The sequence below is a fragment of the Ixodes scapularis genome, unplaced genomic scaffold (genome assembly GCF_016920785.2).
Source record: "Ixodes scapularis isolate PalLabHiFi unplaced genomic scaffold, ASM1692078v2 PGA_scaffold1__304_contigs__length_218370807, whole genome shotgun sequence".
Lineage (NCBI taxonomy): Eukaryota > Metazoa > Arthropoda > Arachnida > Ixodida > Ixodidae > Ixodes > Ixodes scapularis.
In genome coordinates, this window is record NW_024609846.1 from 151,600,165 (window position 1) to 151,888,522 (window position 288,358).

The window sequence follows — 288,358 nt, forward strand, 5'->3', positions numbered from 1 at the left end:
TGTTTTTCCCAGTGCGTGTTTCATTGTTCTTGAATAAATCAGTTATATATATATATATATATATATATATATATATATATATATATTGCATAACACATCAAACAATCAATATATATATATATATATATATATATATATATATATATATATATATATATATTGATTGTTCGATTACATAACACATCAAATATGTTACCACAATTTTAGCGGTAGACATGTAAAAATGAAAACTTAAGCCAGCAATGTCAAAAAAGAGCCAGCAAGAGTATTACTGAAAAGCTATAAAAAGAAAACGCCCAATTTTAATAAGATTGCAAAAAGACGACAGTAAGAAATTGCAGTTTAATAGCCTCTCATCAACGTCCTTTCCCAAAGATTCTGTTTCTAGTCTGAATACGGCAAGTTTTCAACGGACGTGTGCACGGCGAGGCGTTACGCTTGTATTTTGAGTTGTGACATTTCCCGCAAATATTTGCGGATATTTAAGAAAAAATAAATTGCCGCGTAGTTATGCGCTAAATAAATTGGCGTACAATTACATGAAATCATTATATGCGTAATGTGCATCATTTTCAACTGCCAGACGCAATCTACAGTCCACTCTCTTTCTCCGCTACAGAACGAGGGAAGGCCGTTTTTCCAGGTGGCGAGAAGTTTCACCTCCGTGAAAACCATTCAAGCAAAATTGTTCGGAGGAACTGCAGGGATTTCCGATTCGCAGGAGGAGAGCAAGCTACTCTAGTCATGGGATGGTCTTATATGCGAGATTATCACGCTATCATAAGACCCTTATCATGGTTTCTAAAGCTGCAGTCTAAGCTCCCTCCAGAGCATGCACCTCGCAAAGGACTAACTCTGTAATGCGAAACTGGGAGCGCAGCTTTTGAGGAGGAACGGGATAAGACGGTGCGGAGAGGAGAGTATTCCCTTCCTCCTCCTCCTCCTTCTCCTCCTTTCTAGCTCCTCTCCTGACGCTGAATGTGTTCGTGGGTGACGTGACACGAAGTTGTGACGTCAATTTTCCTGTCTATATTTAGGAGGGAAACTGAATTGAAGTGTTGAGGTCGCATGACGTCAATTTCCCCGCAAAATTTAGCGGACAAATATCCCCGCTAACTTTAGCGGGGAAACGTCCCACAACGACGCCGACGCGGACGCCGCTCAACCCGGAAAAGGGCACCTAAGAACTGAGTATTAAAATTATGCCAGTGCCTCAAATTTTTTGCAGACCACTCGGAGTAGCGAACTGGAGCGCGTGAGCGGTGCGCTCCGGACTGCGCGCGCGACATCTGCCGGCGGACTTTGGACCCGAGATAGCGTGCCTCTGAGCACGCGGCGCCACGCATGCACGGTGCAACGCTTGGCAGATGCCAACGTTTGTGCTGGCCCTCCTGCAGACTTCGCCGGCCGCCGGAGGCACTCGGTGCGGCGGCCCACGCGCCGCCTGCTCCGCCTTATCCCGCGTTCTAGTTCCGTACTCGCGCGAAACCGCTCATGGTGGACTCGGGAAGCTACGGATTTTCTTGTTTGCGTATAATGCTTCCTCACCGATACCAATTGTAGCGCTTGTTATGAATGCCCTTTCGATAAACTCTTTTCACAATGAGAACAGATCCGCGGCTTATGATTCCGCGTTAATAAACAGGGGTCGGACACTAAAATTATTCCGTTCTTCATAGCTTACTGCCGCTCGTGCAAACAGCACCAAGCTCTTAATGACGCTACCAATTAAAATACTTGATGTCTGAATGAATCTTCCATTATATAGCATGTCACAAGACGCTTGGGTTTTTATGCAAATGTTTTAATTCAGTTGGCTTTGATTTAGAGCAAGAATTAAAAGAAATGAGATGAAAGAAAAGAAAATGAAGAAAATGTCGAGAAAATGATATCAAGTGCTTACGTTGAAGCATGTGATGTAGTAAGTAGACTCGGCAGAGAATAGGTCCGCCTTGAGCCGCTCCTCTGGCGGCCGGCGGAGTATGCAGAAGGATTACCGCAACCGTTGGCATCCGCCCAGCGCTGCACAATGGCGACGCATGCTCAGAGGCTCACTATCTCGGGCTCAGAGTCCGCCGGCAGATGTCGCACGCGTAGTTGCGAGGGCACCGCTGCACCGCGTCGGTCCATACTTTCGATTTTGGGGTTATGACTGTTTTTAGCGCAGTCAGCGGCCGTGAATTGCAAGGTGTAATTTTTTTCTCGTTATTCTGCGTAGTTTTAAAGATATCAACGCCTCAAAGTTTTGTTTGGGGCGCGGCCAACAAAACTGAAACTAGCCGCTCGAGGCCCCCGCAACACTGGAAATGAGCCGCTATATGGACGTGACGTCAGGATCGTTCTCGTTCAACGAGTACGCAGGCCGAGTGGCACCTACCTCTGTTGAGGTAGCCGTCTAAAGATAGAAGGTAAGCTGATTTTGTTTTAATTCTGTATACGTTGTAGTTATCCAGCATATGTAGAAAGAGTTAGCGCGTATACCCAAAAGCTAGCGACTAAAAAACCCGTCAACTCGCTCGGTGCCGTACTCGGCGGCCGCCACCGTGCGTGCGCTATGCCGTACTCGTCGCTTGTATACCCAAAAGCTAGCGACTGGAAAACAAGTGAACTCGTTCGGTGCCGTACTCGGTGGCTGTCGTCGCGCGTGCGGTCTTCCGTACTCGTCGCTAGGCCTAAATTGTCATCGGAGCTCCCTGGATGGAGTGGCGTTGCTCTAGGCCGTGCTGCCAGTGACGTACAGTACTGGGGGCCCTCTCGCTTTTGCGCTCCGGGTCAGTCCCAGGCACGAAGCTTTGAGGCTCTTCGGCGTGGGTCGCGGTGCCCGAACACACGTGTGCTGGGCTGTACACGTCTGTTTTTTGTGCTTTTTTCCTCGGGCGCGTAGAAGCCGAAGTCCAGAGCCCACTCGTGGAACAGCGTTCACCCGCGCCTTCTCCAGTTTCCGGTCCGTTGGAAACTTGTGAAAAAGCGCCTCCGGGTTGCGCAGCAGGTTGTTTGAGCAGCCCACAGCGCTACAAGTTGTACTCGGCAACTTTCGAGGAACAGCTGTGCAGTCTTAGGCGCACCGAGTTGCTCGCTAAAACGAGTCTTGGAGTCCTCACAAGGGCAAATAAACAAAAGGCTATACCGAAGCTACACAGGCTACAAATAAAAGCAGCGGCTAAACACGCCAATCACAAGCCGAAGCGCACTCCGCGCAGCGCCCGGACCGAAGTAAAAAAAGAGAACGGTGCTGACGTCACGGCCCAATGTTGCTTTAGGGATCGGCAACCCGCTGGCCGCCTGCTAAGGAGCAGCGGCTCGCGGCGGGTCGCATTTTTATTATCGTAATTAGTTGAGGATGTGTCGTCCCCCGGACGTAATATTTTGGCTGGGGTCGTATTTTGTGTCACTACAGTGATACCAGTAATTTATTTCATTTTGAGTTTTGGCCAGAGATGCCAATTAAAAGACACAAGACATGGCTTATCATACTCCCACTTCTTGCTTCGTGAATTTCTCGAGGACGTTCATGTATGTTTATGCTCCGAATCTTATTCACAACGAAGCCATATAAAGGTTATCGTGAGTCGCCCCGCCCGGCATTCCTTGAACGGTCTGTGACTACGGCGGGTAAGAAAAATAGATTGCAGCGAAGGCGTGTTCCTGAGTTATCTCTGAACTATTTTATGCTAAAGTTTCCCTGTGTTTTATCCGTTCTGAACCCTTCGACGGAACGTCTTGTAATGTATAAGGAGGCATAACTTACATATTTTATTGGATAATGCAACGCCAGATTATACTCTAAAAATGTGGAGCGGGTACCTTCCAGCAAAGCACTCGCATTCATCTTGGGAGGGCACTTGGTGAATGACAAGGTTGAGTTTAGTTTTAGATCATGATCTTAAACCGTAATTATAAGCAGAATATACAGCCATTTAGAAGCCAAGCTTATTAGGCAACCGGAACGAGAACGAAACCGATATTTTCACTGGACACAAACCATAACCGGAACTCGAACCGGCAAAACCTGACCGCTAGCTGATCTATTAGGTCGGTTCGGACAGTTTTTTTTTTCTTTTTTTCAGAATGACTAAATTAAAACTAGAAGGTGGCATCTTCAACTTCCTTGTGTATTTGTAGACAGCACAGCGCCCTCGCAAGTGCGTCTACGAATTGCGCCATAAATTCAAGAGGTGAATTTTTACCGGCATATCTAACCGGCCATTTGGATTCGTCAGAGAATAGGCAGTTGACACACAAGATTTTGTCATGGAATATAGCGACGAGACGATGAATAATGAACTGAAAAGAAAGCTATAATCGGCAAACTTGTGCCAGAAACAAAAACAAAAGTGTCAAAACCGTTTACAACTCCCTGTAAGGCCGAATTAGAGCGCAGGTCTTGAGGAGGAGGAGGAGGGAAAGGTACTGAGCGGAAGGTATACCCCTCCTTCTCCTCCTCTTTCCCTCATTCTTCAATTTCCTCCGGGGGAGGGGGGGTCACCTGACCTTGGGGGAGGGGTCACGTGACCTCAGGGGGGAGGTTCACGTGACCTGGGGGTCGCGTGCCCTGGGGGGTCGCGTGACCCTGGTAGAGAGGGGTCATGTGACCGTGGGGGGAGGGATCACGTAACCTTGGGGGGGGGGGTCACGTGACCTCGCGGTTACGCCAACGGCGACGCCGACGCCGACGCCGCTCAAACCGGAAGCGGGCCCCTAAGAGCTGCGCTTTAAAAAGAACACACGTCGAGAAAGCAGCCGTGAACATCGACGGCGGCAGCAGCGAGCGACCGTGCGTCGGCGTGACAGCTGGCTGTTCTGAGAGTGAATCAGTGAATGAATCGGCAATACCGCGCTCGGCTCGTTATCTACTGAGCTCCTCATCTTGAAGGTTCGACCTAGAATGTTCGGGAGTTAGCTAGGACGAGGGACGTGACTGACTAGGCAATGTCATTCTGGCCTATTTATCGCCAGCACTCGGGTAATGGCGAATTTGCGTGGTCATTTCCCGGCAAAATATTTTGCCATATCTCCGCCAAGGGCGTTCGCGTGGTCAAAGGCTGGCGAGTGCGCGCCGTTCGGGTGGCACTTCTCAGGTGTGTGCTGGCAATTTACCGGCACAATTTTTGCCCGAGCTCCAAGAGGTCGGGCAGCTTGTCTGCCAGACTGTATCCGGTATCGTCATATCCGAATCGGGAAAGGGAACCAAACGAAACAATGGTCGCCGAGAGCGTGTTCTAGTAGAAAACGAAGCCACTGAGACAGACACCCCTCTGTGGTCCGAGAAAGACAGCAAAAACAACGGAGATAAAGATAAAATATTTTAAAGGAAGCTTCCGCAAGATCAGTTTCCTATGGGACACAGCGTGTTATTACACCGCTGTAAAAAATGTATTGATAGTGCTGCAGCTCGACACTTGAACACGCATTACTATTTTAGAGGGCTGGGTCAAATCAAAATGCTGAGGATTCCAGCAAAAAGGTAATAACAAGAAAATGGAATATAAAATGGCGACGCTGGTGAGCCTTCTAGGATTCTTGTAAGATGGCAACAGTTCCTCGAAAATCTAAACAAAATATATTACAATTTGTTTACCCACATCTCAGAGTCCGAATATATGTTGCTGATGCCTAGAGCGTGCCTATGGTATCATAAAATAATCGTGGAAGAAGTTAACGAAGTTCACGAGCGACCCAGGCAGACGAAAACGCCAGTTGCAGGCGCTTTGTGTTCGGGTGGAGAGGGTCACGTGGTGCGCCGCTGGCGCGGTTTTCGTTGCCTGTGCCGCCGGCGTAAGCTCGCCGGCGATTGACCACCCGAATTCGCCATAAGAGTAAACGCAAATCTTCTAGTTGAACAAAGAGGCATTCCTTCTCAGTCATGCACGCGGCATTACTCCTTCTTTAAAACTGCATGACCCCGATGCAACCTTAAATAAATTACATTAAGCTATACCAAATATTAGCAAACAACAAACTATGGGGTCTTCGGAACCAAAAATATGGTTCGGACCGCACCGCCTCATCGACGTTCGCTGCTAGCGCCGTCGACGCTCGCTGCTGCTGGACGAGTACCGCACCCAGTCTGGCGTTACTGGCGTCCGTGTGAATTTCCACCTCCGCAGTCTGGTCGAAGCGGCCGAGGATTGGAGGTGCCTGGAGACGTCGCTTGGGCTCGCCGAAACGTGCTGCTGCTTTTCCTCCCACTCAAACTTCACAGCATATTTTGTGAGGTGTGTCAGTGGAGCCGAAGTTTTGGCGAATCATCGAACGAAGCGTCAATAGTTGGCAAAAAGCCAAGATATTTCTTAACCTCTTTCTTACGCGATGGGCACGGAAATGGGGCTACGGCGGATGTTTTGGAAGGATAAGGGCGTACGCGTCGCTGCTCACAACGTGACCCAGGAACAAACTTGTGCCCGTTACTCCGAAAAAGTAATTAATTCCAATTATTTTGCTATAAAAATATATATTACCATTACAAAGTACTCCGCGTAAAAAGTAACTGATTATTTACTTCGTTACTTCACGCCATTACTTTTGCGTTATTTTAAAGAAACACGAAAAGGCATGCACTATCTACTGCGTCTGTGAGGGGGGAAATTTCAAGCGTCATAAAATATAAAACAGAAATAAGACATATTCAGTACTATCTACCCATTATGTTAGGTTGATAATTTTAGAAGGCCAGAACTTTACACTGCTTGAAAGGACTTAAACAGGTGTTCAAGATAAACGAGTCTAGCGCTGTTCAACCGGGACGAACTAAATTCCGTGAACATGCGACGAACGGACTTGTGCGGTGGAGACCGGCACAACTATTCAAATTAATCCGAGTTTGGCATTGGCGAACTTTAAAACACGATTCCCTTGAAGATGTGTTTTTCTTTTCTTTTCTTATTTCTGCTGCCTTCTGTCTATATAGGAGCTGGTTTACCCACTAAAACCAACTGACTATGATACCAAGATGCGTTACTTGCGACTGGGTACAATTCGAAGACTCCTGCTTGATGGAGGTTGTTATCCGACCGAATGACCGACTTCATCTACTTTCTTTATAGCCAAAGTTATCAAAACCTAAGCTTCACACGAAATATGAATGCCCAATCCTTCAGCTGAACTGATATTCCGTTTAGAAATCATTATTAATATTAATAACTATTATTATTATTAAAAAGCCCAATCGTTTTTAATAATAATAATAATTATTATTATCAAAAACCACAATTGTCAGTGAGGTGGAGGCTTCCGTGCTTCTCACGCAATTACAGCCGCCTTACGTTTCTCTTCTCCAGTGTTCGAGTCAGTCACTGTTTATTCTCAGAACTTTCGGGCTGTGTTCCTTTTCCATGAAATTTCGGTCTCAGTTCCCGCAGTCGCAATCTGCTGACAAGAACCCCAGCAATAGCAGACGAACCCGCAAAATAACCCGTGTTGGCCGGCGCTCCCTCTACGAAGCGTACGCCATCTGTCGGCAACACATCTCATTGCACGTGCATCGTCTCAAAAGTGGCGGCGTAGGTTGCCCAATACAATTTTAGTTCTTGATTTCTTTTGAAAAAGAAGAGGATGAAGCCAGTAGCAGAGGCGCCCTGGTTCTACGATCAACCTAGAACTGTTTTCAGTCGGAAATTCTGATCTATTCTTCGTTATCTTTGTCTCCTTCGACGCCTAAAGTCGTCCAGACTTTAGGCGTCGGCGGACTCGCTCCCGTGCGACCTCGTTTGCTTTGATTAAGATGGCCATGGAAGTTACAGTGGAGGGGGAAGACATTTCCCCCCCCCCCCCCAAAAAAAAAAAAAAAAAAAAAAACGTCGCCAGAAGAATTTTAGTGCGCCGGTTGGCAGTTGGCGTTTACCAAGTGTAAATCTTCTCTTACCCGTGTCCCACTAGAGCGACATACAGAAACAAAAGACAAAGACAAGCCTCAAACCAGAGTCTTTCGCGATTTGAGACGCTTTGTAGAGTAACGGAGGCTATGCTCAAACACGAGCATCAAGCAACGCGAGGGTATCAGGCTTGCAATCGCTCGTGCTTACTTCGCGAGCACCGAACGACTAAACGCCTGCCAAAGGTACCATCACGAACATGCTGCATGGGTTTGAGGCTTGTCGCTGTCTTTTGTCTCTGTCTGTCGCTCTAGTGGGACGCGGGCATCAGAAGTGCCGGCCCGCCGAGAAAGAGCAGACCGCGAACACACCCAGTGGCAGTAGCAATGGCGGCAATCGCACACCCGCCAGCCTGAAGAAACACCTTGTAGCTGCCTCGAGAATGCCTGGCCTCCCGAAGAAGCACATTAGAGTCATCGTCCAACCTCGGGGTGGCCTAAACGTTAAAAATGTTTGTCAAGTCAAGATCGCCCAGGCTATCGTGACGGCGGCAGATCTCTCTTTCACGCATGCCGCGGAAGACATCATCTGCCCCAACGCCATGCAGAACATTTCGGTGGTCTGCACACAATCACAACACAATGCAAAGACCTATGCGGGGGTTGAAGCCATCTCCGTTGGCTCAGCATTCTACGAGATCAGCTCCTACCCCGCTGCGCCCGACAACACGTGCAAGGGGATCATTATAAACATTGACCTGGAATTAGATCACGAGCCACTTAGAAGTCTCATCGCACAGCCGAGGAACCCCAAGGTTCTCGAAGCTAGAAGAATAAAAAATTCCACCACAGTCGTCATTCTCTTTGACGATCTCAAAGTGCCAAACTACGTCATGTGCGGCCTCAGTATGCTCAGATGCACGCTCTACTAAAGACAAACGGAGGTCTGCTACGCAAGTGGCAGGCCTCGGTCACCGAGCCGACGTATGCCCGACCCCCGAAAACGAGGTCTGCAGGGGCTGCGGAGTAAATTCCCCAAGGGACCAACATGTTTCTTAACCGAAGTGCGCCATCTGCGGAGGGCCTCACTCCACGGCAGACAAGTCCTGTAAACATAAATATCAAGTGCCTCACATCGTAAGACAGAGAAGAAAAGAACGACGTGACTACAGCCAGGATTTTCCGCCGATGAACGCGCCGTCTATACCGGCCGTTCCACCCCGGGCCGGGAGTGGATCCCGGTGGCCGGGCATAACCAGGGTGCCCTCGGGAGGGCGATCCAAGGTAAGACTGCCGCGGGCTGCCTCCGGGGGCCGCTCTCGCTCCGGGGGCCCCTCACGCTCCGGGGGCCCCTCGTGCCCCGCGGGCTCGGCGGTTCGCATCTGGAAGCCTGCTGCCAAGGAGACCGGGTGAGCCGATCGCGTCGAAGGATCCCCGACACAAGTAACGGGGGTACGCCGCCTGAGCAACACAACACTAGAATCGTACAGTTGAAAAGAGAAAACGCGGCGCTGAAGGGCGCTATTGAACAACTCAGGTCAGAGATGGCAGAATTAAGGTCGGCTCGCAAGTGCGAGGCTTCGCAGTCTCCGCAGGCCCCAAAACCCGCCAGGGAGGAAATACCCATGGAGGTTCCCGTCGAGGCGCCCTCCGAGGCGCGCACGGCCAAAAAGAGGGCCCTAACTAGGCCCGTTCGAGATGAGGGACAAAAGGAATTTCGGACTGAAATGAGGGTTATGCTCAAATCACTCAGCAAAGCGGTTGCGATGCTTAACGCTAAAGTTGATGTACTTGACGCCAAGTTCAACGCCCTGGAGGCCGGGGTGGGCACTTTGGAAGCAAGGGGAGGGACGATGGAGTTTCGTGCTCCTGCGAACAATCAGCCTTCTCCGACCGGAAACCCGACATCTTTTGGTGCCCAACACCTCCAAGCGGCTACACATTGCAACATTGTACAGGATAGGCTAAATGGCATATCCAGTCATGGAGGCTTATCTTAAAGCAGTTGGAATCTGGCAATGGAATTGCTGGGGTTTTTAGCGCAAGAGGGCTGTCCTCCAGCAGTTCATTAGATCTAATCTGGAAAAGCCACTCATCACTCTACTTCAAGAAACACTTTACGACGCGGTCACGTTACCGAGTTACAAATCGCACGTCATTTACGGTGAAGGACAGAGGGGCATCTGTACGCTCGTCTCCAAAAGAGGTACTTTCATTACGCATGATCTTTTTTTAGACTCCCGCAAGGTTGAGCACTCCATAGTTGAAATCATTCCGAGTGGTCGGCTTAAATGTAGCATTTTTTATACTCCACATATACAGCTCACCTAACGATCTAAAACAGAGTTTCCCTCCGCTCTTTAGCAGGGCAGCTTGGTAAAGCCGGTGGTTCCCCACTCATCGTTGCCGGCGACTTTAACGCCCCGCACCGAGCGTGCGGTTACTCGCGAGCAACGCGCAAGGGAGACGACCTGTGGCAGGCGGCGGCTAATCACGACCTCACGCTCGTCACGGACCCGGCGTTCTCGACCAGGATCGGCAACTCATGTTCGAGGGACACCACGCCGGATTTGACCTTTGTGAAGAACGTCGGGGCTGTGTATTGGCACAACCTGAACGAAGATTTAGGCAGTGATCACAACATACTCGCCACTTGCATAACCGTGGAGAGGAAACCGCTTAAGAAATTTACCATCACAGACTGGGATCAGTTTCGCAGAAGCAGAGAGGAGCGGGGACTGATCCAGGACTCGTCTATCGACCTGAAGCGCTGGGCGACGCAGCTCAAAGGAGACGTAAACTCGGCGACAAAGACGGTCCAGACGGACGTAGTGATCAATAAAATGGACAGCTGTCTCGAACACCTTCTGGAGGCAAAAAAGGCGCTTCTTGACAGGTGGAAGGAGCAGCGACTCAACCGCAGGCTCCGCAAAAAGATTGCGGAGCTCAACCGAACCATCGAAGACCACTGCCAATCCCTAACCAGACAGCAATGGGACGAGGTGTGCAACTCGGTCGATGGTCAAATGTGAGTCGGCGGCAAGTGGAATCTATTCAAGCACCTGCCTGAACGAGTCCAACTCCAACTCCAATCAGAGTCAGGTCATTAGCAGTGTCCTCCACGAGGCCAGGCGGTCCGAGACGGAAGACGCCATCTTGGACGCGCTGACAAACCAATACCTACCTATCGGTACCTCGAGCCCGGCGGATTACCCGTCCTATATAAGGACCCCCCACCTAGAGCTCAACGATCCTTTTACCGTCAATGAGGTCAGGGAAGTTCTCCAGAACATCAATGGTAGATCGGCCCCGGGCCCCGATGGCATCTCCAACAGGGCGCTTCGAAACTTGGAAGACGGCTCCATTGAATTTCTCACTGATGAAATCAACCGCATTTGGGAGCAGGGTTCCGTCCCAGAGTCTTGGAAGACGGCAACGGTCGTCCTGATCCCCAAGCCGGGGCGGCCTCCGGGGCTGGATAACCTCAGACCCAATTCCCTTACGTCTTGTGTGGGCAAGGTGGAAGAGCAACTTATACACAACCGCATTTCAAGGCACAGCGAGGGGAAGAATCTCTCCCCGTAACACATGATTGGTTTCCGCCCGTCCCTATCTACGCAGGACGCAATGAAGCTACTCAAACATCCATTTTTTACCAAGAACACGAGGGATATCAGGGCTATCCTAGGATTCGATTTAGAAAAAGTATTCGACATCAGCCACGCGCACATCCTGGACTTCATTTCGGAGGTCGGACTGGGCGACACATTTGACAAGTTTGTCATTTCGTTTCTACGATCCAGGAAAGCCACGCTCAAGATTGGCGATCTCAAGTCCGACCCCGTGGAGCTGGACCGAAAGGTACGCCGCAGGGTGCGGTAATCCCCCCGTCTTATTCAACATTGCCATGCGCAAGCTATCTAAACAACTCTAGACATTAACTTGGTACGTGACAGCGCTTTAGTACCACTTAGACGGGTTTTTAATTTTCTTAACAAAACTAGTTATCTACACCAGTTATAAAAAGTTTCTCTAGCCTAGCATCAGTTTTTTCTAAATATTAATAAACATTGTGTTTGGCGCATTTTGGCCTCCGTCGCCGCTGCGCCATTAAAACCTTTATCTTACTTTACAACTCTTCACAGTTGAAGGCATCAACCACACTCTCTACGCCGACGACATCACCATCTGGTGTGTCGGTGGTAGCGAGGGCGAGGTCGAAACTACCCTTCAGGAAGCCCTTGACCAAACAGAACACTTTCTCACCAGCACGGGCCTTACGTGCTCCTCGAGCGAGTCGGAGCTCCTCCTATAGAGGCCTGTCAGGAGGGGGCCCAAACCGAAGGACTGGATGCCACTGTCCAAAGTAGGCATAACGATCCGCACGAGTACCGGTAATCCCATTCCCAGAGTGGACGTCCTTAGGGTGTTTGGCATGCTGATAGAGTCGAATGGCTTTAACAGTCGAACGATTCACAAAATCACCACAAGGACGGAGAACATGACCAGATTAATCAACAGTGTCTCCAACAGGCGGGGAGGTCTCAGAGAAGACAACCTCCTGAGGTTCTTTCACGCCTTCCTCGTGAGCCACATCACGTACGTGGCGGCCATGCACTGCTGGCACGATTACGAGAAGAAGTTGCACACGCTAATTCGAAAAAGCATAAAGAGGGTACTGGGCACTCCCATGAAGGCCAGCACCGAGCGACTCATGCAGCTAGGGGTTTACAACTTCCTGGAAGAGATAATCGAGCAAAGGAAACTGCCCAGGTAGCTCGGCTGTCGTCTTCGCCGGCCGGAAGGAAGATTTGGGCCGTACTCGGCCTCAACCCCACGTTCGTTACGAAGGGGCGACATCAGCTCTCTGACGCCCAAAGGGCCAGCTTACAGACCTCTCCTTTTCCTCGTAACGTTCATCCACAGCACAATGTCGGCCGGCGCAGGGCCAGTGCCGTCGCGCTTCTCAGACAGGATAGGGACGAACCTCACTTGGCTTGCTTCGTGGATGCCACACATTATGGCCGCTCAGCCAGGTTCGCTGCCGTTGCCATCAATCGCAAGGGTTTGATCCTCAATTCCGCACCTTTCAAAGATTCTACTCCATCGAGGGCCAAGCAGGCGGCGATAGCTCTAAACCTCCTGGACGATAGTAGATTGCGCATCTACACAGACTCTAGATCGGCGGTTCAGTCTTTTGCTTCTAACTCCATCTCCGACGAAGACTCTAAAAATCTTGGCAATAAGATTATCTCCCCGCACACCATTACTTGGTTTCCAGCACAACTCGATTCTCAGCTAGATTCCCTCACCAACCTCAACGATACTACTAACTCTCGGGCGCGCGCTCTAACCCTCCGCACCGGGAAGGACTCCGATCTGCAGGATGGCTACGGAGAATTTAAAGACATTATTCACCTTTAACGAAGTCACCAAGCACTATCAAATGAGCAGGCGGAATTTTCCGCCCCCGCACGGTAAACTCTTCAGGTCTCAGGCAATCACACTCAGAATGTTGCGGACTAGATCATATCCCAGTTTAGTTTTCTTCAGCATTATTGCCCTGGATACCTTCAAGTCTACTTACCCGGACTGCGGGTCGGTTAGCAGCTTCGATCACATGCTCTGGCGTTACCCCTCTTTACGGGGTCCCAATAAAGTCACCGAGGAGGAGTGCAGCTCTGCCATCACAAGTTCCGAGCTTCTCACACAACTCCGGGCTCTCCAGAGAGCCCACGATGCGGCGGTGAGGCTAGGCCTCCCCGTCCTCACGTGGGAGCGGCCCGCGGTGCTGCTCTAAGGGCGGCGCTTCTCAGGACCTCAATAAAATTCTTTGTCTGTCTCTCTGTCTGTCCGTTCTCTTTTGAACGGGGCACGTTCGTTCCTTAATATTTTTTTTCACTGTATTTATTTATTTATTTATTTATTTACAATACTGAAAGCCCTTTCGGGCTGTTTCAGGAGTGTACAGCAATAAAACAACAGAAATACAGAACCAAAGATCAAGAACAATCACCGCAATACAATCATTTGAGTACAATTTCGGTTGAACCACACCACCGAAAGTCACCACCACCAAGGAATACTATTATGGCTCTGCATATAAATCAAATAATACAGCTTCAAACTTGTCGGCACTGCCAATCCCAACAAAGAGGTCGCCATCTAAACTATTCCACTCCTCGATAGTTCTTACAAGAAAAGAGTACTTAAAAACATCGAGATTTGGTAAATACGGCTTGACTCCAAACTAATTATTAACTTATTATTGCTTGCACCTCTGTAAATTGCACCGCGAAAGCGATACGTTCGCGAACCGACTCTTGCCGGCCGTCTAAAGTGCCTTAAAAACGTTAGTTTACATGCTTTAGTAGTCTGTGATGCACTTGAACTCAAAGGGCTGACACTTGCGATAGCCATAATGGAGCGATTTTGCAACCCCTCACAAAACGCGCACTTTCGAAAGGGGTAACATTTAAACATTCAATTGATTGTTCAAAAATTCTCATAAATACTTATAAAACATACTGCAATACCTAGTTCTTTTAGCATTGGCCCCAAAAGTACGCAACTCGACATTAAGGCTGCGGTCCCATGGCAGCCATCTTGAACAAGGCGTTAGTTCAACCAATAGATGGCGACACGCACCCGTGGGGTGGCCGAAACATTGGTTCACAGTGGGATGGCTCGAGCACCATCACGTTCCCCTCGTGGCCTTGCTCGCGCCGCTGCCAGCTGTGCTCAGCAAGCTCAAGTAGCGTGGCCCAGCAAACGGATGTGTGCGAGAATGTCAGGCTGGGTATAAATTGTTCTCTGATATAGGGAGATGCGATTTCGCGGTTGTAACGGGCTTTCGCAATAAATCTTGCCAAGAAGGAATCAAATGTTGATTGACGTGTCAACATTCTATCAATAAATATTTCTTCTGCAGGAATGCACGCTCAGTAGACTCAATCTTCCAAGACACAAGTGGAAGCGGACGTCAAGTAAAGTGCTTCGCGCTTTACGGTAGTTACCTCACCATTTTATTGACGACTAAAATAACGTCACGAAATATTGTGTTTCACGCGGTCCGAAAGATGTTTAAAGGTTGTTACATTGTAGTTCCCAGAAAACAAACGCCGTTGCAATATTTTCGGAAGTACCGACACACATAATGTTGTAAGTACAGCTTAGGAGGAATATGATGAAAACCATCAGAAGAAATAGAAAGACGTTTATTTGCAATGAAGACGCTATGAATGAACGGCGTTTAGCGACGGCAAGTTATGAGCGTTCGGGAATTTATAAGTTCACGTGATTGCTAACTATGGACATGCGGACAATGAAGACCAGTTCTGTCGGGAGATGGTGTTGCGGTGATGACCTGATATCGGACGACTCGTGGCAGACGAACAAGCAAGTTTCTTCACAGCGAATGGTAAGTGTCCACTGTCAAGCGCAACACGTGGCTACCGACGTTGTCGACGTTTCGAACACTTACCGCTTTCGACAAAAGTCCTGGCACCTGGGCTAACTTTCTAGAAAAACTCGAAGACTTCCTTGAGCCCAACGCCATCATGAACAGTAACTGAAAACGATTCACTATTCAGTCGGTGGGTAGCGAAACGTATCCATATCTGCGGAGTCAAGCGGGTTTCACATGCAGCGATTTTGGCCCTAAAGCGGCGCGATTTCTGCCGTCGCGGCTCTCGTGCCGCTCAACCGCTGGTGCTGGCCAGAGCGCCGCGACGGCAGAAATCGCGCCGCCTGAAGCCTGATTCACATGGTGCGATTTTCTCCTGCGAAATCGGTGAAGCTATGAACCGCACATCCGAAATTTCGCGTTTCCTTTCACATTGATTGAGAACGTATGCGATTTTTCGCACTTGCGAAGCACATGGTTGGAACCCTTGAATTCGTTTGGCGAAACTAATTTCGATATTTAACAAAATTATAAAATTTTCAGATTTATTTATTAGCTTCTGGTAAAAAGTACGCCGTATACTTATATTTAGGGCCGATTCAGACGTTTGCATCGACTGCATTCGCATCAACGATAACGACGAAAACAACGAGTACGACGAACGCGACAAGGACACCGGGAGAGTCACAGCTCATAACTGCTTGAGGAAGCTAGTTGTTGCGTTGCTTGGCATGTCGCGCAAGGCGAACAGTTGTCCCGGTGGCTTCGTCACGTGAACGATGTTCCATATTGAAAGATGGCAAGTAGCAGCGCGTCTTGACTTTCATAGAGCATAATGGCCGCTGATGACGACGAGTTCAGACAGCTCTGTAAAAGAGTAATACCTACTTCTGCGGAAAAGAAACTCCTGCTCCTAGACGGCAGCCCGCGGTGATGGCGGGTCAGGCCGTGCTGGCAAAACAGAGCCAAAGAATCGGAGTTTTACTCATTGGTAAGTCGACTTGTGCTTTTCTGCGTGCAGGTTTCTGGAATACTTTTTCTCTGCAGACCCTTTTTATGCTGCACAGCGACCCGGAGCAGTTTCGAAGATATTACCGGATAATGCGGAACGCTTTTGAAAGACTCCACACTCGCCTGGAAACAAAGCTTACGAAGCAATATGTCGCCAGAGAGCCCATTTCGTCGCGGGTGCGGCTTGCTATCACTTTGAGGTAAAATGGTATTCTCTTTAAACTTCACTGTTTGGAGTGAATACGAGGTGCAATTAAACTGGTTTATATGGCGAACTCGTTACTAGTTTCTCGGCTTCCAGACATTGATGTGCACAGCAATGTTTTGTTTTTATTCAGGTACCTGTCATCGGCAACGTCAATGCAGGATCTTGCACTGCAATTCAAGGTTGGAGTGTCAACAGGGGCATCCATCGTGCATGAGAGATGTCCGCATATATGGAAGGTTCTTCGCCCAAAACACATGAAGGTAAGCAAAGAAATCTGATTTCGTTTTTGGTAACTTGTGGAAAAGAGGACGGTTTCACATGGAGCGATTTTAGTTGCGATTTTGCAGTTGCGACGGCGCTGTTGCGGCAAACAGGCAGGTTCAATGCGATTATGAAATAATCGGAGCTGCGTCAATTGTCAAACATCTTTCGAGACGTCACCAGCGCCGCTGCGACGGTACGAAAAGACAGCCAATAAAAACGCGCCTCATCCAAAACCAACCGTATCCTTAGTGTCGCATGCATGCTGTGAAAGAGTCGCTGGCGTCTCGTAATAAAAAAAACACTTGAAAATGGAGGTGGTATTCCGGTCGTGTGGTATTCACTGGGGGCCATAGCTTGCGCCGGTTGCTGTTGAGAGCACGTGCAGTTGGTGAATTTGCACAACGCTTCTGCAACGTATATTTCACACCGTCAAAATTGTTTATCTTTGCCAGCAGTACGTAGCAGTTCTTTTTGAGCTCTAGCTGCGAACAATGCGCGCCAATACGGCGTCCACTAATTACCGCCTTTAAAGATGTAGATCATGACGAACAACAAGACTCACAGTGGTGGTCTTGGGAAATTGATAAATTCAAGTCCCCCCCCCCCCCCCCTGCCCCGGTGTACTCTTTCTACACACTACCCAACCACGTAGTCATCCAGAATTCTAAATCAGGGGGTGTTGCAATTATTCGGGGGGTGGGGGGGGGGGGCTGTTGGGAAGGGGTGGCCTTAGGTCTAGATGCATTGGTCAAGAAATTCTGAGGGGTGTCGCCCCCAACCTGGAGATAAATAAGGGGGTGTTAGAAGGGGCTGGCTTTAGGTTTATATACATTGCTTAAGACATCCTGGGGGGGGGGGGGGGGTGTCACACCCCACCTGGAGATAATTATGGGAGTCGGGTGTCCAAATCACTGCAGCTAACTCGTCCTTTGCAGCTGCTCCTAACTATTCGCAGCCGAAATATCTAAATGAATCATGCTGAAAGCTGTACTGTCAAAAATGGTTTCTCAAAAAGTTTACACAACAGAGAGCCATTGATTTATGATTCTAGGGACGAACTTGGGAAGAGAGGGCTGCAGACCTGAGGATGTTGAGGGTCCCAATGCTATTACTGCGCCACCTTCGAAAGACGGGGTCACACATTACGCATCCTACGAATACAGTTTGCAGACAAATAGTAATTTGAGGCACCGCAGCATCCCTGCTTTTTTATGTCGCACGGCAACCAATGAAAGGAGCAGCCTGTCACGCGGCTTATGAAACACAGATGCGTCAGTGAGTCGCGTTCGATCGATATCTGCAGACTGTTTTTTGTCTTTTGTATAAGCAGTCTGACACCGGCCTGACTTGGGCATAATATGATAGCTTACAAAAGTAAGTGGTGTGTGCCTAAAGCTGGGCTAGTTGGCTAAACATGCTTCTGGAAGTTTCCAGCTGAACGTAGAAAAAAAGGAGCGAGGGAGAAAAAAAAGACAGACACACAGCTTTTCAGATCCAGTTACAAAATTATTCGCAATTGTTAAGCGTCAACAAGTATTTCTCATATTTGAGGATGCATTTATTACCAGTATTACTATAGGTAAAGATTACATGAACGGCTTTTAAATAACAACGTAAAACCATGTGTTAACTTTATGCTGTACTTCCAGCTCCCATCAAGAATCACAGACCAAGGGAAATTGCCAAGGGCTTTGAGACAGGGCGGAATTTTCCTCATTGTGTGGGGAACGTTGACGGAAAACACGGACATATCGAAGCCCCTGCCGATTCTTGCAGCCTGTACTATAACTACAAGGTGCTGTTTATGGGTCTACAAATTTACTTTAACACATATCATGTTTTGGAAGAGCGCATGAAGTGACGTAACATTCGGCTTTTCAGGGTAACCTACTCTGTAGTGCTGATGGCCGTCGTGGACAGCAAGTCGAGGTTTATGGCCACAGACGCTGGAGCGTATGGCCACAAAGTGATGGTGGCGTCTTCAAGGCATCAAGGATAGGACAGTGCCTCAGTCAAGCTGCCTTGAATTGTCCACCACCAAATCTGCTGCCATCTTCCCATGTTATCGCCGCGTCCGTCTTCGTTGGAGACGAGGCATTTCAACTGAGGTCGGACTTTCTGAGGCCTGTCTTGGTTGATACCTCAGCGATTATCTAAAAATATTCAACTATCGACTGTGTAGAGCAAGGTAACCTTTAGAATTGTTGCACTTGCATTATAATAACAAAAATCACAGTGTTGTCTTTGTCCCATTTCCAGAACGCATTCGAAATTTTGGCTACTAGATTTTGCATCTTCTGCAGGCCAATCGACCTCCTCCCAGACCACGCCACTGGAGTCGTCCGCGCAGCTTGTGTACTGCACAACTACCTACAACACGACAAGTTGCACATGCTAAATGCCAATGCTGATTGAAGTCGACCACTTCGGCAACATCGTTGATGGCCAGTGGCGCAAGGAGGTCTCTCAAGAGACAAACGCGTTGCTCCACCTACCGAGGCTGAGATCGCGGCACGTCGACCAATCTGTTCGAAAATGCAACATAGTGGCCACCGCAGTGAGAGACCTGTACCGCAGGTACTTGGTAAAGGAAGCTGCAGTGTCATGGCAAAGGAACCGCGCTGAACTGCAATCCTAAGTAGTGTCAGCGGTATGGTGACAAATCACGAAGTTTTCACGTTTTTGTGTGTGAGAATCGTCTGACCTATTTCCGGGTGAACAGGGAGCTGAGGCCACCATTACAACAATATTCTGCCGCTGCGAGTTCGCTACTTTTGAACGGGCGCTCTGGTGAGAGACGGCTTCCGTGTGAGGCCCACTAGGACTTTGAACAGAGAAAGTGAAACATTTGTATTGTACCAAGACCGGTGCTACTGGAGGGGGATGAAATTAGGGACTCTCCCTGTTCATGTACGCTATTAATGCGCTTAACTAGGGGTGGACGTAATTTATACTCTGCCGCCCGTGGAGGAGTGACACAGTCCTCTGACATCCTTAGTTGGATAAGTGGGACGAGTGTTTTCAGTGCACGTTCTGCAAGATCCTGAGCTGAGGCGCAGTCCTTAAAGGGAAGCCGGAACACTTATTTAAAAGAAATGAGATAGAGCTTGATTCTAGCGTAATTTTATCCCGTGGATATGAATATCGCGTTCGTTTTCCCCAAAGATGTAACTTAACGCGAAAAAACACGAAAAACACCCGACCCGTCGTGGCGTCATAAGAGGGCCTTTCGGCCGCAAAGCTCGTGTCACTCGAGGGCCGCGCATGCAATCTCTAGCTTGCCAGGTGTATTCCCCCGTACTGGCACAAGTGTTGACATCTTTTTATGCCCTTTTAAAAAAAAAAATAGCAAGAGTACGCGTGCATAGCTGTGGTGGACGCTGCTGGAAGGAAGATTCCGAGAACTCCTTTTATGGCGACACGCTCCTCGAAGGAGGGCCTTCGGTGGTACTCTGAAAATGATTTTCTGCAGCCTCCATGCCCCAAATTATAAAAGAAATAATTTCGATATTCGAGATCCTGGAGGTGAAATGAAGCCGACTTAAGTGTGTTTCCTCAAGTACAAAACCGCTTCAGCTTCCTTTTAACTTGGTGTGTGAGAGTTATTTGAGTAGTCTCCGGAAGTATGTGCATTTAGGTGGTTCAGGTAAATCTGCAACGTGCTGGAGGTAGTGTAGTGTTGAGAGGGAGTGTGTTTGTACACGCCGAAGAAGCGTAGCATCTGCCCTCTCTGCAGTGTGGGGTGGGCTGTAGGGGGTTATGTGGTTACGACGAAACTATAACAGAAGGCACGGCGAGTTTTCCTTCTCGTCGTGCCTTGCGTTGTAGCTTCCAGGTCACGTAGGGGTCGATTTCGTCTGCCCATGGACAAGGGGTACTCGGATCGTCGGCGGCGTGCGTAGATGAGTGGGCGGCCTTGCAACACCGGCGCACAATGCAAATATTTGTCTTTTGGCGTCGGTGAACCCCATAACTCCAGCAACGTGTTATGTTCCTCTTTATTCATATTTGATGTCTGCCAAAAAGGTGAGCCTGTACTTGATCTTTTTTTTCTTTTGTAATTGCATCTTTTTTGTCTTTTGTTAGTTGTTATCTTTCAACATTTAAAGCCAGCAATAAAAAATTGATTTCTGAATCACCCCTGCATCATGTCATCTCTCTAGTTCATTTCCACCCCGGACCTGTTGCCTGCAAATCAGTCAATTTTTTTGTAGAAAATTGGTTGTGGTCTTTGCCCCTTTTACGGACAAACTGGCGGACACTTTTTGTGGCAGGTATAGCCCAAAGTAGATCGACAGAGTACTGGCTGATTCCCCACAGGGTAAGGTGCTATTTTACTGTTTTCGTTGGACCTACGCTGCCCAATCGGGTCTTTACCAAACACAAAATTCGTTTTATCGGCCGACTTTCATAAAATGAACGACACGCTGGATGTGCAAAACACATTCTGTACTTCCTCAGTGTAGGTCAGCATGAACAAGCTAACGTAAATATTAAGCTTTTTTTTTAATTCAAAACAATATTAGCGATTGCGAACATGACAAAAACACTGACGATAAAGGAAACGACATAAATAAAAAAACCACAGGTTTTCAGATGCAAAAAAAAAGCCAAAACAATCATGTTGGTGAAATAATCGCAAACTATGCACAAAACCAAATTGTCACAAGATTTCTATGACAAATGTCACGCGTGGCACGTGTGACATTTGTGTAGGGGACTCATTGAATAGTAGAAAGACCCTTTCTTGAAATCTGTTTGGGGATCTGACACGAAGGTCTGTCCAGAAACAGAGAATCGCTGATCGGCACTTTGTAATTAAAGCCATTTTACACGCGTGTCGCTCGCGTAGCACGCGTCCAGCGCGTTTACATATCAATTAGTCATTTTCACTATACGTAAAATGTGAAGCTCGATTTTTATCAAATGGCTTTAATAACAAGGTTCTGTTCAGCGTTTCTCAGTTTCTAGACAGACCTTCGCGTCATCTGCAAACAGATTTGAAGAAAGGATGGGGGGATCGGTGGCCGAGTGGGCTGAAGCGCACACCCAGCTCGATGCGCGTGGAGCGAAAGCTCACGCTGCAGAACCCAGGGATCCTGGGTTCGAGCCCCACCCCTGCCCGTTTCGATCTGGATGAGCATCGTACAGGCGTGCGGTCGTGTATCACTACTGCGTGGTGCACGTTAAAGACCCCAGGCTAGCAGTTGTACTGCACTGGCTAAATTGCTCATCTGCAGTGTAAACCAGTGTCGCCCCTACTGGCAGACCAACCTTACGCTGTATAAATCACTAAAACGTCCAATTTGACTTTTTGATTTTGAAGAAAGGATCTTTCTTCTATGCCACGAGTCCCTTACGCAAAGTGATCGAACAGAAGCGTCAATTGTTATCGCCTGCAATTTTACAAAGGAAGCAACCACAGCCCTCTCGTGGTACGCAAACGCCAGTTCGTTTTAATGCCGTACTGAAGCTTACATCCCCCGGCGAAAAATATTCACTTGGAAGAAGCACATCCGCCGCCCCACCCCCGCAGCGAATTTTGAAGACGACGACGTAGGTGACGTATTCTTCGTATTTTTGATTCCCACGTTGCTATGACCACCGTGACGTCTTTCAAGAGCCGCGTTTGATTGGCTGTCCGTCCCTTTCGCAAGAGCGACCGTTCGCAAGGAAAGTTTGGCAAAATACGGAGTTCCGAATTAGTCGAATTCGCACCCCAACAGCATTGTGCCGCAAGAACGGCATCGCAATTGCGAAATCGCAGGCAAATTCGCACCATGTGAATCAGGCATTAGGGCCAAAACCGCTGCATGTGAACCAGGCTTCATGGTCGATGCGTACTCTAAGCGGCTGGAAGTTTGCACGATGCCTGCAACGACGTCCAAACACGTCATTGACGTTCTACCGTCCCTTTTACCTACTTTTGCCTTACCAAAAATACTTTTCTCTGAAAACGCGCCACATCTTGCTTCAAATAAAATAAACAAGTTTCTGAAGAAAAAAAAAAAAAACCGGCATCAGGCATCACAATAGTGCACCTGCAACCAACGGGCAAGCAGAACGGATGGTGAGCGACACGAAAAAAGGCCCTTTTAAAGCTTACGGAAGGAGCAGTTCAGTGAAGAATCGCCAGATTCTTGTTCCAGCCGCACGCCGACAGTCTCATCTTACACAGTAAAAACACCCGCCGAAGCAATATTCGGCGGACGAAGGGCCACGCCACTCGATCTCATGATACTATGGCCCACGAACGAAGATCGAGAGATTCCCAGATCGGGAGTAATGGCAGTTTATTCGGTCGGACAACTCGTCTACGTGAGGAATTTCAGCGGAAGTCGGGCCTTCCATGTAAAACTTGAGGAGAAAAGGCTTTATGTTGATTGACCAGAAGGTGTCATCCCTCTGAATACGTTGGATATCAATGCCTTTGAGTGTAAATATAACTAAATCACAAAACTCTCTTTGTGTATTGTGTAACTGCCCTTGTATTTGATAGTAGAAGCTATGGTGGTGATTTGGACCTTTCACACCAGGCTCCTTTTTCTTATTTTTCGCCTCATACCCCCTTTGCGGTTTCAGTATGCTTCAAAAATCTTTTGGAACGGGGACACTTTACGTCAACGAGGCCATTTGTTCCAAGTAGTCAATCAGGAAATGCTGCTAGAAATCCGTCCTTCCTATTAACGAATAAGCCGCACTTATGCACAGTGCAGTTTTCCTGTTCCACGTACAGTTATAAAGCAGTGTCCTCATTGATTCTACCATATTCGGTTGCGGCGGAAGAAAGTCTTTGTGTACACGATACTTGAAGCAAGTCTGGCACTGTACGTTGTGGTTCGACACCCACTAATGTCGTCGTCCTTATAGAGCCTCATCATTTAATCATTACCTCGTCACCTCATATTGCTCTTCATCAACAGTAAGTACAATAGGCTACCGCCATATTACAATCCAAGAATTGAAAAATTGAGTCGTTCAGTCCTTCAACAAGTTTATTATTTATATAATGTTATTACGTTACATAACCTCGAGACGAACGACGTCCATCGTCGATCTTCAAATACTTATACTTGTATATAGACGCTTTACATACGCGCCAAATTTCAGCCGCCATTGCTGACCTTCGCTTGTAATAGCGAGATGCCGAGCAACTGAAACGGTAGTTGACGATCCTCCACAAAGGCCGATGCTTTAGAAAAGGACACAGTTGAGTCTAATGTGGCAATAACCTGGCCTGCTCTGGTAATGATGAAGTGAAATAAACTAAATAACAGGAAACAAAAACTGAAGGTCAGTTATGGCGGCGTCCATGCAGAGCTGCTGCAAAGCCTCTGTAAATTAGGCGCACAACGGGGGGGGGGGGGGGGGGGGGGGGGTCGGTGGTCGAGTGCATGGTTTAGCGCACACCAGCTTGGAGCACGTGGAGCGAAAGCTCGCGCTGCAGAACCCACCCCGCCCCTGCCCGTTTCGATCTGGAAGAGCATCGTACCGGCGTGCGGTCGTCTATCACAACCGCGTGGTGCACGTTAAAGACCCCAGGTTTGCGGTTGTACCGCACTGGCTAAATTGCTCATCTACAGCTGAGACACCAGACGACCACCAAGGCAGAATAACTTCCGGCTGTATAAGCATGGACACAACAATTTGCAAATTAGACGCATAATAGCAAAGAACACAGCGTGCCGCCTCTTTTCTTTGGATGCCTTTTTTTTAAACCAGCGAAAGCTCGCGCGTTTTCTCTTTTGAGACGGTTAGAACGGTCGCACATAAAACCCGCGTTTCTCCTACCCGGCCGCTTCCTCCTTTCATTATGTGTAGTTGGTTATAACTAAATAGGCTACAATAATGGTGTATTATTCATATTTACTTTCAGTTTCAGTCAGGGAAAAGGAGTTTCGCGGGAACTAGAGCGTATAAATGAGCTGCGCTTAGAGTATCCGCATTCTCTTCCCCGACAGTTTGGTGCTTGTGCAGAGCAGGCGCAACTGCCGATCGTCATGTTTCAAAAGTGCGGCATCCTCAGCCTTAGATTCGGTGTTAGGAAGCTCATGTAATGTTGCTTTGCTTTGTGAAAACTGTTTAAAGTGGAGGACGGAAAAGCGTTTCTTGTGATTCCAGATAAAGCTTCAAATAACTGGCAACCATGATTTTAAGCCACAATATGGCCAAGTGTCGCTACTCTGAAGCGTAGCTTATTTAATGACTCTATTCATGTTCTTGTTCAAGAGGCTTGTAATACCTGTAGGGGCCATGAGGTAAGCCCCGTGGGTTCCACAAGCCACTACCTTTTGACACCTGCCTCTTCCTCATTGTTCCCGCTTGTGCCAGTAAATTAGCTACGGTTCAGAGTAACGACACTTGGCCATATTGTGGTTAAAAATCATGGTTGCCAGTTATCTGAAGCATTATCTTAAATCACAGGAAACGCTTTTCCGTCCCCCCCCAAATGTTTAAACAACCCGCGACAGAGCATTGCAATAGTGCATCAGCTTCCTAGCACCGCATCTAATGCTGAGCAAGTCGTACTTCTGGATCATGACAATCGCTAGTTGCGTTTACTCTGAACAAGACCCAAAATGGCGGCGCCCAAAACAATTTTGGGGAACGGAGTGCCGATACTTTAAGGGAGTGTCTACATCCACGCGCGGGGATGTAGCCAAGTCGGGAGGAGATAGGGCTCCATCTACGCACTACGTCACTTCCGGCGCCTAAGTCACTTCCTGCGTGGACGGAGGCAGTTCTTCAGTCTTTTTTTTTTTCCTTGTGTTTTTAGTAAAGGATTTTGGTCCTTTGTGTGTTAGCACGGTCATGCTTCTGACATGCTTCGAGTTTTGGTTGCCGGGGATTCGATGGTGAAATACTTGTCCCAGTATTTCCCATAGAATAACCGGGTGGCTGTTGAAGTGCGTGCATCCAGTGGCCCTAGGATCGATGCTTCCTGCTCGATTTTGATTCTGTAATTTTGCACGCAGGCACAAAAAAACACCAGCGTTTGTGCCAGCGCTTACATTGACAAGTACCGTCGGCTGGCCACTCAGATCTTGGAACGCAATCCGACGATGCAGGTCGCCTTTTCTTCCGTCCTTCCGAGGCGGGAGAACATGCAGGTTCTCTTCGTTGAAGTGTCAGCGTAGTCAGAGTGCCGAGATCCAGGCGTTGAATGATCGGTATACAAAAGACGTCAACTGGCTCCTGCGGGAGTTCTGCCGCACGAAGGGCTTCGTGTTCATCGGTGATCTCGTGGACGAGTAGCATCGGCTACTGTACTATTTGTCATAGAATAAACTGTTTCTGGAATATTTTAACCAGTTTCTTCGATTGAAGGCTCTCAGTATGTTTGTTATTGCTGGCCGGGCCTAATGCATGTTTTCCCTTCTCTTACGATCTTTGTGAGATTGCGAGCGTGCGCGCAAGTCAAGAACGTACGGAGCGGTGTGCTCGCACTTGTCCCTTTTGATGCACATAAGCTCGCACTAAAACGCCTCGAACCAAAACAACCACAAACACGCCGAAGCATCGCTGCCTCGCCTCGGCAGCGATGCACACATGGGCGAAGGCCCCGGAGGTCGCACCCGCACCAAGCCAACCAATCCCACACCACATTGCTGCACGCCCAAAAGCACGGATAGGACGCACGCCGCTTACGCGTGTGTGCGACTCCTGGACAACATAACTATAAAGATATCTACTGGTACTATTGTTATGACGCATGATATTTCCTACTAGTCTTAGATAACAGTAAATAATTGATCAATTGTCTAAAAATTTGCAAGGTCACGTGGCATATTAACTTCAATAAAATAAAATCTAACCTCTTTATTTTTATATCCTATAATTACTCATAAGAAAGCATAATATGTACATAAAAACAAGTTGTGTCCTTATACCATAAGTCACGTGACCGTTTGCGTGGATGGAGCCTTATCTCCTCCCGACTTGACCACGTCCCCGCGCGTGGATGTAGCCTCGGCCATACTTTAAAGCTCATTTATTGACTCTAGGCATGAAGTGAACTCGGATGTATTCTCTTCCTCTTCGTCTTTATTGTTTATTGATTTCAACCATACCGAATAATGAACACAATATATCACGCTACGTCTGTGTATTTATTTATTTTAGATATAATAACCTGACCCAGTACTTAACCCATTCAATTATCGATAGTAAATCTTTCAATATATTTTTTAAATGTGAAGGTAAAAAGACACGGAGATTGATGACGATGCAAACGCCAACGCCGCCCTCGGAATTTTTTCGAACATTAGAAATCAGCAGTTGGTCTGCCATCCGCCAGGTAGCGCAACAAAACACCCAAACCGTTATTAATTGTTTTTAAAATTAGCTAAGCTCTACACCTATTAAGAAACCAAAGCAAGATCATTGTGAAAATGTAATACATCGCATTGTATATCTATTCCAACCAATAAATGTTATTAGATGCCAGTAAATCTGTTTGATGTCCAAAAAAGATATGCGTCAAAAACCGGTAAGTTTGAAGGGCTCCTGGAGCGTTATGACTTCGAAAATGAAAAAAAAGCCATCGTCCACCTCTTGGGCAACTATTGTAGCTCTAAATGTTATAAAAGATTTTATCATAGCTTAATTATTTCCTCAGCGGCATTTGAAGTACCATGACTCGAAGCACAAAAAAGTGCTACGTTTGATATAAAATATCTAAACAAAAAAATTTTACGCAACATTAAATTTTTTTTTGCATATTACCAATTATAAGCACTACATCTGTAGCTAATTTCATTACCCTAGCGCTGGTCATTAAAAACATATTTGAGCTGCAAAATGTCCATTTTAGGGCACTATTTGGAGGGATGAAAAAAACAAAGTGCAAATACCAAAAAGGTGTATCGTTAGATTCTGCTCCGACATCATCTTAACAAAACTGCTATATTGGAACCGTGTTACCTTTGATGGATCGTTCATAAAACATGAACTAGCGGAGCAAGTAAGGGTCCGCGCCATCATATTCCAACGCTACAAATGCGCATGTACAGTAAAAACCAACGCATACATAATACCAGATGAAAGAGGATTGCATTGCCTTTCGAATGACATCAATCCCACAAAACAGTACTTAAAAGGAGATGAGTAATGACCTGCCAAGAAGTACCTAAACTGCCACATGCAGTGGGACCTTGGCCTTAAGTGCTTCAAATTACAATTCTAGGTTCCGCGTTTTAACCAGACTACATCGCGGAACATTATACTTTTACCTTGAAGCACACGTGCACTTTACCAAACCTGGAGCGACTATGCTTTCCTGCAGAGTATATGAAAGAGCCGATCGCTGCAATCTAGCATTAAAGGTTAGCGAATTACGATGCTAATCTTATATTTAGACCTGATAGAAACAGTCTGAGGTGTGGCACTGAGCAGGACGTTTCACCGTGCTCAAGCCGTAGCAGTTTTTTCTTGTATGTTTAAGTCCAAACATTCTAATATCCTCTCCATTCGTTTTGGTCTTTACAAATTACTTTTGAGTTTGGGGTAACCGTATTTAACCGTACCATAAGATGCCCGCCGTGTTGTCCGTGAGTGTTTGTCCTTGGTCCAGACTGTTGTTGTAATAGATTCGGAGAGATTCTTCCAAGCGGGAGCTTCCTGGTCGCTCGATGTCATCGATCGTCACGACGACGTCATCCTTGCCGGTACGACAAACTTCGCCATGCTTTAATCAAATCTTCTCGTACCTACATATTTACAAGAAAGGTAGTGGTTTGTTATGTTACCCCTCGTGTATGCGTTTTTTTTTTTTTTTTTTTTTTTACTGTGAACGAATGATGACAACTTTCTGCAACGTATGTCGCCGCCCTATGTCGTCAGTGCTTTTCGCCAAACAACAAGTCTTTCTTTAATTCGACTAATGAGGTCCACAGCTGGTTGTGGCGAGAGAGATTCGCATACAGGTGCCGACCGCCCGGGATAAATAGCGCTCATGCGCTGCGCTTTCAAGCGTGTGCAGCATGTGTTTTTTCTTGTTTTCCTCCGGAGGGCTTTTTGCACAGGTGAGTGTGGCTGAAAAAAACAGAGAGGGAAAAAAGTGAAAGAGAAAGGCGCATATGCCTACCTTTTTTTGTTGTAAACGCGAGTTCTGCCAGGAAGTGACGTGTGGCCATGCGCCACTAAGATATATCTTGTGAAAGAAGAGAAGGTCGAAGCGCGAGATCATAAGAATAAAAGCCCAGTTGTATTTCGTACATCGATCTGGTCAGACTTCTCTATAGATTTGGTTACCAAAACTACTCTATCATGAACGATGACGGACAACCGGGCACTAGCAGGACGACCACCCGCCAACCTGGCAACACCGGTCCACTCATTCTTCTACCACACGTCAACACTGACGAAGCAATCGTCTCACCTTAGTATGGACTATTGTTAGCCGCGCGTGCTAAAAGCGCGAGCAGTCGCTTTGAATGAAGCCGCGGCGGCTGCACGAGCGCTCGTGCAGCAAGTGCTCTAGTCAAGGCAGTCAAGGCTGGCCGCTCGCGCTAGCACAGCCTTCGGTTTAGTCCATGCTAGGGTAAGACGAAGTATACAGTGACCTAACTCTTCCTCTGCAGTTAGCACCTTTCTGGCCAAAGGAATACTTAGGTATGGTTTACCCGAGTGGAGGGGCACTTCCATCTGTGAAGAGTCACTACGCAGATTGCCCGTTTTTACCATGTCGTCGTCAGCCTACCACCCCAGGTTTCAGACGAAATTTACGACGTGCAGTCGCGAGCCCTATCCGACGACGCGTACGACCATCTAAAATCTATCCTCCTGGCTTGGACAATGGCAACAGAGCATTCACGAATCCAATAGCTGCTGGCCGCACAAGAGCTTGGGGATCGCCGGCCGTCGCAGCTCCTCTAGCGGATGCGTCAACCACTCGGCTTGCATAACCATGACGGTCATGACGCAATTCTGCATGACCTCTTCTTACAGAAGCTACCAGAAGGCATGATGATGCTAGCCGCTGCAGGCGACATGTCGCTGGATCATCTCGCGATACTAGCAGACCGCTCCACTTAGTACACCGCGCCCGCTGTTCGTGCAATAACAACACCTGCTTCACAACCATGGGAAACGGCCGCCGCTACAACTAAATAAGAGATCGAGCAGTTGGCTGCTGCCATCGCCACCCTCGAATATGCCCAGGATCGACCAGCTCGATCAAGGCTGCGCAGTTCTCGTGGCCGATCGCACTCTCGCCTCAGTACCAACTCCGGTGACCGATCCATGTGCTGATACCATCGCACCTTTGGTGACCAAGCAAGACGCTGCACCCACCCCTGTTCGTGGACGGGAAATGCCGAGGCTTGACAGTAACCGCGGCGAGTGATACCGGCCAGCCCAGCAGCCGCCTGTTCTATGTTCGCGACACTCGCTCAGGCACCCTGTTCCTCGTGAATCCTGGCGCGGTGGGTAGGGTGTTACCTGCTTCCCCTGCTGACCGCAAGCTGCAACCGACTAAACCGTCTCTCCGGGCAGTCAACAGCTTCGCAATAGCCACATACGGCCAACGTTCCCTGACCATTAACATTGGACCCAGGCGTACGTTCAGATGGGTATTCGTCATTGCGGGCCTACACGAGGCCATTATTGGCGCTGATACGCTGGATAAATTTGGAATTACAGTCAAAATTAGTAGCACCTCACTGACTGACGCCACCACAACGCTGTCTGTACAAGGTATCATATCTAACTTGACAGTTTCCCAAATGCGACGTTCTCCGGCTCCATCGCCGTATGAAGTCATTCTTGCCCACTTTCCTTCTATCATTAAACCATGTAACATGGAGTCTCCGGTAAAACATGGAGTCATGAACCACACAACAACCACAGCTGCGCCCGTTTCTGCACGACCTCGTCGACCCGCTCGTGAGCGTCTGAAGATGCTTCAGACACTGCTGTAGGCGCGCTGCTACAAGAATATCCCCGGACCGTGACCGGAAGCTCGTAGAGTTTTCTTCCAGAAGTTCAAACCAACAAACATACTACAATACATTTGGGGGAGAGCTGCTAGCCATGTATATTTGACTGTGAGGCATTACTGATGCTTTCTCGAGACTGTTCTTTGTCCTCACCGACCACAAGCCGCTGACGTTTGCCGTTAAAGGTAATCACAACGCCTATTCTGCACGAGAAATTCGACACCTTGCGTTCATCTCAGAATCTACTGTCGACCTCCGTCATATCAAAGGACAAGATAACGCAGCGGCTGATGCCCTGTCACGTGACAGGGCTATGTCCTCACCCTTTGTAGATCTCGACCTGGAGACACTGGCTGCAGCGCAAAGGGAAGACTCTGAACCTCAACATCTCCGAGACACTTCCACGTCTTTCCAACTGGAAGAGCTGCTCTTCCCAGAATTTCCGACAAAACTCCTCTGCAACATATCCACAGAGACACGCCGACCCTATATAACTCCAAAATTACGTCGACAGATTTTTGAAGAACTCCATTGCCTCAGCCACCCGGGCGTTCGAGCTAAGCAACGCCTCATCAGTCCAGGTTACGTGTGGCCAGGGATGAACACTAACGTTCGAGAGTGGACAAAACAGTCGCTCTCGTGCCAGCAATCAAATATTACTGGACACAACAACACACCTCTGACGCCATTTCGAACCCCAGGCGCCCACTTCGATCATGTGCACGTCAACATTGTTGGCCCTCTTCCTCGATGCCGAGGTTTCACCTACATTCTAACTTGTGTCGACCGCTACACTCGTTGGCCGTAAGCAGCAGCTATTCCAGACATTACGGCACTGACAGTCGCGGCGACCTTTGTTAACATATGGGTCAGCCGTTTAGGGTGTCCATCTACTGTCACAACAGACAGAGGTCGACAGTTCCAGTCCGGTTTATTCTCATCATTAACACAGTTGCTAGGAACTCGCCACATCCATACAACTGCCTACCACCGCTCCGTCAACGACATGGTGGAATGCCTACATCGGCAGCTCAAACTCTTTATCGCAGCACGTGAAGGCCGAGCTAAATGGGTAGACCACATACCCATGGTGCTCCTAGGTTTACGCTTTTCTTTCAAAGAGGAACTCAACTCTACATTAGCAGAGCTAGTGTATGGCTCACCATTACATCTACAGGACGAGTTCTTTATTCCCATAACCGGACCACACCAACGCCCCTTCCTCTCACCAGTATCTCGATGAGTAACGAAGCTCCATTCGTCGCTTACAACCTGTCCACCGCGCCAACCAGCGAATCAAAAGGTTTTCACCAGCCGAAACCTTACGACTTGTACCCATGGATTCTTACGCAAAGAAGGAATCAAGAAGGGTCTCACCACAACTTTCAAAGGCCCCTACAAGGTTCTGGCGCGGACTTCCAAAACATTCACGCTTGACATCAACGGTTACGAAAGAGTTTTTGCAGCTGACCGCATAAAACCTGCGTTTATGTATGGCGCTGGCCCCACAGACTTGTACACGTTACTAAAAAAAGTAAGGAATTACATTTACAAATACCGATGGCTAAATGTAACTGATTACAGTTACAATTACACTTCCATAAAAGTAAGTGACTGTTACTTCAAAAAGTGAAAGCCGTTTACAACTCCCTGTAACGCCGAATTAGAGCGCAGCTCTTGAGGAGGAGGAGGGAAGCGTACTGGGGGGGGGGGGGTCAAGTGACCTTGGGTGGGGGTCACGTGACCTAGGGGGGTCACGTGACGATGCCGATGCCGATGACGTCATCAGTAACGATGACGATGCAGATACCGATGACGTCATCAGTGATGATGACAATGACGATGCGGATGCCGGTGACGTCATCAGTGATGATGACGATGACGATGCGGATGCCGGTGACGTCATCAGTGACGTCACTGATGACGTCATCAGCGATGATGGCGATGACGATGCGGATGCCGGTGACGTCATCAGTGATGATGACGATGACGATGCGGATACCGGTGACGTCATCAGTGACGTCACTGATGACGTCATCAGCGATAATGACGATGACGATGCGGATGCCCGTGACGTCATCAGTGACGTCACTGATGACGTCATCAGTGATGATGATGATGACGATGCGGATGCCAGTGACGTCATCAGTGATGACGACGATGACAATGCGGATGCCGGTGACGTCATCAGTGACGTCACTGATGACGTCATCAGCGATGATGCCGATGACGATGCGGATGCCGGTGACGTCATCAGTGATGATGACGATCACGATGCGGATACCGGTGACGTCATCAGTGACGTCACTGATGACGTCATCAGCGATGATGACGATGCGGATGCCGGTGACGTCATCAGTGACGTCACTGATGACGTCATCAGCGATGATGACGATGACGATGCGGATGCCGGTGACGTCATCAGTGATAATGACGATGACGATGCGGATGCCGGTGACGTCATCAGTGATGATGATGATGACGATGCGGATGCCGGTGACGTCATCAGTGATGATGACGATGACGATGCTGATGCCGGTGACGTCATAAGTGACGTCACTGATGACGTCATCAGCGATGATGACGATGACGATGCGGATGCCGGTGACGTCATCAGTGACGTCACTGATGACGTCATCAGTGATGATGACAATGACGATGCGGATGCCGGTGACGTCATCAGTGATGATAACGATGACGATGCGGATGCCGGTGACGTCATCAGTGACGTCACTGATGACGTCGTTAGCGATGATGACGATGACGATGCGGATGCCGGTGACGTCATCAGTGACGTCACTGATGACGTCATCAGTGACGTCACTGATGACGTCATCAACGATGATGACGATGACGATGTGGATGCCGGTGACGTCATCAGTGATGATGACGATGCGGATGCCGGTGACGTTATCAGTGAAGTCACTGATGACGTCATCGGGGGTCACGTGACTTGGGGTGTCACGTGACCTTGGGGGTCACGTGACCCTGGGGAAGGGGTCACGTGACCTTGGGGTGACCTTGGGGAGTCACGTGACGCCCGATGACCCTTGGGGAGGGTCACGTGACCTTTGGGTGACCTTGGGGTCACGTGACCTTGGGATGACCTTGGGGGCCAAGTGACCTTGGGATGACCTTGGTTACGCCGACGGCGACGGCAACGCCGACACCGCTCAAGCCGGGAACGGGCCCCTAAGAGCTGCGCTCTAAAAGTAATTCGTTATTTTCTCGGCGTTACTTTTAACCTTACGGTCCTAAGGCAAGAAACAAGACCCAAGTGTTACGAAAGTGTTTATTATTGCCGCAGCTTACACTTTTGTGACCTTGAGCAACATCTGGCGCTCAGAAAGTGTTACCGGACATCGTGCCTCCTTTCTATGTGAAGATATTGTTCTCTGCACTAATAATAAAAATAATTGGTGTTGTGTGGATATTTATAAAGCGTGTAGTTGGTGAGTCATTTTCAAAGTTGCACCGAGTCACTCGCTGTAGGTGAGCAATTTAGCCAGTGCAGTACAACCGCTAGCCTGGGGTCTTTAACGAGCACCATGCAGTAGTGATACACAACCGCACGCCTCTACTATGCTCATCCAGATAGAAACGGGCAGGGGTGGGGATTGAACCCAGGATTCCTGGGTTCTGCTTCTGCAGCGCCTGCTTTCGCCCCATGTGCTCCGAGCTGGTGTGCGCTAGCCACCCGGCCACCGATTCCTCCGCTGCACTAAACATATTTTCAATCCAGATTTTTCCAAATAGGTGCTGCCACCTGGACGCGCTACTGAGTGGCTAGAAAACGACGCGTTTGCAAGGTCTCCCCTACCCAACAAGGTGTAAAGTTGGGCGAGTTGGTTGATGAGCATATTGAATGGGTTAAAACAGCGCAAAAAAGACGAAGGACCAGTAAAAGGAAACACACAGACACAGCGCTGATCTGTGTGTTTCCTTTTACTGGTTCTTCGTCATTTTCGCGCTGTTTTAACCCAGTCAATACTCCCCTACCCGTTCGACACCCAAAACGTCAGCTAGGTTCTGTTGGCCCATTCGGACGCCGTGTCGTAACCACAGCTCCACCAAACTTCGCGATTCTCCCCAGTGTAGATTGTCTTATACCCCTGCCAGACGGGCTAGTTTAGTGTCACTACAAGCGAGTGCACTTCAGCCCGTCGAAGCACACTCCAAATGTGTTGGTGCCACATGGGAAAACTTAAGGCCCGTTCACACGATGCATTTTTTTCGCGCATCTAGTGTAGCGAAACGTAGTCTCGCAAAATGGTTGCGCCGTCTGAACGAGTCCGAAAAGGACGCGCGCATCTAAAAAAAGTTGCGCGCACACCTCGCTTCTGGAGCGAGCTTTTGCTGAATAATAATTGGGTTGTGTGTATGTTTATACAGCCTAGAACTTGGTCTGCCTCACAGGGGCGACGAAGCTTTTGCTGAAACTTTGCCGAGTCCTGTCAATCACTCTGAGGGCGCCGCCAATGGCCGCTCAGAAACGCTCTCACGTGGCCTTTGAGGGGGGAGCGAGCTGTTTGAGAAGACCGCTTCACTGCCGGTGTTGTAGCCGAGCCAAATCCGAAAAAAAAACCGAAACCACGAACGATGGATACTGCCGGCGCTTCCGCAAGCACGTCAAGCTCCACTGAAGGAAAAGTGAGTATCATATCGGAAAAAAATTCAGCGATGGACGAAGACGTAATTGGTGATGATGATAATTCGCGTCTATTTTTAGTCATAATTATGAAATAAAACCTTCAGACAAGGAAACAAAAGGGGACGTACACAGTACCGTCTCAAAACCAGCACAGCGTACAGCTCTGATTTACTTCCACAGCAGTCTTCTTCTTTGTCAACCACCATCCAAATTATACATATTCAACAGTAAATAAAGTAAATGGCAGTAAATGACAATTCAACAACTAGTAAATGACAATTTAAGAGTAAATTAAGTAAATGGAAGTAAATGACAGCTGTATGCTGTGCTGGTTTTAAGACGGTGGTGTGTATGTCCCTTTTTGTTTCCTTGTCTTAAGGTTTTATTTCTTAATTATGATTGCTCATCAGCTCGCCTGCGTTTTGACTCTTAGAATGTGGCGGGAGATGGAGAACACGACGCTGAATGGCTAATGGTGATGATGATGATGTTGACTTTCAACTGAAGCGCCACTTTATGGTCAACACCCAAACTATTTTCGTGAGTCTAAACGTCATCGTTGTTGCACATGAAGCGGTACGTGTGAACGAGCACATTTCGCGAAACTTGAGCGTCGAGAAAATGTTGCGCGCCTAAAAGATGCATCGTGTGAACAGACCCTTATTGTCACTCCAAAATGATGGCAATGACGATGGGTAAGTAATGGGCACGCAAAATATTAGAGTGCATAGGAATTTTTTCATAAATAACTTCGTCGTCTTATTAGAAACACGTTACCACACATTGTTGCGCTAAGTCACAAGCTTTAATCCAAATTTAAATTCAATTTGATAATTACGATCAGCCATTCCAACCCAGTGATACACGTCCGCACGCCGGTACGATGCTAGACCAAATCGAAACAAACAGGGGTAGGGATTGAACCCAGGATACTTGGGCTCTGCAGCGCGAGCTTTCGCTCCGCGTGCTCCAAGCTAGTATGCGCGAGCCCACTCGGCCACTCGCCACTCGCCACAGCGAAACAAAATGGAGTATGTGGAGGTCGACCTGGAGGGCGATATCCGCGATGTTGGACAGTGGAGGCGCGTGGTTGGGTCACTTTTCTCCGTGACAGCCTAAACGCCTTTCAGATGAGAGGCAGCTGGAACTGGATGCCGACGCACAGGCAAGAAATTTAAGTGACATCGATGAGCAGCTGCTGGGGTGCTATGTTGCGCTTTTTGCACTCCCAGGAGACTTGGAAGAGGGAAGTGACGTCAACGACACAGCAAATGCAGATTGGATGTTGACAGAAGAAAACGAAATCAACACCCAATCTGCGTTTGCTGTGTCGTTGACGTCACTTCCCTCTCCCTAGTCTCCTGGGAGTGCAAAAAGCGCAACATAGCCCCCCAGGGCAATGCCTTCACCATACCCGCTCTCATGACCGACAACCTACCCGTGATCAGTCGAGAACGGTGGACTTCCCAGAGAAATGAACAGTGGTTCGAAGACACCTTGCCCCATTTGGGCGAGTTCCATTTCAAGCAAGCTTTTCGCGTCTCTCCTGCCACCTTCAGATTCCTGGTGGAGTCTCGCAGGTGCCTCCTGGCCGTCGCTGGCCGTCGCACAGGAGCCAAAGCTGGAAACTAGTTTAGCCGCTTGTTTTTCTACAATGCACTACTTTCCTGCCAACAGAAAATAAGTGCGCATCTAATATTACTCCTATAAAAATAATACCAATTTTACGCAGAGTTAATTTCTTCTATTATTTTTACTCCTTGAACACTGCTATCGAGATTACACACTTGGTCTACCGGAGCGAGCGTAGTGTGCTCCCCGAACTCACTTCATTGGAAGTGTCTTCTTCGGGCAGTGCTGGGGATTGAGCTCAGGATCACTGGGTTCTCCCCAGCGCGAGCTTTCTCTCCACGTACTTCGATCTTGTGGGCGCTAGCCCACTCCGCCACCGATACCCCTTAATAAAGACACGTTAAAAAAAAAATTTGACGTTTACAATTCTCTGTAATGCCGAATCGGAGCGCAGCTCTTGAGGAGGAGGGGGGAAGGGTACGAAGGGGAGGGTAAGCCAGCTGCTCCCCCTCCGTACCCTCCCATCCTCCTCCCCTGTTCCGATCCCACTTAGCGTAAAACTTTCGCGAAGTTTCCCGCTAAATTAAGCCGGGAAATTTTTCCGCTGAATTGACGTGTGACGCCACATGACACGTCACCTGAAATTTTAAGTGGGACTTCACGTGACGTCACACAGGTAAAATTTGCCCTCTAAATTTAGCAGAAAACTTTTCCACCAAACTTAGCAAAAACCTTTACCGCAAATTTTAGCGGAAAATTTTACCCTCGTGACGTCACACGTGATGACACACGTGACGCCACGTGTGACGTCATTTTGGGAAACAGCCCTTAAGGCAACGCGCGGTTACGCCGACGCCGCTCAACTCAGAAACGGGTTCCTAGGAGCTGTGCTCTAAAACAACGTTACATTAATGAACGATTTTTACGCCAATTGGTTGATTCTGATCGATCATCGCAATCCTAGATAAAGAACGAAGCATATGCAACTTTGGCGTTCCGCTTCGTTCCGTGGAAATCCACGAGGAGGTCCTGAAACTGCCTAATTAGATCATAATTATCCTGTTGTCTCGAATAGTTACATGCTGAAACAAAAGTACGCTCCATCGTTCTCTGCTAACCAAGATAGCCGTTGAATGACTGACCTTGTCGTCGTCTTTTATCAATTCGCGCTGCGCTAATCTTGGTTCAGATCAGCCTAAACTCCAAGTTCACCCCACTATTTTTTTTTTTTTTTGCAATTCCTCTCTTCTACATGTCCTTTCTTTCACGAATTTCTTTTTCTTTATAAAATAAAACTTACTCCACCCTTTTGGTTTCTGTGTTATGTTTTACTATTGAAACACTCCTATTGATGCCACGCACTCGATCGAGCGAAGTGAGTTCGTCAAACTCACTCGAAGCCAAGTGTGTTCCTCAGTAAGGAGCCGTGTGGCACACTACAGAAATGACACTAAGGGCGAAGTGCACTCGATTGTAGTGACACTAAACTTGCCCGTCTGACAGGGGCTGAACTTGATACAAAGAAGTCATCTTCTATCTCTCGCTCTCTCCCTCGGCAGAACGAAGCAAAGAAAGAGTGAAGAGACAAAACCAAAAGGCACGCAAAGACCTGCTAAACCAGCTCGCGTGCACTTCGACGGGTTTTTGTTCCTTCTTTTATCTGTTTTTTGTAGGAAGGAAACCCTTCGAACTTGTGAGTTTGCGTAATATTGTTTGTAAGGAGAGTTTGGTTCTTTGTATAAGTGCTTCCCACTTCGTTGTGGGCGAGCAAGCTGACGAGTTAGGATTTGCAAACAACGAAACCACAAAAAAGAAAAAAAAAGATTAAGTCGCCATTTTGAATGACGTGAAGAAATCCTTAGAGCGGTGTAAAGAATGCCAGGCCTTGCGTTTCGTAAATGCAGGTGACAGTGTAATTGACATTTTTCAGAGTTTGGCCACGATCGTGGCGCGCCCTCACGAAAATCGCTCGAAACACTTTTGGTGGCTCCGGGAACGTCTCTCCATCGTCCGCGCCAGGCCTGGCTTGTCTCCCGGTCCATGTGTTTGCGTGTGTTCTCTGGTGGCGTTGTTGCCCCTTTACCAATTTGTTGTTGTTGTTGAAAAACTTTATTGAGTTCAAAGATTTAGGAAAGGGAAGGGGAGAAAGGGGAAGAAAAAGGAGAGAGTGGTTGTGTGCCCCTATTCCGGGGCTCCAAGTGCGGAGTGAACTCGGAGTGCTCGGGCCACGAGCAGCCTCTGCTCGCTAGCCGTCGCGTACTTGAGTCCCGCTTCCCACTCCTCGAGTTTGGGCTCCTCGACTGGAGCCAGTCCTGGGAGGTTCTTGCATGCCCAGACAACGTGATAAACGTCCACCCAGGGCTCACCACAGAAGGGACAGTCCGCCGTGGCGTACCGCTCTGGGTACCACAGATGTAGCTGGATCGGTGTGACGAACGTGTCCGTCTGAAGTCGTCTCCACGTGAACTCTTCTTCTTTGCTGAGACCTTTGGCCGGCCCAGGATATTCTGCCCTATGTGTTCGTAGAGCCTTTAAGGCCTCACTGTAAGTGAGCGCACTGTCCAGATCCCTCTGGGGCAGAACCGAGTCCCGGTATAACGCACCTCGGGCCGCAGCATTCGCCGCCTCGTTTCCGACTTGCCCCATATGGCCGGGGGTCCAAATCAGATGTACTCCCTCTACTGCGGTTTTGCGGAGGAGCCTTAGAGCTGGTTGACCCACGACCCCTCGCGCAAAGTTTTGACAAGCTCTTTGTGAATCCGAAATTATCGTCGCACGAGGATTGCAAACCACTGCCAATGCTATGGCCGCCTCCTCCACTTGTTCAACCGTCTGCGCTCGTATGGAGGCGACGCGTCTGATCCGCCCTTTCGCACCGGCCACCGCTATTGCAGCCACCCCCAGCACCGGACCGGCCCCATCCACGTACAGGGTTCCCTCTCTGCTGTCCCAGGAACGCGCTAGGGCCACCGCTCGCGCTTGTCTCCGTTCCGCATTCCTATCCGGGTGCATGTTGCGGGGGATTCTACTGATCGTGAATCTCTGCCGGGTCTCAGCCGGCAGCTCTTCCCCCGCGTCTCCGGGCCCGTGAGAACCGCCGGGTACTGCCATTCCCAGTTTGTCCAGGAGCCACGCTCCATTCACTGTGGAAGAGAGTCGCTTCAGCTGTGACACTAGTTGAGCTTCATGAAGTTCTTCTATGGTGTTATGCACCCAAAGTTTAAGCAGTTTCTCGGTCGCCGTACGCTCCGGTAGCCCCAGCGCGTTTTTGTACGCTCTCCTTATCAGTACGTTTAGCCTTTGCATCTCCGCCTTGTTCAAGTTCAGGTACGGAGTGCCGTACGTCAGTCTGGCAATAATGAAGGCCTGGACCAACTGTATTGCCTCTTTCTCCTTTATACCGTGTCTACGGTTCCTAATTCGCCTCATCATACCGCACACCTGCGTGGTCATGGCGTCCAGTCTGTCGATAGTCGACTTGTTCCCCCTCCCCTGTTGTAGAAGCTGGCCCAGAATCCGAACCTCCGCTGGTTTTGGGACCCGGACCCCATCTATCACCACGTCAATGTGATCGACTAGCTTATCGCGAGGGTTTCGGGAGACAAGAAGCTCAGATTTCTCCGGGGTGCACTTAAGCCCGCATCTCATAACGTACTCTCCGACGATATCCGCCGCCGCCTGAAGCTTCTCTTCTATTTCCGCGTCACTGCCCTCCCTGCACCACAGGGTGATGTCATCCGCGTAGATGGCATGCTCCACGTTCGGAACCGCCCTCAGCGCTTCTGGTAGACCCCGCAGCGCAAGGTTGAACAGCAACGGGGAAAGTACTGCCCCTTGCGGCGTACCCCTGGAACCCAGTCTGTATGTCCCAGATTGCATACTTCCCAACGTCAACGTGGCTGTCCTGTCCGTCAAGAAACTGCGGACATATTCGAAGGTTCTTCTCCCGCAGTTAACTGTGCTGAGACCCCTAAGTATGCTTTCGTGCGAAACATTATCAAACGCGCCTTTCAAGTCTAAAGCTAGAAGGCCTCTCGTTTGCCCGCTCCTCGGATTCTCCAGTATATCCTTATATATCCACAAGAGTATGTCCTGCGTCGATGTGTGAGGTCTGAACCCGAACTGCGTGTTCGGAAGGAGTTGTTCCTTGTCTAGATACTTCATAACCCTGAAGTTTATGACTCGTTCGAACGCCTTGCCCAGGCAAGATGTAAGCGAAATCGGCCGCAGATTTTCTAGCTTGAACTCCTTTTTGGGTTTTGGAATGAAGCGAATGTCAGCAACCTTCCAACTATCTGGAGTAAGCCCGCGCTCCCAGAAATGTTCGTTGAAATGGCGTACCAGCTCTTTCAGGTCCCCTTCCCCTAAGTTGTAGAGGAGTTTCGCTGTGAGGGAGCCCGGTCCGGGTGCTGCGCCCTTCCTCATAACCCCGAGCTCATACTCCAACTCCGCGACAGTAATTGGCCTGTCTAATTCAGGGTTTTCCTGCCCTTCATACTCCACGATTTCTCCTGTGGATTCCAAACACAAATACCTTTCCGCCAGCCGATCCATGATCTGCTTGCGGTCCCCGGGTAACTTATGTATCAGCTCCGCTAAACGGCCGCCCGTCACCGCCTTTGCCCTACTCGGATCGATTAAGGCCCTAAGCATCCTCCATGCCTGAGCCGTGCCTAGGCTTCCCCGTATAGAGTCACACAGGCCATACCAGTTCTTCCTAGCCAAGTCCACCGCATAGTCCTCGGCCAGCTTTGTGAGTGCTTGAATCCTCTTCCTCAGCTTCTTGTTGTAGCGCTGTTTCTTCCATCTCCAGGTCAGCCCGCGTCGTGCTTCCCAAAGATGAAGCAGACGCGTGTCCACTGCTGGGGTCTTCTCTGAGAGTTCAACTTCAGCCACGAACGGCTTGACACTGGCGATCACCTCCGAAGACCAATCCTCGATGTTCTCGATGCTAGCTGCACCTTTCCTTCTCTGTTTTCGCCATCGGTCCCAATCCGTTATTCTTGCCTTTCCCGTCTTTCTTGTGTATCCGGACTCGTGAATAGTCGTTTCAAGGATACAATGGTCGCTACCTAGTTGCTCCATGAGGTTAGTCCACTCAGCGTTCGCCACGTTCTTGACAAGCGTCAGGTCCGGACAGGTGTCTCTGCATGAACTCGTGCCCGTCCTGGTTGGCTGATCAACCTCGGTAAGCAATGTTAGGCGTTCCTGGTTGATGCTTTCCGCCAGCCTTCTGCGTTTCGGAGAAACGTACTTGTAACCCCATCCCGGGCGAGGGGCGTTGAAGTCTCCCGCAATAACCACAGGGTCCTTCCCCGCCACCTTGACCACCTTCGCGATGAGCCGCCTGTAGTCCGTCTTATGGTTCTTTGGATTTCCATACACGTTCACCACATGTACACCCCGATCCCCTTTTTTCACTGGGATGATCACAATGTGACAGCACGACACCTCACAGCCATCCAAGTCTAGTCTCGTGGCTGCGTAGGTCTTGTGCACAAGCGTCGCGACGTATTGGTCGCCCTCAATTGTAGCATAGTCTTTGATCTTCACTGGTTTCTTGCCCGGCTCCTGCAGCAGTATCACCGCCGGGGGATTAGGTTCAAGCGACACCCTCAGGCTAAGGCTCGCCTGTTTCGGACCCATCCCCCGGCAGTTCCACTGCCACACTTTCAAACTTGACTTTGCTGACTTGCGCATGATTCTGCGTCCGAAATTTCTGCGTCCCGTAGAGGCTCGCCCGTTTTTCTCCGCTTCGAGACGAACTGCCTGAAGAGGCTCTCTTGGTTTTGCTCAAGAGTCTTTCCTAATTTCTCCAGCTCGGTGACCCTGCATGTCAGCTGCATCAGTTGGCTGGTGAAGAATTCTTGAAGTCCCTGGATCGCCCGCTGAACGGTCGTCTCCACGATCGCTTGTACTTGCTCTGCCGAGACTCCCCCGGTTCTTTCTCTTTTGTTCCAAAGTTCCTCTATGGTCTTTTTGCAGTGCGTCACGTCCCTCCGCAGGTCTTGTATCGCTCCGTTGCTGCTCGCCCCTCCACCTTTGGGCTGGGACGTGCTCCTCGACTCCTGATCCCCGACCCTTGGGAGTTCCGGCCACTTCTTGCGATTGCCTGGATCAGTGAAGATCCCTTCCATAGAGGTGCTTCGCTTGCTCTTTTTTCGCTTGCCCTTTTGCCGGCGCCGCTTGGATGTAGTCATATCTCGAGACGCGCTTCTCCCACAGCTGGCGGACCGGCTGCGCGAGCGGGTGCGCGAGTCTGACACGCTCCGTCCCGACTCTCTCGAAAGCCACCGCACGTGCTGCGCGCCGTGGCGACGTCTCCCCCGACTCCGTCTAGGCTCCCTGCTTTTAGTCTCCTTGTAGAACTTCTCCGGGCAGTGTCTGTCGTAGGTCTTATGGGCCCCCCCGCACAAGGCACACTTCGGCACACACTCATGGTCCTCACCGACCTCAGTGGCCCTGCACGCCGAGCACGCAAATCCCTTCGGCTTGCTGCATACGTCGGTCCGATGGCCCACTTCACCACAGTTCAGACAAGCCGCCCTAGTCTTCTTATAGATAAAGCAGGGAGTCTCAAGCCAATTGAAGCTCACCGTGAACGGTACCTTCTTCCCCGCAAATACGATTACCGCAGACTGTGACTTCCCTAGCCTCCTTGCTTCTAGAACTTCGTATCCCACAGCTCTGGTTTTCTGTCGAATCTGTTCGTTAGTCAGGTCAGGCCGGACACCGTGTATGACGCCGCGGCACGCATCTTCGCTCGGGGAGACATGATACGCTTCGACGTCTAGCACGCCGACAGGAAAATTCAGTTTCTTGATACCTGCGACGGCTTCCGCTTCGCTCCATTCGTCCGTACAAACCATGATTGTATTCTGTGCTTCCAGCAGCCTTACGACCGTCTTCTCGTCCAATCCTCTCGGCAGGGAGCTCTGGACCGCTTCCCCGATCAGGCTCCTGTACCGCTTCAGGTCCACCGCACCCGATGAGGTTTGATAATGACCTTGTGCTTGTAAACTCTGAGACTGGGCAACCTCAGAGTTTTCCTCGACTTGAAATTCTCCGCCGTTGTTCCCCCGGCTTCATCTCGAACCTGTTTCTCGAGGCCTTGTGTCTCCCTCTTGCTCTTTTTCTTCTGCATCAGTACTTGCACCCAGCCGTTGCCGGGTCCTCCGTCCTCCTGGTCCCCCAAGGTGGCATCCTTGATTCCATCATCCCGGAGTGGCCGCTGAGCCGGGCTGATAAATCCATGCGCCACCTCGTCTGGGTTATAGCCGATCACTCGACCGGTACCTGGAGTTTCTTGGGTCCTTGTATCCATCCTCCAGTTTTCAGCCCCCACCAGGACGGCGACCGCCACGCGATAGGCCTAGCTAGGCGGCCGCTCCGAGAAGCTCGGTGCGGCGCGCCCTGCGGCGCGAAGCCTAACGAGTGTTAACAGGCCCTCCGTGGGCCAGAATCGTGACAATGTCCTTGAAATGAGAAAGATTCGGCTCACCGGCATGAAAGTGGTATCGAGCGAAACCGGAACGTTAGCTCTGTCTTCTCCAATACTTTTCACCGCACAGAAAAGGAATTTTCCAAGAAAAAGGAAGATTTTCTGCGGAGCCCATAGAACATGCGTCCGCTCTCAGCACGTGCGTGCACGCGCTCCCTACCAATTTGAAGGTGTCTTTCTGTTGTCGCTTCGCGTGCATATTTTCTTCGGAATGGTTGAGAAGGACCGGGGCCGGTTTGCTCATCTTGCGGCCGCGGACGCGGCTGCGGCCAAGAGGAATTTTTATGTCACGTGACCAGCTCCTTGGGGACAAGGAAGTACCTAGCGTCCCTGCCTAATGGCGGAGAAATCCGTATCGCTTCAAGCACAAAAGCCTGATTTCGCTCGCAGAAATTGACTGCATGGACTTTCAACCGGAGTCTAATTGACCGCCCCTTTATACTGTTGGAGCGGCAGGTAAAGTTACGGCCAGGGACGGTAAATATGAGCCGAAAGAAAGAAAAAAACCACGCGAGATAAAAGCGGTGGCAGTGTATTTATATACCCCCGCCAGCGCCGGCGTCCCGCGCCTTCTGTTGTGGTCGAGGGAGAAAGAAGACGCCGTTCCAAACGGACGCTTTTCAATGTTCTCCAAGGAAAACTCACCGGCCACAGGTCGGGGAACTGTTGAGGCTCCGGCCGGTACTAAGGGAACTATGACTGAAGAATACCGGACCATCCTGCCACTGTTGCCAACAGGAGAAATGGTGAAGAACAGCGTGGTGTTGCACTGCGACACCGGCGGACGCCCATACCGGGCCGAAGATTTCGTACGACCGTTACAACAGGCTGGAGTATTGTCGGAGTTGGCGGGTCTCGGAGCCTATCAGATGGGTCACGTGTGGCTCCTCAAGTTGAAAACACCAGAGGCCAAGGAGAAGCTGCTGCAAGCCGGTGAAATCCGGGTGAAGGGACGTCGCTGCTTAGCGATTGACCCATATCGGAGAGAGGTCAGGGTGAAGCTGCATTGGGTGACCTTTGACGTGCCCGTCGACACTGTCCGCCGCGCTTTCGAACCGTACGGCGAGGTAAAGAGCGTCGTGCGTGAGATGTGGAAGGTGGACGGACTCGTGGGCGTCGAGTCTACAACGCTGTCCGTCCTCCTAACTCTCCGCCAGGACCTAACACTGGAGAGCCTGCCGCGCCAGCTTCCATTCTACGGGGGCACGGTCCTGGTAGTGGTTCCGGGGCATGCGCCAGTCTGCCTACGTTGCCGACGCATTGGGCACATACGGCGTGAGTGTAGGGCGCCTTGGTGCTCAGAGTGTCGTGATTTCGGGCACGAAAGCACGGACTGCACCCGCAGGTATGCCCGGGCTGTGGCAGTGCACAACGATGGTGGCGGCGTCAACGAGGAACTGATGGACGAAGTCGAGGCCGAGGAAGCTGCAACCGTGGCCGGGAGTGCGAACAGTAAAGGTGCACACGGTAGCAACAGTCAAGCACCTTCTGAGGCACCGAATACCACGAATGAGGAACGGCAAGGAAAGTCGGAGGCTGAGCATACTTCTTCGACGACGCAAAGGAGCGAAGACAGGACTGTGCCTGGATTTGATACAACGAATACCTCCGAGGGCGAGAAACACGGCAACGACATGGACTTCAACCCGGCGATGATTAAGCGAAGACACGAAGGGGCAGATACGGCTGTGGCTGGACCAGGTGAGCAGCCTCGGCAGAGCTCGCAACAAGAAGGGGACGACGTCAAGAACAAGAAAAGCCGCGGGGGGTCTCCAAGGCGGTCATCGTCCTTGTCTCAGGGCAGCCCGCCGCCCCAGTAACTGTTTGTTATTGAGGCATGATATGCTCTTTGTGCGTACACGCAAATGACCACACCAGTCCTTGAAAAGCCATTGCGTGTAGGCACGTTGAATGTTCGAGGTCTAAGCGATAGGCGTAAGCAGTATCAGCTGAATCGCCTGTTTATAGACCAAGAGCTAGACATAGTTGCAATACAAGAGACAAAGGTGGAGAGCGACGAGCGCACTCAGAGCATTTTACGACCCTTTACATCGCAGTACAACGTTTGTGCAAGTCATGCAGTAGGAACTTCCGGAGGTTGCTCTTTGTTCCTAAAGGATTCAATCGGTATAACTGTAGAGTCTGTCGTCACATGTCTAACGGGTAAGCTTGGGATTTGTGATTTTACATACTATTCGACACACTGGCGTGTTATTTGTCTGTACGCGCCGAAGTCTGCAGTCGACCGCAAAATCTTCTTTGAATTTGTCCATGGCTACTGTATGTGTAATGTTATTTTGCTAGGAGATTTCAATTGTGTCTGTTCAGCAAAAGATAAGACCGGAGTGACCCCGTACAGAGATGCTGGCACGTTGGTATTGAACGACATCGTCAGCGAGGCAGGTCTCTATGACGAAGCGGAATGCATCAGTCACGTGGGAACTGTTCAGTACACTCATTTCCAAGGAACCAGTCACGCTCGGTTAGACAGAGTTTACATATCATTAGAACAAGTGCCGGTTTGAAATGAGTATCAAGTAGTTCCGGTATCGTTCAGTGACCACTGCTTAGTTTCTTTTGTTTTGGGAAGCACGCATAGGCGACCAAAGTTTTCCTGGGAACTATAGAAGTTGAACTGTCGACTCCTAGACGACGAAGGGTTTACAAAATTGGTACGAGGCAACAAGTTAAAAAAAGTTTCAAGCAACTACGCAGCAGAATGGGAGGGTTTTAAAGAAGAGTTTAAAATGATAGCTATAGAAAAAGCCTGTGCTGTAAAGGCACTTCAGAGACATGAGGAGGCGATCCTGCGTAGAAACTTTCAAACGCTCATCAGAGAAGAAAGTAAGTCACCGGGCGAATTCAAAAACGATATACGTGAATTGAAGGAAAAAATGGAAGTCCTTGATCAAGAGCGTTATCACGGAGCTCTTATCAGAGCACGAGCAGAAAAGTTCGCTGTAGGGGAATTTCCGACGAAAAAGGCGTTGGGCATGGAAAAACGTTATCCACGAAAGAACACTATCAGCGAAATCGAAAAAGATGGAAAGATTATGAAGGACCAAACAGATATTGAACAAGCGTTTTTTGAGTATTATTCAAACTTGTTCGCTCACAGCCCAGTGAAAGTTACAGAATTTATGGAGGAGTTCTTAGTGCTTTTGCCGAAGCCAAATGATGAGACAAAGGAATTTCTTGAGATGCCGATCACCGTAACAGAAATAGTGAAAGCGATAGACGAATTGAGCCCTGGAAAAACACCTGGACCTGACGGAATTAGTGCAGCTTTCTATAAGACCTTTAGAGATGAAGTTGCGCCAATGTTACACAATGTCTTTAACGAGGCCTATGAAGGAAAAAGACTACCATCCTCCTTTGTGAGGTCTCACACGGTGTTAATACCCAAGACCGAAGATATTGTCAAATTGCGTTCGGTTACATCCTATAGGCCAATCAGCTTAACAAACGTAGACTACAAAGTACTAATGAAGATTTTGGCACGACGGCTTCAAGGAGTAATAAGAGAAGTAGTGGGTTCACACCAAACGTGTGGAATAAAAGGAAGATCGATAACAAACATTCACACCGCTCGAAGTGTACTAGAATGCTGTGACGCAACGAATGATAAAATTGCAATGCTCCAGATTGACTTGGAAAAAGCATTCGATCGTGTGTCACATGAGGTTTTGATGGCGATAATGGAACATGTAAACGTAGGCTCCGTAATTACAGAGGGTGTTCGTATGGCGTACGAGGGATGCACGACAAGCCTGGTTGTGAACAAGTCAGTTGGTAAACGTATTGGCGTACTTCGGTCGGTGCGACAGGGTTGCCCTCTGTCCCCGCTTTTGTTTTGCATATACATGGAGTCTTTCTGCTTGAGCGTAGTTAAAAAGCAGCGTCATTCGTGGCTTTCAGCTACATGCTTCCGAGGTGCGAGTACTGGCCTACGCAGACGATATCGCGTTGTTCTGTGCAAACAGAGAAAGCGTACGAGAGGTGATAGCATTAGTAAAATGTTTTTGCAATAGAGGTGGTAGTGCCGTAAACTGGGAAAAGTGCATAGGCTTTTGGCATGGGGAGTGGGACGTGAATCCCAGTGTGTTTGAAAACGTCAAATGGGTCTCGTCTCCGGTAAAGTATTTAGGGGTCCCCCTGGAAAGCTATCGGGACAGCGACCCTTTTTGGAGGACCCAGGTAGTCGAACTGCAAAGAAAAGCTGAGAAGTGGAGAGGAAAGGATCTGTCGGTATTTGCCCGATCCACTGTTTGCAATGTGTTCCTAATAAGTAAATTGTGGTATGTGCTTCAGGTTTTACATTGTTCCAGGGTGAATATCCAAAAAATGCATCGGGTGTTTGCGGTCTTCATTTGGGGCTCTTCCTATGAGCGCACGAGCCGGACTAGTCTTTTTCGCAGTGTGAGTGATGGAGGCCTGGCGCTATCTCATTTGTTTTTGAAGCAGCTGGTAAATCGTTTCCTTTTCGTACGTAAAGTCAAGGACCCGTTTTTGAACACAGTTTGTCAAGTGCGATTGTGTAATGTTCTGCCTGAGTTCATAGTATCGTCAGAGTATGGAAATGGTGGGTGTATTTTCGGTTATATGCGCGAAGTGGTGGGAGCGTACAAATTCCTAAGAGCACGCTTTTCGTTGGGATATCTGAGTGAAGTCACTAGGAAAAAGCTGTACCAGGATCTTGTTGACGTTACCCTGCCGGTTCCACTGTATAGAGCTCTGTATTCTACAGGTTCGGGACAGGATGTCCTGAAACGTGTTAAGAAAATGTCCGTCCCAGCGTGCATCAAAACCTTCTTTTTCAAATTGCACACCGGTACTCTGCCTGTTAAAACGTGGATGGTGGAGAGGGGTATGTTTGTCGCGTGGGGTGATTACTGTTTTTTGTGTAAGAAACCTGAGTCAGTTGAGCACGTCTTCTTGAACTGTTGGGACGCTATATTTTTCTGGGATGTGTTACAGCGTACTCTAAAAAAGGAGTTTCCTCTGGATTCCCATGGCATACGGTTCCTAGCAGTCGAAAACGAGAATTGTGTGCCTTTCGATCTTTTCATGTTGCTCGGCCTTCACAGCATAGGAGATGCCGCATGGCGGTTCGCCATGCGAATGTTGACACAAGGCCTGTGGGGGAATATTTTTCTGAGTCTGTCCGTTATATTGTCGAAGCTTGGAAGGTTCGATCAAATGTCCCGGAGTGGTTACCAACAATGGAAAAACTGTTAAATGTAATTTTTTTTAACCATGCCACGTCAGTCGGTAAGCGATTGACGGCATTTTTACAGCACTGTACTGCTTGGTTGCACTATGTCAATGTCGGCAATAAAGAAAAAAAATTCTGTTGTGGTCGAGAGGTTAAAGCGCCGGTACTTGTCGTCGCGGCGTGAAAGTTCTGGGTTCAAATCGCATTAGGACCTTCTTTTTTTTGTATTTTGTGCCTGTTTCACTTTTTGGACGGTGTTCGTTTTTACGAATCATCCACTTGCACTACTGCGCCTTACACGGTTTTTACTTTTAGTCCCACCTTTTCAATCGAAACATCGGCAAGAAAAAAAAAAGATCAAGGCAAATTAACGCGCTGATACAATCGTTTCATAATGTTCATTAAAAGGAAACTAAGATAACAGCACCGGTATGACTTTCATACAAACGGAGCCGAAACAAGTATCCTTTCCCCAGCAAGTACAATTTTATGTGTTCTTAAATATACAACCCTCTTGCTAGGACTCTTTTCAATAACAGGAGGTGCCTATTTAGTACTAATAAAAACTGCAGTTGTGACAGTTATAAAAAAAAAGCTTTTATAAAATGAGCAAAAAAAGAAAAAAGACTAGCAGCTGAAGATGCATTGATTGAGCGAAATCCTACAGGCAAGGCACCAAGTCAAACGTCCCGACAAAGTCCTAAAACTGAAATAAAAAAGATCATACTTTTATTTGCCTGGAATGTGATAAAAGGTATATTTTTACTTTTTACATTTCGCTGTGGCAATCGTTTCGTAATATTAACACATTACGTGTTGAATTTGAGTTAGAATAGCAGACGATCACAACCGAATGCAAAAATGAATCAGGCATCGACATCGCAAACCATCTCTCAACGCACACACCTAAAATGACTTTATATCAGCAGATAGAATTAATTAGAACAGTTGGAAAACGGAAACAAAAAATTCTATAGAAATTCAGCAACGCAGTTACCTGGCGAACGAAGAGAACGGCATGATAATAACATTGTCAAGTTTCCGCGGAGTGCACGGCAGATCATGCAGGAGGCGTGGCGGAAGTTGGTAAAAAAAGCCAGAGACATGTATGCGCTCTTCCGAGGTCATGAATGTATCGAATAAAGACACGAGCCGTGGGGTAGCGATTGAAGAAAAGAGGATAAAGTTTAATGGTGCGTCCCTTAAATAAACCAGCTGTGGCGCTGCTCACGATGCAGCAGGTTGCCAGAGTAGCAGCACCGTTACACCTCCCTTTCTTTATGAGGGATGGCGAAAGCAGTGAAGTCACGGGTGCTGCTGAAAACGCCCGTCGTACCACAACCTTGCGGGTGGTTGTCGCGCACGTGTTCGCATCGCGGCAGTTCCTTGATCTGTGGAAAGCTGCCCTGTGTCAACGGGCGTGTCTGCCCTGAAGTTGCTCTGCGCAGGCGCTTGAAGATAGGTTTCTTCACTTTCCGCTGAGGGGCCGGAAGAGTAAGCACGTTCTGTGGCACGGGCCTCGAGGTGGTCTGAATCTAGCACAAAGTCTTCGTAGGTGGGACGGAGGTGCACCCTGTTTCTTCTCAATTCTTGTCCATCTTCCGTGCTTACTATATATGAACGTGGAGCTACACCTCGTTGTACCTGAGCCTTTTTGTTCCACCCCCGATCGTCCCGGATTCGCACGACTTGACCCTCAGCAAGAGGAACCTGTGTAGATCTCCGATTGCGGCACTGAGAGCGCTTCTGTACTGGTGATGGGGCCCGTGGCGCAAAGTCGGGAATGGGAGACCGCAATCTCCGTCCCATGAGCAGCTGGCTCGGGCTCCGGCCATCGTCCAAGGGAGTTGATCTGTAATTTAACAGCCCAAGCCAAAAATCTTCGTTGGCGTCAATCGTTTTTTTTTTTTCAAAATTCGTTTAACTATCTGGACTCCTTTTTCGGCGAGTCCATTTGATCAAGGAAAGCGAGGGCTTGATGTTGTGTGTAAGAAGTCGTACTTGTGAGCGAATTGCCGAAACTCGTGTGAGGAAAACTGTGGACCATTATCCGAGCATAGTTCCAGTGGTATTCTATGTCTTGAGAATAAGCTGCTAAGCTTCTCCACCACAGCCGCTGACGTGACCTCTCGAAGTTTTTCGACTTCCGGGAAGTTAGAGAAGGCGTCATAGGCTACGAGGCAAGAGGAACCAGCATACTCGAAAAGATCAACGCCAATTCGATTTTACGGGAGGTCAGGAACTAACCGCATAAGGAAGGGCTCACTTGGCAGCCTATACGCATACTGCTGACAAACCCGACATCGCTGAACAAGAGACTGGATGTCTTCATTGGTACCAGGCCAGAAAACCAGTTCTCTTGCTCTGGCCTTACACTTGTTAATGCCGAGATGACCAGCGTGAATTCTTTCAATAATTATTTTTCTCATGCTGTGAGAAATGACAATTTTTTTGCCTTTGAAAGGAATTCCTTCTACTACTGTTAACTCCCCTTCAAAGGCCCTGTATAAACCATTCCATTTAGCGCTCTCTGGGCGGCACCATTTTGTTCGACAGCAGCGCCCTTTCCATACATCCGGGAAATTCAGCGGGTTCGGCGGGGTAAAACGAGAGAGAGGGCACGCGCTCGACTCCGCTAGCAGACGAGAAAACGGGAGGTTGCCATTCTCCATCTTTGGGCTGTATCGGCGGGCTGTACGGAACATCGAACTCTCGCTCGTGGCTGCCGTTGTGAAGTGGTTCGCGTTCTTAGAATAGTTATGGCTATTCCAAAATCAGCCTAGAGCTCTCTGTTGTTCTACTTCGGTAAATGATCAACTGACATATCTTTTTTCCGTTACTTAAATAGCAGTTCAGTCAGTCGGCAGTACTACCCACAACTACTGCGTGTATTGCGGCAGAAGAGCACGTTTTTATTATTTCAGACATCCACTCATGGTCGCTAAAGGCCTACACCAGTACGAACTCTGTATAGTAAAAAAGGTACAACCACCGGATTCACTTTTCGCCGGAGAGACCAGCCAGTCTGACACAGTTTTCCCTATCTTTTTTTTTTTATTTGCACGCAGATAACAGCCCAATTGGGTCTGTTAGTCTTTTTTTTTTATCCAGCATAGTAATACACGATAACTGGCATACCAAAATTTGCGCATCTGCGCTTGAAATTCCCAAAATGACGCGATTTTAAACAGAGTTTGTACGCCAACCGGATGCTAGGTACTGCCCACTCGTCGGAGCAGACGACATTGGGCGAGAGGAGGAGGGCAATTTTTTTCTCTTTTTACCCTCGCTATGACCTTAATGGAACGGTCGATAGACCTTGAATAGGTCTCTGATGTTCAAGGCTATTGATTACTTGAGCAAGAGTTTCATCACTAGCTGTCGCAGCTATTAGCTGTTCCCGTGTTTTCGGACTGACCATACGGTATTCAACCCCTACAGCATGTAGCTCAACGTCTGATTCCGATTGTTCTTTCTTCTTACTCTTTGAGAATGCTCTGGAGAAGGCATCCGGAACGACTAGATTCTTTCCTGGAATAAACTTCAACTCAAAGTCGTACTTCATTAATCGTAGAAAGAACCTTTGCAATCGTGGGGGCATATCACCCACAGACTTCACTGATTTCGCCATCCCTCATAAAGAAAGGGAGGTGTAACAGTGCTGCTACTCCGGCAACCTGCTGCATCGTGAGCAGCGCCATTGCTGATATTCGGTTTACCAAACCAAACCGCTCGCAGGCTTGGAGTCCCAAAACCGGAGTGCGGGATTTCTTCACCACAAAAAATTCCAGTAGGCCTTGCTTGTTGTTGCATGACACCATCAAGCTGGTTTTTCCTTTATGGAAAATCAAACCGCCGTTGTAGATTCGCAGGACTGCAGCGCTCTTTTGCAGCACAATGTTCTTTCTGGCAAGCAGCAGCCACAAGAGCGGCAGTAAGTTTGCTTGAGCTCCGGTGTCCACTTTGAAGGAGATCTCCTTGCCAGCCACAGTTGCCGGTGCCAGCCACTCAGAACCACGTCCTTCACTGCACCCGCTGATTTCAAGAATGTCGAAATCTTGGCTGCCTTCACTTTCTTGTTCCACGATGTTTTCATGCACTCGGTCCGTCTTGCAACAAGCCTCAAAATGTCCTTTCTTGTTACACCTTCTACAAACTTTGCCCAAAGCTGGACAAGTAGGGCCCCGGTGAATTAAGTTGCACTTTGCGCACCGGTCTTTCCGTTCGCCTTGTTTGTGAATAGAAACTCGGCCCTCCGACGCTCTACCCTTAATGAGGTGGACCGTTTTTTCTGGCTCCTCCCATGCCTTCATCTGCTTGGCAGCGATTTCGTCCGCTTTGCACATTTCCACAGACTTTTCTAACATCAGATCGGGTTCCCGAAGAAGTCTTTGGCGCAATTTCTTGCTTGCAGTTTCATATACGATTTGGTCTCGGATCATTGACCCTGTCAGCATCGAAAACTCGCACGATTTGAATTTCAACTGCAAGTCGCGATAGAATTGCTCGAATGGCTCACCCTCGGCCTGGATGCGTGTTCTGAAGAAGTATCTCTCATAAGTTTCATTCTTCTTCGGTGTGCAGTAGTCCTCAAATCTAGCTACGACTTGAGCGTACGTCGCTTGTTCACCGAGCTGGAAGGTGCTGTAGACCTCCTGGGCCTCTTCTCCAGCAACATGAAGTAGCAGCGCTGTATTCTGCCGATCGTTCCTTTTAGCGGTGGGTTTTGTTGCCGTCATGAAGACCTCTAGCCGCAGTTTTAAGCGACGCCAGTTCTCGGCAACATTGCCCGTCAGCTGGAGCTCTGTAGGTGCTCTTAATCCCTCCATATCCCACTTCTGACACCATGTATCGAATAAAGACACGAGCCGTGGGGTAGCGAATGAAGAAAAGAGGATAAAGTTTAATGGTGCGTCCCTTAAATAGGCCAGCGGTGGCGCTGCTCACGACGCAGCAGGTTGCCAGAGTAGCACCACCGTTACAGTGAACAGCGAACTGGTGAGTCAAAAGTACAGGGCCTTCTCTACATTCTTATGAAGAGTGCAGTGCACAAAGAAAAAAAAGAGTGTCTGGCGCGATTTGAACCCGGAACTTTCACACCGCGACGACAAGTACCGGCGCTCTAACCTCCCGACCACAACAGAGGGCGCGGGACGCCGTCGCTGGCGGGGGTATATAAATACACTGCCACCGCTTTTATCTCGCGTGTTCTTTTTCTTTATGTTGGCCCATATTTACCGTCCCTGGCCGTAACTTTACCTGCCGCTCCTACAGTATAAAGGGGCGGTCGATTAGACTCCACTTGAAAGTCCATGCAGTCAGTTTCTGCGAGCGAAATCAGGCTTTTGTGCTTGAAGCGATACGGATTTCTCCGCCATTAGGCAGGGACGCTAGGTACTTCCTTGTCCCCATGGAGCTGGTCACGTGACATAAAAATCCCTCTTGGCCGCTGCCGCGTCCGCGCCCGCAAGATGAGCAGACCGGTCCTGGAGGATTAACAAAAGTCAATGTCTAGGATACAGAGGACCTCGTTCGTTTTTATACCTTCAGGGATGGATAGACCGCCGACGACGCATCGGTTCTTACCATCGACTCGGAGTGACTTCGTAGTCATTTCGGTGTGACGTCTTGCAAGCAACTAAAAAAGGGGTCTGCTTTCAAAGCAAAGTCGCAGATGTTATGCAAGGAAAGTAATGGTGACCAGCTTGGATTCCGACCCGACCATCTTCCTTGTGCGGAGCTTGTGAGCTCTATTTATGATTCCCGGCCACTACAACCAGCTGATTTTACTCTCCTTGATCGCTTAAGTTATTCAAGCTTATCGCATCCGTCACTTCTCCGTCCTGTGTACCGCGCGAGGACACGGGACATTGCCGTATCCGGGAATGTGTAAACAAACTCGGGCGGTGCGAAATCCGAGCCGTCTTGATATCGCGAAGGATTGCCTGCACCGTCAAAAACGGTATGTTAGAAACAATCCATCTTTGAATTCGGCACGTTTACGAACCTTCGACAAAGTGGGCCCAGCAAACAGATGGGTTCACGGTTGGTTGCCAAGATGTTTCTTTAAGGTTAGTTGTCTCCGTAAGGCTTAAATTCGTTTCGCTCGCTTTAAATGTTTTGTCTTTCTTTTTTTTTTAACGTGGCAAGACGCGAATGTGTATAGCGCACACCTGAAGAACGGAAAGCTTTATGTTTTTATTTTTAATGGAGTACCGGGTACGGCATGATTTCGTCGCACAACCTCGTTTGTACGTTTACTATTAACAAAAAATGATCAAAGGGCAGGCGAGCTGGTGTAAGTTTAACATGATGTAAAACTTGATATATGAATACATGAAAGCTTGATGGAACATCGAGGACAGGGACGGAAAGAGTACTTCTTTCAAGAAGTCCTGTATCCGTCCCCGTCCTTGATGTTTTATTCTTTCGTCTATTCGTATCTATTCCCCAACACTCTCATTTTTAATTTTTAAACCTAAGACTGAGGTAGGAAAAGGAAAACGAAAAAAAAAGCGGGCAACGTCTCAAGAGATGTTACCTGTTCTTTTTCTGTGTCATTTTGCGTTTACCTTTTCCTACCCCAATTTAGGTATATCATCAGGTTCGCATTTCTGTATTTTAGTTAAAAGCAGAATATATCGCTTACACACTGATGATCCAGCCACTTGACACGACTGACTCTCGTCATGGGCTTTTGAAAGCATGGCAAAAAGGGCGGGGTGTTTTACATCGGGTGCTTTCATGGATCACCCGCCAAAAGCCACGAGGACTTTATAAAATATGGCAGTTTAACAATGTTTACTTCTATTTGTGCAACCTTCCGCTGCGCGATGGTGAGGCATGACGACTATGAAGCCAAGCCGCGTGAATACCGGAGGAGTCAAGCAAAACCAGCACTGTCTGAGCGACCGAGCGGGCGAGAGAGCCACCAAAAATGGCGCCTTTCCCTTTTTTCTCCTCTCTCAGAGTCGGCGCATGCGCCCAGCGATCTCTGAAAAAGGTCAATTCCGGTAAAACTTACACTTACAAAAAAAAAGAAAACTTCTTTGTCGTTATTTAAAGTTTTCGCATTTCTTCTTTGTAAATGAAAACAAAAATGTAACGGATTACAATCATTCCTTTACTCAAAAATTAAGGAAATGGATCTTTTCCAGAAACATTGGTTCGAGAGTAAATAGTTTTTGTACCCTCTCTTTCTCTTCCTTCTGGTCGAGCAGAGAGGGAAGATCGTTTCTATTTGTCCACTTCGGGGCAGAAGATAACCCGCGATGGGGACAAAGGCGAGTTTGGGGGAGCCGTATCTAGGTCACAGCGCCTCAATGGGTGAACAGGATGTAGCTGACGTTTTGGGTGTGGAACGGGTGGGAGAGGCCTTGCACGCATGTTTTTTCTAGCCACTTAGTCTCGAACCCAGTCGCGTGTCTAGGTGGCAGCACATATTCGCCAAAAGGTGGATTACTTTATGATTACTTTCTGAAATATGTAGATATTCATTTACAAAATTAATGATCGATGTAAGGAATTACAAGTAATTTCGTTACTAGTGACGGATTACGTACAAGTCTGGCCACACACTCACCACCAGCTTACCACCTTTTCCTGGTCGTCCCATCAAGCATCTGTCGTGTCATTTATAACATCGGTACTACAGCTCGCAACTTTGGGCCTTCAGCGTTCATACGCCACGACCTGGATTCCCGCCAAACGCCATGCGCACATTACTCGCAGTACCTAAGACTGAGATGTCGTTTCTTTTTTCAGAATACAAGCCAGCGGCGTAGACTTTCCATTTTCCCGGGGGTGGCAGGGGGGGGGGGGGGGTGCTTTTCCGTGCAATTTATTTTACACCCGCAATTATTAGTAGTTTATTTTAGGGGGTACATTTTACAGCGCATGTATATCGCCATGTGTCCGTCGCTGTGTGTCAATGTCAATCACCGTGCAAGCGTAGCCGTGTGTTTATCGCCGGTAGCACGGCGCATGTTTGTGTTCATCGCCGCTACCACGCAGCATGCGCCGGCGAGCACAAATCTGAAAAACAAAATGCTTTTGCCAGCTGGGAAGTTGTGGAGGTAGAACCCAGGCCCATGTGCGTCTGAAGCAGTAATCCACTCGGCCACGGGCTTTCTCTTTAATACATGGAAATGAAGCCTGCGGCTGCAGAATATCAGGTCAAAAGCTCATTAACAAGACAGCGCACAAAGCAGTGTCCATTACTTTTTCTAATTTTTATTCACGACTTGCCAACTAATTTTTTTTTTCACGCATGCGGCTCTTCGCGGACGACTGCATCAACTATCGCTTCGCTAAGCCCGTTAAGTTGTGACTCCACGACTCCGGTCCGGGTAACATCGTCGGAGTCGCAACTAAACGGACTTTTAAAACAGCTCCGAATGGACTAGGTGCCCTCTATATGGACTTCCGGTTGTCTTATTCATCTTTTCTTTTTTTTCTGGTGGGACATCGCAAAATGGCAGGCTGCTGTGGGAGCAGACCAAGCGGAGGTAAAAGTGATCGATGCCGCGTTACATTCTTGCCAGAACTGGAGATGGAAGTTAAAGGAGCAATGCAACAATTTTTGTACTTTGTACAAATACCGCGTAAAACGGATCCCTAACGTTAATGACCTATGAAACACGTGTTCGTTTTTAACCTCACGCAATAGAAGTCCCAGAAAAAAATTTAAGAAAAACGAGCAGCATTCACCCACTCAACTCGCAGCCAGAACAAGCGGCCACGTGATCTGGAGCCGATTATATGCCGCCAATGTTGATCATAGCCACGCGCTGGGGTTGGCAAAGCGCAGGACACGCGCTGAGTTCCAGACATTGTTATGGCTCGGCTATTGTCGTCGTTGCAGCGATTGGACACGGGTTACAACCCGAATGCTTCTCGAGATAGCAATTGTCACGAGCCCAAGTCGAGTGCCCACGCAATGCTCGGGTCCAATCTATGAGCCGCATTCAAATATCGTCACTTGGGTGTACTGCGATCCCCGAGTTACGTCATCGAATTTTGCGAAGGAGAGATTGAATGAAAATGATCGCTTTTGTCCTTGAAATTACACCGCAACAAAGAAGTTTCTTGGCCAGTGGCGTTGCGTGTGAGTATCCTTGAGTCCCAGGTGTGCCAGTAAGCTCGTGTAGAGAGAAAAACATTCCAATTGAATATCGTTGCACAGCTCCTTTAACGAAAGCACGTTGGGATTCCATTTCCCATGTATTTTGTCAATAAAGGCAATGTGGGCGTTATTTTGTTTACATGCCACTACTAGAAACTCGTTATATGGCACGTAGACAGTGTTTCGGTAAGGATCATAGCCCGGGGAAGGGGGCTCTGCCCCCTCCCCCCTTTTCCGGATTTCACCAGGGGGGACGCGAGCCCCGATGACCCACCATAGTCTACGCCTATGATACAAGCCTATTAGCCTTGATTCCTGGGGGGAAATCCTTCGGCCACGAACCACTAAAAGATCTCTTTTGGAAGAGAAGGTCAAATCGTGACATGATTTGAATAAAAGCCAAGTTGAATTGCGGACATCGACCCGGTTGAACGTCTCTATATGACTTTTTTCCAGCCCCATCCACCATCAAAAAAACGAAAAGTCATTATAGAGGGCGTATTGCATTGGAAAAAGTTGAGTTGCTTTTTTATATATATCGATAAACTCACGAAAGAAAGCTTCCCAGCCGATTTTATCAAACTCTGGGGAAAACCGGAATCAGAGCTCTCGTTCAGTAAGAAAAAAGCCAAGCTTCGCGAAGTAAAATTTCTGCCTATACCTTCATTATGTGCTGACACAGAACACAGTGCAACGCGATATTTCGAAAGGTTGCTTCTTTTTTTAAAAACCGGGCACCCTAGACCCTTTCCGAAATGTTGAAATGACGCATAAGTTATCGCCGCCACCATTAGTTGGCCTCGTCGCTCTTCGCATCACGCCCGCCTGATTGGTTCCGAGTTGGCGCCGAGCACTGACGCAGCACTCGTGTGGAATGTCCTTCTAGCCGAGTGCACTCCGAATGTCGACAAAGGGATCGCGTCCAATGCGTGCTCACAGCGCACGACCAACTAATGGCGTCCGCACATAATCTACGCAACTTTTTGAAATTTTGAAAAGGCTGATGTTAGCATGTTACTAGGAAGTTGAGGAATCCCGTACCATTGCGCTATTTCATTCTACATAACCCCAGAGAAACGCGGGTTTCTTGTCACAATACCGGACGTCAACACCAAGGAAAAGAAAGAGATCTAAAAGAAAAAGACACCTACTTATTAAAAAGTATAAACTCAGAAAACAAGGAACCGTAGTTATAACTTAGATGTTGTAAACAGTTTATTAGGACAGTTAGATCTCCCTGGGATCCTGGACGCGCCGGGATGTGGCAGAGGGACGTCACAATCTTTAGCGAAAACACGCGTTTTCGGCTCAAAGTGTGGGTACGTACGTACTTCTGTGCAATGTTTTTAAGAAGGCCCCAAAATCGAACCAGCCGGCAAAAAATTCATGGCTATTCTTTCTTTGCCTGCGATTTACTCGTCGTGGCACATCTGGTCGTCTCTAGTGTGCCCAAAGAAAGTTCGAAGTGCGAAGCGGTCCTATAATATCAATGCCTTTAAAACGCCCTTGGGAACCGGCAAACAAACCACATTTTCATATATAATTCTTACTCAAATAGTAATATCTTGAAGCGCATTATATTGCAGCTGGCAATGTATATCAAAATTATCTAAGGAATATGTTGTACGAGCTCCGCAGTATTTTGATGCACCAACAGTTTAGCCTCAATAAAAATATTTTATACGCCACTGTGCAGACAACTATTCGTGCGATATCGTTATACACTTCTATGCTACACAGTGCGGAAAGTATTGTCTTTGCGTCTTCGTATCTAACGCGTGGACACCAAGTGGCTCAACGTTTTGAACAACTTTTCTTGTTCATAACATTCTCTAATCATAATGTGATCTAGTTTCTTAAAGAATTGTTGGTTTGAAAGAAAACCACTGTAAGTATGTAAGTTAGGCGTGAAGAAAAAAAAACAATGGGTGCCTTGCTGTACTTCAACATGCTTCCCCCAGTGGCATAAAATAGGCTCTGAAGGAGGGGCCGATAGTTGGTTCCGCTTCGGCTTTGGAAGTCGGCTTTTGAATTTGGGCCCAGGTGGGGCCCAATTAAGAATTCGACACGGGCTGCCCTCGGGGGAATCACAAAGGGCCTACCTGGACAGCCCACGGGGACTCCAATCGTAGAAACAACACTGGGTCTTCTTGGGTACCCCATACGGGCTCCGTTTCTATCCCGCCCATACATCAAAAGTGTCTCAGAAACGTTAACTAACGACGCAACACGTGCCCGCCTGTCATGCTGTCAGATGTTGCGGTCGTGACGGCTAATGCTATACGTCCCGGCAAAATGTACGATAAGACACGGGTGTCGCTGTCATCGCGGTGTCCAAACTCTTGCCTGTCGAAGTTGCTGTGGGCTGTCAAGACCGAGAGAGGTCAGCAGACAAACATGCTTCATTTACACCCACACCGCTGCCTGTGACACGGCCAGGCCCACGGCTGGCGAAAACTTGATACTTCTATTACGCCAAAAGGCGGAAATTGAGGAAGCCACTGTTTAAGCGCAGTAAGCACAGAAAGCCGGAGTCGCTTGCGAGGCAACATAACCATGGAAAAAACAAAAGATTATTGAACAGAGGGTTAGGGAGCAAGCCAGCTGGTGATGGTTAAACAATTTCAGACAACCACTTTTGCCTTATTGGTAAAATTTTCTGACCACCTTGTTAGAAAAACAAAATATCGCATGAGCACTTACGATGAACGAACTTTGAGACATGAGACCCAGAAAAAGATACATTCTTTATTTCAAAACTTGATTGAGCCCTCCTCATTGAAAGGTTCATTTGCCCACGAGTAAGTTTGCAAGAAGAGAAGCCGGAAGTGATTGCGGCATTAATGGCAGACGTTTTAAGTCAGTGCCTCGGTCCTCGGCAGCCGGTAGAAATAATTCTGATGAATAACCATTTCGGGTCGCAGTTGGTCGACGGAAGAGCATCCTGCATGGTGTAACAAAAAAATCAGCAAAGAATATTTTTTTTGGGCGCGTTTTCGCTTATAAAAATCGCCATGAAATAATTTCCCAGCTTTTACTAAATCGTGGGCGGTGATAATCTTGAATGTTTAGATCCCAAGTAAGGAATCCGTCTTCTTCTCAGTTCTTCAAATTTAAATGAAAAAAATCTGGCAACCCGAGCGGGCGTGTCATCTCGTTTCACCTGCACACCAAAGTGTCATGTGCATCGCACCGGACGCACAGTTATGGTCGGCTTTTTATGATGTAGTGAACAAGCGTTCTCTTGATTTAAGCCTATACACAGCCCAGCATATTCCGCATGCACGAAGCAGTGCCACATTTCACTCAAGGACTAGCAGAAAACTAATACACTGCGCAGGAAAAATTAAAAGACGCTTTCACATTTCTGCAATGCCAAACAAGAGCGTAGTTTTTGAGGTATTTCGACTTTAAGATATACCGTGCTAAAGAATTTATGGAAGAAATATCTATGCCTACCAATATAGACCTCGTACTCCTGCGTATATAATATAAATTATATATGAAGAGAGTGTGAGAGATGCTGGGTAACGTTGGAACACAATCCAGGAGGATTTTATTCGATGTTTCGACCTCAGGCAGGTCTTCGTCAGGATTCCTGACGAAGGCCTGCCTCATGTAGAAACGTCGAGTGAAACCCTCCTAGTTTGTTTTCCACCCTTACCCTGCATCTCTGTCTTCTACGCCTTCGGCCTCCAAGCCCCCAACATGCCCATATATACATATATATATATATATATCATCTAATTATTTATTATATTATTGTTTCTATAAGGATGAGGAGGAGAGGCTACGGAGGTCTCTCCTCTCCTCCTCCTCCTTCATATCTTCCCCGCTAAGGTTAGCTGGAAAATTGACACCACGTGACCAATTAACATCAATTCAGTTTCCCCGCTACATTTAGCGGCGAAAATGACGTCACATGACTTTGTGTCACCTCACTTACTAACAAATTCAACTTCTCCGCTAGATTTAGCGAAACAATTTGTCATGTCACCACAACACCAGTTCAGTTGCCCACCAGATTTACCGTGGACACTGAATTTGTGTTGAGGTCATGTGACGTCAGTTTTACCACTAAATTTCACGAGGAAACTAAATGCGAAGTGTTCAGTTATGGGACGTCACAGACTTACACACCGATTGAGTTTCTTCGCTAAATATTTAGCGGAAATTGAATTGGTTTATAGTTCTGTGACGTCCCATAATGAAACGCGTGCGGTTACGCCGATGGCGACGGCAACGCCGACACCGCAAAACACGGGAACCAGCATATTAGAGCTGAGCTCTGAAATGGTCTAGTTGAGCTTTCCACTGCAGTCTGTAGAGGTATTATTCACCCGTAAATCGCAACACATGTGTCGCTTATCTTTTTTTCGTCTTTACTTTTTGTGTTTTAGTTAGAACCCAGTGTCTAAATAATTGTTGGTACTTGCCGCTTTGGGCGCTGCTGGCAGCTTCAGATAATATATCGCGGTGATAGTGAGAAACAAGGCATACGGACTAGTACCATATTTGTTGATCGCCACACCTCTCTTTCCAAGTATCTCCACCAACAACAAGCGGTGGGTCACCGCAGCTATTGACTACATGACTTACTATGCAGAAACCAAATCTGTTCTTGAGGCTAATGCAAGAGAAGTTGCGAACTTCTTCCTCACCTTCTTGCTACAACGCCATGAAGACCCGCAGTCCGTCACCAGCGACCGCGGCACGTCCTTCATTCCGAAACTTCTAAACTGTTTGATGAATTGAGGGCCCGTACCGTGAGGACAGGGTGTAGCGAGCCACGATGCGACCGACACGTTTCAGAACACAACAGAGGAATGCATTTAAACAAGGGACAACAAGTTAAGTACAGCGAGAGGGGGCGCCACAGGAATGTGGCAGACTATTTACAAAGTCGATAGGTGGCGACCTCTACATCTCCCCCCTTTATGAAAGATGAAAGATGGAGGAAGCCCACTACATAAAACTTCACAAATTTAAACGAGTCGGCCGAACAACACGTCGGCCACTGCGAGTTCGCACAACACTGTCGCTGTCAGTGGGGACCGGGGCTGGCTCAGTGGCAGGGGGCGGCCTTGTCGGGCTTGCAGGTCGTGGTTGTTCAGGAACCAAGACGTGTTGCGCTGATTCGGGCTGACCTTGTGGTTGTGCTTCTCCACCGAAAGGCACGAGATGGCGGCGGTTTCGCTGAAGAAGACCACCCCGTTTTGTTTCCACAATATAACCTCGTGGTCGTTGAGCAGGACTCAACACTGTAGCGCGCACTTGATCAGGTCTCACCCAGACTTGCTCTCCGGTTCGAAGTGACTGCAGGTCCCTGGCCGCGTGACGCCGGTTGTAGTCTGCTGCCTGTTGCCTTTTGTAGGCTAAATCATTGCTGGCAACCTTGTCTTTCACTGGCCAGTTTGGACGGAGCTGCTCGTCGCGCTTAGGAACTCGGGTCTTCAGCTGCCTCCCCATCAAAAGCTGGGCTGGGCTGAAACCGTTCACCCCCGGGGTGTCTCGGTAGCTGAGGAGGGCGAGTTGGGGGTCATCTGCCTTCCGAAAGAGGTCTTTTAACCTCCGGATCATGCTCTCAGCTTCCCCATTAGACTGGGCGAAGTGAGGGCTGCTGGTCATGTGGTCAAACCCGTAAGATTTAGCGAAAGACGTAAACTCTCTCGAAGAAAATGGTGGACCGTTGTCAGTCCTTACGCGCTGAGGAATTCCATGGCGAGCGAAGATGATCTTGATCACGTCGATGACAACCTGAGCTGTCGTGCTTCTTAGCGTTACAACCTCTGGGAATCTGGAGTAGTAGACCAACACCAGGATGAAGATTTGTCCGTTGAGGTGGAATAGGTCCATGCCGAGCATTTCCCACGGACGACCGGGGAGAGGGGTGGAGACCAGTGGCTCCGACAAGTTCACACGAGTGGAGGCACACTGTTCACAATTGGTAACCATGGAAGTGATCTTCGCAGTTATGCCTGGCCACCATACCGATTCTCGAGCCCGGGCTTTGCTACGGTTAATTCCCTGATGTCCCTCGTGCAGCAACGTCAGCACTTGCAGCCTCAGTGAAGAAGGGATGACTAAGCAAACCCCCTTAAGAAGAACACCGTTGCAAACAGATAGTTCATCCATCACGGCAGCATACGTTCCGAGATGCAGCGGTAACGTTGATTTCTGCGGCCACTTGCGCTGGCAAAAAGAGATCAGTGCACTGCACTCGCCATCAGAGCCTTGTGCTTTCCTCACATCCTCCAAGCTGACAGGCAGTACTTCGGAGGTGCTGTCAACTACCTCTGTGGCAAAAAGTTCCACAGTGTCCAAAGGACAGGGTGCCTTTGGAGGAATCCGCGACAAGGTGTCTGCTGTAGCCAGCAGCTTTCCAGGCACATAGAGCATCTGGAACTGATAGCGCATAGTCTTGAGCCTAAGTCTCTGTACCCGCGGAGGTAGCATGTCAAGCTCCATCTTTCCAAACAGCGAAACAATGGGCTGGTGGTCCGTCTCAACGTCGAAGTTTATACCACGAACGAACTCGTCGAACCGCTGGATGGCCCACGCCGTCGCCAATGCCTCCTTTTCCGTTCGACTGTATCGATGCTCGGTGTCTGTCATTGACCGCGAAGCGAAGGCGACCGGTCGACGTTCTCCCGACGGCTGAGTCTGCAGCAAGACGGCACCGAGTCCAAAAGAGCTTGCGTCTGCAGAAACCGTCGTGGCATACGCCGGGTGGTACTTGGCCATGCACCGGTCTGAAGCGAGCAGCTCCTTGATCTTTGCGAACGCTGCTTCTTGTTCATGCTGCCACGTCCAGCTCGTAGTTTTTTTTCAAGAGGACTCGAATTGTGGCAGTGACGTCAGAGATGTGAGGCAAGAATCTTGCTAGGTGGTTTACCATCCCAAGGAGGCGTCTGACGCCAGCGATGTCACTCGGAGGATCCATGGTCCGGATGGCTTCCACTTTGCTGGGATCCGGCCTGACGCCTTCTGCCGAGACAATAACTTCCAGGAAGGAGACCTCGGAGACTCCAAACAGGCACTTGTCTTTGTTCAGCGTGATGCCAGCTCCTGCTAGCCGAGACAACACCTGCTTGAGGCGAGCGTCGTGTTCCTTCTGGTCACGCCCAAAAACGAGAATATCGTCGATCATATTGGCGGCGCCTTCTTGACCTTCGAGGATTCTGGCCATTTGTTTTTGAAAGTACTCCCGCGCTGAGGTGATGCCGAAGGGGAGTCTACAGAAACAATAACGGCCAAAAGGAGTGATGAAGGTCGTGAGCTCCTGCGAGCCGGCTGCCAGCCTGACCTGATGGAAGCTTGCTGTGGCGTCCAACTTCGAGAAGATGGCCGCGTCGACCAGGAGACCAAGGACCTGCTCGACTGTCAGCAGGATGTGGCGCTCTCTGAGTACCACTTCGTTAAGCCGTGTCAGGTCCACGCAGAGTCGATACGCTCCGGTAGGCTTCGGGACGACGACGAGTCCGGAGCACCATGGGGTTGGTTTGTCGGCGCGACGAATCACTCCGTCGCTCTCCAACTTATCTAACTCGTGCCTGACGACCTCTCGCAGCGGGATGGGAATCCGACGAGGTGCGCTGAGTGAAAATGGCACGGCGTCTGGCTTCAGGCGAATGGTGTACTCGTCCTTGAGTGTGCCCAGTCCGCGAAACAATTCGGCATGTAGTGTTGTCTCGGGAGCATCCACAGCACCTAGGAATTGTACAACCTTGAGAGCCTCAATCGCCGGAAGACCCAAAAGAGGTACGGAAAGGGAGTCGATCACATAGAGCCGCTGAGAGCTTGTCTTCCCTTGCCACTGCAGTCGTGCCAGATACGACCCCAACACACGCAGCGGTTGACCTCCGGGTTCTGTCAGCAGGCTTTCAACCTTGTCAAGCTTGGCCGGCACGTTGGGAAAGTCACTCGGTACGGCAGACACTTCCGCTCCAGAGTTCACCTTGAATTCCGCGGTGTAGTTATTCACGGTGACGTCCACGTACTTAGCCTTAGCGGATGTTCCCACAGCGTGCAGCTGGATAGAGCCGAGCTTGCCTTGCTTGACTTTCTTTGCACGGCACACTTCGGCGAAGTGTCCCTCTTTTCTGCAGTAGTTGCAGAGCGAGTCCCGTGCTGGGCAGTCTGAACGCGCGTGAGGCGCGCGACCGCAAAACGAACAGGCCGATGACTCACGGGGATGCCCTGCTCTGGCTTGGGCTCCGCTTGCACGAGCTGCTTTGGTGTCCGAGCGCCGACGGGATGGAACTTTATCTTTTTTCGTAGCGTCGACTTGGACTGCACGGGAACTCTCGTTGCTTGACCGCGCAGACGCTTTCTCTTTATCGGCGTCTTCGGACTGACGTGCCTGGGTTCAGGCTTCAGTGAGAGTTGACTTAGCGTTCCGACACAGCTGCTCTGATAGGCGCGTGTCACGCAGGCCGGCGACAAACCTGTCACGAACTAGACGCTCTTCTATCGCCGCTGACGTGTAGTTGCAGCGCTTCACAAGCTTGCACAGCTCCGCGTAGTAGGCATCCACGCTTTCGTCAGGTTGCTGGATGCGTTTGTGAAAACGCGAAGACTCATAGAGCTCGTTGGCTGGATGCACGAAGTGCGCCGTAAAGCGAGCAACCACTGCGGCGTACGAGGCGAGGGACGCCGCGTCGAGCGAGAACGTGTTGAGCAGCGGACGAGCTTCTGGACCCATACAGTAGACTAGGGAGCGAACCTGGACGTCTTGAGGCGCTTGTCCAAGCCCAGACACGGTGACATAGTCGTCGTAGCGGTCTCGCCACGTCGGCCAAGTCCCGACGTTCGAAAGTCGAACGCGTCCGGCTGCCGCAGATTGACGCCGACCCACTGCGGGCTGGATTCCTTGGACATGATTGTAGTGTCCTGATGGCTAGCGTCGAGGTCGGTTCACTTCTGACACCATGTTTGATGGATTGAGGGCCCGTACCGTGAGGATAGGGTGTAGCGAGCCAGGATGCGACCGACACGTTTCAGAACACAACAGAGGAATGCATTTAATCAAGCGACAACAAGTTAAGGACAGCAAGAGGGGGCGCCACAGGAATGTGGCAGACTATTTACAAAGTCGATAGGTGGCGACCTCTACATAAACGAGGTCCTGAGGCTTGTCAGAACGATTTATCATGTGACAAGCGCTTATCATCTAACCGCCTCGTCGAGCGGCTGAATAACACACTAGCTAACATGATACCCATGTATATTGCGGATAACGACACCAACTGGGATAAAATCTTTCCTTACGTCATCTACGCCCAAAATACGGCACGTCAAACAATTACGGGATTTTTCCCTTATCTCTTTTACGCTCACGACCCTCATGCTATTCTCGGCACTGTTTCGTCGTATATTGACACACCTCTGAAGTCATTTCTCGAGCCGAAGACGCCCGTTGACTCGCCTGGCTCTAAACTTTGCATCGCAACAGCTACAACAACTTCGTCACGCGGACGCACACATACCAGTGTCTCATAATATTGGCGGCTTGTTTTACTGAAGACACCAGTTCTTCAGACTGTAAAATGTAGAAAACTCCTACATAAATTCCCCGGATCATATCGCATCATACGTTATCATTTTGACATAAACCACGAGGTGGTTCCAATACCCCCGCCCTGCGACCATCCCTCACGTCCCGCTTCAAGCCTAGCTTACACCAATCCTCACGCCCCTAAAGTCCGGAATGACCGGCCCTACCACCACCGGGGGGAGCTGTGAGGAAGACCACGACGATCATCTTCGGTAAGCAGGAACGCGAGCTGCAAGTTTTTGGCACACGAGCTTGGAGCGATTCGGCTGTTCCGCCAAAGACGCATCATTGTTCGCCTCTGGTTGTTCCACATCGCACCATCAAATACGTCTCTCATAAAACACCCCCCCCCAGTAATATATATATATATATATATATATATATATATATATATTATGGCTTTCCCAACTGTCTTGGGTATGTCCGATGGCTCGATGGGGATCTGGTGGTACGCGCGTACCAAGTCGATCTTCGAGAAGATGGTAGTGCGATGGAGCGCTCCAGTGAAATCATGGATGTGCGGCATGGGATAACGGTCATGTGATGTGATGGGATTGAGGGCTCTGTAGTCTCCACATGGGCGCCAGTCCTCGGGGGTGAACTTGGCGACCACGTGAAGAGGCGAGGAGCAGGAGCTCTTCGACTGGCGGACGATATCCAGCTAGAGCATGTGCTCGAATTTTTGTCGGGCGATTCGCACCTTGTCCGGTGCCAGTCGGCATGGGCGCACGTGGACAGGTACTCCTGTCGTCTGGATGTGGTGCGTAACATTGTGTTTGACGGGCGCTCGTCCAAGATTACACGCGTCGACTCCGGGAACTCGGTGAGGAGACTGGAGTACCGCGTCTCATCCGCTGTAACCGCGAACGTGAGGCTGATGGAAGCGAGGGACGAGGCAATGCCTTGCACTGTCGGACGATTTGTTTTGTCGTGCAGACGTCTGCTCTTGACGTTCACCAGCAGTGCAAAATGCTTCAGAAAGTCAGCCCCCATAATGGCGTGGGGAACAGCCGCACATACGAAGACCCACCGAATTGTGCGCCGCAATCTTAAGTCCAGTGTCAGTGAGCGCTCACCGTGCGTTGCAACGGCCGTGTTGTTGACGACCCGGAGCTGTGACGTGCTGGGGAGCCAGCGCTCTTCCGCAGTTGATGGGATTACGCTGATTTCTGTTTCGGTGTCTATCAGAAAAAGAACACCAGTGATGCGGTCAAACACAAAGGGGAGGCGAAACGTCTCATGAAGCTGTTTTTTCTGTTGACTTTCCGGCCGCGACGACCTTGGCGAGGGAGGACAGATGGGGGCCCCGAAAGCTTCTAGAATCGTGGTTTGTTCGCAGGGACACATCCGTGTGCAACAAAAACCGCGGCCCTCTCCACGAAGCTTACACGGACATTCGTGATAAATAGCGTTGAGTTGAGGTTGAACCCTGCATTTGCTGTGTAACTACTGATAATGCCTCACGCATGGGAGGCGAAACGTCTAATGAAGTTGTTTTTTCTGTTATGTCAAGTCGGTGTTCTTATTTTAATTATGACGTCTCCCGGCTTTTGGAGTATTTTTACAAAGAACAGCGTTCGGTAGCTCTCTTCGCTGGCGGGAGCACTTGCCACCGCCAATGCTCTGCCCTGGCGTTTTCCGCTCGTGAGCAGGGCGGCTCACACTTTCGAGCAGCGGAACCGAACCGCTGGTGGTACCAACATTCCCCCGAGTTTGTGCCAGACGATGAGCGAGGCTTGCGCCGTGGTCGTTCACGGGACGTGCTGCGTCTGCGGGGAACCTGGAGCTTCGCCATCATGTCGGCGAGACGACGGACTTCCGCTCGCAGCTCGCCCAGCTCGTCCGGAGTGCTTCTGCCTGGACCGCTGAGATGGTTATTGGTGCTGCCGAGACCTCTATAATTTTATCAGCAAGATCGGCGATCTTGGCGAGGCCAATGTACCCTGCGGACGCGAGGACCATACGCACATTCCTTGGCAAGCGCTGCAGAAGCAACTCGCGGAGCAGCGACTGGTCAATCGTCGACGCCTTTTCTCCTAGGAGCTGCTCCAATCGGCGAAGTAGCTGGGTGGGGTTACGGTTGCCCAGTTCCTCAGCTGTTAACAGTTGCCGGAGCCGCTTTTCCTCGGAAGCGCTTGTCCGACGTATAAGCTGAGCCTTGAGGTGGTGGTGAAATTAGGAGGTCCCGCACCTCTATGGCGATGGCAGGCGATAGGCTGGACACGACATGGTGGAATTTCGACATGTCCGCTGTAATGCGCCGAGTCGCAAACTGGGACTCGACCTGCACAAACCACAGCTTCTGGACAGCGGACCATAGCTCGGGTCCGCCGTCCAGAAGGGAGGCAGCTTCGAGGTGACTGTAGAGATGCCACAGGAAGTTGTCGCGTCGTCGTCCGCCATTACAACGCTGGTTCCGTTGGTTGCGTTGCAGTTAGTGGTGCAAAACTGTCGATAGTACTATCGATAGTATCGATAGTCGCCAGAAATCTGACTATCGATAGTGAAAAAAACTATCGATAGTGCTATCGATAGTCGACTATCGAAAAACTATCGATAGTACTATCGATAGTCGACTATCGCAAAACTATCGATAGTACTATCGATAGTCGACTATCGAAAAACTATCGATAGTACTATCGATAGTCGACTATCGAAAAACTATCGATAGTACTATCGATAGTCGACTATCGAAAAACTATCGATAGTACTATCGATAGTCGACTATCGAAAAACTATCGATAGTACTATCGATAGTCGACTATCGAAAAACTATCGATAGTACTATCGATAGTCGACTATCGATAGTTCTGAGACACTATCGATAGTTTTGGAAAAACTATCGATAATATCGATAGTCGATTTATCGATAGTTTTGCATCACTAGTTGCAGTTCGGAAACCGGGTCACCACTATGGCTTTCCCGACTGCTCTCGTGAGCGCGGCGGGTATGGACCAACAGAGTCCGGAAACCTAACTAAAATATTTTACTCTGCAAGGAACCAGAGCCTGGCCATGTGCAGTCAGCCGGAACTTGTGGTGCGGTCCTTTCACCTTCAGGCCGGTCGTTCTTTTATATATCGCGCAGGGCTGCCTCGAGCTCGGGTCCCCCATCGTCCTTCTCTTCCTTTTGAAGATTGCAGACACTTTAGAGCATGGTGTCTTGGTAGGCTCTGGTGGTCCGACAGGGACACGCCGCCACAATATATCTCTCTCAAATTACTTACCCCGGTATATCACAAAAGTAGCATACCTCAAGAGCTACGCTCTAATTCCGCATTACAAAGAAGCGTCACCGTTTCTAATTTTTTAGTGATTCAAAACGTGTTCCGGAGGACTGTTATGCCCGAAGCGGACTATAAAGGCCTTTGAAAAAATCGCCCTCTGAGCGCTACCATAAGCATGCGCTGTTGATCTGCTGTGTGGTATATCGGACGCTGCGCATACGTCCACAGCTCATTGACTCAACATTTTTTTGCCCGGGGAATAAGTGATGATCGCTTCATATTATCCCCATGTTTCAAACCTGTGTGCACAGATCAGCCGCAGTCCCACTACTCATATAAAAACACGGTATTATATCCAGCCATAGAAGACCTTGTAATCTTCGGACGCGGCATGTTACAAATATGTTTTCTTTGTACTTGTATAGCCTTCGAACATTTGTGAAGGCACTTCTTTATGACCAACGTGACGGGGCTGTCATACGGGGAAGAAGAACGCCCCAAGCAGTGTCTGAAAGTCGTATCTGTTTCCTTTTTTTGTATTTAGTTGCGGTGTGCTTGCGCCCTTACAAACATACCCAGCAGTATCTGACGCACAGAATGGTCAGACAAAGGGACAGAGGTGGAACCGTAGAACCGTTAAACCAGATATATATAATGTTAAAGTGGCCCTGCAACGACTCTTTGACTGGTTTTTAATTTGCGCCGAACTTGAACGTAGTAACTTAGTGAAACTGTTCGTTTCGCGAATTTCGCTTTATTTTAAAAGTTACAGGCAAATTAAAAGTATAAAAACGAGCGAAAACAATAACGTCCTTTATGACCTCCCCGGTCCTGGCTTGGGTGGCCGTGAACTAGAGGAGGGGTAGTGAGCTCAGCGAGCGCTCACGGCTGCCGCACTCCTTGTCGACGGCTCGAAAGGGCGCCTCTAAAGCATGTGCTGGATAGTCTGTACGAAGCGGCCGACCAGGGCGGCTAGCATTGCATTTGCTGCGCGACTAAACACTAATTCGGCATGACAATTCATTGGCAACAAACGACAGCAAATACGGGGTAAATATCAGTTCAGAGGGGGAAACACTTCGCGCTGCCAAACCGCCAAACAGCAAGCCAAACCTGCTCGCGAAGACCTTCGGAACGCTCGGATCCGGTCGGATCCTCCAGCCCATACGATCACAGCGCCGCCGCGTATATCCGGGACCTTTCTATGCTCATCGCTTCACAGCAATGCGTTGCACGCGTCGGCGCCTGATCCCACTACCACTTTCCAGTATGCGCTGCCTTTTCCACCGCTTGGTGGCGGGTAGGTCGACGGGTCATTTCTTGTTTCCGTACTTTCTAAAGTGCTTAAAATGGATACTTGGGCGAGTTGGATATTCATATTGTAGGAAATAGCGCAAAAGTGAACTCAGTCACATTGAAAATACACGCACACCAGAGAAAAGGTCACTCACTTCACGCTAACCTACAACTCAGTATGTATTTTCGTATTTTTTCTTTTTCTTTCACCAATATAAAAGTCGCCATATCTCGCTTTGTTGTCTTCTGTACAAAACAAATGCCAATGTCTATCACACATTATCATTCGAGTGTCAAGATATAACACTTCCCCTTCAGTAAGCGTAATGGTGGACTACTAAAACAAGTGTCACTTCTTTTCATGATGTTAGGTGCCTCAATTATCTCACGTGTTAAGTGGTGATAATTATTTCCAATTACGGTGCTATTTTTGATGTCTGCAGTGCACCCACAAACAACGCAGTGAGTTCCTAAAAGTCCTGCGTTTGCTATTCGGGTTTTGTTGTTATGTTTCCTTAATCTGTCATTTATACATCCTCAAGTTTGTCCTATGTACTGACCGCCGCATGGAAGCGGAAAGGAATAAATCACTCCTTCTGAGCAAGGTATGTATGGGGTTTTATGCTCTTTAGTGCAGCTGGTAAGTGTTTTACGTAAGGCGTTAACGTTTTTACATAAGCCTGAGAGTCTGTTGAGGGCGGAAAAGACTACATCGATATTTGCGCGATTCCCAACCTTTTAAGGTTATGAAAAATGTTATGGAAAGGGGGGAGGGGGGGAGGGGATGACTACCGGTCTTTGGTTACTGTATCTGTCGCGTGTCTTTTCTAAACTGCATTTCTTTCTTTTATGAACTAAAATACTAGACAAAAGCTGCGTTCATAGATACTTGAAACGGTTTATGCCACTTATACTTTGTATTTCGACTAAAAAAAAGCTTTCAGCGACTCTAAGGCAGGAGCTGGCCAGGACCGACAACATCACGATGTCGTCACATGCCGCGCGCTTTCGGTACCACGAGGCGCCCCCGTAGGTGGAGGAGGCTTCCGTGTCGTCAAGGTATAATATGACGCACTAATTTTTAGTTACTCTATCCGTGCTCGCTGGGTTGCCCGAAATACAAGAGATGTGGAAACCGCAAAAATGGTAGACGCTTAAATAGGATAAAACCGCAAAGCTTTTTTTTTTCTTTACTTGTCAATTTTTTGGGCCTTGTGACAGACCAGATCACCGAACACTTACTTCATGCGCACGCGTAAAACTCAATTGTTTTAACATTTCTTTCGCGTTTATTAAGGGTTACCATCAGGGGCGGATTTGCGAAACGTTACCGAGATCTGTTTTGTTGACCTAATAGGCGTTATGTCACCAAAAACTAATAATTTCTTCGTAAAAAAGATTTTTGGATCAGTTTTTTATTAAAATAAAGTTGACCTAGGGGGAGTTAGGAGGGCGGGGGGAGCGGTCACCCTCTTTCCCCTCTTGAATCCGCTTGCGGTGACCGTTTGGGTCACTATAGAAATTTTTTGTGCATACGCGCCACAACGGAAGCCTACTTGTTATGGAGGAAAGAAAGCAAAGAGCTTACCTTGTTTTGCCAGTAAATAAAATTAATGTTTGTTCTGATAGTCAGGATAGAGTCCCTTAGAAGGTGAGAACGGCAGGAAAGAGCTCCGAGCTCTCGTGCACCTCAAGCTCGCGCGCGCAACAGAAGCACCACGGAAGGCATTAAGAGCGTGTTGAAGGGTGTTTCTCCAAGAGACATTCTCCGCCATTTTCCCTTTATCAGTGACTATAGGCCCCTAAGCGCACACATTGTTTTATATGTCTCTTGAATAAGACCTCCGACTTACCCATCAATGCGAGAGCCCGGTCTAGCTCCTCCCTCAAGATTTCGAGCGTCTGGCGCACGCCTGCTTTACCCTGCGGGTGTTAGTACACACATTAGAAATTCTGCTCTCCCCAGGCGATTGCAAATATACGTATATATTATACGCAGTCCAGAAGTGAAAGTGATTCCTCACTTAAAATTAACGTCATATAAGAAGATTGGGGAAGAAGAGCAGAGCTACAAAGGAGTCGAGTATGAAATGTTGCAGATGCCTGACCAACACCTCCTAGACGGCTTTAAAGCCTGCGCGTTACGTCACATGATGTCACGTCCGGGGGTCCCGCACGGACGCTAATTGGATGCGAGTGCCGTGTCAGCGTTCTCGTGGGACTATGATAGGAAACGAGCCCCACGCGAACGCTGACGCGGCACTCGCGTCCAATCAGCGCCCGTGCGGGACCCCCGGACGTCACGTCATGAAACGTAACGCGCGGGCTTTGCTGTCTAGGAGGTGTTGGCCTGACAGACTAGATAATGGGGAGGCTTATATATTCAATTCCAATCCAAGTGATGGAATACTAGAATAGTATAATTCTTAACATGACGCAGAGAGAATAGAACAAACTCCAGACAACGGACGAAGAGCATGCCCTTCACTCGCAACAACAATCACATTGTTGCGAATGTAAGACGTGTTTCCGTCCCTTGTCCCGAGTTTGTTTTAATCCTTCTGTGTCAAGTAGAACACGCTCTGCAGTTAATTTAGAATTGTTCATCTTTGTCACGGAACTAATTATATTTCCTTGACAAACTCCGTTTTGTCTTCTTGCTTTCTCGAATGGTACGCCAATTTTTCCAATTTTAATTAAACAGTGATGGCGTATGCGAACTGGTGTAGATTTACCACTTCCTAGACTATATAAAAAAGGGAATGAGAGTGCAAAAAAAAAAGAGTGAAAGAAAGAAACAAAACAACAAGACGTCACAATAACAAATACTATAGGTATTTCACAAAGGAGAATTATTGACTTTTTCCATTATGCTCCTTTCTATTCTCCTTGGGATAATTCTCGTTCTCCACCAAGCCTCGGGTGATTTAAGAAAATGGTAAACCAATATCATTTACTGCGACAAAGTAGTGACAATTTATTAACTATATCATTGTCAGTCGTGTCATAGAAACAACAGACGCTTACTTTCGAACAATGATATTACTTGTTGAACTCACTTATACCCGTGTTACGAGGGCACTCTTAACCGCAGTTAACTCACCTTTAACTGCTCTTACGCGCTTCCACAGTCACAGCACTATACTCCCGGATAGCTATTTTAAAGTAGTGAAGACTGCACGCGTGCACTCCTCTGATGGGTGTTTAAGATGCCCAGGCGCACGTGCGCCCATGGCTTCAACTGCATTGCTTCAGAATGTTGTCCGCAAGTATCGTGTTGCACTGTGGGCTAGCGTAACTGTGGTTAATCGAGCCCGTGTAACAAAGGTATTAGAAAGGCTGCGTCCATAAGAAGATTTGTTCGATATTTAATTGAGAGCAAAACCAACTGAGAGTAAGGAAACTTTTTTTTCTTTTAAGTATCTTCAAGAAGAACTAGACACCTGATCCAGACGAAAAAATAAACCAGTTAAAGTTCAATAAAGATCTTGTATGCTAAGGCTGAATTGAGTCTAATAAGGTTCTGCTCCTGGAAGCGGGCAACTCTATCAGAGCTAATCTTTCGACTTCCAAATTAAAACGAATAATGATTCAATTAAGCGTTGAAGGCTAAATACTGTTCGCCACAAGGTTGTGGTGAATAGTAATAGGGTGATGTTGGCAAAATAATCATCCAATGCAAAAATGAACCACCGAACCCTTCTCCAAAAGTAAGAAAAAGCTACTCAACCTTTGATAGAAGGCGTAGTTTTCTTACTGCAGTGCTTTTTTTATTTAGGTGTAAATTGCTGTATCACTTTTATTGAGAGTGCGAGAACGTCTGATATTGAAGCCTTGAGTTTAAGAAGCAAAAGAAAATGCGACGCCTTACGTTGTACGCCAGACCCCAGAGTGCTGGGCGTCCAATAAACACGGCCTTGGCTCCGAGTGCCAGCGCCTTGACCACGTCGGTGCCTCGACGAACTCCGCCGTCGAGGTAGACCTCGACGCGGCCACGGACAGCCCTCACTATATCGGGGAGGACTTCAATCTAGAAGCAGAGCGAGAAGAGTGCGGATTTCACATTGTACAGTTAATGTGCTGCGTGGACGTTTAGACGGCGTGAAGTTAGTAAGTTAGTGAGTCCAGGTGGGCATCTCTAGATGAAATATATTACCAGTGCAGAATTACTCAAAGTCCAAAGTTTATAACCCGCATCACGAATCAGTGATTGTGCACAGCCGCACCAGAAACAGTGCTTATTCTCATTGAAACGGACAGGGGTGGCAAATGTATCCCAATACCCATGGGTTCCTCAGTTCGAGCTTACGTCCACGTGTAGCGAGCATGGGTAGGTAAGCACAGTCTGCCACCAATATAAAAGGAAAAAAGAGATTGTTAGCTTCCATGGAAGAAACTGCACACCTCAAACATTAATCACATTACAAGTTCATTAGTTTCCTTGTACACAGCTCAGAAGGGTAAAACTCTTACGCAACACAAAGAACAGAGAGCTCAAAAAAGCGTCCACAATACGTTCAATAACTCGAAACTGCGCAAATGATCCAATATTGGCAGCAATTGAAAAATAAGAACCTGTGGTTTCAGTGTATAATATTTTGTAATTTTGTTCTAATGTCTAACGTGTTAAATTTGTGTCATCTCCCCATTACGGAGGGTTCATAAAGTCAAGCATATACAAGATGGCGGTGTGGAGCACCAATAGGGAAATTGACGACCGGCATTGCTTTGTTAACATTTACCATTCTGCCTGTATATAAACGAAAACTCCGTTGACGATAAAGGTTAACGGGGTTTTGTCACGCTAACGGTATTGTGGTGGGCAGAACGTTCCAGGGATATGCATGCATCGGCGACGATCTTTACAGGTTATAAAAATTTCACGGGAGTCATTTGTGATGTTGACAGTTTCAGATGAAAGATAAAATAGAGCATATTTCAACCAAACAGGAGCTGCCTTTCTGCTCCTAATTATAACGCATGTGGGAAAAGTGTGACTGAATGCATTAAGCACAAGCCGCACACCGCTGAAAATCCTAACTTGGCCTTAGTCTGGCATTCCTATCGACCTACCTTGGGTCTAATTAGGATCTTCTCTAAGGTGTTAATTATGCCAAAAGTACTTTTTTTGTCAGATAGCCAGTGAAATTTTACATGTCGCGTTTGTGTTGGACACCACAAATTTGCCAAAATGCGAGTTATATATGCCAAAAATGCCATGCGATAGCCCAACAACCAGCAGTGAAAACTAATTTTGATATTTTCTCGGGAGTTGTAGCCTAAAAATTCCAGATGGCAACAAGCCAACTGAAAAGTAAAGCCTCACTCTTGCACGTGTTTGGCAATGTAGGCACAAAGATTCCATGTTACATTTCTCAACAACCAAAAGTGAAGCCTAACTATGGCGCTTCGGCAGCTCGGGACCAAAATATCAAAATTCTAACATAAGAGTATCAAGTATGGCTCTACATTGTCTCATTCCCTCAGAGCCCCCAAATTGCCAAACACAAAACAAATTTCGGTCCAAAGAACTCAGCGACCTGGGACAATATTCAGATTGCTCCTCAATCCTAAAAAAAAGCAAAAGGGCATTTTGAAAGATTTTTTTTGTTATGATATTAAATTGTCCCGATCACCGATATAGGTTCTCCAAAGATTTACAAAACGTGCACTGTTTTAAGACATGCCGACCTGTTATTCTGTTGTAGAGGGACGATATATGACTAATGATATCCGAGGATTCATTTCTGCATTCCACCGCATGCGTTTATCTGGCGTGAACCCTTAACCAGGGGTCACACTGCTCATACATCACAAGACAGCCTGCAAACACGAGTCATTGCAACATCCGTGGTTCGAATGCCGCTTGCCATGTTGTCTTCTTGAACACATTGCCATGGGGCATTCGAAGAACGGATCTCGCGGTGACTCGCGTTTGAATCTGTATGCAGACTCTTTTGTATCATTTGTAAGCAGTGTGAGTCGGCTTTAGCTCCCGTTAAACGCCTAAAACATTTTCTTTAAAAAACGTAATATTTACACGATTACTTTTATTTAACCTATTGTTTAAATGTCTCTTCAATAAGACATGAATATGTCAAGCTAGGCGCAATATAACCTTCGTTGCTGCTGCGCCGCTAAACCTCTCATCATCATTACCACTTTAAAGGTCTGTTCACAGGTACAGCGGAGCGCTAAGTTAGCGCTACGTGAGCGCTCCAAGGAGCGCTCATGTGGCGCTTCCTTGCGCGTGACTTAGTTGTAACATAGCGCGCGATTAGCGCTTCTGTAGCGCCTTGTTAGTGCTCCATTAGCGCCTTGTTAGCGCTCCAGTAACGCCTTGTTAGCGCTTCAGTAGCGCCGTGTTAGCGCTTCAGTAGCGCTTCTTGTACCGCGGTGCTGCGGATTAGCGCGTGCACTGCAATCCCGGTTCTTGTGGTTGGGTGTGCATCAGCAGCACCATGGTGGACATGTGGGGTGCTGAAATAGAAATGCTACAAGTGCTCTTACATACGCGATTAGTGCATATGTGTGTGGACGGCTTAACGCCCCGAAGAGCCTTCTGGGTGCGCGAAATGTTTCGCCACCGAGATACCGACGGGTACCCGGCGAACCTTGTTCATAGGCTGGGGAACCGAGACACAGAGCTCTTAGGCGATTATTTTTAACTGCGTGTCTTTGAAACCAGGGTCACGTATCTCGAATAAAAAGCGATGAGGTCGTACCCAATCAATTAGTCACTCAGAGTCCACGACTCTGGATCGCCTGCCCGACCCTTTGCTTGGAGGGCGGCTCTCTTTCAATGCCAAAGGAAAAACAACAACAACAAAATCGCCGTGCACGCGCAGTTCCGCAGCAGCAAGCAAGGCGCAAGGAGCGTGAGAGCGCTAACAAAGCGCTTCTGTAGCGCTAACAGAGCGCTAACAAAGCTCCTCTGAAGCGCTAACAGAGCGCTACTGAAGCGCTAACTGAGCGCTACATCACGCGCTAGGAAGCGCCACTTGAGTGCTCCTTGGGGCGCTCACGTAGCGCTAACTTAGCGCTTCGCTGCATGTGTGAACGGGCCTTTACTCTACAGACCCGAAACTAACCAACAGCTTAATTAAAAGCTTAGCCCATAAGAAAGAAAGCAAGCACGAACGTACTGTCGAAGGTAATCCATCCAGGTGTCTTGCTCCATGATTAGAGACCAATATGGCAGAAACTCCGGAGTGAATGGCTTCTTCGGCATCTTCGGCTGTAATAGAAAACAAGACTTCTCAAATAAACAAAAGCATTTACAAAATAGTTTATATGTATTCAAGACGTTCTAGTGGAGCATATTAATTACTTTCATCTTTAAAAGTACCCCTTTAACTAAATATTTCTATCTGACAATAAAAAGCGCCGGCTAAGGACCAGTCATTGCCTGCCTTCTACTGTGTATTTAGTGTGTAAAAATAAGGGAGGTATAGAAGGTTAATGGCTGCCTTCTCGCAAATTCAGGTAGAATTTGTTGCATCCCAAGCATCTAATAAAAGTAAGACCATTATAAAATTACATTTATTATGAGAACTCGGAGCGGGTTCACTTTTATTCATTTCCTACGAGGAGACTTTGTGAAATCCCCGGGGTTTGTTTGCAGCTGGCTTCTCCGGAGTGGATTACCTACCAATGCACTCCAGAAGCCACGTGTAAGTTCACTTTTCTACAAAGCTTGAAGACATCCAATCAAGACGAGCAATTACAAGGATACAAGCGAATTACAAAGCTCAGGATACGAGGAGACAAAATTCAAGGTTCCGTGCGCAAGGACAAGGAACACAATGTTTCACTCTCGCCTATATAGCATTCTTTTTGGTCTAATATTATTTTAAGAATTTTCATTCGCTGGAATTTTTGTTTGGTATTCTCCGACGTAATTGTCCGTTTCCGTGTTCTGCAAGAAGGTAAACAAACATATTGTTTTATTTGGTTCATTCCCAAGATTGCATCTATTTAGACATCCGAACTCATGTACCTCTGTCACTTTGCCAACTCTAATTATGTACTACCTGCCATTCCGTGACTCATTCCTAATAACAGCCTGGCGTGCGGATCATCTACAATGACAGTTGTGTGCAGAAGCAACGAACCTGTACAAATTCCTTTGGCTACCACAGGCAGCTTCGTGATGCCTCTCAGCCAAATGACGTCCGCCCAGGTGAGGGAAGCATCGCAGATGTCGTCACACACTGCAGCACTTGGGAGTGCATCTTCGTGCCTGGAGGTTCCCAAAAAGTTGCCATATCTGCAATTTTAAAAAAAAGTAGAGTTCCTGAAGCGACACTCCTGGACGTTTTTCATGCTGCTTCTCGGTTTCCAGGACTTGATAGCGAACTTTAACTGGCGGACAAAGAAGTGCAGTACCCGAGTCTGCAATAGTTTAAGTAAAAGTGAACATTATGAAAGAAGCTAAGGCTAGTTCACACACTTGCGTTTGGTTGCAACCAATTGCGTTGCATAGCATTCTGCTCCCTTATGACAAGAGAACATACCGACACCATCTATCGATTAGCTCTAGTATATTGGCGATTTTCGTAATTTCCGAATATTTTGCACCTTATCTTTCCCACCGACATAAAAAAGACAAAAAAAAAAAAAAAAAAACTTCCGGCAATGTTAGAAATGGCCTATTGTCATATATCGTCCGTACATGTGATCTCGCAAATACAACAAACCCTCCATTATATCGTTTAAATACCGTTTGAGGGCTATATCACAGTTGGTGCCAGCGGGGCTTTGCATTCTTTCGTCGAAAGGGAGTAGAAGGCTGCACAACGCACTCGGCTACAACAAAACAGAAGTTTATAAACCAGCCTTTAAATGGATCCCGGTTTGTGAGTGTGATTGGCAGTCAACATTTGACTCATCAGAGAATCTGAGTTCCTTGGATGATGGCTACGTGTGGCGTAGTCATCATCTTAGTCATCCTATGTCCCATCTCTTTTGTATGTTTTCCTAGTCTCGGCGCACTGCCGAATTTTGGCGCGACTTAGCGTTCGTTCAGTGTTTAGAGCGCAGCTCTTAGGCCCCCGTTTCCGGCTTGAGCGGCGTCGCCGTCGGCGCAATCCCGCGGTGCATTATGGGCAAGTTTACCCGCTAAATTTAGCGGAAAAACTTCCTCGCTATATTTAGCGGAAAAAATTCCCGCTAAATTTAGTGGAGAAATATTCACGCAAATTCAGCGGAAAACTTTTCCCCGCTCGATTTAGCACAAAAAATTTCTCCGCTATATTTAGTGAAATAAATTTTCTCGCTAAATTTAGCGGAAGAATTTCCCCGCTAAATTTATCTGAAAAAATTCCCCGCTAGATTTACCGGAAAAACTTCCTCGCTGTATTTAACCGAAAATTTTCCCGCTGAATTAAGCAAAAACTTTCCCCGCTAAATTTGCCAGAATGAGCGTGAAAAATTATCCGCTAATTTAGCAGAAAAAATCTTCCCGACAAATTTAGCCAAAACGTTTCCCGCTAAGTTTAGCAGAAAATATTCCCCACCAAATTTAGCAGAAAAAAATTAACCTCTAAATTTAGCAAAAAATTTTCCCGGCAAAATTTAGCGGAAACTTTTCTCTGCCAAGTTTAGCGAAAAAACAATTCCCGCGCTAATTATACCAGAAAAAATATTTCCCCACTAAATTTAGCGGGAAAACTTTCCCCGCTAAAATTAGCTGAAACAATGCCCCGCTATCTTTAGCGGAAAAAATTCCCCGCTAAATTTAGCGAAAAAACTGTCCCGCTGAATTTAGCAGAAAAATTTCACCGCAAAATTTAGCGGAAAAATGTCCCACTAAATTTAGCGGACAATATTTCCCCGCTAAATTTAGCGGAAAAATTCCCTACTATTAGCGGAAAAAATTCCCCGCTAATTTTAGCGGAAAAATTTCCCCATTAAATTTAGCAGAAAAAATTCCCCGCTTAATTTAGCGGACACAATGCCCCGCTAAATTTAGCGGAAATATTTGACCGCTGAATTTAGCAAAAAATTACCCGCTAACTTTAGCGGAAATTATTCCCCGCTAAATTCAGCAAAAAAAAATTTCCCGCAAAATATAGTGGAAAATTTTCCCCTAATGGGAGGCGAGCAGGAGCGGAGTGGCATATCGTCCTCTCCGTACCTTCCCCTCGTCCTCCTCAAGAGCTGCGCTCTAATTCGGTGTTACAGGAGATTGTAAACGTCTTTCCTTTTATGTGAACTGATCAAAGTTAACTTCGACGTAAGCGGACAGCACTCGCCATGCCACAAAACAAATTTACAATCCTGGGAGAGAAAGATATGCAGGTGCGTAGCCCGCTGAGAAAAAGCTCCGTCCCGCTTTATTTTTTTAATGGATAGGCAGCGTGCCCCCCGCGGAAGTGTATATTACTACGCCTCCTGTTCACGTTCACTTAATTTAAGAACGCACTTCTTTCAGCATATGGCAGCGTGCACCGAGCAACAAGATTGTTTTCAAAACCATCAATATGCATCTAATTTTTTTTTTTCAGTTTAGTACGGTTTTTGTTTGCCTCGGATAATTCGCTAACCCGATCCAGCCTTTACGTCCAGTAATTAATCTAGTTTTCTAAAATAGCCTCGATGAATTATTGCATGTTCGGGATTGTGGGCTTTGTTTTCTACTGGCTCCTGTCTCAAGTTATCTCACACGATTTTATAGAATCAGGTTTTATTTGCACCGGCCTATGTGAAGTGACGTGAACACGATAAAAGCAGTACGCTGCTTATGATTTATCGAGTGAGACCTCCACGGCCATATTGGTCTGGATACTGAAATGACGCATTCAAAGTAGACTTCGTTTATCTAAAAACGCGATAATTTATCCTAGTAGTGATCAGTCGATTGGCGTGTCAGAAAAGCATATCACTTGCCTGCACTACCTCACAAGCAGGCGCCATGTGACGATGTCTACACCTTGGGCCAGATTCACCTACCTCTCGTCGAGCTCGAAAACACGGAAGGACGAAATTATGGTCTCGCTCAATCATCATCGAAATATACGCCTTTTGCTCCCACATGAAGCGGAATTTGCTCATCGGACTGAGTACTATTTCTTCAGAAGTGGAAGGAGCTGAAGCACCCACGTAAGTCTTGTGGGCACTTGCCTGCACTACCTCGTTGTTTTACCTTGCAGGGGAGTTTAATATTGAACAACCCTAATCTGGCTCAAGGAAATATGACACTCTTAATCTATCGCACTAATTAAAAATTCTTAAATACCTTACTCACTTGCCAGGTTGTTAAATATTAAGAAAAAATTACAAGTTCACGATTTTCTCCACTTCGACAAACGTGTCAAGCCAATTTTCTGTAATATCCAAAAAATTCTACGGATAATTTAACTTTGAAACGCGCAGAACTATCAACGGGGGTATTCAGTATGTATTGTAGAACTGCGATTGTTCTAGACGAGGTTTTATTTTTTTGCTTCAATGTTTTGACAGCAGAATGTTCCTCTGAATAATTTACTTGTGCTGTTGAATAACTTGCTGAGACACTGGGCTCCCTTTTATTGTCTTACACATTATATCGCCCTAAATCTATTCATGATTCCAGCTATTGTGCAATGCGCAGGAGAACGCTGGCGACGTGAGGGAGAATTCAACTTAGGCTAGCGGTCAGCATGAACGTTTTCCTTCACAATAACAAGATGGCTTCCGAAACGCCATTTTCCATACTGCTGCAGAATCTCGGGTAGTGTTTGGACCGGCACAACGCTACAAGGGGAACTTATGAGGCTAAGCGGGTAGGCGACAATTGTGGCACTGCAGTCGACAGGACAGCAAAGAGCCATATATAGAGTGAGTTTGGTCAATGGGAAGAGCGGTCGCATCCAGGGCGTGAATAAGGCGCAAAAACCAGAACCAACCAGAAGCCGAAAACAATCACCTAGTGGTTGCAGCGTGAAACTCTTTTAATAAGTGCGTAAGAGTTAACCGCAGTAACTCTTCAGAGTTGGAAATAATGTACACATGATGTTTCAATTATGATTATGCAAAAACATGTGAGAGACGAATGCGCCGCTCGAACTCTGTTCGGACGAAATCTGACCGCTTGGACGGCAGATTCCCGTCCCTCGCCACCTGGGGTACGGATTACGTCAATAGTTTTGCTAGAGTCATATTGTACATGGCCGTGATCAAAATATCACGTGCACCATATATTCAATAACCGAGAGTAACTCCCACGCACTTATTGACTTCGTTTCTCGCGACCACCGCCTGGGTATTATTTACCGCTCCTGGCTGGCCCCATTCGAATATGTGAAGGCGCCCTGGAACACGTCCAGCCCGTTTTCGGCCAATGGTATATCCTCTTTTGCCTCCATTACTTCCCAATGAATGGCCAAACTCTCTCAATATGCGGCTCTGGGGCAGAAGAAAGTCGCTGCAGGCCGCACGTCCCGCTGCACGTGCGCGTGCACGCGGTGCCCGCGCACAATCACCACTATACTGACCCTATTGCCGATGCGCCGGTGTCGATACCTTTCGCGATCTACATCACACGCCTCACGTGAGCCGCTCAATCGCAACACTACCCCGTATTCTAGTACAGTGTAGTACTTCCTCGTTGTCAATTTATTTCTGAATTTTCCACAATTTCCGCGTAACGTTTCACAATGCTGACATCGTTTTGAGTTCAGAGCAAAAAAAGAAAAAAGACGAAAAAAAGATCATACTGAGTTGACTATTTCCTTTCATGCCGTCCTTCACATTAAAAATATGAAAGACGTATACAATTCCCTGTAATGCTGAATTAAAGCGCAGCTCTTGAGGAGGAGGAGGGGAGGGTATGGAAAGGAGGGTACGCCCCTTTTCCTCCCCTCCCCTCCTCCTCCTCTCCTTCTCCTTTCTCCCCCTCCTCCCTCCTCCTCTTACTCTCCTCCCCTCCTCCTCCCTCGTGACATCACTCGTGAAGGTCGTGACCTCTACGTTACCTTTACTGTGAAGGTCGTGACCTTCGTCGTGAACTTCACGAGTGACCTTTGTAACGTCACGTGACCCTCGTGAAGGTCGTGACCTCCACGAGGGACCGTGACGTCACTCGTCACCCCAGTGACTCTCGTGACGTCACTCGTGACCTTAGTGACGTCACACGTGACGTCACGTGTGACGTCAATATAAGAAACGTCCCATAATGCAATGCGCGGTTACGCCCACGGCGACGCCGACGCCGACGGCGACGGCAACGCCACTCAAGCCGAAAACGGGCGCCTAAGAGCTGCGCTCTAAAATATTCCTTTCAGCAAACTTGTCATTCTTCTTTTTTGTTGAAAGGAACCTTTTGAGAGACTTAGAGCGGCAGCCGACGTTTCAAATCCTTTTCGAGGCGCTGAACAAGGCTCAGCGCAATGTTTAGGGCCCTATACTCGGCGGACAGAAAGTTTGGACAGAAGTTTACGAAGCGGAGCGATCAGACACTGGCGACAATGACGCCGCGTTTTTGTCGCCGAAGTCATATCGACGCGTTTCGCAAAGTTTCGACTCCAACTTTGTGTCTGTCGAGTCCAGAGACCCAGGTGTCATTCCGCGGATTCAGTGAAGTTCCTTTTGAAGTTCTTCCTGCGAACTTCAACTTACTCTGTCTGAAAACGAAACTAAGTATTATTTTAAGGCATCATCATCTTCTGTAGTTAGACTAGTTTTAGACCTTTGCTTCGATTTCACCTTGATCGTGACCGAGACAACGAGTTGATGGGCTGATGAAGCAGCGTGACATGTGCAATGACAAGGCGTTTGCTTCCATTTTGTCCGACTGGCACGATTGACTGTGTCAATCAAGCGATGTCTGTATACCGTGGCTTTGCCCTTTTACTATGTTCGCCTGCGTTTGCGTTTTTTCAAACTTCGGCTGGGCTTTGAATTGTAGTCGACTGAAGTATATACCACATTTAACACGTCCCCCTTGTCGGTTGTTTTCCCATTGTGCAATGATACGTGCCTTTCAGGAATGAAAGGTCACTTTGGAAAAAAATCTCCAAAGCTTGATAAGTTTAAGAAGTGGCGCGCTCCACATAGTTTGAAGAATTTTAAACACCTTAGGTGCTCCGGTATCCGGAAGTCGGACATCTTGTCAAAGTTTTTCTGTCCTTCCACGGGCATATCGACGGTGAGCACGAGGGCGCGGTAGCCGGACCTCTCGGCGCGTTCCACGAGGTTCCTGGTGAACTCTCTGTCCCTGAACACGTACAGCTGGAACCAGCGGAGCCCTTCTGGAGCTCCCCGCTGCACGTCTTCGAGGCAGTCGTTGCTGAAGCTGCTCAGCGTCATGACTGTTCCAGCAGCCTGTGCAGCTGCGACAAGACGACGTGAGAAAGACAGCTGGCTTGAGCACACATCGCACTGTGACCTCTCAACTACACTCCTCAAAAGTGTTCAGGCTTTTTGTTTCCTCTCTACTTACTCGGGCGGTCACAGTAGCACTTCCAAGAGAGCAGGACCAACGTATAGCGTACCTTAATTTTCACCTCAAACATAAAGTAGGCATCGCCAAACGCTCAGCTTGTGCCCAAATATATCGCTAGTGGACCGGACCGGATGAAAAACCTTTAAAGCTTTTTAGTTATTGGCTTCAAAATTACCAATCATATTCGAAACTTTTCAAAGCAAAAAAAAAAAAAGAAAAAAAAACAACGTGGCGGCGAACGAATTTCACTGACACACGAAGATGAATGGCACGTCGGATGCCGGAAACGCATTACTTGACGCGAACCTGTTTTCTGCACAGGCAGAGTGCTCAGACCCGATTTGGGCGAACACTGGCTTGTTTGTAGACAGTGTATTGGTGTTTAGTTGATGTCTGAAAGAAAACACAATTGTACATGTTTTTGTTTTTGCTTTCTACAGACCCCTGGTATACAGCGACCTGACAGTCTCTGACAAGGACGTTCTTTTCAAGGTTCACATCCCCGACGAGAGAAAAGAAGCGCACAAACTAACAGGTTACATCGTCATTCCAGCTCACGAACCATTACAGTTGAGCCACGAAATCAGCTGCGTTTAGAGTATCGGAATTCAATTCCTCCAATTTCTTCTGGGCGCTGCCATAGCAGTGTTCAGCCTAAAACAGATTCAATGAGAGATTGTTGCGATTATAAAAAAAAGAACAGAGGTCCTGCGTTCTATGCAAGTTGACAGGAGCTTTAGGCGATAACGTTTCGTTCCGTCACGGAGTATTTTAACATTTCTGGACAACGAAAAGCCGTTACCTGCGATTTCATTTAAAACTCTAGATAAGTGGCAACAAATGTTTTCGGCTTCATTATGGCTAAAGTGACATCACTTTCCTCCAGGCAGCTTCGATGCCTGGAGCGCGTCTCCGACTGGTGTGCTTATCGTTCTGTCGCGCCTATACATCAAATGCCATCCCGAAGTTGCCACAAATTACGTCACGGAAGCCGGTGTGACATGCTGTCGGATCTCGCGATCCTGGCGGTTGGTCGTAGAAGGGCTGGCAAAAAGCACGCGCTAGCGCGAGTGTCGGTGTCGTCGCGGCGTTCCAAGCCCCGGCTGAAAGCTACCGTGCAATATCAAACTTAAGAAATACCTGCATCAGAACAGGCGTCTGCCACACCCACCGCTGCTGCTGGGACAGCGTCAGGATCGCAGCAGGCGACAGCACGAAAATTCTTTAACGTCACCAGGCGGAAATCGAGGGTCCACTTTTTTGGACACAGCGAAACACACCAGTCGGAGACGGGTTAGAGGCACCATGGCGTATAGCTTATACAAAATCTTTTGGTGCCCCAGGTTTCACCAGGTGAATTGCTCACAATTCGAATGCTTTTTCTCAAAGGCAATGCGGACAAAGGCACAGGCACATGAGCCTAGCTGAGTTAAACGCTGTGTTAGAGAACTCGCATACAGAATGCACTTGACAAAACCAAACGCTTGTCCCCGTGCGTTTGTCAGCACTGTATATAGGTATTTGTCAATTGGATGTGCCTCACAAGCCTTTACAGTTGTAAAGTGTCTGTCTAAAAAGAAAGGTCTAGTTGTTGTTGTTCTTTTGTAGCGCCTATATTAGAAGTGCATCGCACAGTGTTGGTCGTGAAGGTTGCAACCTAGTACCTTTCTTAAAAAAAAATATTTAAAATAAAATAAATATACGCCATGTATTTCGTTAGGATGTCACCACAAGTCACAAGAGGTCGGGAAAAGTTCATATTTCATTATTTAATTAATTATTTAAGAACGTCTCCCGAGGAGGGTATTGAGGCATTTTAGTTGACACGAGTTTTGGACAAGAATAACGTCTTAAGTCACCCACTCCGGCGTGTGACTGAATCGCATAGCAGATGCCGCCTTTTTTACTCACCCTTCGCTACGGCGATTTCTCCCTCCGGATGTGCCATTTTTTGGAAAGCCGTTGGAGAGATACCAACCGGCATAGACAGCTTCTGGTCTCCCAGCAGGGTTACTTCTATCCGTCTTTCAGCTACGTTGCGGAGCACTCTCGGCCGCAGGCGTAGCCTGTGTAAAAATTTGTACAGCCTCAAAAACTGGCTTTTGCGTACGCGTTTGCACGTGACAGACAGCGTTGTAACTCGCTTGGGATAGCTTACGGCGAGAGAGCACACTGGAGCGCTTTCACCATCTGGGAGTTAATCCTGAAATACTTCTGATCTTTGTATGACTGTGGGTTTTGATATAAACCATTTCCCGGCCCGTAAGTCGCGCTCGTTTATAAACGGCAGTTTTAATACAAAAGTTGGTGTGCTATTAAGTTGTACCTTAAGGCGGCGGTCCCACGGCCCCAACCATAATACCGATGGCAGCTGTGCTAACGCTCCTAATTGTGGTGCAAATGTCGCGTCTGTGCGCGTGCCACGTATTTTGTTCGTTTTGTAAATAAATTTCCAATTCTTCATCACTGTTTTAGTGTAGAATTTGATATGCATTTTCCAAAACTTAACGAATCACACAAAAAAAAAAAACACGCAAGTTTTGATATTTTCAAAGACATACCTCTATCCATTCCATGTTTCTAGACTTTTAATTCATTTAAGACGCATTCTTATTTTTCCATTGAATAGAGGAAGGACTCGTCTGGTTCCGTTAATACATGTTTTTCCTAATGGGCACACTCACATTTTGTACTAATTTTTCAAAAAGAGCTTTTTTCATGCTATTTTTAAGTGTCGTAACTCAGTTTCAAGTGATAGGGCAACCACGACATTTAAGGGAATGCTCCTGGTACACTTAGGAACTCAACATAAAAAATAATAAAGTGAAACTCTAGCAGTTTTTGTTTGTAAACACCAATGGATTATGATAAGATTTCAAAGAATTCTCTTCACGCGTTCTTGGTTTTCTCAGTTAGCGTTCAAGCATCTGGTCTCATTTTTTTATTTGTATGCTAGAGGAACTGGGCTGGTTCTCTGTAAAACTGTTTTTTTTATGTACTTATATTTATATTTGTTTAAACAAATTTTAAATCGTGGGACTATTTTCAAGCTCGACTCTGTATACAAAAACCGGTTTCAGGCAAGAGGACCGCTATTTAAACAACGATTATTTAATAGGAGCTTTTCTCTTTCTAAATAAAATCATTTTCTATGATTGTAATTTCTTAAAGGCATACTAATTGTCTTAAATATTAAAAAGGACTCATGTTGTAGCAGACGGCGCGCACTTGCGCCATCTTTTGAAAGGTGGCTGAAATTCGAGGTTGAGAATTCAGGAAAAGTCGCGCTGATTCTGTCCCTGACGCAGAAGTTTCGAGTTTCAAATATTTCCTCGTGCTTCTTCCTCGTTCTTGCAGTAAAACAGAGTTAGTCGTGCAAAAGAAAGAAGAAAAAAAAAAAAAAAACGAGAAGCGCGTTTTAAGGTTTACGAGCAAGTTCTCGAAAACATCTAGTGCCTTTAAAAAAAGCTATTCAATACTTCCGCTATGCTCCCACAACACGAAAGGTGCAAATATTTAACTACATACGATAGCGACCACGTAGGGGGATTTCGTTCCCTTCACTGTAAAATAAACGAAACGACAATTTTTTTTTTTTTAAGTTCCAACTTTCCAACCGCGCCGGTTCTGTTTTGGTCGTCATCGTGCAGCGCATTGAGATTTTCAGTTTTAACGTTATTTTACTCGTAGACAAATTAAAGAGAGTGTTATGCAACGTTACTGGAGCAAGATCAGTTTCGCAGCTCCCTATTCTCGCGTGCGGAGGCGAGTGGCTCAGGTGGCGGTCACGAGAACTAGCGTCGCTGCCGTCGGATCTTACTTCCGTGCCTCGCGCGTCGTCTGCTACCACCGCGTTCCTTTTCTTTTTCCTTTTCAATTTCCTTTTCTGCTTTGTTTTTTTTTTACTTCCATGTGTATAATAGCAAGAAAAGATGATGAAGATGAAGTGTAATACACCACAGAGTTGCGTGTCAGCGCAATGTGAAAGTTCTTTTTTTTTGTGTTTTAAATTTATTTTTTGTGTGCGTCTGTGTCCTTGCGCTGTGAGGTGTTAGTATGAATCACCAACTCGCCCTATTGGAAAAACGTACAAGAAACAAACCTGCCGCTTTTACAATTCTGGTATGACACCACCATAATTTCTTGGTATTATGTATGCAGCTAGTTTGGTTTGGCGTTCTGCATAACTGGAGATACCGGCACCGCTATGGCTCCGGGTCTGTCTATACTGGCAGCCAGTTTGCTTGCCGATATGATTCCGTGTGGCTGGTATGATTTTGCGTCCGATGACGTAGGCGACCGCCTTCTTTCCAACAAAACGTTTCCACCACAGGACCACCGGTATAACTAAATCATACATGCAGAAAGACGACCGCCATCTTCCACCAAAAACGTCCAACGTTCACCACCGGTATCGTACATACACCATGTATGTCGAAAAAGAACATAAGCCGCGTTTACATGAATGCGACTTAGTCGCATTGAATCCAGTTGCCGCATTCAATATATGATCATGTAAACGGCATAATGCGCAAAGCGCATCGCATTTTGGAACGGGAAGGATAATCGCAAGGCGCTCGCTGCAGGAGCGAGTGAACAGCTGAGAACATGGCGGCGGCCAACCTCGTCAGCGGCGCGGAGAGCGGTCCCGCAATTTTTTTTCCCGAGAACAAACGCAAGCTTTTGTTGCGATCATAAGTAAGCGGAATATAGCGGAGCTGCTCGGTGAGGGCGGCCCCGTCCAAACCTTTGCGAAGTACGACTTGCGCGTCGGAAGGGGTCACAATGGCTTCAGTGCAAGCACGAATGACACCGAGAGCTCCGAGCACTGTAGAGCACTGCATGGTAGCGCAGAACGAGCAGCTCCTACTTCGGTGCCGTTCCTGGCTGCGCAAGAGCCTCTCGGACTCGGGGTCCGGTTGGTCCTGTCGCGATCGGCGAGGTCTGGCGCGGCGAAACGCGGAGGCTTCCTCAAAGCGTGCGCACACACGTCGCCTCTCGTTCAGAGTGAACCGGCGGCCCGGCCTGGAGTCCTAAACGCCTTGGTTTTGATGCTTCTTCCGTCTCGCAACTTCTTCCACAGCACCGAAGACAGCGGACACGATCTTTACTTTCACTGAATGCGTCGAAAGGACTCCACGTGCGATGCACCGGAAAACGTGGTGCGGCTGGTGCCGGAACGGAACTGCGGAACTTCGAGATTTGAGTTAACGTGCACGGCAAGAAACCGATCGTAACACCAAGCCCACCAAGCCGCGGATACCGCATCGCCGGTCGACAGCGGCAAACGGCCCGTTGCTCGTACTCGGCAAACTCGGCGTCTTTTCGTGGCCCCTCGGGTCCTCGCAACCAGCCACAAACTCACCAGCCCGCAACCGTAGCGACCGTAGCCGGCGTTGGAGAAAACCGAAACCGAAACTTAAGGCTTCCGCCCAGTGGCTTCGGTGCTTCCGCTGCCGCGGACTTCGCGGCTTCCACTTCCGGTCGTCGCGGAGATGGCGAACAATGGCGAAGATAGCGCGATGTGGTTCGTTGGCTCGTTTACGGTTACGGGACAGATGTTTGGCGGTCCGTTTCTACTGCGTCTCTGGTTCTAAACTCGACGGCGCCTCTCATAGTTCAACCAGGTGTGGTCGGCCTGGGTCAGCGCGGTCGGCTCGCCTCGTCCGATCTCCGGACCGCCGGCGACTTCCGAGTTCTTTAGGCCTGGGATCCGAAGGCGTCTGTCTCCGTGAAACGGTAAGCGAATCTCGTCCCGTTTTCGTTCTACTTTTAAATTACGTTTGGTGCGCTACAGTGTAAGCATGCTTGCCAAGTGTTCGTGACAATTTTGAACTAGAATAATTGTGCTTCATTGCGGTTTGTCATTTACCGCAAATGTAAATCGAGCAATGAACGAGGAGTAAATCGAGCAATGGACGAGGAGCCATGCTTGAAAACGATGTATGTACGATGTTAACTTCTACCTGTGCGGCTTTAAAGAAAGTCAAGACTGGTTACGGTTGGATGCGAGGCTGGTCCCAATGCAATGTTAAGCACTTAGAGCGCCTTTCTGAACGGCATGTAAGCAATATAGCGATCAACGAGACGAGCGACGGCGAGAAGCTACGAGTGCCGGCGCCGAGCGACGAAGATTTCTCACTCCCGCTGCTTGCGCCGCTCGGTTCTTGGGCTTCTAGAAAACGTCGCTCATCGCCTTGGTCGCTCGCACCAATCGCTTTCATAATGTGTGTGTTGTCGCGCGGCCGTGTTTATTCGAATATAAGTCGACCTTTTTTTTTTTCTTTTTTTTTTCGGAAATTGTGACTAAAGAATTTCGACACCTGTATTCGCGACCAAATTTTGCGACCCTACCGGAGGCATGAAGCTATCGAGTCACCGAGCCGGCGTTGCCGTAGAGCCGCGCCGCTTCTTGTTTCAAAAAGCTTTTGGTAACCGAAATGGCTCGCCGCCCGCGGTGGCCCGTGCCGCTCCTCGGGCGTCGGATTTCGACATCGCGCCTCTAGCGTTCCCCTTGCTGGGCAACGGGGAAGGAGAGGAACGCGATGCGCCACGCACTTTACCCTCCATCCTTGCAAACGCGCACACACACAAAAAAAAAAAATTACTTTTGTTAGTTGCTTGAGGCGGCTCGGCTCGCGTGTTGCTCATGGCGACACGGCGGCTTTGCTTGCGTCTTTGTAGTTCGTCTTCCGTCGCTTCGCACCTTCTTTCGTTTCCTGTCGTCATTTTACAACGGTGTCAGTGAAGTATTGCTGCGAATACGCGAGGATGTCTACCCAGCTGAAGAAGCTTCGGACGACGATGACATGTCCAGAAGTTCTGACGGTGATGAAGTTTTTGGCATCGCCCCGTGATTTAGCTGAGAGTGATATAAATAAAGGTTTGTTTCTTTCTTTTGCCCAAAATTTCCCCTGTTCTTAAAAATAAAAAAAAAGTCGACCTATATTTGAATTACTTTTTTTTTATTTTCTATGGACCCAGTAAATAGGGTTCGACCTATTTTCGAGTAAATACGGTAACTTTAATTTTTATTTTGGTTTACGTCGGACGCAACTCGAATGCTTGACAGTTACGTTGGGCGTAACTTTAATTTTTATTTCGGGTTCCGTCGGACGTAACGTTAGACACTCCGTTACACTTAAGGAAAATAGGGGCTGCTGGTTCATCATATAAACCAACCATTTGTGTTTAATTAAAATGCATCACTGACCTCAAAAAAAAAAAAGAAAAAGATACTGCTATCCTAGAGTTTATGCTATAGGAATGTAGCGCTTCAGATAAATTTGTTAATTTTTACTTTTAGTCCCTGCCCCCTCCAGATACCACATCTGGCCTAAAGCAGTGTTCCGGATCTCCTTCCAAGACCTCAGGCGGGTCGTCATTCAATTCATGAGTCGGCGGCGTCTCATGGGCGTGTTGCTGTTGCTTACTGGATGGTGCTACCGAGGGAAAAGTGGTCATGCTTGGGAAAGGCAAGTATGGCCGCCGTAAGTATACATATTGTCTTTACCTTTGCTGGAATCCACTTTTAAGAAATGCACAGTTCGCATGTGTGCATCTCTCAATGTTTCCACAGTCGGCTGTTGTTTTTTTTTTGAGTGCTCCAACTTTGCTAGTGCTAGTTCTCTAGATCATGCAAATGGGATGCAACACTAAACCACATATGCTCTCGCAACAAGCAGTGCTGTGCAGAAGCACAGTGGAATTTACTCTAGCTTTATAATGCAGCACAAAATAGTTGACTCCAAGTATAGCTACCTTTGTGACTCCGTTTAACCAAAAGCTCTGCCGAAACAAAACTTGCCGCCTTATAGGTAGTGCAAAAGAACCTCGCGTGCCTAACCTGGAGAAGGGCATTTTTTTTATAGGTCAATTTTTTCTTAAACCAATACCTTCAGCCTCCTTGAAATGTTAACATCATGTGACACACGGAAGAACAGTAAACTCTTTAATGTTGGCGAACCTTTAATTTTCGCGGCCTTTAATTTTGCAGAATTCAGTGGCTGCGATTATGTGCTCTGTGACCGATTCGAGAAGAAATAGGGGCCACGAAGATAAGGGGGTTTTACTGTACATCGGAGGAAAGAGGAAGTCACTTTTGTTTGTATGCAAGAGTAAAACCAACAACAACAATCATGGTGTCGACACTTTGTGAGCCTATCTGTGTCTATTGAATGATATCAATTTTGTTTTAGTTCGTTAAACATTGTTGCCTGTACACTGTGGGATGTCGTCTTCAACACGAGCAGTGGTTTTCCCTGAAGTAGGCAGCATGGACGCGTGCTGCAGCGCAACATAGTTCATTTGCAGGTGGTACCGCAGGTTGAAGGATGGTTGGCACAACATGGGGGAATCACAATTCAATGTTCTACCTCGGGCGTAGACAAGATTTGCTCATTCTAAATCATTTTGTCTAAAAATCGGGGATTTGCGATGAATGTACCCGCATGGTTGGAAGGGCCAGACAAGCCTTGTGAGCGCTTCGTTTTCTAGCGTCTCAGTCCTGAACCCACTCACGCACCACATGTGTAGATGTTCCAATACATGGGACCACTTATTTGGAAAATGGTGAATGGCAACTGTTATCTTTATCAGACTTCTGTATTATGGTCAAAGTTGGACTGCATATTTGCAATACTTTTTCTCACTTAAAAATATGTTATACTAAAATATGTAGAATAGCCGATGACAAAAAGAGAATGGCTGGGCATCCTCCAGCACGTGCTTGTGCTTTTTACCCCACTTTGGACAGATGTGCTCGCTCCAGGCTCATGAGGCGCTGAAACGTCATCGAAGGTAGCAGACGGGCTGGTGGTGGAACAACGGAGACTTCTCCCTGCCTTCCTCATGCTGTCAGTGAGCGTGTACCTCTATACTCTAACTTAGCTTAACCTGCACAGAGCTGAGGAGAATAGGCTTGGCGAGTGCCCTTACTGCATATGCATTTGTACAGCTGAGGCACTTTCTGAATCAAGAACATTGTGTATCTTACCTTCAAAAACACATCATTTTGGGGGTGCAAGAGGAATTGTAAGGCATATCTTTGTTTGTATTGTCCTATTACGTATCGCAGGCACATAGCCAGGGGGAGGCTTATGAGGCCCGGCCCCCCCCCCCCCGATATCTTCCATTTTGCATGGGTCCTCCTCTCCCCCCTCCCCCTGATACAGCATTTTGTTATGAGTGGGCCCCCCCTGAAACAAAATCCTGGCTACGTGCCTGACGCATCGACTCCAACTTAATGCGGAGTCGACCCACCTTGTTGATAAATTTAATGCCTGCCAGGTAATTTGTTTTGCATTCAGTTAATATATCAGTGTTCAGTTAGGTATTCCAAGTCATTAGTCGTTGAGATGCAGTCTCTCTGTAAGTCAGTCATGTTTACCATTCATAAAACTGCTTGTCAAATAATGGCACTGTCGAGGACATGTACTCGACTCGAGCAATCGCTTTCCAAAAGCTGGTTGTGTGGATACAGGCAGCAAACATCCCGGTTGAAACGTCCTTCCTCGCAATGTAGCTCAAGACTAGGTCAGGGCCCCACTCACAAACGTCTATACTTTGCATCTCTTTAAGCTGGACCACTTTTGACACTACAAGCCATTGCAGCAAAAACAGTGTGACACATGATTATAAGCTCGACGTACCATGGCGTCCAACTTGAAGGTCACATGGCTTGCAGCTTCTGCCGTGGTTAACTTTAAACTGAGATAGTTTGGAATAATGCTCTCGGTTTTTAGTGTTGCCCGGCACGGTTAACAATTTGGTGATATAGTGCTGCATTGAAAAATATGCATTCGTGACTGTATCACCTTATGAATGCATACTAGCTATTAAACTCTCCATTCTGCAGAGAAATGAAATGCACTTTGCTTCCAATTGCAGCTACTTCTGGAACTTCATGGTATGAAGCACCTTATGGCTGCAAGCTCTGACCGATCTTGTTCTCTGGTCTGCGCAGGCCCATTGCAGGGAGTTACTCCGAGAGCCTCACCAGAGGTTCCTGCCCGTGGTCGTTCTAAATTTTTTTCTTGTAGGTATGCATCCTTTCTGTCTTTCCCTAATGTACTCGGCCGTTTTCTTTTCATTGTCGCAGATTTGCCTCAAAATTGGTTCAGCACAGAAATGGATGCTGTACAACCGTATCCCGCGTATTTTGTTCAAGATAACTTTTCTTTGCGAAAGCTAGATTTTTTTATAAAGGTTAGTTTTTTTTGTTTTTATTTACAAATTTATTTGAGTTTCCATGGGCAACACTAAGGCGTTATGCCAAGGGCAAGGACAAGTTCACTGCTCTAACTTGTTCTCAACTGATTGCAAGAAATTTTGTTAATGTCGTGAAACCTCTTTCCAGCACTTGCTTTGCAGCATGGAAACAAATTATACATGGGACATACTCTTTTTTAGACTGCTTGCTCATTCTGCAGGTCTGCCTTCTATAGATGTCGTGCTACTGGAGAGCAGGCGAATTCGATTGTTGGTTTTGCCATTGCTTTTTTTTAGCTGTTGTCTTAATAGTTCTTGTAAATTTAAAAATTTTCCTAAAAAGCAAGTCGGCAAGAATATCTAGTTTGACTAGTTAGCTGGAAATAATGATCTAGTACCCTTTAGTCAGTAAAATAGATAGTGTATGCCGCTGTTAGTGTCAAGTAGAGATGCACGCTTTTTAGGCATTTTGCGCAGAGTGGTACCCATTTTTATTGGTTAGCCTCTTGGTGCGCCAACTAAACTCTTTCTATCCAGACACCTGCCCTTTGCTTTTATTTGGCAGGCTCTGGCAATAAAATAATATAGTGTTATTCCTCGGTGGCTTAAAAACCTAAAGAAAGAAGTTTCTCCATGTTTAAACGCAAAGTTTTATAAAGGCAAAAATGAATTAAGCCAGTAGCAGACGACACATAGCCTCAACAGTGCTCCGCGCCAACCGCGTTGCGTCAAAATAGTGGTCGTCTCCTTTTTGCTGCCTTCTCTCTCCCTCCTTCGGCGCTCTCCTCCCTTTCCTCCTTTCCGCCACCTTTGTCACCACACCCACTGGCTAAACTCTCCCACTATACGGCTCTGCATTGCAATAGTAGTTTTTTTTTTTTATAGTCTTTAGAGTTAAATGTGAATATTTGACAGAAATCTCCCAGGTTGGGGTGAAAGAGGGTTAAATGAATGCATTTGATCATTCGCCTTAATTCAGTACCCATCATTTCAAGGCCTGTGTGGCCTTGTCCTGGGGTGTGTCTATGACTGTGGCTGTGAAGGAGCAGTTTTTTAATAGGTACAAGTACAAAGTATAAAAGCAAAAGGATCTATGTGCTGATCACGAAAGAATATGCTAGCCATTCTAATGTAGCTCTGCCAAGTACTTGATTGTGATTTGTTTTTATTTCCAGCTACTTGGTTGCCTCAAGATCTGGGGATCCTAGTGGCCACAAGCTTGGACTCAATCTTCTTCTGTGGTCCGGCCAGGACCATGGGGGAGGTAATCCCAGCAACAAGAGCATCACAGTATCTCCCTGCCTGTGACTTTCGATTAGCATCACAACAAGGGCGTGCTCATGCCACCAAGTGTTAGGTATGCTACTCGAAATAAGCATTCTTACCTATTCTTGAAGTGAAACAGCAAAAGCACTGCTAAGCCTAAAATGCAAAAAACATTCACATCTCGGGTTGGATGGAGTTCCAATTACAAAAAGGCGTCTGCAGACATGATTCACATGTGAACTTAAAGCCCACGGATGTAGGTTCGACGGAGTCACAGAAATAACTTCCCGCAGATGGCTTCGCTAGTGCTATACCCAAACAAATTCTTAAAATAATCATTGTGTTACGTTGGTGTCATCAATCTTATGTACCTACCCCACGCTGCAGTCGGGAGATTTGAAATATAAAAAAATGGGAACTTGCACATTGTCAGCTCTGCAAAGATAATATATTGAACCGAGCATAGCACGTTCCACTTAAGAAAGCAATTCAGTGCAGGCCTAGTTTTAAGGTTCACATATTTGTTACTGCCCTTCATAATGAAGTAAAAAATGCTGAAGTTGTGGCCCACTACAGGCTTTCTATTAGGGTTAAAAAGTGTTATGGCAGTTTAAACAGCTCACTCCAAATATTTTCTAGAAATGCATAGGTTTATGGAAATTATTATGTGGATGTTTGCAGACAGTCATGGTGAGACCAATTTTTTGGTGCCAAGTGTTCCACTTATTCAGAGTTGGTTGAGTCTGTAAATATTGTAGGTCGCAAATTAAATTTTTATGGTATGCAATGGGCACAATCATACGTAATGACTAGCTCTACCTAGGGGAACTTTATACGTTTACTACGGCAAGATGGTTTCGCAAAACTAAGTATTTAGTTTATTCAACTCCTGCACTAACCTTATCTCTAGAAACTTTTTATATTCTTTACGATGCTGAGTTAGGATTCTGGAAGTAGTTTTTCTGGAACTACGCTAGACATTTCCAGTTGATAATTTTTCTCGCAAAGCATTCGAGAGAGCCAAACCCTGTAATATACGGATGGAATTCCAGAATGATGCGACTGGCAGTTTGAAACATTCGGCACTGTAACAGTAATAATGCCATGTCACTTGCCTATGTAATGCTCATTTTCGCAGATCAAACGGCGTTTTCCGTCTGCACTCATTTTCAGTGGACTCATTCAGCAAACTCGCACCCGAGACTGCAGCGCTGGGTTCTGCGAAGTAATTTGAATGAATATAGTAGATGCAACAGGTTTCTTTGAGTGTGCGTCTAACACGTATTCTTCACATTGAATCTGCTACTGTATTTATGACCGTGTCCTTAAATGTATCCACATTCCAGCTTATTTTTATTTTGACGTTTGAGTTTTCTTCAGTACTTTTCTCAACATCTGTGCTTGTTGAGCCGTACTCAAGACCATACATCTTGTCTTTCCCTATTACATTAATATATAAAACTGTTGATGCCGAGTGAGAATTCAAGGTACCGAATCTGTCGTGCGAGTTAAATAAGAACCAATAGAAAGCTCTACAAAGGAAATTTTGTTAAAGGAGGCTGTATAAGCATTAGAATAGCACATGCCATGCTAAAAAAAAAATACAAATTCTTGTTAGGTATGCAAGGATGACACTGCTGTGCTGTTTCTGATGTGTCACAAAAAAAAATCAGTGCCATACAGTGTTCCTTATGGAAGTACAAACTGTCGAATTCAAAGCCCAGAAGTTTTATTCAAGAATGTTCCTCAATACAAATGTATTTAGAGATCTGAGCCACTGACTCATACATGACTATGTGGCGAACATTCATTTTCATGTGCATTATAGTTTACAAGGTCTAGTCTGCATTGATTTATTGCATTCATGCTGAAACCGGGAGGGGTTCTCTGGGTATGAATAAAGATATAAACATTTCTTAAAATCAAAACATTTGAGAAAAGACTATACGGCTCTGCATTGCAGTAGTAGTTTTATTTGTAGTCTTTACAGTTGAATGTAAATATTTGACAGAAGTCTCTCAGGTTGGGGCGAAAGAGGGTTAAATGAATGCATTTGATCATTCGCCTTAATTCGGTGCCCATCATTTTAACGCCTACGTGGCCTTGTCCTGGGGGGTGACTGTGACTAAAATAAGAGGATCTATGTGCTGATCACGAAAGAATATGCTAGCCATTCTAATGTAGCTCTGCCAAGTACTTGATTGTGATTTGTTTTTTATTTTCAGCTACTTGGGTGCCTCAAGATCTGGAGATCCTAGTGGCCGCAAGCTTGGACTCAATCTTTTTCTGTGGTCTGGCCAGGACCATGGGGGAGATAATCCCAGCAACAAGAGCATCGCAGTATCTCCCTGCCTATGACTTTCGATCAGCGTCACGACAGGGGAGTCCTCGTGCCACCAGGTGTTAGGTATGCCACTTGAAATAAACATTTTTCTTACCTATTACTAGAACAGCAAAAGCACTACTAAGCCTAAAATGCAAAAAAACATATTAAATATTGGGTTGGATGGAGTTCCAATTACAAAAAGGAGTCTGCAGACATGATTAACATGTGAACTTAAAGCCCGCGGATGTAGGTTCGACGGTGTCACAGAAATAACTTCCCGCAGATCGCCTTGTTCGTGCTTTACCCAAACAAATTCTGAAAATAATCATTGTGTTTCCTTGGTGTCATCAATCTTATGTCCCTACCACACCCAGCAGTCGGGACATGTGAAATATAAAAAAACAGGAACTTGCACGTTCAGCTTAAGAAAAAAAATTCAGTGCAGGCCTATATTCATGGTTCACATATGTGTAATTGCTCTTCATAATGAGGTGAAAACTGCTTAAGTTGTGGCCCACTACAGGCTTTCTATTAGTGTTAAAAAGTGTGATAGAAAACATGATTGCGCTTGGAAGACGGGGACATAGGAAGGACAGACACAACAGAGCGCTAACATTCAACTGATTTAATTGAAGAACCTCAGCGTAGAAACGGACTTTGTCACCGCACCACATCTCAACCAATCCGTTCTGCCACGGACCGCAAGTATGCCAACTCCTTATCCGCCAAGTCAATTGACGCCATACTGACACAACTTGTGCCGGAACTATTTATAGTGTCAGCCTCCATAATCTCGCTAACAGTCCTATCTTTGTGCCTCTCAAGAACAGTAGACGAAGCAAATAATTGTTTGCAGCCGCAGTCATGACAGTGACACGACAGATCATCACTGCGTGTGCAAACCATTATTTGCTTTGTCTACTGTTCTTGCTAGGCACAAAGATATGACTGTTAGAGAGATTATGGAGGCTGATGCTATAAATAGTTCTGGCACGTGTTGTGTCAGTGTGGCGTCAATTGACTTGGCGGATAAGGAGTTGGCGTACTTGCGGTCCGTGGCAGGGCCACGGATTGGTTGAGATGTGGTGCGGTGACGCAGTGTGTTTTTACGCTGAGGTTCTTGAATTAAATCAGTTGAAAGTTAGCACTCGGTGGTGTCTGTCCTTCCTATGTCCCCGTCTTCAAAGCGCAATTATGTTTTCTAACGTACCGTACCAACTTGCCCAACAATCAGCACTTGTTAAAAAGTGCTATTGTGTTTTAAGCAGCTCGCACCAAATATTTTCTTGAAATACATAGGTTCATGAAAATTATTATGTAGATGTTGGCAGACAGTCATGGTGAGGCCAATCTTTAATGCCAAGTGGTCCACTTATTCAGAGTTAATTGAGTTTGTAAATATTGTAGGCGCAAATTAAATTTTTATGGTATGCAATGGGCACAATCATCCGTAATGACTAGCTCTACCTAGGGGAACTTCATACGTTTACTACGGCAAGATGGTTTCGAAAAACAAAGTATTTAGTTTATTCAACTCCTGCACTAACCTTGTCTTTAGAAACTTTTTATATTCTTTGCGATGCTGAGATAAGATTCTGGAAATAGTTTTTCTAGAACTACTCTAGATATTTCCAGTACATCATTTTTCTCGCAAAGCATTCGAAAGAGCCAAACCCTGTAATGTACGGAGGGAATTCACAGAATGATGCGACTGACAGTTTGGAACATTCGGCACTGTAACAGTAATAATGACATGTCACTTATGTAATGCTCATTATCGCAGATCAAACTGCTTTTTCCGTCTACACTCATTTTCAGTAGACTCATCCAGCGAACTTCCACCTGAGACTGCAGCGCTGGGTTCTGCAAAGTAATTTGAATGAATAATGATGCAACAGGTTTCTTTGAGCGTGCGTCTAACACATATTCTTTATATTGAATCTGCTAACTGTATTCATGACCATGTCCATAATTGTATCCACATTCCAGCTTATTTTTATTTTGACATTTGAGTTTTCCTCAGTACTTTTCTCAACATCTGTGCTTGTTGAACCGTACTCAAGTCCATACATCTTGTCTTTCGCTATTACATTAATATATAAAACTGTTGATGCCGAGTGAGAATTCAAGGTACCGAATCTGTCGTGCGAGCTAAATAAGAACCAATAAAAAGCTATACAAAGGAAATTTTGTTAAAGGAGGCTGTATGGGCATTAGAATAACACATGCCATGCTAAAAAAAAAAATACAAATTCTTGTTAGGTATGCAAGGATGACAGTGTTGTGCTGTTTCTGATGTGTCACAAAAAACAAAAAAAATCAGTGCCATACAGTGTTCCTTATGGAAGTACAAACTGTTGAATTCGAAGCCCAGAAGTTTTATTTAAGAATGTTCCTCAATACAAATGTATTTTGAGATCTGAGCCACTGACTGATATATGACTATGTGGCAAACATTCATTTTTATGTGCATTATAGTTTACTAGGTCTAGTCTGCATTGATTTATTGCATTCATGCTGAAACTGGGAGGGGTTCTCTGGGTATGAATAAAGAGATAAACATTTCTTGATATCAAAACATTTGAGAACGGACAAAAGCAAGGATCTGAGAACGGTATCTTAGATTCTCTTCTTTTTCTTACAGTATATCTAATGTTCACTTTATTTCACCTGATGCATTTAGTTTTTAGCGCAGCTGTTAGCACCCGTTTCCGTGTTTCGCGGCGTCGCTGTCGGCGTAACCGTTTAACTAAACTTGGCAGGAAATTGAATTAATGTTGTGGTCATGTGACGTTAATATTTCCGCTAAGTCTAGCTGAGAAACTGAATGTTTTTATGGATGACGTGACACGGTCATGCGACGTCATTTTCCCCGCTACTTTTAGCGGAAAAACTGCATTTGTGTTGAGGTCATGTGACATCAATTTCCGCGCTAAATTTATTGGGAAACTTAACCCGCTAAATTTAGTGGGGAAATTTCCCCCTAAATCGGAGGGAGCAGAAGAGGAGGAGGGGAGGGGAAGGAGGGGCATACCCTCCCATCTTCCTCTTCGAGAGCTGTACTGTATTTTCTCATTACAGAGAATTGTAAACGTCTCATATTTCATCTCATGTTTTTTCAACTTTTATATTGCAGGTGCGCTTGCAGCACAAATCTGGGTTGTGCTGATCCTCTACGCACAAGTTAGGAACTCCTGAGTGACAAGAGTGGGAGTTTGGTCTGACAGCTCAAGGGACACCATTGTTCAGTATTGAATTTTTAATTATCTTCTTTTGAGCAAAGTTAAGCTTTGCTGCATGCAGTTCTTCTAAAAATAAATACCTGCAACCAAATTTACCAGGTCACGACATTTTGGCTCTGCTCTTAGTGCTCCTGGTGAGCCTCAGATAAGAGCTTTCTGGTGTGCAAACATCATAATTGTTTGAAACCACTCACTGATGTAGAGACTCATTGACATCCGGCATTCCAATGAAACGCTGGATATCCACAAGTCTTTCTTGAACAATGCAAGCGAGAAAGGAAGCATACAATCATATTGTATTGGGGGACATTCTACAGAGTGTTTTTTTTTTGTATATTTTACAGATTTTTAAAAAAAAGCTGTAAAAGCTACATTTACGCAGTCTGTACACGTGAGTTATATGGCCAGGGCGGCATAGTATAAGAGGCTAATTTGTAATGATCAGTCGGCTTATTACAGAGATGTGCCAGACTTCTTTCAGAAAACTAGATGGAGGTTCATTCTCGCGTGGTTTTATCCCGCGAATCTGAATATCCCGTTCGTTTTCCACAAAGATATAAATAAACGTGAGAAAACACAAAAAAAAACATCCTACCAATAGTGACATCGTAAGAAGACCTTTCAGCCGCCAAGTGTGTGTCGCTTAAGGGCCGCGCGTGCAGTCGCAAGTTTTCTAGGTATATTCTCCCGCATTGGCACCAGTCGTGACACATTTTTCTGCCCCTTTAAAAAATAGCATGTGCGTGCATAGCTTTCATAGGCGCTGAAGATGCGTGAACAAAGATTTTGAAAGCTGCTCTTGTGACGTCGCTCTCTAGGGAAGTGCTTTCAAAGCGCTTTAAAAATGACTCTATGCAGCCTCGATTAATTAAATTGGCAAATAATTTTGATGTTTGAGATTCTGGAGGTCAAATGAAGATTTAAAAGTGTTTTCTCAAATACAAAACCGCTTCAGCCTCTCTCTAAGTATAGTATGTTCCTGAAATTTTTAATCAGTGAAAATAGACCCGTGGTTCCAATTAGAAACTTCTAAGCATCATCAAAACACACCAAATCAATTTTCTTTGTGAAGATATAAGACAAGAGCAGCATTTTATGGTGTTCTAAAAAAATGGTCAATTTGGACGCGTTTCCAGACTTCGGTTTCTTACCAGAGCGCATCTTTGCACCTACGGTCCTGCTGCCCGGTGGCCGCAGTGCGAAGCCGCCCCCTCGCCTCCCTCGTAGGATGGAGGGAAGCAAGGCGCACGTGTGTTGCGCGTCTAAGCCCCTGGGGAACAGGACCGTGGGCGCAAAGATGAGCTCTGATAAGAAACTGAAACCTAGAAACTCGTCCAAATAAAGCATTTTTCAGAACGCGTAAAATGCTACCCCTGCATTATATCCTTCTAAAAAGAGTTGATTTTGTGGTTTTCAGTGACTCAGCAAGTTTCCAATAGAAACCATAGTTTCATTTTCACTAATTAAAAAGTTAATTAACAAATTGTATTTAATTATCTGACTGATCGTTACGACTAGGTCCCTATACTATGTACGCCTGGCCATATAACTCGCCTGCACAAATCGCATTAATTTAGCTTTCACGACCTTTCTAAACATATATGTAAAGCTTAAAACTAAATTGCCGTGTACAACAGTGAAAAGGCGAAACCACCATGTTGGAGCCACATGGCTCCAACATGCCGGTATCGCATTTTCGCTGGTATAGGATGTCCCATATTACGTTATCCATGTATGGTTCCGTCCGCCTACATGGTTCCGCCATAATCCACTACGCCGGTATAGGACGTCCCATAATACGACACGCTTTTATGGTTCTGCCTACCTGTATCGTTCCGCCGTAATCCACTATACTGGAACTGCCTTTTCGCTTGTATAGGATGTCCCATATTACGGTTACGCTTGTATGAGCCTTTTCCATCATCTTTCCATCATCGATATTTTCCAACAGGGCGCCCAAACTCAAGTATTGCTATTCGAACTTGGCGGGCTAGAGCGGAAGGAAGACTCGACTGCATCGCTGCTAGTTCTCGTGACCGCCATTGAGCCCACGTCGCAGGTGGAACTGTGAAACTGGGCTTGCTCCACTAACGTTGGTGTTATGTCCACTGATCTATATTGTAGTAGGCTGGATCGCAGAGCGCGGCCTTGGCAGCTGGGGCTGAGTGTCGCCACTGGCGGCCATTGACTGGCACCAGCCAACGCATGGGACTCTATGGAAAGAAAAAGTGTCGTTTCCCCCCTTTCTAAGCTTGTGTCGGCACTGAAACATTTTGGCTGCTTTTCGATAAGCCCGTAAAATAGCTTGCGCACAAACTATAGAACTGACAGCCCTCGCAGTTTGTATTGTATTTATTTGACATTTTATATTGGGTGTCACCTGACCCAGGTCCCGTACCCCATACAGGTTTCAGAGCAGCGCTGCTCTTACAGGGAACACGCAGTATATCCCTATTGGAAAAACGTACAAGAAACAAACCTGCCGCTTTTACAATTCTGGTATGACACCATCATAATTTCTTGGTATTATTTATGCAGCTAGTTTGGTATGGCGTTCTGCATAACTGGAGATACCGGCACCGCTATGGCTCCGGGTCTGTCTATACTGGCAGCCAGTTTGCTTGCTGATATGATTCCGTGAGGCTGGTATGATTTTGCGTCCGATGACGTAGGCGACCGCCTTCTTTCCAACAAAACGCTTACACCACAGGACCACCGGTATAACTAAATCATACATGCAGAAAGACGACCGCCATCTTCCACCAAAAACGTCCATCGTTCACCACCGGTATCGTACGTACACCATGTATGTCGAAAAAGAACATAAGCCGCGTTTACATGAATGCGACTTGTCGCATTGAATCCAGTTGCCGCGTTCAATATATGATCATGTAAACGGCATAATGCGCAAAGCGCATCGCATTTTGGAACGGGAAGGATAATCGCAAGGCGCTCGCTGCAGGAGCGAGTGAACAGCTGAGAACATGGCGGCGGCCAACCTCGTCAGCGGCGCGGAGAGCGGTCCCGCAATTTTTTTTCCCGAGAACAAACGCAAGCTTTTGTTGCGATCATAAGTAAGCGGAATATAGCGGAGCTGCTCGGTGAGGGCGGCCCCGTCCAAACCTTTGCGAAGTACGACTTGCGCGTCCGAAGGGGTCACAATGGCTTCAGTGCAAGCACGAATGACACCGAGAGCTCCGAGCACTGTAGAGCACTGCATGGTAGCGCAGAACGAGCAGCTCCTACTTCGGTGCCGTTCCTGGCTGCGCAAGAGCCTCTCGGACTCGGGGTCCGGTTGGTCCTGTCGCGATCGGCGAGGTCTGGCGCGGCGAAACGCGGAGGCTTCCTCAAAGCGTGCGCACACACGTCGCCTCTCGTTCAGAGTGAACCGGCGGCCCGGCCTGGAGTCCTAAACGCCTTGGTTTTGATGCTTCTTCCGTCTCGCAACTTCTTCCACAGCACCGAAGACAGCGGACACGATCTTTACTTTCACTGAATGCGTCGAAAGGACTCCACGTGCGATGCACCGGAAAACGTGGTGCGGCTGGTGCCGGAACGGAACTGCGGAACTTCGAGCTTTGAGTTAACGTGCACGGCAAGAAACCGATCGTAACACCAAGCCGCGGACACCGCATCGCCGGTCGACAGCGGCAAACAGCCCGTTGCTCGTACTCGGCAAACTCGGCGTCTTTTCGTGGCCCCTCGCGTCCTCGCAACCAGCCACAAACTCACCAGCCCGCAACCGTAGCGACCGTAGCTGGCGTTGGAGAAAACCGAAACCGAAACTTAAGGCTTCCGCCCAGTGGCTTCGGTGCTTCCGCTGCCGCGGCTTTTCTAAGTTCACGGCTTCCACTTCCGGTCGTCGCGGAGATGGCGAACAATGGCGAAGATAGCGCGATGTGGTTCGTTGGCTCGTTTACGGTTACGGGACAGATGTTTTGCGGTCCGTTTCTACTGCGTCTCTGGTTCTAAACTCGACGGCGCCTCTCATAGTTCAACCAGGTGTGGTCGGCCTGGGTCAGCGCGGTCGGCTCGCCTCGTCCGATCTCCGGACCGCCGGCGACTTCCGAGTTCTTTAGGCCTGGGATCCGAAGGCGTCTGTCTCCGTGAAACGGTAAGCGACCCTCGTCCCGTTTTCGTTCTACTTTTTAAATTACGTTTGGTGCGCTACTGTGTAAGCATGCGTGCCAAGTGTTCGTGACAATTTTGAACTAGAATAATTGTGCTTCATTGCGGTTTGTCATTTAGCGCAAATGTAAATCGAGCAATGAACGAGGAGTAAATCGAGCAATGAACGAGGAGCCATGCTTGAAAACGATGTACAGTATGTACGATGTTAACTTCTACCTGTGCGGCTTTAAAGAAAGTCAAGACTGGTTACGGTTGGATGCGAGGCTGGTCCCAATGCAATGTTAAGCACTTAGAGCGCCTTTCTGAACGGCATGTAAGCAATATAGCGATCAACGAGACGAGCAACGGCGAGAAGCTACGAGTGCCGGCGCCGAGCGGCGAAGATTTCTCACTCCCGCTGCTTGCGCCGCTCGGTTCTTGGGCTTCTAGAAAACGTCGCTCATCGCCTTGGTCGCTCGCACCAATCGCTTTCATAATGTGTGTGTCGTCGCGCGGCCGTGTTTATTCGAATATAAGTCGACATTTTTTTTTTTTCTTTTTTTTTTTTTCGGAAATTGTGACTAAAGAATTTCGACACCTGTATTCGCGACCAAATTTTGCGACCCTACCGGAGGCATGAAGCTATCGAGTCACCGAGCCGGCGTTGCCGTAGAGCCGCGCCGCTTCTTGTTTCAAAAAGCTTTTGGTAACCGAAATGGCTCGCCGCCCGCGGTGGCCCGTGCCGCTCCTCGGGCGTCGGATTTCGACATCGCGCCTCTAGCGTTCCCCTTGCTGGGCAACGGGGAAGGAGAGGAACGCGATGCGCCACGCACTTTACACTCCATCCTTGCAAACGCGCACAAAAAAAAAAAAAAAAAAGTTACTTTTGTTAGTTGCTTGAGGCGGCTCGGCTCGCGTGTTGCTCATGGCGACACGGCGGCTTTGCTTGCGTCTTTGTAGTTTGTCTTCCGTCGCTTCGCACCTTCTTTCGTTTCCTGTCGTCATTTTACAACGGTGTCAGTGAAGTATTGCTGCGAATACGCGAGGATGTCTAGCCAGCTGAAGAAGCTTCGGACGACGATGACATGTCCAGAAGTTCTGACGGTGATGAAGTTTTTGGCATCGCCCCGTGATTTAGCTGAGAGTGATGTAAATAAAGGTTTGTTTCTTTCTTTTGCCCAAAATTTCCCCTGTTCTTAAAAATAAAAAAAAAGTCGACCTATATTTGAATTACTTTTTTTTTTATTCTCTTTGGACCCAGTAAATAGGGTTCGACCTATTTTCGAGTAAATACGGTAACTTTAATTTTTATTTTGGTTTACGTCGGACGCAACTCCAATGCTTGACAGTTGCGTTGGGCGTAACTTTACTTTTTATTTCGGGTTCCGTCGGACGTAACGTTAGACACTCCGTTACACTTAAGGAAAATAGGGGCTGCTGGTTCATCATATAAACCAACCATTTGTGTTTAATTAAAATGCATCACTGACCTCAAAAAAAAAAAAGATACTGCTATCCTAGAGTTTATGCTATAGGAATGTAGCGCTTCAGATAAATTTGTTAATTTTTACTTTTAGTCCCTGCCCCCCTCCAGATACCACATCTGGCCTAAAGCAGTGTTCCGGATCTCCTTCCAAGACCTCAGGCGGGTCGTCATTCAATCCATGAGTCGGCGGCGTCTCATGGGCGTGTTGCTGTTGCTTACTGGATGGTGCTACCGAGGGAAAAGTGGTCATGCTTGGGAAAGGCAAGTATGGCCGCCGTAAGTATACATATTGTCTTTACCTTTGCTGGAATCCACTTTTAAGAAATGCACAGTTCGCATGTGTGCATCTCTCAATGTTTCCACAGTCGACTGTTTTTTTGTTTTTTTTGAGTGCTCCAACTCTGCTAGTGCTAGTTTCTCTAGATCATGCAAATGGGATGCAACACTAAACCACATATGCTCTCGCAACAAACAGTGCTGTGCAGAAGCACAGTGGAATTTACTCTAGCTTTATAATGCAGCACAAAATAGTTGACTCCAAGTATAGCTACTTTTGTGACTCCGTTTAACCAAAAGCTCTGCCGAAACAAACTTGCCGCCTTATAGGTACTGCAAAAGAACCTCGCGTGCCTAACCTGGAGAAGGGCATTTTTTTTATAGGTCAATTTTTTCTTAAACCAATACCTTCAGCCTCCTTGAAATGTTAACATCACGTGACACACGGAAGAACAGTAAACTCTTTAATGTTGGCGAACCTTTAATTTTCGCGGCCTTTAATTTTGCAGAATTCAGTGGCTGCGATTATGTGCTCTGTGACCGATTCGAGAAGAAATAGGGGCCACGAAGATAAGGGGGTTTTACTGTACATCGGAGGAAAGAGGAAGTCACTTTTGTTTGTATGCAAGAGTAAAACCAACAACAACAATCATGGTGTCGACACTTTGTGAGCCTATCTGTGTCTATTGAATGATATCAATTTTGTTTTAGTTCGTTAAACATTGTTGCCTGTACACTGTGGGATGTCGTCTTCAACACGAGCAGTGGTTTTCCCTGAAGTAGGCAGCATGGACGCGTGCCGCAGCGCAACATAGTTCATTTGCAGGTGGTACCGCAGGTTGAAGGATGGTTTGCACAATATGGGGGAATCACAATTCAATGTTCTACCTCGGGCGTAGACAAGATTTGCTCATTCTAAATCATTTTGTCTAAAAATCGGGGATTTGCGATGAATGTACCCGCATAATTGGAAGGGCCAGACAAGCCTTGTGAGCGCTTCGTTTTCTAGCGTCTCAGTCCTGAACCCACTCACGCACCACATGTGTAGATGTTCCAATACATGGGACCACTTATTTGGAAAATGGTGAATGGCAACTGTTATCTTTATCAGACTTCTGTATTATGGTCAAAGTTGGACTGCATATTTGCAATACTTTTTCTCACTTAAAAATATGTCATACTAAGATATGTAGAATAGCCGATGACAAAAAGAGAATGGCTGGGCGTCCTCCAGCACGTGCTTGTGCTTTTTACCCCAATTTGGACAGATGTGTTTGCTCCAGGCTCATGAGGCGCTGAAACGTCATCGAAGGTAGCAGACGGGCTGGTGGTGGAACAACGGAGACTTCTCCCTGCCTTCCTCATGCTGTCAGTGAGCGTGTACCTCTATACTCTAACTTAGCTTAACCTGCACAGAGCTGAGGAGAATAGGCTTGGCGAGTGCCCTTACTGCATATGCATTTGTACAGCTGAGGCACTTTCTGAATCAAGAACATTGTGTATCTTACCTTCAAAAACACATCATTTTGGGGGTGCAAGAGGAATTGTAAGGCATATCTTTGTTTGTATTGTCCTATTACGTATCGCAGGCACGTAGCCAGGGGGAGGCTTATGAGGCCCGGCCCCCCCCCCCCGATATCTTCCATTTTGCATGGGTCCTCCTCTCCCCCCTCCCCCTCATACAGCATTTTGTTATGAGTGGGCCCCCCCTGAAACAAAATCCTGGCTACGTGCCTGACGCATCGACTCCAACTTAATGCGGAGTCGACCCACCTTGTTGATAAATTTAATGCCTGCCAGGTAATTTGTTTCGCATTCAGTTAATATATCAGTATTCAGTTAGGTATCCCAAGTCATTAGTGGTTGAGATGCAGTCTCTCTGTAAGTCAGTCATGTTTAACATTCATAAAACTGCTTGTCAAATAATGGCACTGTCGAGGACATGTACTCGGCTCGAGCAATCGCTGTCCACAAGCTGGTTGTGTGGATACAGGCAGCAAACATCCCGGTTGAAACGTCCTTCCTCGCAATGTAGCTCAAGACTAGGTCAGGGCCCCACTCACAAACGTCTATACTTTGCATCTCTTTAAGCTGGACCACTTTTGACACTACAAGCCATTGCAGCAAAAACAGTGTGACACATGATTATAAGCTCGACGTACCATGGCGTCCAACTTGAAGGTCACATGGCTTGCAGCTTCTGCCGTGGTTAACTTTAAACTGAGATAGTTTGGAATAATGCTCTCGGTTTTTAGTGTTGCCCGGCACGGTTAACAATTTGGTGATATAGTGCTGCATTGAAAAATATGCATTCGTGACTGTATCACCTTATGAATGCATACTAGCTATTAAACTCTCCATTCTGCAGAGAAATGAAATGCACTTTGCTTCCAATTGCAGCTACTTCTGGAACTTCATGGTATGAAGCACCTTATGGCTGCAAGCTCTGACCGATCTTGTTCTCTGGTCTGCGCAGGCCCATTGCAGGGAGTCACTCCGAGAGCCTCACCAGAGGTTCCTGCCCGTGGTCGTTCTAAATTTTTTTCTTGTAGGTATGCATCCTTTCTGTCTTTCCCTAATGTACTCAGGCGTTTTCTTTTCATTGTCGCAGATTTGCCTCAAAATTGGTTCAGCACAGAAATGGATGCTGTACAACCGTATCCCGCATATTTTGTTCAAGATAACTTTTCTTTGCGAAAGCTAGATTTTTTATAAAGGTTAGTTTTTTTTGTTTTTATTTACAAATTTATTTGAGTTTCCATGGGCAACACTAAGACGTTATGCCAAGGGCAAGGACAAGTTCACTGCTCTAACTTGTTCTCAACTGATTGCAAGAAATTTTGTTAATGTCGTGAAACCTCTTTCCAGCACTTGCTTTGCAGCATGGAAACAAATTAAACATGGGACATACTCTTTTTTAGACTGCTTGCTCATCCTGCAGGTCTGCCTTCTATAGATGTCGTGCTACTGGAGAGCAGGCGAATTCGATTGTTGGTTTTGCCATTGCTTTTTTTAGCTGTTGTCTTAATAGTTCTTGTAAATTTAAAAATTTTCCTAAAAAGCAAGTCGGCAAGAATATCTAGTTTGACTAGTTAGCTGGAAATAATGATCTACTACCCTTTAGTCAGTAAAATAGATAGTGTATGCCGCTGTTAGTGTCAAGTAGAGATGCACGCTTTTTAGGCATTTTGCGCAGAGTGGTACCCATTTTTATTGGTTAGCCTCTTGGTGCGCCAACTAAACTCTTTCTATCCAGACACCTGCCCTTTGCTTTTATTTGGCAGGCTCTGGCAATAAAATAATATAGTGTTATTCCTCGGTGGCTTAAAAACCTAAAGAAAGAAGTTTCTCCATGTTTAAACGCAAAGTTTTATAAAGGCAAAAATGAATTAAGCCAGTAGCAGACGACACATACCCTCAACAGTGCTCCGCGCCAACAACAGTGCGTCAAAATAGTGGTCGTCTCCTTTATGCTGCCTTCTCTCTCCCTCCTTCGGCGCTCTCCTCCCTTTCCTCCTTTCCGCCACCTTTGTCACCACACCCACTGGCTAAACTCTCACACTATACGGCTCTGCATTGCAATAGTAGTTTTTTTTATAGTCTTTAGAGTTAAATGTGAATATTTGACAGAAATCTCCCAGGTTGGGGTGAAAGAGGGTTAAATGAATGCATTTGATCATTCGCCTTAATTCAGTACCCATCATTTCAAGGCCTGTGTGGCCTTGTCCTGGGGTGTGTCTATGACTGTGGCTGTGAAGGAGCAGTTTTTTAATAGGTACAAGTACAAAGTATAAAAGCAAAAGGATCTATGTGCTGATCACGAAAGAATATGCTAGCCATTCTAATGTAGCTCTGCCAAGTACTTGATTGTGATTTGTTTTTATTTCCAGCTACTTGGTTGCCTCAAGATCTGGGGATCCTAGTGGCCACAAGCTTGGACTCAATCTTCTTCTGTGGTCCGGCCAGGACCATGGGGGAGGTAATCCCAGCAACAAGAGCATCACAGTATCTCCCTGCCTGTGACTTTCGATTAGCATCACGACAAGGGCGTGCTCATGCCACCAAGTGTTAGGTATGCTACTCTAAATAAGCATTCTTACCTATTCTTGAAGTGAAACAGCAAAAGCACTGCTAAGCCTAAAATGCAAAAAACATTCAAATCTCGGGTTGGATGGAGTTCCAATTACAAAAAGGCGTCTGCAGACATGATTCAGATGTGAACTTAAAGCCCACGGATGTAGGTTCGACGGAGTCACAGAAATAACTTCCCGCAGATGGCTTCGCTAGTGCTATACCCAAACAAATTCTTAAAATAATCATTGTGTTACGTTGGTGTCATCAATCTTATGTACCTACCCCACCCAGCAGTCGGGAGATTTGAAATATAAAAAAATGGGAACTTGCACATTGTCAGCTCTGCAAAGATAATATATTGAACCGAGCATAGCACGTTCAACTTAAGAAAGCAATTCAGTGCAGGCCTAGTTTTAAGGTTCACATATTTGTTACTGCCCTTCATAATGAAGTAAAAACTGCTGAAGTTGTGGCCCACTACAGGCTTTCTATTAGTGTTAAAAAGTGTTATGGCAGTTTAAACAGCTCGCTCCAAATATTTTCTAGAAATGCATAGGTTTATGGAAATTATTATGTGGATGTTTGCAGAGAGTCATGGTGAGACCAATCTTTAGTGCCAAGTGTTCCACTTATTCAGAGTTGGTTGAGTCTGTAAATATTGTTGGTCGCAAATTAAATTTTTATGGTATGCAATGGGCACAATCATCCGTAATGACTAGCTCTACCTAGGGGAACTTTATACGTTTACTACGGCAAGATGGTTTCGCAAAACTAAGTATTTAGTTTATTCAACTCCTGCACTAACCTTATCTCTAGAAACTTTTTATATTCTTTGCGATGCTGAGATAAGATTCTGGAGATAGTTTTTCTAGAACTACTCTAGATATTTCCAGTTCATCATTTTTCTCGCAAAGCATTCGAAAGAGCCAAACCCTGTAATGTACGAAGGGAATTCACAGAATGATGCGACTGACAGTTTGGAACATTCGGCACTGTAACAGTAATAATGACATGTCACTTATGTAATGCTCATTATCGCAGATCAAACTGCTTTTTCCGTCTACACTCATTTTCAGTAGACTCATCCAGCGAACTTCCACCTGAGACTGCAGCGCTGGGTTCTGCAAAGTAATTTGAATGAATAATGATGCAACAGGTTTCTTTGAGCGTGCGTCTAACACATATTCTTTATATTGAATCTGCTAACTGTATTCATGACCATGTCCATAATTGTATCCACATTCCAGCTTACTTTTATTTTGACATTTGAGTTTTCCTCAGTACTTTTCTCAACACCTGTGCTTGTTGAACCGTACTCAAGTCCATACATCTTGTCTTTCGCTATTACATTAATATATAAAACTGTTGATGCCGAGTGAGAATTCAAGGTACCGAATCTGTCGTGCGAGCTAAATAAGAACCAATAAAAAGCTATACAAAGGAAATTTTGTTAAAGGAGGCTGTATGGGCATTAGAATAGCACATGCCATGCTAAAAAAAATACAAATTCTTGTTAGGTATGCAAGGATGACAGTGTTGTGCTGTTTCTGATGTGTCACAAAAAACAAAAAAAATCAGTGCCATACAGTGTTCCTTATGGAAGTACAAACTGTTGAATTCGAAGCCCAGAAGTTTTATTCAAGAATGTTTCTCAATACAAATATATTTTGAGATCTGAGCCACTGACTGATACATGACTATGTGGCAAACATTCATTTTTATGTGCATTATAGTTTACTAGGTCTAGTCTGCATTGATTTATTGCATTCATGCTGAAACTGGGAGGGGTTCTCTGGGTATGAATAAAGAGATAAACATTTCTTGATATCAAAACATTTGAGAACGGACAAAAGGAAGGATCTGAGAACGGTATCTTAGATTCTCTTCTTTTTCTTACAGTATATCTAATGTTCACTTTATTTCACCTGATGCATTTAGTTTTTAGCGCAGCTGTTAGCACCCGTTTCCGCGTTTCGCGGCGTCGCTGTCGGCGTAACCGTTTAACTAAACTTGGCAGGAAATTGAATTAAGGTTGTGGTCATGTGACGTTAATATTTCCGCTAAGTCTAGCTGAGAAACTGAATGTTTTTATGGATGACGTGACACGGTCATGCGACGTCATTTTCCCCGCTACTTTTAGCGGAAAAACTGCATTTGTGTTGAGGTCATGTGACATCAATTTCCGCGCTAAATTTATTGGGAAACTTAACCCGCTAAATTTAGTGGGGAAATTTCCCCCTAAATCGGAGGGAGCAGAAGAGGAGGAGGGGAGGGGAAGGAGGGGCATACCCTCCCATCTTCCTCTTCGAGAGCTGTACTGTATTTTCTCATTACAGAGAATTGTAAACGTCTCATATTTCATCTCATGTTTTTTCAACTTTTATATTGCAGGTGCGCTTGCAGCACAAATCTGGGTTGTGCTGATCCTCTACGCACAAGTTAGGAACCCCTGAGTGACAAGAGTGGGAGTTTGGTCTGACAGCTCAAGGGACACCATTGTTCAGTATTGAATTTTTAATTATCTTCTTTTAAGCAAAGTTAAGCTTTGCTGCATGCAGTTCTTCTAAAAATAAATACCTGCAACCAAATTTACCAGGTCACGACATTTTGGCTCTGCTCTTAGTTCTCTTGGTGAGCCTCAGATAAGAGCTTACTGGTGTGCAAACATCATAATTGTTTGAAACCACTCACTGATGTAGAGACTCATTGACATCCAGCATTCCAATGAAACGCTGGATATCCACAACTCTTTCTTGAACAATGCAAGCGAGAAAGGAAGCATACAATCATATTGTATTGGGGGACATTCTACAGAGTGTTTTTTTTGTATATTTTACAGATTTTTAAAAAAAAAGCCGTAAAAGCTACATTTACGCAGTCTGTACACGTGAGTTATATGGCCAGGGCGGCATAGTATAAAAGGCTAATTTGTAATGATCAGTCGGCTTATTACAGAGATGTGCCAGACTTCTTTCAGAAAACTAGATGGAGGTTCATTCTCGCGTGGTTTTATCCCGCGAATCTGAATATCCCGTTCGTTTTCCACAAAGATATAACTAAACGTGAGAAAACACAAAAAAAACATCCTACCAATAGTGACATCAGTAAGAAGACCTTTCAGCCACCAAGTGTGTGTCGCTTAAGGGCCGCGCGTCCAGTCGCAAGTTTTCTAGGTATATTCTCCCGCATTGGCACCAGTCGTGACACATTTTTCTGCCCCTTTAAAAAATAGCATGTGCGTGCATAGCTTTCATAGGCGCTGAAGATGCATGAACAAAGATTTTGAAAGCTGCTCTTGTGACGTCGCTCTCTAGGGAAGTGCTTTCAAAGCGCTTTAAAAATGACTCTATGCAGCCTCGATTAATTAAATTAGTAAATAATTTTGATATTTGAGATTCTGGAGGTCAAATGAAGAAGATTTAAAAGTGTTTTCTCAAATACAAAACCGCTTCAGCCTCTCTCTAAGTATAGTATGTTCCTGAAATTTTTAATCAGTGAAAATAGACCCATGGTTCCAATTAGAAACTTCTAAGCATCATCAAAACACACTAAATCAATTTTCTTTGTGAAGGTATAAGACAAGAGCAGCATTTTATGGTGTTCTAAAAAAAATTGTCAATTTGGACGCGTTTCCAGACTTCGGTTTCTTACCAGAGCGCATCTTTGCACCTACGGTCCTGCTGCCCGGTGGCCGCAGTGCGAAGCCGCCCCCTCGCCTCCCTCGTAGGATGGAGGGAAGCAAGGCGCAGGTGTGTTGCGCGTCTAAGCCCCTGGGGAACAGGACCGTGGGCGCAAAGATGAGCTCTGATAAGAAACTGAAACCTAGAAACTCATCCAAATAAAGCATTTTTACAGAACGCGTAAAATGCTACCCCTGCATTATATCCTTCTAAAAAGAGTTGATTTTGTGGTTTTCAGTGACTCAGCAAGTTTCCAATAGAAACCATAGTTTCATTTTCACTAATTAAAAAGTTAATTAACAAATTGTATTTAATTATCTGACTGATCGTTACGACTAGGTCCCTATACTACGTACGCCTGGCCATATAACTCGCCTGCACAAATCGCATTAATTTAGCTTTCACGACCTTTCTAAACATATATGTAAAGCTTAAAACTAAATTGCCGTGTACAACAGTGAAAAGGCGAAACCACCATGTTGGAGCCATATGGCTCCAACATGCCGGTATCGCCTTTTCGCTGGTACAGGATGTCCCATATTACGTTATCCATGTATGGTTCCGTCCGCCTACATGGTTCCGGCATAATCCACTACGCCGGTATAGGATGTCCCATAATACGACACGCTTGTATGGTTCTGCCTACCTGTATCGTTCCGCCTTAATCCACTATACTGGAGCTGGCTTTTCGCTTGTATAGGATGTCCCATATTACGGTTACGCTTGTATGAGCCTTTTCCATCATCTTTCCATCATCGATATTTTCCAACAGGGATATACAAATGAAACACAAGAACATAACACAAATAACAAGAAATATGTACATTTCTAACGCAGTGAAATGCCTGGCAGCATTTCTACGCAAAGCATTATACATGCTCGAAAATATAATCCCTTATTCTTTTTTTAAATGCATTTCCAGATCTTGATTTAGCTGCTATATCGAGAACGTATGAGTGCATACTTAAAAGTTGTGTTAATTGCTGCTTCAATGTTTGTTTTCTATAATTTGTACGTATTTGGCCTCTATCATATTCCACACGTCTCAAGGTATATTGGGTGCCTCTTAAGGGAAATTGAGTTAGAAAGGACTCCGTATTGCTATTAAGAGAATAGAAGATTACTTTCACAAAGTTGAAAAATAATAACTGTTGGATAGTGAATAAATTATACTCCTTAAAATAAATGTATATGTGATCATCATACCACGAGCGTGCAATAGAATGATTTTTTTTTGTACTAAAGTTTTTTAAGGTTGCTTTTTGATGTCGTTCCCCAAACCAATGAACAGTTACGTTTGTGAGAGTGCACAAGTGCACAGTATAGTTGGCGCTTAAGCCGTGTTGGTAGTAAAAGTCTTAGTTCATGTAATATGACGATTGATCGTGAGAGAGTCAAGGATAGCTTAGATACATGAATTGGCCAGTGCAAATTATCGTGAAATCGTACTCCCAAGAACTTCATGGACTCAACCTTCCCTAATTTGTTTGAATTAAATTTTATATTAATATCATAATTAAGTGCCTTGTTTTTCACCCTGAAAATACTATATTTAGTTTTAGAAATATTCAGTTCGATCTGGTTTGTCACTAGCCACGTGGATAGTTCTTAAAAATAAATATTTTGTGTTCAAGAGTGACACCGCTGGGCGGAAAATGTAGTGCAGCTCAATTAGGCGAGGGTTGCGTAGGGTTACCGCGGAGCCGGTGGTGGTTTCGTTGAGTTGAGTTTAGGAGACGACAAGCTCGAAGGCTTTGCTAAGCGCAATTCGCTCACTCACGAAAAGCCGCTGTCTAGATGGAACTTATTTCTCATTCATAACTTCTGAGCTTCCCCGAGAACGGTGTCATTAACGGCAATTTTCCTTTGTTTACTCCACTACGAGAGAAAGCTTGCCAGGTCAGCCGTAGGTGCCCCGGGTACGTTTCATATTTTTCTTTTAATTGGCGTTCGAACGTTTGACAAATACCGATTTGATCTCCGAACATCCAACATAAGGATTGCAGCACACCATAAAATACTTGCCCCCCGAACACAGCGTATATTCTTCAATATTTTTACTTTTGTGCGTTTCTCCCATAGACTTGCGTGTATTGCCTGGTGTCAAGCAATGGCCGCCGGTGTCGACACCGACAGGCTTCCAATCCGCGATCCAGCCTACTGGAATAGAGATCAGTGGTTATGTCCAAACCGCAATGACTGGGCCTCACGGTAAGGCAACAAAGAGCTGGTCATCGTGGCTCAAATCTAAGACTCAGGAAAAGGGTCTAATAGACCCCTTTCTTATGAAGTGCTCAATCAAAAGCGTTCCCTATTGGAAAAACGTACAAGAAACAAACCTGCCGCTTTTACAATTCTGGTATGACACCACCATAATTTCTTGGTATTATGTATGCAGCTAGTTTGGTTTGGCGTTCTGCATAACTGGAGATACCGGCACCGCTATGGCTCCGGGTCTGTCTATACTGGCAGCCAGTTTGCTTGCCAATATGATTCCGTGTGGCTGGTATGATTTTGCGTCCGATGACGTAGGCGACCGCCTTCTTTCCAACAAAACGCTTACACCACAGGACCACCGTTATAACTAAATCATACATGCAGAAAGACGACCGCCATCTTCCAACAAAAACGTCCATCGTTCACCACCGGTATCGTACATACACCATGTATGTCGAAAAAGAACATAAGCCGCGTTTACATGAATGCGACTTAGTCGCATTGAATCCAGTTGCCGCATTCAATATATGATCATGTAAACGGCATAATGCGCAAAGCGCATCGCATTTTGGAACGGGAAGGATAATCGCAAGGCGCTCGCTGCGGGAGCGAGTGAACAGCTGAGAACATGGCGGCGGCCAACCTCGTCGGCGGCGCGGAGAGCGGTCCCGCAATTTTTTTTCCCGAGAACAAACGCAAGCTTTTGTTGCGATCATAAGTAAGCGGAATATAGCGGAGCTGCTCGGTGAGGGCGGCCCCGTCCAAACCTTTGCGAAGTACGACTTGCGCGTCCGAAGGGGTCACAATGGCTTCAGTGCAAGCACGAATGACACCGAGAGCTCCGAGCACTGTAGAGCACTGCATGGTAGCGCAGAACGAGCAGCTCCTACTTCGGTGCCGTTCCTGGCTGCGCAAGAGCCTCTCGGACTCGGGGTCCGGTTGGTCCGGTCGCGATCGGCGAGGCCTGGCGCGGCGAAACGCGGAGGCTTCCTCAAAGCGTGCGCACACACGTCGCCTCTCGTTCAGAGTGAACCGGCGGCCCGGCCTGGAGTCCTAAACGCCTTGGTTTTGATGCTTCTTCCGTCTCGCAACTTCTTCCACAGCACCGAAGACAGCGGACACGATCTTTACTTTCACTGAATGCGTCGAAAGAACTCCACGTGCGATGCACCGGAAAACGTGGTGCGGCTGGTGCCGGAACGGAACTGCGGAACTTCGAGCTTTGAGTTAACGTGCACGGCAAGAAACCGATCGTAACACCAAGCCGCGGATACCGCATCGCCGGTCGACAGCGGCAAACGGCCCGTTGCTCGTACTCGGCAAACTCGGCGTCTTTTCGTGGCCCCTCGCGTCCTCGCAACCAGCCACAAACTCACCAGCCCGCAACCGTAGCGACCGTAGCCGGCGTTGGAGAAAACCGAAACCGAAACTTAAGGCTTCCGCCCAGTGGCTTCGGTGCTTCCGCTGCCGCGGCTTTTCTAACTTCGCGGCTTCCACTTCCGGTCGTCGCGGAGATGGCGAACAATGGCGAAGATAGCGCGATGTGGTTCGTTGGCTCGTTTACGGTTATGGGACAGATGTTTTGCGGTCCGTTTCTACTGCGTCTCTGGTTCTAAACTCGACGGCGCCTCTCATAGTTCAACCAGGTGTGGTCGGCCTGGGTCAGCGCGGTCGGCTCGCCTCGTCCGATCTCCGGACCGCCGGCGACTTCCGAGTTCTTTAGGCCTGGGATCCGAAGGCGTCTGTCTCCGTGAAACGGTAAGCGAATCTCGTCCCGTTTTCGTTCTACTTTTAAATTACGTTTGGTGCGCTACAGTGTAAGCATGCGTGCCAAGCGTTCGTGACAATTTTGAACTAGAATAATTGTGCTTCATTGCGGTTTGTCATTTACCGCAAATGTAAATCGAGCAATGAACGAGGAGTAAATCGAGCAATGAACGAGGAGCCATGCTTGAAAACGATGTACTGTATGTACGATGTTAACTTCTACCTGTGCGGCTTTAAAGAAAGTCAAGACTGGTTACGGTTGGATGCGAGGCTGGTCCCAATGCAATGTTAAGCACTTAGAGCGCCTTTCTGAACGGCATGTAAGCAATATAGCGATCAACGAGACGAGCGACGGCGAGAAGCTACAAGTGCCGGCGCCGAGCGACGAAGATTTCTCACTCCCGCTGCTTGCGCCGCTCGGTTCTTGGGCTTCTAGAAAACGTCGCTCATCGCCTTGGTCGCTCGCACCAATCGCTTTCATAATGTGTGTATCGTCGCGCGGCCGTGTTTATTCGAATATAAGTCGACCTTTTTTTTTTTTTTTCTGAAATTGTGACTAAAGAATTTCGACACCTGCATTCGCGACCAAATTTTGCGACCCTATAGCGGAGGCATGAAGCTATCGAGTCACCGAGCCGGCGTTGCCGTAGAGCCGCGCCGCTTCTTGTTTCAAAAAGCTTTTGGTAACCGAAATGGCTCGCCGCCCGCGGTGGCCCGTGCCGCTCCTCGGGCGTCGGATTTCGACATCGCGCCTCTAGCGTTCCCCTTGCTGGGCAACGGGGAAGGAGAGGAACGCGATGCGCCACGCACTTTACCCTCCATCCTTGCAAACGCGCACAAAAAAAAAAAAAAAAAAAGGAGAAAGTTACTTTTGTTAGTTGCTTGAGGCGGCTCGGCTCGCGTGTTGCTCATGGCGACACGGCGGCTTTGCTTGCGTCTTCGTAGTTTGCCTTCCGTCGCTTCGCACCTTCTTTCGTTTCCTGTCGTCATTTTACAACGGTGTCAGTGAAGTATTGCTGCGAATATGCGAGGATGTCTACCCAGCTGAAGAAGCTTCGGACGACGATGACATGTCCAGAAGTTCTGACGGTGATGAAGTTTTTGGCATCGCCCCGTGATTTAGCTGAGAGTGATGTAAATAAAGGTTTGTTTCTTTCTTTTGCCCAAAATTTCCCCTGTTCTTAAAAATAAAAAAAAAAGTCGACCTATTTTTGAATTATTTTTTTTTATTCTCTATGGACCCAGTAAATAGGGTTCGACCTATTTTCGAGTAAATACGGTAACTTTAATTTTTATTTTGGTTTACGTCGGACGCAACTCGAATTATAATGCAATTAAATGCAAAGGGGCAAGCGAAGTGGACAATAATGATGAAAATAATCCCTGGAGAAGGGGAACAAGAGGGACAAGGGACAAACACAAATCTCCAAACACAGCTAGGTGACTGGTGAGCGACCGAAAAAATCCGCCTGGTCCGGGTATCGGTCCAGGCGGATTTTTTAGGTGACTGGTGAGCGACCGATATTTCGGTTGCTCACCAGTCACCTAGCTGTGTTTGGAGATTTGTGTTTGTCCCTTGTCCCTCTTGTTCCCCTTCTCCAGGGATTATTTTCATCAGCAACTCGAATGCTTGACAGTTACGTGGGGCGTAACTTTAATTTTTATTTCGGGTTCCGTCGGACGTAACGTTAGACACTCCGTTACACTTAAGGAAAATAGGGGCTGCTGGTTCATCATATAAACCAACCATTTGTGTTTAATTAAAATGCATCACTGACCTAAAACAAAAAAAAAAAAAAAATGCTATCCTAGAGTTTATGCTATAGGAATGTAGCGCTTCAGATAAATTTGTTAATTTTTACTTTTAGTCCCTGCCCCCTCCAGATACCACATCTGGCCTAAAGCAGTGTTCCGGATCTCCTTCCAAGACCTCAGGCGGGTCGTCATTCAATCCATGAGTCGGCGGCGTCTCATTGGCGTGTTGCTGTTGCTTACTGGATGGTGCTACCGAGGGAAAAGTGGTCATGCTTGGGAAAGGCAAGTATGGCCGCCGTAAGTATACATATTGTCTTTACCTTTGCTCGAATCCACTTTTAAGAAATGCACAGTTCGCATGTGTGCATCTCTCAATGTTTCCACAGTCGGCTGAGTTTTTTTTTGTTTTTTTTTTAGTGCTCCAACTCTGCTAGCGCTAGTTTCTCTAGGTCATGCAAATGGGATGCAACACTAAACCACATATGCTCTCGCAACAAACAGTGCTGTGCAGAAGCACAGTGGAATTTACTCTAGCTTTATAATGCAGCACAAACTAGTTAACACCAAGTATATCTACTTTTGTGACTCCGTTTAACCAAAAGCTCTGCCGAAACAAACTTGCCGCCTTATAGGTAGTGCAAAAGAACCTCGCGTGCCTAACCTGGAGAAGGGCATTTTTTTTTATAGGTCAATTTTTTCTTAAACCAATACCTTCAGCCTCCTTGAAATGTTAACATCATGTGACACACGGAAGAACAGTAAACTCTTTAATGTTGGCGAACCTTTAATTTTCGCGGCCTTTAATTTTGCAGAATTCAGTGGCTGCGATTATGTGCTCTGTGACCGATTCGAGAAGAAATAGGGGCCACGAAGATAAGGGGGTTTTACTGTACATCGGAGGAAAGAGGAAGTCACTTTTGTTTGCATGCAAGAGTAAAACCAACAACAACAATCATGGTGTCGACACTTTGTGAGCCTATCTGTGTCTATTGAATGATATCAATTTTGTTTTAGTTCGTTAAACATTGTTGCCTGTACACTGTGGGATGTCGTCTTCAACACGAGCTGTGGTTTTCCCTGAAGTAGGCAGCATGGACGCGTGCTGCAGCGCAACATAGTTCATTTGCAGGTGGTACCGCAGGTTGAAGGATGGTTGGCACAACATGGGGGAATCACAATTCAATGTTCTACCTCGGGCGTAGACAAGATTTGCTCATTCTAAATCATTTTGTCTAAAAATCGGGGATTTGCGATGAATGTACCCGCATGGTTGGAAGGGCCAGACAAGCCTTGTGAGCGCTTCGTTTTCTAGCGTCTCAGTCCTGAACCCACTCACGCACCACATGTGTAGATGTTCCAATACATGGGACCACTTATTTGGAAAATGGTGAATGGCAACTGTTATCTTTATCAGACTTCTGTATTATGGTCAAAGTTGGACTGCATATTTGCAATACTTTTTCTCACTTAAAAATATGTCATACTAAAATATGTAGAATAGCCGATGACAAAAAGAGAATGGCTGGGCGTCCTCCAGCACGTGCTTGTGCTTTTCACCCCACTTTGGACAGATGTGCTCGCTCCAGGCTCATGAGGCGCTGAAACGTCATCGAAGGTAGCAGACGGGCTGGTGGTAGAACAACGGAGACTTCTCCCTGCCTTCCTCATGCTGTCAGTGAGCGTGTACCTCTATACTCCAACTTAGCTTAACCTGCACAGAGCTGAGGAGAATAGGCTTGGCGAGTGCCCTTACTGCATATGCATTTGTACAGCTGAGGCACTTTCTGAATCAAGAACATTGTGTATCTTACCTTCAAAAACACATCATTTTGGGGGTGCAAAAGGAATTGTAAGGCATATCTTTGTTTGTATTGTCCTATTACGCATCGCAGGCACGTAGCCAGGGGGAGGCTTATGAGGCCCGGCCCCCCCCCTCCCCCCCCCCCCGATGTCTTCCATTTTGCATGGGTCCTCCTCTCCCCCCTCCCCCTCATACAGCATTTTGTTATGAGTGGGCCCCCCCTGAAACAAAATCCTGGCTACGTGCCTGACGCATCGACTCCAACTTAATGCGGAGTCGACCCACCTTGTTGATAAATTTAATGCCTGCCAGGTAATTTGTTTTGCATTCAGTTAATATATCAGTATTCAGTTAGGTATCCCAAGTCATTAGTCGTTGAGATGCAGTCTCTCTGTAAGTCAGTCATGTTTAACTTTCATAAAACTGCTTGTCAAATAATGGCACTGTCGAGGGCATGTACTCGGCTCGAGCAATCACTGTCCACAAGCTGGTTGTGTGGATACAGGCAGCAAACATCCCGGTTGAAACGTCCTTCCTCGCAATGTAGCTCAAGACTAGGTCAGGGCCCCACTCACAAACGTCTATACTTTGCATCTCTTTAAGCTGGACCACTTTTGACACTACAAGCCATTGCAGCAAAAACAGTGTGACACATGATTATAAGCTCGACGTACCATGGCGTCCAACTTGAAGGTCACATGTCTTGCAGCTTCTGCCGTGGTTAACTTTAAACTGAGATAGTTTGGAATAATGCTCTCGGTTTTTAGTGTTGCCCGGCACGGTTAACAATTTGGTGATGTAGTGCTGCATTGAAAAATCTGCATTCGTGGCTGTATCACCTTATGAATGCATACTAGCTATTAAACTCTCCATTCTGCAGAGAAATGAAATGCACTTTGCTTCCAATTGCAGCTACTTCTGGAACTTCATGGTATGAAGCACCTTATGGCTGCAAGCTCTGACCGATCTTGTTCTCTGGTGTGCGCAGGCCCATTGCAGGGAGTCACTCCGAGAGCCTCACCAGAGGTTCCTGCCCGTGGTCGTTCTAAATTTTTTTCTTGTAGGTATGCATCCTTTCTGTCTTTCCCTAATGTACTCGGGCGTTTTCTTTTCATTGTCGCAGATTTGCCACAAAATTGGTTCAGCACAGAAATGGATGCTGTACAACTGTATCCCGCATATTTTGTTCAAGATAACTTTTCTTTGCAAAAGTTAGATTTTTTTTATAAAGGTTAGCCTTTTTTGTTTTTATTTACAAATTTATTTGAGTTTCCATGGGCAACACTAAGACGTTATGCCAAGGGCAAGGACAAGTTCACTGCTCTAACTTGTTCTCAACTGATTGCAAGAAATTTTGTTAATGTCGTGAAACCTCTTTCCAGCACTTGCTTTGCAGCATGGAAACAAATTATACATGGGACATACTCTTTTTTAGACTGCTTGCTCATTCTGCAGGTCTGCCTTCTATAGATGTCGTGCTACTGGAGAGCAGGCGAATTCGATTGTTGGTTTTGCCATTGCTTTTTTTTAGCCGTTATCTTAATAGTTCTTGTAAATTTAAAAATTTTCCTAAAAAGCAAGTCGGCAAGAATATCCAGTTTGACTAGTTAGCTGAAAATAATGATCTAGTGCCCTTTAGTCAGTAAAATAGATAGTGTATGCCGCTGTTAGTGTCAAGTAGAGATGCACGCTTTTTAGGCATTTTGCGCAGAGTGGTACCCATTTTTATTGGTTAGCCTCTTGGTGCGCCAACTAAACTCTTTCTATCCAGACACCTGCCTTTTGCTTTTATTTGGCAGGCTCTGGCAATAAAATAATATACTAGTGTTATTCCTCGGTGGCTTAAAAACCTAAAGAAAGAAGTTTCTCCATGTTTAAACGCAAAGTTTTATAAAGGCAAAAATGAATTAAGCCAGTAGCAGACGACACATAGCCTCAACAGTGCTCCGCGCCAACAGCGTTGCGTCAAAATAGCGGTCGTCTCCTTTTTGCTGCCTTCTCTCTCCCTCCTTCGGCGCTCCTCCCTTTCCCCCTTTCCGCCACCTTTGTCACCACACCCACTGGCTAAACTCTCCCACTATACGGCTCTGCATTGCAATAGTAGTTTTTTTTATAGTCTTTACAGTTGAATGTGAATATTTGACAGAAATCTCCCAGGTTGGGGTGAAAGAGGGTTAAATGAATGCATTTGATCATTCGCCTTAATTCAGTACCCATCATTTCAAGGCTTGTGTGGCCTTGTCCTGGGGTGTGTCTATGACTGTGGCTGTGAAGGAGCAGTTTTTTAATAGGTACAAGTACAAAGTATAAAAGCAAAAGGATCTATGTGCTGATCACGAAAGAATATGCTAGCCATTCTAATGTAGCTCTGCCAAGTACTTGATTGTGATTTGTTTTTATTTCCAGCTACTTGGTTGCCTCAAGATCTGGGGATCCTAGTGGCCACAAGCTTGGACTCAATCTTCTTCTGTGGTCCGGCCCGGACCATGGGGGAGGTAATCCCAGCAACAAGAGCATCACAGTATCTCCCTGCTTGTGACTTTCGATTAGCATCACGACAAGGGAGTCTTGATGCCACCAAGTGTTAGGTATGCTACTCGAACTAAGCATTCTTACCTATTCTTGAAGTGAAACAGCAAAAGCACTGCTAAGCCTAAAATGCAAAAAACATTCAAATCTCGGGTTGGATGGAGTTCCAATTACAAAAAGGCGTCTGCAGACATGATTCACATGTGAACTTAAAGCCCACGGATGTAGGTTCGACGGAGTCACAGAAATAACTTTCCGCAGATGGCTTCGCTAGTGCTATACCCAAACAAATTCTTAAAATAATCATTGTGTTACGTTGGTGTCATCAATCTTATGTACCTACCCCAGCCAGCAGTCGGGAGATTTGAAATATAAAAAAATGGGAACTTGCACATTGTCAGCTCTGCAAAGATATATTGAACCGAGCATAGCACGTTCAACTTAAGAAAGCAATTCAGTGCAGGCCTAGTTTTAAGGTTCACATATTTGTTACTGCCCTTCATAATGAAGTAAAAACTGCTGAAGTTGTGGCCCACTACAGGCTTTCTATTAGTGTTAAAAAGTGTTATGGCAGTTTAAACAGCTCGCTCCAAATATTTTCTTGAAATGCATAGGTTTATGGAAATTATTATGTGGATGTTTGCAGACAGTCATGGTGAGACCAATCTTTAGTGCCAAGTGTTCCACTTATTCAGAGTTGGTTGAGTCTGTAAATATTGTAGGTCGCAAATTAAATTTTTATGGTATGCAATGGGCACAATCATCCGTAATGACTAGCTCTACCTAGGGGAACTTTATACGTTTACTACGGCAAGATGGTTTCGCAAAACTAAGTATTTAGTTTATTCAACTCCTGCACTAACCTTCTCTCTAGAAACTTTTTATATTCTTTTTGATGCTGAGTTAGGATTCTGGAAGTAGTTTTTCTAGAACTACGCTAGACATTTCCAGTTCATAATTTTTCTCGCCAAGCATTCGAGAGAGCCAAACCCTGTAATATACGGATGGAACTCGCAGAATGATGCGACTGGCAGTTTGAAACATTCGGCACTGTAACAGTAATAATGCCATGTCACTTGCCTATGTAATGCTCATTTTCGCAGATCAAACTGCTTTTTCCGTCTGCACTCATTTTTAGTGGACTCATTCAGCGAACTCGCACCCGAGACTGCAGCGCTGGGTTCTGCGAAGTAATTTGAATGAATATAGATGCAACAGGTTTCTTTGAGTGTGCGTCTAACACGTATTCTTAACATTAAATCTGCTACTGTATTTATGACCGTGTCCTTAAATGTATCCACATTCCAGCTTATTTTTATTTTGACGTTTGAGTTTTCTTCAGTACTTTTCTCAACATCTGTGCTTGTTGAGCCGTACTCAAGACCATACATCTTGTCTTTCACTATTAGATTAATATATAAAACTGTTGATGCCGAGTGAGAATTCAAGGTCCCGAATCTGTCGTGCGAGTTAAATAAGAACCAATAAAAACCTCTACAAAGGAAAATTTGTTAAAGGAGGCTGTATAAGCATTAGAATAGCACATGCCATGCTAAAAAAAAAAAAAGAAAAATACAAATTCTTGTTAGGTAGGCAAGGATGACACTGCTGTGCTGTTTCTGATGTGTCGCAAAAAAAATCAGTGCCATACAGTGTTCCTTATAGGAGTACAAACTGTCGAATTCAAAGCCCAGAAGTTTTATTCAAAAATGTTTCTCAATACAAATGTATTTAGAGATCTGAGCCACTGACTCATACATGACTATGTGGCGAACATTCATTTTCATATGCATTATAGTTTACAAGGTCTAGTCTGCATTGATTTATTGCATTCATGCTGAAACTGGGAGGGGTTCTTTGGGTATGAATAAAGATATAAACATTTCTTGAAATCAAAACATTTAAGAACGGACAAAAGGAAGGATCTGAGAACCTGATCTTAGATTCTCTTTTCTTTTTCTTATCTCTAATTTTCACTTTATTTCACCTGATGCATTTAGTTTTTTTAGCGCAGCTCTTAGCACCCGTTTCCGCGCTTTGCGGCGTCGCTGTCGGCGTAACCGCCCAACTAAACTTGGCAGGAAATTGAATTAATGTTGCGGTCATGTGACGTTAATATTTCCGCTAAGTCTAGCTGAGAAACTGAATTTTTTATGGATTACATGAGACGGTCGTGCGACGTCATTTTCCCCGCTACTTTTAGCAGGAAAACTGCATTTGTGTTGAGGTCATGTGACATCAATTTCCGCGCTAAATTTAGTGGAAAACTGAACCCGCTAAATTTAGTGGGCAAATTTTCCCGCTAAATTCAGGGAAATTTCCCGCTAAATGGGAGGGAGCAGAAGAGTAGGAGGGTTAGGGGGTGGGGGGTCATATCCTCCCATCCTCCTGTTCAAGATCTGTGCTCTAATTTCACATTACAGAGAATTGTAAACGTCTCATATTTCATCTCATGTTTATTCAACTTTTATATTGCAGGTGCGCTTGCAGCACAAATCTGGGTTGTGCTGATCCTCTACGCACAAGTTAGGAACTCCTGAGTGGCAAGAGTGGGAGTTTGGCCTGACAGCTCAAGGGACACCATTGTTCAGTATTGAATTTTTAATTATCTTCTTTTGAGCAAAGTTAAGCTTTGCTGCATGCAGGTCTTCTAAAAATAAATACCTGCAACCAATTTTACCACGTCACGACATTTTGCCTCTGCTCTTAGTGCTCCTGGTGAGCCTCGGATAAGAGCTTTCTGGTGTGCAAACATCATGCTTGTTTGAAACCACTCACTGATGTAGAGACTCGCTGACATCCAGCATTCCAATGAAACGCTGGATGTCCACAAGTCTTTCTTGAACAATGCAAGCGGGAAAGGAACCATACAATCGTATCGTATTCGGGGACATTCTAGAGAGTGTTTATTTGTATGTTTTTCAGATATTTTTAAAAAAGCCGTAAAAGCTACATTTTCATTGGAAAAATCCCTTTCAGGGGTTGCAGTATCAATAAAATATTTACGCGGTCTGTGCACGTGAGTTGCGTGTCTAAGGGGGAACAGGACCTTGGGCGCAGAGATGAGCTCTGATAAGGAACTGTAACCTAGAAACTCGTCCAAATAAAGCGTTTTTACAGAACGCGTACAAGGCTACCCCTGCATTATATCCTTCTAAAAAGAGTTGATTTTGTGGTTTTCAATGACTCAGCAAGACTTAATTGAAACCATATTTTCATTTTCACTAATTAAAAAGTTAATTAACAAATTGTATTTAATTATCTGACCGATCGTTACGATTAGGTCCCTACACTACGTACGCCTGGCCGTATAACTCGCCTGGACAAACCGCATTGATTTAGCTTTCACGACCTTTCTAAACATATATGTAAAGCTTAAAACTAAATCGCCCTGTACAACAGTGAAAAGGCGAAACCAGCATGCTGGAGCCATATGGCTCCACCGTGTTGGTATCGCCTTTTCGCTGGTGTAGGTTTTCCCATATTACGTTATGCATGTATGGTTCCACATGGTTCCGCCATATTCCACTACGCTGGTATAGGATGTCCCATAATACGACACGCTTGTATGGTTCCGCCTACCTGTATCGTTCCGCTCTAATCCACTATACTGGATCCGGCGATTCGCTTGTATAGGATGTCCCATATTACGGTTGCGCTTGTATGAGCCTTTTCCGTCATCTTTCCATCATCGAAATTTTCCAACAGGGTTGCCCATGGGTGAAACCTTCCCTAGGTCGTCTTCCTTTGAATTATTGTTTATTTCATTTGTTGGAATAAAAATAATGCCAGACCATCAACTTTCACTTTGTTGGTTTATTAATGCAACGACTCCAAGCTTCCGCCTTGCGCCTTACACCAACCATGACTCTTGCCCTTTGCAACTAATGATAAGCAGCCAGGGCCGACTTGCTGGAAACAGCGTCTCAGCTGAAACTGGGAGAATGAACGCACTGGCAAAGCCAGCGCAAGAGCATAGGGGGACTCAAGCCGCGTCTGAAGACAGTCGCGCGCCCCACCCTTTGCAGTGCTTTCTTTCGCTCAGTGTCACCTGAGAGGCTGTTTTAGCAAGCCGGTCTAGGACCACAACTCGTAAAGTTTCCACGCGCTTTCGTTTCGCTTTTGGGAGTCCCACAACCAGTGTTGCGAAATAAAATCAAGCGAGATGCTCAGTGCTGCCTTGCCATATTCTTCGATCACCGCGCTAGAGAGCGGTTTTCCCCATGGCCGTCACTTTCGCCTAGGAGCAATAGACCCTTTCCGGAATTCAGTGCCATCTGGTGGCTCAAATGGCAGTTTTAGCTTTCACCGTACTAATGGCGGCGATGAAAATGTGTTCTGGAGTATTTTATGGGGCACCGTCACTTTCGCAAGCCATTGGTAAACGAGAATGTGTGCTGCAGTGTACAGTTCTTTTCCAATCTCTTTCAGTATCGGTGGCGAGAAAAATGCAACCAGTCAGAGCAAAGCACCAACCCACATAGACGCCTTGATAAAGTTTTATACATTGAGGGGCTTTAAAGCAGAGTGTGTACTACTAACATATTGACTGGGCAAGAGTTAGAAATGAACGCTTTCGCAGCTGTTGCATCCAATTCCTGCTTCACGTCACGCTAAAGTGTAGAATGTATAGGCCCCGAATCATTTGCTTAGGAGCATCTTCAACTTCTTCCTTCATCAGTAAACAGAAGGCCACCTTTAGTATAGCAGATATGCCATTTTTCAGATGATGATGATAGTGATCAAGGTGGCCAGACTAAATTCCTGAAAGGGTCTTGGGGTGCGACCGTATACCATGCCCAACGCCGCCTGAGCCATCCTGAACAACTGTTTTCTTACCACTGCGATTGAAAATGTGTTGAATTATACTTGCTTGAAATAACTGCAGTTAGCCGATTGAATAAGTTTCGGCTTACGATAATTAAATGTTTGTGAATAGAAACTCGTTTCTTGAGGAGGGAAAGAGAAAGAGGAGGCCCGCATAAGTCCCTGCAGGCAGACGGCCTCATAACCTGTGGGTTTAATTACTCTAGAAACTTCTCCTACTCAACCCCAGAGAAAAGACGACAACACGAAGAGGAGGAAGAGCTTTTCAGAAGGAATTAAAGCGCTGTAGGCGCGGTAGGTGTTCGGAACGTTCGGAACGGACGACTGTCAAGTGACAGCAGCCAAGCTCGTGACCAAAACCGAAAAGCCATTTTATTCTACGCGCCACTCCTTATATAAGCCTTCTATAAATGATTGTGTCCTCTGGCAAGCAGTAAGAACAACACCATCACCTCGGTAGCGCTCACTAGATCTCCCCTTTTAAGATCTACAAGTCCAACCGCCTTGGCGGTCGAATCACACGACCGCAACCTGTGCGTCTCAGCCGAAGTCCTTCTTGCTGAGGCCCTGGCGATGATACTGGTTGACCATCAACAGGCGTACAATGCTGTGAACTGGCTGACGGTTCCTCTGCTGACTGGCCGTTTGAGAAGGAGACAAGATGCCGACGGTTTCGCTGCAGAGTTCCCCTGGGCGGTTCCATCAAATATGACCGTGGTCGCTGAGCGGGGCTGAGTATACGGCCTCGGGAATTAACATCCTTAACATCCTTAACCCGCACGTCCTCTCCCAACTTCTAGGAAGTTGGGAGAGGAGTCAAGAAGGGGAGTCAAGAAGACTTGAACTATGCCGGCGATTGTAGTTTTTTGGCTGCTGGGACTTGTTTGTGGCATCTCTCGACTTGATGTTCTGATGGCTGGGCAGCGCTGGCTCAAGCCGTTCTGGTAAACTAGGAAGTCGAGTTAGGAGTTTTCTTCCCATTAACAACTGTACAGGAGACACGCCATTGACACCAGGTGTGTCTCGGTACGATAGGAGAGCCAGGTACGGATCAAAACTTTTTGCCAACAAGTCATTTACGGTACGCAGCATACGCTCTAGTTCGCCGATACCCTAGGGGTACCGCGGGCTGCTAGTCTCGTCTCGAAATCCGTACGCCTGAGCGACGTTTGCAAACTCGTGAGATGCGAACTGTGGTCCGTAATCTGACCGCACGACGTTCGGGCTCCTATGGCGAGCCATGCAACTCTTGACAGACGAGATGACCGCTTGCGCACATGTAGGTCCGAGAGAGACTACCTCAGGAAACCTTGAGTAGTAATCTACAATCAGAACGCAGTCACGTCCTTTTAGCTGGAAAATGTCTACCCCGAGGCGCTGCCTTGGTCTTTTTGCCTTTGGAGTTGGTATCATCTGCTCATAGTGTATCACACGAGTCTCGGCGCGCTTGGCACAGTCTACTATAAGATGTTCGATGTGTAAATTGCAGTGCGGCCACCAAACGCTTTCTCTGGCGCGTTCTTGACGGCGGCGAACCTCCTGGTGCCCTTCATGCCGTAAGGCCGGGATGCTCTTCCGGAGAGCAGACAGAATGACGATGCGGCGATCCAGGAGTAGTACGCCTTTGTAGACGGTCAATCGTTCACATTTTTTCCAATACGGCGCTATATGAGCTGGCACTTTGTTTTTACTGTGCCAACCTCTTCCACAGTAGGTTACTACCAAGGAACACTCTCGATCGTGCGTTCAGTGCTGGCGGACGTCTTCCAGCCGACTTGCCACCGCTGGCGGCCGGTCTTTGCAGACTTCGCCAATGAAGAGTTCCACACTTCCTACTTTTTGCGAAGCTAGTGCGTCACAAGGTGCTCGTGAAAGAGTGTCTGCAGTCGCCAAGAGCTTCCCCGGTACATACTTCACGTTGTATTGATAACCCATCAGCTTGATTCGCATGCGTCGCACCCGTGGTGGCAGAAGCTCCAGGTTTCCCCCCCCCCCAAGAAGGGCGACAAGAGGAAGGTGATTTGTCCCGACCTCGAAGTTCAGACCACGAATATACTTGTCCAACCGTAATACGGCCCACGTTACGGCTAGAAACTTCTCCTCCGTCTGACTGTAGCGACCCTGCGTGGGAGTGAGGAATCTGGAAGCAAAGGTGACAGCACGCCGAGTACCTCAAGGCTGATCTTAAAGCAGCACGGCTCTCAAACCATAAGAACTGGCATCCGCAGACACCGCGGTTGGCTAGCGCGGGTGGTACTTCGCCATGCATGTTTCAGAGCTAAGCAGTGACTTCAGGCGGGCGAAAGCCTCGTCTTGGCTAGGACCCCACATCCAGACGCCGTTTTTGTTTAACAGAGAGCGAATGGGTGCGTTAACGTCAGCAAGGTGTGGAATACAACGTCCGACGTGATTTGCCATCCTGAGCAACCGGCGTACACCGCTGACATCTAATGGTGGCAACAAATCTTTGATGGCTTTGATCTTGTCTGGATCTGGCGAAATTCCTTTGGCATCCACGTCAACACCTAGGAACTTGGCAGAGGCGACGCAGAGTTCATACTTTTTCTCGTTAATTGTGACCCCAGCTTGTTTCAGGCGACTCAAGACATCGGCCAGATGTTGATCATGTTTGGGACGATCCCTCCCAAAGAGAATGTCGTCAATCATGTTGACGACACCCAAGAGACCTTCAAGAAGTCTTGACATCAGGCGTTGGAAGTACTCCTGTGCCGATGCGATGCAAAATGGAAGACGCTTATAACAATAACAGCCAAAAAGAGGGATGAACGTCGTGAGCTCTTCACTCTCACGACTAAGGTTCACTTGATAGAAGTTGAACCTAGCATCGAGCTTAGAAAAGATCTGAGCTTCACCCAACTGATCCGGGATGTATTCGACAGTGGGCAAGACGTAACGTACTTCCTCAATAACTTAATTCAGTTTCGTCAAGTCCACGCACAGTCTGTACCCGCCTGATGGCTTGGGAACAACGACTAGACCGGGACACCACTGAGTTGGCGTGTTAATTTTCCGAATGACATTTTGGGCTTTCATGCCATCCAGTTCATTTTTCACAACATCTAGCAGAGGGACCGGAATCCGCCTCGGAACGCTGAGAAACAATTGACGAACATTCGGCTGGAGACGGGTGCTATACTCCTCTTGGAGTTCCCCCAGGCCTTGAAACATCTTGGCTTGAGTTGATGGAACGCATTCCGCCAAGTCAAGGAACTGAATAACGCCCAGAGCTTTAATGGCAGGCAGTCCCAGAAGAGACGTGTGTTGATCTTTTACGACGTAGAGACGCTGGGCCGTGAACTTGCCACGCCACTCCAAGGTAGCATTGAAAGTCCTCAGGACGTGCAGACCTAGGTTGCCGGGACCCAACATTTCGCCCTCGGCTTCGTCCAGGACAAGAGGAGGCCTCTGGAAAGAGGATGAAACAACGGTGACCTCCGCACTTGAGTCAAATTTGAACTTGGAAAGATGACCATTCACGCGCACCTTGGTGCATCTTGCATGCCGTGTGCTGACTGCGTGAAGCTCCACGAAGCCCATGAGTTCTTTTCGCTTCTTACCTCTGCAAACTTCTGCGAAATGGCCCTGCATCTTGCAGAAATGGTAAGACAATTTCCGCGCTAGACAATCTTTCCGCAGGTGAGGCTTGTAGGGTTCTCGTCCGATTCCCCGCGCCTCTGTCTCCGGATGAACGTGGCACAGCAACGCATAGCTCTCGGCAGAAGGGGTTTATTCCACTCGCAATCTGCTGGGTGGTTTCGAAATCGGGACAGGTGCTCGAGGAAGCCTGGAAGGGGTGCGCCGCCACTGTATGCTGCATGCCGATCGTCCGTGCGGCGCTAGTCCACACCGCATCCTGTGGACGTCGCCGTCGAGGGTCAAATCCGGGGTCTAAGTCCGGACCATGTCACCGGGCTGTCGCTCGAGCCGGCGGCGAGGTCGCCCCCAGCGGGAACGTCCGTCGTGGCCCGTTTAGTCCCTTCCTCTCTCCCGTCGTCCGTCGTCCCAGCTTCCCTCGTTCCCGCGGTCGCCGCGCACCAGACGGGCGAGAGCCTCCCGTCTCCCATCGTGGGCGGTCTCTCGCTGGAGCTCCCCGTCCGGCCCTGCCGTAGCCCGTGCAGGTCCTCGGGCGCCGACGCTGTCCGGGAGAGGGGTCCTAGGAGGTCCACCGCCGACACTGCCAACGCCTTCAAGATGGATCCCGAGGGTGGAGGCACTCGCGCACCAAGCTTCAAAAACGCCGTCTTCGCCATGGCGGCATCCGAAAAGGAGTCCCCAGGCGCCGGTGTCCGGTTGTCGACCAGATGGGGGCTGAAGGGACCTCACACCATCCCCCCCTCAATCCAAGGCCTGGGGGTCATGAAGGTCAGAAGTTGAGGTGACGCAGATGACCCAAATACCGCACGGGAGCTCAGCTGAGTGTCGCCTATAATGACGATCACATTTGATGATCGCGGCGAGGGTGCCAAACGAGGGAAGCCCACGGGGACCGTTCATTCGCCGGGAAGCTCGACCAGGTAGCGCACAGTCCAGAAGCGGGCCCAGAGCACCACCGATCACAACGCGCACGGGCACTAAGTCGCGCACAATAAACAAAAATTAAAAGTCCCTTCCACCCCAGTGTTTCAGACAGAAAAACAAACGCTAAAAAATCGCGGCACTGAATATCGTACAGCGTGACGAAACCAAATCGTCAGCTCAGTGGGCATGCCATAAGATCCAAACGAAGCTCTTCGTTCTAAAACTAAGCATACACTCATCAAGGTCGTCACGCTACATATTCAAAAGGCGTACCCAAAAATAAAACTAATCATCAAGTCAGCAAGCATGCAAAAACACTAAACAATTGTCAAAATATTTAGTCATTAGACAAGTATTGTTCTTACACAAGACAACCCAATCGCTCTCTAGTAAAATGTTACATAATCTACGAGAGCGCTAGATAATTGCTTCTCCGACAACAGAATTCGCTTTACTCACAGCTACAATCACTTGCGATGAAAACACAAAGCATCAACACAACAGATTACCATCTGCACGTCACAAGCAGCTATAACTCCTACACTAATCGCGAGGTGCGGTACACAATAACCATGTGAACAAAACCTACCGCTAACAGTACCAATTAACATTACGCACATTCACGTCCACATCGTTCGCGACTCTTGCGCCATAAGTAGGGCTCCGTGTTTTCGTATAAATCCGAAAAACTCCCAAAAACACCCGCCGGTAAAATTTTGGTCAATTCGGATTTATCCGATAAAATTCCAAATGTTTGTGTCAATGTTTTTTTTTTTTTCTTTTTTTTTACAGTTTGATCAGCACAAAGTCAATGGTCCTGGGAAAATTACACCATAATTATCTTTCAAATCTCGGACCGTTGTCAACAGGGTTCTTGCCGCTTGTCTCTTCAAGGTTGATTCAGGGCAACAGGTCGTTCGTTGTACATTCGGTCACGACAAAAGCCACTCTTTTGGTTTCCGTTTTGGGCAGTGCGATTTGTGATTTAGAGAAAGGAAAAGGTATGTATTGGTAACAGTGAAAGCTATGGACCATAGGGATTGTATAAAATTGGGAAGAGGGGCAGTTCAAACCCTCTATTACCTCCTTAACCACTCCACCTCACGTGGCCGCGGGCTAGATTGATGAAATAGGATGGGATGACTACGAGCTTCCTAGCGACTACGTCCGGGAGTTTATTGATTTTAAGGTATCGGCGTTTATCGAAGTGCCACTTGTGTGTGACTTTTGTCGTGGATAAACAGCGCTACGTCCGTGTCACTTTTAGAGCGCAGCTCTTAGGGGCCCATTTCCGGCTTGAGCGGCGTCGCCGTCGGCGTAACCGCGCGGTGCATCATGGGAAATGTCCCATAATGCACCGCGCGAGCCCCCCACCGGGGTCACGTGACCTCGTGGGGGGTCACGTGACCCCCCGAAGTCACGTGACTCCCCTGAGGTCACGTGACCCCCTCCTCGAGGTCACGTGACCCCCGAGGTCACGTGACCCCCGAGGTCACGTGACCCCCGCCGATGTCGCGTGACCCCCCGATGACGTCATCGTCACTGATGACGTCACCGGCATCCACATCGTCATCGTCATCATCACTGAAGACGTCATCGGCATCCACATCGTCATCGTCATCATCACTGATGACGTCACCGGCATCCACATCGTCATTGTCATCATCACTGATGACGTCACCGGCATCCACATCGTCATCGTCATCATCACTGATGACGTCACCGGCATCCACATCGTCATCGTCATCATCACTGATGACGTCACCGGCATCCACATCGTCATCATCATCATCACTGATGACGTCACCGGCATCCACATCGTCATCGTCATCATCACTGATGACGTCACCGGCATCCACATCGTCATTGTCATCATCACTGATGACGTCACCGGCATCCATATTGTCATCGTCATCATCACTGAAGACGTCACCGGCATCCACATCGTCATCGTCATCATCACTGATGACGTCACCGGCATCCACATCGTCATCGTCATCATCACCGATGACGTCACCGGCATCCACATCGTCATCGTCATCATCACTGATGACGTCACCGGCATCCACATCGTCATCGTCATCATCACTGATGACGTCACCGGCATCCGCATCGTCATCGTCATCATCACTGATGACGTTACCGACATCCGCATCGTCATCGTTATCGTCATCATCACTGATGACGTCACCGACAATCGCATCGTCATCGTCATCATCACTGGTGAAGTCATCAGTGACGTCACTAATGACGTCATCGGTACCCGCATCGTCATCGTCACTGATGACGTCATCAGTGACGTCAGTGATGACATCATCGGCATTGGGGGTCACGTGACCCCCAAGGTCACTTGACCCCCCCCCCCTGGTTAGTCGAACCCCCCCCCCCCCCAGTGCCCTTCCCTCCTCCTCCTCAAGAGCTGCGCTCCAATTCGGCGTTACAGGGAGTTGTAAGCGGCTTTCATTTTTTGTCTGGTCCTCGTCTTTTCGCGTTGTTTTTAAATCCGATGGATAAATTAGTATTTCCAATGGCAATGCACCAACGCCAAATTCAACTGAAAATATTTCAACTGATACAAGCGCGTCTTCTTTATTTTATCTAGAATACGTTTACATTCGGTTATTATTTATTTATATATTTTAATAGGAAACACAGCGAAATTAAACTCCGAATTTCGGGGATGTGGGAATAAAAAAATGAAAGCCGTTTACAACTCCCTGTAACACCGAATTGGAGCGCAGCTCTTGAGGAGGAGGAGTGAAGGGTACTGAGGGTTACTTGTTCTCGGGGCGGGGGGGGGGGGGAGGGGGGGGAGGGGTGTCGCGTGACCTCGGCAGGGGGGGGGGGGGTCATGTGACCTTGGGGGTCACGTGACCCCTCAGAAAAATTTTTCCGCTAGATTGGGAATTTTTTCCGCTAGATTGGGAATTGTTTCCGCTAGATTTAGCGGGGAAATTTTTCCGCTAGATTTAGTGCGGAAATTTTTCAGCTAGATTTAGCGGAGAAATTTTTCCGCTAGATTAAGCGGGGAAAATTTTTCCGCTAGATTTAGCGGGGAAATTTTTCAGCTAGATTTAGCGGGGAATTTTTCCCGCTAAAATCATAAAATGTTTTCCGCTAGATTTAGCGGGGAAATTTTTCCGCTAAATCTAGCGGGGAACTTTTTCGCTAGATTTAGCGGGGAAATTTTTCCTCTATATTTAGCGGGGAATTTTTCCCGCTAATAGCAGGAAAAGTTTTCCGCCAGATTTAGCGGGGAATTTTTCCTGCTAAATCTAGCGGGGAAAATTTTTCCGCTAGATTTAGCGGGGAAATTTTTCCGCTAAATCTTTCGGGGAACTTTTTTCGCTAGATTTAGCGGGGAAATTTTTCCGCTAGAATTAGCGGGGAATTTTTTCCGCTAAATCTAGCGGGGAAAATTTTCCGCTAGATTTAGCGGGGAATTTCTTCCGCTAGATTTAGCGGGGAATATTTTCCGCTAGATTTAGCGGGGAATTTCTTCCGCTAGATTTAGCGGGGAATATTTTCCGCTAGATTTAGCGGGGAAATTTTACCCATAATGCACCGCGCGGTTACGCCGACGGCGACGGCGACGGCGACGGCGACGGCGACGGCGACGGCGACGGCGACGCCGCTCAAGCCGGAAACGGGCCCCTAAGAGCTGCGCTCTAAAAATATAAACTCCGATAAACTCCGAAAACACCTCCGAATTTGACGAAAAATAAACTCCGAAAACACGGAGCCCTAGCCATAAGCAAGCCACGACTACGCTACGCAGCATGCCGTCATCGGGTTGGATGACCACCACACCGAGAGGCCCGTGTCCCGCGAAACCGGTCATTGAGGCAAGCACAAGGGGACAACGTCTTGATACGGTGGATGGTGCGCCCAGCAAGTCTATCGGACGTCCTTCTTACAAGGCTTTGTCCGCAACGTATGGCCGTGTACCAGAGGTTGCCGCGTCACTGATTGGGGATAATCTCCAAACAAGAGCGATGAGCGTGCAACGGGGGTGCTCGCAGAAGTGTAGTGGAGTAACCACTGTGAGTCCTGGCCCTGCACAAGCTCAAAAGTTGCGATCAACGCATTGATGCACATTGAAGTTCTCCCCCGGCCAATCCATCTCTTAGTGAAAACTAATACGTTCGAAAAATATCCAAATGTACTTCAAATGCATCTAAACGTATTCTCAGTCTCTAAATGCAATAAAATTAATGCATACTAAAATGCATTTCTTGTCCTTCGTATATTATTAAAATGTATTTCTCTAAATACGCAAAAATAAGTGTTTTCTAAAATGTACTTTAACAACACCTCAAATACACTCAAAGGCATTTATGCGATGTTAGTACATTCAAAATTCATTTCACATATTTTTGGTCAATAAAAATTTTCTTTGCTTTGTAAAAAAATATATTTTCAAAAACATATTGTAAATACATTTACAAAAATACATTGTGGTAAATATGAATTAGGCACAGTCCAAATGCACTTATACATAAAGTCGTGGAATGCTATAGAGGCTATTCACTGGACGATATACTTGAGGTCACGGTGGAAGAAACACATTTAGGAGATGACTCTCTTTTTCCCGCGGCGACCACATTATGTTCGGCGCACCGAGCGCGCTTCACTCGCACGGGGATAGATGGCGCCCACGTATGAAGGGCTTGTGAAGGCTTGTATAGAGGGCTTGTGAAGGTAATTTTGCATTTTTTACTCGGTCTTTGTGTACTGTGTAGTGAAATTATGGACTTATGTTGGCGCACTGGACGATTGTCTTTTCCCCCGTGCGGTTCCTGTTTTTTTGTTTTTTTTAACGAGAACATTCCGATGATGACTCAACGTGACAGAAATACTCGTATAAATATAAAACTTTCCGGTATAATCTACTGGGCCTTCAATAGTTTAGAGTAATTTAAAGTAAACACCTGGGTCGTACTCGCATGTTTTGTGAAACAACATCTTTGGTAACTGTTTCGTAAATTTTTTACACACATTGCGTGGATTTATATGAGGTCGGTGATTTTTTTCCACCCTGCTCCTGCCTTATTGAAGTTTTTTTTAATAATGTTGCATAGTGGGGCCTAAATAATTCTTTACATTCGCGTAAAAGTTTTAGCATTACAAATCGTTTAGACATACAATGTCAACTTGTACTGCGGAACATACAAACCTTGTGAGCAGAAAGAATTCCTATTTATGATGACATAGTGACAGAAACGATGACAGAGTATGATGACATACTGACTGACATGATGACACAGTGACTGAAAGTCAGACAACAGTAGCGGTTATAAGACATAAATCACTCTTCATCTATACTCTCACAATATGGCGTTACCCCGTCTTACAGGTAAAAAAATACCTGGCAAATGTGTTCGCTTTAAAATGTGCATAAAAGCTGAATTCACTGCATACTACCAAAGAACGCCATCTCCTACATCCTGTGTTTCCCGCCCATGCCCTTAAACTAAGACGAGCGCTGCTTTGATGATTTCTTTTTTTTAGCTTGTTTTTTCCTACTCATCGTAATATGCTTACAGTGTTGTCGCATTCGCATGCTCAAGTAGTAGTGGGGAAACTGGGCAATTGTTTCTTCTTTGTGTTCAGCGGATGGAAATGTTATTGTGCATGTGTCAAGAACACTGTCGATTGTGTCCCAGTAGACAGTCTGGTGGCTCTTAGTTTCCACGAAGAACTGTTCCGCTTTCTTCAGTAGCTGGAAAAGGTTCTTGTTGGGGTGTATAAGGCCCCCTCTGTTCTTCACGTTTCTCAGCACTGCTTCAGTAGAAGTGTTCTTGTCGATGCTGAAAACGGATCGGCATGCAGGGCTGCGTGTAGCTTTTTTTTTATTTTCACGCTCAAAAACTGAGTTACATAATATAGCATGCAGTCCACAGCCTTGGTTTCTTGAGCCTTTTCTGTCCAGACATGTTCGCATTCCCAGTCTTCGACAGAAATTAGACTGTCAAGCTTGGTCTTCACTTGGTCAACGACATGAGGAGACTAGGTAGTAACTTGTGATCGGCCCTCGGGATTGCACGACGCCACTGCTCCAGGCGAGCGTCATTCGATGGAGCTTTAAAGGGATACTGAAGCAAAGAATTAAAGGCCCGTTCACACGATGCATTTTTCTCGCGCATCTAGTGTCGCGAAGCGTAGTTTCGCGAAATGGTTGCGCCGTCTGAACGAGTCCGAAAAGGACGCGCGTCCTTTTCGGACTCGTTCATTTGGCGCAACTCTTCATATGTTGGGGTCTTTTTGCTTGCGGGGGAAGCTTCTTCCACGCTGCTTCGAGATACCGCGAACTTTCAGCGCAGTCCCACACGAGGTTGAAACATATTGCCGGGACACCGCAGTATTCGCAGTTGGGGTCAATGCCCGGGTCGTTCGGGTCTGTAGGCTTATAAAATCTAGCCTGCCAGATGGGCGTGATGGCCGTATTTGTTTGGAGCCGCCTGATGCTCACCTCCTCCCACCGGTTGTATTCCGGCAGGATCGGATAAGAATCTGGCGGAAGAAGGGAGATTATGAGTGAGTGAGTGAGAAAACGTATTTATTAAAGGAATGGGATACATCACGATTTCTTGATAAAGTCATCCAATCGTGACGGGGGAAGGGGATTATGGGAAGGGTAGGGGGAGGAGGCTAAACGTAACAGGCGATCCCCGATGAGCGGACGAAACTAATCAGGGAAGGGAGATTATGCTCAGAACGAGCTAACATTAACAGGCTGCTAAGACCGGCACTCTTGATGGTGCGAAATGCACGTTGCAAAAGACTGTGAAAGCCCGCCGTCAGCACGCGCTCAGCAGTCGAGCACAGAGCTATATTCCCATTGAATACTCCCTGTAAGCGCGACCGACACCAACAATAATACATAATTGGGCTTGCCATAATCTAAATAAACGTTAAATGTTGCTACACGAGGTAGGCTTCGCCAAAACCTGACTTGAGAAAGCAAGCCAAACTTCGAACAAGAAGTTTTTTTTTATGTACACATTTTACTCTAAAACGCCCAATAGACCCTTTCCGAAATTCAGTCTGGCCACTTTGATCACTATCATCATCTGTGGAACGGCATCTGTGCCATACGAATGGCGGCCTTCTAGTGACTGATAAAGGAAGACGTTGAAGATGCTCCTAAGCGGATATTGCGAGGCCTGTACGTTCGGGGGTCAGTACGAAGCGAAGTAGGGCTGGAACACAAGAGCTACGTAAGCGTTTATTTCTAATTGCTCAGATTCAGTCAATCTGTCGTGGCACACAATCGGCTTTAAAGCACTTTGGTGTATAGAATTTTCTCGAGGCATCTCAGTGGGTTGGAGCTTTGTTCTGAATGCACGTTCTTGGTCACCATCGACCTGAAAGTGATCGAGAAAACTGAACAATTCCTCGCGTGCCGTCAACTTGCGAAAGTGACGGTGCCGATACAAGTTCATTTCCGCCATTGATAGGGCAAAACCTAAACTGCTTTACGAACCACCAGATGGCACTGAATTTCTGAAAGGGTCTATTCCAAAAAAAAAATCCACACATTTTTTTTTTTTTTTTTTTCTTTTTTTTTTTTTTTTTTTTACGGTTGGCAGCATTGTAGTAGGAGGACAGCGTGCGTTAGGTCTCTACCATCGACCCCGTGAGTTTCTACGTTTTTAGCCGGAAAACGTCTGAATCCTCACCGAACAATTCCTGGAGGGCTGCATTCATTCATTCATTCATTTATTGGTTCCCCTTAAGACCCACGAGGGGTATTACAAAGGGGGGGACATTTGGCAGGACAGTGTCAAAACAAAAAAACGCTAGTAATATAAAACAAGAAAATTATCACAGATGGAGATGAACGTCAACATTATCGGCGAATTTCTGTGGGTCTATTATTGTGACAATGGCTTCGGGTAGTTGGTTCCAGTCACTAATAGCGAGCTGAAGAGGCGAGAACTTGTAAAGGTTAGTTCTGGGAATGTCAAGGTGTAATTTGCAGGGGTGGTCAAGTCGGCGTGAGATAAAAGGGGCAGGTTTACAATAGATCGACTTACGAGATGGAGAGTGATAAAAAAGTTTGTGAAGCAATTTCAGTCTGTTTAACGTTCTACGGTCTTTCAAAAGAGGAAGCTGTAGAGATGATTTTAGAGAGGTTACAGTTACTGGGAAGTTGTAGTTTCGCAAAATGAAACGAGCTGCTTTATTTTGAATTGACTCTAATTCTTTTTCTAAGAAGACTTGGTGAGGGTTCCAGATGGCTGAAGCACATTCCAGAATAGGTCGTATTAGAGCGGTATAAGCTGTTAGTTTAGTTTTTTTAGATGCGAGGTAGAGGGAACGTCGGAGAAAACCGAGTGATTTGTTAGCTTTGGCTGATATATGGTTAACATGATATTCCCAAAAAAGATTACTGCTTAGGAAAACTCCGAGGTACTTATAGTGCATCACTTGCTCTATGTGGTTGTTGAAAAGAGTATAATTAGATTTTGTCGGAACACGTTTAGTACTAAAGACCATGAACTTAGTTTTTTGAACATTAATCTCCATCTGCCATTTTCCACACCAAGACTCGATCTTGACAAGGTCATTTTGCAAAGTGCTACAGTCATTTACATTATGAATTCTAGAGTACATCACACAATCATCTGCGAACAATCTTAGAGTCGAGTTAATACAGAGAGACAAATCATTAACATAAATCAGAAATAATAACGGTCCCAGCACGGTTCCCTGCGGTACACCTGACCTTACTTGCATGCTCGTAGAAGACTGTTCACAAAGAGAAACATACTGAGTTCTAGATGTTAGAAATGATTCGATCCAATTAATAACGCCTCTGTCGATATGAAACGAGTGAAGTTTTTGAAGCAATCGACAGTGGGGAACTTTATCGAAGGCTTTTGAAAAATCAATGAAGATGGCATGAATATCTGTCTTGGCATGTAGGCTTTCATGAATATCTGTAGTTAATTCAAAAAGTTGCGATTCACATGAGAGAGACCGTCGAAAACCGTGCTGGTTTGCAAACAATAGATTATTGGAAGATAAGTGATTCATTATTTGTGAATATATGACATGCTCCATCAGTTTACTAGGTACACTCGTTAACGAAATAGGTCTGTAATTTGTTATACACATTTTAGAACCGTTTTTGAAAACTGGGGTTACTTTAGCATGTCTCCAGTCGACTGGTATGTCACAGGAGTACAACGAATGATTAAATAAACTGCATAATAACACACATGACACTTCTTTGGTTAGCTTAAGTAGTTTAGTTGAAATACCATCGGGCCCAGGGGCGGAATTGAATGGAAGATCATTTATTAGTTTTTCAATGCCGGCTCTTCAAGAAAAGCATACGATACGTTTCTCGATCATTCGTGTGGCTTTTCAAGCTCCGAGGTGCACGTTTCTATCGTGAAGAGACGACCGATTCAACATGGCTGCTATCTGCCCGCTACTGGCGGCCAGCTGCAGCCGAGTGAACATGGCGCCCATATTCCCGCACGCCTGGCTATTTTGCGGTACCTCTTGTGCAACTTTGCGGTGCCTTCTGGCGGTCAGCAGGTGTGCCGGATGCCTTTCCGATTCTACAGGCCTTCGCAGGATGACCGAATGACGACCAGCCGATTACAAGGCGAATAACTTAGTTCCGAGACCGACCACCTTTGTTTTTGCGGCATTCGCCAGTGCCGGACGCGTGTTTGCCTCCATCGTGTTAGATTTTCAGCCATCGGCCGCCGGCCTAAACAGATGGGCGATAGCTCATCTTCGACAGCACAAGGCAAGCGTCGTTTTTTTTTTTCGAAATGCGTGTTTTATTAATTGACTTTGCTTTTAATGTTTGTTTACATGTGCGTCCGGGCAACGTTCGGGTTCCATAAGTTGTGCAAGAGGAAACTGTTTCCTCTATTTTTGTTTTCTTTCTTCGTCGCACGTGTGAGTGTTGTTGGTAGCAAGTGCTTATTGTAGTAATTTGCTTATTGTTGTTGGTAAGAAGTGCATTCCTTAGTAATTTGGAAATGGTGTTGTCTAAATATAAAGCTTTGTATAAAAAAAAACGAGCAGGCTGAGGGGATGGAGTTTACGATTGTACCGGTAGTACAAAATAAACCAGTTTCTACTTGAAATCTGTGTGAATGCTCAATGTGTTTGACAGTTCTATTTTGTGTGTCTAGCATCCTGGGAGGGGTCTCTGAGTGAGCATTATTTGTGCATTTGTTGTACTAGATGGCTTGCATTTTTGAGGTCGGGGGGATATTCAGTAGCATTACGTAAGAAATAAATAGAACATATAAATACTCTACACCTAAAATGCATTTAATTAAAATACAGAAATTCATTTCGAATACTTTTTAGAACGCCCTCGTGGTGCAAATATAATTCATTCTGGAATGCATTTGAATGCATTTATAATATATGTTCCTTCATACTTTTAGTGCACCATAAAAATACGTTAGAATGCATTTCGAAAAACGCATTTGAATGCATTTCAAGTGCGGACAAAAAAATTCGAAAAAATACATGTACTGAATGCATTTAAAGTGTATTTAAAATATAGGCTTTTTTGCTAAGGGGTGCACAAATACCGCATGACTGAAACGTCCTCCTGCGACTGTCAAGATCGGCCAGAATCGAGCAATGAAGGTACCTCATCTACGCGTCTCGCAACTCTTCTATTCTCAATCCAAGCAACGATCCCTTGGATGAACACAGCAGGGTAGGCACAAAGCCCGCCCCAGAACAAGTCATAACAACGCATAACTCAAAACTCTTCTTGCGACTGGAAAGACTGGCCGGGTTCGAACAATGCAAGCACCCCGCACGCGCCTCTTCTCTTCCGCGCTACAAGCGTGACACCGAAGTACCATATAATCTAACCGGCCGATCTTGGAAATGGACGAGTTAATAAACTATAGTTGCTTTGCATAAACCATTTCCGCACCGTCGAAGTGTTTACCGCATTTACCGCTGGATTCCAACACCCGCTGGTCATTCATGCAAAGGCTGCAGTTAGCACAGCGACGGACTGATCTAACGCACAACAGTTATAGGCCGCCGACGGCCATGCCGCTGCCATGATTTCTATGCTTCCCGGGCACCCGGCGACGTGAACTGTACGTTTTTGCGGGCCTCCCGCGCAGCTGTACAGGATAAAACTATGAACAACTCGTCCCATTATCGCAATACCGCCACCTCCCCGTGAGGTTTTTCGCTACGCGAGAACGGCCCCTTCTCCACCTAGCCGTTTTTCCCCCTTTAACTCTAACCCGTTATCCCTCCGCACGCCCTCGCGTCCCAACGCGTACCGAACACGGCGGGGAACCGGTACCATGCCCAGCGGCAACGCGGGGCACGCACTTCCCCGCCCCCTCTCCGGGCATGGGGACAACAACCCGAGAGTAATCTTCGCCCGAAGCACAAACTCCGATATGGGGGTGTGAGGGTCCGGCAACAACCCTCACGACTCTACAGCCAGGGATGAACAGAACATGACAATCGCGTCAACTTGGACCGTGGGGTCCAGGTCGGGTGTAGGTCGACGCGAATGTCATGTTCTGTTCGTCCCTGGCTGTAGAGTCGTGAGGGTGATCCCGCTTAATTGCGTGCAGTTTTTGTGTGGGATACGGAGGTCCCGCCACGAGGCACTGCTGAAACTCGGCCCTCCGGGAGGTGCGTGCTGGAGTGTTTCCAGATGGAGTGGTCGTTAGTATAGAGTAGGTCGTGCTCTAGGCCACACTAGAATTCCTGTACAGGCTGCCTACGGGAGCCAGAGGTGCGCCTCGGTTTTCCACATGCCACCGCGCCGCTATTCACCGAGATCCGATCACGTGAGGAGCCGGATCAAGTGCCGTGCAGGACAGTAGACGTTGCACGCGCCTCGCCGTACGTACCCCTGCTTTTGATAGCGCCGCGCGCCTCTAACGGGCGGCGCCGCTATTCGCTGAATTGGGTCACCTGAAGAGCAGGATCAACATGCTGTGCAGGAAAGACGACGCTACGGGGATGAACGTAAAACTCTGGCTCCCGTAGGGAGCCTATTGGCGACGTGCGCGGTCAAAAGCGTCGCTTGCCCCTTCCACGATTGGCCGAATGCTGACTATGACGTCAGCAAAGGTTTTCTCATTGACGGAAATAAGAATAACGTAAGAACTTCAATTTTGACGGTGTCGGCAGTGTTGGTGTCAGAGCGCAGTGATCTCAAGCTTCCACCATGCTAACTATAAACACCGTCGAACTTGTTGTTCGTAAGGTAATGACGTCACGAGAGGAAACCATAGGAGGGCGCCACCAAAACATCTCGCCGCTAATACAGGAACTCTTGGCCACATGAATGAGTGCCGCCATCTAGTGGTTGAACTAATGGCTTGTTCAAGATGGCCGCCGTGGGACCGCCACCTTAATGTAAGTCGCACATAGTTGTGGGGTAATGCGGAGGATAGCGCGTGGAGTCACAGCCGCTGGGGAACTATGCTTCAACTGGAAACACCGCCCAAATAGCGAAGACGAGGAAGCTGTAGACGGGACAAGCGCTCAAGAACGGGCAGGAGACGCGAAGAACAGGCTATCGACGGATGATCCACCTGTTTCAAATAACCGGTTTGAGCTGGGCTAGTAGGTACATGTCTATGAGGAAACAGCTTGAACACTAAACACTTACACACAGACAGGACAGGACGTACACAGTGCTGACTATCAACTATTTAATACTTCTTACTCCACCTCCTCTCCTTCTTAGTCGCTTCGAGCATTCAAAGATTTCGAGATAAAGATGCACTTAGTAGGTTTATAAAAAAAGAATAAAATAAGTGCATATAAAATAATCATACACGAAAAGAAACGAAAAAGAAAAAGGTGAACAATATACTACATGAACAAAATTTAAAAAAAAAATCTGCAAATGCCCAAGTAACCCCATACATTTCCAGTTCGAGTCACTGATATCAGTATACCGTAGATATTTTTTTGACATAGCCCACTCTATACTGACTTCTGAGAAATTCTGGCAGATCGTTACGTGACGCGGCCACCGAAAGTGAAAAGGTAGAGCGGCAGACAAGAGTCTAAAGCCCCTTCATGTTTCAAAAGTTGCACAAAGTGCGTCGATGCACGAGGCACGTTGAACGTGCAGCCCTTGGGAAAATCATGGCGGCACAGCGCAGCACTGAGCTGGATTTCAGACTCCATGAATTTCCCAGAATTGGAGCGCGGCACGTGCCTCGAGTGTGTCTACAACAATGAATGGCGCCACTTTTCCCAGGATAGAGGGGCTTTACAAGAGTCATGTAACGGGCGTCCCGCTGTGGCGAGACGCCGAAACATACTTGCCCCGATCGATGGAATGTCCCGTCGTGCATCTCGCGTTCCTCGCGCTACCGCTTCTTTTCTCGTCGGGTTTGAAAACCACGTTTCGGGTCCTCGCCGCTGCAAAAGCTGTGCGCTGAATACCAAACTCGCCGATAAATTCTCTGAGCTACCAGATCCTCGCACTCCAAATCTGCGACGGGGCAAGCTATGGTTCCATCACCGAACTGCCAGGCTTTCTGAGTCAAAGGAGGCTATGGTTTTGAGAACTTCTTCCCAAGACTGTCCTCTTAAGTCACTGGCCCAAAACCGCAACACACCGTGGATATTGTTTTCTTTATTGTCCAGCGTGATGAACGGACGGCTGACACACTCCTCTCCACTCTCTTCGAAGGCTAATGCCTCGAGCATCTTTCGCACGTGTGAATTTTTGTTTGTTTGCAAGAACGCTCACGCTGGTAAAGGCTGGTTTACACTCACATGTCCTTCAGTGGGCTGATAGATGACCTGCTGATGTGCACTTCGCTGCCACTGCATGTTTTCTTGTTCTATTCTTGATACACCGGCCCGTTTGGCCAATGTAACACGTCCCGCAAGATAAAGGAATGGTGTAAACAACACCCGGTTTCGTTTTCACTGCTATTGTGAGCGCCTTGCTATATTTTGATTTCAATCAAATTTCTCACTTCTCGAGCCAGGGAAAAATCGCATGTCATCTATTTTGACGCATCACTCGCCGATTATGGCCGCCGAGAACCTTCCTTCCTTCCGGCCAAGCCCCCACACCAACCGAATTGGAACAGGATTCAACGGGTATGTCGAGCTCCTCAAGCACCATATCCTACTACGAAAGTATCTCTGATGATCAAGATATGAATTCAGAGCCATATCAAATAGCCCTGGGCCGAAAGAGAAGCAAACCATCTACTAGCTCAGACTGCAGCAGAAAGACAGTCAAAACCATGAGCCAGGCTCATCCCGGCCTTACAGCGATAATCAAGCCCAAAGATCCAGCAAGCACGATTGCAACAATTAACCCGATGAAGATTACAGAGAAACTTGAAATGACTACTTCAGATGGGGTCATCTTAATTAGGCAAAATCGAAGACTCGACCTGGTGGTGATTGACACAAGAAACACTGAGGCCACGAAAGCGCTTCTTCGACTCACCTTATAATGTCGAATTCCTGTCATCGCTTACGGACCACGTCCACGGGAATTGGCGGCCAGAGTGATCTAACAGGTACCAGCAGACATTACCGAAGCCGAGCTACAATCGGCAGTCCGTGCAACTGCACCCGTCATCTACATTTCTCGACTGGGTAAATCTGAGTATGTCAAAGTCGTCCTCAGCTTGGACACACTACCGGGATATGTCACCGTGGGATACGCAAGGTTTAAGTTGCAGCCGTACATAGAGAATTACCACGTCAATGCTGGAAATGCGGTTGTTTTCGACAAGTCCAAACCGCCTGCACAAAGGACGTGCTCTGCACTTGTTGTGGAAGAGCACACTACCGCATGATGTGTGAAGCGGTGGACCTGCTCTGCACAAATTGCGGAAAAGAACATGACTCGACATTCCATCTGTGCCCTGTGTACCAAAGGGGGAAGAAAATATACCAGCACCAGAGTGAAGCTAAAGTTGGGTACACGACAGCAAAAGCGGCCCTACTGTCACTGAAGGAGAAAGTGTTCCAAGGTCGCTCTAAAACAGGTGGTACAAAAACGAAACAAGATCTGGGAGCTCAACAACCTCTACAGAACGGGATTCACGATCCACAACCGCTTTCGTCAACAAAGCTGTCAAACGTTAGACAGGTCCAAACACATGTGAAGCCAAGAGACGCCCAAGTCTCCACCATGGAGTTGAAAAATGAAAACAAATTTCCCAGACTCCACAGTTCAGCTTCGAATTCTGATGTAGAAGTCAAAGAAAACAGGCAATCCAGGCAGGACAAATCAAAGACATTAGCCAAAGATACAACCGTCTATTTCTGGAGACAAGCTTCAAATAATCGTCAATGTCATTCCTAGTATCCTTTGTACATGGGAGTCTTCCCTATCTTAAGCACTATAAACGGTGATCGATGCAATACTTCCACATTTTAGTGAAAACCCGAGACTGAGGTATTGACAGACGACGACAAGGAAGAGAAAGAGAATGTCTCAAACACAGCTAAAGCTTTATTCAGGTAAGAACCCTTTATATAGGGTAGAAAAAAAAAAAGGAAAGAAAGGGAACCCTTTTTTTTCATCACCTCTCTCCAGAAAAGACACGACACCGGACCTCTAACAATGGGGTCAAACGAACAAAAGAACTGACAGCAAAAGAGTTGACACATCATTAAAAAAACCGCTGGGAAAACAACAGATTGCACTGGACTTTCTACTGAGAAAGCCAGCTACAAAACTCCGCACATCCAAAAAAAAAGGAAATAATGTTAACAATACCATTAGAGATTTAGGAATCGCTTCCATTCCGCATCTAAAGACAAAGAAGGCTTGTTCACTGCATTCCCGTGCTTCGTTATTGCGATTCACTCTTTCAGCAGGCGCTTAAGGTCGTTTTTTTCTGTTACAATTGTGGTTGTGGAGTTCCATAAAGGCACGCAATTTTTACACTCCTGAATATGCTTGGAAACCTCAGAATATGGATCCTTTGTTTTGACTCATCGTTTATGTTCGGCTAGTCTATCATAAAGACAACGCTTCGTATGACCTATATATAGCACAAACCACCATCAAAAGGGATCTTGTAGACTATAGCTGAAATACATGTAACACACTTTTCCCTGCGTTTTTTTAAACATTCTTCCTGGGCGGAAGCGAACGGAGTCAACCGTTCCAAACTGCTACCTGTGCTAAACGCCATGCATAAACCAAACTTATCACCGACTGATTCTAAATTGTGTGAAGTCTTATGGAAAAACGGTACGACTACAAACTTTTTGTGCTAGGGCATTTTTTTTTAATTTTTTTGTCTTTTGCAACAATGTACGAAAGCTGCTTGGAAATAAATTTTTGAGGATACTTTGCAACATTTAGCCGGGAAAACACAACTTCAATTGGCATCATAACGGAGTGCCAACATGACTTTTGAACCGCGTTGTTAATCATGTTTCCAACTCATCCTGCCTTGACATCCTTTAAATAGCAACTATCAAAGAGAAGTACTGGTTTAGTTGATGATGATGATGATTAACGGTTTAATGGCGCAATAGCGACGAAGGCCATGCTGCGCCGGACTACAAGACTAATGCGACTCACAGTAATGGCAATTGAGAGCACACATGAAGCTGATGTTTTATATATTTATGGTGAACAGAAAATGCAGTACTTAAATTTTGCGTAGAAGGTCATTTGCTTGCAAAAAGTTGAGGACCCGATTGAATGGAATGATGGGATTCTCGCTTAAAAAAGTGTTGGATGGAAAGGAATCTGATATCTAAAAAGCTCTGCAAAAAAAGCAAGCCGGTTCTGCTCAAAGCCTGGACAGGCACACAAAATATGCAAAATTGTCGAAGGTTCACCGCAATTCTCGCAGCTTGGAGCGTCTTCTCCACAAAGAAGATGTCCGTGAGTCAGGAAGGTGTGGCTAATTCTAAGACGGCACAAGAGAACCTCATGAAAACGGTTTTTAGAAGATGAATCCTCCCATAACCCCAAAACTGGCTTAATACCCTATTGGAAAAACGTACAAGAAACAAACCTGCTGCTTGTACAGTTCGGGTATGACACCAACATAATTTCTTGTTATTAGGTATGCAGCTAGTTTGGTTCGGCTTTCTGCATAACTGGAGATACCGGCACCCCTATGGCTCCGGGTCTGTCTATACTGGCCGCGAGTTTGCTTGCCGATATGATTCGGTGTGCTGGTATGATTTTGCGGCCGATGACGTAGGCGACCGCCATCTTTCCAACCAAAAACGCTTATATCACACGACCACCGTTACATCCAAATCATACATGCAGAGAGACGACCGCCATCTTCCAACATAACGTCCATCGTTTACCACCGGTATCGTTACATACACCATCCATGTCGAAAAAGAACATAAGCCGCGTTTACATGAATGCGACTTAGTCGTATTGAATCCAGTTGCCGCATTCCATATGCGGTCATGTAAACGGCATAATGCGAAAAATCGCATTAAAGTCGCTAGACAGAGGTGGATCGAGATGTCGAGTGCGCATTCAATCAGCCCATGTAAACGGAGATCGCATCGCATTTTGGAACGGGGAGGATTATCGGAAGGCGCTCGCTGCGGGAGCGAGTGAACAGCTGAGAACATGGAGGCGGCCAATCTCGTCGGCGGCGCGGAGAGCGGTCCCGCAATTTTTTTCCCGAGAACAAACGCAAGCTTTTATTGTGATCACAACTAAGCGGAATATAGCGGAGCTTCTCGGTGTGGGCGGCCCCGTCCAAACCTTTGCGAAGTACGACTTGCGTGTCCGAAGGGGTCACAAAGACATCGGTGCAAGCACGAACGACACCGAGAGCCCCGAGCACTGTTGAGCACTGCATGGTAGCGCAGAACGAGCAGCTCCTACCTCGGTGCCGTTCCCGGCTGCGCAAGAGCCTCTCGGACTCGGGGTACGGTCGCGATCGGCGAGTTCTGGCGCGGCGAAACGCGGAGGCTTCCTCAAAGCGTGCGCACACATGTCGCCTCTCGTTCAGAGTGAACCGGCGGCCCGGCCTGGAGTCCTAAACGCCTTGGTTTCGATGCTTCTTCCGTCTCGCAACTTCTTCCACAGCACCGAAGACAGCGGGCACCATCTTTACGGTCACTAAATGCGTCGAAAGGCCTCCACGTGCGATGCACCGGAAAACGTGGTGAGGCTGGTGCCGGAACGGAACTCCGTAACTTCGAGCTTTGAGTCAGCGTGCACGGCAACAAACCGATCGTGACACCAAGCCGCGGATACCGCATCGCCGGTCGACAGCGGCAAACGGCCCGTTGCTCGTATCGTGGGCCGTGACTCGTACTCGGCCAACTCGGCGTCTTTTCGTGGCCCCTCGCGTCGTCGCTACCAGCCGCAAACCCGGCGTCGGAGAAAAGCGAAACCGAAACGTAAAGCTTCCGCCCAGTGGCTTCCGCTGTCGCGCCTTTTCTGACTTCCCGGCTTCCACGCTTCCGGTCGTCGCGGAGATGGCGACGTAGTGGTTTTGGTGTCGCTGGCTCTTTGCGTTTTGGGGGACAGATGTTTTTACGGTCCGTTTCTACTGCGTCTCTGGCCCTCAACTCGACGGCGCCTCTCATAGTTCAACCAGGCGTGGTCAACCTGGGTCAGGCCGGCTCGACTCGTCCGATCGCCGGACCGCAGGCGACTTCCCAGTTCGGCCGTGAGGCCTAGGATCCGAAGACGTCTGTCTCCGTGAAGCGGTAAGCGAATCTCGTCCCGTTTTCGTTCTACTTTTAAATTACGTTAGGTGCGCTACAGTGTAAGCATGCGTGCCAAGTGTTCGTAACAATTTTGAACTAGAATAATTGTGCTTCATTACGGTTTGTCATTTACGGAAAATATAAATCGAGCAATGAACGAGGAGCCATGCTTGAAAACGATGCATGTACGATGTTAACTTCTACCTCGGCGGCTTTAAAAAAAAGTCAAGACTGGTTACGGTTGGATGCGAGGCTGGTCCCAATGCAATGGTAAGCACTTAGAGCGCCTTTCTGAACGGCATGTAAGCAATATAGCGATCAACGAGACGAGCGACGGCGAGAAGCTACGAGTGCCGGCGCCGAGCGACGAAGATTTATCACTCTCGCTGCTTGCGCCGCTCGGTTCTTGGGCTTCTCAAAACGTCGCTCATCCCTTGGTCGCTCGCACCAATCGCTTTCATAATCTGTGTCTCGTCGCGCGGCTGACTACCGTGTTCATTCAAATATAAATCGCCTTTTTTTTTTTTTTTTTTTTTGGAAATTGCGATTAAAGACTTTCGACCTACATTCGCGACCAAATTTTGCGACCCTACCGGAGGCTTGGAGCTATCGAGTCACCGAGCCGGAGTTGCCGGAGAGCCGCGCCGCTTCTTGTTTCAAAACGCTTTTGGTGCACGAAAACAACCGCGGTGGCGGGTGCCGCTATCGCGGGCATCTCGGGCGTCTGGTTTCGCCATCGCGCCTCTAGCCACTAGCGTTCCCCTTGCTGGGCAACGGTGAAGGAAAGAAACGCGATGCGCCATGCACTTTGCCCTCCATCCTCGCAAACGCGCACAAAAAAAAAAAAAAAAAAAAAGTTACTTTTGTTTGTTGTTTGAGGCGCCTCGGCTCGCGTGTTGCTCATGGCGACACGGCGGCTTTGCTTGCGTCTTTGTAGTTCGTCTTTCGTCGCTTCGCACCTTCTTTCGTTTCTTCTTGTCATTTTACAATGGTGTCAGTGAAGTATTGTTGCGAATTTGCGAGGATGTCTACCAAGCTGACGAAGCTTCGGACGACTATGACATGTCCAGAAGTTCTGACGGTGATTAAGTTTTTGGCATCGCCCCGTGATTTAGCTGAGAGTGATGTAAATAAAGGTTTGTTTCTTTTGCCCAAAATTTCCCCCGTTTTTAAAAATAAAAAAAAGGTCGACATATATTTGAATTATTTTTTTTTATTTTCGGTGGGTCCAACAAATAGGCTTCGATTTATTTTCGAGTAAATATGTTGACTTTAATTTTTATTTTGGGTTACGTCGGACGTAACTCGAATGCTTGACAGTTACGTTGGGCGTAACTTTAATTTTTATTTCAGGTTCCGTCGGACGTAACGTTAGACACTGCGTTACACTTAAGCACAATAGGGGCTGCTGGTTCATCATATAAACCAACGAATTGTGTATGATTAAAGCGCATCACTGGCCTAAAAGAAATACTGCCATCCTATAGGAATGTAGCGCTTCAGATAAATTTGTTAATTTTTACTTTTAGTCCCTGCCCCACCAGATACAACATCTGACCTAAACCAGTGTTCCGGATCTCCTTCCAAGACCTCAGGCGGGTCGTCATTCAATCCAGGAGTCGGCGGCGTCTCATGGGCGTGTTGCTGGTGCTTCTTACTGGATGGTGCTACCGAGGGAAAAGTGGTCGTGCTTGGGAAAGGCAAGTATGGCCGCCGTAAGTATAGATATTGTTTTTACCTTTGCTCGAATCCACCTTTAAGTAATGCACAGTTCGCATGTGTGCATCTCTCAATGCTTCTACAGTCGGCTGTTAATATTTGGAGTGCTCCAACTCTGTCAGCGCTAGTTTCTCTAGATCATGCAAATGGGATGCAGCAATAAACCACAAATGCTCTCGCAACAAACAGCGCTGTGCCGAAACACTGTGGAATTTGCTCTAGCTTAATAATGCAGCACAAAATAGTTGACACCAAGTATAGCTGCTTTTGTGACTCCGTTTTACCAAAAGCTCTGCCGAAACAAACTTGCCGCCTTATTGGTAGTGCAAAAGAACCTCGCGTGCCTAACCTGGAGAAGGGCATCTTTTTCATAGGTCAATTTTTTCTTAAAGCAATACCTTCAGCCTCCTTGAAATGTTAACATCATGTGACACTCAGAAGAACAGTAAACCCCTTAATGTTGGCGACCCTTTAATTTTCGCGGCCTTTAATTTTGCGGAATTCAGTGGCTGCGATTATGTCCTCTGTGACCGATTCGAGAAGAAATAGGGGCCACCAAGATAAGGGGGTTTTACTGTACATCGGAGGAGAGAGGAATTCACTTTTGTTTGTATGCAAGAGTAAAACCAACAACAAAAATCATGGTGTCGATACTTTGTGAGCCTATCTGTGTCTATTGAATGATATCAATTTTGTTTTAGTTCGTTAAACATTGTTGCCTGTACACTGTGGGATGTCGTCTTCAACACGAGCAGTGGTTTTCCTCTGAAGCAGGCAGCATGGACGCGTGCCGCAGCACAACATAGTTCATTTTCAGGTGGTACCGCAGTTTGAAGGATGGTTCGCACAATATGGGGGAATCGCAATTCAATGTTCTATCTCGGGCGTAGACAAGATTTGCTCATTCTAAATCATTTTGTCTACAAATCGGGAACTTGCAACGAATGTACCCGCATGGTTGGAAGGGCCAGACAAGCCTTGTGAGTGCTCCGTTTTCTAGCCTCTCAGTCCTGAACCTACTCACGTACCATATGTGTACATGTTACGATAGGTGGGAGCACTTATTTGGAAAATGGTGAATGGCAGCTGTTGTTATCTTTAAGGTGGACGGCATATTTGCAGTACTTTTCCTCACTTAAAAATGTCTTACTAAAAATATGTAGTATAGCTGATGACAAAAAGAGAATGGCTGGGTGTCCTCCAGCACGTGCTTGTGCTTTTCACCCCGCTTTGGACAGATGTGCTCGCTCCAGGCTCATCAGGCGCTGAAACGTCATCGAAGGGAGCAGACGGGCTGGAGGTGGAACAACGGAGACTTCTCCCTGCCTTTCTGATGGTGTCAGTGAGCGTGTACTTCTATGCTCTAACTTAGCTTAACCTGCACAGAGCTGAGTAGAATAGGCTTGGCAAGTGCCCTTATTGCATATGCATTTGTACAGCTGAGGCACTTTCTAAATCAAGAACATTGTGTACCTTACCTTCAAAAACACATAATTTTGGGGGTGCAAAAGGAATTCTAAGGCATATTTTTGTTTGTATTGTCCTATTATGCATCGACTCCTTCAACTTAATGCTGAGTCGACCCAGCCTCTTGAAAAATTTAATGCTTGCCAGGTAATTGTTTTGCATTTAGTTGATATATCAGTATTCAGTTAGGTATCCCAAGTCATTAGTCGTTGAGTTAAAGTCTCTCTGTAAGTCAATCATGTTTAACATTCATAGAAATGCTTGTCAAATAATGGCACTGTCGAGGATATCTATTCAGCTCGGAACAATCACTGGGCATAAGCTGATCGTGTGGTTACAGGCAGCAAACATCCCGGTTGGAACGTCCTATTTCGCAATGTAGCTGCAGACTAGGTGAGGGCCCCACTCATAAACGTCTATACTTTTACTCTCTTTAAGCTGGACCACTTTTGACACTACAAGCCATTGCAGCTAAAACAGCATGACACATGATTATAAGCTGGACGTACCATGGCGTCCAACTAGAAGGTCACATGGCTTGCTTTGTGCACTGAGTTTGCAAGGATGGCTTGAAGCTTCTGTCGTGGTTAACTTTAAGCTGAGATAGTTTAAAATAATGCTCTCAGTTTTTAGTGTTGCCCGGCATGATTAACAAGTTGGTGATATAGCGCTGCATTGAAAAGTCTGTGCATTCATGACTGTATCACCTTATGAATGCATACGAGCTATTAAACTCTTTGTTTTTCAGAGAAATGAAATGCACTTTGCTTCCAATTGCACCCGCTTCTGTAAATTCATGGTATGAAGCACCTTATGGCTGCAAGCTCTGACCGATCTTGTTCTGTGGTCTGCGCAGGCCCATATCAGGGAGTCGCTCCGAGAGCCTCACCAGAGTTTCCTGCCCGTGGTCGTTCTAAATTTTTTTTGTTGTAGGTATCCATCCTTTCTGTCTTTCCCTTAATTGTACTCAAACGTCTTCTTTTCATTGTCGCCGATTTGCCTCAAAATTGGTTAAGCACACAAATGGACGCTGTACAACTGTATTGTACATATTTTGTTCAAGGTAACTTTTCTTTGCCAAAGTTACAGATTTTTTTATGAAGGTTAGTCTTTTTTGTTTTTATTTACAAATTTATGTGAGTTTCCATGGGCAACACTAAAACGTTATGCTAGAAGCAAGGACAAGTTCACTGCTGTAATTTGTTCTCAACTGATTGCAAGAAATTTCGTTAATGTCGTGAAACCTCCTTCCAGCGCTTGCTTTGCAGCAAAAAAAAATTATGCATAGGACATACTCTGTTTTTTAAACTGCTTGCTCATTCTGCAGGTCTGCCTGCCATAGATGTCGTGCTACTGGAGAGCAGGCGAATTCGATTGCTGGTTTTGCCATTGCTTTTTTTTTTTTAGCCATTGTCTTAGTAGTTCTTGTAAATTTAGAGATTTTCCTAAAAAGCAAGCTGGGAAGAATATTTAGTTTAGTTAGGTAGCTGAAAATAGTGATTTAGTACCCCTTTGTCAGTAAAATAGATACTGTATGCCGCTGTTAGTGTTAAGCCGAGATCCACGCTTTTTTGGAATTTTGCTCAGAGTAGTACCCATTCTTATTTGTTAGCCTCTTGGTGTGCCAACTAAACTCTTTGTATACAGACACCTGCCCTATGCTGGTACACTCTACCCTCATGTTCAGCGAGTGTATGAACTGGAGTTGTATCCACGGTCGACACTCGGTGAGCACGAGGATAGGAAAATCTTTCCATTGCAGCAGAGCCATATATGGGGAGAGTCTGGCAGTCTATGATTTCGCTGCCGTAACGTCTCCCTTCAAAGTGAGCTGATCAGCCCGCGGCACAGAGCAAGAGGCGTGACCGCATGCGCGTGAACTCTAGGCTGCTCCCAGCTGAGCGGGGAGGGCCGCCATTTTCATTCATTCGCCCGGCATGGGATCGATATTCAAATTTCGGTTCTTTCCTTTTGTTTGGCAGGCTCTGGCAATAAAATGATATAGTGTTATTCCTCGGTGGCTTAAAAACCTAAAGAAAGAAGTTCCTCCATGTATGAACGCACTTTTATTTAGGCAAAAAAAATAAATAAGCCCGTAGCAGACGACTCATAGCCTCAACAGTGCTCCGTGCCGACAGCTTTGCGTCAAAATGGCGGTCATCTCTTTGCCTCTTTGCTGCCTTCTCTATCCCTCCTTCGGCGTTCTCCTCCCTTTCCTCCTCTCCGGCGCCTTCGTTGCCACACCCGCTGGCTAAACTCTCCCACTATACGGCTTTGCATTGCAGTAGTAGTTTTAATTGTAGTCTTTACAGTTGAATGTGAATATTTGAGAGAAGTCTCTCAGGTTGGGGCGAAAGGGGGTTAAATGAATGCATTTGATAATTCGCCTAAATTCGGTACCGATCATTTTAACGCCTACGTAGCCTTGTCCTGGGGGGTGACTATGACTAAAATAAGAGGATCTATGTGCTGATCACGAAAGAATATGCTAGCCATTCTAATGTAGCTCTGCCAAGTACTTGATTGTGATTTGTTTTTATTTTCAGCTACTTCGGTGCCTCAAGGTCTGGAGATCCTAGTGGCCACAAGCTTGGACTCAATCTTTTTCTGTGGTCTGGCCAGGACCATGGGGGAGGTAATCCCAGCAACAAGAGCATCGCAGTATCTCCCTGCCTGTGACTTTCGATCAGCGTCACGACAGGGGAGTCCTCGTGCCACCAGGTGTTAGGTATGCCACTTGAAATAAGCATTTTTCTTACCTATTAATAGAACAGCAAAAGCACTACTAAGCCTAAAATGCAAAAAAACATATTCAAATCTTGGGTTGGATGAAATTCCAATTACAAAAAGGAGTCTGCAGACATGATTAACATGTGAACTTAAAGCCCGCGGATGTAGGTTCGACGGTGTCACAGAAATAACTTCCTGCAGATCGCCTTGCTCGTGCTATACCCAAACAAATTCTTAAAATAATCATTGTGTTTCGTTGGTGTCATCAATCTTAAGTCCCTACCACACTCACCAGTCGGGACATGTGAAATATAAAAAAAACAGGAACTTGCACATTGTCAGCTCTGCAAAGATTTATATAGTAAACAAAGCATAGCACGTTCAGCTTAAGAAAAAAATTTAGTGGAGGCCTATATTCATGGTTCACACATGTGTGATTGCTCTTTATAATGAAGTGAAAACTGCTTAAGTTGTGGCCCACTACAGGCTTTCTATTAGTGTTAAAAAGTGTGGTAGAAAACATGATTGTGCTTGGAAGACGGGTACATAGGAAGGACAGACACAACAGAGCGCTAACTTTCAACTGATTTAATTCAAGAACCTCAGCGTAGAAACGGACTGTGTCACCGCACCACATCTCAACCAATCCGTGGCCCTGCCACGGACCGCTAGTACGCCAACTCCTTATCCGCCAAGTCCATTGACGCCACGCTGACACAACTTGTGCCGGAACTATTTATAGTGTCAGCCTCCATAATCTCGCTAACAGTCCTATCTTTGTGCCTCTCAAGAACAGTGGACGAAGCAAATAATGGTTTGCACCCGCAGTCACGACAGTGACACGACAGATCATGACTTCGAGTGCAAACCATTATTTGCTCAGTCTACTGTTCTTGCTAGGCACAAAGATATGACTGTTAGAGAGATTATGGAGGCTGATGCTATAAATAGTTCCGGCACGTGTTGTGTCAGTGTGGCGTCAATTGACTTGGCGGATAAGGAGTTGGCGTACTTGCGGTCCGTGGCAGGGCCACGGATTGGTTGAGATGTGGTGCGGTGACGCAGTGTGTTTCTATGCTGAGGTTCTTGAATTAAGTCAGTTGAAAGTTAGCACTCTGTGGTGTCTGTCCTTCCTATGTCCCCATCTTCAAAGCACAATAATGTTTTCTAACGTACCATACCAACTTGCCCAACAATCAGCACTTGTTAAAAAGTGCTATTGTGTTTTAAGCAGCTCGCACCAAATATTTTCTTGAAATACATAGGTTCATGGAAATTATTATGTAGATGTTGGCAGGCAGTCATGGTGAGGTTAATCTTTAATGCCAAGTGGTCCACTTATTCAGAGTTAATTGAGTTTGTAAATATTGTAGGTCGCAAATTAAATTTTTATGGTACACAATGGGCACAATCATCCGTAATGACTAGCTCTACCTAGGGGAACTTCATACGTTTACTACGGCAAGATGGTTTCAAAAAACGAAGTATTTAGTTTATTCAACTCCTGCACTAACCTTGTCTTTAGAAACTTTTTATATTCTTTGTGGTGCTGAGATAAGTTTCTGGAAATAGTTTTTCTAGAACTACTCTAGATATTTCCAGTTCATCATTTTTCTCGCAAAGCATTCGAGAGAGCCAAACCCTGTAATGTACGGAGGGAACTCACAGAATGATGCGACTGACAGTTTGGAGCATTCGGCACTGTAGCAGTAATAATGACATGTCACTTATGTAATGCTCATTATCGCAGATCAAACTGCTTTTTCCGTCTACACTCATTTTCAGTAGACTCATTCAGCGAACTCCCACCCGAGACTGCAGCGCTGGGTTCTGCAAAGTAATTTGAGTCAATATAGATGCAACAGGTTTCTTTGAGCGTGCGTCTAACACATATTCTTCATATTGAATCTGCTAACTGTATTCATGACCATGTCCATAATTGTATCTACATTCCAGCTTATTTTTATTTTGACATTTAAGTTTTCTTCAGTACTTTTCTCAACATCTGTGCTTGCTGAGCCGTACTCAAGTCCATACATCTTGTCTTTCGCTATTACATTAATATATAAAACTGTTGATGCCGAGTGAGAATTCAAGGTACCGAATCTGTCGTGCGAGCTAAATAAGAAGCAATAAAAAGCTCTACAAAGGAAATTTTGTTAAAGGATGCTGTATGGGCATTAGAATAGCACATGCCATGCTAAAAAAAATATATAAATTTTTGTTAGGTATGCGAGGATGACAGTGCTGTGCTGTTTCTGATGTGTCACAAAAAAAAAAATCAGTGCCATACAGTGTTCCTTATGGAAGTACAAACTGTTGAATTCGAAGCCCAGAAGTTTTATTCAAGAATGTTCCTCAATACAAATGTATTTAGAGATCTCAGCCACTGACTCATACATGACTATGTGGCAAACATTCATTTTCATGTGGATTATAGTTTACAAGGTCTAGTCTGCATTGATTTATTGCATTCATGCTGAAACTGGGAGGGGTTCTCTGGGTATGAATAAAGAGATAAACATTTCTTGAAATCAAAACATTTGAGAACGGACAAAAGGAAGTATCTGAGAACGGTATCTTAGATTCTCTTCTTTTTCTTATAGTATCTCTAATGTTCACTTTATTTCACCTGATGCATTTAGTTTTTAGCGCAGCTCTTAGCACCCGTTTCCGCGTTTCGCGGCGTCGCTGTCGGCGTAACCGCCCAACTAAACTTGGCAGGAAATTGAATTAATGTTGCGGTCATTTGACGTTAATATTTCCGCTAAGTCTAGCTGAGAAACTGAATTTTTTTATGGATGACGTGACACGGTCGTGCGACGTCCTTTTCCCCACTACTTTTAGCGGGAAAACTGCATTTGTGTTGAGGTCATGTGACATCAATTTCCGCGCTAAATTTAGTGGGAAACTTAACCCCCTAAATTTAGTGGGGAAATTTTCCCGCTAAATTCAGGGAAATTTCCCCCTAAATGGGAGGGAGCAGAAGAGGAGGAGGGGAGGGGAAGGAGGGGCATACCCTCCCATCCTCCTCGTCAAGATCTGTGCTCTAATTTCACGTTACAGAGAATTGTAAACGTCTCATATTTCATCTCATGTTTATTCAACTTTTATATTGCAGGTGCGCTCGCAGCACAAATCTGGGTTGTGCTGATCCTCTACGCACAAGTTAGGGAACTCCTGAGTGGCAAGAGTGGGAGTTTGGTCTGACAGCTCAAGGGACACCATTGTTCAGTATTGAATTTTTAATAATCTTCTTTTGAGCAAAGTTAAGCTTTGCTGCATGCAGTTCTTCTAAAAATAAATACCTGCAACCAAATTTACCAGGTCACGACATTTCGCCTCTGCTCTTAGTGCTCCTGGTGAGCCTCGGATAAGAGCTTACTGGTGTGCAAACATCATGCTTGTTTGAAACCACTCACTGATTTAGAGACTCGCTGACACTGACATCCAGCATTCCAATGAAACGCTGGATGTCCACAAGTCTTTCTTGAACAATGCAAGCGGGGAAGGAACCATACAATCATATCGTACTGGGGGACATTCTACAGAGTGTTTTTTTGTATGTTTTACCAATTTTTTTTAAAAAGCCGTAAAAGCTACATTTACGCGGTCTGCGCACGTGAGTTATATGGCCAGGGCGGCATAGTATAAAAGGCTAATTTGTAATGATCAGTCGGCTTATTACAGAGATGTGCCAGACTTCTTTCAGAAAACTAGATGGAGGTTCATTCTAGCGTAGTTTTATGCTGCGAATCTGAATATCCCGTTCGTTTTCCACAAAGATATAACTAAACGTGAGAAAACACAAAAAAAACATCCTACCAACAGTGACATCGTAAGAAGACCTTTCGGCTGCCAAGCGTGTGTCGCTTAAGGGCCGCGCGTCCAATCGCAAGTTTTCTAGGTATATTCTCCGGCATGGGCACCAGTCGTGACACATTTTTCTGCCCTTTTAAAAAATAGCATGTGCGTGCATAGCTTTGATAGGCGCTGAAGATGCGTGAGCAAAGATTTCGACAGCTGCTTTTGTGGCGTCGCTCTCCAGGGAAGTGCCTTCACAGCGCTTTAAAAATGACTATGCAGCCTCGATTCACCAAATTACCAAATAATTTTGATATTTGAGATTCTGGAGGTCAAATGAAAAAAATTTAAAAGTGTTTTCTCAAATACAAAACTGCTTCAGCCTCTCTCTAAGCATAGTATGTTGGTGAGATTTTTAATCAGTGAAAACAGACCCATGGTTCCAATTAGAAACTTGCTAAGCATCATCAAAACACACTAAATCAATTTTCTTTGTAAAGATATAAGACAAGAGCAGCATTTTATGGCGTTCTAAAAAAATGGTCAATTTGGACGCGTTTCCAGACTTCGGTTTCTTACCAGAGCGCATCTTTGCACCTGCGGTCCAGCTGCCTGGTGGCCGCAGTGCGAAGCCGCCCCCTCGCCTCCCTCGTAGGATGAAGGGAAGCAAGGCGCACGTGTGTTGCGTGTCTATAAGCCCCTGGGGAACAGGACCGTGGGCGCAGAGACGAGCTCTGATAAGGAACTGAAACCTAGAAACTCGTCCAAATAAAGCTTTTTACAGAACGCATAAAACGCTACCCCTGCATTATATCCTTTTAAAAAAACTTGATTTTGTGGTTTTCAATGACTCAGCAAGTTTCTAATTGAAACCATATTTTCATTTTCACTAATTAAAAAGTTGATCAACAAATTGTATCTAATTATCTGACTGATCGTTACAACTAGGTCCCTATACTATGTACGCCTGGCCGTATAACTCGCCTGCACAAACCGCATTAATTTAGCTTTCACGACCTTTCTAAACATATATGTCAAGCTTAAAACTAAATCGCCCTGTACAACAGTGAAAAGGCGAAACCAACATGCTGGAGCCATATGGCTCCACCATGCTGGTATCACCTTTTTGCTGGTATAGGATGTCCCATATTACGTTATGCATGTATGGTTCCGTCCGCCTACATGGTTCCGCCTTAATCCACTATGCTGGTATAGGATGTCCCATAATACGACACGCTTGTATGGTTCTGCCCACCTGTATCGTTCCGCCTTATTCCACTATACTGGAGCCGCCTTTTTCGCTTGTATAGGATGTCCCATATTACGGTTACGCTTGTATGAGCCTTTTCCGTCATCTTTCCATCATCGAAATTTTCCAACAGGGTAACATGCAGCTTATTTGCACTCTCTAGATTCCACTCAGATTCCCAAGCATCGAGGAGAGCTTTCCTAAGGAGGGGTTTGATATCTTAAAAAGGTATGCCCCGTCGGGTTTCTAGGAGATTGCTCGCGGAGGTAGCCAGCTAGTCTGCTTTCTCATTGCCTTTGATCCCAACATGGCTTGGGATCCAGCAGAATTTGATAACGAACCCATGCTCTAACCAGCGATTGATTTTATAGCGTATTTGCTTAGCGAGCATGTTTTTTGTATCTCTTAAAGAGCAGAGGGCAACGATGACACTTTGGGTGTCTACAAAAAGAATTGCCTTCATTGTTTTTCTGGTGGTGATATACTCGATCGCAAGGAGAACACCGTATAGCTCCGCAGTAAAAATACTATCCATGCAGTTAAGCCGCTGGGCTTGTATGAAACCTTCAGAATAAACAGCCGATCCCACTGCAGAAAAAGTCTTGGAGCCATCTGTATAAAATTGAGTACAGTCGTCATATTTATTTTGTACCTCAAGAAATTCTTGTTGAATAAGCAGAGGGGAGACATTATGCTTGCTATACCGAGTGAATGACCAGTCGTATGATACTGGAAGCATTTACCAAGGGGGAATACTCTCGGCCTTTTGGAGAAGGTTAATGCCATGAAGGTCTAGACCGAGAGATGACTGATCACTGTGAACACGAAAACTCAATGGCCGCACAATGCTTGGTTTATTTTCAAAAAGACGAGCAAATTGAGATTGCTGGAGAGCAAAAAAGGTTGGATGGTGAGGATCAGACAAAATCCTGGAAGTATAGCTCAAGCCCAGGTACTGCCGTCGCTTGGAAAGGGGCATCTGGTGAGAGTCCGCGTACGCGCTTAAAACAGGTGATGTACGAAATGCACCAGTAGCAAGGCACAAGCCAAGGTGGTGTACCGGGTTCAACATCTTCAGGGAGGATGGTCGCGCTGAGTTGTACACGACGGCACCATAATCAAGACGGGATCGTACCAAAGCGTCATACAAGCGTACCGGACATAGTCTGTCAGAGCCCCAAGTTTTATGTGACAAAAGTTTTAGGATGTTTAGGGATTTCAGGCACTTTTGTTTCAGTTCCTTTAAGTGAGAGATAAAATTCAACCTCTTATCAAATATGACTTCCAGAAACATATGCTCGGCTTTAACTGGTATAGGTTCTCCGTTCAATTCCAACACTGAATCAAGGGACAGCCGTCGTCGAAGAGAAAATAGGACGCACACCGTTTTTCCGGATGAAAACCTGAAGCCATTTCCGTCGGCCCACTTACTGATCTTATTAATTGCTAGCTGCAGCTGGCGTTCACAGCTGGACAGATTACAAAAGGAAAATGATGTCTGTAGGTCGTCGACATGCAATAAATGTTCAATGGAAGGTTGGTACCCTTAGCAAAAAGAGGCCGTACTTCAAAGGAAGTTGAAATATATTTAGTACGAATATTCATTTTGTATTTATTCTGTATTATTTTGGCCGCATTCGAAATACGCGCGTAATGTATTCAAAATACATTATAAATATGAATCAAAAAATATTTTAGATATACCAAAAACATTATCCCTTCACACTCAAGATGCTATTTGTGCATTAAAAACCGGTTACACAATTTTATTTTTTAGGTTTTGTCAGCAAATGGTGTCCCTGTGGTATTTGAAGGCACTACTAGATACATCTTACAAGGCTACATTAGAAACGAACACAAACACAAACACCATGACGCACTGAACAGCTCATTCACAGTCCTGTTGACTGCTCTAGAGCCTTATATAGCCTACATATTGAAGGTAATCATTTTTTCGGTGACCACCTCTGCGCTTATTAGGGTTCCAAGTATTCGATCTTCTCCTCGCGAGTCTGTCAAAGGGGAAACAGTGTTTTGAAGTTCGTGGACGATATCTCTTAGTAAAAGGCATTGGTACAACTAATAATAATTCGACGCAGTCCTTAAAACAATATCCACACAAACGGCTCATAAAATACATGTCATTGCTTTTCTGCGTAGCACCACTCAGGACGAAGCGAATCAAGGCAGTATCTTCACTTTAAAATACAGTAAACGACTTTATTTTCGTGAGGACCTAATTCTCGCAAAGTTCGCGAATCGCCTACAATTCCGAAAAGTAGGCCCCGTGAACAATTCCGGCAAAATGCAAAAATATTAAAATCTATATTGCGATCCCAGCGCGTCGCGAAAATTAGAATTTGCGAATTATTCCAAAACTCCAACTTTGACCTAAATCGCGAAATATTGAGCCCGCGAAAAATAAATATTTTACAGTAGTTGTTTTGCCTTTCCATTTTAGTAGTTGACTATTTAATATGGTAGTTAATATCACTATATTAAAGTCACTATTCACATCACGTACAATGGTGAGTATACACGTTCAGTGAATTAACATTGTGCTAACAAAACCACTCCAAACGTATCTGTTCACAGCACCTGCTGAAGCTTTCCAGCATCAGCAAATGTTGTAGTTGTAGTCCCCGAACCCCGTTTGTGATTGGTGTGCAAGGAACTGATCAGGTGTGTCCTTGAAAGAAAAAAGGAAACAATAACATAAACTGGGCTGATTTATCAGTGCGATGCTCCGCCATTCAGTTGACAAACTAATCAAATGTTGTATTTAGGCGCTTCAGTGTACTCCATATCTACTTGAAGTGAACTTTTAGAAGGGGAGGTTTTCAATATTTTGGTAGTTTAAGTCAAACTACCAAAGTATTGCAGTCAAAAGGTACTTAGAGTATAACACAACAGTATTTACGATTTTCAGGTATTTTAAGAGTATTCTGCACCTATTTTTGATTGCTCCATTTTTTTAGGGTTGGAGTATATTTTGCATGAATTAAATAAATATTTCAAGAAATATACGTGAAAGGTATTTTGTGCCTATTAATTTAGTATTTACATATTTCAAAACGCATGAAGGGAACTTCAAATGTAGTTTAAGTAAAGGTATTTTAAAATGATTTTTAGAAGTATATTTTAGTACTAAGTAAAAAAAAAGAAGTTTATATTTTCGGTCCATTTTTCGTGTACTCAAAATTATAAACTGTATTTCAAATACACTCAAATTAGAATGTGGTATATTTCAAACGTATTAGTTTTCGCTAAGGGTAGTATTTGAGCTAGGGTGTTAATCTTTAAAACAAATAATGTGACACTCAGGTTGCCCCCCTGAGGAACCCCATTTTCTTGAACGAATGTGTCGAATAATGTGGTGCCTAATCAAACCTGAAAGGTGCGCCCAGTCAGAAAAAGCTGTTATACAACGCAACATGCGGCCCTGAACTCCGTAGGCATAAAGGTCTCGCATGATTCCATATCTCCAGGTTGTGTCGTACGCCTTCTCCAGGTCAAAAAAACACAGACATACAGTGCTGCCTCTTTACAAAAGCCTCCCGGATCCTCGTTTTGAGGCGCACGAGGTAATCTAGAGTATACCGGCCTCGGCGGAAACCACACGGATTGTTATCAAATAGGTTTTGTTCTTCAAGAAAAAACACCAGCCGTTTGTTGATAAGTCTTTGGTACGTCTTACCAAGACAGCTCGTGACGGAAATTGGGCGGTAGCTCGAGGAAAGAGAGGGTCTTTGCCAGCTCTCGAGAGGGGTATAACATGTGCTCTTTTCCAAGATTCAGGGAATTAAGCTCTTTCCCAGAGAAGGTTGAAAAAACTAAGCAGATGTTGTAGGGGCAGCTTACAAAGCATCTCATAGTGGATGAAATCAGGACCTGGAACAGACTGTTTCCTGATGTCAAGAGCCAACTCCAGTTCACGGAGCTTAAAGGGCAGGTTCTATGGTGTAGAGGTTGCCCACGACATAACTATTCGCTCGCATTCTGCTTTCATTATGAACTGTTTAAAAGTGGCACTGTAGTTTCCAGAACTCGAAACGCTTTGGAAGTGAACGCCAAGAGTATTGCCCAAGTCTTTTAGTGGTGTGGGAACAGTCTTGAACAGTGGAGGGATAATAAAACAGCAGTAATCCCCCTTGATTTTGCGATAACGGCCCACACCTCCCTTGCGGGGACAAAGCTGTTCAGTGAGGAGACATATTTCGTTCACGATTTCTTTTTTGCTTGCCTTCTAGTCTTGCGGGCTTGAGCTTTTCGCCTTTTGAATTCGATCTTGTTATCTACAGTGGGGTACCGTCGAAATATGCCCCAAGCTTTGTCTTGTTTCTTCATTGTCATGGAACATTCTCCACCATGGCCTGCACTTGCTTGGTAATTTCCCAGAGGTGCGAGGAATAGATTGTTCTGCAGCCTCAATTATCTTCTCAGTAACATAAGCTGTAGCATCATCCGGAGACAAGACTGATAATGAAGAAATATCAAATGTTGCAGATGAGCAAAACAGTTCCCGATCCGCTTTCTCAAGGCGCCATCTTGGCGCACATTCTAAAAGAGTACTAACAGCAGCAAGGCTCTCTACGACAATCCTGAAGTGGTCGCTCCCGAATCGGTTTTCTAAAACCTTCCAAGAAAAACAATGAAGCAGAGATGGCGATGATAAAGATAAATCGATGCAGGTGAAGGAGTTATGTGCGTCACTAAAAAAGGTTGGAGATTTCGTGTTTAAAAGACAAAGATTCGATGACAATAAAAGTCGTTCCATGAGTTCTCCACGCGAATCAACTCGTGCACTGCCCCACATGGTGTGATGAGCATTAAAATCCCCTAATATTAAAAAGGGTCGTGGTAGTTGGGCAATGAGCTTTTGAAGCTCACGCATGTGCACTGTGATCTGTGGCGGAAGGTACAATAAAAAACGGTGGTTAAACGGTCTGTCAGAACCCTCACAGCCACTGCCATGAGCGGAGTGTCCAGGGGCACCTCGGCACATGCCACCCCTCTCTGCACAACAACTGCCACACCACCGGCTGAATGAGATGATGGGCGGTCTTTGCGAAAAGTGTGATTGGACCGTAAAACATTTGAATGACTGGATTTCAAATGAGTCTCCTGCAAAGCCAGAGCTATCGGTCGTAGCTCCCTAAGAAAGAAACTAATGTCAATAATGTTGCGTAGGAGACCTCAACAGTTCCATTGCGTAAAAGAGAGATGACCTATAAAAATATTTAAAATCAATAAAAAGTTGTTGGCAAAAGTGCATAAAAATATCGGTGTGGCTGCCTTTTATTGAAATTCCCTAAAAACGCATTAAAAAGTTTAAAAATACCTATATATAGTTAAGCTAATTTTCTTTCGCAGCTAAACTCCGAGGAATATTTCGTTTTTTTCTAGCATTGCCCTTCTGTTGTTCTGCGGGCTCACCCGCGGAAGAAGACAAGGACTCCGATCCCGAAGGAAGCAAGTCGTCATCTGAAGCTAAACTGGCCTCTTTCATTTTCTCTTCCGTTAATACCTCTGGGCCCTTCAACGAGACTGCCTCGTCAGAGTGACCCGGCTTTCTCGGATTGTCGATCAAGCGAGTGGGCTGTGCTCGGCCTCTGCCTGACGGGCCGGCAGGCACCTGGGATGTCTGCGCTGGTTTTTTTAGGGGTGCAGAGGAGACACTGCTTGCCTTCGAGCATGAAGGCTCAGGGGTGGCAGTTTCCATGCTACCCTCAGTGGATGGGAGAGGTTCCGTCAGTGACACATTGACCTCCATGGCTTCCTCCACCCCCTGTGTAGGGGAAGGAGCGGATCCTTTTCGGACTTGGGAGCGGGTGGGTTCAAGCACCACCCGAACCTTCGGGGCCAGGCGTTGCGGAAACGCCTTGGACTTCGTAAACTTCTGTGGGGCCTCAAGCGTCTGAGATCCCACAGAAGTCTCTGTAGGGGTGGGGGGACTGGGTAGGCACTCAGTGTTTCGAAGGCTGTACTGGGTACCCCCTGATGCCTTTGACAGCGACCTATTCCCCCTGACGGCCGCCTCGGCGTACGTTCCTCCTTGAAGGAACGAAAGGCGTTTTCGTGCTTTATAGTAGGTAAAGTTTTCCATTGTTTTTAAGGTTAAAATTTTATTATCCTCTTTAAACTTTGGACGTGATCGCGAGTAAGCAGGATGGGCACCAGTGCAGTTTATGCACTTAGGGGTTGAGCTGCCACACGCACCTGTTGGGTGGTCTGTGCTTGCACACTTTGCGCAGGTTGTTTTTCCGCGGCAGGTGGCAAAGCCATGACACAACCGTTGACACTTGAAGCAGCGTCTCGGGTTCGGGACGTATGGGCGCACCTTACAGTGTAGGTAGCCCGCCTTGATACTTTGTGGCAGCACCGTGGAAAAGATTGTAAGTACTATATGTTTTGTTGGTCGCCCGTTTCCGTCTTTACGAAGCAGGATTCGTCGTACTGCCATTACTCCATGACTGGAAAGACCTTCCAAAATCTCCTCGTTACTTGACTCTAGCAAGTCATCCTCGGAAATTACTCCTTGGCAACTATTTAATGTTCGATGTGGAGTGACGGAGACTCTATACTCAGAAATCTTGTTTAGGTCCAAGAGGGCAGCTCTATGTGTGCCATTTTCCACTTCAACAAGCAAGTCACCAGATACTAGCTTCTTGGCTTTGAAGTTTTTGCCTACAAGGGTTTCTAGGGTTTCTGCGATCAAAAAGGTGACAACTTCGCAAGAGGTTTTTCTTCTTGCTCTTCTTGCTCGGAGTGCATAACAAGGAATCGGCTAAAGATGTTCTGAACTGGTGAAGACTTATCATTCAGTTCTACTTCGGTCCGACCCCTTTTCAAGGGCCGATCAGAGGGTTTAGAATAGAGAGGTGCCATAACAGGGCAAAGAGTGTTCAGAATCCGCGGTGCACCGCCCACCACCGAGCCCAACAAGGGGTTAGGTAACGCACCATAACAAGAAGGGCTTGGCTGGAGACGTTACGCTGAGAGTGCTGCCGGGAAACTATACCCAAATGTGGGTCAAGACAGAGGTCTATTGCCACCCAAAGTTAGCCCTTGCCGCCAAAGAGGGGTGAAAAAGGAGTAAGAGAAATGAGAGAGAAGTAAAAGAAACAGGAAAGGTAAAGGTGAAAGATTGGAGGGGATAGTAGAAGAAAAGGCGACTAGACTGAATCATCCTGGCCGGGCCTTACCAGGACTCTCGTCTACGAGAAGCGGGGCCCAAAGTGGTGTGTTGCCCCATCCGGGGGGCCCCGAAGGGTCCAAACCTACCCCGGGCTCGGCTCAACCACCAGGATGCCCTTTTCCCTGGACACGGGAAAGCCACGCGAAGCCAGACGTGGGCGGGTGAACTCGCATGGCTTGGGGTCCGTGGTGACGTCACTCACTAAACACCTGCTTTCACAGGTGCCCCCTGCGGGTGTACTGGTTTAGCCCTTTTTTTGCCATGCGACCAACATAAACCGGGAACCGATCCGAGCTGGAGGTCTAAATACTGAAGTACGTAGTTGGCTGGCTTTTCAATATAAAACTGCAACTCGGGTGCCTCCCGGTACACGGTATTCTCGATGGAACGAGCAAAGGCTGAGTCATGGACACATACCAATATGTCATCCACGCATCTTCTAATAAGTACTGAGCTCGGGTGATAATGTTTGATCATCTCATGCAATTTTAGGTATAAGCTACGGAGGTATATTTCTGAAAGCGCCGGGGCGACAGCCGAACCAATACATACTCCTTGACGTTGAATGTATTTCCGCTCATCATAGTTTATCACTGTCAACTTTAGATACACTTCAAGCATCCTTAGAAAATTATTGATCTCTATACCAGACTGAGACTGAAACCGAACTAAATTCTCCTCTAGAAATGAGCGGACCCTAGAAAGCAAAATGGCTGGTTGGTCGTATGGCAAACACAGCTGCAGATATGACTGACCTCGTGACCAAAACCTTGCGTCCGCAGAAAATTGTTTGGCGACATTTAATTTTCGAATTCGGTCCTCATGGCATTTTCAAAGTGAAAGTTTCTACTGGCACTGCTAAAAATATGTTGAAATGGAGGTTTGGGTGAGCTGGTGTTACATAGTTCTCCACAGCACGAAAAATTCGATACCACGCACAGGCAAAAACAAAAGGAAGAGACATTCAAGCAGCACAGACTTGCAACTCAGACTTGTATTTTTTTTCTTTTTTATCGGCGCCTGTCTTTTAAAGCAATAAGACATTTTTTTGCTACTTCTGGTTCCATCTGGATGCAAGATAATTTAATTATTTTTCTAATAAATTTAGGCAAGGCTTAGTGACACAGTTTTCTTCTAACCTCGATATCTTTTCGGCTTCAATAATTTCCCTAATTAGTAAATTATTATGTTTACTTATTACGGTGCAGTGTTTTTTAGTTCTGCTTGACATCTGGAATCTTGGCAATGTATGCCTAAATGTCCGTAAGTGATTCTGTTTGTTGTAGTTTTGTTCTGCTAGTCTATGTCCCTATTGAAAATTCCATTAAGTTACGTAATTTGGGACACTGACTGCCAGTCAGCAGCCTTGGTGGAACGTGATGGACCATCAGACGTCATCTGATGGTTCATCAGATGACGTCTGACTGCCACTGCCAAGGGAATTTCATCAACAAGGGCAGCATTTATATAAATGTAAAGCTATACGCACTTATAAATATCGCCAAATGCCTCAATAAAACAAAATGTTCGAAAAAAAAAAAAAATAAGGACCACCGCACATCGAACCCGCGACCACTTGCGTACAAATCGGACACCTTAACCCCTATGCTATGCCACCGCTTTGTAAACTAGATTTGACTACTCGTTTTATACGAGATGCTTCGGCTGCAAATGCAGTTAAGTCGTCAGCATGTTATGCAAAGCGCTCGTACATCACTCGCCGTACCTCAGTTCTACTCACCTGCCATATAGAGTACTTTCGCGTCGTAGAACGATCCTTTTGTTCGCGCGTCACCGGCCCAGTTGACCTGGTACACCTTGTCGTCTTCAACTACACCGCTAAAGTCCCTTACATCGTCGAAACTCACAACAGGCTGGGTCTTGTCGAGTAGAAATTCTACTAAAACATAAGACATTGTAGAGCCCGGGCAGGATCGACAGGTTGGAGCAAGCGGGCAAACAAAACGAGTCGAGAGCGATCGTTCATGAAAGCTCGGCGAAGTCTCTATGGGCGAAGCGAAGTGTCGTGTTATGCGCTTCGGCGGGCTTTTGATCAATGTTGTCGGTCGGTTGCGTGTCATATCTCTGACGTCAGCGGTTTTATGGGCTCACGTCCCGAAATCGCATAAATTACTTTTCGTATTCATAGGTTTGACGAAATAGTGGTATCCGAACGAACTTTACGTCCTTTGACCGTACGTCTGTCTGCACGTCAAAGCTTTTTACCGTACAGTCAGAGACAATCGATGTACAGTCAGAATCGCCACCAAGACATCCTGATGGCATTTCGCGGCGGCCGACTGCCACCAGGAAACCATCAGAAAGCCGACAAGCGGAGTCTGACTGGAGTTTGATTGTCGGTCAGAGTAACTTGTTGGCCAATCAGACATGCTTGACGTACAGTCAGGCACAGTCAGCGGTCCACAAGAAAACATTGACTGCCAAACAGGGTTACATTGATGGATTTTTCCTTCGGGGTGACATCAGTATATGGGAGGTCGGGGGTGGGAAGGGGTTGCGTTTTGGCAGTAGAGCTTGTTTCCAACTGATTAGAAGAATTTCGATGGCGACAATGAAGCCTGCGGAACCCGAACGTCTGCTGAGCAGCATGAAAGAAATATATTCCATTCTGTTATCTGATGTGGTTGTGCTAGCCATGTTCCAAACAAAAATAGTTTAGAACGAACCAGTTGGGCTTTGTAACGTCAAGAGGGGTGGAGTTTCTATCATGAATAAGCCATGAGAACGCAGATTTTGTGGGACAAGCGAAGGCGGCGGAGCTTCCTAGATTTCACTCTTCGCCCCGCACAGCCATGCCGCGCAGCACATTCCAGTGGCACCTGCGGCTGTGAGTAGCAAGTATGTCAGGGAGCCTTTAAAAAGGTGGGTGGAAAACAAATTTTTTTAGCGACCGAATTGAGGAGACTGATAGCTTAATGTACCGACATCTAGATAAGTAACCCTGGTTTGCAAGTTTTGTCGTGGCAGAGTTGGTATTAACTAGAGTGCACCGGCAGTTGTAGAGCATCTAGAGTCACACCGCCCCATTCAGCTCAAGAAACCTTGTCTAGGCACAGGCAAGTCCTTCTGTAATCGTAGGGACTACAAATTAATTAATAAACTTGTGTCTGGTTACTATTTCTGTTTCTTTTGACTTCCTGAGAATAGAGAAAATCAGCAACCAAATTTAATATTTGAATTAGTCTGAAAACTGATAATTTAATCAAAACAAGCTCTGAGGAGCATAGAATTTCTGACAAAGGTAAGCTACACTAAACACCCTCCAAGTCATTTTGAAAAACAGCGCGAATACCACACGGACAAGAAGGAGGAACACACGGGACGAGGCGCTGTGTGTTCCTCCTTCTTGTCCGTGTGGTATTCACGCTGTTTTTCAAAATGAATTCATACCAACTCGCCCAACTTTCCATTCTAGTAACCCTCCAAGTGCCACAAACGATTAATTCTGGAAACACACAATGCCACTACAGTGACGCTGCTGCATGTCACACTAAGGGTAGCCAGGCAGGCTCAGGTGCAGCTTGGCTATGACCTTTCTCGCAAAGGGGAGTTTTGGCGTTGCACATGAGGCGATGCTTGCCTAAGTCTAGAGGTTACCTTGGCAAGGTAATAAAAGCACCTACGCTCACAAGCATGGTAACGGCACAGGTCATCGTGAAAGGTCTTCAGCACAAGGCAGACACCACCGTCTGTCGTAGGTATGATGTGCTGCAATGTTTGATGGCACAAATTGCAGCGAAACAAAGCATATTTTCCTGTGAAACAGTGTCCATAGCTGCAATATTCGTACCAGCACATTGCATGAGTAGCTAATCTTATCGTGCACTTCTTTCTACTTTAGAAGCACAGTTTATCCTGAAGGCGTCAGCATATTTTGGTTCCACGTATAAAAAGTAGCTCATACAGATTTGAGTCAAACAAACATATTTCACAACGTCGGTGGCTGTTACAAAAAATACTAAAAAAGGCGAGATAAATCGACGATAGCATGCTTCAAATGGTCAGAGATGGGAGGAAAGTTCCCTAGACAATTTCCTCCCAATTCTCCTCCTGTGAACAGTAAGGTCGAGGGAGCCCACCAGTGGTGCAACCAGTGGCTTGTACGCGGTGCTCGAACGTGATTAATTTACGATGTTTAGATACCATCATTTCACTTATGTTGCGATTATATGGATACCTAAAAAACTGTCAAACGCCGAATGAAATAAATTGTACCGGCTCATTCACGGCTTTGTTAGCTTCGGTCGCTCCCATTACGGAATAAAGGGTTTGTTCACCAAATAAACGACGCGCTCCCGAACTTCATCCAGTTCGTCTCTGAAGGATTTTATTATGTTCGAAGCAAGATCTTTGCTCAAAAAGCACTTCGAAATTACAAACAAATCCACTCCGACACTCGGCAACCCTCATCTCATTGAATCGCAGTGTTGTTTTCGCCCAAAGTAGCCGCAGGTAAAGACCCTTGAGAACAAAATAATTATCTTTAAAAGCTAGACACCTTGCATGCTTCCGGCATTTGAGAACAAGATATTTGACGTCTTTCGGGGAACGCTACAAAAGCTTAGTCAAGCTGTTCCAAGAACAGCTTAACTAAGCTGTTCCAAGAACAGTTTTATGTTTAAGCTGTTCCAAGAAGAGCTTAAACGTAAAGGGAAAATTCAGTTTTCCTCGTATCTGACTCAACTGGGCGGAGCACACCAGTACGAAGCGAAAAATGCGAGATCCACAGCATGTGTCGCAAACTGCTCTGTGCGTCACGCCGGAGCAGCCATCTTTCCGAATGCCTGCACGCTGGCTCACATCCTATCGACGCACGTGCGTCTTGCATTTATTGCTTTGATAGCAGCCTTTCAATTCTCAGAACAAAGCGTCAATTGCTGGCTGACGCTAACACTGTTCACAGACACGGTTGCTCAATGCGAAGTGTAAACGAGTATGCCGATGACATGGTGGAAAGGACAGCCTGGCGCCTAGGCCGTACGGCCGCGCATGTCCAATCATAGTTCGCAGGATGCTGTACATAGACTGCGCGACATTTTAAGCACTAGACACTATAAAGGAATAAATGCACCTTGATCCTACGAGTAAGCTAAGATGACACAGACTCTAGTAAGACTTGCGAAGCCTGTACCTGGGTTCATAAGCTTTTAATCACTCCCGTGATACACACCTGCACACAATGTGTCATCCGACTTTACCCGTTGGACCAAGGTACATTAATTTTTTTTTCCGCTGCCAAATGGAAGGCAATGCGCGACAACACTATTCTTCTGTCTTACCCTAGCGTGAACTAACTGGTAATGGTACAAGCACAAGCGAGTTGCTTTCATCGCTGACCCTCCTGCTCGAGCTCTCAAGCATCCAAACCACGATTTAAAGCTGCGTATGTCTGTACCTGTGAGGCGCGAGAGAGATATGAAAGTTGCTCGTCACAACTTCGACCACGTACCGGCACCGGTGGCGAAGAAAAACGTCGCACTGTCATTCCTCCGTTCTCTGTAGCAAGTTTTGTAAACGTGAACTTTATTTGATGAAAAAGAAACACAACACAGGAGTGTCCAACGCAACTTCACTGTTCGGAAACAAACACTAACAAAATTGGATAACATTAACCAGAAAGGTACAAATGCAATGCGGGAGTCTCTAATAGTACGGCGGAAAGAGTTTAAGATTGTTTCCCGTGTTTCGATAGCAATACCTCAGTGGACACCCGTTGGAAATAATCGAAGCGAACATACTTACTTGTTTAGTGTGTGCCACAATGACAGTAATTATGGACACGAAATGTGTGTGTACTGAACAGCACGTATGGCATCAATCTCTTGCGGCGATGAAAGCATGCGCTTGAATTTCCTCGTGCGTGCACCAAGCAAGCCTATTTGGGTCGTAATCCGGAACCGAAACCAATTTTCCCGCAATGTCTGGCTACCGTTCTCGACAAGCATCCAAAATAATATGAACAAAATAGAACATTTTATTTATTACTGTGATAATATATTACAATATTATTTTGTGCACTTTGTAGAATGTAGTGAATTTAATATCACGAAAACTTGAAATACTCATCAACGTGATTTGGCAACCATGGCAGCGCACCGAATCTTTCCGAACTTTTCCGACTCGCTTGAGATTCGGCTACTTTTCCGAATCTTTCCGAATCTTCAGATTCGGCTCCGAATCTCAATTCGGATAAAGATTCGTCCCATCACTAGATAGAACCCAATCGAACCCCTAAAAATCAGTGAATAAAATTATGTACTTTTTGTACTCCCAGACTAATCTTTGAGCAAATATTATAAAGTATAAAACAACATTGTAGCTAAAAATAGATTCTCAAATTGAGCTATAATTAAAAAAAAAAAACTTTGCTATACTGAAATTAGTGTAATTTTTATTGCGTCACTGTGTTGCAATGTCCGGCAGAAATTTCTTAGCGTCCAAAAATCGCTTTGATTGTATCAAGTATTCAGATGACTTGACTCAACGCTGCAATACAAAAACCCAAACCCATCTGGGTGAAAACGAAACTACTAGGATGCGGCTCATATGACTGAACCGGCTTAGAGTCACTAAACAAGCTACGCTTTCAGAGTACCGCATTCCTTTTTTTTTTTTTTGGCATTTTGCCGACAATACACTCGCTCTATTCAACAATATTCTGGTTCTCTGCGGCATCATTAGACAGTGGCAGTCACGTGAGCCGCTATCATCATCATCGCGTTTTTTGAACCCCACCATCCTGGGTCCGGCGATCCGCTGCCTGCGGCTGTTTTACTGTTTACTGCGCGCGCACGCTGAGGTCCGTCGCTCAGCATGCATTTTTTCCTTCTTACGTCGAGATACGAACAACACGACCTTGATTCGCTGCCACAGCTGCGGCTACGGCAGCTGGCGCAGGCGACGGCTACAGCTCGGCTTGGCTCAGCTACAGTCACTCCTCCATCTGCGCGTGGACCCAAGATGGCGGCGCCTGACGTGCTTCACACGCGTAGTTCCGGAGTTTCGGTACTCTGAAAGCGGAGCTTTATTTAGTGACTCTAAACCGGCTGAACCATTGAGTTGCGAAACTACTTGGTGGTCTGGCAGCACTCTGCGGCCGGCTATCTTGGTAGCGTTTAGTATCTTGAGTTTCGGTTTCGCCGCATTTCCATCCAGGGGGCATCCAGGGCATGGACGCTCTGCCACTGGGTGCGATTCGGAAACTTCATTGTTTTTTTACTTCCGATCACCCAACGTGGACGAAGAGCTAGGCCGTCATGCGTTTCATCTCTGAGGACACTTTCAATCCTTTTTTCGATGCGAATACCGATGAAATCGTACTGTTTAGCAGTAGACTGCTCTACGGTATTACACGCAACTCAAGGGTGTTTTTTTCTTTTCTTTCTATTAGCAAAAGGTTTTTTTTTGTTTTTGTTTTTAGAAAGTTTTGTGTTCTAAAGGAAACTGTGCCCTGGGCAATATATTTCAGGCATTCCAAGAGCTTAAATTGGTTTCAGAAACCATTGACCTCAAGCACAGTTGGCGGATTTTTCGCTAGTAATGAAGATTTCTTTTACCCTGGCAGAGTAACTGCATTGACTTTCTCAAGACTAAACATCTTTTTTTTACCTCGGCTGCGACAAAAAAAAAAAAAAGGAGTTTGTGAAATGACGTCTTCAACGCAAGTTTTCGCCGCCGCGGCCGCCGAATTTTTAGCCACTGCGATAGCAAAATCCCGTCTCTATGAATGTTGAGCACACAGACACGTAGTCTGTGTCTGTTATGTTTTCTATTCTGCATGACCCCGTTTTAAATATTCAAAAATATTTTAAGAACAAACTCCTGTTTTTTGTTTTACGGGGTTTGTTTTACGGGGTAAACGAGGTTTGTTTTACAAACCTCGTTTACCGACGCCAGATCAAGCATATGGAAATCGCTGCAAAGCAATGCGATTGTTTTCTGGCTTTCCAAAGCAATTAATTATTTTTAATATATCACAATAAAACGAGGGCTCTGTGGTCTTTTCAAATTGTGTTGTTACTGTTAACCATACGCACCTTCATTAATAGTTTGTGGCGTAGATTACTAAAACTCTCGGTCCTGTCCGCATACATTGAGCTGCTTACGCATCAAGAAAAACGCAAACCGACACTACAACGCGCATAAACAAATTCATAAACATGTTCAGTGCAACTTCATGAAAAGATTAGGGCCCAGCTCAACAGTTGTAAATGGCTTCACGCCGCGCGATAATGTCCGTATGCTTCTTCGCGTTGTCATGGATTGTTTTTCTTAAGGTTTGTGAAACAATGTAGCAATAAAAAAAAGCTGTAAAAAACGCCCGTTCCTATTTACGCCCAGAAGTTTGGGAGTCGCTACCTGGTGGATACTTTTCGCATCCCAAAGTAAGGATGAATCGATGTTCTTTTTTTTTCCCCCTTTTAAAATGTATCATTTTACAGACAACGCAGGGCTACGTGCCTACGTAAGCGCCGAATCAACATTACAAACCGGGACATAGGTACTTCGCACGAAGCGCAGCAACAGGAGCAACCTAAATACGGTATACGAGACACGGCCGGACATGCCGCGGTGACTCGCGGTTCTAACACGAAAGCTAGATCTGGGCTGTATGTGGGAACAAAAACATTAGCGTGACTAGTGCGTATATATCGGCGTGATTAGCCCATGTAGCCCCCGCAGTGAGGTACAGTGAGGCAGAGCCGTATAAACGGCTCTGCAGTGAGGATCGCTGAAGCACCCCCCTACGTGCTTCTCGCCGCGAATATATTCGTGTTATCTTAGTATGGACTAAGCCCCAAGGCTACGAGCGCGAGCTCCTAGTGTGAGAGCGGCACGGCTGAACGAGCGCTCTAGCTGCAGGGCCAACTGTAAAAATTATCAGCTCGCGCTTGTAGCCTTTCCGCTTAGTCCAGGTTAAGATGAATCATGACATCAAGTGGAGGATTTCGAACGGAGGCTGATGGCGCTTGCTAAATTTATGTTTTCTTAGTTTAAACATTTTTATCCAGCAGCGCGCGTGGCTAGACGCTGTAGTGCCGCTTTATGTAGGCACGCTCGCGTCCTCACCAGACGACACGGCCGCTCCACCATCGCTCCCTCTGGCCAGACAAAGGAGCCCCTCGAGATCAGTGGAAGCCCCGCAAAAGATGGACCGTTTGCAGCACTGATCTCTATAACAACATACCTATTACTAAATTACCCACTGATCTCAATTACGCATTCCCGCTCCGCAAGTGCGGCCACCGGATGGCCATCTTGCATGGTAAATTTTTTTGTTTTGCTGGCGTTTTGCTGCTGTTTTCCAGCGTTCTATAGATACGTTTTCGACTCGTTCGTCGTCATTTGCCGAAGAAGTTTTTTAAGACTCTGTGTACCGTCGAAACTTGCCGTTGGGAACACGTGGAAAACCTTTGCGAAAGCGCAGTGCCGCAGGGAAAAGACACAACTCGTCGAAAGCAAGTTTCGCCGCTCTGGCGGCGTGTTCAAAGCTTCCTTGGCACGGCAAAGTGCCGTGTCTCTGTGCCTTCGCACGCTTGGATGCCGATCAAGATTCGACGCCATGTGGATGTGTTTTACGAGTGCAATGTGCGTGAGGTGTATGTGCCTCTGGAGCAGTGTTTTACTTGACTCTGACGACTGTATTTGTAACTTGCGACACTCGCAGCTCAGAAACGAGCTCCATCCAGCATTCAGTGGCGACGGAAGAGGGGGCGGAGGTACGTCTTTTTACGGTTTACAGAATACCGAGGAACAACTGCTCATCACTGATCAGTGGTCTGACTCATTATCAACAATTGCACATGACATAAAGTTTGAGCGCGGCTCGATTAATTGTGATTAGTAACAGATTGCACACCCCCCTATGAGCCGCGCAATAAAAGATTTTCTATCTCGCCGTCTTGTACGCACACTGCAAAGCCCCAGGATGGGGCTTTGCAGTATGCGCGGCTACAAAGACTGTTGAGATTATTCTTCCGCAGGCATTACGTTTCACCGGTAAGTCCCACAACATAATACAATTTGCAGTAAAGTGAAGTTGTGGGCAGTTCTCGTTTTACGAGGGTCAGCGATCTGAGGAACCGCTGGATTTTGGTCGTTGATCGCGGCGGTGACCGGAAGCCGTCTCACCTCCTCCTCACCTCAGTGAGTGACCTACACGGTGACCGCAATAACAATAAAAGCGAACTGTTTCAATCCAGGCTGTATCTGAGTGCCGTCCGACGGCTCCAAAGTAAGATTGGACGGCTCTCTGAGCACGCGTTCTAGCGCCGTCCGAAGTCTCGATCGGCTGTAAAGGGGACCTGGGTCATCGCGCCCCGAGAAGCAAAGCCTTCCGCATTCATAGTCTGAAAAAATATGTTTCACACGAAGTTTGTTGACCATATTCAAGCACCTAGCCACTCATCAGGGAACTGTCGCGATTGGAAATTTAGAAGATCTGACTATCAGCCGCTTGCCGCTGATTTGTTTGTCATAGAGTGCATCCAAATAAATTCACGGCAGGTAGTAATTTAAAATCGTTTGAGGAACCTGAAAATTCTCCTGGCACTCTCTGCGTTTGATATCACCACACATCGCGACTCCAGTTCTGCGCGGGCATGTCCAAGATGAATTGCCGTTGAAATTCGTAGGTAAGTTAGTTCAACACGTTAGACTATCTGCAAAAAACAGCTCTTTAACCAAAGCAAAGTACCGAAAAAAGGAAGCAGACGACGGATTTCACCGGGCAGCCGCGGTCTCTATACGGGAATTGGGATGAGTAGAGGTGCAGAGCCCACCAGTGCCAGCCAGTCCTTCCCTACGAACAACCGTCAGTCACAAGGGATGACGGGTAGTCATTATGGGCGAGGAAGTAGACGGCGAAGGGGCAGGCGATAATGGAGGTTGGGTTGCGGGGGCTACGGAGCTAATGTCAGGGCCCCCTCCTACAATTCTATCCTTCTTGGTTGTAGGCATTTCTTCAGAATTGCGAATACGACACAAGTTAAACTGTGAGGGGGTGTGGCGGGCCGCTACAAAACACTTGAGGCCCTGGCTGAACGAAAAAGGCCAGGCTGTGCTAGCGAACCTCATCTATGAAAAGCGACAAGCTTTCATGCCATTTTGTTTTTAGAGCGAACAAGTTGTAATTGTAATTGAATTAAATTTTAGGCACTTTACTCACATATGCAGGGTATGTGTGGGTCTCCATCGACGGGACAAGTTGTCTGCGTCATAAAGACCTTCCGTGATGTTGTGCGACATGGCCAATTACCGTACGTGTGATCATGGATGCCTCGATCTCCCTTCAAATGTAGTCCGTAGGCTACAGCAAGTATTGCCTAGTGTGCAATGCCAGGAAATAATTTCAAGGGAAAGGCTGTTGCCAAGCTGCTCCAGAACATGCATGGCGATGCCCTAGTATATAATACACTAGAGTGGCTATAGGTAGGGTTCCATGTTTTCAGAATATACTTTTTATTGAAATTCCGAAGGAGATTTCTTTTTTTTGCGCAAGTAGGGGGTGATATTTTTGTAGGGTACTAAGTAGTTCATATTGAACACTGTATCTGTGCTATTTAGGAGCACGGTGGCAGTGTGACGCTCTTCTTGATGAGAACAGCAAACGTGAGAAAATACTTTCCGGTGCAGCCCAGAGTGCTGACTCGGCAAAGAGGTACACAGTTGCTAGGCTCGCACATAGAACGTTGAGTTCGCACACAGCACCGATTTAATTGAAACATACAGGGAGGCCATTTTGCTTCCCTATGGGTTGCAGCTGACAGATTGCGAAATCTTTTCTCGATGGGCTAGGTCCGAGCGATGCGATGTTGCGTTGCACCTTGTCACTGCGTCGTAGTGATGCCACTGACGGTCCCTATGGTAAGCGTTGCCGGATGCTCGTTTTATCATACAGTGTGTTATATACCTAGGGCTGAAAGCATGCAACGACCGATCACGTTGTGGTACATCGACATGGATTACCTGGTCGGTCACAGAATCACACGTCAAATGAGAACACATAATGAATGCAAATATAGGGTTTACTTAATAAAGCTAGTGAAAGAAGATAAATGATATGCCTCCCCTTCAGGGGATCCAGCCCACAGGCTCTTGACTATGAGTCCGATGTTCTACCCCTGAACCGCTGAATGGCACAACGAACGGCGTCCGCGGCCGTACTGCCTAGGCGCCAGGCTGTCCTTTCCACCATGTCATGGGCATACTCGTTTACGCTTCGCATTGAGCAACTGTGTCTGTGAACAGTGTTAGCGTCAGCCAGCAGTTGACGCTTTATTCTTAGAATCGAAAGGCTGTCATCAAAACATTAAACGCGAGGCACATGTGCGTCGAAACGATGTGAGGCAGCGTGCAGACATTCGGAAAGATGGCTGCTCCGGCGTGCCGCAAACAGCAGTTTGCGACACATGCTTTGGATCTCGCATATGTCGCTTCCTACTGGTGGGCTCTGCCCAGTTACGTCAGATACGAGGAAAACTGAAATTTTTTTTACGTTCAAGCTGTTCTTGGAACACTAAGCTTTTGTAGCGTTCCCCGAAAGACATAAAATATCTTGTTCTCAGACGTCGGAACCATGCAAGGTGTCTAGCTTTTATAGATAATTATTTTCTTCTCAAGAGTCGTTACTTGCGACTCTTTTGGCCGAAAACTGTGCTGCGGTTCAATGAGATGAGGGTTGCCGAGAGTCGGTTTGGATTTGTTTGTAATTTCGAAGTGCTTTTTGAGCAAAGATCTTGCTTCGAACATGAACAAAGCCTTCAGAGACGAACTGCATGAAGTTCGGGAGCGCGTCGTTTATTTGGTGAACAAACTCTTTATTCTGTAATGGGAGGAACCAAAGCTAACAAAGCCGTGAATGAGCCGGTACAATTTTTTTAATCGGCGTTTGACAGTTTTTAGGTGCCGATATAATCGCAACATAACTGAAATGATGGTATCCAAACATCGTAAGTTAATCCCGTTCGAGCACTGCGCACAAGCCACCGGTTGCACCACTGGTGGGCTGCCTTGACCTTACTGTTCACAGGAGGAGAATTGGGAGGAAAGTGTCTAGGGCACTTTCCTCCCATTTCTGACCATTTGAAGCATGCAATCGTCGACTTATCTCGCCTCTTTTTGTATTTTATCTCACAGCCACCCACGTGGTGAAATATGTTTGTTCGACGCAAATCTGTACGAGTTACTTTTTATACGTGGTACCGAAATATGCTGACGGCTTCAGGATAAATTGTGCTTCAAATGTAGAAAGAAGTACACGATGAAAATAGCTACTCATGCAATGCACTGGTACGGATACTGCAGCTATGGATACTGTTTCACAGGAAAATATGTTTTGTTTCGCTGCAGTTTGTGTCATCAAACATTGCAGCACATCATACCTACGACAGACGGTTGTGCCTGCCTTGTGCTGAAGACATTCCGCGGTGACCTGGGCAAGTATCGCCTCATAGTCCACGGTTACCATAGTTGTGAGCATGCGTGCTTCCATTACCTTGCCAAGGTAACCTCTAGACTTGGGCAAGTATTGCCTCATATGCAATGCCAAAACTTCCCTTTGCGAGGAAAGTCATAACCAAGCTGCGCCAGAGCCTGCCTGGCTACCCCGAGTGCGACATGCAGCAGCGTAACTTTAAGTGGGATTCCGTGTTTCCAGAATTAATTATTCGTGGCACTTGGAGGGTGTTTTCTGTAGCTTACCTTCGTCGAAAATCCTATGCTCCTCAGAGCTTGTTTCGATTAAATTCTCAGTTTTTCGGAATAATTGAAATATTAAATTTCCTTGCCGATTTCACGATTCTCAGAAAGTCAAAAGAAACAGAAATAGTAACCAGACAGAAGTGTATTAATTAATTTGTAGTCTCTATGATTACAGAAGGACTTGCCTGTGCCTGGACGAGGTTTCTTGAGTTGGATAGGGCGGTGTCACTCTAGATGTTTTACAACTCCCAGTGCACTCTAGTTAACACCAACTCTCCCGCGACAAATTTTGCAAACCAAGGTTGCTTATCTAGATGTCGGTACATTAAGCTATCAGTCTTCTCAATTCGCTTGCTGAAAAATTTTGTTTTCCATCCACCTTTTTAAAGGCTCCCTGACATACTTGCTACTCACAGCCGCAGGTGCCACGGGAACGTGCTGCGCGGGATGGCTGTGCGGGGTGAAGGGTGAAATCTAGAAAGTTCCGCCGCCTTCGGACGTCCCACAAAATCTGCGGGCTAATGGCTTCCTTTATGATAGAAACTGTACCCCTCTTCACGATACGAAGCCTAACTGGTTCGTTCTAAACTCTTATTTGTTTGGAACATGGCTAGCACAACCACCTCAGATAACAGAATCGAACATATTTCTTTCGTGCTGCTCAGCAGACGTTGGGGTTCTGCAGGCTTCATTTGCCGCCATTGAAATTCTTCTAATAAGTTGGAAACAAGTTCAACTGCCAAAACGCAACCCTTTAACACCCTTGACGTCACATACACTGATTTCCCATAGACTAAGAAAACACAACTACAACAAACAGAATCACTTGCGGACACTTAGGCATACATTGCCAAGATTGCAGATGTCAAGCAGAGCTAAAAAAGAAGTGCACCGTAATAAGTAAAAATATAATAAACTAATTGGGGAAACTATCGAAGCCGAAAAGATATCGAGGTTAGAAGAAAACTGTGTCACTATACCTTGTCTGAATTTATGATTAGATTATCTTGCAACCAGATGAAACCAGAAATAATAAGAAAAATTCTTATTGTTTTAAAAGACAAGCGCAGATATAGAAGAAAAAAATACAAGTCTGAGTTGCAAGTCAGTTCTGCGTGAATGCCTCTTCCTTTTGTTTGGGCCTGTGCGTGGTAGTGAATTTTTCGTGCTGTGGAGAACTATATAACACCAGCTCGCCCAAACCTCCATCTCAACAGATGTTTTGTGCTGCCAGTAGAAACTTTTACTTTGAAAATGCGATGAGGACCGAATTCAAAAATTAAATGTCGCCAAACATTTTTTTACGGTCGTTAAGTTTTGGTTACGAGGTTAGTCATATCTACTGGTGTGTTTAGCCAAATTTGAGGCAAATTTGTGACATTGAAAAAAGTTAAGGTGTACTGCTGTTACAATCCTCTTAGCCTCTTGAAGAGGCAAATAATTGAACTAAACTTCTACCACATTGTATTGTCTTATAACTGATGCAGGTATCTTCTTTTTTTTCTTCAAGACAGTTCGACGTAGGAGCTGCCAAGGCGTCCTGTCCCTTTCATGAGAACGGTGGCCAGCATTGCAAGAAGAAGCAATCTTTGGACTGCTGTATCCATTCTTTGGGCAAGTGAATGAATTACTTTGAAGCAGAGACATGGTGTTTGCACAGCAGCTCCACAGAACAAACAACACAAACACAAATGATTTTCTGTGCCCAAAGCCTTCGTAGCTGCTTGAACTTATTGATTTGAGGTCGCAGCTTGCAATGTTAAGGCATCATGCAGATATAGTTAACGTCTCTACAAAAGTTTGGGCACCTTATGCTTGGATGTCTGAATTGATCAACTTAGACCGTCCAGCCGAATTGAAACAAGGATCTAGCTGAACTGAAGCATGCAGCCGAATTGAAACTTGTAGCCGAACTGAAAGTTTAGCCAAACTGAAGCATTCAGCCGAATTGAAACTTCTAGCCGAACTGAAGCATCCAGCCAAATTGAAACATCTAGCCGAATTGAGGATGTAGCCGAACTGGAACGTGCAGTCAAATTGAAACTTCTAGCCGAATTGAGGCTTCAGCCGGATTGGGACGTAACCGTCTGGGGTACAGGCTAGTGGACCCTGAGCGATTTCACCACCTGGAGACATTACAGGCTGGATGGCATCGGAAGTGAAAGATCCTCAACGACTACCGAAAATGTACCAGAGATCATCTACGAACTGTGAGTCAACTCGCGGATCAGTTGTGGACCGCTTTCATTGCAGAACATTTTCAAGCTTCGACTTTATGTACTCGGGGGCAAGCTGTAAATTTGAAAGACTGTAATACAACTTTCCGGTCCCTGAGGCAGAAGATAAGAACAAGCAAGTCACTGAAACCTGGGTTCATGTCAACGGTTACCGCGATAAAAACTGTCTTTGTAAATCCCTTTGGCGTACAGCACGCCAAACTGAGAATTGTCTAGCCTATGGTCCGAAGTTTTACGTGAATGTGAGTCCCTCTCCTTTGGATATTTGTTCTACAATTAACGTCATGTGTAACGCTGTGTCACAACCAGCTGAGAAAATTGCTCTTCTGTCGACGGTTCTTAAGAGAATCTCTTCCTTAGTAGATGCTTCGTGCAGGTCAGATGTTAGAAACTTTAGGATGGTCACCCGGGTTAAGAAAGAGTTGGAAGAGAAAGAGGTGAAGCTTCTTGAAACAAACAAATTGGGGCTTTTTGCTATTCTGCCTTCCAATAAGTCTCAGGAGAAATGTAACCTCGGTGTTTCTGGGTCATTTCGTTCTTTAGATGGGGATCTGGGCCGACGCAAGAGAGAAATAGTCAGGACTTCTAAGGACAGTGACTTTACGTCCTTGGCTTCCAGACTGAATGGTAAGTTGAAAGACGACAAGGTTGCCCTTCCTCTGAGAGAAGTTATCAACGAATATGGCACGTGGCAAAAAACTGCCTCCACGTTCCTTCAGAATGGTCTTTCTTGCCTAGATTTCAAAAGCCCGTTAGCATTGGGTTCTTCCATGGATTTGATATCAGATATTCAACCGTTTCATGGTGAAGTTTGCACGATTTTTTCCCTGGATATCAAGGATTTGTATTATTCACTCAAACCAGCCATTTTGCTTTCTAGGGTCCGCTCGTTTCTAGAGGAGAATTTAGTTCGGTTTCAGTCCCAGTCTGGTATAGAGATCAATGATTTTCTAAGGATACTTGAACTGTATCTAAAGTCGACAGTGGTAAACTATGATGAGCGGAAATACAATCAACGTCAAGGCGTATTTATTGGTTGGGCTGTCGCCTCGGCTCTCTCGGAAATATACCTCCGGAACTTAGACCTAACATTGCATGAGGTGATCAAACATTATCACCCGAGCGCAGTACTTATTACAAGTTGTGTGGATGACATATTCGTATGTGTCCGTGACTCAGCCCTTGCTGGTTCCATCGAGAATACCGTGTACAGGGAGGCAACCCAGTTGCAGTTTTCTATAGAAAAGCCAGCCAACAACGTACTTCAGTATTTAGACCTCCAGCTCAGATTGGTTCCCGGTTTATGTTGGTCGTATGGCAAAGAATAGGCTAAGCTTGTGCTTCCCTTTGATAGTTGCCCTTCAAATCATGTCAAGGCAGGATTGGTTCAAAACATGATTAACAACGCGGTTCAAAAGTCATGTTGGCACTCCATTATGACGTTGATTCAAGTTGTGTTTTCCCGGATAAATGTTGCAAAGTATCCTCAAGAATTTATTTCCAAGCAGCTTTCGTACGTTGTTGCAAAAGACAAAAGACAATTAGGAAAATACCCGAGCACAAAAAGTTTCTAGTCGCACTGTTTTTCCATAAAATTTCACACAATTTAAAATCAGTCGGTGATAAGTTTGATCTACGTATGGCGTTTAGCACAGATAGCAGTTTGAAAAGGTCAACTCCGTTCGCTTCCGCCCAGAAAGTTTGTTTTAAAAAAAACAGGGAAAAGTGTGTTACATTTCAGGTGTAGTCTACAAGATCCCTTTTGTTTGTGGTTTGTGCTATTTAGGTCAAACGAAGTGTTGTCTTAATGATAGACTAGCCGAACATGAACGATGTGCCAAAAAGAAAAAGGATCCATATTCCGAGGTATCCAAGCAGATTCAGGAGTGTAGGAATTGCGTGCCTTTATGCAACTCGACGACCACAATTGTAATAAAAAAAAATGACCACAAGGGCCTGCTGAAAGTGTCCACCGCAATAACGAAGCATGGGAATGAAGTGAACAAGCCTCCTTTGTCTTTACATCCGGAATGGAAGCATTTTCTAAATCTCTAATGGTATTGTTAACATTATTTCCTTTTTTTGTGTTCGTGTGTTTAGTTTTATAGCTGACGTTCTCAATGAAAGGTCCAGCGCAATCTGCAGTTTTCCCAGCGGTTTTTTTTTTTCTTTTTAATGATGTGTCATCTTTGGTGTTGTCTGTTCTTTTGTTGATCTGACCCCAATGTTAGAGGTCCGGTGTCGTGTGTTTTGTGGAGAGAGGTGATGTGAAGAGGGGTTCCCTTTCCTTCCTTTTTCTTTTTAACCCTATATAAAGGGTTATTACCTCAATAAAGCTTTAGCTGTGTTTGAGACGTACCCCTTCTCTTCCTTGTCGTTGTCTGTCATTACCTCAGTCTCGGGTTTTCAATAAAATGTTTTATATACACCAGCTCAGTTGCGCCCTTACGTTCTGCTCAGCATTACTTCCACTTAGCAAGCTATGGTGTCATTAGAGTGCTTCGTGGTGAAGCCACCGTCCTTCAATGGAACGCGAGAGGTCTTCGAAATCGACTGTCGGACTTTCGTCAATTTCTGTTTAAATATCAATTTCTTGTAAATGCGATTTCAGAGTCGCGAGTGTCTCACAACACCAGGTTATCAGGATATGAACTGTATCATTCTCACAGAGGAAATGAGCTCAGCAGAGATTTACTTGGCGTTTGGAAGGATCTGACATTTGTTCAACATAATATCCCACCACACCCTACAAATAAATATATCGCAGCAACTATTAGAAAAGCAGAACTTTCCTTCACGGTTATTGCTGGCTTCATACCCCCTCGAGCACCCTTCGACGTTCAAAGGCTCGATACTATTCTACAGTAAACCCCATCTCCTCATATTCTGACGGGCGATTTCAACAGTCACCACGCATAATGGGGAAGTAAAAATAATAACACTCGAGGACACGCGTAATTTGACCTCACTCTAAAACATCATCTTGTAGTACTCAATGACGGAAGTCCGACGTATTTAAGAGGGGCATCTATGAGTAGTCCTTTAGATGTTTCGTTCGCATCTTCAACCCCCTCTGGGGAAACAATGTGTTTGCTGATATTGAAACATGCGGTAGCGATTATGTTCCTACATACACTACAATTCAAGAATTTCACTGCACGAAGCAGAGTGCCACAATGTGTTATACTGACTGGGATATCTTTAAAACTAAAATGGAATCTGAATGTATCGCGGTGACCGAGCCGAAAGGTCTTGCTGCCGGCTATAACCTCTTCAATTTCTCATTCGACTAAAAATGTCAACATGACAAAACCTCATACTGCAGTCGATGGTGAATATGAGCTTCTTCGGGCCATTCGTCGATGAGCAGAACGCCGGCCAAGGGAGACAAATGCTGAGGTTGTTCGGGCTTCTAGGCGAGCACAAAAACGGGTTCAACGCCACTTGGACAAACGTTCCAAGAGACGCTGGGGGTCACTTAGTTCCAACCTCGACCCTAGAAAACCACTTAATCGAACATGGCAGATAATGCGAAGCCTAGGTGCAAGGCCACAGCAAGTCAACCCGTTCTGCGCCATCAGTCTGAGTTGTCAAGTATCAGAAACAGCTGTAGCCGAAGAGTTCTGTATCAAGATCACTTCCTGCTCTTCAAGGCCGCATGACAATGTCAGTGCACAGGAGGGACATGTATCCGTAAGTGTATGCAAGGCTATTCTTATATATTTTACCTTTACGGAACTTTGTATGGCGCTCGAGACGTCTAACGTTATGTCATCCCCAGGCACGTATGGTGTACGGTATTCAGCCTTACGCCACTTGGGGGAGGGGCGAGGACCGCACTGCTACAAATATTTAACTCCTCGTGGGAAACGGGTTCTGTACTGAAGGAATGGAAAATTGCTCGAGTTCTACCAATCTTAAAACCTGGAAAATCTCCTTTAGACATTAACTCCTACCGTCTGATAGCATTAACAAGTTGTATAGACAAAGTAATGGAGCGAATGCTGCTTACCCAAATGGAATGGGATCTAGAAAATAGAGATCTATATCCTTCGTCCACAAATAAACTTTGACTCGGAAGGAGCAGCATTGACAACGTTATTGACTTAGTAACTAGTATTGAACAAATGAAGTTAGTAAATAAAATAACAGCTGTATTTGTGGACATAAAATCGGCTTTTGATTGTGTAGAACACAATGCTATTCTTCAAGATATGATGGCCATTTTATTAGAAGGACGTGTATACAAATGGATAGCCAATTACCTAAAACAAGGAGAAGTCTACATATCGACACCAGACGGCAACACAGATCTTCATCATATTAGTGGGGGAGCAACACAAGGCGGCGTCCTCAGCCACATGCTTTTTAGCGTTTGTCTCATAGGTATCCTGATAATTCTCCCGAAAATCGTTCACGTGTCTATATACGCGGATGATATCTGCTTTTGGACTTGCAGTAGATTTTTTTACATCAACAAAGCAAGACTACAGAAAGCCTATACCATTACCGCACGGTACCTACACCTCCGTGGTCTGCCTATATCGCCGGACAAGTAAGCAACGATGTCATTCATAAAAAAAAAAAAAAAAAAAAAAAAAAAAAAAAAAAAACCTGGACAAATATTTAATTGAATTACACGGAGAAGAATTTCCCTGTGTCACAGAGCATACTTTCCAGGGTGTCACTCTCGATAGGCAGTTGATCTGAAGCCCCCATGTAAAACGCCCCAAAAAGACTTCTCCTCTTCCATCAGTATAATCAGGATGAGTAGTGACACCAAATGGGGATGCTTTCTCTCCGCACTCCTTGCCCCTTATATTGCCTTATTTCTAGGACTTCTGCGCTACAGCCTGCCTGTTATGCATAACATCTCACGTACTCTTCTAAAAGAACTCGAGAGTATTCAAGCAGCTCTTCGCATATGTTTAGGGCTGCCGAAAGGCACTTCTAATTTGGGATCTCTTGCGGAAGCACGAGCGATTTCACCAGCCGTTTTAAGAACGCAAGAAACGTTATTTATGTATTTATTTATTTATTTATTTATTTTATTTATCAATACTGTAGGTCATTGATAAATCATCTTCGTCACAAATATCGAACATATAAGCATCAGCTCACAAACATTGTAACAGAGAGACCATCATCTGTCTTTGCGCAAGATATCACGCTTTTGGAGGATTACTTCCCTACTTCTTTTGAAGCTGCGGTAATTCCAAGCTATCCACCATGGAGGTACTCTCACTTAGAAATCAGAACGAGAATTCCGGGAATCGCTTCAAAAAAAAACAATGCCCGCCCTTGTGATTACGCAGACATTGCTGGAATACATAAACCGAACTTATGCCTCATCGAGACATATCTTCACGGACGGGTCTACAATGTCAGCACCATCAACCCTGGGAGCCTACATTTCGTCTCTCACGCATGCATACAGGCAAGGTTTAAGCCACGTTACGTCGTCAACAGCGTCGGAATTCGCAGCAATTCGAGCAGCTCTTGCACACGTGGGAGCCGAAAGTCCTGGTTTTTGGGCTATTTTTGTGTGCTCTAGATCTGCTCTACACACCCTCTCTACGGTGAAAAAATGTAGCCCGAACTTGCAACTCGTACATGATATTCTGGAAGCATCTCGCCAGCTTCAGCAAAGGGCACCATTTTCTTATACATTGGATTCCTGGTCACTCTGGTATAACCGGGAACGTTATCGCTGAAAGGGCCGCTCGAAACGCTCATGAGAGCGCTATTGCTGTGTCAATTCCGTTATCTAGGTCAGATGCAAATGACAATGATATTGGCCAGAAATAGCATCTTTTCTTTGGAGAAATCCTCAATATCATTACTTCTATCTTTACAATATCGATCCCAACCTTACATTTCGGGCACCACGAGGAGTACCAAGGGCAGCCGAGACCGTCCTACATGGCTTGAGACTGAATGTGGCATACACCAACAGCTACCTTCACAAACTCGGTAGAGCTGAGTCGTCTGAATGTGCTTCGTGCGGAGTCACGCATAACATCGAACATGTACTGCGTGAATGCAAGTGCTACAGTCGAGAAAGAGAGCTTATGAACAAAGGCCGGTGGCAACAAAATGAACAAGACGTAAGCATTCGCACTCTGCTTGGTCCATGGAGTTTTGCTGCTGAGGGGTATAAAGCTACAAAAGCTCTGCCAGGCGCTTGTTGGCATCATTGTTCAATAAGCGCCTACCTCTCTCTAAACAACACCTGTTTTACACTGGGCATATCGTGTCCTGTGAGCAATGTTGCATGCCTTTTTCTGATTTGTGTTTCGTTACTTACTCTGCGGCATATGAAGTACGCCTTGTTTGGGGCACAGCATACCACGTTAATGTTTTGTCGTTTTGCAATATTTTTTTTTAATTATTGAGGGATCCCATGTTTGTATGCAATGACCACGATTGGATTTTGAGTTTTGTCTGCCTGAATTTTGTCTCTGCTTCTTGATGACACGCGCTTAGTCTTTTGCGTATAGTTTCACACACGTTTACCAGGAGATCGTTACGATATCCGGATTCTTTTAGATTAAAAATTGGTCTCTCAAAACGTGCCTTATCCGATAATTGAACGATTTTTTTTTATGGCAGAGATAAGGGCCGTGGCGGAAATACTGCGTTTAACGGTTTTTTAAGTGCACGGAGTCATACGGAAGAAACATTTTGCATGAACGGGGTTTGCACCTCCAGAATTCGGGATCGTTTCTGAACTCCAGAGTCAGGTCGAGGAACTTGATTGAGTAAAAACCAGATCCGGACAACAACTTTGAAAGAGTTCTAAGATCTTCTCCGAACAGGCAGTTCTGCCGTCTCGAATATTTGTATCGCACAGAAGCAAAAAATCATCGAAATACCTGAATATTGCGTTAGTATTTTTGTCACTCAGGTTTTTCTTGATGATTCTGCCACATGCTACCAAAAACACATAACATAGATGTGGAGCAACCTTAGAGCCGATGCACACACCACTCTTTTGAACATATTGTCGGTCTTCATAATACCACTGTCGCCTTTAAATACACACCTAGTTGTTCTAAGAAGGTGTCCAAACTTATCCCTGCATGCTTTTGAAATGTTGTGATGCATTGTTTTTGAACGTTTTATCGTAGAATTGACATGAGGCTGTTCTGTGGAATAAAATAGTACATACCATGTATGTCTATAAAAAAGCCAGATCTATAGAAAAGCTATGGTTTATTTTTATATGTACTCCTTATTATGCTTTGTTCTTTTAGAAAAAATCTAAAATGTGCACCTTACCTCGCAATCGTGGAATGCCTGAAGGGACTACGAAGAATAGGAGGTGGATGAAGAAGAAGTATTAAATAGTTAATAGTGAGCTCTGTGTATGTCCTGTCCTGTCTGTGTGAATGTGTTTAGGAAACAGCTTGTTCAAGCTGTTTACTCATAGACACTTTTTCTGCTTTATGGTAAACGTCAATACATGTTGCAAAGTTAAAGTGGCGAAGCAACAATCTTTGTACTTTTTGGCAAATACCGCTTAGAACTGTTCTTTAACATCCATAACCTATAAAACAAGGGTTAGTTTTTTTGTTTTTTTTTCTGCGCAATGGCAGTCGCACGGAACAATTTCGAAGAAAACGAGTAGCTTTCACACCCCCGATTAGCAGAGAAAACATACAGCCACGTGAACTTCAGTCAATTATATGCCACCAAGGCTTGTCATAGCCACACGCTGGTATTGGTAGAAGACACGTAGGAATATTTTAAGCAGAAAGAAAATTTCACGATCTCCACCAAAATTTGCCAATATGTCCCTACACCCATATCGCATCTTTACGTTACACCGCTTTTTGAGTTATAATTGTCATTGTATAGACTGATCTCTTCAGCCCACGTCTTGCTATACGAGGCAGAAGTTTTTTTCTTTAGATTAGGTTAAACAAATCTACTGATTAGGCTAAAGGAATCAAATGCACCAACACCTTCTTAGGGCAGCTTTGAATTCAAGCGATGATGCACCTACCCGACCCGGCCCGGGCCCGGTCCGGGTCAGGCCCGGGAAGGGCCTGATCTGGTAGGCATCCCATTTGGCAGTGTCCAGGCCGGGCCTGATCAGGTGGGCATCCCACCGTGTCGTATTCGGGTCGGGTAGGAATAAGATTTGGCGGGCACCGGCCGCGCCGTTCCTTAAGAAATAAGCCCGTGCATTGAGTGCTCTACCATACCTGGAGAAAGCCGCGACATTCTCCCTAAGTGTCGTCTCCAGTTCGATGCCGCTGTTGTAGTAAGCCCGGCCGGTTGCATCAAACATTGAGGTTCCAAGTCGCTCGATGTCTTCAATCGTAACTACGACGTCATCTTCACTCGCAACACCCATCCTCGTCATGTTTAAGTCGACCATTCTACTCGTATCCGTTTCGATAGTTCAGAGCAGATGAGCGATTTGGTTTTAATGTTCCGCCAGGCGCAGCTGCTTTTAAAGGGCATGCCTGGAGACAGGTGGTTTACATTTACAGCGTTCGCGTATACACCAATCAGGCGCCAGGTATGAGATTGGCCACATGTGCCCGATGAAATCAAAACACTTTAACTTTCCCCGGGATGTCACGGGAGTAAAAAATAGGTGTCGCAGAAAAGCGCCGAAGCGATTGAATCTCTCTTTAATTCATTGCAGAGTCTCCATATAGTCTCCATATAGGTCCCATATAGGTTTCATATAGGCCCACAAAGTAGATAATGCATTTTGTTGTCTCCTTGCGTCGCCTATCGGGAGATGGCACCAGAAGTTACACCTATCGCTAACTCTGTTGTCTGCGAACACTGTAGTTGTTTACACTGGCAAGTCTGCTGCTCTCATCTTTCACGGGAACTAGAAGCTCTCCAAATTTCACACAATAAAATTCACTACTTCATGCACATTCGGTGAAATTGTAAGCTTTCATTGTGCGGGCAACAATTTTGCCAGTTCGTTTGTCAGCGGAATGACCTATTGTGGCAACCTCGTGAACATTCAAAAGGAGGGGGTGTACTACCTACTCCCCTAGTCCCATACATAATAGCCCAAAACTACTTTTCAACGTTCAGTTTACTGACGCCGGACTGGCAATACCAACTTTTTCAAGCGGTTTGATAGCAGTGTGAAAGGATTTACTAAATAGCTAACATACGTATCAAAGACTAAAATAAATATTGAGGTTTCACAGAAGTACAAACAAAACCTGGAGTGGTTTCTTGTACTCTTTAATGCGTATACCAGCTATTTTAATGAGTAGTGCCACTCGACTACCAAGCCGCTCGTGAAATTTGGCATGGTCGGTTTGATGTCACTAGACTGAACGTCAAATTGTAATTCTGGGGGTGTCAAATATGGGACAAGGTGTGTCGGTACTCCACCCCCTATTTCTGAGAGTATACGTCTATGGAAAATGCTTGACAAGACATACCTCAGTTGAATGTCAGCGCTGCGTATGTGCTCCTTTCTTTCCTGGTCGTCCTTATGTGCACTGTTTTCATCGTTTGAAACCCACTAGCGTTATCATTTTTACTCCTGTAATTTTTTTAGCACGATGCTGGATATTCGCCGAGAAATATTGGACGCGTACGTATTTAACAAATCGCCCTACATGCTGGCGGTATGTTTTAAAAGACAAATAGAGTAACCGGACGACGAAGAAAAGACTGAAATTTATACAAACTTCGCAAAATCAGGCATTTGTTCAGCTTTTCTAAGTACAACTCTCTACAGGTTTTCTCCGACAAGGCTTCAGGACAAAAGGGCTACTGTAGGGAGTTTTGATAGGGTGTAGGAACCCGTTGCGTACGCATCAAGAGGAAAAACAATTAGCAGTCATACATCCAACAGTGAAAAAAAAAAATCAGCACGAACAAACAATGCCTCGGGATCATGCAGATGTGCAGGATATGACCGGTAGTGGTACATTTCCTGAACCGCGTCGGCTCCATTTCTTTTCTTTTTTTAGATACTCGCAAGTGTTCGGCAAATGGAATCGAAAACTATTTTTAACAAGCAATCGCTGTGTATGATACATAAATGTGGGGCAGCAAAAAAAAAAAAAAAAAATCTATGTGGACTAATGTGCGTGTTGGTTTAACTAAAACGAATAAAAATAATTATCACTCGCGACAAGTATTACAATTTACGTATTTATTTATTTGCTTAACGGCATGCTAATTTTTAGAGCATTTTGAAGTTCATTTCTGTCCGTAAGCCGAAGCTTGTAGATGTCCGCTTATCGTCCCGCCTTTGAGTTAACCTTTCATATCCTTATCTGTACTGTTTATTTTATAAAACGATATACGACTTAAAAATTAGCTTATTTCTTCACGAGCATGATGACTGGGAAAATGTGCTTGGAGCCTGGGACAATCATGGCAGCCATTTCGGGCCTTTGACTTGTTCCCCGGCAGCTGGTAGAAGGAGGTTCGACGGCTCACCGTTTCGGTCGCAGCTGGTCGCGGAAAAAACATCCGGCGTTTGCATACTATATGTTTCCCTTCATTGCAGTATAAATGGTAACGCTTTTAGGAAACCTGCCGTAATAACTCAGTCCTCACGAATATATTTTTTTTTTCGGGATAAGCTAGGCTTTACTTCTTTCGGATGGTAACAACAGCGGTAATTGCCATTTGTGTGTTTCATACCCATCGTATTAAGACACATGACCCCAACTAGCCGGAGCTGTAGTCTTAAAAACGTTTGAGATAACATCATAATTTAATTGTCTTCGAAGGTTTCATAAGGCATCAATATCGCCACTTTGAAGAGCTTATAATTTAAAAACCACAGAATGTTTTCGAGGCAGGGAAATTGTAGAAATTTACTTCAGAGCCGCATTTCCACGCAGCAATCTATGGCTTACTCCAAAAGGGCGGCCCTGCACCATCAAATCGTCTTTCAAAGTGGCTACCTACGGTGGGGAAGAAGGGAAGATGTGAAACTAGCTCGCTATGCAAACGAACTATAATGTAGTGCGACCATAGGGCCAGCAGAGTTGCGTAATATATGGGTTGACAGCCGCACAACCACCATTAGCGATTCAGAGCTACTGTTTCCTTCCACTTTCCGGCGCACACACATTTAAGAGCGTAGAGTGGCGATGTTGCTGACGCACATCCGTGACCACCAGTGATGAGAACATTGAGCGAGCACGTGGGCTGACGCTGTCGGCACACGAGTGAGAGTGGATATTGTGGCAAATTATTTTCAAATCAGCCAAGGGTTTGCGGAATAATCTATGACTGAATTGGATCTTGGAAATTTTGTTCGAGATGGGTACTGAATGGTTTGTGCCGATAATTTTGAATGACCCTCGTACGCATTGTAAGGTCTCAAGCAAAGCAAGAGATGATAATCATTTAAAATATCCAGTCATTCAAATTCCTTGTCGTGCGCCAAGAGTTGGCGCACTTTACTTGGTCATTCCCACTGGAAATTTCGCCACTGCGACAAGCCTAATGGTATACAGCTTTTAGTTTATTACTGCATCTTTCATTGAGCTATCAACATTGACGTACGTGCGCCTTTGCTAGTGACTGGTGTGCAGAAACAATCAACCTCTACAAATCCCTTTTTACAACCACAGGCAATTTGTGATTCTTCGCAGCCACGTCACGTCCTTTCACGTCATGGGAGGGTCAAATATACGGTGCCACTGTCTATCACTTTTGGGAGCATCTTTGCGCCTGAAAGTAGAAATCTGCGCGGGTTCGGGCTAGCATAAAAGCACGAGCCCAAAAGTCGGGTCGGGCTCAGGCCAATATACGAGAGCACATTTTCGGGTTCTGGTCGGGTTCGAGCCGATTTATACCGAACTGCGTCTGTCTCGGTTCGGGCCTAGTCGAAGCATCGTGAGCCAACACTCGACCTTGCCAAATATTTCGGAATTGGGGTAAATATTTATTTTATATTCGAAAAGCACAATAATTAGCGGAAAGTTTGCTTTAACACAAAAAGCGTAAATCTGGATATTGTGCCGCGGGTCATTCGGTCGATACAAATCCCGATAAACTAGGTCAACCGTCTTGGTGAATAGTTCTGAAATTGGAGGCAGTGACCCCTGCGAAGGAAGTTCTAGAATCCCGGAAGCCTTGATTATGATGAACCTGGCAATAAACCTGGGTAAATATGTTTCGTGTACGTCAATGAGAGAACGCCAGTTTACACGAGCACTGAGCGATTTAATATTCCTTTATCCTTTCAAAAGCATAATTACACCACACCTTTCCCTCTTCCCACATCGCGCATTCTCCACTTCCGCTGATCCCCAGAAGCGGTCCCTGCAACATCAATGATTGAAAACCACTGGTCTAGGACAGAGTTATCAACATCAATGACTCCGCTCCACTAGACATCGCGTCTGTGTCGAAAAACGCCGGTGCGCACACTTTCTTGCAGAACACGCAGGAGTCAAGCCCTGCGAAATGGCGAAGAGTCATAGCGAATGACGAAGCTCAGGATGGGTTCAGAGCTAAAAATGCAACGTGCACATTGAGCTGATAAAAATTAGCAAGCCGTTTGTTGCTATTTTCTTTTATGAACTCGTCGCATATTTCAAGTATTATTCTATTCTGTGCTACATCGTTTCCCATCTTCCGTCCATGGGGGCTAAGTTGAACATCTGCGAGTTGGTCCAGAGGGTGTTGGTTGGTCGAAGCGGGTATGCCGCCCACAGCGATTGGTCAGCACCAAGTTTTACGTGACCGAGAATGCTCGGGAAAGTCGCAGATATACCGGTCACATCACCATGACGAAGATCTCACAATGTTGATAGGAATTGCGTGAGGCATGGCACTGATCAAATGCGGCAGCGGGAAAACTCGCCGATCAACTCGGGATGTGTAGCTTTGACCTCAGTACCTCCCCACTCGTCCCGCGTGAAAGTACATTCCATTTTGTTGAAGTGTGTTGTTCATTAAATTATTCATCTGCCGCTTCAGCATTATACGTAATCCGAATATTCGCTACCGATTACTCAAATTCTTATAAATTAAGCAATTGCGTTGATCTGCCAGCATAATATGTGATAATATAAAAGGATAAAAACATTAGATTTTCTGCCTATTACTTGTTTTACTTCAATAGCGTAACACACTAAATCTATTAAAAAATGTTTCATTGTCCTAGAAGCATCCTCAGTAAATAAAATGGCTGTACAGAATTTTGAAACAAATGTTTTTAACTTTCGAAATGGGAAATTGTTCTTTAATATGAACTGTGTCCTGTATAACACGGGTAGAAGTAATAGAAAACACAGTCGGGCTCGGGCCAAGTTTTAGTCTGGTTAGGCGTGTTTCAAGCCGGGTGAGGGTTGAATTCATGTCAAAAAGAGCAGTCTGGCTGGCCGGGTTCGGGTCAAATTTTTTTCGGTCGGGTCGGGCTCAGACTTGCCTTTAAAAAGCCCACTTGGACTCGGGACGGGTTCGGACCAAGGGTTTATTTGGACGGCTCGGTCGGGCCTAAAGTTCCAACTAGGTCTGATCTCTACATCCCTTTGAAGTTGCTATATCTTCCCCAATTGAAAATGCGTCTATGGGGCCCCCCAGGATTTCTTAAAACTTCTGAGGCACCTATAAAGGATGCTTATGTGTTTGAGATGTTCGTCAAAGTTTTCTAAGGAGCCTGACGGACACTTTAGGAATTCCGAAAGGGTGTAAGAGACCGTCATAGCTTGCTGCGAGGCCTGTGGCTACTGCTTCAATCCTCTCCATGAAACCACACTACCCATAAAAATCGTTTTATCGGGTTTGTGGTGGAGATAATGTGACCCTTCAGGATATACACTCTAAGAAAAAGTGAGCATCCCCCCTAGTCATCATGCGTTTTGACGGCTGTAACTACCCCACAGGCTTACTTAGCTACCCAATGGGCTAGAGCCATTAGCCAAGTGTGTGTCATCCAAGGTGGAGTACTAGGAGGAGACTAGGATTTCAGCCCTTCCGGCACGCGTTCCTTTTACCTATATAAATGATTCTAAGTAAATTTCTAAAAATAAGGCGTTGGCAAACATACACGTGCTATTTGTTTTAGATTTTTTTTCGAAAACGTTCTGCTGGAGACGCCAGCAGGTGCAGCGCAGATAACTATGTTCTCGGCGTTCTTTGATGCTTAAGGCCGGTTCAGACACTTGCGTTTGAATGCGTTTGACAGCGTTGCGTCGAAAACCGAAAGCGAGTCACCGGCACATCTGTGCTTCGTATGAACCGTGGAATCCAATTCAAGGAATCATCTTGGCACGTGATATAAGCAGGAGGGATGTCCTGGTTTCTCGCTGCCGCAACGCAGTCAGGCGCAGTCAAACGCAACTGTCTGTACCAGGCTTTAGATAATTTAGCATACGTATTTCGCGTTCGTTGCAGGTGAATGCACGGGCCCGAAAACGGCAATTCTGCACTGTCCTCTCGGCGCGAGCGCGAGCGCATAGAACGCATATTTGAAAGACACGCGCATGAGCAGAAACAATTGTAGCGAAAGGCAAAAACCTGAAACAACGCTTCGGGGAGGACCGGCGGACGGGCTTCGCTAGAATCACCTGCGCGTGCTCAGTGTACTCAACATTTACTCAACCCCCGCTGAAGTCATTCGGATATGTAAAAAGAGAAAAGAAAATGCACCAGCGTGTTCAGAAAGTTGTGATTGCAGAAATTGGTTTCGATAATTAATACAATTAATTAAACAGGTTTTTGTATGCTTGAAATGTAGGCAACGAGAAAAAGAAACTGATCAAAACGTGACGTGTAGCGACTATTCAAATTGATTCATAACCTGTAGTTCACTTTTGCAATGGATTAAATTAGAGATACGAGCGATTTCCTAAGGGTAGTAGAGGAAAATAATATATACGGGTAAATCTCGCACAGTCTTTTCGTATTTATGCAAAATATGACAGTGGTCACCATCCTAATCGGTCACAGAAAATACAGCAGTAGATAAGCAGGTGGTGTTGACTAATCGTGTGTATAGGTATGAAGAGTGTCAATACCTCATGTTGTACCTTGTACTGTTTGTGAACGCGTTCATGTATAATATCCTATGCTGTATGTATGTCGCGTCTGCGTAGAGTGTGGTGTGGAATATGTACGTACGTACGTACGTGCATACCTGGCGAGGCGCTCACAACAAAGACTGTTGGTTTCTTTTTTCTTAGTTTGAGCGCTGTCCGTTAGGTGGCGCGTGGCGCCGTCCAATTCAAGGAGTCGCGCGTTTATGTGTCTACTTATTTGAGTGAAAAACATGGAGGCGTTCCATGGATCCACAGAGCAGCAGCCACAAAAAAGGGTTCGGATCTCGGCCTCTCGTCCCAGTGGGATCAGTCCCATAGCCAGTTGAATGGGTGTTCCGTGCGGTGAATAGTGCGTGCACAGACGCGGTGGGGAATACCAGGGACTTGAAAGTGGCTAACGAATGCTAACAGGTGAGCGGAGCGCTGAACGATCGGAACCGACGCCGCTTGTATCGGTGATGCTTCGCCTCGCCGCTTTCAACCGAAAACGCCGGATCACTTGCGGCAAACACAGCAAGCAGACTCTCTGTTGAATAAAGACATCATTCCATTTGTCGCTATACGGTTCCTTCTTTGAATGTTTTCTGGCCGCGAAGTAAATGCAGCCGGCCGCGCGAAAGCGTCGCGGACAAACCCCCTCGAATGCCCCCCTCACATCGTCGCCCCTACTCGTAATAGGTGCGGTGCCGGTGCTTCGAGGCGCGTTTTGGAGTGCTTTAGTGCGCACGGAACGCACTTGAGAATCGTATTTTAGCAAAAAACAGTCCAGCTCGCTAGGCCTTACTCGTATTGCTCCACTGTCGCTTTCCAGCCGCCATGTTGCTTTTAGTGGTGGTCACTGTGACTACCTGTTGATTGCGTGCCGTGTGACTATCCATGGGGTTGTTAGTATTACTAAAGTGGGGTAGCGATATCTGTGACGGCTTCTGACTACCCCAAATGTAGCACCCTACGACTACCCTTTTGTTGAGAGTGTATGAGTCGGGAAGCCGCTCAACCACTTTTGGATCGGGCGGCCACGGCGAGTTTTGGAAATTGAGGAGACGTTTGTATGGGTGTGGGGAGAGGAAAGAGGCAATCTTGGGTGTGTGCTCATAGGCCCGTCTGTCACTACCTATGTGTCCGGTCGCCAAAAAGGCGACCGGGGGCGAATGCCCCATGTGGAGAAATGACGAGCCGCCGGCCGAGCGCCGTTGTAAGGCGAACACGGGAGTCGTGATCCCTGTCCGCTTGGTCTTGTGAGCCAAGATATGTCCGCGGAAAAAAACCCTTTAGAGCTTGCGCCCCATCTGTGGGGTGCGCCGTCAAACTTGGCACGGCAAATGAGGGCTGCGCTTCACCCTGCCCGGCACTGGAGACAGGGTGCAGGACCAGCCAAGCCCCTCTCCAGCGGTCGGCAGGGTAGAGTGGTGCTAGGAAGCTGGCAAGGTTAGGATAGCCCTTTTTTGTTCCCTCAAGGACCGTTTGCTTGTTGTTAACGCTGTAGATGTCTGGGTTAGACCGCTTTCCTACAGGAAAGTGAGCATGGCCTTAAGGCTCGCGTCTTGGTCTGTTTTGATTCATTCGGTCGCACTGCTTTTTCTTGTCTCCTCAAAAGAACCCCAGTCCGTCGTAGGCCACTGTGAGCACCGCCCAAGCATCATCGTGTTTGCCGCATTCTAGAAGGAGCTGGTCGGTGTCGGTCCATTCGCGGCGGCCGCGGCAGTCTGGGTCAGGGTCCTACCGCATGTAGTACCTGCACACCGGGGTCAAGGCACTGTGGGTCTGAGACGGTTGATGACGGTCGCTGTCCGGGGCTGTTTCTTGCGCCTATTTGTCCCTTCAGCTTCAGAAGCCTCTAGCGAGTGAAAAATGCGCTGGAAACGCCGTGGCGGCAGCATCAGGGACGACACCGTGGCTGTGCCAAGGATTTTTCAACGGCGGCGGATGTTGCTTGCGCGTTCGGGGATTTAATAAACGAGCTTACTTACAGGGTGTATGTTTCCGTGTGTTACACCTGCTTGGTTTTATTAGTTGAACTACCATATATCATGAAGTTACCAACCGGCATTTTGACCACTTTCAAATATATATTTTTGTGACAAAGAACTCGGTTGTTTCTATCTGATCTGATCGCTCTCGGCCACAGCTGCATGTACCCGGGTTTGAGCAAACGTTTGTTCTTATCGTAGTTTTCAGTTACAACATGCATGTAAAACTCAATCTGAAATAAATTTTCAATAACGTTTTAAACCGCATTTTTTTTTTTGTTCTCAGTCATTTGGGCGTCTAAAGGGTTGATGGGCTGAGGGGAATTGGGCTGAAGGGTCTGACGGGCTGGAGGGGTTTGAAGCGCTGAGTGGGTCCCATAAGACATCAGGAGGGAAATCTTCCCAAGCAGCACACATATGGACGGCCAACCGACAGCTGATGATCGTATGGCCAGGCAGGTCTCAGCGGCCGATGCCTGGCCAAAGGCATCGGACGTCCAATGTGGTCCTTGGCCGTCGATGCCGCCAGTCGGCCGTTTTTCGGCCAAATGACATTCGAGAAGTGGCTGACGTTCTAGTACACTCGGCTACGTACGGTCGAGTACAATTCCCTTATTGGCCGTTCACCTTGGCCAGATCTTGACCGTTCATCTTTGGCCAGAGTTCAGCCGATGTCTCGTCAAAGAGCTGTGCAGGACGTCGAATATGGCGCTTGACCGTGGATGCCGTCCTTCGACCAAAGGACTTTCGAGAAGTGGCCGACGTCCTCCTGCACTCGGTCACGGACGAACGAGGGCACTCCGTCCTTTGGGCACCCACCTTGGCCAGAGCACGGCCGTTCATTTTCGGTCAGAGTTCTGCCGTTCACCTTTGGCCAGAGCTTGGCTGTTCCCCTTTGGCCAATCCTTGGCCTTTTACTTTTGGCCAGAGCTCAGCCGACAAGATATAGAGCCTGGGAGTTTCGGTACTCTGTGAGCATTGATTGACTCTAGGACTAGCCATATCAAGCAACGTTTATGTTTCAACTCGTCGCTAATAGCCGATTCACATGACGGACTAATCCGCGGACGGATTGATCACGTTACGACATGTCCGCGGTTCGTCCGTCTCCCAAGCGCATCCACACGAGGGAGAAGACGAGCAGACGCCAGCGAAGACGGACAGAACCTGTTCGACACCCGAAAGTGCCGCGAAACTCCAACATTGCACCGCGGCACCGTTGTCCAAGAGAGAAATCGACGTTTGCTACCGCGATAGGGAATCGTGCGCCGCTGGTACGTACAGGTCGAGACTAAACACTGGGACAGGCTTCGCGCGAAGCGCCACTAACTTTACTAACCCAAAGCATGACAGTGACACAGACATGGCCCTGCTCGAGAAAGCTTCGGCGTAGACGCGACGAAGTTCTCGTCTCGCGGAGGGGCGTTTGGAGATGTCTTCACCGCACTCCGCGCTCGTGCACAACACTCAAGCACACCACATCCACAAGAAAGGTCTTGCTCGGTGAAATCCTGATTGGACGTGCAAGAATTATCACGGCGTGCTAGACGCGTTTTGACGGGAGCATCTTGACACGGACCCGAAGGAGTACCGTAACCTGCGTAAGCGTCAGCCGGACAAAGTTTCTGGGGTTTCTTTCACGCGTGGGACCAAGAATCGCGCGACAAAATGAACCAACGAACGCACAAAACACAACAATGCGCCATTTTTGTTTTAAACGCCCAGAAGCAAAACACAAAAAAAAAGTGAAAGCCGTTTACAACTCCCTGTAACACCGAATTAGAGCGCAGCTCTTGAGGAGGGTGAGGGAAGGGTTGGGGGGGGGGCGAAGTGACCTGGGGGAGTCACGTGACCTTGGGGGGTCACGTGACGATGCCGATGATGTCATCAGTGACTTCACTGATGACGTCATCAGTGACGATGACGATGCTGACTCCGATGACGTCATCAGCGATGGTGACGATTACGTTGCGGACGCCGGTGACGTCATCAGTGACGTCACTGATGACGTCATCAGTGATGGTGACGATGACCTTGGGATGCCGATGAGGTCATCAGTGGCGTCACTGATGACGTCATCAGTGATGATGACGATGACGATGCGGATGCCGGTGACGTCATCAGTGACGATGACGTCATCGGAGAGGTCACGTGACCTCGGCGGGGGGTCACGTGACCCTGGGGGCGGTCACGTGACCTCGGGGGTCATGTGACCTTGGGGTGACCTTGGAGGTCGCGTGACCTTGGGGTGACCTTGGTTACGCCGACGCCGACGGCGACGCCGACGCCTCTCAAGCCGGGAACGGGCCCCTAAGAGCTGCGCTTTAAAACATGTACCGTTGCCAGACTAAACGCCTTTCAAGCCAATCACCCGCCAAAAGTCCGCGAATGAAAAAGGCGCTCGACTTTATCAGTCCGCACGTTCGCGGACGAGTCGCGGATCGCAGGAATCGGTGACGTGCCGGTCACGTGGTGCGCGGTCCGCGGACGAAACTTTCGATTCGGTCCGTCGTGTGAATTGGCTGTAAGGGGTGGCGTTTTTATCATATTTAACTGCTCCTTTCACCTTTGGATAGAGCTCTGTTCGAGTCGCGCCAGTGCGGTAAAACCATCTCACAGTAGCCAGAGTATCGCATTCGATACCGTCCTGTGATATCGTTCAATGCTTAACTTTTATCGACCATTTTGGCGCTGAAACGTATACAGTGGAAGGGGTTTCAGGGCAGCCAAGCTCCGTCTCCCAAGGGGATGCGAAGAGATCAATCACCGAAGTTAGGACGCACCTAGGTTCAGGGAGCACTACCTGAAGTCACCGGTAAGACTTGGCTGTATAAAAACGTTAATAATTGTGCCGCAAAACACTGTACACTAAAATTTTATGCAAACATCACGCTCCTGTCATTTTGTACTCATATTCAATAAAATATTCTATGAAAACAACATGTTCCGTTTGTTTTATTCAAAAACATGATTTCTAAAAGCTCACAGTGACCGCAGTAAACAAAAAAGATGGAGCCACCAACTTGGCTCCTCGAGCCTGGGAGTTTCGGTACTCTGAGAGCATTATGTGACTCTAGCAGTAGCCATATAAAGCAACGTTCATGTTTTAACTTATCGCTAAAGGGTGGCGCTTTTATCGTTGTTAGCTCGGTCTCGGTGGACGCCAGCGCTCCAGGTTTCAAAGGTGAGTTTTCCAACTGAGTGTTTTAGTAACGTTGACTTCTGGCAAGAGTCTGGAACCAACTGAACCCCCTTCCCTAAAAAAAGAAAGAAAGAAAACGTCTGCATTCTAATCAGATTTTCATTATTTTCCTAGGTTTTAACGTTTGGTTAGTTTTCTATTGTCCTTTTACTGTAAAAACTTTCGCCTCGTTTTACGGGAAATGTTGCCCGTTCAATAGTCCCGACATGATTTCTGTAATCTGGAAACTGGACGTCTGTAAAAACAAGGCATATATTTTGTAAAATGACGGAACGTCTGTTGCCCAAATTACGGACAGCTATCCGTAGGAAATACGAAAGCTGTTCGGACTAAATAACGAAGCACTATACCTTTCCGCCTTATATAAGGCCAAACCTACGAGACATGCGTGACTCCTGCATTTCTGATATATCAGGCGACTCCCCTGGCAGAGCTCTGGCTCTGCAAAGGGTGTCACCTGATTTATCGCAGGTGCAGCATCGGTGCGGATGGCTCGTGGCTAGTGCCTTCTAAAAGACGGAAAGGTACAGTGCTTCGTTGTTTAGTGCGAACAGCTTTCATGTTCACGCAGTGCGAAGCCACAGGAAACTTTGGGGTGCAGATAGGTACGGAGAGTTCATAGTTCCGTCATTCAATATATGAACTTGTATAATTTTTTTACCCTCAGACAAAACATACAAGAGTTAATGTTTTGCGAAGGAAAAAGAGCATACAACCTGTACTACTCATTGCCAGGATTTTGTTTGTGTGAACTCAGCTGTTCTTTTTTATGACAGCTGAACAACCGAACCAATTAAGAGGTTTCGCCACAATACCTTGATTGGAAGAACGCATGCCTTGCTTTGAAGAAATTTTACATTATCGTTCTCCTTGTGCTGCCCGTCTAGATTCCCCTCAATGCATGTGGTTATAGTTGTCGTTCAATTTCAGAACTCTTTGGTATCTTCATGGTGCATGTAAGGGCAGCTGGAAATAAAAGGCATAAGAGGATTTGAAATCAATATACAATTACAACAAATTGTATGCGACATACATGGCTAAAGTAAGCGAGCAACGTGCTTACCAACTAGCCCAACTCCCCACCTTTCTACTGTGCATGATATATAAAACAAACCTCCCATATATTGAACCAAAGTAAAAATTTGCATTGATTTCAATACCAAACACAACAAGTGCTTGGAAATAAAACTAGCAAATTGAAATTGCATTACCATTCAGTGATATTAAGCACATTCAATTGAGCCACATCCCCTTTAGTGTGTACAGTAGGCTCGCAATAATTTTGTTTTTTCGTCGAAAATAATATAGGGAAAGGCTAATGGGGTTATGACAGGGAATAAATGAAACACGAGATAACTGTAACTGAAGAACCCACAATGTGTTACTATATATTTACAACATTTGTATTGTAAACAGCACGCTAGTTTTAGAGATTGGTACTCGCCTACGTAAATGCTTGCAAACTTCTCCGGCGTCGTTCCTTGGCCTTCCATGGATCACTACACAAAAATGTGTTTACACCTTTAAGGGTTTTAAAGGGTAACTGCAAAAAAAAAAAGTTTTTTCTTAAATAGCCTAATTGGGACAAGCATGTCAAAAAACAATTTTTCCGCGAGAAAAAACATTTTTTACAGCAATATTTATTTCGTGAGACTCATTTTAGTTTGCGGCTATTTCGTCCGTTTTAAATCGCGCGCCACGAAGTTGTGATTATGTGACGTCAATCCCAAAAGGTTCTCATTGGCTAAGAGTTTGATCGACAGCTTAGATCTTGGTTGTTAAACCTTTGTTATACGTTGCAATTTCCTTTTGAGCGGCATATTTTTACGTTTAAAGAATAACCCATGTGATCAGAGTTATTATTCTTTACAAAAGATTTACAAGACGGGCACTTCCGTTTGGATTCATACAAACAAAAGCTTCGCCATTCTTTCATGGCTGCCGAAGCCTCTGCTCCCGCCTGTCTCGCCTACCTCGACTAATCGTTTCGCCGAAGTGATCAGTGTTTCGTCGTTTCGTGCTGACCCAGGTGCTTGAGTGAGACTTCTTGAAGTGAAGTAGTGTGTGTTTAGCAGCTGTCGCAGGTGTTAGTGATAGGAAGCGACGCGGGGTTTTGGCTTTCATAGCGCGGTTCTTTCGTTTTCCTCTTTGCTTGCTTAGCGTGCTTTTTTTTTGTTTTGTTTGTTTGCGTGTGCAAATGCTGATTTTTCGGAGATGTCAGATGCGTGATCCCGACAGTGAGCCTTCCAGCAGCCATGTCGCCCCGAAAGGAATGCTATTTGGCTGGAGGCAATCGGGCGTTCGCGTAGCGACCAACGTGTCTAGTTACGTTCTCGTCATATCGCTCTGGAGGCCGTCGAGATTCGCCCCGTGTGCAGCTAACGTCCGCGACTAGACAGAAAATAAAAAAGCACTATGTCAACTACGTAAAAAGGGTCTCAGTTCATGCATCTGTAGGCAGGTACGAAATCGTGCCCAAATTTATTCACACCGCACGATGCAACACGTCGCTGTGCAAACGCAGTCCAACACGAAGCATAAAAACGGCAGATTTAGGACAACAATTCGGAGTCCATTGTTCAATTAAAACGACGTAATTCTGTTGAAAACGCCCGCAGCTTTTTTACTCACGGTATGCGTCGGGAAACTTCCACATTTTGAAACAGAACGAGGCAGATTTACTTCTAAAAACGCTCCCAGCGTCCTCCCAGACCAGTTTGACTGGATCAGCTGACGACGACGGGACTTAACTGGTTGAACGTCAACCCCACAACAACCAATTTGCGCTCCGTGTTAGCACCGCATTACACACACCACGAACGTTTCAGCTCTGTCGCATCGCCGTGTTGCACCAAACAGAACGAGATCGCCGAAACCAACGCAGCGCTGTCGTGAACCTTGGCTTGTGGTTGCGCACTCGTGGATTCTGTGACTCCCTTCGCTTTCAAAGCGAGCACGACGATTACGAACGATACTTTCCATCTTCCGGGAACATCACAGGGGCACTTCTCCGGTCACGTCTTCGCTACATGTGCTCGCAAACCGCGTCAAACCAAAACAATGCCGCGGCCTGGCGTAGTTGCCAGATCTTGCCGGAAGTCGAGACGCTGCGTCGTTCAACTCCGCAACGCAAGGAAAGTGAGGGGCGGGGCGTACTCCTCTTCCGCGGGGGTCGAAAGAGCGGGAGTTTCAAATGTGGAGAGGTTCTTACTCTACTAAATTACGTCCTGTGGCGTAAATATTGATAAAAAAAAATTATTTTCTTCGCGGAACATTTGTTTTGTGACATGCTTGTCCCAATTAGGCTGTTTAAAAAAAAACTTTTTTTTCTTTGCAGTTACCCTTTAAGGGGGTGAAGGTGTTTTGTAGCAACTTACACCCTAGGCTACACCCGCTTATCACCCTTAAAGAGGCAGTTCAACGGTTTTAATGTTGAAAGAATTGCTAGTTTGCATTTTTTATATTGTTTATACAAGCCCAAGTGACCAAAAACGCGTCATCTTTCCCCAGAAAACGGCTATTCTGCTCCGTAATCGCAAGGCAAAACACGAATTATTTGCCGATCTGCAGCCGCCGGTGGTGGCTGCGGGAACTAAAATGACAGCGTCTCTGGGGGATACGCGGAAGTCAACAAACCCCGTCCCCCTCCGCTGCTACACTCGCCGTCAGCCCCGTGGCGAACCGTTCTTTGTGTCGATCGCTCGCCGCGACCTTCGACGAGGCTAATCCTTTGGAAGTCGACAAACGCAATGGAAACGGCTGGGGTCTCTCAAGAGAGGGCCCAAGGGGAAACCACGTGAACCCCCAGAGACGTCACTCGAAAGTCGGCGTGGAGAGTTGACAGGCACTTCGACCTTCGATTTGTTTCATTTTTTTAAAGATAAGAACTGGCGCTCGCAAGAAAATGCGGCTTTCGGTCTTTTGTTCCATAGGTGACTCAGATTAACTTGCGCAGTTAATTGTCCAAAGTCTGAAAATCGTTGCGCTGCCCCTTTAAATCTAGGAATAGACCCTCGATTTAGGCATACCAAGGGGTGTTTCCTGTTACACCATCCATTTAGTCAAGGACGTTGAGGAGGGTGCTAAATAAATAATATGAACAGGTTTTGGAAAGATTATACATGGAGCTCTTCGTAAATGTAAAGGTTAGATTTCTGGTTTAAAAGCAACGGCTGTTAGCAGTCTAGTTTTTTTATAATGTCTGTTGTAATTCATGCAAATAGTTGACGATAAAATGCCTCTTCTGCATAGTTTTTATATTTGCGAAAAAAACTTTATATATGAGTTTATATTTATTTTATTACAAATTATTCCATGCTCAGAAATTGTAACCAGGTAACAATGCTCAATACTAGCATTTCTACAAATATTTATTGATGCAAGTATAGCAGTAAGAAATCAGTTATTCTCGAGTTTATATGTGACAACACAACATGAAAATAAAATATAATAAATATGTTTGACAAATATTTATGAGATGTTGCTAGAACCTGTCACATAACCATGTCAACCTAGGCAAATTATTCATTTGAGAATCTGATGTTATGCACAACTCAAAAGCATGAAGAGCAGAACCCATAATAAACCAGTCATAGAAAAATGGTCTATGGTCGTCTACGGAAGATTTTATAACAAGCTATCACCCCCTGTAGCCCTGTATGGTCGACCATAGAAGTTTATAAATACAGCTACAACCACCTATAAAAAAGTGTATGGCCCTGAGTATAAAGATAGGGAACGAATAAATTTTCTTCACCAGCCTATAGAAAATTTGATGGCCCTGAGTCTCAAGACTGGGAACCAATAAATCGTATTTACCTGCCTATAGAAAATTCTATGGCCCTGAGTCTAAAGACTCAGGGCCATGTTTCAATAACAACAACAACAACGACAATAATAATAATAATTATTATTATTATTAAGTTAGTGTTTTGAACAGTGTCCAGGGACATCCAGTTGGTCTTCTTGCTGGCGCAGTTCAATAGAACACAGAAACAGGCGCTTGCGCGCGCAGACGCAGATATACACGCGAGCTCGCGCGTACACACGCATGCACATGCGCAAAACGCACGCACGCGCGCAGAAGCACACGCACGCACAAGCACAGACGCACACACGCACGCAAGCAAATACGACGAAGGAAACGTTGCTTAAGATAGTTTACGGTTTTCAAAAAAAACAAAAAACCTCAAGTTTAAATAAAACCTAAGATCGACTCAATTTTTGATAATTTGTTTTTACATTCTATACTGAAAAAAATTACCGCAATATTTTTGTGATATGTTTACTGGACAAAATTTTATATGATTGCTTATATGAAAATCTTATATGAACTTATATCAAACATTTATCATATGAAAAAATCTTACATGATGTGTCCAATAAACATATCAGAAAATATTCATACAATTTTAAATCATAAGATTTGTTTATGTTCTAGAATCTACCTGATTTTTGCTTTCATAGCAACACACTGTAAAACTATTTTATTTTTTATTTATTTATTTCACAATACTGCCAGCCCTGTTAAGGGCCAAAGCAGGAGTGGATAATACAAAAACAAAGAATGTACACTGCGTTCTGTACATCGCGCACGTACACACAAAAAAAAGGCCGGTGTTACAAATCCGCTTACAGAGGCGTGCCAAAAACACATACATATATATATATATATATATACACTGTAAAAAAAAATCCCGTCAAATTACGGAAATTGCCAATACATTTTTGATGCCGGTACAATTTCCGTTGTCTTGCATAACGGTCACAGCATTACGTAGGTATTACGTGCATGACAGTAATGAGGCCCTACGGTTTTTGCCCGTAACTTGACCCGTAGAAGCATGGCAGAAAACCGTAACTCTCATGTACGTGATCCACAGATACGGGAATTGTTCCGGCATCGAAAATTAGCAGGCGTGTTGTCCGTAACTTGCGACGGCAAAAAACCGTAACGGTTAATAACTGAGCTTCACGTGATGTGCAACGACTGAAATTGTTCCGGCATCGAAAATTAGCTGGTGTGTTGTCCGTAACTTGCAGCGGCAAAAAACCGTAATTCTCAATCACCGAGCTGTACGTGATGTGCGAAAACAGGAATCGTTCCTGCATACAAAATTAGCAGGTGTGTTGTCCACACCTTGCAGCGTCGGCCACAGCCTGTTAAACTGCTAGCTGCAGTGACTTAACAAAATGGATGTCTAAGTGAACAATATAGCATTTTACTGCTTATTTATTGTTCACTGAGATATCGGTTTTGTTAAATCACTGCAGCTAACATTTTAACAGTCTCTGGCCATTGCTGCAATGTGCGGACAACACGCCAGCTAATTTTCAATGTCGGAACGATTCCCGTCGTCACTCATGATGTGCAGCTCAGTGATTGAGAGTTACAGCTTTCTGCCGCTGCAAGTTACAGACAATACGTAAACTAATTTTTGACGCGGGAACAATTCAAATTAAATATCTAATGGCCAGGGAATGTGACAAGGCTGCGGGTCCAAGTTCTTTCAGGAGTTAATGCCAGCTGCGCATCCCAGAGATTAACAGCTGCTTAAACACTGTGTTAGAAATTTCGAGGAAGTGCACACAAGATACAGTATTAAGTAAAACATGTTCATACCTTTATTCTTAAGAAATAATTAGTGGGCCATGTCCACCTTTCCTGTGAAAGGCAATCTCTAATTTTCTGAGCAATCAAGTCCATAGGAAGAATTACAGAACCTGGAAAACAAAACAAAAAATGTGGAATATGGTTAGGTTATGAACAGAATGTGATGACAGAATAAACGTCCCAATTTTCACAAACAATGAGTTACATGTAAGGGCATTGAAGGAGCCTCAGCTGAACTCTGGCGGGCACTAAACAGTGAAACCAACTTGTGACTCGTGGTATGAAACCATTTTAACAAGGGAAGTTAGAAAAATTCCTTTGAAGACAGAATTTCCGCATTCAATAAGTTACTTCAAGTTTGTTGTCACGAGCTAATTTCAGAAGTTACTGCCAGCTGTGCCTCCCAGACATAATTAAACACCGTGTTAGTGGGGTTGTGCGAGTATTCGGAATTTCGGACTGTAGTTTCAAATAATACACTATTCTATATTCGCTTTGAGAAGAACTGTGCTGTTCGTGTTTTTTTAAGTGTTGGTTGCGTGCGGCGGGCTAGTATCGTTGAGTGCGCTTCTTACCGAGCACCGTTGCATTGCGGAGAAGCAATACCTGCGGAAGCGAGCTCCGCGGGTGTTGCTTCTCCGCAGTGCAACGGTGCTCAATAAGAAGCGCACTCAACAGGATAACCCACTACGATAAACACTTGGGAAAATAGAAATATCGCAATTGCGTGGTTGGAAGAAAAGCATACATTGAACGCGGGGTGGTGCACGTGTGCCGGCTGTATTTGAAAATAAATGGAAACTTTGTGAATGTGCATATCTACTTTGTAGTAAAAGTTTTAAAATTAAACTGACTGTTATGCAAGAGTATACTATGTTAGGCAGAGATGTCCTTACAACCTGCGTTCCTCATGCGCGATTCATTCTTTTAGAGCACAGCTCTTAGGCGCCCGTTTCCGGCTTGAGCGGCGTCGCCGTAATCGCGCTTTGCATTATGGGAAGTTTCCCATAATGACGTCACGAAGGTTACCCTCGTGAGGGTTACGAGGGTTAGGGTCACGAGGGTTATCCTGACGAGGGTCACAAGCGTTACCCTCACAAGGGTTGCGAGAATTAGTTACCCTCGAAAGGGTTACCCTCACGAGGGTCACAAGGGTTACTCTCACGAGGATCACCCTCACAAGGGTCATGAGGGTTATGAGAGTTACCCTCATGAGGGCCACCCCCCTGAAGTCCCGTGACCTGCCCCCACGAGGTCGCGCAACCTCAGGGGGTCACCTATCCCTCAGTACCCTTCCATTTTCCTCCTCAAGAGCTGCGCTCTTATCCGGTGTTACAGGGAGTCGTAAACGGCTTTCATTTTTTAACTCAAATTAACGAAAGATTATTTTATATAGCAAGATTTGTAAATTCACTCAATTGGACATTTCTATAGGATTCATTTTATGTCAAATCCTTCGTTTACTTGCCATTCCAAGACATCAGAACTTCTGAAGTCACAGTTCATAAATATAGATAGATTAAACTTCGCGTATAAACAAACAAGTGGAACAATGTTCACAAGTTTAGCTGGGTTTTCGTCTAAGGATTATGCAGTGATAGTAAAAAGCATGGAAAAACTATTCGATATTCAAATCGAAAATATTCGGCCAATACCGCTGTTCGCTTCTAACTCAAAATCATCTATTCGCACAAGAATACGTGTTAGTAAGCAATTTCGAGGAAGTGCACGTAAGATGCAGTATGAAGTGAAACATGTTCATACCTTTATTCTTGAGAAATAGTTAGTGGGCCACGTCCAGCTTTCATTTGGAAGGCAATCTAACTTCCAGAGCAATCAAGTCCACATGGAGAACTACAGAACCTGGAAAACAAAAACAAAAAATGTGGAATGTGTTAGGTTATGAACAGAATGCGATGACATAATAAACCTCCCAATTTCAGCAAACTACGAGTTACATCTAAGCGCATTGCAGGAGCCTCATCTTAACTATGGCGAGCACTACAGTGAAACCAACTTGTAACTTATGATCCGAAACCATCTCAACAAGGGAGGTTAGAAAAATTCCTTTGAAGACAGAATTTCCACATCCAATAAAATACCTCAAGTTTGTTGTCACGAGTTAATTTCAGAAGTTACTGCCAACTGTGCCTTCCAGAGATAATTAAACACCGTGTTAGTAAGAAATTTCAAGCAAGTGCACATAAGATGCAGTACAAAGTAAAACATGTTCATGCGTCTATTCTTAAAATAATTAGTGGGCTTGCTTTCCAGCTTTCACATGGAAAGCAATCTCTAACTTCCTGAACAATCAAGCTCATAGGGAGAACTACAGAACCTGGAAAACAAAACAAAAAATGTGGTATGTGATTAGGTTCTGAACAGAATGTGATGACAGAACGAACCTCCCATTTCCTGCTAACTATTAGTTACACATAAGCAGAGCTTGAAGTCTCCCTTAGGTTGAGGGGGGTCCCTAAAAGAAGGGAGGAGGGCGGGAGGGGGGGTTTTGACGAAATGTATTAGATGCACATAAAATAACACCCACTGCTGACTCTGTCCCCACCGTACCTGCAACCCTCGAATTGCTAATCCCCAAATGTCACATTCCTGAAAACAAGCTATTTTATTGCAAGATATGATTTTGATTTCACAAATGCTGGGGCTGTGGAGGAGGGTCCCAGACCATCCGTTAAAATCAGTGGGGGACCCCCTGAGACGACCCAGACTTTAAGCGCTGCACATAAGTGCAGTGCAGGAACCTCAGCTTAATTCTGGCAAACGTTAGACAGAGAAACCAACTTATGACTTATGCTACGAAACCATTGTAGCAAGGGAAGTTTGAAAAATGCCTTCGAAGATAAAGTTGCCGCATTCACGGAGTTTCTTCAAGCCTGCTGTCGTAAGTTAATTTCAGATGTTACTGCCAAGTGCACGTCCCAGAGATAAACAGGTGCTTGAAAACCATGTTGGTAAGAAATTTCGAGGAAGTGCACACAAGATGCAGTAGGAAGTAAAACATGTGCATACCTTCATTCTTGAAAATTAATTCATGGGTCATGTCCAGCTTTCATGGGGAAGGCAATCTTCATAACTTCCAGAGCAATCAAGTCCATATGAACAACTGCAGAACCTGGAAAAAAAATGTGGAATGTGGTTAGGGTCTGAATAGAATGCGATGACAAACTAAACCTCCCGATATTCAACCTATGAGTTACACGTAAGTGCACTGCAGGTGCCAGTGTGATTTAAGAAAGTGCACCTCCCAGAGATAAACAGGTGCGTGAACACCGTGTTAGTAAGAAATTTCGAGGAAGTGCACACAAGATGCAGCAGGGAATAAAACACGTGCATACCTTTATTCCTGAGAATTAATTCGTGGGTCACGTCCAGCCTTCCTGTGGAAGGCAATCATCATAACTTCCAGAGCAATCAAGTCCATATAAACAACTACAGAACCTGAAAAAAAAAATGCGTGATGTGGTTAGGTTCTGAATAGAATGCGATGACAAACTAAACCTCCCGATATCTGCAAACTATGAGTTACACGTAAGTGCACTGCAGGTGCCAGTGTGATTTAAGAAAGCTGTAAACCCCAAATGAAACTACTTGAAAGGGGCATGGACACAGAAATTAGGCAAGTTAGAGTATTTCTTACATGACAGAACGATAGCTTATTGCATATACACTAAACAATTCAGAATATTTAAAACTCCAATAATTACAAAATTATTTTTTTTAATGTTCATCATGTTTATCTGGGGACCAGGATACCTTGACACAACTCCTACTGTGGCGACGGCAGCTCGTCGATAAACCATGTGACTCTGATTAAGACGTTAAACAATCTCTCTTTCGTTGTTCTCTACCCGCGTTCGCCACGCCACGCCTGTCCGTTACTCAGGCTCTGTACCTAAGTGACGTTGCATTCGAAGGAGCAAGCTGTGCCAGATATTCCAACTTCCCAAAAATTGGGAGGGAAAAGTGGGACAAAGGAGCTTAGTTGAGGCGAGGGACGCCTGGGCGCCTTCTGATCCATACCTGAAAGTGCATACAAGAGATCTACGAGTGGCACCGCCCTGCAGCTTGGGACTGACAAGAGACACTAAAGGGACAAGGCAGATGTCGTCACCAAGGCCTGGCTCGCTGAGTAGGTGGACCCAAGGGTCCCGCAACTAATTAGAATTTTTTGTGTGAAACTAATGCATTTTTTGATAAACTAATTTGGCAGCTTTATAGTAACATGTAATGGGCTTCGGTGACATACTTAGATTTCATTTTTTCCATTCCTGAAAAATCTAGAACCATTTGATTTCCAAAATAATACCTACAGCTGTTCTTTTGTTTTACACATACACGTAAACAATTGTTTGTGTGTATGTGAAATTAATGCTTAACCTATTTAGAATGTTGTTATTGCCACTACAAATTCTTGTTCCCCCCCAATGCATTCCACGAGAATGCCCTTAAGGTAATGAACTTGAACTTGAGCTGAAGTAACTCCCATGAAACATAGCGTGGACTTTTATGGTACTCCAACAACCAAAACAGAGCCCAAGTGATCCTACTCGTCAATATAATTAGGATAAAAATGCATGGCAACTAAAATTGTAGACTGGCTTGTTGATACATCACAAAGGAAACATAAAAAACAGGTACGGATAGAAGTGACTCGGCAAACAAAAGGATCTCTCAGTGGAGGTTGCTACCAGGAATTACAGATAAAACAAAACATAGAAGATAACTTAAATCATATGGCACCACCTACCCCCATGGATATCAGTTTGTGTATTGAACAGAAAAGAGGAGCAAAAAAAAAAAAAAACGTTGCAAGAGGAGACACCTTCAGGTGCATTGTATGGTGGGAACAATATGTGATCCACTTTTGCGTAGCCTATGCAGGTCAAGCAAAGCCCTATATCAAAGCCAGCCCTCGGTGTCGTGTGAACATTTGGCAGTACAGTTACCAGATGCGGTTGCATGACCGAGTTCAATAAGATGAGATAACTGCAGGCTATCAGGATAGAATCGCAAGGATATGTGGAAGCTGGTGAAATTTTGGCTCGTGAAAACCACAACTGCTTCCTCATCCGGTCCATCCCTTAGTTAAAAAAGGAACTTATCACCTTCAACCAATAAACAAAAGCAAGCAACCTCGGCATTCAGATAAGGTAGATGGCACAGGGTGATTCCTTGTTGTGTAGTATGTACCATAGAAATAAACCAGAGATGCAAATGGTGAACTGTGAGCTTAGAAATAATGTGTCACTTGTCTTTTTTTGTTTTTTTGGGAATCAAATTATTTACAATCTTTCTTATCTGTGCCACTTATATATAATTGAAAATGGAGGGAACCAGATTTGTGAACATATGAAGAAAAACTATTTTCCTTGTACCGAATGACACTCCAAGTACAACTCTTAGCTACCGCAGAATACCATGCATCCGCCCATTCCACATTAAGCGCCGATATCCAAATTTTTAAGATCCGAGAAAATATGCATAGTACATTTATACGTAAAATTGATGACCAGGCAAGCGCACATTCTCCATTTTTTCGCGATTATCTCTAAATTTTGAGTGGGCGCTTGCCTGGTATTTTACAGTAATACAGTAGCCTACAATTGAAATAAAGTAGTGTTGTATCCTGCATGCCAAAAGATACACAAAGGCTTGCCCAGTGTGATGCAGATGGACGCTGCGGGAAGCTCTTTGAGTTGAACATTGGAGATGCGTGTTACGTTCTAAAAGTAAACAATGAAGCCCCCCCCCCCCCCCCCCCCGGTTCAACTTCAAACCATATAATTATCTGAGCATGTTTCAAAACTTCAAACCATATAATTATCTGAGCATGTTTCAAAGGCAAGAAAGCACAAGTGGCTAATTTTTCCATTCATTAACAGACAAAATGTAATCATCAGTGGTGAAGCTTACAAAAGAACTGCTTATAGCAGCTTCTGCAGCAAAAACATGGCTTTTGTAGCACATATTTCATTTAATTTATTTCACACTGCAAACTTAAGGACATGACGTCCCGAAACCAAGACCACACGCAACGAAAACAGCACAACCAAGCACCGGGGCAGGATACCACTAGCAGACAATAGTTGCTTGAACGACGGCAAGTTGAAGTATTCAAATAACGAACCTGCAGCAAAAAGATGTCCGAGCGTTCCTTCATGGCTGTGGTAGCGTGCCTCGAATGACTGGCGTGGGATAGCGGCTTCTGTAGAGGCATCGTAGCTGAAGACCAGTGCAGGCAGGCTCCTAATGCTCCCAACTTGAAATACACCAAGATGGGTCCCAGGAACCACTGTTTTCCCGTGGTCGGCTCGAGAACAATCAATTTCGTGGCGTCCTGTGGTTCGTCCAGCATATGGGCCCCGTCACTGCTGGCGATGCTCAGAAGTATAATCTGCAGCAAAAAGATGCGTGAGCGCTTCATCACGGCTGTGGTAGCGTGTCCCCCACATCAGAGCTTTTGGAGCAGGCGATTCCGGTTTATCACATTGTAAAAAGCGATGCAAGTACTATAGAAATTCCCGCAGTTCCTCACAGTGTCATAAAAACTATTATAATTGCAATTATGATACACAATTATTCACAGGGGATAGAAAGCAAAAACACAGAACTTTGGCAATGACCTCATTGCCTTTAAAGCTTGATGCAATAACTAAATCAGTCCCATCTTCGACAATTGCAAAGCAACAAAACTATTTAAGCATAGCGAATAAACCACACGTCACAACAAGCATTTTTTTCCAAAATGAAAGTAATGGGAGGAAGATTCATACGAGTGTTCCTCAAGTAATCGGTGCCACCGAACCAATGATTGACTCCGCTCTTCCTCCCACGCAAGGCATCAATAATCGTTCCAGCCAAGGAGAAGCTACTACAAAAGGGAAACTAAGGGTTGGACACTCTTCTCGGAAAGTGGCCACTTTTTGCTTGAGCATATATTTTAATAGTTGCTTTTACATAGGCAAATATAAGCGAGTAACTTGGGGTTCCTCAATTTTATGAAAGAAAAAAATTGTTTTCGTCTATGGAAGCTCACCGTGGGACGGAAGTGGTTTGTGTACCTTAGTCCTATTTATTATCGAACGGTAATACATCATATCTACTGAAAGTATTTAATGAATCATAGCGGCCGAAGCAGGTGGCATGTCGTCATCTGCTTCCAGCCAGCATCTAATTAAGAGCCTCAAGTAAAAGTGTGTTCAACTGCTAGATCAAGGCATGTCTTCATGGGCACCATTAAATTGCAAACTTTTGCTGTTGGTTACGGCAATACGGGTAGTTTTTCAACGTAAATCCGGTTAAAAACAGATGCTTGAAGATTTTATGTGAAGAATAAAATAACACTTTTCTATAGACACCATTTTTGTTCCAATAGTTTAAGCATTTTTTACACGCAGAAAACTGTATAATCCGCCATCTTTAACGCTGCCATTAAATTGCAAACACACTCCATGGTTTAAGTTGAATGCAATCTTACTTGAGGCTCTCTAGCATCTTATGACGTCAGTGGTGCCACCCGTGGTGCCACCCGTGGTGCCACCGACGTCATGCACGCACGACCGTCGTTCGCGCGGTAGGCCTACCTCACTGATCTCTAATATAGGGGCCTGGAAGGCGCTTAGCCTAGCTCGGAGTCGGGCACAAGTGAAGCCATCGGAAGTTCGATGCTTGTCCCAGAAATCGAGTGTTTGCTGGGTTTTATAATGGATTCAGTGAATGTTTTGATTCATGCTTTCTTGCATTTTTACGTGGGTTTTAATAATCCTTTTTAGGAATCAATCTTGAGAATGAGGCACTTGAACTTGGGGAGTGTACACTTAATCAACTAGAATCTCGAAATTCTCAGACATGAAATGGCTTCCAAGAAGACATCTCGGGCCTGCATGAACGCGACAAGCAGGCTCTATTGTTATAACAAAAGCAAATCAAGCGCCTTGGACACTGTTTAGACCACCGCTCATAAGAGTGGGAAAGCCTGTCAAGCGCTCACTTCCGGGACAAGCTGCTTACTTCCGGTGGCTTTATACCTGTTCGCTCAATGCGCCATCCAACCCTCTAGTGGACATTATTGGCCCACCTCAAAACAAACTGCCATAGACAAGAACCTTTTTTACACATAAACTCACTGATCTCTATGACAATTGTTCAATCGCGCATCCCCGCTCAGCGAGTGCGGCCACCAGACGGCAATGTTGCACGTCGAAAAATTGTGTTTTTGGAGCGTTGCCGAGGCTGGCCGCAGCGTGCTGAAGACACATTTTCTACTTGTTCGTCGTCATTCGCCAGAAACATTTTTTTAAAACCCTGCGTAAGCCGGATACTTGCTAATGAGAACATGTGTGAGTTTTTACGGAAGCGCAGTGCCGAGAGAAAAAAGCACAACTCGTCGAAAGCAAGTTTCGACGATCTTGCGGCATGATCAAAGCTTCCTTGGCATGCCGAAGCGCTGAGTCTCTGTGCCTTGGCACGCTAGATTTGTGAACATATGAAGAAAAACTATTTTCATTGTACCGAACGACACTCCAAGTGCAACTCTTAGCTACCGTAGAATACCATGCATCCGCCCATTCCACATGAAGTGCCGATATCCAAATTTCTAAGATCTGAGAAAATATGCACAGTACATTTATATGTAAATTTGATGACCAGGCAAGCGCCCATTCCCCCATTTTTTTCGCGATTATCTCTAAATTATGAGTGGGCGCTTGCCTGGTATTTTACGGTAATGCAGTAGCGTACAACTGAAATAAAGTAGTGTTGTATCCTGCATGCCAAAAGATGCACAAAGGCTTGCCTAGTGTGATGCAGATGGACGCTGCGGGAAGCTCGTTGAGTTGAACATTGGAGATGCGTGTTACATTCTAAAAGTAAACAATGAAGCCCCCGCACCCCCCCCCCCCCCCCCAGTTCAACTTCAAACCATATAATTATCTGAGCATGTCTCAAAGGCAAGAAAGCACAAGTGGCTAATGTTTTCATGCATTAACAGACAAAATGGAATCATCAGTGCTGAAGCTTACAAAAGAACTGCTTGTAACAGCTTCTGCAGCAAAAACATGGCTTTTGTAGCACATATTTCATTTAATTTATTTCACACTGCAAACTTAAGGACATGACGTCCCGAAACCAAGACCACACGCAACGAAAACAGCACAACCAAGCACCGGGGCAGGATACCACTAGCAGACAATAGTTGCTTGAACGACGGCAAGTTGAAGTATTCAAATAACGAACCTGCAGCAAAAAGATGTCCGAGCGTTCCTTCATGGCTGTGGTAGCGTGCCTCGAACGACTGGCGTTGGATAGCGGCTTCTGTAGAGGCATCGTAGCTGAAGACCAGTGCTGGCAGGCTCCTAATGCTCCCAACTTGAAATCCACCAAGATGGGTCCCAGGAACCACTGTTTTCCCGTGGTTGGCTCGAGAACAATCAATTTCGTGGCGTCCTGTAGTTCGTCCAGCATATGGGCCCCGTCACTGCTGGCGATGCTCAGAAGTATAATCGGCAGCAAAAAGATGCGTGAATGCTTCATCACGGCTGTGATAGCGTGTCCCCCACATTTGAGCTTTTGGAGCAGAAATTACGGTTTATCACATTGTAAAAAGCGATGCAAGAACTATGGGAATTCCCGCAGTTCCTCACAGTGTCATAAAAACTATCATAACTGCAATTATGACACACAATTATTCACAGCAAAAAGAATGCTGTTGGAAATGGGGATAGAAAGCAAAAACACAGAACTTTGGCAATGACCTCATTGCCTTTAAAGCTTGATGCAATAACTAAATCAGTCCCACCTTCGACAACTGCAAAGCAACAAAACTATTTAAACATAGCGAATAAACCACACGTCAGAACAAGCATTTTTCCCTAAAATGAAAATAATGGGAGGAAGATTCATTCATACGAGTGTTTCTCAAGTAATCGGTGCCACCGAAAGAATGATTGACACCGCTCTTCCCCACACGCAAGGTATCAATAATCGTTCCAGCCAAGGAGAAGCTACTACAAAAGGGAAACTAAGGGTTGGACACACTTCTCGGAAAGTGGCCACTTTTTGCTTGAGCATATATTTTAATAGTCGCTTTTACGTAGGCAAATATAAGCGAGTAACATGTGTGAATTTTTACGGAAGCGCAGTGCCGCAAGAGAAAGGCACAACTCGTCGAAAGCAAGTTTCGACGGTCTTGCGGCATGATCAAAGCTTCCTTGGCATGCCGAAGCGCTGAGTCTCTGTGTCTTCGCACGCTAGGATACCGATCAAGAATTGGTGCCGCGAAAATGTTTTGAAGGTGTGTCGTGCACAGATGCCTTTGCATCTTATATCGGCTAAAGAGTTCTGGAGCATCCAGATGTTCAGGCGAGTTGCTATCAATAAAGGGGGGAAAGCAATCTGTACAGTTGCTCTTATGCACTATTAACCATGGCTGTGTTCCAAATCTACTCTAATAGATCACATAGCAGCACAAATAGAGCAATGCTGTAGAGCAAGGAGGGTTTTCGAAGGCAAAAGTACAAGACGGCGAGAATGGAGATCTTTGAAGCGCGGTCCATATGGTCGTGTGCAGTCTGTTGACCAATCACAATTATTCGAGCCGTGCTCAAACGTCAAGTGAAATTAAGTAGGTTGATAATGAGACACCGCTGATCACTGATGAGGAGCTGTTGTGCGCAATATTCTCTGAACCGTCTAGCAAAAGAAAAAAAAAAAAGAAGTACTTTCCCCCTTTCTTCTGTCGCCACTTATTTACAAATACAGTCGTCAGAGTAAAGTAAACCGCTGCTCCAGAGGCACATACGGCTACAGCCACATTGCAATCGCAAAACACATTCACACGGTGTCGATTCTTGACCGGCATCCAAGCGTGCGAAGGCATAGAGACGCAGCGCTTCGGGGTGCCAAGGAAGCTTTGAGCATGCCGCGAGACCGGCGAAACTTGCTTTCGACGAGTTGTGCCTTTTTTCTGCTGCACTGCGCTTCCGTAAACATTGTCACGTGTTTTCATTCGCAAGTCTCATATCTTACATAGTTTTAAAGAACTTCTTCGGTTAATGACGACGAACGAGTAGAAACCGTGTCTTCAGCACGCTGCCACCAGCCTCAGCAACGCTCCAAAAGCGCGCTTTCTCAACATGCAAGATTGCCGTCCGGTGGCCGCACTCGGGCTGCAGCGATCAAGCGGGGGTACGCGATCCAGCAATCGTCCTAAACATCAGTGTATAAACTAGAGAAAACACGACATGCTCTTAAATTCAGTACGCGACAGCGCTCATTATGATTATTCAATGAGCGCGCTTCAGTCTTTCATGTTAAAATCTGATTTCTCCGGTTCTTACCGCGCCCGAAAGCGAAAGGGTGACGGCGCCCGAAAGCAAAAGGTACGAACAGAAGGAGTTCGGGAGAGCCCACTCAGCCCAGAGCAAACCAAACAGTCATGGCGATGAGCCCTGCGCCTGCACACGTCCATCAAGTCGAGTCTGATGCGTGGATAGGTTTCCCTCGCGCAACTGAGTCCGGAAGCTAAAGCAAAAAATATGGCGCGTTTTCTGACTCAGCCCGCGCCATTGCGTTAAGTAACGCGTCTTTGATTCCTTCTGCACTTCGGTTATCTCGCAAGGCGCATGCGAAAATGAGCTGGCTTACCTTCTTAGTCCGGTTGAATGGTGAAAGATGATCGCGGCGACGACGAAGAGTGTTGCCGCCCTTCCCGCCCGTGGTGGTTCACGCGCGAGCGAGGATACAGACCGGGAAGTAAACATCACGTGATGGACGGCGCTCCTTGCTCGGTTGTCGTCGTCCGCGAGCTGAGTGCGCCGGCCTTTGGGTGGGTCTCCCTCCGCCGTTCGAAAGAGATTTTAGCATTGGCACGAATGGCACGTAACATGAGACATCTGCCAACAAGAAAACTATCTCTAGAGCAAACGTGGCGTGTGTTATGTGTTTTTACTTCAAAGAAAAGGGAACACAGACCTGAACTAAGAAATATGTGAAGCCGTACATTTACGGACTCCAGCCGTCATGTCGCCTCTACGGCGTTTTGTCCGTGCGCGCCTCTCACGGCGCTTTCCAGTTTTGAAAAAGGCTGTTAACTTACGGTTTTTTTTTACAGTGTATATATATTTTTATTCAAACAACACACGTAGAGCTTTCTCGAAATCAGAAATCGACTCGAGAGCAACAACAGCACCTGGAATTTTATTCCAAGAATCTATAGCCTGCACAAAAAATGATTGTTTAAATATATTTATACGGGCGTGAATGGGTTCTAGCACTTTCGGGTGATGTAAGCGCTCTGAACGGTGGCTTTTGGGTGTTACATATTTAGAGCTGTCGATTTTGAGAAGGTTATTATAAATTTGAAAAACTAATTTCAGGCGTTGACATATTCTCCTTTTTTTCAAGGGCTGCATGTCTGCCTGCTTTTTTAGCTCCGTCACAGACGTCGTAGTCCTGAAATAAAAAAATATCGTATGCACCGCAAGTGAATGAACCTTCTCAAGCTCATTAGAAAGCGTGGCCTGCCAGGGATCCCACACCTCGGAAGCATACTCCAGTGTTGGTCTTACGAGAGCTTTGTAGGCAACAAGCTTAACCGAGGGAGGTGTCCTATACTGCTTCCTTCGTAAATACCAAAGTATTTTAGTTGCCTTTTTTGTTACATAATCCACATGTTTGTTCCATTTCAGATCGCTAGTAATAACCACACCCAAGTATTTATAGCTGTCAACTTTAGTAAGCCTGACATAATCAAGCTCGTAGTCAAAGTAAAATATATTTTTTTTATTCGTGAAGTGCATGTATTGCGTTTTCTTGGTGTTTATTATCATATTCTTTTCACTACACCATGACGAGATGCGATATAAAATATCATTTACTTCTATCTGATCGTTAACTGACGAAATGGGAGCATATATAATACAATCATCGGCAAACATTCTTACTTTCACGCGCCCGTTACTACAGATAGAAAACACACTGTTAACATATATTAAGAAAAGCAAGGGACCCAACACGGAGCCCTGTGGAACCCCTGAGTACACGTCCAACAATTCCGAAAAGGTGCCATTTACATCGACGAACTGCCGGCGATTTCTGAGATATGCGCTAATCCATCTTATAATCAATGAAGGAACACCGTAGTCAATTAAAACATTACTCAGTTTAAAATGTGGTACTCGATCGAACGCTTTAGACAGATCTATAAAAATGGCATCCACTTGCAGGCGATTATTAACATAACCAGCAATCTCATGATTGCATTCAAGTAGTTGGGTTGTTGTTGAATACCCTTTCCGAAAACCATGCTGATTGGAACTTAGGATTCCCTTATCCTCCATAAAAAAACTAGCTGTTTATTCACAATGTGCTCTAGTAGCTTACATGACGTACAGGTCAAAGAAATGGGGCGATAATTATCAACTGAATCACCCTTCCCACTCTTTTTCACAGGCACAACTCTTGCTAATAACCAATCGTCCGGTAAAACAGAGTCTCGGAGTGAAATGAAGAATATAATTGTTAAGTAATTCGCAACCCATTCAGCGTATCTTCTTAGAAATTCATTTGGTACAGTATCTGGTCCTGGCGATTTCCTAGTATTAATTGATAACAATAAGGATACGATACCTTGTTCCGATTCAAACCAATCAAATTAGAGCCTTCATCGTTGGGAATGCTGCTGAATTCAGTTGAATCTATTGTAAACACAGACGGAAAATAGTGATTGAATTGAGACGACATTACGGCCCTGTCGTGCACAACGTTGTTATTAACACGTAACTGACTTATCTTAGTCCGTGACGGAGTAAGATAACGCCAAAACTTTTCAGGGGAGGATGAAATGAATTCTGGCAATGACTTTGTAAAATAGGTTTCCTTGGCTAGCTTCATCAATGTTTTTAACTTGTCACTCTGCTCACAAATAGCAGGAGAATGATGCTTTCGAAGCCTCTTTACTTTACGTTTTGCCTGCAAAATTTCTCTTGTAATCTATGAATTGTGGCGTTTTGTCGTTTTAGTTTTCTTCGGTATAAAGTTTAGGATGCAGTGCTCAGCAATACTTTTAAAATTAAACCACATTTCATTTACACCACTGTGATCTTCAAACCCGTCTAGATGCTCTTCTAGATAATCAATAACAGACTCGTCATTAGCCCTTTCGTAGTCATAATACTGTTTTACTTGAGCTGAATCTTTTCGGCAAACATTCATATCGCACTTAAAAAACACCAGTTTGTGATCAGATATTCCTTCATGCACAGTTACGCTACAATGATCGAAATGTTCGCTAACGAACAAGAGATCGAGCAAGCTGCTTGATGTTTCAGTAATTCGCGTAGGTTCTTCAACTGTTTGACGAAGACAACGACCAAATGCAATGTTTACGAGCACTTCAGATAGTTTAGTTCCTGGACAAGCCACGCCCTCATCCGACCAGCTTACGTCGGGTGCATTAAGATCTCCGATAACTATTCTACTACACTTGTTAGTATTAGCCAGCAAATATTCTAGGATATGCTTTAAGTCATCCGGCGGCAAGCCGGGTTTTCTGTGTACAGTTCCAAGTGTTAGCCATGTTCCAAAAAAAATTATTTGACACCAAACACTTTCGAAATCTTCGATTGATTTCATAGAACTGTACACTATATTTTCTTTAACGGCAATAGCGACTCCCCCCCCCCCCCCCCCCCCCTCCGCGAGAACTCCTGTCCCTTCGTATTAATTTGTAGTTCGGGGGTACCACTTCCGAGTCTTGAATATCACCATGTAACCAGGTTTCAGTTATCATTATGACGTGTGGGTCGTAGGAAAAAATAACAGCTTCAATTTGTTCAGCTTTATTCGCAGCGCTCCTTGCATTGAGGCCTATCAGTCTCAACTCCTTTTGTTCCGGCAAGGGCCGTCATGCTGTGGAACTAGTCTGCAGACGGCTTCCCTGCTGGCTTTCCGAACCCAACTTAACCTTATCATTTTTGTCGAAATCCCAAACGTAGGGCTCCTTGTTTATTTTTAGTTTATCGTAGGATAGTGAAACTCTCTCCCCGTTATTTCTATTTGAGAGTGAGCTTTTCCAGAGAAGCCCTCTGACAGCGCGCACATGTAAAGAAAAATCTTCCCCTATTGAGACACGAGTGCCCTTTAGTTCTCTTCCATTTTGGAGTATAAGTTGCTTTTCACGAGAATCCACGAGTTTTAATATCACAAGACGCTGCGAGTTAATTTTTGGCCTCCCGAGGCGATGGACTCGTTCCATACTAGTTATTGTGAGCCCTAACTTATCCTCGAATACTTCTTTTAGTACCACATCATTAAGGATATGCGGATTTTCGTTTGCGTTTTTGTTTAAGCCATATATAATTAAGTTGTTTCTGCGTTCCCTGTTCTCTAGATCGTCGATCTTTTGTTCAAGGGCGTGCACATGATTTTGAAGTGCTTCAACCTTCGCTTCTAACCGAGATTCGGTCGCGGTAACCTTGGAGGTCAAAGTTTCTATCTTTTATTCTAAGCCATTCGTCCGTTTTAAGAGAGTGTCAACATTTTTACTTATTTGGAGCAAAATTTCATGATCAGTCGGTCCCGTGTTTGCCTCGATATCCCCGCAAACCAAAAGACTAAGCACGCATGCACAGTCACTCAGCAAAACGAGAAAGCACCTTGGGCTCGGCACAACTATCAGGAATATAACGCTAGTTTTAAACAATTTGGATACTGGTCTCCAACTAACCTGGTACAGAAGGACGGGTGGTTTAGCCATTCTTTCTTGAAAGCAAGTGCCGAGCCCACTGTCGTATCTGCGAGTGGAGCGCTCCTTTATAGGCAGCGCCTGCAGCGCCGTTGACGAGGAACTTCCGTATGAGGGTGACGGTTGCAGAACTGGCAAGTGCTGTTGCCCCGTGGCCGTAATCGTGTCGTAGATACGGCTGGTGGTGATAGTTCCGTGGGCAGCCCCGATGACGCGGTCTTCTTCGGATAAGCCGTGCTCGGTACAGATCAGCAGCATGGTCAGCACCTAATACAGAAGGACGGGTGGTTTGGCCATTCTTTCTTGGAACCAAGTGCCGAGCCCACTGCAAGAAATAACTCTGCAGGTGAAGAGGCATAATATCGTTATTAGGTATAGTAAATACCTTTCAGTTTTCTACAGACATCTTAGCTCTGTTGTTGCCCCGCAGAAAACTGGCAATTAATTTATTGACCTGGGGAAGACGAGCTTCTATCTCTGTCTTCTTCACATCCTTGTTTTTTTTCTTTCCTTCGGGAAGAGGACGTCTCTGGAAAAAAATTGCAACACATGCTATCAAACGCCAGAAAAAAGCAATAGTAAAAAACAAAATGGTGGGCATTGCACAGCAAATAAGGCTAAGTAGTATACGATCACTCCTTGAGGACTAGGCAACCCAAATGCTTAAAATTACATTGTAGTATACCTGCGACTCTATGGACGTCTCTTTTCTGCACAATCTCGGCGGCAATGCTGATCAACGAGACCTTTTCTGCGGCTGTGGTATACTAAATTTTTGTGCACACACATGAAGAACAAAAACATAGGCAACCCCTACATGTTACTTCTGAATAAGTGAAAGAGAGTACGCTGGCTAGGGTTACCAGTGCTTTAGTGTGTGAGGCCGATTTGCTACTCTAACTCCCGTACCATGATGCGCAACTATTATATTGCCGCCCGCAGGGTCGATAAAGAAACGCCCTGTCATGGACTTCTAGAGGATTCGCGTTAATTCTCGCGCCAGACGTAACTTTCCACCTGCGTTCTTGTTCTCGAAAGTGCCAGTTCATCCTCGCCCCGAGCGCACGACGCTGGAACTTTCTTTGCGGAACTTTCGAGATAGTGACGCACGTTAGATAAGCAGCTGCCCGCGACCTTGTCGAGTCAGTCTCGCTAGCGCTCTGTAGTGCCGCCGAATCGCCGCCCGCTTTTCTGCTGCCTCGACGCTCTTTCGTTACCTACTTTTGTTTGGCACAAGTTCGCCAATTAAACCTTTATCCTTCAGTTCCCTGTTCGGCTTCTCGTCACCTTCATTCGTGACATTTCTGGTGGAGGTGCGGGTACTGAAACCCGAGCAGCGTACCCCTACAAGAACTCGGTCAGCAAGCCCCATTTCCTGACGACCTTCCGCTGAACACTCGGAGCATCGTGCCAGCCGCCGTCTTCAAGGGCAAGCTCCTGAACTCGGACCACTCCCGGCGAGGACAAGGCAAGCGATAACGACGATGGCTTCCTCGACGGCGCAGACCACAGCAGCACCCCCCGTAGCTTACCTGCCCGTCACCCCTCGGACTCCGACGCCTTTCCACGGAGAGATCCACGAGGACGTCGAGGGGTGGATCCAACACTACGAGCGCGTGGCACGCCATAACGGATGGACCGCTGAGTAGTACTTGCAGAACCTCTACTTTTCGTTGGAGGGTACTGCGAGGCACTGGTTCGAGAACCACAAGGCTGCACTCACGTCGTGGGACACCTGCGTCACCGAGCTGAAGCGGGCGTTCATGAATCAGCATCGTAGGCAGCGGGAACAAGACCTTCTCCAGGCGAGGATTCAAGGCCCCAACGAAACGGTCACCAGTTTCCTTGAAAACATCCTCCGCCTGAGCAACCGCGCCGACGCGCAAGCCACTGACCAGAAAAAGTTGTGCTTCCTTATGAGGCGCGTAAAAAGCGAAATCTTCGGTGACTTATTCGCAACCCTCCGACGACCGTTTAAGAATTTGTTGCGGACACGACAAACAGAGAGGGGCGCTAATGGCCCGAGCGCGCCACTACCATCGGCTCAACGAAGTTTCGACTCTGGCATCGGCAAGCTCCGAGTTCAGCACCGACGAGCTTCGCGAGATGATCCGTGAAGTCGTTCGCGAAGAACTCAAGAGACTGCTGCCTGCTGGCGGCCCCCCGGCGTCGCTCTCCATCGCCGAAGTTGTGAGGGACGAGCTCGAGAGAGCCATCGAACCACGGGCTCCTGTCAACCCCGCTCTGCTCGAGCAACCGACGGTGAGCTACGCAGCCATGGCCCGACGACCGCCACCGCCTTCCCGTCAACATCCTGCGCCACGACGACGGGACGCACCAGCACAGCCGTACCCCCGACGTCTCGACGATCGACCTCAGTACGTCCGGCAAGAACAACCGGCGCCCAGGAAGACCGACGTGTGGCGAACGACCGATCGACGCCCGCTGTGTTACCATTGCGGGGAAGCCGACCATGTCTACCGCCGTTGCCCGTACCGGCAGCTGGGGCTACGCGGTTTCCACCCCGACGACCCGCGCCCACGCTATGGTGAGCGGCCGCGCGAGATCGAGGACTACCTACGACGTCCACTCTCTCCGATGCCTGCGCCTCGACGTGGGTCCCGTTCGCCTTCACCTCGACGTCCTGCAGCATCAACTGTCCATCGGTCCCGCCGAGAGAGCCTGTCTCCCGTGTCCCGCCGGGAAAACTGAGTGCGGCAATACGGGAGGTGGTGTTGCCGAGGGCGTACGACCACAATATCCATGATACTGCTTCACTGCGCACAAGATCAGACACACTTGAAAAAATTTCACGCACACAGAAAGAACACTCACGCAGCGCTGTCTGTCTGATCTTGTGCGCTCTGAAGCAGTATCATGAATAACCAAGCTGAAGTTCGCCCAAGCTGAAGTTCTGACCACAATATCCTCCTCAAACGTCGGAGGGCTCCCACACTAGCGACAAGACGCATCGGAACGACGCTTCTGTGACGGTGTCGAATACTTTCGACGTTACATCGACGGCCACGACGCGAAGGCACTCGTCGACACCGGAGCAGACTATTCCGTTTTAAGTGGGAAGCTCTCTCGCCGCCTTCGTAAAGTGATGACGCCGTGGGATGGCCCGAAAATACAAAGCGCCCGCGGACATCTCATCACACCAGTGGGAAGTTGTACTGCGCGTGTGGACATCCATGGGGAGACCTGTCCCGTGAAATTCGTCGTCCTTAAGGACTGTTCGATAGACGTCATCCTTGCATGGACTTCCTCTGTGAGTACGGTGCCGTCATCGACCTTGGAGCAAACAGGTTGACGCTGCGAAAGTCGGTCCTATCTCTGGAGGGATCCGAGACGACGCCAGCCGCCGTCGGAGTAATTGCGGACCACGTGCACCTGCCCCCGAGGTCGAGTGTTCTTGTGCCCGTCGTGACCGATCCAGTCGCCCGCGGGAAAGTTATTCTGGAAGGCGACGTCCAACTGCTCCTCGGGAGAGGAATAGGAGTCGCAAGGGGCGTAGCAGGGCTGCAGGATGCACGTACTGTGGTGCTCGTGACGAACTTTCGACCGGAGGCGCAGCACCTCACTAAAGGTGCCGCTGTAGCACACGTCGAGGAATTGCGGGCCGACGCCGAAATCGCCGTGATCTCCGACGAGCCCTCGCCATGTCAGCCGTACAGCACACCGCCGCCGCAGCTCGACATTAACCCCAAGCTCAGTGCCACGGAACGACGACAGCTCGGAGACCTCCTCGACGAATTCAGCTACTGCTTTGCGACGACGTCGAGGGTGCGCCAGACAACAGTTGCTAAACATTGCATCATTACCAACGAGGATGCGCTCCCTGTGAATCGGCCGCCGTACCGGGTCTCCTCCAAAGGAACGACAGGCCATCCATAAACAAGTACAAGACATTCAGCCTTCGAGCAGCCCGTGAGCCTCTCCAGTCGTACTGGTGAAGAAGAAGGACGGAACGCTCGCTTTTCCCTTAGCGAAAAGTCGTTCAATATCAGTACACTTGAAGTGTACTGAAGTATAATAAAAGTATACTTTCAGCGCGGTCTTTGTACTGATTGTATACTTTAAGTGTACTTAAAGTATACTTCCAGTAAAAATGGCGGTGGACTGAAAGTATACTCGTCGGTACAAAACTAGTACATGTAGTAGAATCGTAGTGCCCGCGGTAAAAAAGCGTTCGAACTCAGTATACAGAAAGTGCACTTAAATATACTAAAGGCTTACTTTCAGTGCTTGCAGTCGGTGTACTCAAATTATAATAGCGGGTATATATATATATATATATATATATATATATATATATATATATATATATATATATATATATATATATAAAGTGCGATTTTTAGTATCAACACACTAAAAACGCGACAGATAGGCCGATGCCGTTTTCACAGAATATCTGTGGGGCTCGGCGGACATTAGATGAGTAAATAAACGTCACAGTACGTTATCTAGTTAGGTTTCTTTAATTGACAGTGTAATTGACCATGTTGAATTTTCAATATTAAAGGGGGTATCAATAAACTCTAGCCCGACTGAAACAATTTGCGAAAAGGAGACGAGTTTTGGGTTATTCATAGCTAAAACTCTGCCTTTCGTCGCCTGATTAAAAACAGAGCGCTGGACAGAGCGCAGGATGCTATTCTTACGTATTCCCTTCAGTCGAACTGTCGGAAGTATGATGCTGGAGCATCCACCAAAGGCACGCTGTCAAAAGTGTGCAACTTCGTTCATGCTGAATGCGACAGCACTTTATGAGGGTTGTAACTTCACTAGAAAGTTAAATAAAGCATAGAACTGGCCAGTATGAGAAGTTCTCGCTAACACTAACAAACATGCCATCACCGATATGCCATGTCAAAACCGCCTAGTCACTCTCCACTTTGCCCGCCCCTGCCGCGCGTGGTTCTTGAATCGAGGGAAAAAAGTATGAAATTTGATAAATATCTGAACGCCCCTTGGCTGTTTCGTGAATAGTTTTGATTGTGTTAGGCTCTAATAACGACTGCCTCTAAAACAGCAATAATAAAAAAAGTAAATTTACGGATTTTAATTACTTAAAAAAAATGTTGCCACGGTTAGTAACCCATGTAATGTCCGCCGACTTGCACGACTCACATGAAGAGTGCATGAACATGACAGTGAGCCCCGATTTTCCTGAAACCAGTTGATTAAAAAATATCACCGGGTATAGCTGACATAATGTGACAAAGGGATGCTTCATTCCTCATTTCACTGCAAACCACGTGGTCCAAAAGTTCCCCGGGGAAATGACCGCCACTGTCATAGCATACTTACGTCGCAAATGCAACATGGACTTACGCCTAAAAAAAAGCACAAATCGAAAAATTAGCTACATTGTACGCCACGGAAAGTAGCGTTATCTAACTTGTCAATAATTATTTTAGCTAGTCATTTCTATAAATTTAGCAATTGAAAAGTCTACTTTTATTGCAAAGATAGCTTTTATTTTCCATGAGCTGCATTTGTTACCTTTATTAAAGAATAAAAGTTTACTGTAAAAAAAACTGTTAGCACTCTTCGGAAGCCAGGCGATCGAGGGCAATCGCACCAAGTGTTTAATGCTGCTGATGAAAAAGCATGCACATGGCTTCCTTTTCAAAGTGCACCGCCACTTGCGTGCTGCCTCGTAAGCTAGAAGACAAATTACGTTTGCAGGATAATCCAGTGTTTTTCTAATTTAGGTCTCAGCGCACTATACGCTGTTTCAGATATCTGCATCCACAGCAATCAAAAGGACAGGAGGCAAAACAAACCACGGCTATTAATGGGGACATAAGATGCTCCACCTTGCATAGTCGCATGCAGCGCAAATCAACTTCTGAACCGCGTAAGCGAAGTGGTGTTATGAATCGAAGCTCGCTCTGAAATTGGCTGGAGAAATCGGCGACTTCATGTAACAACCTCAAGCTTTCACCGAAAGTGTTTCATGGTGTAGATTTATATTGCAAAACTCTAAGACATCTCGATTCACGTGAAAAGAGATTGACAATTGCAACAACGAACAACACCGTCGTTTGAGAGTTCCACACTGTAAAAAATTGACGTAAATTTAACGTGTCTTTCCCTCGTCAAAAAAGACGGGCACGCTCATTCTTTCAAAACACGAGGTTGCCCTCATTATTTATGTGCCGCGAGAGCCGATCCTTTCAGAAAAGCCGAAATCCCAGTGGTGCAAGCATGCGCTGATGAATCAAAATAGCCTTGGCGACAAGGGAGGAATTGCTTGAGATAGTTTCGGTTTCAGGCTGAAAAAGAAAAACGAAAGTTTAGATAAAACCTAAGATAGAATAAACGTTTTGTTAATCTTTTATGAATATAATAAAGTGACATTATTTTTATTACTATATTGATTTGCTTAGTTTTGTCTTAAAAAAAAAAAAAAAAAAAGAACAAAAACAAGAGACTTTTGAAAACTGCGCAAGACCATCGCTATTGCATTCAGCTTCCGTTCGGCCCCCGTTGGAGTTCCGGTAGGTTAGGTTCGAGCATCGCTTCCTTTTTACGTTTTAGCCGTTTTAGCGGATATTTTAGATAGCTTACTTACGAATAACGTGTTCAATAATAGCAAGCGATTACTGAGAGGTGTGAGACGCAGCGTCGCAAGTGGCGGACAGTCATGGCCGACTGGTGCAAGCGAAGGTGAGGAAGTTTCTTTAGTTTCTGCGAAGTGCGCCGCTTTTTCAAACTTTGTCTTGTACCGTGTGCTTGCAAAGCTATGCTTGACTCTCACTATGCTCTACCCGGTTTTCTTTCGTTATTTGAGAAGAGCGTATTTTCAAAATTTATGGCTCTCTCCACACAGTGAGAAAGATTCGCGTGCGGCGGAACCGAGGGCCAGCCGAGGGCTTGTCCTGGGCGCCGTTCATACGACGGTCGCCCGACGACGCTTTTGCGGAGCGTTCAAGTACAGTCTGACGGCAGTTCAAGCAATCACAGATCATGCTAGCTCTGACGTGTGGTCCACGAGAGAGCCAACGATTTGTTTCATAAAGCGGGAGCGAAAAAAAACGTTACAAGAGCGAGCAGCATGATTTCTTGCCCGTGCTGATGCCTGTGCCGTAGAGACGGACGATCTCTGCCTATGCCGAAGCGGCACGCTTTCCAAGTTTGCGATTGTGTGTTGTGAATAAAGTGAGTTTGGATGTCACGTTTTTTAGTGGCGGCGAAAGCCGCTACAAAAGGCAGAGCAGTTAGAAAAAGCAAAACCATGACAAAATGTTAAAAGGACCTGAATATTCGATGGAGTTAAAGGCTACCAACGTACCAACTCGCCCAGTTATTCTTTGTCAAAGAATAATAGCCAATACTAATAAATGAATGCCAACTTTTAATTGGTTAGAAATTTATAATTGTTGCAGTACACCCCTACCCTGCTATAGTGCTTTTATGATATCAGATAGTGTGTAAATATATATGATAGTTCATAGCAACCATTTATGTTCGACCCATTATATTGAATCGTTTCTCTAAAAGCTCTAAGTTATATAAAAAATGTGCTTATTATAAATTAAGCCGCACCATTGAATGTGTAATAGCGTATAACTTGTATGTGTGTTTTCAGCAAAAGAAAAAGAGGCATTAAAAAAAAGGGCAATCATTTTGTTTGCTCTGTGTTAGAGCTTCTTTTAGGTACACGCAAAATGTGTGTGTCTACATTTAAAACAGTGTAATTGACGTTCCCCGCAGGGCTCCAGGCCTGACTCAGTTGGGCTAGCAGATTGCAACCTATGGGAGCCTGCAGGGACCTGCATCACAAGAGGAAAAGTGACGTCCGCCCGCTGATCTCTATTATGGGTGGCTGGAAGATGCATCGAGCAGACAGGTATGAAGCCACCGTAAGTAAGCGGCCTGTCCCGATAGCGAGCGCTTGACAGGCTTTTCAACTCTCCCGAATGCTGGTTCGAACAGCGTTCAGGGCACTGGGTTTTTTTCTTGTCATCCCAAGAGAGCCTGCTTGTTGCGGAGTAACAGTGCATCCGGACCCGAGAAATCTCCTGGGAAGCCATTCGACGTGAACATTTTTAGATTCTATTTTATCAAAAAGTGTGCATGTCCCCCTATTCTTGGGATTTCATCCAGAACTAATTTCTGCAGCCCACTGGCACATCCGGAGAAGCGCGCTGAACAAAGCAAATCTATCGCAATGGTGACTCTGCGAGCGCTTTGAATGGTTTGAATGGCATAAACGATTTTGTTTGCGCGAGCTCAATATTTCATTCATATTATGAAGTACATTTTACAAACTTTTGCAATCAGGAGTAAGGTTCAATGTATTCGTATCTATTGGGTTACTTTTTTGCATGACCAATTTTGAGCAATTTCGATAAACTCGCAAAAGCTAAGCCTTCGCGAAAATTAGGTCGTTTACAGTAGTACAATTAATCTTGAAACCAATATCGAATACCGTATTATACTAAACTTCTAAAATACAATTTCATTATTAGCACACACAGCCCTGAAATTGGCCATTCTCAGATGTTTTCGTTGTGGCCTTCATCAATCCATGTGCTTAAAATGTAGAAGCTGCAACCTTGAATCTTATTTTTCCTTTATGGTGCCTAAGATTCGAGGTAATAAATGTTGTGCCCTACATTGAAGACTATTACCTGTAGCATAGCCCTGGGCACGCAAAGAAGGCACACCACCAATGTCTGACATATCAGGCTTTCAGAAACGATATTGTCCGATTTTCCTCACCCTTTTGCCAGGATGAAGTTGTTACTATCTTGCCTTCCTCACATAGTGCTCCTTTGAGCGAATTATGTGATGTTATATCATATAGTGGCATAGGGTAATTTTCTCTTCTCTTTTTACGCAGGATGTAATGGCATACCATCATCACAAAGGAGAGTGCACAGTGAGGCAGGCTCGGAAACTTGAATAAAGTGATAAGTAGGATTTCAATTTCTGTCGTATCAATTACGCGAAGAACACTGATCATAATGTTTGTATGCTACAGATACATACTTTCAGTTGAAAAATGCAATGCACCTCTTTATGGCTTTGCTCACACAGTTTCAGAAGACGCCGGTACGTCATTCTCACGAGGAATAGAGCTGCCAAAAATTTCCTCGTTAATTTTCTGACTCATTTTTAAGAGTGCATCTCCCGGTGGTGGCGCCTCTGTATTATCATCATGAATTGAGTTGTCAACGGCGTTTCTTAACATTTTACGAGAATGGAGCTATATGACATGAAATTTCACAGGTTGGAATACAGCCGTTCAAAGAAACACCTTTGAAAATTCAGCTTTTTAAATGCAGGCGCCGATTTTTGTGGCCAATTTGAGACCGTTCTTTCCATTCAGAACGCCCGACATACAGGGCGTCCCAGATAACTTGCACCATACTTAAAAAAACACCGGAGGGCTCTGCAGGAGTGAAATCAACTGTCGTTAGCAAGCGTCTTGAGAAAGTGCACAGATTTTTTTAATGCACCTGGTTATGTAAATAACTAAAATTAATGAGCTAACCTTTCAAATATTCTTTTAAGGGCCAAGATGTCAATTGTAAAGGTGCAGGGCGCATTGAAAAACACCCAATTGAAGTGTTTGAAATATAATACGTTTTCGTGCTTTTTTTGGCCTTCAAAGAATGCACATTCGCGGCGCGCTCACACACCGTGATTGAGGAAGCGAGTTGTCACGCGATACTTTTTTGGTATTTCGCGGGCGTTTTTTTTTTTTGAAGGCTACCCTTAGCGAAAAGTCGTTCAAAATCAGTACACTCGAAGTGTACTGAAGTATACTAAAAGTATACTTTCAGTGCGGTCTTTGTACTGAATGTATACTTTAAGTGTACTTAAAGTATACTTCCAGTAAAAATGGCGGTGAGCTGAAAGTATACTCGTCCGTACAAAACTAGTACATGTAGTAGAATCGTAGTGCCCACGGTAAAAAGTAGTTCAAAATTAGTATACAAGGAGTGCACTCAAGTGTACTGAAGGCTTACTTTCAGTGCTTGCAGTCGGCGTACTCAAATTATAGTAATGGGTATGTATATATATATATATATACAGGGATGGGCAGTATTTGAAATACAAGTATTTGAAATACGTATTTCAAATACTTTGTGTATTTTGCATTTGTATTTTATTACAAATTGGGTAATGTATTTGACGTGTATTTAAATACTAATACGTGGGTATCTTGAATACAATTGTAATTAAATACAATTTTGTGGGTGAATATACATCTTGTTTTTATGCATGTGGTTGTAAGATATAGTCTCCATCCTTGATTCGGCCATTGGGCTTTTTTTTAGAGCGCAGCTCTTAGGGGCCCGTTCCCGGCTTGAGCGGCGTCGCCGTCGCCGTCGAGTAACCAAGGTCACCCCAAGGTCACGTGACCCCAAGGTCACGTGACCCCAAGGTCACGTGACTCCCCAAGGTCACGTGACCCCAAGGTCACGCGACTCCCCAAGGTCACGTGGCTCCCCGTCACGTGACCCCCGGGGTCACGTGACCCCCGATGACGTCATCAGTGACGTCACTGATGACGTCATCGGCATCCGCATCGTCAGCGTCATCATCAATGATGACGTCATTAGTGACGTCACCGGCATCCGCATCGTCATCGTCATCATCACTGATGACGTCACCAGCATCCGCATCTTCATTGTCATCATCACTGATGACGTCATCAGTGACGTCACTGATGACGTCACCGGCATCCGCATCGTCATCGTCATCATCACCATCCGCATCGTGATCGTCATCATCGCTGATGACGTCATCAGTGACGTCACTGATGACGTCACCAGCATCCGCATCGTCATCGTCATCATCACTGATGACGTCATCAGTGCCGTCACTGATGACGTCACCGGCATCCGCATCGTCATCGTCATCATCACTGATGACGTCACCGGCATCCGCATCGTCATCGTCATCATCACCATCCACATCGTCATCGTCATCATCGCTAATGACGTCATCAGTGACGTCACTGATGACGTCACCGGCATCCGCATCGTCATCGTCATCATCGCGAATGACGTCATCAGTGACGTCACTGATGACGTCACCGGCATCCGCATCGTCATCGTCATCATCGCTGATGACGTCATCAGTGACGTCACTGATGACGTCACCGGCATTCGCATCGTCATCGTCATCATCACTGATGACGTCACCGGCATCGTCATTGTCATCATCACTGATGACGTCATCAGTGACGTCACTGATGACGTCATCGGTATCCGCATCGTCATCGTTACTGATGACGTCATCGGCATCGGCATCGTCACGTGACCCCCCTAGGTCACGTGACCCCCACCCAAGGTCACTTGACTCCCCCCTCCCAGTACCCTTCCCTCCTCCTCCTCAAGAGCTGCGCTCTAATTCGGCGTTACAGGGAGTTGTAAACGGCTTTCACTTTTTTCCCTCCGGCTTTATTTTAAAGGCACTGTCCAGAGCAGGACGAAAACTACGTTCTGCACCGAATGCAGTGTCTCTCAATCAAGCACGAGCGTTTAGTGACTGTGTGATTACGGTGCTATACTCTGTTTCACCTTATGATGTACCGCAGGAAAGGCTACAAGCGCGAGCTCCTTGCTCTAGGGCACATCTCGGCGGCACAAGCTCTCGTGCGTCAAGAGTAGCTGCCAACGCTATAAGCTCGCGCTTCTAGCCTTGTCTGCGGTACAACATAAGGTGAAGCGGAGTATAGCCCAGGGCAAGAATAGTGACGAAATCGACGTTCACAGGCAGACTGGCTAAATAAGTGCCTGTGAGAACTTGCGATGCTTTCCAGCCTGATTTCCATCCATATTTTTGCCTAGAACATTCTAAATGCGCGGGTCGTCCCGATTTTTGTAACTGGTGCGAGTTGCAACAATAAAAAAAGTCTCTAGCTACTGCTGCGCGTCTTGGTCGACTCGGTTTTTTGTTAGTCTGTACCAAAATGTAATCGACAAAAAAAGCTGCTTGAAGCTCTGTACTTTTTTCACTGATTACATTTTTTGTGATTATATTTCTATTACGCTACTAGAGCCTCGCACACTAACTCCCGAGTGTGCGATTCAAAATTAAAATGAGGTACCCAGAAACCCGCTGTGCCCTGAAGTCGCTGATGCAAATTTTGAGGAATGTATTTGGAAAAGTATTTTTAGGGGACCAAATACATTTGGTTGTATTTGTATCTTGTATTTAAATGCTTTTTTGGAAATGTAATTAGATTAGTAATTAAATACATTTTTGACGAAGTATTTTGTATTTGTATTTCGATACATATTAGCATGTATTTTGCCCATCCCTGTATATATATATATATATATATATATATATATATATATATATATATAGTGCGATTGTTAACATCAACACACTAAAAACGCGATAGATAGGCCGATGCCGTTTTCACAGAATATTTGTAGGGCTCGGCGGACATTAGATGAGTAAACAAACGTCACAGTACGTTGTCTAATTAGCTTTTTTTAATTGACAGTGTAATTGACCATGCTGAATTTTCAATTTTAAAGGGGCTATGAATAAACTCTAGCCCAACTGAAACAATTTGCGAAAAGGTGACGAGTTTTGGGTTATTCATAGCTATGAATAACCCAAAATAATCCGGTGTTTTTGTAATGCATGTCTCAGCGTACTGTACGCTGTTTCAGATATCTGCATCCACAGCAATAAAAAAGACAGGAGGCAAAAGAAACCACTGCTAATAATGGGGACATAAGATCCTCCACCTTGCATGGTCGCATGCAGCGCAAATCAACTTCCGAACCGCGTAAGCGAAGTGATGTTATGAATGGAAGCTCGCTCTGAAATTGGCTGGAGAAATCGGCGCCTTTATGCAACAACCTCAAGCTTTCACCGAAAGTGTTTCATGGTGTAGATTTATCTTGCAAAACTCTAAGGACATCTCAATTCACGTGAAAAGAGATTGACAATTGCAACAACGTACAACACCGTCGATCGAGGTTTCCACACTGTAAAAAATCGACGTAAATTTAACGTGTCTTTCCCTCGTCAAAAAAGACGGGCACGCTCATTGTTTCAAAACACGAGGTTACCCTCATTATTTATGTGCCGCGAGAGCCGATCCTTCCAGAAAAGCCGAAATACCAGCGGTGCAAGCCTGCGCTGATGAATCAAAATAGCCTTGGCGACAAGGGAGAAATTGCTTGAGATAGTTTCGGTTTTACACTGAAAAATAAAACCGAAAGTTTAGATAAAACCTAAAATAGACTAAACGGTTTGTTAATTTTTTACGAATATAATAAAATAACATTATTATTATTAATATATTGATTTGCATAGTTTTGTCTTAAAAAAAAAAAAAAAAGAACAAAAAGAAGAGACTTTTGAAAACTGCGCAAGACCATCGCTATTGCAATCAGCTTACGTTCAGCCGCCGTCGGAGTTCCGGAGAGTTCGAGCATCGCTTCCTTTTTACGTTTTAGCCGTTTTTGCGGATATTTTAGATACCTTACTTACGAATACCGTGTTCAATAATAGCAAGCGATTACTGAGAGCTGTGAGACACAGCGTCGCAAGTGGCGGATAGTCAAGGCCGACTGGTGCAAGCGAAGGTGAGGAAGTTCCTTTTGTTTCTGCGAAGTGCGCCGCTGTTTCAAACTTTGTCTTGTACCGTGTGCTTGCTAAGCTATGCTGGACTCTCACTATGCTCTACCCGGTTTTATTTCGTTATTTGAAAAGAGCGTATCTTCAAAATTTATGGCTCTCTCCGCAGAGTGAGAAAGATTCGCGTGCGGCGGAACCGAGGGCCAGCCGAGGGCCTGTCCTGGGCGCCGTCCCTACGACGGTCGCCCGACGACGCTTTTGCGGAGCGTTCAAGTACAGTCTGACGGCAGTTCAAGCAATCACAGGTCATGCTCGTTCTGAGGTGTGGTTCCAACAGTCTCTCGTCAACGATTTGTTTCATAAAGCGTTAGCGTGAAAAACGTTACAAGAGCGAGCAGCATGATTTCTTGCCCGTGCTGATGCCTGTGCCGTAGAGACGGACGATCTCTGCGTATGCCGAAGCGGCACGCTTTCCAAGTTTGCGATTTTGTGTTGTGAATAAAGTGAGTTTCTATGTCACGTTTTTTAGTGGCGGCGAAAGCCGCTACAAAAGGCAGAGCAGTTAGAAAAAGCAAAAGCACGAAACAAATGTTAAAAGGACCTGAATATTCGATGGAGTTGAAAGACTACCAACGTACCAACTCGCCCAGTTATTCTTTGTCAAAGAATAATAGCCAATACTAATATATTAAATAAATGCCAACTTTTAATTGGTTAGAAATTTATACCTGATGCAGTACAGCCCTACCCTGCTCTAGTGCTTTTATGATATCAGATAATGTGTAAATATATAGGATAGTTCAGAGCAACCATTTATGTCCGACCCATTATATTGAATATTTTCTCTAAAAGCTCGAAGTTATATAAAAAAGTACTTATCATAAATCAAGCCGCACCACTGAATGTGTAATAGCGTCTGACTTGTATGTGTGTTCACAGCAAAAGAAAAGGAGGCATTAAGAAAATGCCAATCGTTTTGTTTGCTCTGTGTTAGAGCTTCTTTCAGGTATCAGGTTTTCAGGAACGATATTGCCCGATTTTCCTCGCCCTTTTGTCAGGATGAAGTTGTTACTATCTTGCCTTCCTCACATAGTGGTCCTTTGAGCGAATTATGTGATGTTATATCATAGAGTGGCCATAGGCCAATTTTCTCTTCTCTTTTTACGCAGGAGGTAATGGCATACCATCATCACAAAGGAGAGTGTACAGTGAGGCAGGCTCGGAAACTTGAATAAAGTGATAAGTAGGATTTCAATTTCTGTCTTATCAATTACGTGAAGAACACTGACCATAATGTTTGTAAGCTACACATACATACTTTCAGTTGAAAAATGCAGTGCACCTCTTCTTTATGACTTTTCTCGAACAGTTTCAGAAGACGCCGGTACGTTATTCTCACGAGGAATAGAGCTGGCAAAGATTTCCTCGTTAATTTCCTGACTCATTTTTAAGAGTGCATCTCCCGGTGGTGGCGCCTCTGCATTATCATCATCAATTGAGTTGTCAACGGCGTTTCTTAACATTTCACGAGAATGGAGCTGTATAAGATGAAATTTCACAGGTTGGAATACAGCCGTTCAAAGAAACACCTTTGAAAAGTCAGCTTTTTAAATGCAGGCGGCGATTTTTCTGGTCAATTTGAGACCATGCTTTCCATTCAAAACGCCCGACATACACGGCGTCCCAGATAACTTGCATCATACTTAAGAAACACCGGAGGGCTCTGCAGGAGTGAAATCAACTGTCGTTAGCAAGTGTCTTGAGGAAGTGCACAGATTTTTTTAATGCGCCTGGTTATGTAAATAACTAAGATTATTGAGCTAACCTTTCGAATATTCTTTTAAGGGCCAAGATGTTAATTGTAAAGTTGCCGGGCTCATTGAGAAACACCCATTTAAAGTGTTTGAAACATAATACGGTTTCGTGCTTTTTTCCGGCCTTCAAAGCACGCACATTCGCGGCGCGCTCGCACGCTGTGATTGGGGAAGCGAGTTGTCACGCGGTATTTTTTTGTATTTCGCGGGCGTTTTTTTGAAGGCTAGGAAAAAGGAGCATGCAAAGCGCACCTTGTTGAAAATGGTTTGATTGGGTGTTAATGCGCTCTACAACTTTCCATTTCACACTTCGGCTTTTAAACGAAGATTTAAAAAGTTAGCTTGTTACTCTTAATTCAGTAAATAGGCGCACTAAAACAATTTCGTGCACTTTCGCAAGAGACTTTCTAACAGCGTACAGTTGGTTTCACTCCCGGAGAACGCTCCGTTTTTTTGTGTTTTTTTTTTTAAGTTTGGTGGAAGTACTGGTATATATGTGTACTGGTAGTGTACATTTATGTACACTACATTATTTATGTATGTACTGGTAGTGTACATTTAGTACACTAAAAGCATACATGAAGTGTACTAAACGTGCACTTATAGTATGCTAAAAGTACACTCGAGGTGCACTTATGGTATACTACATATGTACTTGGGGTGTACTAAAAGTACACTATTTTGTTTCATAAAAGTGTGAAACTAGTACGATTTCAGTACATACCCTAAGTTCACTATTAGTATACTTTCAGTATACTTTCAGTATACTGATTTTTAACGACTTTTCGCTAAGGGTAGGAAAAAGGAGCATGCAAAGTGCACCTTGTTGAAAATGGTTTAATTGTGTGTTTTTTAATGCGCTCTAGAACTTTCTATTTCACACCTCGGCTTTTAAACGAAGATTTCAAAAGTTAGCTTGTTACTCTTAATTAAATAAATAGGCGCACTAAAACAATTTCGTGCACTTTCGCAAGAGACTTTCTAACAGTGTACAGTTGGTTTCACTCCCGCAAAACGCTCCGTTTTTTATTTTTTTTTTTTTGTAAGTTTGGTGCAAGTTATCTGGGACACTCCGCATATATGTACTGGTAGTGTACACTTCGTGCACTAAAAGCATACATGTAGTGTACTAAACGTGCACCTATAGTATGCTAAATGTACACTCGAGGTGCACTTATGGTATACTACATATGTACTTGGGGTGTACTAAAACTATACCATTTTGTTTCATAAAAGTGTGAAACTAGTACGATTTTAGTACATACCCCAAGTTCACTATTAGTATACTTTCAGTACACTGATTTTGAACGATTTTTTCGCTATGGGTAGGGGTCGAGCCCACAATCTGATATGTCGTACGTGTTTCGACTTCGCTCATCTGCGTAGTGGGCGGCTTCGTGTCTCCTGTTTCGGGACGCCGCGTCACCGTTCCACGCGCAGCGCGGCTCGAGTGCCGCTGATGCTGGGTGTGGGGGACGATACGCTCGTGCGGCAAGAATGTCTCCTTGAATCCGCCGAGCCTCCGAGGCCAGTTCGTTCAAGTCGCGAAAGCGACTGCCTCCGAGATACGCCGCAAAAGTCGGGTGCGTTTGTCTAATGACTCGCTCTACCCGCTCTGCATTGGGCGCTGAGGGTTCTGCTAGCTCAAAGAGCTCTTGCATCGCCCTAACGAACTCCAACAGTGACTCGTCTGGGTGTTGGGTCCGTTGTTCGAGCTCTCGCCTCATCCTGCGTTCGTAGTCTGCAGGGAGGAATTCCTGGCGAAATGCCTTGCGGAACTGCTCGATCGACGACAGCTGGCTTCCGGTTAGACGGAGCCACCGCGCCGCTTGGTCCACCAACGAGATTGGCAAGATGTGCTCAAGTTTCTCGTGGTGCGACATTCCCATGGCCTGTTGGTACTTTTTCTGGTTTTCGAGGAAGTCTGTCGCACTCACTCTGTCTCCGTACCCTTGGTATGTCGGGATAGGGATTCTGACCGGTGGCCGTGTCGGCGGCGGGGGCCTAACTGCTGTTTGCAGTGCGCCCGTCAGACTTTCGATCACCCGAGCTGCGTTTTCTAGCAGGGGGCGATATCCGCCTTGCGTGTTTTCTCTGTGGTGAGAATCACTCTCCGCATGTGCGGCTGGCGGGTTGTTCCCCCTGTATGGGCCCGCTAAGTGGTTTGTTGCTCCTGTAGCAGCTGTACTGTGCTGCGGCTCGTAGACGGCGTCAGTGTTATCTCCGTGCTGAGAAGCTGACGGCCAGTCTGAGGTTAAGAGATCGAAGCTGTAAGAGGCTGCATTTGCCTGCTGTTGCGTCATTGTCCCTTGTCTCGTCGGACCCGTGTTGACTTCTGGCGAATTCGCGTGGTTCTTTCTGCGGGCTCTCGAGCGCTATTTCCAGAGCGCGCGAGATCAGGTGGTTGAAAGAGAGTGCTGCGGCCTGATCGGGTGGTTCATTCCGAGGGCGCCTCTCCCTCTCAGAGCGCTATTTGGCACTCCGTGTGTAGCCGTCGGAGTGCGGAGTGGCGCAGGCGTCACGTGGTACTTGGACGGGGATTACGTGGTTTTTTTGACGATGACCGGCAGTGGTCTGTGGTGGTGTGCGGGGTACGGCATGACGGCGGTTGATATGTGGTTCTACAAAGTGCTTGTGAATTCGACGGTGCGAGCATTACGACGGGCGGGACGACATTCCTTTTCGACCGTAACAGAAAAAGTCTATGTGTGAAGTATTCCCAGTGCTTTCACGAGATCGTTCATCTCACGGCGGTGAATCCGCTAAGCCTAACCGACGAAGAAACAGCTCGCAGAGCTCGCCGCTGTTTTACCGGGTTTTGTGGTCACTTCAAGAAATTTTCAGGTTTGGTAAAAGTGCGTTCAAAGGTTTGTCTTGTAAAATAAAGGGAGAGCCGAATATAATACTGTGATTTGGGCCACATGGCGATGCTTGCACGATATTTCGCCGTGAGAAAAATGCGGTTTATTAACCATTTTATATTTGCCTGTTCTGTCGTACGCATGACCGCTATCGCAGCGCTGACGAAACCGCGATGAGTTGACAACTCTTTCCAAGCGTTGGCTTTCGTTCCGTTCTGCGAAAATCAATTCGCATACTGCTGTTTTCTTCTCTTTTTTTTTACATGCCAATGCGTAAACCAATTTACGTCCCAACAGTTATTTCATCACGTTGCGAGCGTAAATTTTGCTCAATCGTCCACCGTACGCTGTAAGATTGTGCTGTTTTTAATGCATTGCCAATGTCAAGAAATATTAATTCCGTGACTGGTCTGAGAATGTCAGAGCGCTCTGAAGCCAGCAGTTGTGATCGGCTGAAAAGGATCCCGAGTAGCTCTAGCGGCGAGGAGAGGGCGCTCTGCTGAATCGAGGTCAGAGGAGAGAGGCGACCACGCGAATTCACCATTCGAAAGTCGCGGGTGAGCTTGGCTCAGCGATGAAGGCTGGCGCGCTCCGAGAAGGAGTGCCACGGTTGCATTCCGGGCATTTTGAGTCATACCTATTGGGGAAGCTCGGTTGAAAGGACACTTGCTCATTGTGTCCGTGCGTGGCTGGCGTGGCCACAAAGCCGTTGAGTGGCATCGGGTGTCGGGCGTTCGCCTCTCCCTCCGTCCACAAAGTTCTTGGCCGGAGATTGGCCTGGTTCGCTGTCATTGCGAGAGTGCTGCTTTGTTTGCAGTCGCCGGACATGCCGCACGTTGGGGCACCAGATGTGGTTTTCCCCTTTTATGGGGTACCACTTAGAAAAACAGAAGGTTCCTTGGGTCCGGATAAAGACGTGTTCACTTTGACTTAGATGCCACACGCTTGCCCGAAGGCCAACAATGTTGGAGATGACGGCGCTGTCTCTTTTGACAGGATCGCCAGTCGGAGTCCGCGCTGCCGCTATTGACAGTATCACGGAGGGGGAGGATCAGATAAGGATATGAAGGCTCCGTCGAGCAGAGCCTCCCCCAGCGAGAGTCCCGCCCGTTGGATTAGGGCCGTCTTATATAGCCTGTGGGAATGGACGCGCCCGGGGTGGGTCGGATGTAGGTGGCTCCCCGGAGGGGCGGACGCGCCCAAGTCATGATCTCGAGGGGTGTGCCTTAGGCAAATCACCCGAGAAGGACGAGGGAAAGCCGTTCACCAGGGAATACGGCTTCGCCCTCGCATCCGGGACGCGCCCCCACGTCGCGACGCCCCACGGCCTGCCTGAGCTAGGCCTAGATAGAGATGCGGGGAACACCGTGGTTCCCACAATCTAAAAAAGTGTAATTGACATTCCCCGCAGGGCAGCAGGCCTGACTCAGTTGGTCTAGCAGGTTGCAACCTATGGGAACCTAGAGGGACCTGCATCACAAGAGTAAAAGTGACGTCCGCCCGCTGATCTCTATTATGGGTGGCTGGATGATGCATCGAGCAGACCGGTATGAAGCCACCGTAAGTAAGCGGCCTGTCCCGATAGCGAGCGCTTGACAGGCTTTTCAACTCTCCCGAGTGCTGGTTCGAACAGCGTTCAGGGCACTGGGTTTTTTTCTTGTCATCCCAAGAGAGCCTGCTTGTTGCGGAGTAACAGTGCATCCGGACCCGAGAAATCTCCTGGGAAGCCATTCGACGTGAACATTTTTAGATTCTATTTTATCAAAAAGTGTGCATGTCCCCCTATTCTTGGGATTTCATCCAGAACTAATTTCTGCAGCGAACTGGCACATGCGGAGAAGCGCACTGAACAAAGCAAATCTATCGCAATGGTGAATCTGCGAGCGCTTTGAACGGTTTGAATGGCATAAACGACTTTATTTGCGCGAGCTCAATATTTCATTCATTTTATGAAGTGTTGGTGTTGAGAATACTTTGCAGGTACAAAATTTTGCAATCAGGAGTAATGTTCAATGCATTCGTAACCATGGGGTTACTTTTTTGCATGACCAATTTTGAGCGATTTTGATAAACTCGGAAAAACTAAACCTTCGCGAAAATTAGGTCGTTTACAGTAGTACAATTAATCTTGAAACCCATATCGAATACCGTATTATACTAAACTTCTAAAATACAATTTTAATATTAACACACACAGCCCTGAATTTGGCCATTCTCAGATGTTTTCGTTGTGGCATTCATCAATCCATGTGCTTAAAATGTAGAAGCTGCAACCTTGAATCTTTTTTTTTTTTTTATGGTGCCTAAGGTTTGAGGTAATAAATGTTGTGCCCTGCAATGAACACTGTTACCTGTAGCATAGCCCTGGGCATGCAAAGAAGGCACACCACCAATGTCTGACATATCAGGCTTTCAGAAACGATATTTACGATTTTACTCACCCTTTTGTCAGGATGAAGTTGTTACTATCTTGCCTTCCTCACATAGTGGTCTTTTGAGCGAATTATGTGATGTTATATCATAGAGTGCCATTGGGTAATATTCTCTTCTCTTTTTACGCAGGATGTAATGGCATACCATCATCACAAAGGAGAGTGTACAGTGAGCCAGGCTCGGAAACTTCAAAAAGTGATAAGTAGGATTTCAATTTCTGTCTTATCAATTACCGTGAAGAACACTGATAATAATGTTTGTATGCTACACATACATACTTTCATTTGAAGAATGCAATGCGCCTCTTCTTTATGGCTTTTCTCACACAGTTTCAGAAGACGCCGGTACGTCATTCTCACGAAAAATAGAGCTGCCAAAGATTTCCTCGTTAATTTCCTTACTCATGTTTAAGAGTGCATCTCCCGATGGTGGCGCCTCTGCATTATCATCATCACTTGAGTTGTCAACGCCATTTCTTAATATTTCACGAGAATGGAGCTATATGACATAAAATTTCACAAGTTGGAATACAGCCGTTCAAACAAACACCTTTGAAAAGTCAGCTTTTGAAATGCAGGCGCCGATTTTTCTGGCAAATTTGAGACCGTTCTTTTCATTCAGAACGCCCGACATACACGGCGTCCCAGATAACTTGCAATATACTTAAAAAAAAAACACGGGAGGGCTCTGCAGGAGTGAAATCAACTGTTGTTAGCAAGCGTCTTGAGAAAGTGCACAGATTTTTTTAATGCGCCTGGTTATGTAAATAACTAAGATTAATGAGCTAACCTTTCAAATATTCTTTTAAGGGCCAAGATGTCAATTCTAAAGGTGCAGGGCGCATTGAGAAACACCCAATTAAGGTGTTTGAAACATAATACGTTTTCGTGCTTTTTTCCTGCCTTCGAAGAACGCACATTCGCGGCACGCTCGCACGCCGTGATTGAGAACGCCGGGCGTTTATTTTGAAGGCTAGGAAAAAGGAGCATGCAAAGTGCGCGTTGTTAAAAATGGTTTAATTGGGTGTTTCTTTATGCGCTCTACAACTTTCCATTTCACACCTCGGCTTTTAAACGAAGATTTCGTAAGTTAGCTTGTTACTCTTAATTAAATAAATAGGTGCACTAAAACAATTTCGTGCACTTTCGCAAGAGACTTTCTAACAGCGTACAGTTGGTTTCACTCCCGCAAAACGCTCCGTTCTTTTTTTTTAATAGTGTGGTGCAAGTTATCTGGGACACTCCGCATATATGTACTGGTAGTGTACATTTACTACACTACAAACATACATGTAGTGTACTAAACGTTCACTTACAGTATGCTAAAAGTACACTCGAGGCGCACTTATAGTACACTACATATGTACTTGGGGTGTACTGAAGGTATACTATTTTGTTTCATAAAAGTGTGAAACTAGTACAACTTCAGTACATACTCCAAGTTCACGATTAGTATACTTTCAGTATACTTTCAGTATACTGATTTTTAACGACTTTTCGCTAAGGGTATACCGGCGGCTCAACGCGGTCACCAAGAAAGACGTGTGTCCGCTCCCCCGCATCGACGACACGCTGGACCGGCTGCGCCACTCCGGATACTTTTCGTTGATGGAAATTAAGAGTGGCTACCGGCAGATTGAAGTCGACGAACGGGACCGTGAAAAGACTGCTTTCGCCACGCCCGATGGACTCCCTTAGCGAAAAGTCGTTCAAAAGCAGTATACTGAAAGCATACTAATAGTGAACTTAGGGTATGTACTCAAATCGTACTAGTTTCACACTTTTATGAAACAAAATAGTATACCTTTCGTACACCTTCAGTACATAGGTAGTATACCAAAAGTGCACCTCGAGTGTACTTTGTGCACACTATAAGTGCACGTTTAGTACACTACATGTATGCTTTTAGTGTACTAAGTGTACACTACCAGTACATATATGCGGAGTGTCCCAGATAACTTGCACCAAACTTAAAAAAAAAACAAAAAAAAACGGAGCGTTCTGCGGGAGTGAAACCAACTGTACACTGTTAGAAAGTCTTTTGCGAAAGTGCACGAAATTGTTTTAGTGCGCCTATTTATTTAATTAAGAGTAACAAGCTAACTTTTGAAATCTTCGTTTAAAAGCCGAGGTGTGAAATGAAAAGTTGTAGAGCGCATTAAAAAACATCCAATTAAACCATTTTCAATAAGGTGCACTTTGCATGCTCCTTTTTCCTAGCCTTCAAAAAAAAAAACGCCCGCGAAATACAAAAAAATACCGCGTGACCACTCGCTTCCCCAATCACGGCGTGCGAGCGCGCCGCGAATGTGCGTTTTTTGAAGGCCGGAAGAAAGCACGAAAATGTATTATATTTGAAGCACTTTAATTGGGTGTTTCTCAATGCGCCCTGCAACTTTACAATTGACATTTTGGCCCTTAAAAGAATATTTGAAAGGTTAGCTCATTAATCTTAGTTATTTACATAACCTGGCGCATTAAAAAAATCTGTGCACTTTCTCAAGACGCTTGGTAATGACAGTTGACTTCACTCCTGCAGAGCTCTCCGGTGTTTTTTTAAGTATGGTGCAAGTTATCTGGGACGCCGTGTATGGCGGGCGTTCTGAATGGAAAGAACGGTCTCAAATAGGCCAGAAAAATCGGCGCCTGAATTTAAAAAGCTGACTTTTCAAAGGTGTTTCTTTGAACGGCTGTATTCCAACCTGCGAAATTTCATGTCATTAAGATCCATTCTCGTGAAATGTTAAAAAACGCCGTTGACAACTCAATTCATGATGGTAATGCAGAGGCGCCACCATCGGGAGATGCACTCTTAAAAATGAGTTAGGAAATTAACCAGGAAATTTTTGGCAGCTCTATTCCTCGTGTGAATGACGTACCGGCGTCTTCTGAAACTGTGTGAGCAAAGCCATAAAGAGGTGCATTGCATTTTTCAACTGAAAGTATGTATGTGTAGCATACAAACATTATGATCAGTGTTCTTCGTGTAATTGATACGACAGAAATTGAAATCCTACTTATCACTTTATGCAAGTTTCCGAGCCTGCCTCACTGTACACTCTCCTTTGTGATGATGGTATGCCATTACATACTGCGTAAAAAGAGAAGAGAAAATTACCCTATGCCACTCTATGATATAACATCACATAATTCGCTCAAAGGACCACTATGTGAGGAAGGCAAGATAGTAACAACTTCATCCTAACAAAAGGGTGAGGAAAATCAGACAATATCGTTTCTGAAAGCCTGATATGTCAGACATTGGTAGTGTGCCTTCTTTGCAGGCCCAGGGCTATGCTACAGTTAATAGTGTTCATTGCAGGGCACAACATTTATTACCTCAAATCTTAGGCACCATAAAGAAAAAAGAAAAGATTCAAGGTTGCAGTTTCTACATATTAAGGACATGGATTGATAAAGGCCACAACGAAAACATCTTAGAATGGCCAATTTCAGGGCTGTGTGCTAATAATAAAATTGTATTTTCGAAGTTTAGTATAATACGGTATTCGATATTGGTTTCAACTGTAAACGACCTAATTTTCGCGAAGGCTTAGTTTTTGCGAGTTTATCGAAATTGCTCAAAATTGGTCATGCAAAAAGGTAACCCCATGGATACGAATGCATTGAACTTTACTCCTGATTGCGAAATTTCGTACCTGGAAAGTATTCTCAACACTAACACTTCATAAAATGAACGAAATATTGAGCTCGCGCAAACAAAGTCGTTTATGCCATTCAAACCTTTCAAAGCGCTCGCAGAGTCACCATTGCGATAGATTTGCTTTGTTCAATGCGCTTCTCAGCATGTGCCAGTGCGCTGCAGAAATTATTTCTGGATGAAATCCCAAGAATAGGGGGACATACACACTTTTTGATAAAATATAATCTTAAAATTGTCCCGTCGAATGGCTTTTCAGGAGACTTCTCGGGTCTGGATGCACTGTTACTCCGCAACTAGCAGGCTCTCTTTTGGGATGACAAGAAAAAACCCAGCGCCCTGAACGCTGTTCGAACCAGCAATCGGGAGAGTTCAAAAACCTGTCAAGCGCTCGTTTCGGGACAGGCCGCTTACTTACGGTGGCTTCATACCTGTCTGCTCGATGCATCATCCAGCCACCCATAATAGAGATCAGTGGGCGGACGTCACTTTTACACTTGTGATGCAAGTCCCTGCAGGTTCCCATAGGTTGCAACCTGCTATCCCAACTGAGTCAGGCCTGCAGCCCTGCGGGGAACGTCAATTACACTGTTTTAAATGTAGACACACATATTTTGCGTGTACCTGAAAGAAGCTCTAACACAGAGAAAGCAAAATGATTGGCCTTTTTTTAATGCCTCGTTTTCTTTTGCTGAGAACACACATACAAGTCATGCGCTATTACACATTCAGCGGTGTGGCTTAATTTATGATAAGCACTTTTTATTACATAACTTCGAGCTTTTAGAGAAAAGATTCAATATAATGAGTCGGACATAAATGGTTGCTATGAACTATACTTACACATTACACACATTACACTTTACACATTATCTGATATCATAAAAGCACTAGAGCAGGGTAGCGCTCTACTGCATCAATTATAAATTTCTAACCAATTAAAAGTTGGCATTTATTTAATTTATTAGTATTGGCTATTATTCTTTGACAAAGAATAACTGGTCAAGTTGGTACGTTGGTAGTCTTCCAACTCCATCGAATATTTAGGTCCTTTTAACATTTTTTCATGCTTTTGCTTTTTCTAACTGCTCTGCCTTTTGTAGCGGCTTTCGCCGTCACTAAAAAACGTGACATCCAAACTTACTTTATTCACAACACACAATCGCAAACTTGGGAAGTTTGCCGCTTCGGCATACGCAAAGAGATCGTCCGTCTCTACGGCAGAGGCATCAGCACGGGCAAGAAATCTAGCTGCTCGCTCTTGTAACGTTTTTCTTGCTCCCGCTTTATGAAACATATCGTTGGCGAGAGACTGTTGGGACCACACGTCAGAACTAGCATGACCTGTGATTGCTCGAGCTGCCTTCAGACTGTACTTGAAAGCTCCGCAAAAGCGTCGTGGGGCGACCGTCGTAGGGACGGCGCCAAGGACAGGCCCTCGGCTGGCCCTCGGTTCCGCCGCACGCGAATCTTTCTCACTCTGCGGAGAGAGCAATAAATTTTGAAAATACGCTCTTCTTAAATAACGAAATAACACCGGGTAGAGCATAGTGAGAGTCAAGCATAGCTTAGCAAGCACACGGTACAAGACAAAGTTTGAAACAGCGGTGCATTTCGCAGAAGCAAAAGAAACTTCCTCACCTTCGCTTGCACCAGTCAGCCATGGCTGTCCGCCACTTGCGACGCTGCGTCTCACAGCTCTCAGTAATCGCTTGCTATTATTGAACACGGTATTCGTAAGTAAGCTATCTAAAATATCCGCTAAAACGGCTAAAACGTAAAAAGGAAGCGATGCTCGAACCCTCCGGAACTCCAATGGCGACCGAAATTCTAACGGAAGCTGATTGCAATAGCGATGGTCTTGCGCAGTTTTCAAAAGTCTCTCCTTTTTGTTCTTTGTTTTTTTAAGAGAAAACTAAGCAAATCAATATATTAAAAATAATAATGTCACTTTATTATATTCGTAAAAAATTAACAAAACGTTTAGTGTATCTTAGGTTTTATCTAAACTTTCGGTTTTCTTTTTCAGTGTAAAATCGAAACTATCTCAAGTCATTTCTCCCTTGTCGCCAAGGCTATTTTGATTCATCAGCGCATGCTTGCACCGGTGGGATTTCGGCTTTTCTGGAAGGATCGGCTCTCGCAGCACACAAATAATGAGGGCAACCTCGTGTTTTGAAACAATGAGCGTGCCCGTCTTTTTTGACGAGGGAAAGACACGTCAAATTTACGTCGATTTTTTACAGTGTGGAACTCTCGATCGACGGTGTTGTTCATTGTTGCAATTGTCAATCTCTTTTCACGTGATTTGAGATGTCTTAGAGTTTTGCAAGATAAATCTACACCATAAAACACTTTCGGTGAAAGCTTGAGGTTGTTACATGAAGTCGCCGATTTCTCCAGCCAATTTCAGAGCGAGCTTCGATTCATAACACCACTTCGCTTACGCGGTTCAGAAGTTGATTTGCGCTGCATGCGACTATGCAAGGTGGAGTATCTTATGTCCCCATTATTAGCCGTGGTTTCTTTTGCCTCCTGTCCTTTTGATTGCTGTGGATGCAGATATTTGAAACAGCGTATAGTGCGCTGAGACCTGCATTACAAAACACCGGATTATCCTGCAAACGTAATTTGTCTACTAGACTATGAGGCAGCACGCAAGTGGCGGTGCACTTTGAAAACAAAGTCATGTGCATGCTTTTTCATCAGCAGCATTAAACACTTCGTGCGATTGCCCTCGATCGCCTAGCTTCCGAATAGTGCTAACAGTTTTTTTACAGTAAACGTTTATTCTTCAATAAAGGTAACAAATGCACCTCAGGGAAAATAAAAGCTATCTTTGCAATAAAAGTAGACTTTTCAATTGCTAAATGTATAGAAATGACTAGCTAAAATAATTATTGACAAGTTAGATAACGCTACTTTCCGTGGCGTACAATGTAGCTAATTTTTCTATTTGTGTTTTTTTTAAAGCGTAAGTCCATGTTGCATTTGCGACTTAAGTATGCTATGACAGTGGCGGTCATTTCCCCGGGGAACTTTTGGACCACGTGGTTTGCAGTGAAATGAGAAATGAAGCATCCCTTTGTCACATTATGTCAGCTATACCCGGTGATATATTTTAATCAACTGGTTTCAGGAAAATCGGGGGCTCACTCTCATGTTGATGCACTCTTCATATGTGTTGTGCGACTCGGCGGACATTACATGGGTGAATAACCGTGGCAACATTTTTTTTAAGTAATTAAAATTCGTAAATTTACTTTTTTTATTATTGCTGTTTTAGAGGCAGTCGTTATTAGAGCCTAACACAATGAAAACTATTCACGAAACAGCAAGGGGCTTTCAGATATTTATTTATCAAATTTCGCACTTTTTTCCCTCGATTCAAGAATCGCGCGCGGCAGGGGCGGGCAAAGTAGAGAGTGATTTGGCGGTTTTGACATGGCATATCGGTGATGGCATGTTTCTTTGTGTTAGCGAGAACTTCTCATACTGGAGTTCTATGCATAATTTAATTTTCTGGTGAAGTTACAACCCTCATAAAGTACTGTCGCATTCAGCATGAACGAAGTTGCACACTTTTGATAGCTTGCCCTTGGTGGATGCTCCAGCATCATACTTCCAGCGGTTCGACTGAAGGGAATACGTAATAGCATCCTGCGCTCTGTCCAGCGCGCTCTTTTTAATCAGGCGAAGAAAGGCAGAGTTTTAGCTACGAATAACCCAAAACTCGTCACCTTTTCACGAATTGTTTCAGTTGGGCTATAGTTTATTCACAGCCCCTTTAAAATTGAAAATTCAACATGGTCAATTACACTGTCAATTAAAAAAGCTAATTAGACAACGTACTGTGACGTTTATTTACTCATCTAATGTCCGCCAAGCCCCACAAATATTTTGTGAAAACGGCATCGGCCTACCTATCGCGTTTTAGTGTGTTGATGTTAAAAATCGCACTATATATAGATATATATACCCGTTATTATAATTTGAGTACACCGACTGCAAGCACTGAAAGTAGACCTTTAGTATACTTACGTGCACTTTCTGTATACTGATTTTGAACTACTTTTTACCGCGGGCACTACGATTCTACTACATCTACTAGTTTTGTACGGACGAGTATACTTTCAGTCCACCGCCATTTTCACTGGAAGTATACTTTAAGTACACTTGAAGTATACAATCAGTACAAAGACCGCACTGAAGGTACGCTTTTAGTATACTTCAGTACACTTCGAGTGTACTGCTTTTAAACGACTTTTCGCTAAGGGCTGTATCAGTTCAAGGTGATGCCCTTCTCACTGTGCACGGCGCCGGCAACGTTCCAACGTGTCATAGACACCGTCCTGGCTGGCCTCAACTGGCAGAGCTGTCTTGTTTACTTCGACGACGTCGTGGTATTCTACCAACTTCGACGAGCACTTACGCCGCCTTCGGGCCGTTCTTGAGGCCATCAGGACCGCAGGACTCACCCTCAAGCCTGCGAAGTTCCGGTTCGCCTACGTTGAACTGAAGTTCTTAGGCCACGTTGTGAGCAACGAAGGTGTATGTCTTAACCCTGAGAAGACTCGCGCCGTAGCGGCGTTTCCACCGCCCACCGACGAGAGGGCCGTCCGAAGATTCCTGGGACTTTGCGCGTACTACCGATGATTCGTTCGGGATTTTTCCAAGCTTTCTGCGCCGCTCACGCACCTCACGAAAAATGCCGTGAACTTCGAATGGGGTGGAGAACAGCAACAGGCGTTCGACGAGCTAAAGCGACGGCTCCCATCACCACCGATTCTCGGCCACTTCGACAAATCTGCCGAAACGGAGGTTCACACGGACGCCAGCAATACAGGACTCGGAGCAGTACTGGTCCAACGACAAGAGGGTGCAGAGCGCGTGATCGCATACGCTAGCCGGACGCTGTCGAACGCGGAACGCAATTACTCGACGACCGAGAAGGAATGTCTGACTATCGTCTGGGCCCCATCACGAAATTCCGCCCATATTTGTACGGGACTCCTTTTCGGGTGGTCACCGACCACCATTCGCTGCTTCGGTTAGCGAGCCTGAAAGACCCATCGGGACGCCTCGCTCGGTAGAGCCTACGACTGCAAGAGTACGACGTGACCGTGGTCTACAAGTCAGGCCGAAAACACAGCGACGCCGACTGCTTGTCCAGAGCCCCCGTCGAGTCAGCTACCGGCTGTGCCAAAGACAACGACGACGACGATGACTTTCTTGGCGCAGTGAGCGTTCACGGTATGGCAGCGCTCCAGCGGGACGATCCTGAGCTGCGCGCACTGATCGACCACTTGGAAAGCCGAGGGGGTACGATTCCCCGAGTCTTCTCACGTGACCTGCCAAGATTCGCCGTCCGGAGAGGTATCCTCTACAAAGAGAATTTCGGGGATAGCAACTCGACGTGGCTCCTGGTGATTCCTACTAGTTTTCGAGAAGAGGTCGTCCAAGCCTGCCTCGACGACCCAACATCTGGTCACTTTGGCCGCAGCAGGACTCTTGCACGGATACGTGAAAAATACTGCTGGCCCAAGCTCCCGAAGACCGTGCACCTCTACGTCCGTTCGGGCCGCGAATGCCAACGACGCAAGAAACCACCGACGAAGCCGGCGGGTCTCCTGCAACCAATCGCTCTCCCGACTGCACCGTTCCACCAGATTGGAATGCATCTTCTTGGACCTTTCCCGCTGTCAACGCAGGGAAACCGTTGGATAATCGTGGCAACCGATTATCTCACCAGGTACGCCGAGACAAAAGCACTCCCGTCGGGGACCGCCGTGGAACTAGCCATGTTCTTCGTTGAGTCTATCGTCCTCCGACACGGCGCCCCCAAGTCCTGATTACGGACCGAGGTTCCTCGTTCATGGCGCACCTGACACAAGAGATACTCCGCTTGAGCCAAACCGACCACCGTCGGACCACGGCGTACCACCCACCGACCAACGGGCTGACGGAGCGACTAAACAAGGCCGTCGCCGACATGATCTCGATATACGTGGACGTGGAACACAAGACGTGGGATGAGGTTTTGCCCTACGTCACGTTTGCGTACAACACGGCGGTTCAAATAAGAAACTACTGGGATTAGGCCTTTTCAGCTGATGCACGGCAGGAATGTGACGACGATGCTTGACGCCATGCTGCCCCACGACCCGACAGACGACGGCACTGACGACGCCCAGCTGGTCACCCAACGAGTAGAAGAGGTACGCCAGCTAGCCCGCCTTCGCATAAAGGGCCAGCAACGTGTCGACGGTGGCCGGTACAACTTTCGTCGCCGCGACGTGGAGTTCCAGCCCGGAGACAGGTTGTGGGTGTGGACACCCGTTCGCCGCCGCGGACTCAGGGAGAAACTGCTAAAACGCTACTTTGGACACTACAAGATCGTTCGCAACCTTGGGGACTTGAACTATGAAGTGCTCCCGGACGGAACCCGACCATCAGGACGTCGCCAGACACCACCCGAAGTCGTCCACGTAGTTCGACTCAAGCCGTTCTACGCGCGTTAGGATTGTGACACCGCATGTTTATTTCGTTTCACCGTAAATTGTTTTAGCCGTTTCTGTTTTCCTTTCACGTTGCATCGGGACGAGGTACTTTTAAAAGGGGGGATAATGCCGCCCGCAGGGTCGATAAAGAAACGCTCGGTCACGGACTTCTAGAGGATTCGCGTTTAATCTCGCACCAGACGTAACTTCCCACCTGCTTTCTTGTTCTCGAAAGTGCCAGTTCATCCTCGCCTCGAGTGCGCGACGCTCGAACTTCTTTGCCGAACTTTCGAGATAGTGACGCACGGTAGATAAGCAGCTGCCCGCGACCTTGTCGAGTCAGTCTCGGTAGCGCTCTGTAGTGCCGCCAAATCGCCGCCCGCTTTCCTGCTGCCTTGAGGCTCTTTCGTTACTTATTTTTGTTTGGCACAAGTTCGCCAATTAAACCTTTATCCTTCAGTTCTGTGTTCGGCTTCTCGTCACCTTCATTCGTGACAATATTACTCGAGTTTCGATACTCCAGCTGGACACGTACGCAAAGAAACGGCCTGCCAGCTCAGTCGCTTCGTTTCATTCAACTCTATTTTCTTATGCGAAGTTTACGCGAGTCAGTCGTAGGAAGCCCTGCAGCACTGGGAATGACTGAGTGACATAAGGTTTCGTCACATTACTTTAGGAATCAGTACACCATTTTACATGCTAATCGATACAAAATACAAGGCGCAGTTGGGCATGGAACGTACTCTGAACCTAGGCATTCTCGTAAGCTGAAATATAGTGACCACTCGCCAGAAATAATAGATGAGAGCTACGAGATACACAAGTGTCCACAGTGGGTTTTCTAGATGCATGAAAAATATGTGATCCTTTTTTCTCGAATTTGCGTTCACAGTTACGGACAGATTCAAGAAGCAATCTTTAAAACGTGTCTTGGTTAAATAAATAAATTTAGTCGTGTGTCTGTCAAGAAAACTTTGAAATGAAGGGTGCATTTTCCTTGCACAGGTGCGCATGTTTGCAATCCATGGTATATGCAGATATTGAAATTAAATGCACACAATGTTTTGTTCCAGAACATGCCTTGTAATTAGATGAACTTTGATGCTACTAGATTCAGGCTTTCACAAAGGGAACATAACAGAATTTCGACAATGTTAAAGCTGACCTCCCTAGCCGTCTAAATTCTAGTTAGTCAAGAAAGCTGAATCTGTCTCAGTTTTTGCGCGGTGGGTAAAAGTTCTAAGGAACAAAATTATATAATAAGTTACTTTTTTTTTGTCGTTACAGTCCTTTAGGACTAAAGCTTGGTTTCAGGGTTTGATTTTGAAGCACGTAGAATTGTTACAATCCTCCAAGAATGCTTTTTCTGCGTTGTGTCGCTTGGTGTTAGAGATAATATATATGAAGCTGAAAAAAAAGTAGAACGTCCTTCTTTTTTGTTACTGTTGAGGTGCGAGCTTTATGGAAGGTATTTCCAACTCTCACTTTTTGACGTTACCAGTTACTTACGTGCATAGGAAAAGTACAATTCGATAGCTAGAACCTATAAAAATTTGTCATAGAAGCGAAAGTGTTTTTTTTTTTAACATTGACTTAGTAATCGTTTTTTACAGCGAAACTAAAACGTGTTAGGAGGTAATTAATCCGAAGACAGCTTAACCTGTTCAGTTAATGAGTGATGATGGCATACAATTTTTCGACGAACAAAGTGCCAACAGCCTTAAACTTTATTTCAGGTCAGTTTTCACGTCATACGACCACGACTACATGAACTCATATTCAAGGCTATCTCCATCCACCCATGAACGGCACTCAAATAGCCTATTCGGGAATTTTAAGCTCAATAGAAAGGATACAGCTATCATTGAGTTTGGGCGACAAAAAAATGAAATTCAAACTACCGAAAAACACCAAATAAATTCATCTCGTTTTCTATTTTTATCTTTCAACAATCCTTATCTTCTGACCAGCTTCCAACTGATTGGAAAGTTGGCAGAGTTGTTTCCATCTATAAATCAAGCGATCGAACTTCACAATCTAACTATCTTCCCAGTGTTCCGTGTAAACTTCTCGGGGACGTCATTTATTCAAAGGTCATGACGCATGTCGACAATAACCACCTCTTTCTTCAAATCAGGATGAGTTCCGTAAATCATTTTCCCGTTAAACTAAACCGGCACAGCTCCTCCATAAAATACGCAGTAACATCGATAATATCGGACAAACTGACGCCCTATTTATTGACTTTTTAAGGCATTACATAGGGTTTCCCAAACTTTACTCATGCTTAAACTAAATCAACTTTATAATCATTCTTCAGTGATGTCGTGGACTAGGCAAAATTTAACCAATCGTATTCAGCACACTATACTTAACTATTTCTCTCTTCAAATCATCCTGCAACATCCGGAGTCACCCAAGGCAGTGTTCTTGGGCTCGTACTGTTCCCAATATTTGTAAATGACCTCGCGGGTCATATAACATCCTGTATAGACTTTTCGCATATGAATGCCTAATTTACAGATCTGTGTCTCACCTGTACGATTTAAGAATCTCTACGAGCTGTCCTTAACATTATTGCCGACTGGTGTAAAACGCAGAAAATGACAATTAATTCTTCTGAAACACAACTCGTTTTCTTCACACGTGCTGACAGCCCTATCCCTTCTACTTATACAATCTGCAACCAGCTCATTACCGAGAGTCTTTTGTACAAATGTATGGTATTCACTTATCTAGCGATCCCGCATGGAACACGCATTTAGCACATCCTGTCTAACGCTAACCGCTCTTTGAGCTATCTTCGACGCAATCTAAGACTTGAACAGTCGTCAGTAAAACACCTAGCTTACACTACACTTGTGAGGTCTTCACTCGAATATGCGGCATCCATTTGGTCTTCTTGACAACATTTCTTGGTAACAAACATGGAGGCAGTTCAAACTCGCGCTATCAGATTCATATTTTCAGACTACTCACGAGACATCAGTATCACTACACTAAGAATAAAATCTAACCTCGATCTACTTTCATTCAGAAGAACATTATCACACCTTTCCCTTTTTCACAACATCTACTGTCATAACAGTGACATCAGAACTTCATTGCTGCTTCCATCCAATCGCATATTTCCTCGCATTCATAACTCCCAATTTTCGCTTCATCTGTTTCTTTTCTTAACATCACTTTGCCGTTAATGATAGCAGACTGGAATAACCTGCCTCACACTATTGTGACCAAGATAGATCATACCACAATCATATAAGTAGCCATCTGCAACTGCACTAATAGTTTTTTTTATTATTATTTATATGTCCGTGCGCTGATTTCTGTTCTGATATGCTAGCACCTCAACATCACCGAAGCATCTAACAATGTTTCAATTCCCCCCAACCCATTGTGTAATGATCGTAATGGGCCCTCAAGGCCTAATAAATGATGATGATGTTGATAATATATATGAAGGCTTAATAAATGATGATATATATATATATAAAGCTGAAAAAATGAGAACATCCTTCTTTTTTTTCTTTTGAGGTGCGAGATTTCTGGAACTATTTTGATTTTCATATCTTCACGTGTAAAAGTAACGTGCATCGTGTTAAAAAAACAAGTGTGTGTGCGTCTAAGTTCGTCCAAAATGCGGTAATTTATCTTGCCTTCCTGATAGTGATAACTTGTTAATTCCTCATTTTTTATTTAGGTAAACAATCTCACGCGTAAACACAAAATCGCAAATATATGGTTGAGCTACTCTAAAAATGAACGTGGACAGGAAGGAATGCACAACGCTTCGGCCGGACACCCTTCTTGAGAAATGCAGAGAGAAGGCAATGTTTATTTCTTATTCCTCAGAGTAAAATTATTAGCATCTGACGACGGTCTTTTTTTCCCTGATTATTACTTTAATTTTTCAGCGGCAGTGTCTAATGTTGTAGTTCCGCGCACCACAACTCTGCTTTGATTTATGATTCTTGAGACTTCATTTGTCTAGGCAACTGCAATGTGTTTAGTGGAAAACATTTCTGCAAGCTTTATGCGAACTTTAGATTTGAGGTTAAGGAAGTAATAATAAATGCTAGAAATATGTTTGCCTTGCGAAACGAAAACACAGTCAGGAATACCGACATGTATTTTATGCCGGTGGTGTTTACAGCGTAACCAAGCTAGCGATTAAATTTGATTGTTCATACATCACCAAAGCAAGGGGAAGTGGAAGAAACAGACGTTTTCTTTTTCTGCCAGCCCTCGTTGCTTTCTTGGTGGATGCAAAATTAAAATGTACCTCGAGCTCGCTTATTTTTTTATTCTTACGGAGCTTTGAGTTCGGAACTCCGCTTAACCGAAAATATGATGTGTGTTTCATGCGAGTTACTTTAATTTAATATAAAAACGTAAGCCTTATCTTGTTAGTGTTTAACATCTGGCATAGTTCTCATTCCGTGTTGTAGTGTGTTAATCATTAGGAAAGAAAGTTGTTGTTCCACGTAGAGTATTTCGTTTGTTTATCTTCCAAAACGACACATTTCAGCGCCAATGAATCGTTACCTCCCGCGCCAACCAAATCTTCCTTCCTAGATTGCTTGAGGCGAATGACCTTAATTTCTGTGTTAAGTGAACTAAAGCGAACATTTATTTAGTCTGCTTGGATCCAAGTTTTTTTCCTTGACTGGAGCAGATCTGCATGTACTCTTATGTTTATCACTCGAAATCACCAGAAGATACTCAGCTAGAAATGGCAGCACAACTTAAAACGAGAAACGAATCATAAAAAAATGATAGTTATTGTGAAGCTTCGGTTGTTCCCACACTAAAAATGTAGTACATGAATGCTTACGTACTCTACTGCAGTTCTTAAACCTGCTTTTTTTATCACGTACGAAATTTCTGGCTGTTCTTTTTGATTCCAAGTTAAAATGGCAAATGTTACTTTGGGTCCAGAATACACAGGTTTAAAAAAACTTCCCTGCGGCCTTTTACGGAAAAATAAGGCGCTCATACTCAAAAATTAAGGGTTATAGTAATATTGTAGAATATCTCAAGAACTAAATTTAAATCTACAAGTTCTTGTGTTCACAGTAAACCGGATCTAAAGCGATTATTCTAAAAATTTGAAAAAAAAATTTTTAAGAATTTTCACGTCTAAAACATAAAAGTTGCCGGATGATAATTGTAATTTACTCTACCAGGTACTACTTCAATTTTTAAATAAACATTTATTTTATAGGCGCCGCCACATAAATTCACCGTTCTTTGTACCTGAGGATTGTAGTCAATTTACTTTGTATATTTGGGACTCACATATGTATAACATTTACGTTTTGTTAGCAGTATATAAAATAATTAATAGAGTTTATTTAGTGACAAAGTTGCTGGCCTAAGAAAGCAAAACTTGCTTGTGTGTAAGGCTAGACAATCAACAAAAATGCATACACAAACAAAAATATAAATATTTAGCGCTGTCAGCAAGTCGTCAGTTTAAAGGGAAAAAAGTAAAATGGTTGATTAATTATTACTGATATACGGGATTTGATATTCAAAAAATGCGAGAAAAAAAACAGAGAACATGTACGAGTCGCTGATTTGTTGTTTTTTTTATGAAGTTTTTTAATGTGTAATAATTTTTCCATAACCTTTCTATGTTATGCTTTACCCTAAAAGCTGGTGAAATTTTTAAACTACACAAGAAAAAAATACTTATTGATTTATAACTAGAACCACGTGGCCTTTTCGTAGATTTAAACATTTTCCCGCTGACTAGTAAAGACTATCGACAAGGGTGTAATTACTTAATACGTTACTTCTGCAAAATTTAGTACCTAATTGTTGATTAAGAAATATTTCGTATCAAGCAACTGCGGGTATCCACTACCTAATATTCCGGGGACTGATATCCATCCAGCAGTCGTGATATTTATCGACGTGTCTCTTTTTTCTTTTTTTTTCGGGCAGTTTGTATTGCAAACACATATCAAGCATAGACGCTTATAGCAGAAAGCTATGCATCGTGCGTGAAGAACTCGCCTAACTTCGTCGACTTTGTTGTCTAGTTATAAAGTTCAACATGGAGGCGTAATTCCGTGTTTTATGCGATGTAGCTGCCCCATACATGTTTCTATACTCACTAATACCTTAAAATGCGGAGGGCGTGCTTATTCACGAGTCTTTCATCGCGCAGCAGCCAATGAGGTTAGGGCAATCGTTGATAAGAACACCGAAGAGCAAATCACCAAGCAAGGACCATGAAAACTATAAAATGTTCTCCGAGTTTCTCCAGTCGCCAATGATTATACCCACCTGGGCATCACTAGTTTCGAAAATGTAATTAAAAAAAGACAACACTCATAATGTGTCTATAAACAACTCCCTGTTACGGCTTCATCTGCATAATTTCCAGGCTCAATATTTATATCCACAATATTAGACTGGCACAGACTGCCATGCATTCTTGTGACCCAAACAAGAGCAGATACTTTATTTAAAGATAACCTGCCCGACTTTAATTGTTGCACTTATAGCGTTAGCATTGATTTGTTTCGACTATTTTTACATATAAACATCCTATTTCGTTGTTAATTCTGCTTGACGCGTAGTTTGTGATTCCTATAATTTCTGTGGCAATTCTTGGTGAATTTTTTTTTATAATAAAGTATTGCCACACCCCGTCATTTATGAAATTCCTTTATGAACACTCGAGATATAATAATTAATACTAAGATTCTGAGGCGATCTACAGCGTTAGAACTGGTCGCATATAAAATTTTCTAGAGAAGGAGTTTATAACAGACGCGAAAAATGTAACTAACACGGCAAACATACGCCACCCTCGTAGAACTCTATTCCCGTGTGATTTTGAAAGTACAACTAACTTGCCTCCTGGACTACCTGCGTCAACATAGCTGCGTGAAATTTGTTTTTATTTTTGTGAACCAACACGGTTGTAACGCAAATTACGATACGGACATGCTTATTGTCTAGTAATTTAGGAGCCCAGCGTCAATATTGGGCTTCCTTACTTGATTCTTTTTAGCTATTAAAATATGATTCTCGTATTAGTGCGCAATCATTCAAATACTTGAAAGTGTATTTTTTTCATGTCTGGTTTCTTTTTTTTTTTATTTGAGATCATTTTTTTTAATTTAAGTTAGAAAGAATTTACTATATTTAGGTTTTGTAGCTAATGTTTTTACGTTTAGCGCTCTCTACCCAAATATATCCGATGTGTGTGCCAATCGGTACTTGCGCCCACAAGTCTTCGCGTAGATACAAATGTAAGTTTGCTATGTGTATATACAGTCGGAAGTTAGTCAGCCTTAACGGGCGTCTGGTGACTCAGCTGTAGATAAGATATTTAGCGAGTGCAATACTACTGCGAGCCTGTGCGTCCCGCAGTGCCGATACGTTGCCGCACATCGGTACGATGCTCATCCAGATTGAAACGGAAAGAGGCCGAAATTGAGGCGTAGAACGTACATTGAAATACATACGCGCACCCCATTCGTCTTTCTTCTAGTAATAACCGCGCAGTTTATGAACAAAGCCCGCGGGCCTGCTTTCCCGCGGAGCATTGAAATAGCAAATAACTGCGATTGGAAAAAAAAAATGTCCGAGGACATTTAAGCACTTTTTATGAGTTGTGAATCCGAAAGCATGAATATCGTCCTTCCGCTCCCTTAGTTCGTCTGCGGCGTAGAGGCATGGGCGGCCACGTTTCAGTACTGCCGAGGTAGCGGCCGACGATCGAGCGCGCGCTCTCGTGAGCCGCGCTGAGCTCGGCTGTACAACCTCCTCTGAGTTCGCCCGAACGCGCTCTCTGGCCTTGCGGCCAGGCTCGCATCGCACCGCCGCACACAAGGAGGATAAAAGGGTAGGAGAGGGCATGACGTCGGCTGCGTAGCCTCCACAAGCCATGCTCCCTTGACGCCTCGCCTCTTTCTCATTTTTCTCCTTACTCACCTCACTTACCATGCCAACTTGACCACATCACGTGACCATAGCCAGCCTTCGTCTTGCTATGGGGTACTAGAATACACCACAGTCTAGCCCTCGGTCTGATAAAACCTACCGGACGGAGCGCGTGCAAGCCTGCAAGGGGTCCTTCTACAATCAACCATCCATCTCACACGTGACATGTCACGCGCACCAATCGCCAGAGAGATCTGCGGTCACGCTGAGCACAAAATCGTTTAAACTTTTTATGACTAGGCTTCACCAATATCGCAACGTGCCCCCTCCTAGTACTTATAACCTCCTTGGCCGCACATCGCGGGGCAGCCACGTCAGGGGCGGATCCAGACCTCCATTTTAGGGGGGGCGGTTCCTCGGTGTAAAACGGCGGGGGGGGGGGGGGGGAGTGTTTATATTTTTTGTGGAGGTATCGTTTTTACTAAACTCTGATAACATAATATAGATCTTGAGAGCTTTTGTATCGGTTTACCTGTCGGGGATGAACTTTTTGAATTAAAACCTTTCGGGTGACCACGCTAGAGGTAAGTATCTAGAAAATTGTGGTGGCACTATCCTTTCTGAACACCATAACGCAAGGAATTTTGTAGTTCATAGAAAACGGGATTACTCCATTCGCGTGGCAGCGCGCTAGAAATGGAACAAGAAGTTTAACTACTGGGGATGAATGTTTGGTGCTATAGCGGCTGTGACAATTCCAGACAGTGTAACTTGATGGCTCAGATATCCCCGGCGGGGCTACAACTTTCGGGCTTCTTTTGCTTGAATATTTATATATTCTCGTTACACCCGGAGAGCATGTACGGAGAGCCAACCTTTGCCAACTATACGGAGGAAGCTCATGCAGCTAATGACATTCCGAAAAACGTTTTAATCTAAAACTCGGCTGTTCTTTGAGATTAGGTTTGGCATAGTAGTTAGAGCTTTATATTCAGTGCCAAAATGCAGAACGTAGTTTTAAAACATACTTTTCATTGTCGCCGGTTGCTTCAATGGAGCGAGTACGTTGCAAACAAGCGACAAAAATGGCCCGGCGGCTTCGACGCTGCTCACGGCGTCAAAACACTGTTGACACAGCGAGCGAAGCGAACGCTGCCGGGCAAGTTCGTCGGTTCTTCGCCGTATATTTGGAATGTCCAGAGCGCAGCACATGCGGCATTGCCAACCCAAACTCGTGTTTTCACTTGTTCTGGATGCAACTCAAGAGAACGAAAGCGAATAAGTGTTGAATATTTTTGAAACCATGTTGCAGTTCGGCAACTATAACTTTTAAACTTAGACAAGACCTTAAACCAGCAATGAATCCTTCCAAATTATAATCAGTTGCACTTCGTCTGGATATTTTCTGTATGAAAAGAACACTTACTTGTTTCTGGGTAGTTAGCTCATTCGTCAGGGTCGAGAGGACAGGTGCAGAGATATGATGGGGCACAGCGGTTGTCCGGTCGGCGAATCTCAACTGGGCTAAAGGCCGACCACGACTGCAGCATGGATGTTTGGGAGCCGGTGTTCACTCGAACGGGCACAGGCACTGTCTATTTAATTTTGAAAGGGCTCGTTTTCCCCAAGTCCCTAGGTAGGGTATTCAAAGCCGCAGTTGCAAACCAGCAAGCCCCGCCTCTGTTCCGTTCGACACACACATATTCGCTCCTGCAAAGCCGCGCGAAAGCTCTGACGTCAATCCACAGAAGTCGCGTTTAACTCGAAAAGTAAAGGCGGCGCCGAGGGGAGACAAAGGGTAGCGGGCGCCTTTCCTAAAATATGTCCAGCCACCCTAAGTTGAAACGGCATTGTATACAAATAAATGCCTACGGCGTCGGCTTGAGGACCCCGTGTAAGCAGCCTCCAGCCTTTAGAGTGCTCGTACCGCAGGCGGTATGAAGCCCATTACAGGAAACATCTCCCCCTTCTGGCGCTCGTCGGCTTCTTTCTGTAGTCCGCGCTGCGGCGCTGATCCTCAGTCAGGGATGGAGGCGAGGACGAAGGCGGGCTTATGTTTAAGCCAAGGTCGTGGGGAAGTTCGGAGCGTCTTCAGGAGAAGCTCAGACCCAGACTACACTGTACCCACAGCATTTGCTTCCTCTCCCAGTTGAGAAGAAAAGCAATTGGTCACCTGGTAGTACAAGCTGCATTCCCGCCCCCCCCCCCCCTTGGAACGTCTCCTCCTGGTACGTCCCCTCCGCACTTCCCTTGGCAATGAGCACACCGTGCCAATAAGATACCTTTGTGAGCCTGTGGTCGACAGCATCTCAAAGCAAGCCAAAAAAGACATGCCAAAAGAAAGCCCAGAACCACGAAGAAACCATCAAATGAAAAGTGATGAAAAGGCGGCCGCTAGAGAGGAAGAATAATCCGCTGTGTATAGGATCGTACCGTTGAGGAAGGCTGCTTGGAGTCTGCGTTTCGGAGCTTTCAGGGCACAAATTTTTCGCAGACAACCTCCAGAGAGAGAGAGAGAAAGGGGACTAGATATGTTGAAGGTATTTTCACCCCGTGCCCGACGTGGTGGCCTTGTTTGGAGGTGTGCCTGCAGTCGAGGACCCTGATATTTGGTGCGCCTCCCCACTGTCTCTCCATTTCGAAACTCCTGGCGCCGTCCCTGTCGGGAAGACGTACCGTGATCTTGGCGGAGATAAACCCCACTTTGGAAGCGTCCAGCAGGCGCGTCCACCCACCGCTGTTTTAATCCTTTGTCCCTCGCGTCGATTGTTTACGTTTTTTCTTCGAGCTGACGAAGAACCCCGGGGGGGGGGGGGGGGTGCCTGGCGAGGCGTTTGGGGGGGGGGGGCGATCGCCCCCACCGCCCCCCCCCTTGGATCCGCCACTGAGCCACGTGCGTTGCGCCGCCATGGAAATGGCTTCTCTGGTGGCGGCTTTTGGAAACACGCCGCACGAGAGCCAATGGGAGCCTCGTTCCTTGATGACGCGCGCTAGCCAACGGGAGCGTAATTCATGACTTCGCTGCTTTGGGAGAGGTGAATTTATCTGCCGTTTTGCGTGGCTTTTTGTGGGGCTCCAAAGCTGGGAAGCCTCAGATCGCGGCTTCACTTGGCTTCATTGGGAAAGGGGACTTCAAGAGCAGTTTGGCGCGCCTGATGACGTCGGCTCGTCTGTGAAACAGTTAAGACTATCGCATTGAAACAAATGGCATCGATCTACGGTATGGAGATAGTGTCTTCACGCAAAAATGCTATCTGCTCAGATCATATTTCCTTGGTTTGTCACGAGCGGGTGCGAAATCGATTAAGGGGGTCAAAATATTTGAATACCTTCGACTCAGGCCATGGTGGCGTTTAAACTTCCATGTCATTCCCCCCTTCTCTTCCTCTTATTCTTTCTCCAACCTTCTTTCCTCCCCTCTAATTCGTCTCTCTGCTTCTTTTCTCCTCATCCTCGAGCGTAGTGCGACGTCTCTTAGGTCTGTACCTACATTTTTATGAAGACTCGTGTTCTCGACCTCGTGGTTCGCTTATTTTTTTTTTTATTTTTTTTTATGCAGAACGCCATGATTGGTTGTATGTCTGTTCAGAAGCACGTAGAAGGAGCCATGTTTATAAGAAGTGCGGCTATTGAGTCTGGTACACACAGCACCGTTTTCTTACGTTTTCTTACGAGACTTGTAAGTCGTCGAGACATTCGTGTATCAAATGTCGCATGCTAGGCTATCTACTTGAACTGGTAGTCACGCTTGATATGAAGCACGGATGTCCCGGTGACTTGCACGTAATATTTCGCGACGTAACGTAACGTAGCGTAAGAAAACGGGGCTGTGTGGAGCAACCTTGACCCGAGCAAATGGGTACCCTTTTTTTCGGACTATTGTCGGCGGACTACACACGCTTAAGAGTTGAAAATTCACCCGATGCGGACAACCTACAGGTGCGGACCCTTCAATGATCTTTTTTCTAGATCCTTTAGTGTGACAGAAGGTTAATAATTTAATGAATAACAGAGCTTATTCATTTTGACTTTTGCATGATATAAGATCCTTTGTGACGAAAATAGCAGGCACGAAAATTTTACGTTCGGATTGGGTGTTAAGTCCAGACTATGCGCGGACTGAGGACTATGGACCTGATGCGGGCTATACACCGTAAAATAGGTAGTCATTCATGCGTTAGAACACGAAAATAATCCGTATTATTAAAACGCTCAGATTTGAACATATGGACATAAGGCACTAACAAAATTTCCATACGAACTTCTTAAGGATCGCTTATTAGAAAAAAATCCCTTTATTCGGTGTATCTGCGGTTAACGAGTTTTCAGATCGAACGATGGATTAAGCCTAGATTAATCTGACGAAGGCCGATCACAATGACAGGATGAGCCGTTACCTCGATGCGCATGACCAAATTTAATCAGCAGGAACGCACCGAATTGTTCCTTTTTATCCTCTTGGCTGGATTATTAGTCTATATAACCCGATTAGATTACTTTTTTTAATCATTGTGCATCTTCTTCGTAGCCGTTCTTGCCCATACAACATTTTTCGTGGCATCGTGACGTAGAGTTCGAACGCAGAGCCCAGCAAGGCGTGCGAAGAATGGAAAGCTTCTGTGGCATCGTGGCTGTTTACCCTCCGGACTCCTATTATATCGACCTCGCTGAAATCCGCGTTGCCGAACGACAGGAACAGGCGCGCGCCCGAATGCAAAAATGTGGTCAGCCCAACGTAAACAGACGCGACCAATATTTCGATGGCAACATAGAGCCTCTGGCATTGTCGAGACTACTTGTCTCATCCTTACCCCTGTACTAATATTGATAAAATGCAAACCTAGAAAACGAAGCTGGGCATCTTCAAGGGCCTCCGACAAGGTAGGTGTGTGTGCCTTAGTAATATTTTTAACACATTCTTGAACGTTCAGCAATGAGGATATAGTAGCATTATTTATCATTCGAATTCTCTACTTTTTCCGCGCATAATACGGCCAGTCGCTCAACCCCCCCCCCCCCCCCCCGCCCCCGCCCCCCTTTATTTTTTTTCCGCAGACATTCGCAACAAAAACAGACCTCGAAATAATGTTGAACTCATTACCCGTACCAAGGGCGTCTTCGCTTTTGAATTTAGTCGAATGCATATAGCGTTCGATTGTAGTCGTTGTTTTAAGAAGGCCGAAATGTTGTTATCTTATGACGGTTTCATACGTTTATCAACGAAGAAACGCTTAATTGAATGCTTGATACGAAGAGTGAGACAATTGAAGCGACATCTCGTAGAGTCACCGACAGCCTAATGAACTCATCAAAAAAGATACTCCTGACCAGCCTCGTCCTCAGCTTTGGAATGCGTTGGAGAATTTCCGGGAGGAATCTGAAAGGAGGAGACGAAAAGCGCGCGGGGTAGCCAGAACGCCAAGCTCTAACTAGAATAATGAGTTGGTAGACGCGATCTATACTTCAAGTTTTAAGTTAAGTTTTCATTTTAAGTTTTAAGCCCAGACACAGTCCACTATACGAGGTAACGGGACCTGCTAAGCAGAATCAAAAGCGCCAGCCCCTAGGCCTTTTTCTGTTCATGATTGATTCGGCGATCATAAACGCTTACAGGAACCTGAGGAACATCACGATAGGGTGCTTTTCACTGACTGATCGCCCTCATCGGTTCGTAGCGTCGGTTGCATCTGGGCTAAAAGGGAAACGAAGTATCTAGCTGCCTTTTAGAGCGCAGCTTTTAACCACCCGTTTTCGGGCGGAGCGGCGTCAGCGTCGGCGTAACCGCGCGTTGCATTATGGGACGTGTCCCATAATGATATCACACGTGACGCCACGCGTGATGTCACGAGGGTAAAACTTTCTCGCTAAATTTGGCGGGAACTTTTTCTTATACATTTTTAGGAAAATTTTTCCGCTAAGTATAGCGGGTAAATTTTCCCGCAAACTTTAGCGGGAAACATTCCCCGCTAAATTTAGTGGAAAATTTTCTGCCAAATCTAGCGGGAAATTCGACGTTACGTGACCTCAACACCAATTCAGTTTCTCCGCTAAACTTCGTGGGAAAATGTTTGCTAAATTTCCCGCTAAATTTAACGGGAATATTTCCCCGCTAAATTTGGCGGGGAATCTTTTCTTAATTTAGGGGGAAATTTAGCGAAACTTTCCTCCTAAATGAAAGGGGAAAAGGAGAGGAGGAGGGGAGGGTACGGAGGAAGAACAGGGACAAACACTCTCATCCGTACCCCCCCCCCCCCCCCCCCCCCCCCCATCCTCAAGAGCTGCGCTTTAATTCGGCATTACAGAGAATTGTAAACGTCTTTCATTTTCTTTCTTTTTCCTAATCCCTCATCCAACGCGTTCGAACACCGAGTAGAGACAATGGCAGCTAGCTTCCCGTCTATACCCACTAATCACTCCAACCAGAGCACGGCGCTCTTCCGTCCCCGCGAACTTTTCTCTCCTCCTCTCCCTCCTTCTCTACCTGCATAGAGTCTTTGACTCCCAAAATAGCAAGAAACGAGGCGTACCTTGGAGCTTGTCTTCTGGCTTTGTTTTACTTCGAACGTTGTCAGAAGGTGCACAAATAAGTGATGAGCATTTCATGGGTCGATGTCGGGACACGTTACCCTGTAATTCGCTCACCAGGCCGAATCCTGAGAGAGGTAGAAACCACATAACATTTTCATTCGATATACACTCAGCAGAGTGAAACCTCATGCTCAGTGTCAGAGCACGGATTATTCTTATTATTTTTTGAGGTCTGAACGTATTTTCAGCTTTGTTATTCGCCGCGCTCCCTTCAAAGATTGCAGCCTGTCCCAGGAGACTTGCGGGAATGTAGGCTCTTCGGAGTTTTTTTTTAGTTATTTATGAATTACACATGTTAAGAGTCATCAGCAAGTAGGAATGATTTATGCGATGATGTGACTCGGCCGATCAATCCTTTCATATTAGATATTGTTAACGCAGCAGGCTTTCATAGCGACATTTTGAACAATGCGCTCTTTGCTTTCTAGTTTATTCTTCAAGGCCAGAGATAGAGCGAGCCTGTGGATCAACGCCACTCAATAGTATACAAACAAGAGACTGATCTTGGACACAGCGAGAGCGAGGGCGAGAACTAACTTGCCTCTCGCGGGGAGAGCAAAGATAGCGGTTCAGAAGGCAAGTCTGCTACGAAGCCTTCTCCGCAGACGGAAAGAAAATAAAACACCATACATCAACTGTTAATAGCCCAGAAAAAAAATTATAATTTGTCTGCTACAAGCCGAACGCTGTGCCGGACACCGGCCGAAATGTCGAAGAATAAACAGTCTGTTGTGGCTGTTTTCACCGATGGTTTTCTGTTCTTCTCAGTCATATATATATAAATATTTTTTTTAAGATATTCATTTTGAACTTTGGGGCTGCCGAATATCATATTCTATGACGTCCACTCAACGCCCCGATATGAACAGTTATAGTTTTGCTGCGCGTAATCGTCATCATCATTTTTTTTTTGCTCTTGCTGAAACAACACTTGACGTGTGACGTCAAGTGTTATTTGAAATTCCTGCATGAGGTCATGTGGCGTGACGTCAAACGTGGCTCTGACATCATGACCCTATCGAACAATCAAGATTTTCCGGTCCCACCGACGCCGACGCCGAATTTTCTGCGACACGAGCTCCTTAACGCTGCAGCGTTAATAATCGTAACTGACGTGGAATGACCGTGTTTGACACCGTTGCGTGCAATCAGAGTTGCTTACAGCGACTATGAGGGGCAACGATGAATCGCCATGTATAGATTGCCGTGTATCTACCATTATTATTACTCGCAATCCAAACGCTGGAGTCATTTGTATTGTAACTAGTATTTAAGCGATTACAACTGTTTTGATGGCGATCGCTACTTGGATTCTCTGAATTTGGGATTCCTGCAAATCAAATGTGGGGGTTTCACGTGCCGCATCAAGGAAGGGCATCAGGGACGCCTGAGTGGAGCTCTGAGGATGAATTTCGACCCCCTGAGAATCTTTTGACGTCCAACCGAAATATCGATTACACGGCGCCTTTTCCACAAACAAGCCTCCGTCCCATTGCCGGTACCTTGGTGGGGATTTGAACCCGTCTCTTGTGAATCCGTAGGCCGCCGCTTTTCCACGGAGCCACCCAGTTGGCTAATAATTTCCCCTTGTTGGACCAGTGGCACAGGGTGGAGAATAAGAAGCAAGACGTTTTAAATAATGATTTATGTCTTCATTTAGATCGTGTTATAAATCATACCCGTTTCACTACGTTGATTTAAATCAAACCCTTCCAGTAAATTAATTTAAAAAAAAAGAAGTTTATATTTGTCATTTGCCTATCATTTGATGCTTTCTGTGTGCATTTGTTGTGTTTTCAAATTAAAGAATCATCAAAAAAGAACGATTTATATCAGGCTAAACACGAGTAAAATGGACTGCTCTTTTGAGCGAATATGATAGTTGAGCTTTCTATCTTTGACTTTGTTCGTTCGTACTATTGCAAATAAATCAAAACGTGGAAAAAACACTAGAGAGGTAGTATTTTAGCGCAACCAGATTTGAACGCGAAGAAAAGTAAATAAGCTTTTTAACAAAATATAAAAATCAAGGTCTTTTTGGTAATTATAAAACGCTGTAATTAAACTATACTCTATATTATATTCATTTTTTGGAGATTTTATCTGGGATTGGACGGATTGATGAATTAATCTGCATTTTTAACAATACATTATCGATCAACATTCACTAATTTTTAATTGCAGTGATTTAAATCAAATTAATATGATTCACATGAAATAACTCTTATTTAAAAAAAAATTAATTCTTGAATTCTTCCAAAAGGGTCATGGCTTTTTCTACCCTTCAGTGGCAGCTGTGTCGATAAAATGTATGTGGGGGGAAAAGAAAACGCGACAGTTTCCAAATTGTAGAATTGTGAGGTGTCTAATTACCCTAGCAGAAGTAACGGGAAGGCTATAAAACCACCCAGACAACAATTCATGAAGTCGTATGCAAAACAAAGCACTTGAACGGTATAAGAGCAGCTATTTAAGTATTTGCCAGATTGAACGATATTTTTTTACCGGAATTTTATTTCCAGTAAAAAATCAATTTTACTAGATTTTGGAGCTTTTTTCACTTCCAGTCAAGCCAGAATTTACCGGAAGTCACCGGATTTGCCGCAATTCACCGCAAGTTACCGTGTTCTTGTTTTGTTTTCGGACGTCAACGGAAGGCACTTAAAAAAAAAGCCTGTCAAACATGGGTAGTGTATGTTTACCAGATGCTGGATGACTCGGTAACAATTAAAACGCGGTTAGTCAATATAGGCCTGAAAGTTCCATGTCTTTATTACACAGGGTCGATATCAGTGAAACAATTTGCAGAGCTGTAGACAAAAGCAATCAGACCAAATAGGAACAATCGAGGTCTTTGTCGCAAAAAAATATCTTTCTAGGTACTCAGAATGCCGCTGGGTAAATTCCTAGGTGTAAGGTAGTTCAACTAATAAAACCGAGCAGGTGCGCCACACGGACACACACACACACACTGTCAGCAGCCCATTGAGCGAAAACCACGAACGCGCACCAACATCCGCCGCCATTGAGAATAAATCACGGGCACAGTCATGGTGTCGTCACTGATGCTGTCGCCGCGGGTGCACCATGCGGATACACACACACCGTCAGTAGCACGCTTAGCGAAAACCACGAACGCGCTGAAGGAACATGCGCCGCCGTTGAGAAATGAAGGGAACAGTCACGGCGTCTCTGGTGCTTCTTTCGCTCACTGGAAGCTTCTGAGGCCGGACGGACGAAGAAGCGTAGGAAACAGGTCACTGAACGATATTTTCTTTTTATCCGCACACTCAGCTGCTCTGGAAGATACAGGTCGCACACATGGAACGGAAAGCCCACACTGAGCATCCGTTCGGGGCCGCTGCTCATTGACAGACGAAGAAACCGGTTATCCTTAACGAAACGAAAAGACCCCATATTATTTTTTTACGAACACAATGCGAGGGAGAGAGGGTGCGTGGGGACTCGTCCTTGGTGCGTTCTATGCATCATAAATGCACACCCAGTCCCTGGTCCCTCTTAGCATCTCCCTCCCCTGGCGTCGGCTTCCAGTGAAGTTGGGTAAACGGGGAGACGAGTCGCTCGCTTCCGTTAACATTCCCAGCAAAACCGGGTAGTCTGATAAACGAGAGTGGCTGCCGGTGACTTCCCAGCGAAATCTGGAAACCCGCTGCCGGTGAAGCTCAAGCGAAATTTGTTTGCCGGCCAATATTCCAGCAAAGAGTGGTAAACTACGCTGGTTTCGGGTGGAAACGGTGAAACTTTACCAGTTTTCACCGGATGTCACTGGAAGATTACCGAATGTCACTGGAAGTTTTTGCCAGATTTTTCAATAGGGTATACGTATATTCTGACCAAAGTAAGGCGACTTGAGTCAAACAGTATATTTTCGTAAAGAATAATTCGAGATTGCAGGTTCAATAACACCTGGAAAAAGCGACGAGCAGTGTTCAACTAAGCAATGTACTTAACCATGAACAAATAAATGCCACGCCTTTTTTGTTTAGTTTTTGTTATTTACAATTCTATAAGTTACGACGATGAATCTTTTGCCATAAACTGCATGACTTACTCCCGCTTTGGAAGATGTTTTGCCTTCGCTACGTTTCACATGATCAAAACCTGGTTAAATCCTTCGAGAATTAAATGGGGCAAACTCGTCGTTTTACAAGGGAAAAAAAGAGAAAAATTATTTCCGTTATTATTTTTAGTCTGTTTCATCCATCTCTAACGTGTTTCTACGGATCGAAAATAGTTAAGCTTAATGAAAGCGCTACGAACAACTCACTAATTTAATATTCAGATGTTCGGAACGAGTGCCTTTCAGTGGGTTAATACACTCAAGGAAACGCATTCGAAACGACGTAGAATGGATACTTCACAGCGTAATTAACGACATGAGTTAATAGAATGAACTTGCGAGATGAATAAGGGATGATAAATGGTTTCGGTTTCCTTCTGTACTTCTATGATGATTAGTGTTTTCTAAAGTCGTTCGCGCAAAAAAGAGAGCTATATTTATATTCCCGAAATAAAATGAATCTCTAACGATGGTTCCACTGCTACAGAAACTCCCGGTTTCCCAATACACACTCTTTAACAAAATTCATCATCATTAATCATTTTCACTAGTGGCGGGCTTTCTTAGAGAAAGTCTAAAGTTAATTTCATATTGCACGTGGACGACGCATGCATGTAAAAAGTATATTCCCCTAAGCTTCAAATGCAATTAGGCTTCCGAGTTGGGACTATCATCATCAGAAACCGATATGAACATGACCAAACAAAACCACCACAGGGGGGCTGTCGACGATTTTTAACAATCAAAAATGAGTATACTTTGTTTCCTCTTGCTATGAACCGCAGCAGACGCTAAGAGCAATCGCAGCCAATCCAGTGCCGTATGAGGGTCACGTGATGTTCCGGGGTTATTTTCACTCCAAACTTTCACCACCTAGCCTCATCTCGATCCGTAGTCAATCCCGGAGCGACACGTTTAGAAATATATTTTTTGCTTAACCGTCTAAAGCGGTTTCGAACCATTAGTGTACACCTGTCTTGTTTGTATACGTCACTCGAAAAGAGTAAGAAATTACAATTATTCTGGGTTAAAAACTATTCATTTTCAATACTTGATAATCGTATCACAAAATAATTTCCCCGTACTCGATGAAGTAAGTTTTACTTTTCCGACTATGCGTCAAATTTTCAAAATGAAAAATTGTTGCGACGGTCAGTAAACGGTGGGTCTTTCGTACTTTTCAATACTGGATTAAAATCACCAAATCATAAAAGACTGATCTTGATCCACCAATTTGGGTAAACCATCCTCATGTCAGAGACTTAATTAGAGCAATCCTTGGTAGAAAAAACTTAACACTGCTTACGTGTAGGAATGCTCTCGCATTCCTACACGCAGCGCATTCCTACAAGCAGCGCGCCACGTCCTCCTTTTTCACACTGCGCTATGGCGGTGACATCACGCTCCCCCACTGCGCAGGCGCGATGAACCCCGCCGGCTCCACGGCTTCCGGGACGAGGCATCCGCGTTGCTGCGCTTTTCCTTGTGTTTTATTTCTGAGGTGTGTCCGCTTTGACCTTGAGCGGCCCTGCCGGCGTCTGCGAAGAAGCATCTCCGTTGCTGCGCTCTTGGCCAAAGGGAATTCACGCGCCGTATCGCTTCTGCATACGGTTACAGACAACGTCGACTTCGCCTCATGGGGCAGTTAATGCTTTCGCGTTAAAACGTAGGCCTAAATGGCGTCTGTAGAAAGGAGAAGGGAAAAGCAACGCGTAGAAGTTATTTCAGTATTTAAAAATAAAATCTGATTACTCTTGCGATTACTACGTAACAAAAGCAATCAAATGATTCCAAGATAAGTCCAAAAACTTATCGATTACGATTGATTCATTATTCGTGATGAGTGCCGTAGAAGTCTGGCGGAAACGGACGATGTCTATAGTGAAGTACAGATAAGTATACACTGTCTCGTACACGTCACTCGAAAAGAAATCAATTACAATTACAATTACAATTACTCTTCGTTATAATTATTCATTGAGACCGCTCTGATGACTCGGAAGAAAAGTTACTCACCCTTACTTATAAAGTTAACCGTTACTTTTTCGATAACTTCAGATTTTCAAAACGACAGATTTTTTTGACGGTTTCAAAATGGGTCTTTCGAACGGTTCATTATTGTATTAGAGTCACCGGATTATCAGCTACTGCTTCATCCACCAATTCTGGTAGATTATCACCTTGTCGGAGACCAGGGCCGACTTGCTAGAAACAGTGTCACAGCTGAGACTGGGGGAAGAAAGCTCTGTCAAAGCCTGCGCACGAGCTGAGCGGGACTCAAGCCGCGTCTCAAGGCGCTCGCGCGCCCCACCCTCTGTACTGCTTTCTTTCACCCAGTCTCAGATGAGACGCTGTTCTAGCAAGCCGGTCCCGGTTTGAGCTTTCCCTGGCAAGAACCTTGTAGCAGCGACGCTAAAATGGAGTAAAAAATAGTAGCAGCCCCCTCGAGAAAAAATATTATATGTTTAAGAAATGTATTTGTCCAATAAACGCAAATGAGTTTATATGAGAGAATACAATAACCTTATAAAAACATATAAGATTATATAAGAACCTACAAGAAAGTAATAAAACTGCCACTACAAGTGTTTTTAGAAAGAGCAGGCGGAAGTCGAAGCCAATCCAATTTGCTATACCAAAGATGGCCATTTAGGTTGCGCATAGCAATAAATGCTAGCAATAAATGCTAGAGGCTCAGGTGGCGCTAGTCTGCTGTTTCATTTTGAAGCCGACAACAGTCAGTCTGAACTCGTTTTCCGTTAATGCATTCCTATGAGAAAACGCAAATCTGTTTTCTCTTCGCGGTCGATTATAAGAGAGAATATTGCTGAGTGTTCTGACAGAAGAAAACCTATGGAAGGTTTTACGATCGCATATGTGTCAGTTTGAGCTTTTTTTTTTTAGAATCCATGGCGTCGAACACTGCGCTATAATATCCCCATACACATGTATAATACGTGTTGACGTTGCAGACTGCTATTATAGGGCACGTATTTACGCCTATAGTCAAAGCTAAGAAGCACATAGACGGAATCATGTGGATAAGACACCAAAGAATGCTTATATATGCCAAATGAAACACTCCTAATGGGCGATAAGACCGAAGCATGGGAATATGGAACGAAGAACATACATGTACAGGAGTAGTAACAAATTGTGCATGAATAATCAAAATAAAGCAGTGAACAAGTTTTATTTTTTGCTTCTAATTTTTTTTTGCTTGAATTGATAGCTTTTAAAATCATATCATGCTGTACAACATAGAGCGGGGCCTCAATATTTGCTAACTTAAACATCGCTCGGTAAAAATTAAAAAAAAAACATTAAGTAAGTAAATTACACTTTGTAATGTGAATAAAGCTATGTAGTACCCGTTACGAGTAAAGAAACTCCACTGATTTCTAATATTCCCTGGCGAAGAGAAAAATATCGCGTACGTTTTCCCATAGGAATACACAGGAAGTCTGGACAAGTAGACTGGTTGCTGTCTGCTTCAATTTGCAACCGGAAGTCCCGTAGACACTAGCACCAGCTGAGCCTCTAACGTTTGTTGTAATAATTCATTGCATTGACGTGAGAACATAGCATCCTGTTTACTGGTAATGTCTGCTCGAAGGTGCCGAACACGCCGTTAGCGGTTCGCAGGCTTTCACCACCAGAGCGCGCCGCATCCCCATGCGTGCCTATGCGTGCCGATGTGTGCGTGCATACTAGTGCATGAAAATATCCGTCAAACCGGTTATCCGGATAAACCGGAGGAGAGCGAATCCGGTTACGAAAGCCGGTTATCCGGATAACCGGAGTTTCGAATACCAATAACCGGTTCGGCAAACCGGTTGTTCGGTGAATCAGTTGTTCGGTTTTATTTCATGCATCCTGATGACCAGCACATGAAACAGCATTTCGCGCCCTGTATTTATAGTAAGTAAAAACTAAGCAGATAGATTTTTTTTTAATGTGATCGCATTCTTTAACTAACTCCCCCCCCCCCCCCCCCCCCCCCCCCCCCCCCCGATTTCGCGGACCTTTTTGGCCTCCTAATTCGAAGTTTTCACGGTAAATTTAGGGGGTAAATTGACGTCACATGACCTATACACCAATTCAGCCTCCCCGCTAAATTTAGCGGATAAACGGAATTAATGCATAGGTCACCCGATGTCGATTTTGCCGCTAAATTTAGCGGTGGACCTGAATATTCCGTAGGTCACGTCACGTCAGGTCACGTGACATTAATTTTTCTGCCATATTTAGCGGGGAAACTGAATTTGTGCATAGGTGATACAGCGGCTTAAAGGGGGTAGCTTAACGAACGAAACCGGAGAAGCGGCACAGCGTAGGAAGACGGCCGCGGGTGGCGCTGGCGCTTGCCGCACCGTCGTTCCGGCTATGGCTCCGGCTTGGCCGCTTGGTCAGCTTGGCTTCGGCCAGCTCCGGCCAATTCGCAGCTGTCGACCACACTGTCGTCTGCTAGTTTCACATTTTTATTCACCTACGAACACAAATCATGTCGTTGGAAGTCCACTGGAAACAAATAATTGTTTTTTATGTATTTATATTAGTTATGAAGCTTGTTAGGGTGCCTCTATCTGCCGGCCGATTGAGGCACCCAACGGAGCTGCGAATTGAAGCGTTACACCGTCTTCCAAAGAGCGGCCGTTCCCGATGCATGGTGGAGTCCACGCGGTAACCACACTACCCCATTTAAGCCACTGCATAGGTAACGTGATGTAAATTTTTCTGCTAAATTTAGCGAGGAAGTTGAATTTATGCATAGGACACTGAACGTAAAACTTTCTGCTACATTTAGTGGGGAGCCTGAATTCGTAGGTCCCGTGATGTCAGGTCACATACATCAAATTTCCCATCAAATTTAGCGGGAACCTTTATTTTTCTTTACGCTCACGCCATTGCGAAACCGGGGGACGGGCCACCAAGAGATGCCGCCGCTGTAAAAGTTTTTTTTTTTTCCACCGGAGATGAAGAAAACCTTTTGAGTACTGACATGAGATCAACCATCCTGTCCAAAATGCAACACTTATTTTCTTCTTTTTAGTCCCGTTGATTTTTAAAACATGAGGACATAACAGGGAAACCCTCAAGGCGTAAAGCTAATGGGTTATCTATTTAATGACGGAACAATCTCGATTCCAATACTGAATGAATAATCGAATATCCGGATATTTACACAACCGAATAACTGAGCAGCTCATTAAGTTATTCGAATATCCGGTTTTGAACTTTGAATAGTTCTTTTTTCGAATAACCGGATTACCAATTATCTTCAAAACCGGTTTCTACTGCTGGCACTAGTGCATACATGTCTTCCCTGAGTTCTTAGCGCAGTTTGTAGTTGGCGTGTGCGCTGTGGCTCTAGTTTTTAAGCTTTCTGTGCACTATTTTTGTTACACCGCCCTATCGGAAAGGACTATCAGAAAATTTATGACTGTCCATCATGCTGATGGTCTGCCATATTTTGGGACATTGATGGTCTGATACCTGACGGCGTGATGGTTTGATGGTCTGTCATATTTTGGGACATTGATGGTTTGATGGTGTGATGGTTTGTCGTATTCGGGAAAAACTGATGGCCTAATGGTTTGGTGGTGTGTTGGTTGGTATGAATTTCGAATCCCACATATGCACCAGCAGAAGACAAAGAAAACCATTAAAGTCAATTGTGAAATTTGTTATGTGTCCATTATTATTTGAAAAATAAATATCCGAATTGCAATGGTACCTTCCGACATCCGCGTAGAAACGTGAAAACAAAGTTTGTTATTTTGTTATGGCATGTTATTATTTCTATTTCGAAATGATTTAACGTTGAATTATTAAACCGAAAAAAAACGCAAGAGAAAATACGCTTAATCAACTCATTACTTTGAGACTCTACTAAGAGCAAAAACTTTATCGGTGTCCGTTGAGTGGCTATCTACACTGTTCCCATCCTCCACGCTGGGCATAACGGTGTCGTGCGACAGCGTGCAATACACAAAACCTCGTTGGCGCGAGAATGAGGTACGCCTCGTATTACCACATTCGCGGCTTTGTAAACGTTTTTCCTTGCAAACGTTTAGGTCACAGTAAAGCAACGTATGTTTTTCCGCACATTCTCTGCCACAATGATTGTAACCATGATCTACTTGACATAAAAAGCGGATCAACAATTTTTTTCACACAACGGAGAATAAAACAATTTAAGACAAAACTATGGTTGCAAAAACGTACATGAGTCTATAAGATGCTGTCTTCGTTACCTTTTGAGTACCCTGGGACAA

General features: G+C 45.7%; 2 protein-coding genes and 1 pseudogene across 2 annotated transcripts; 1 reads left to right on the forward strand and 2 right to left on the reverse strand.

Moving 5' to 3' along the window:
- The first annotated feature begins 7,720 nt into the window (after window positions 1–7,720).
- Window positions 7,721–13,610, forward strand: LOC115310449 (annotated as a pseudogene).
- Window positions 13,611–38,986: 25,376 nt separating this feature from the next.
- On the reverse strand, window positions 38,987–42,558 carry LOC121835850. Its single transcript, XM_042290375.1, has one exon. It carries the CDS (start codon window positions 42,556–42,558, stop codon window positions 39,040–39,042), a length of 3,519 nt encoding a protein of 1,172 aa, XP_042146309.1. The 3' UTR covers window positions 38,987–39,039.
- An 18,995-nt stretch (window positions 42,559–61,553) lies between these two features.
- LOC8035681 (hydroxyacid oxidase 1-like) lies at window positions 61,554–198,481 on the reverse strand. Its single transcript, XM_040215385.3, has 8 exons — window positions 198,321–198,481; window positions 89,114–89,268; window positions 86,843–87,089; window positions 80,892–81,046; window positions 79,923–80,014; window positions 76,649–76,807; window positions 74,631–74,700; window positions 61,554–61,642 (listed from the first exon to the last, which is right to left on the reverse strand). The coding sequence occupies exons 1-8, from the start codon at window positions 198,479–198,481 to the stop codon at window positions 61,554–61,556; spliced, it is 1,128 nt and encodes a 375-aa protein (XP_040071319.1).
- Window positions 198,482–288,358: the final 89,877 nt, after the last annotated feature.

Coding starts and splice junctions, on each gene's coding strand:
- LOC8035681 (XM_040215385.3), bottom strand. CDS start 198,481: ATGACGAGGATGGGTGTTGCGAGTGAAGATGACGTCGTAGTTACGATT. Junction 87,090..89,113: donor AGAAATCGCCGTAGCGAAGG/GTGAGTAAAAAA, acceptor GTCTTGTCGCAG/CTGCACAGGCTGCTGGAACA. Junction 74,701..76,648: donor TCTGGGGTCTGGCGTACAAC/GTAAGGCGTCGC, acceptor TAACACCCGCAG/GGTAAAGCAGGCGTGCGCCA.
- LOC121835850 (XM_042290375.1), bottom strand. CDS start 42,558: ATGCGCAAGTCAGCAAAGTCAAGTTTGAAAGTGTGGCAGTGGAACTGC.